Source organism: Orcinus orca, chromosome 9 (genome assembly GCF_937001465.1).
Source record: "Orcinus orca chromosome 9, mOrcOrc1.1, whole genome shotgun sequence".
Classification (NCBI taxonomy): Eukaryota; Metazoa; Chordata; class Mammalia; order Artiodactyla; family Delphinidae; genus Orcinus; species Orcinus orca.
This window is the reverse complement of record NC_064567.1, coordinates 103505177-103762283: the sequence shown is the minus strand read 5'-3', so window position 1 is coordinate 103762283 and position 257107 is coordinate 103505177. Positions and strand designations below refer to the sequence as shown.

Below are 257107 nucleotides of genomic sequence, written 5' to 3'. Positions count from 1 at the left end.
AACACGATAGGCTGGATAATTTGCATCACTGGTACCTCACGCGGAAGCACACAGTCAAATAGGGGAAACCCCGTTTCTCTGGAGGAGAGGTAAGGGAAGCTGAACCCCTGAAAAAGTCTATACCTGTAATCTACATGTGGCATGGACATCCCACCTCTCTAGCCCATGGACTTGTGGTTCTCCTGGGGACGATCCTGTCTCCTACATGGCAGGCATAGTCCAATCCTGAATGAGAACCCTGTATTAGTCACTGTGCAAGAGCCCAATGAGAAAGCAGTTCTGTTGAATATATTAAAACAACAGCGCCGAAGGTCATGGGCAACGTTCCTGGAGTTACATGTCACTCCAAACCAACTCCACTTCTCTTCATTTGGATAAAAGAAGCCACTGCTAATCCCGCTGATCTGATCAGTGCATGTTATAGAATATTTCTGCCTTTATCAATCACATCAACACCTGACACATTGATGAAAAAGGTAACCAGAGTTTTAATAGGTTTAGGGAGAAAAAGCAGAACTATGGTCACTATTTAATGCCTTTGAAGCTTTTCCCCCATACATTTATTGATTCCAAAATTTTGAATTAAGCATCTAAGTACAAATTATTGTGACCACAGATAAAGGAATAAATCATGGTTTCCTGCCTTCATGGACTTTTGGCCTCTGGTGCAACACAAATAAGAAATCAATCACTGTGCATCGTGGTGGGAGCTGAACTAGAGGTCGGCAAAGGGTGGTCAAAGAGGCTTCATTCCATACAGAAGAAATCATTTAGTCATTAACGTTTGAATAGTACCCAAGAAAAATGGATACTTTTGTCATCACTAAAAAGTTGACCCATTGTGGACCTTAGTAACTGCAAAGCCACCACTAACTGAATCCTCAAGAAATTTACATATGCTTATATTTAATTTTTATCTTATCAAGAACACTTTGGGCCAAACGGGCTCTGCACACAGCTTTCCATGCAAATCCTCAGGGGAAGTACCATGTAGACGCTCTCAGGTGTGATCAGCTTTCCAGAACTTACTTTTTGTATTAAAGGCTACTAGAAATCAGCCATCTCTCCATCATCCAAGGGAAGATTTTTATGAGCCAAGGTTATATCAAGGTATGATTTTGTCAACAAATGGCCCCAGCCTCCTGGGGAGGTGGGTCAGCAGGGATGTCTCAGCACACAAGCAGCCTCTTCTCACCCCAGCAGACATGCTGCAACTAGACAGACCCCATCAAGGGGGCCCAGAGTCTCCCTGCTCCCCTTGGTGATGTCGCTCCTCCCAGGTGGGCAGTGAGCTTGGAAATCATGGCGATGGCTCCTCAAACGTGGTGAGAATTCCAGGAAACCTGGTATTTTGTTGCACAGAGAGTGTGAACCTGACACCATCCTGTGAAATTGTCTAAACTCGCATGACCCACCCTTGTCCCAGGCATGCTCCAGGCTGGAGCCCCAGGGCCATTATTACAGTAAAGTAACCCCTGCCCCTCCTCTTTCCACATAAGGATGACACATAACCAAACACAGGGCAGAACCTGGATTAACAACACTGCATAGGCTTCATGTAGAATGATACTATTTGCATTGTTGTCCAAGAGAAACATGATTCTCAGGTTCTTTATTTCATGCTGTTGATATTAGACTTTCACATCCATAAAGTATATCGGGGAAAATTTTGGTTTCCTCCTCTCTTTCCATAGAACATTTTGCTGAGATTCCTAATGATGAAACTGCTCTAACAGAGGAAAGTATGGGTCCAAGTTACTGATTTCAAAATACGGTTTTGACATAGTACTGAAAAGGGAGCCTCAAAATTCTAGTGCAGAAGTGATTGGAGAGCCATAATTCTTAAAATTCAAATAGGCCTACTCCATGAGTACCTCATAAATGTTGTTGAATGGTTTATTCAAGTGAAAAAAAGGAAACCATGCTTACCAATGTATTACATGAATTTATTTAAAATGTTTCAACCTATATCAATATCTGAAAACCTGAAGCTACTTGTATAAGCAATAGTGACTCTGGAATTTTCTAATCTGATGTTTTAGATTTTCAAATTGGATTCATTCTTTCAGCCATAGGCTCTTTCCTTGTTGGATGGATCCGTCAGTACTTGTACATTTCACAGAAGCTCGTATTTCACTACTGCACACAACAAATGTTAGCTGCACCCTTCGCCACGTGCCAGAGTCTGCAGTACAGATGGAGACCTGAGTGTATGCTTGACCTCAAGGAATTTATATGCCTTGAAACTAACATTTGATTAGTTTCTTTTCAATCTTTTCACACCTTCAATGTCTTCATCTCCTGTGTGCAGTAAAACATAAAGAGATGAATTCTTAAACAATTTAAAATTTGTGGCATCATGCATAACTTTAATAAACTCTTCTCTTCACTCCCCCAATGTAAGTGTTGTATGTGTACAATGTTAAAAAATGCCCAAAAAATTTCAGAGAATTCAGATGTTTTCGATTTTGTTTTTGTTTTGATTTTAAGCATTGAAATGGACTTCTTAATGTGTCCATTAGTTGAAACATGAAAAATACAGTTTCTAACAAGCATTATTGAAAACTGCATCGATTATTTTAAACATAGATTACTGAAACATAGAAAAAACAAAAGTATAGACACAAGCCAAATTAGCAAATATTAACAACTCACTCTATTTGCTTTAATAGGCAAGAGAGCAAGTCTGCTTTTTATTAATTTTAAAAAGTCAGATGTTATTGTGTTGCATTGGAGGATACATCTGACTTTTTAGAATTAATAAAAAATTAACAAAGGTGACCTAGATGTCATCCCATTGGCACAGGGGACAGTTCCAGGCGTCCCAGTTAGTGGGCACCATTGGTGACAGCATATGGCTTCTCTGGCCAATACAATTTGCAACATAATATTCTTACTAGACCTGCCCACTTACTATCACTCCGATGGCTGATGCAGTCATTTTTCCTGAATAATCTAGTTTAGAGCGAGCAATTCACTTATTCTAGAATAAATGCATTTTTACGGTTCGTACTTTTCACATTCCAGCTGCCACTCCTTATGGTTCCACAGTAGAACTGGTCCATGCTCCTCACTCCAAAGCAACCTCTCCAGTCTACGATTTTAGTTTCCTAAACATAGATTTCCATTTTGACTGAATGCTCCCAATGGCACACAGAACAGCCAGACTCCTCAGCATGGCAGACTTGCCTCTTTACATGTGGATCCTGGTCCACACCCTGACCCGGCCCTGCTGGCTCTCAGCACCTCAGACTGGGCTCTGAACCTGCCTCTACCTCCCATCCCTGCCTTTTCAGCACAGGGAGAGATGAGCCACTTTTCAGTATCAAACTCAAAGGCCATTACTTGTGAAGCTTCTTTAGTCCTAATTGGACAGTCATTTTATACCCTGCCATACTATTCATTTGGTATCTTATTTTAGCATGATTTATTTTTTCTATTTTTTGAAGTATAGTTGATTTACAATGTGTTAATTTCTGCTGTACAGCAAAGTGACTCAGTTATATATATATATATGTTCTTTTTCTAATATATTGCTTTCCATTATGGTTTATCACAGGATACTGAATACAGTTCCTTTGCTATACAGTAGGACCTTGTTGTTTATCCGTCCTATATATAATAGTTTGTATCTGCTAATCCCAAACTCCAATCCATCCCTCCCCCACCCCTCCTCCCCATTGGCAAGCACAAATCTCTTCTCTAGGTCCGTGAGTCTGATTCTGTTTCACAGATAAGTTCGTTTGTGTCATACTTTAGACTCCACATATAAGCAATATCATATGATATTTGTCTTTCTTTGTCTGACCTACTTCACTTAGTATGATAATCTCCAGGTCCATTCATGTTGCTGCAAATGGCACAATTTCATTCCTTTTTATGGCTGAGTAGTATTCCATTGTATATATGTACCACATCTTCTTCATCCATTCCTCTGTCAATGGACATTTAGATGGCTTCCATGTCTTGGCTGTTGTGAATAGTGTATTTTAGCATGATTTTGAAATATCATACTTTGCATTATAGTTCACTTTATTTTTGCTCTATTCTTTACTCTAAAATCGCTTTAATTCAGGCTATGGACCATTCCATCCCCAGAATATCACCCAGTACCTTTATGTTAAAGGTTTATTGAGTTGTTGTCAATATATAAATTTAGTTATTTGCTGCCCTTGTTTAAGGCCAACACGTTTCTTGAAGAGCAACTCAAAGCTCCCATTACTATTTGCCTGCCTGGTGGTCTCTTAGTGTCTCAGTTGACTTGCAGACCTCAAAGGTCCAGGGCCAGGAACCTGAGGCCTACCCAGTCCCCAGTGTTGCAGAGTTTAGGGTGAGTAGCCATGAGACAGTCATTGGCCATTTATGATGCAAGTCAGGAAACAAATGGCTTTTGGTGTAAAATTTCTGATGCTAAATGTAATTTCTTATACTGAGGAGACACTGGTACTTACTGATGATAAAACAAGTCAAGTTCACAGTTTTGGTATTTCTTTACTGATTATTTCTAACTTTTGGAATATAAATCTCTTATCTTTGACTTTCTTTTACTATTTTGAGTATTTCTGAATATTTTAATTTTTTTACATAACATAATTAAACACCTCAATAGGTATCTGATGAATTAATAAATCAATGAACTGAGTTATCAGTACAGAAATACAAGTTTCCATAGCTTGTTGGAAAAGTGTTACAAAGTGATGGTTGTCTATATTTCACCATGGTCAAACTGTGAAGAACCTGCTGCTCTAACCTAACACAGAAATGTGGAAATTAAGTACAAATGCCTAATTTTAAAAGTAATAAATTCCATTGAACATTAAGTGACACTGGACAGTCATGCTGGCCAAGAGCACTCAACCAGAGTTTCAATAACATTCAGAAAATGTAAATGAAAATGTGCCCCAACTGCTTGGCACATGGGCGTTTTATGGTCTAAGAACTATATTCTGTTTAACGCCTACCTGTTAAGTTCAGAGAAGTATATAAAGCCAGTGGCTGCCACATTACTGAGACACAGAATTATCAAAAATAATTCAAAGGAGGGACTGCCCTGGTGGAGCAGTGGTTAAGAATCTGACTGACAATGCAAGGGACACAGGTTTGAGCCCTGGTCCAGGAGTATCCCACATGCCAGGGAGCAACTAAGCCTGTGCACCACAACTACTGAGCCGGTACTCTAGAGCCCGCGAGCAACAACTACTGAGCCGGATGCCACAACTACTGAAGCCCATGTGCCTAGAGCTCATGCTCTAAAACAAGAGAAGCCACTGCAATGAGAAGGCTGCACACTGCACCAAAGAGTAGCCCCTGCTCACTGCAACTAGAGAAAGCGCACATGCAGCAACGAAGACCCAACACAGCCAATGAATAAATAAATAAATAAATTTTTAAAAAATCAAAAATCAAACCTGCAGTCATTTTAGTACATTACTGACACAGTCTGATGAATAAAAACAATTGTAAATATTGACACCTAAGTTTTAAATTCATTTCAAAAAATACAAACATTTCCCAATTTTATTTAATATTCAATAACATTTAATGATTAATTTCCTATTTTTGAAAATTGCTGTAATTAATTTCAGGCCTATTGCCTTTCAGTATACTTTATGGGAATATTGGTTTTCCCATTTTCTTTATTTATTATACTTACATTATCAAATGAATACAATTCTATGTTTATTTCTACTTGATTTCAGGGATTATTTCCTTTGGAAGCATGTATTTCCTACAATTAAAATGAAAACGAGTGAAAAGTATCCAATAAGTAATGTCTTTCTATGAAATTATTAGCACCCTATATATAACAGAGTTACTTATTTTGTAGTTTGAAATAATCCACTATTAGGCAATCAATAAATGCATATTTAAGCCAAGAGTTATGCAGTTTCCCCAGGCAGTAGTTAACATTATCTCCTTTTTTGCAGAAAAGTAAATGTAAGCTCAGAAAGTTCAGAAATGAGTTCAAGTTTCATTCCATTGAATGACGGGCTTGAGTTAAGAACCAGACTGTGATGATAATCTCAATAGATGCAGAAAAAGCTGTTGACAAAAGTCAACACATATTTATGATAAAAACTCTCCAGAAAGTAGGCATAGAGGGAACTTAACATAATAAAGCCCATATATGACAAACCCACAGCCAACATCATTCTCAGTGGTGAAAAACTGAAACCATTTACACTAAGATCAGGAACAAGACAAGGTTGCTCACTCTCAACACTATTATTGAACATAGTTTTGGAAGTTTTAGCCACAGCAATTAGAGAAGAAAAATAAAAGGAATCCAAACTGGAAAAGAAGTAAAACTGTCACTGTTTGTAGATGACATGATACTATACATAGAGAATCCTAAAGAGGCTACCAGAAAACTACTAGAGCTAATCAATGAATTTGGTAAAGTAGCAGGATACAAAATTAATGCAGAGATATTTCTTGCATTTCTATACACTAATGATGAAAAATCTGAAAGAGAAATTAAGGAACCACTCCCATTTACCACTGCAAAAAAAAGAATAAAATACCTAGGAATAAACCCACCTAAGGAGACAAAAGACCTGTATGCAGAAAACTTTAAGACACTGATGAAAGAAATTAAAGATAATACAAACGTATGGAGAGATATACCATGTTCTTTGATTGGAAGAATCAACATTGTGAAAATGACTATGCTACCCAAAGCAATCTATAGATTCAATGCAATCCCTATCAAACTACCAATGGCATTTTTCACAGAACTAGAACAAAAACATTCACAATTTGTATGGAAACACAAAAGACCCCGAATAGCCAAAGCAATCTTGAGAAAGAAAAACGGAGCTGGAGGAATCAGGCTCCCTGCCTTCAGACTATACTACAAAGCTACAGAAATCAAGACACTATGGTACTGGCACAAAAACAGAAATATAGATTAATGGAACAGGATAGAAAGCCCAGAGATAAACCCATGCACATATGGTCACCTTATCTTTGATAAAGGAGGCAAGATTATAGAAAGGAGAAAAGATAGCCTCTTCAATAAGTGGTGCTGGGAAAACTGGACAGCTACATGTAAAAGAATGAAATTAGAACACTCCCTAACACCATACACAAAAATAAACTCAAAATGGATTAAAGACCTAAATGTAAGGTCAGACGCTATAAAACTCTTAGAGGAAAACATAGGCAGAACACTGTATGACATAAATAACAGCCAGATCCTTTTTGACCCACCTCCTAGAGCAATGGAAATAAAAACAAAAATAAACAAATGGGACCTAATGAAACTTAAAAGCTTTTGCACAGCAAAAGAAACCATAAACAAGATGAAAAGACAACCCTCAGAATGGGAGAAAATATTTGCAAATGAAGCAATTGACAAAGTATTAATCTCCAAAATATACAAGCAGCTCATGCAGCTCAGTATCAAAAAAACAAACAACACAATCCAAACATGGGCAGAAGACCTAAATAGACATTTCTTCAAAGAAGATCTACAGATTGCCAACAAACACATGAAAGGATGCTCAACATCACTAATCATTAGAGAAATGCAAATCAAAACTACAATGAGGGGACTTCCCTGGTGACTCAGTGGTTAAGAATCTGCCTTCCAATGCAGGGGACACGGGTTCGAGCCCTGGTCCAGGAAGATCCCACATGCCACGGAGCAACTAAGCCCATGCACCACGACTACTGAGGCTGTGCTCTAGAGCTTGCGAGCCACAACTACTGAGCCTGCATGCTGCAACTACTGAAGCCTGCACTCTTAGAGCCCACGCTCCGTAACAGGAGAAGCTACTGCAATGAGAAGCCCGCACACTGCAACAAAGAGTAGCCCCCACTCACCGCAACTAGAGAAAACCCACACACAGCAATGAGGACTCAACACAGCCAATAAATAAATTAATTAATTAATTTAAAAAAATCTACAATGATGTATCACCTCACACTGGTCAGAATGGCCTTCATCAAAAAATCTACAAACAATAAATGTTGGAGAGGGTGTGGAGAAACAGGAACCCTCTTGTACTGTTGGTGGGAATGTAAATTGATACAGCCACTATGGAAAACAGTATAGAGGTTCCTTATGAAACTAAAAATAGAACTATCATATGACCCAGCAATCCCACTACTAGACATATACCCTGAAAAAACCATAACTCAATAAGAGTCATGTACCACAATGTTCATTAGAGCACTATTTACAATAGCCAGGACATGGAAGCAACCTAAGTGTCTATCAACAGATGAATGGATAAAGAAGATGTGGCACATATATACAATGGAATATTGCTCAGCCACAGAAAGAAAGGAAACTGAGTTATTTGTAGTGAGGTGGATGGACCTAGAGTCTGTCATACAGAGTGAAGTAAGTCAGAAAGAGTAAAACAAATACTGTATGCTAACACATATATATGGAATCCAAAAAAAAAAAAAAAAGGTTCTGAAGAACCTAGGGGCAGACAGGAATAAAGACGCAGATATAGAAAATGGACTTGAGGACACGGGGAGGGGGAAGGGTAATCTGGGACAAAGTGAGAGAGTGGCATGGACATATATACACTACCAAATGTAAAATAGACAGCTAGTGGGAAGCAGCCACATAGCACAGGGAGATCAGCTCAGTGCTTTGTGACCACCTAGACGGGTGTGATAGGGAGGGGGGGAAGGAGACGCAAGAGGGAGGAGATATGGAGATATATGTATAGGTATAGCTGATTCACTTTGTTATACAGCAGAAACTAACAACACAACATTGTAAAGCAATTATACTCCAATAGAGATGTTAAAAAAAACAACAACAGACTATGCTTTATATCAGAGCCTAGGACTTTAAAGCAGAGCCTTCAGAAATTCGACAGGAATTTCCAAAATGCTCTTCCTCTCTAATCCACACAAATATAGGGAACGAACAGCCACAGATTCCCCTAATTCTACTAAGGCAATCTCGACAGTTGTGAGACTGAAAGGTAATTCCTCACAAAATACGACTCCCTAGTCTAAATGTTTGTTGTATACTTTTACTCCTAACCAAACTATATCTAGATCTCTTGTTAAAAGAGTATTCAAGCATCAGTGGTGGTTTTTATGTCTTTGTTTAGGTATGGTCCTTACACTGAAATTTATAAAATATGACCAAATATTAAGACCCACTTTCCTGAAACTAAATGAAGTAAGCTGCCATTTACTGTGTGCCGATTATATGACATGTACTATAATAGATATCTCAGATTCTCTCATCTGATTTCTTCCTTTTGTCAACGTTGCTGTCTCAATGTGGAAATTAAGACGTGGTAGATGACGTGTCTGAGTTTCAGTGACAGAGCCAAGGCCATGTCTGTCTGGTCCCATTTCCCTGCATGGGGCACAGTCAGGGCTGGAATGGGTGGTACCACCTGCATCAAGTATTCTTCCGGAGGAGTATCAGCTGACCTCCTTCAACCAGTGATATCATGTTACAGATATTTCTTGAGTGTATCCTATAGGTCAAGTATGGTTTAGGCCTGGATGACCAAGAAATGTATGGCCTTTGGGCCAATGGAACGCTTGGTCTAGGACACCTACAGAGTCCTTAAGTCAGTAAAAACAGGGATGACATTAAATTCCACTTTGAACTTTTGCATAAAGTCATTAACTTGTATCAGTATCATCATTTATAATTTAAAATAAAAAATCTTGCTACCTCCTGATATACAGTAGAGATTGAATTATAGGTTAAGATTGTATGGAACCAATGACTTTAAAAAGGTATTAAGTGTCTTCTTGGGTTAGTTATACTCTGCACATGTTTTTTCATTTAATTCTCGTAAACTTCAGTTTAACTCACATAAATTAATTATAAATATAATCTTCACACATTATATTGGGTGGGCCAAAAGGTTCGTTCTTTTATTTCCATAAAATGGCTCTACTAGTGCTTAGTTGTCTTTAACTTCATTCGAAACAATTTTGTTAGACTGTATGTGACAGCTATCATATCAGCGTGCATTTTAAAAAAGACAGCAAAATTGGCGAATTTTTGTGTAGCCATTTTAATATTGAAGATGGAAGATAAAAAGCAACAGTTTCAGCATATTATGCTCCATTATTTCAAGAAAGGTAAAAATGCAACTGAAATGCAAAGAAAGATTTGTGCAGTGTATGGAGAAGCTGCTGTGACTGATCGAATGTGTGAAAAGGGGTTTGCAAGGTTTCGTGCCAGAGATCTCTTGCTGGATGATGCTCCACGGTGGGGTAGACCAGTTGAAGTTGATAGCGATCAAATCGAGACATGGAGAACAATCAACGTTATACTACGCGGGAGATAGCCGACATACTCAGAATATCCAAATCAAGAACTGAAAATCATTTGCACCAGCTTGGTTATGTTAATCACTTTGATGTTTGGGTTCCACATAAGTTAAGCGAAAACAACCATCTTGACTGTATTTCGGCTTATAATTCTCTACTTAAATTTAATGAAAATGTTCCATTTTTAAAACAAATTGTGATGGGCGATGAAAAGTGGATACTGTACAATAATGTGGAACGGAAGAGATCGTGGGGCAAGCAAAATGAACCACCACCAACCACACCAAAGGCTGGCTCTTCATCCAAAGAAGGTGATGTTGTGTATGGTGGGACTGGAAAGGAATCCTCTATTATGAGCTCCTTCCAGAAAACCAAACAATTAATTCCAACAAGTACTGCTCCCAATTAGACCAACTGAAAGTGGCACTCGACGAAGTGTCCGGAATTAGTCAACAGAAAACGCATACTCTTCCATCAGGGTAACGCAAGACCGCATGTTTCTTTGATGATCAGGCAAAAACTGTTGCAGCTTGGCTGGGAAGTTCTCATTCACCCGCTGTATTCAGACATTGCACCTTTGGATTTCCATTGATTTTGGTCTTTATAAAATTCTCTTAATGGAAAAAATTTCAATTCCTTGGAAGACTGTAAAAGGCACCTGGAACAGTTCTTTGCTCAAAAAGGTAAAAAGTTTTGGGAAGATGGAATTATGAAGTTGGCTGAAAAACAGCAGAAGGTAGTGGAACAAAGAGGTAAATATGCTGTTCAATAAAGTTCTTGGTGAAAATGAAAAATGTGTCTTTTATTTTTACCTAAAAACTGAAGGCACTTTTTTGCCAACCCAACATGATATTAAATCTGTGATTTCAAAGCACATGCTATTTCTCAAAACAAAACCAAAGACTGTCCCCAGTGCAAACAATTCCAGTGGCAGTGGGAGTGGTTGAGGGGGTGAGAAGGTCCCTCTGGGCAGCAGTCGGCAGACCCTGGCCAGGTCAGTCCAGCAGCTCCCACCCTCCCTGTTTTCTCTAGAAGAAAGCATTCCTACTTAAAAATAGGCATCAGTGCAATAAAGGAGCTTCATATAAAATATGATTTCCTACTGATCTTTTTGTAGGTTTGGATTATGGTAAATCAATACCACAGAAATGTAGATCTTACAAATAGCGACACTGAAGTAAGAATCAAAATTTGTCCTCTATTTATGTAAAAACTAAATGTCTTTAGAGAACAGACTGGTGGTGGCCAAGGGGGAAGGGGTTAGGGGAGGCATGGAGTGGGAGGCTGGGGTGAGCAGATGTAAGCTGTTATATACAGGATGGATAAACAACAAGGTCCTACTGTATAGCACAAGGAACTCTATTCAATATCATCTTATGAACCATAATGGAAAATAATATTAAAAAAGAATGTGTATATATATATATATATATATATATATATATATATATATACGTATAACTGAATCACTTTGCTGTACAGCAGTAATTAACACAACATTGTAAATCAACTATACTTCAATTAAAAAAAATAAGTGCCTTTAAAAGAAACATAATGGGCTTTTTTAGTACAATAAACAACATACCTACCCTTGAAAGGACAGATAATGTTATATACTAATAAGGGGGGAACGTAAAGGGAATGATTAATTTGGGTCTGAACCAAAATGGAAAGGTTGAAATTTAGACTAATATAGATTTTAAAGTGTGTTAGAAACCTTTAAAATATTGAGGAATATGATTTAAAGGCTCAAAAATTACAGTATATAATGAATCCCTTTCTTAAAAAAATAAAGAAAATACATTTTAAAAAGTAGTCTTTGGGAGAGATAATTTCCCTCAATATATTCCTCAGAACTATCTGTATTTTCCAGCTGGAAGCTTCTTCCCATACATGCGTGCATCTAAACACATGGTTAAACATTTACCCTCTGAATTCACTGAGATCTGAAGTATAAATGTAAATATAAGTAGGATCAGATTGAAATAAAACAAGCAAAAGACAAAAGAAGCAATGCATCACTGGGTAGGCATTTCTTTTGGATCAATACCATAAAAAATACAGATCTTACAAATAGTGACACTGAAGTAAGAATCAAAAGTTGATGTCCGACATCAAAGAAAGACAGATGGAAGTTGTAAAAGGTGTGTGGAGCAGACTGAGAGAGATGCTACTCAGGACTCTGTCATTCTAATTTGTCTCTGTAAATTCATAAAGTCTATTACTGTTTGCTCATAGCTTTAAGTATAAGCATGCATATATACATATATGTATTTAATTGTGTTATTTACTACTTATTTGAATTAATTTTAAAAAATAATTTTAGATACTGATTCCACAGACCCAGTATTTGAAAATGAAAAACAAAAACAAAATCAAATTATTTTAAATGGCATCATTTACAAATATGTGTGATGATTTACAAGGTACCAGATGAATATAAAACCATAGGTTCCTGTTCTCATTTTTAACAGACTGTTGCAGGGATTGTATTTACTACATTTATGAATTACACACAGTTTCCCTATAGACTGAGAGTGATGACGTATTTTTAAAGTCCTTTAGTGAAAGCGAGTCTGCCTGTAAGTGTTCATGTCCTGTGCAAGTTTATCAGACAACATTGACTTTATCTACCAAGTGTAACAATGAAGAATTCTCCAACCACCATTTTTCCTGCTTATCTGACAGATAGAGAATATCATGCTCAGTGTTGAAGATACTTGGGGAATTCCTGTTGGGGAAAAAGAGACGAGGAAATTGATCTAAAGGGAATGCCCATGATGCTTTTAGGAACAAGGGCTAGAACATGCTAGTTGGAGGGATGGATCTGGGACCAGCAGAGGATGGTAGGAGTGAACAGGCATAGGCAAGTGGGTCCTATCCCTGGCCTAGGCCTTATTCCACATCCACAGAATCAAAATCACCAGAAACAAAGGCCAGAGCAGCCTTTGAACATTTATCCTTAATAGATGTTTGCAATCTCTTTGCTTTATGTAACTTAGCAATTAAGACTTTGGCCACTGGAGGCTGGTTCTAACCCCAGCCCCACCACTTACTGAATGTTGACCAAGTCCATGCTACCTACCTCCAACTCTCACCCCGCTCATCAGTAAAATAGAGACTGTAGTACCAACCCTTAAGATAATTAAATGAGTTAATATTTGTAAAAAACACAGACTAGAATAGATCATATTTATATATTTATATGGCACAAGGTCCATATAAAAGTGTTCACTGCTTAACACATTGGAAATATGAGACTATTGAAATTAAGACATTTTGGAGAAAATACTTGGAAAGAATATGTCCAGTAAGGGGTTAATATCCAAAATATATAAAGAACTTATACAACTCCATATCAAACAAAGAAACAAAAAATCTGATTAAAAAAATGGGCAGAAGACCTGAATAGACATTTTTCCAAAGAAGACATACAGAAGACCAACAGTCACATGAAAAGATGCTCAGCATCACTAACTGTCAGGGAAACGCAAATCAAAAGCACGGTGAGATATCACCTTACACCTGTCAGAATGGCTATTACGAAAAAGACAACGATTCAGTGTTGGTGATGATGTGGAAAAAAGGGAACCCTCGTGTGCTGTTGGTAGGAATGCCAATTGGTTCAGCCACCAGGGAAAACAGTATGGTGTTTCCTCAAAAAACTAAAAATAGAACTACTATATGATTCAGCAATCCCACTCCTGGGTATTGATCCAAAGAAGATGAAAACACTAAATTTAAAAAATATATGCACCCTCATGTTCATTGAATTATTTACAATAGCCAAGATATGGACAGATGAATACATAAAGAAGATGAGAAATATATATATATATTACTCAGACATAAGAAAGAATGAAATTTTGACATTTGCAACAGCATGGATGGACCTAGAGGGTATTATGCTCAGTGAAATAAGTCAGAGAAAGACAAATACAGTATGTTTTCAATTATATTTGGAATTTAAATACCAAAACAAATGAACAAACAAAACAGAAACAGACTCACAGAGAGCAACCTTGTGGGTACCAGAGGGGAGAGGGTTGGGGAGAGGGGCAGGATAGGTGAAGGGGATTAAGAGATACAAACTACCAGTTATGAAACTAATCAGTCACAGGGATGTAATTAATGTACAGCACAGGGAATATAGTCAATATTTTATAATAAAACTTTTTTTGAAGATTCTAATTAAGTAAAAGTGAATGTCTTAATTTAGGACTCATTTTTTCCCTATTCTATGCCTCTCAAATGTTTAAATTTAAAACATATAATATCTTAGATTTTATCCTATTTATATATGATATCTGCCAGGAAAATGTTTTATAATACTTTAATTATATGTGATGTTGAATTTATATGATTAGGTCCAATGTGTATGTATTGTTTCATGGGTATGTGTGTCGAGCTGATTCTTAAAGTAATCTAATTTTTAAGCTGGGTTTTGCACTTCCACACAGAGTTACATTTAAAGGAATACTTTTGAAATAGTTCAGTCTTTTAAAGTAAATTAAACAAGAATAATATGTGTCATTAAAATACTCAAAATGCTATAAATATTTTGAATTATTTAAATATAATCCTTGAGGCTTATTTCAATATATACTATGACTTTCACTTCTTATTAAAATAAAGGATGGACATTACACTGAAGTAGTATCTATAATATAAACTTGCCTCACGGTACAGACTGTGATGACAATACATTTTCATTGTGTTGCTTCTAAAATTAAATGTGGAACTTCCCTGGTGGCGCAGTGGTTAAGAACCTGCCTGCCGATGCAGGGGACACAGGTTCGAGTCCTGGTCCAGGAAGATCCCACATGCTGCAGAGCAACTAAGCCCGTGTGCCACAACTACTGAGCCTGCAATCTAGGGCCCTTGAGCCACAACTACTGAGCCCGCGTGTCACAACTACTGAAGCCCACGCGCCTAGAGCCCGTGCTCTACAACAAGAGAAGCCACCGCAATGAGAAGCCCACACTGCAATGGAGAGTAGCCCCCACTCACTGTAACTAGAGAAAGCCCATGCACAGCAACAAAGACCCAGTGAGCCAGAATATATATATATATATAATTAAATGCAAAGCTCATTAAACTATGTAACTAGAAATAGGGTCTAACAGTAAGTAAATACCTTAAGTGCAAACTTTCACTAGAGTTTCCTCCACTGTAGCATGGAGGAAGACTTCTTTAAAAATAAATAAAAACCAAAAATCTTCTTTTTAAAGCTAAGAACTTCACATTCCTGAATTGGCAGATTGGATAATTTAGAAAAATCTTCCTGCCAAAAGCAACAAAAGAAGATGGACAGAATGTATAATTCTTCTTTTGGTATCAAAAGAAACCATAGAATTCTGAAACCAGCTGAATATCATCAATGTGCTGAAGGAAAATAAATGCCAACTTAGAATTTCATATACAGAAACGGTACCCTACAGACTGTAGTATACATAAGTAGTTGCCTTATTAAGACGTAATATTTATTGATGCTTTTATCACTTTACAGGCAAAGCCATAGTACAATTTAACTCCATTTACCTCTTCCTTATGTATATTCATTATTTAAAATATTTTAATTCTACGTGTTTTATATCTGACAAGTCTTGACTATTATTTTTCTGATAGGCATTATTCATTTAGCTATATCCCTGTATAGCTATATCCCTGTATAGCTATATCCCTGTATCTGCTATTTTATTGGTTTTTATTCCTTCTTTCATTTTCATTGAAAATCATATTTCTTCTGCCCGAAGAATACTTTTTGGTATCTCTTTTAGTGAATTTCTACTGGTGGTGATTTTTTTCAGTTTTCGTTTGATTGAAAATATCTTTATGTTTTATGTCTTAAAACTATAAGGATATAAAATAGTAAAAAAATAAACATTAGATCTTGATAAGAATATATACTATAATTTATAGGGTAGTATTTTTATATGTAACTGGTAAAATGAATAGGAGACAAAATACTCAGAGACATTTTACCAACCTGAATAACTTAATTAACAAAGTTGACCTAGTGGACATGTACATAATTCTTCCTAAAAAAATTACAGAATACATATTTTTTTATAAGCACATGTGGAAAATTTATAAACAATGACTTTATGCTGAGCCATAAAGGAAGTCTCAACACATTGTAAAGAATGGACATCATCCAGATTGTAATTCCTGACAACAGTTCAATTAAACTATAAATCAGTAAGAAGAGCTAAGTAAAAAGCCTCCATATGTTGCAAATTAATAGAATTCCAAATATCCCAGTGGACAAATGAGATGTCACAGTGAAAATTATAAATCTGATGGACTGACCAAGAACAAAAAGAAAGAAAAGGTACAAATAACAAATGTCAGGAATGGAAGAAGCAAAGTCACTTGAGACTTGGAAAATATTAAGATAATCAAATTATACTTCAGGAGACGTCTGGTTCTGCCAAAATACAGTAGTTCCCTTCCTCGAAGATTCTCCCTCTTTCTACTAAAAACCCTGGACATCACTCAAAAGAAACAAAAGAAGACTCTGGAAGTTGCAAAGAAGCAGGGGGCTGCCTGCGTTCCGTGGGATTTGGGGAAGACCTCTGCAGAGAGTTCCCTGTTTCCTTACTGTCTCCCCTAGAAACCACACCCGCCAATAGCACAGACAAAGTGCTCCAAGCAAGGCCAAAGGATGGGAAAAGGATGACCAAACAACAGAAGACTTCTCTGCCCATTCCTACCCTACCCTGGGCACACACCAGCAGAAAAGTGTACCCCACCCCTGGTTTCAGCAGACTGAAGGGGAGCTGGCCTCCCACTCGCCCTCCTCCTGCAGAAGCAGGTGGCACTGCTGCTCCCCTGCTGGGTGGTGGGGGTCCACTCCTGCACCGTCTATGCTATGGAGTGGTCCCACCCTTGGTTGGCTACTCTTCTGTGAAGGATTCCATGGCTGGGGCCAGGCTGGGAGTGGCACCCTGGGCAGTGGTGCTGACTACGCAGTGGGTGGGTATACATTCCTGAAAGGATGGACCATTGGAAGATGAATGTCATCAAGTTGCTACCCAGTTGCTGGTGTCCTTGAGGAGGGGGGCCACACCAGGGACTCAGAGGTGGCGTGAACTGGAAGAGTCTGGGAAAGCAGGGGTCCGTGCCATCGGGAGCACACGTAGCTCACCTCATTACCCTGGCCATTCTGTCCATGTGTTCATGTGATGAAAGCTGGCAAGTGTCACCTGGCTGGGACACTTTACCCACTTGCTTGTTCAGGGCCTCTTCCAGGGTACAAGCTTCCTGCTGGATGTTAACATGAGATTCAACGTCCTCATACTTGTGCCTATGCCCCTCTGTCCGTCCACAGGTCCCTGCTCCAGACATTTTTGTATCCAATCTTCCAGGCTTTTTCCTTCTAGGCCCCTGGCTGCAGCCAGCCTGTGGACCACCAACCAGGAGCAGGTATAGAATGTCCCCTCTCCAGTCTTTCCGCAACCTCTGAAATGGGCAGCCGCTCATAAATTCTGGCTTGCACTCACTGACGGAGCCAGTGCACCCATAAATCAAGCTTGGGATCTTCCTCATCCTTGAGTTGGTTGAACTGATGTGAGCATGGGGAAGGGCCCTGGTGCAATGGTTGTGGATAAGATGGGGGCTGGGACGCCAGCTCTCGCAGTGTACTTGGGCTCGCTGGTCCTGTCTGGACTCAGTCCTCAATGGACCACTTCCAGGCAACAATGGACTGCTGCCAGGTCAGCCCAGATTCAGTGCCCAGTGGGCAGTTCTGGGTCCGTGATCACTTGTGCCTAGAGCTAGGCATTCCCTCAGGCTTTATTACTGCATTACTCTGTCTCTCTCTCCTCCCTTTAGTCCTGGCCTGCAGAGGAGACCCACCAATGAAGTGCTTAGTGCTGCTGGTACCGCTCAGACCCTCACGTCCCTGATGGCCCTGTGAATGGTGTGCCCTTGAGCCCCCTTGTGGAACACAGTGCTCTGTTGGGGTTCTCAGCCTCATGTCAGTTATTGGTTCCTGCATCCCTACGTCTGCATTCTTTGCTCCATCACTTTCCCGGGGCTGCCCCAGCACTTCCACGCTGCTCAGTGTGGCCCATCACTTTCCCCAGGCCTCTAAGAGCACGCCCCCCCAGCAGTAAGTTTGCGCATAACCTAGGGTCTTTGCCAGGGGAACCCAAAAAAAGTGTCCTGCTCAGTGAACCCTTGCACAGTCTATTTCATATTCCAGTTCCTCTGACCAAACACCCTCACCCTCCAACCTCCTGCTTGCTGCCAGTGCAATGAATGGGGTCCTTCTGTAGCTACAAAGGGGCCCTCTGGTTTGACCCATAGTCTTCAATCATCTGTTTCTCATTATTCCTTTTCAAAGCATCCATGTGACTTAACAGTATTCTGCCAACACAGTTGACCTTGTGGCACCACTGTCCCCTCATCTTTCAAATCTTCACACCTGCAAGCACACGGCACACAGGTGAGCACCCTCTCTGCCCACTGTCCCTGAGCCCCACCTTACTGCCTGTGTTCTCCGACTACTCCTGGCTCCTGGCGTTCCTTGGGTTAGTTAGGATCTCCTGAGAAACAGTCACAAAAATAAGATTAGATGTGTAAGAGATTTATTTGGGAAAATGTGTGTGAGAGACAAAGGGGAGAAAGAGAGAAGAGGCTGAGAGAGCCTGGGGTAAGATGTAGGTTGGACCCCTGGGAGGCAAGGAGGAAGCAGGGGAGGCCTTGGGTGGAGCTGGAGGCTGCAGCGTGGGTCCAACACAGGGCAGGCTGGGTGATGGGCAGCCCTCAGGCCACAGTCGCCCATCAGGAAGCCCCATGTATGCAGATAACGGGCCCAAGCTCTGCGCTCCATGGAGCTCAGTCACTGGGGGACACAGCCTGAAGGAAGCGCGGGGCCAGGGCAAACAGCAGGGGATCCAGAGCGTGGCCGTGGGTCCGTAGGTCAGTCACCCCTTATGGCAGAAGGTGGGGAAGGCGCGTTGTCACAGCTGTTACACCCGCATCCTGTGCCATCACCAGCCCATCTATCCTGGGCATTGTGGTCTTCGGTTCACTCTGCCACGGGACACCGGGGTGCTCAGACTCGGCATGGAGGACCCCAGCCTTCCTGCCTGTCTCCACAGTGCTGGGGAAACCCAGTCTCCTCTGGAACACTAGAGTCAATCACTCTGACCTTACAGTCAGCTCCCTCTTACGCATTGATTCAAGAGTGTGAGATGCAAGTTCCAGCTCACAGCTTCATAGATGCATTCCTCCCTTGGTAAATACTGCCTCTAAACTAGCAGAGTCCACAACTGCAGAGACCAGAAGCTAATGTTTGCTAGTTGGTCTGTGGCGTAATCGTGAGAAGCCATTCCTGTCACCTACTCCCCAACACACACACGATTCGGAGACCCACGAGGGTCTTAACTACAGAAGTGACACTACCAGATACTACTGTCGTACAGGTAGGGACAGCTCTCCCACCATGCCCTTCTCCAGATAATCACTGTAATTCTACAGGAGTAAAATCAATGAGGAGAGTGTGGCCATTGCTATTAGCTGGTGATTCAAAGCATAAGTCACACCCGGGAGGACATTACCTGAGCCTCCAGGTGATCCCTTCAGGCGGCACCAGAAGAGTCTTCACCAGACCAACCCACCATCCTGTCACTACAGATGTTTCAAGGTAATGGGGAGCAGGGTGAAACTAGTAAACTGTAAGAGCACAAGTCTACTGTCATGCTTCACTTTTGTAAAGTAAGTTCCCTGTTCAGTAGCAATGCTGTGAGGACCACAATCACAGCAACAACGGCATTTGCTAAATCTGCAGGTGGTGGTTTTGGCAGAAATACAGGAAAGCAAAGCTGCACCCAGTTCCAGTGTGAACAAAGCACGGCCCCTTTCAGGACGGCCTTGGTCCCATGCTGCTGGACCTGCCATCCAGGGGGTTGGCTGTCTCCCTGGTAAATGCTGCCGTAATGGGGGCTCCTTGTTGGACTCTCCTGTTGGAAGATCAGGCACTCAGAAGAGGCTGCAGCCAGGTTGTGTCTTTATATCAGGCAGAGCCTCCATCTTTGTCACCATGGCCACTTGGTTCATGGCAAGGAGAGGCGGACCACTGTCCACAGAATGGTCATCTCGTATATTGGATGGTCAAGGCTCTCTCAGCTGAGTTTCCCTTTAGTGTGCATTCCTCCATGCTCGGTGCTTATTCTGAGAGATGTAGTCACAAACATTTCCTCCTTGTCAACAAATTTCCAATCTTGTCCCACTAAACTTTTGCTTATTGCTTAAAAATCCATGCAGCTCCATGCTTCTTGTCAACTCTCATTTCTGACCAAGTGGAAAAACAAGGGCACTGCTCGAAGTTCCATCTCTTGAGAAGATTTCCCTTCACTGCTCTTACGGGACTACCTGTGAGCGTGGCTGTAACTGTCCACTTTTGGATGCTTCCAATATATCATGTACAGTCAACTTCCCCAGGCCTTCAGGACCCGCCCGAGCCCTTCTCACGCACACCCGTCCAGCACTCCCATGGCTGGTGGCGGGAGCAGCTCGGGCAGTGGCCTGCAACAGCTGCAGAGCCATCTCTTGCTCTGAGTCTCATTCAAAACTGGCAGCTTGCCAGGGTACTTAGTAAATTAGCAGGAGAAACAGATCAGTAGAAATAAATACTGACTCCAAAATCAAGAGAATTCCCCCGTTCGGCTTTGCACCTCTTTCTTGCTGGAAGAAGCCAGATGAAGAAATTCTTCTACAGTCATGGAAGGAAATCAACATGGGCCAGATCACAAGACCCCTAGAAATGTCACCAAGGTGGCAGGATCCTGAAATCTTGTGGGGCTTGCATCCAACCTTCTGACACGTCTGTGTCTCACAAAGTTGTGTGAAGAATTTGGTAATTCCTGTTTAGCACTGCAGTGAGCACGGTGCCTTTAACACAGTGGGTCAGCCTGGTGCACTGTGGAATGGAAAGGTCAAGTATCTGCAGACAAGATGATGACAGAGTTGTAATTTGACACAGCCTTGCAGTAGGACAGTAAAAGTGTTATTATTGGCTGGCCAGCTGAAAACAAACTGCTTCTGGTGGACTTTACCTAAAAGTACAAAGATGAGAGCATTCACCAGATCAGCAGCTGTGGACCACGTATCAGGGACTGTTTTAATTTATTCTAGTAAATAAACAACAACTGTAAAGGGAGTTGCAACTGCAATCCCACCTGATGGAGTTGGACGGTCATTCTCCAAGGTCCACCATCTTCTGCCCAGGCCAGAGAGATGCGTGCATGGTGATGGGAGAGGAATCACTATCCTTCATCCTTCTAGTCTTTGAAAATGGCATTAATCTCCTAAATCCCTCCAGAAATGCAATGTTGCTTTTGGTTTATTATTTTCATAGGTGGGGACAGTTCTAGGGGCTCCACTAGGTCTTTCCAGTTCCAATAACTCCATAGTTCATGGAACCAACAAGAGGAATTCATCAAGCTGCTATTCCGACTATGTGTGCTGGAACTCAGAAGAGTCAATCAGTGGACCAGGGAGCCCATCCAGCCCATCGTGAGACAGACCTGATCCCACACTCCTTCACTGGTCCCCACCCTGAGCACGGTGGTATCGTGAGTTCCTGGGAGTAACATCAGTTGAGAGCCAGACTCGAGTAATCTCCAAAATAGCTGGTATGTTTCATTCTCTATTATGCAGCCACCCTAGCAAACGGCTGTGGGTCCCTTCTGGGAAGGCTGGAAAGATGTGCAGCATAAATCTTGGGTTGTGTGGCGGGTCCTTCCTCAAGAGAGCCCCTGTGGGCTGCCTCTGCCCCAAGGTACACATACCTCTGAGTCTGTGAATTGACTCAGTTCTGGAAATTAGCTAAGAAGTCACAATTCTCAACTGCCATGGCTTAGTCAGGCTTCTTTGAAACAGGCCTGGAGCTCTGATAAACCAACCTGAATTTGAATCTCACAGACAGAACTGCCCTCCGCCTCCTTCAGTCTGGGGACACCATGAGCAATGTGCCAAGACCCCCGTGGATCCGGTCGTTCTGATCGCTGCCTCAGCCCTGACGCCCACCACCTCTGGCCTCTGCATGGCACGTCTCCTGGATGCCATCAGCCCATGTGATTCACCAGGTCCATCTCAACTCCCGTCACTGGACCACAAAGCACTGCCAGTACAGAGACCTCAAGATGCCAGCACGCTCTTCACCAAGAACTCCTCTGAGCCCTGGAAGGGAGAGGCCTCTAGACCCATCAGGGGCCAGAAACAGGGGAGTCTGCATGGAAATCTCACATAAAACGTCCACTCCAGCATTCCAGCCTCCCTAAGCCTTCAGACGCCTTACTCGGCACAGCAAGTAATTCCAGGCTGTCAACTTTATTCCGTGTAAGCTACCCACCGCTGGGTTCAGAGTCCAGTCAATCAGATGAGCAAACTGTTAGTGCGATTCCCAGCTGCTCCAACTAGTACACTGAATCCAGGCTCTCTGGCAATGACACCGTCTCAATACGTTCAGCCCCACCCAACACGGCATTCCTTCCACTCTGGCTGAGTACACTGAGGACCTATTCCCTATGCATCGGTTATGCACTTTCTATTGCTGTGTAACACATCACCATATATTCATGGATGAGGACAACACCCATTCTCATCCCCGTTTCTGGGGTATGGCTTAGCTAGGTCCTCTGCCCGGGACAGAGCTGTAGGCAGGTGCTGGCTGGGCTGGGCTCCTTTCTGGAGGAGGGTGTCCTCATCTCAGCTCACATGGTTGTTGGCAGAATCCAATTCCTTGCAGTCTTAGAATTAAGGCACTGCTTTCCTGCCAGCTGACAGCCAGGGACTGCCCTCAGCTCTCTGAGCCCACTGCAGGTCCTTGCCACTTGATCCTCTTACAGGTCCTCTCACGACATGGCAGCTGTTTCTGTGCCAGTGGAAGGATCTCTTGCTCCAGATGCAGCAAAAAGGAATTCAGTGACTCTCCCATCTTTGACATCTTCTGTCGTCTAAAATCAAGTCACATGTTCTACATGCATTCGAGGGAAGAGGATTATACCAGACATAACTCACCGGGGGGTCCCGGTAAGGTGTCTCCAACGTCGCCTATGCATCTCCCCAGTAAGCTTCTGCTGTAAACTGGCTACTACAATTCTTCTGATACGTGTAGTAGGTAACACTTGCTAATCAAACACCCTGGGACTGCCAGGATTCAAGTTAAGGTCTAGGTTCAGAAGCAATGAAAAATGATAGTTTTGGGGAGGAAACAAGACAACTGTTTTAGGATGACCATTATAGGCTCTTCAGGCAAGGGGAAGTTTAGGCTCCTCAGGGGAGGAAGGGCTGCTCTTACTGACAAACAAATCGCAGTAGAATGTTGGGCTTAATGTGTTTGGCTTCACTGGGACCAGTGAATGTTGGGCTTCACATGTCCTCACCTCAATTCTTTCCCAACCAGTGCCTGGCCTCTATCATGGGAAACGTATTAGGTGGTGAGCTCAAGTAGATTTATCATTCAATCCACCATTGGATTCGAATTTAAGTTTGTTTATCAAAAATCTGTGTGGCCACAGGAAAAGAGAGCTACTTCCATGGCAGTCATAGGAACTTTCTGGGTTTTTTTGAAGCCCTGAACTCATCATTTTCTTTTACCAAATGCAGTTAGAAGCAACCAACTCATCTCGGTCCTTATACTTCACTGTCTTCATTAAAATGTACTATTTCATCTGTGGCCTTGTCTTCCATAGGCATGTGGCCCTGAGTGATGATGTGATAATTTAAATGATGTTTCCTCACTGAATGCCAGGAGTTGCCATCATCAGTGGAGTCCATCTTGTCTTTACATCTATAAAAGGACAGATCTGTGGAAACCGAGACCCCTGGGGAAGCTCACCCTCTGGACATCAGGCAGTGGGTGGCATAACTGAGGTCACTGCTGGTCAATGCTGGCAGCAAGTCAGACACACAGCAGAGGAGAAGTGAGGGCCAGCTGGGGCCTTTGAGGGCACCTGTGCATCTTTTGTCACCAAGCTTAACCATGAGGACACAACACAACCTAACATAAGAGAACTGTCCTGCCCTTGGATACCCAAATCTGGGCAGCGATAGCTTATGAGTGTTCTGGGCCCCCGACTTGCAGAAAGTAGAATAGAATAGAGAAGGAAGATAACCACTGATGTCAGAACCAGGGACCAATCAAAGAACTCACCCATATTTGACAGCAGGAACATCTCACTATATCTTGCCCACCTGGATGGTGACTGGGATGTGTTTCTCTTTACTCCCTTTTCTGAATGGGCATTTTAAACTAGTCACTCTCTTCCTTCTCACCCATTTTATATTGGTAGTTTGGAGGCACATCAACTCTAGACCATACGGACCCTGGACCTGATGCAACCTTCCACACATCACCCATGATTTTGAGCTTCAACCTGAATGCACTCACTGGGTGAGAGTTTGAACCTGTATTATGGGGGAGGGAGAGACAATGAGCATGTGACATGCAGAGCTTGTTAATGTGAAGGGTGTGTATCGATGCAGACTCCTTAAAGGGATGCTCTGTGTCAGATAAAGACACCAGCCACTCAACACCATCCCAAGTCCATGTCCACTTTTAACCCCTCTTCTCTATTAATGAGAATCAAAGATGAATATATCAATTTCCCACTTACGTGTCCTTGGGACATTGTCCCCTTCAATGTGATGTAAAAGTCTTGTAGAGGGCTTTCATCTTCATCTTTTTTCTGAATAGAAGGTCAATCCAATGCCTAGATCCACAACAGCCACCTACAGACATGAAGACAAAAGCTACATTAAAGAAGGTGGAGCAAAAAAGGACCGGTGGCCCAAGGTAAGGACAGCTCTATGGAGACATGGCACCAGCTCTAACCCGACCTTTGCTGGACTCAGAGACAGAACGGAAACCACTGCATCAGGGCTCTCTGTAACTGACACACATCTTCACCACTAATCAGCTTGTAAACTTGGGGAAGTCATACAATTATTGTGACTTGGTTTTTTCATACACGAAATGAGAGTAATATAATAATAAATCACAGAATTGGGTAAATAAAGCACAAAAATATATGCAAAGGATTTCAAACAAATCTTTTCACATAATAAGCACTCAATAAACAACACTCGTTAGCACCAGCAGCAGAATAATTATATGAGGAAAGCCCAACCTCACCAGTGCCGCAGAAAAATGAAAGTATAGTACGGGAGACTATTTCCATCTGTCAAGGTAAATAATTTATAAAATGAATTCAGGGAATTCCATGGTGGTCCAGTGGTTAGGCCTCCATGCTTTCACTGCTGGGCCTGGGTTCAATCCGGGGTAGGGGAACTAAGATCCCACAAGCTGTGTGGTGTGCCCACCCCCCCCCCAAAAAAAAAAATTCAGAGAGGGTGCAGTGAAATGTATACTCTGATATATCACTGGTGGGACTATAAATTGATACAATTCTTAGGAAATAAATTTGGCAAATGGTCCTAAGGATTAGAAATATCCAAACCCAGTAATTCTACTTCTGGGCAGAGAGAAGACTTAAAAATACCACAGAGTATTAAGAAAGAAGATGTTAACTGTAATGCTACATAAAACAGCAAAAGTCTGGAAGCAGCAGAAATGTCCAACAATTAGAAATGATTAACCATACTGTAGTAATTTTGTTGAAATGTATCATACGTAATAATCATTCAAATTATGTTAGTGAGGTGTACAAGATGGTGTGGAAAATATATATTAAGGGAAATACTGACTGTATATATATGAATAAAACATATAACGTGAATAAAAAATCACACAAAAGTAGGAAATTTACCAAAATGTTAACATTGCTGATATCTGGGTTATGAAACTGTTAAGTGGTATTTTCCCCCTACTTCTAATTTCTTCCATTTTACCTATTTCCTGTAATGAACTCTCTACCAATTAGGATGCTTTTAGCTGTAGAACACCTAACTTGCTTTAATGAAAGGAACCTTCCTATCTCACAGAACTGGGGAGTCCAGGGCAGGCTGGGATTCAGACACCATATGGGTAGTGATTCAGCGTCATCAAGTGCCAGCTCTTTCCATGTCTCCACTCGGGGTCCTCAGCACGGGCTTCATCCTCAGGGTGTTCACCTCACGGTTTCAACAAAGCGGCGGCCAAAAAAAGTCATGTGCTGACTGGCGAAGAAGGATAGTTCTCTGGAGTAAACAAACTTGGTGCTCTGTTGGGAAGAAGGGGGCGGGCAAATTGATACTGGAGAGTGAGCAACAATGTCTTCCCCAAATGGCTACTCTTGTCATTTGTCAAAGTATGTTTACTGCTTCCAAGATTTTCCAAAGTAATTCATTTCACTGTAGAAGACTTGGAAAACAGAGGGTATCAAAAAAACCTCCCATAGGACCCTATCACATAGCATGACCACTATTAACATTTTGGTCCATTTGTTTTAAAACTCTAAACAATACTACATAACATTCTACCATATGGAAACAGCATAATTTATTTAACCATTTCATTCTTGCAGATAATTTCTGTTAATTCCATTTTCATTATTAGTACCTTTGGATGGAATATTTCACCTGATCTCTAATTTGCTTCCTTTGGATAGCATCCTTTAAGTGATATTACTGGACCAAACTTGTTAAGACTCTTTTTACATATTGCCAAATGAATACATATTACACACCTAATATGAGAAAAAAACCTAATTGATAAAATACAAAATGGGAACCATATTTCCCATAAGTTCACAGGTCAATGTAAATCCCAGATTGTGTAATTAAGAAAAAAAGGTTTTGTTAAAATTAAGGCATTATATAAATGTAAGATATTATTTTGATATAAACAAAAATAATGAACACCTGTAACTGTCTCATGACAACAATCACTCCTAGGGATTAGTTTATAGTTTTTATCATACATATTGCCAATTGCTTAAAACTACTTTCAACATTCCACAACCTACCTATTAATATAACAGAAGCAACTTTTATCTTAGTTCTTATTTATACTCACAGGACTTTAATAATCTATTAATTAGTTTAAAAATTATTAAGCACATAACTATGTGCTTTGAAGATGACTAGGAAACTAGGAATACACTAGTATAATTGAATGTGGAAGACAGACACAAACCAACTAAAATAAATGTGATATGTGGTAAAACAGAGCCAAGAACATTTCACTTTGAGAACCAAGAAAAAGAAGTAATTAACACTTGTCTTTCTTCTCCTAGCTCATCCTCTGCTTAAATTTCTACCAGCTGTTCTTTTTGCCTGGACTTTTAAATCTGACCTGTTCTGCCCCCTGGAATCTGTGTGGCCTCATTTCTGGTCTGCCTTCATAAGCTGAAAGTCCGTGACTGGCTCCACTCATTCTCCTGTCACTTGTCTCTTCTCATTCCAGATTACCCATCTCTTCTGACCTCCAGTGCCCATCATCACCATGTCACCCCTGCCACTGCCTTCCCAGCTGACCAGCGAGGGGGCTAGTACTGGTCACGCCTCAGAAGGATGCATCAGAAATTAAATTCCTCTGGGCTTTTAAGTAATAGGAAGAAAGTAATCCAAACTTAGGGAGTACAAAGGAAAGAATATGTACTCCAATTCGTCTCATTATTAAATTAAGAAATTTGGAAAACTTTAGAAGCTTGCACTACTTTTACAGATGGAGACTTAATAGGTCTTTTACTAGTTACAGAAAGCATGTGCAAGAGGAACAATAACTCACCCAAACAGTAAAACGGCAAAAATACGTGACTTAATAGTGGAAAGACGGCTCTTGAATAACCTCTCAAAAATATATGAAAACAATTATGTCATGATTAGGAAAGTCTAAAGGGATTGTTAAAGAAAGATCAACAGGGCTAACAAAGAAATGTCATTTCCCTTCCCTCTCTTATTTGAGAATTCCAGAGTAATGTTTGTCCACAGGATGACGGAGAAGCTAATGTATTTATTGGACACTTTCAAAAAGCCATGCAGGGGCTTCCCTGGTGGCACAGTGGTTGAGAGTCCGCCTGCCGATGCAGGGGACACGGGTTTGTGCCCCGGTCCGGGAAGATCCCACATGCCGCAGAGCGGCTGGGCCCGTGAGCCATGGCAGCTGAGCCTGCACGTCCGGAGCCTGTGCTCTGCAACGGGAGAGGCCACAACAGTGAGAGGCCTGCGTACCGCAAAAAAAAAAAAAAACGCCATGCAGAGCCTCGGTTTAAGTACATGCCTCTCCTGTCCAGTGTGCTGCACAGCTGTGCCCAGATCCAATCTGTGTGCATTTTCCATTTACATATGTTCACGTCTCCACAAAGGAAATATGAAGAGAAAAACAGGGAACGTTCCAAGAAAGTGTAAAGTGGATACGAATATAATTAAAACAGTAATTAGAAAACTGAGAAGCTACTAATTTTGTGATTTACTCATGTATTTTCCTGGTAATTAATATTTAAATTTTTGGTAGTTTTTCATATTCAAACACAACATCGCAGGGTGAGAGAGTAAGTATTAGGCGGTCGCAGCAGTGGTATCTGTCACAGAACACTGTAATAGTGAAGGAAGTGAAAATGACTGCTTGATTCTCACCCCTAGAGGTGCTGCTGGGGAAAGAAACTGCTTAAGTTTCTCTTTCTCTCTCCACGTTGTGAAAGCTCAAATGTTAATTTAGGCACATACAACGATTACTCCATTCTAAAATGTCAAAAAGGTTAATTTGAGGGACTTTCAACTGAAAAGTTTAAGATCACCATATTGAAGTATATTAAAAACTCATAGTGTGTTTGGGACTAGGTCTTAAACTAAAGTGGCTAAAAATTGCAATAATAAGACTTGCAGTGACTTTGAGCTATGAAAGGTCAAACTGGAAGGAATAGAATCCCATAAAATTAAAATCAAGGAATGAAACAAGCTGAAATTAAAATGATTGTGGAAGAATATGGTAGCCTGGGATTAGTCAACATATAATAACGATAGAATGGGCTATTTTTGAAAAATCATAAAAAAATCTTTTGGGCTAACCCAATATAGTATATTTGAAACTATTTTAAAAACAGTGATCCAAGAAATATTTTGGATTCATATGTAGGTCTGGCACTAATGAATAAATACTGGATGTACTGTATATAAGGCATTTGGATGTACCGTGTTTCAATTAAAATGATGACACCATATTTTGGTAATATCTAATATATTTAATTTTGGCATAATAGTGATTTATTATATCGTAATATTTCAAAAATATACTTTTGTGTTTAACAAACCACCGAAGAGCTCAAAATAATGGCCTATAAACATGCTTTTGCTCCAAACACCAAGCTGCTATTGCACTGAAGGCAGTGAATTCCATCATGGGAGTTATAAGATCCAGGGCTGCAGATCACTGTGGATAAAAAAATAAGTTAATAAGTAAAAGTTTCCTAACGCCACGTAAATTAACTTTACACGGAGGATAAATTTTCAAAGAAGGTTCTTTTTTTTCTTTTTGTTTCTAATTGTGGTAAAATGCACATAGCATAAAATTTGCCATTTTAACCATTTTTAAGTGTACAGTTCAGTAGTGTTAAATGTATGCAAATCATTGTACAACTAATCTCCAGAACTTCTGCATCTGGGAAAAACTGCAACTCTATACCCATTAAACATCTCCTCATTCCCCCTCTCCCAGCTCCTGGCAGCCACCATTCCACAATTTGTTTCTATGAGTTTGACTCCTCTAAATGCCTCATGTAAGTGAAAAGTTTTAAGTTTTCACTCTAATCCAGCTTAAACCAAGACTGTGACCTAAAATAGTTTTACTGACCACACGATGTTGACATCAGAAGGCTGACTGGGCCATCCTGTAAGTTACAGAAGAAGCCACAAGGGGTCAAGAACCAAATGTGACTACCAGATGGTCCACAGTAACCACGATTTAGATGTATAAAGATAGCCCCAAATATCGGAAGGACTTGCAGATCATTTCTAACAATCCTCTGATTTCAAATCCTATTTCTATCCTGGGCTAATGGTGTAATTCTGGAAAAATTACTTAGCCTAAAACGTAACTCAGTTTGGTCACCCCTAACATAAGGACAATGTATACCATGAATACGTCACCACCGCTCCCTCTGTGTGATAGAAAGTAAAGAAAGGCAGGAAGAAACCAAGGTCAAATACATTCTCTGCCATTAATTAACTTTGGGATCCTGGGCAAAGTAGTCAATTCTCTTAGTTCTAGTTTCCTTATTTGTAAAACAGGTACAGTAACAATCAAGTCATAGCATTATTGTGAGGACTGAAACCAGATGACTTAGATGAAAAGGCACCCAGCATGTGATGGGCACTCAATAAATGCTTAACCCTGTGCATTGCGGGGTTGCTGCCTCTACTCACCTCTTCCACTGCGGGTGGGGAGGCCATCAAGGTCATGGGATGCCATCAGCCTCTAACTGAGTTGGGGTCTCTGACTAACCTATTGCAGATGTGGTCAGCCAAGGGATCACAAAGATGTTAGTAACAGCACATCTAAGGCATGGGTATCATGGGCCATCAAAAAAGATTCTTTTTCTAGCACCATGATTTAATAATACATGCCACTGACTGAATCTGGGTCATATTATATTATTTAATTTCTTATTCTTTTTAAAATATATTTTTTCAAATTGGGAAATATCTTAACCATCACTCAGAAGTATTTTCCATTCTAGGTTCCACAGAGCTCCTCAAGTTTTAACAGACATTTTATTTGGGAATTAATGTTCCAGATGGAAAAAAAATTGGTAAACAAAGTTAAATAGATTTATTTGCTGCAGTAATAAGAAGAGTGTCTAAACTGAAAATGTATGTGGTAAAATTCTAATGACATAATATTCCTCAAAGGTGTGTGATCATGGTACACTTTCTCTCAAAACATATATTAATATTTCTTGATGCACAAATATGGAAAGATTTAGCGAATGTATTGAAAGTGTCAAATCGTTACATATGGAGAAGAGAAACCTGCATGCAGTCTTTACACACAGACTTTATACATGACTGTTACAAACAGAACTGATACTGGCATAAAATCATCTAAATTAAAGTTTAAATAAATAATGATATTCTAATAAATATTCTTATAATTTAAAAAACCTTCATAATATAGTACATGTTATACCACAGAGCCCTTATCTGTAGCACTCTCTCCTAAGATATACCCTGAAATATTTTGTTCTCTTTTAAGTGGAATTGAGGAAAAATGCTAAAATGTTATTTAAAGTACAAAATTAGTGAACTTTTCTTCCAGGTCTGAGTCTCAGTGAGTAGAACATCTCCCAGCTACAGTTATGAGAGCAGCCTGATTAAAACTTGATTATTTCAATAAGAAGAGAAGGAAGCATTGGTGACTGATCACTATTGACATATGAAGAAATAAGTAAATACAGGAAAATATCTTAATGAATTTTGGATAGGGAATAATTCCTTAAAAAGGGAAGTGACTAACCATAATAGAAAATAATTGATACATGTGGTATTAAAATTAAGAACTTAAAGTAACAATAGTAGTAACAGTCAATCAAGAAAACTAGGAAATAGTTGCAGCTTATATAACCAACAGAGGACTACCGTTCAGAAAACACACACAATTCACGTAAATCAACGAGAAAAGGACAGAAAATAATAGGAAAAACTTAACCAAGGAGGCAAATTCTTGTGTACTGAAAACTACCAAAAATTGCTGAAAGAAATCAAAGACACAAATGGAAAGACGTCCCATGTTCATTTAATATTTAATATTGTTAAGATGTCAGTACTACTAACTATCCATGAAATCGCTATCTATGAAATCTCTAGATTCTATGAAAGCTCTATCAAAATCCCAGTGGTGGCATTTTCAGAGATAAAAAAAATCCATCATAAAACATTTGAAATCTCAAGGGACTCAGAATAGCCAAAACAATTTTGTAAAAGAATAACAAAGTTGGACATCTCACACTTGCTGATTTAAGTACTACAAAGCTTCAGTAATTTCAGTGGTCTGGTACTGACATAAAGATAAAATTACAGACAAAATAGAAATAAACTCCCAAATAATTTTTAACAAGGATACCAAGATCATTCAATGAGGAAAGGACAGTCTTTTCAACAAATGTTTGAGCAAACTGGATATTCACTTGAAAATGAATGAGGTTGGACACAGCTTACACCACATATACAAAAATTAACTCAAAATGGATCAAAGACCTAAACATAAGAGCTAAAACCATGAAATTCTTGGAAGAAAACATAGGAAAAAGCTTTATGACATTAGATTTTACAATGATTTTTTTATATGACACTGAAAGCATGAGGACAAAAGACAAATAATTAAATTGGACTACATCAAAATCGAAACTTTTTCTGCAAACTTGAACCAAGAAAAGGCCATGTGAGGACAAAATGAGAAGGTGGCCCATTATGCCATCTGCAAGCCAAGAGAGAACTCACCAGAAACGAATCACCAGCACCTTGAACTTGGGCTTCCAGCCTCCAGAATTGTGAAAAAAAATTTTGTTTAAGCCATCCAGTATATGGAATTTTGTTATGGCGGCCCACCCTAAAACAGTATTTATCCAAAAGAACTAAGAGTAGGATCTCGAAGAGATATCTGCACACCCATGTTCAGTGCAGCACTATCCACAATAGCCAAGAGGTGGAAGCAACCCTATGTCCATTGACAGACGAATGGATAAAGAAAACGTGGCATACACATGTGGACAATGGAAATGTGGTACGTTAGTGCTGGGCCACCTAATGTGATGTTAATGTGGGAATGTGAAATTATAAAAAGTACTGTGGAATGGTATGAAAATGTGTGATGGTCACGTACTACACATGTTGGAGGTGGGAATGTGATACATATACACACATATACACAACAGAATAGTATTTAGCCTGCAAAAGGAAGGAAATTCTGACACATATTACAACATAGATGCCAAGTGAAATAAGCCAATCACAAAAGGACAAATGCCACATGATCTCATTTACATGAGGTACCTAGAGTAGTCGTCAAATTTATAGGGACAGAAAGAAGAGGAGTGGTTGTCAGCGACTGAAAGGAGGGCAGAATGGGGAGCTAGCATTTAATAGGTACAGAATTTCAGTTTGGGAAGATGAAAAAGTTCTGGAGATGGATGGTATTGACGCTTACACAACAATGTGAATGCACTTAATGCCACTAATTTGTACCTTTCAATATGCTTAAAAGGTTAAATCTTATGTATATTTTACCATAATAAAAAATGTGATGCATTACATAATCATCAGATTGCAAATATTTAAAGTTTGGCTATGCCAAGAATTGGCAGAGATGTAGACAGGATCTGTCCTACATTGCGTTGTAAAAGTGTTTTCTAAATTTTTTGTATTAACCCAATCTGACATATTTTAATGAATTGCTCATCTTATGATCCAATATTAGCTAAAGACCTAGGATATACAAACAAAAATATTCACAACACCATTGTTTGTCATAGTAGAAAAACTGAGAAGTAGGAAGCAATTTCAACCAACAATAAAACAGATATATACTCCTTGACATATTCATAAAATAGAATATTATATAGAAAAGAAAATTTTTAAAAATTGTGTTATAACCACAAAAATGTGCATGAATCTCACAGATACAATTTGCAATACTGTGACTCTGTTAAAATAGCCTATCATTGGCCATATTCTCAGACTGGATTTTTAAAAATCCAACTTTATGCTGCTAATGTAAAAATGTAAGTTTTAATCAAATTAATCTATACCTGCACTGCACTCATAAATAAAACCTCAACTACAATTTTATTTTATATAACTTGACAAATCAATTTAAAATGGACAACTTCTAAAGAGAAAAAAGAAGGTGGTTTACCCTCTCTATACAACAAGACATTAATTACCACAAACAGTAAAACAAAAAAGAGGACCCTTTAAAAGACATATATTCGTGTGTATGTACATATATGTGTATATACATACAAATGTAGGTGTGTGTATATATGCACCATATATTATAAGTATATATATGTGTATGTATACACACACACACACACAGTATGTACCCTTATTTTATGGACCTGAGAGTAAAGAAACAAAATTTGAAATTAATAAAATAAATTATTAGAGAATTTTTTCCTGGTTGTGAGGCAGGTAAGACTTTTATAAGAGAAAACAAATAGAGAAAATAAGCAATAAGACTTATACAATATTAAACAAAAAATAATGCACCAAAGACAATGTCCACAATGCTAAAAATCAAGTGGCCAAGAATTCTAATTCTAGCTTATACTGAATTAATCAATCTGCAGAAAACACTTAAAACATCAGGAAAGAGGAAACATACACTATTTGACAGCCCTGAAGAGGTAGCAAAGACAGGCAAATGGGTAAAAGTATTATTATATATTTCAGCAGTGGGTACTCACCACACTATGTGGTGCATGGGTGGCTAAAACTGAAGCAAAAATTATGTCTACTTGGTTACAAAAACTGACAGGACAGACTTCTAGGCCACCAGAAGATATAGAAAGTAATGGGAGAAATTCAAGGAAATAGGTAGAAACAGAAGCAAGAACTCTAAAATCTCATATAGACTCCATGCAGATCACTGGCTGATGTGAGACCTTCACATTAGTCAATGATATTGCAAGAAGTTCAAAACCAGAAAAAGAGAGCTTCCCTGGTGGCGCAGTGATTGAGAGTCCGCCTGCCGATGCAGGGGACACGGGTTCGTGCCCCAGTCTGGGAAGATCCCACATGCCGCGGAGTGGCTGGGCCCGTGAGCCATGGCTGCTGAGCCTGTGCGTCCAGAGCCTGTGCTCCACAACGGGAGAGGCCACAGCAGTGAGAGGCCCGCGTTAACGCAAAAAAAAAAAACAAAACCGGAAAGAGTTGGAAAGCTGAAAAAACTGAGAAGATGGTGCCTACAATGGGAGAGACAGTTTAGATTTTGAATCTAGCATATTATTAGACTAAATAATAAACACTCTTCAGAGCAAAAATAAGCCAGAAGACTCTACATAGCACTACCAATAAAGTTTAGCATATAATAAAAATTATTAGATTTTCAAAGACACAGAAAACTAACTCATAGTCAAGAGAAATAAGAGTTTTAAAAAAATGAATAGAGTAACATCAGCAAAGATACTGGCAGCTCCAAATGACAGTCCCAACTAAAGAAACATGAAAATAATCAAGCAAAAACTCTCAGAATTAACTTTGAAAGAACTCTAAAAAACAATCAACATATAGGAAATAGTAAAATGGCAGAAATAAGTCCATTTTTATCAGTAATTACTTTTAATGTAAATGGATTAAATTCTACAATCAGAAGACAGAAACTGGCAGAATGAATATTTATGATCCAACTATATGCAATCTGGAAGAGACTCACTTTAGACCAAATGAAACGATTAGGTTGAAAGTGAAAAAGTGGAAAAAGATATTACATGGAAACTGTAATGAAAAAAGAGCTGGCACTAATTCAGATTAAATAGACTTTAAGTCAAAAACTGTTATAATAGAAAAAGGAAATTACATATTCCTAAAAGGATCAAATCACAAAGAAGATATAACAATTATAAAAATATACATACCAAACAACAGGTACAGAAAATATATAAAGCAAACACTGGCAGAACAGAGGGAGACAGCTCTATAGCAATACTTGGAGATTTCATTACCTCTCTTCCAATAATGGATAGAGTTTCTAGACAGAGGATCAATAAGGAAATAGAGGACTTGACAACACTATAAACCAACTAAATTAACAGATGTATATAGAACACCTCACTCATAGCAACAGAATACCCATTTTTATCAAGTACACATGGAATATTTTCTAGGATAGACAATATTTTAGGACACAAGACAATTCTTCATAAATTTAAAAAGAATGATATCATACAAATCACAATAGAATGAAGCTACTGAAGAAATCAGTAACATAAGGAAAAGTGGAATGTTCACAAATATGTGAAAATTAAACAACACATTCTTAAAAGGCCAAGAAGATAAAGAATATATCAAAAGGGAAATTGGAAAACATATTGAGATGTATTAGAATGAAAGCATAACACACCAAACCAAATGAGATTAAGTGAAAGCAGAGGAACATTTATTAGTAGTAAATGCCTATATTGAAAAAAAAGAAAGATCTTAAATCAATAACATAACTTTACACCTGAATGGATGAGAAAACAACAAACTAAATCTACAGATAGCAGAAGGAAGAAAAATTTTTTAAAGATTAAAGTGAATATTAATAACACAGAGAATTTTAAAAATAGAGAAAAGCAAGGAAAACAGAAGTTGATTTTTATAAAGACTAAAAGGACTGACAAACCTTTAGGTAGATTGAGAATAAGAGAGAAGAGAGAAATTTTCAGAGTCAGAAAGAAAGATGGAACATCACTACCAAACTTACAGAAATAAAAAGGATAAGCCAATTTTAAGAAAAATTATATGCCACCAAATTAGGTAAGCTAGAAAAAAAATGAAAAATACCTGGAAACCCACGTGTTACAAAAACTGACTGAAGAAGAAATAGAAAATTGGAAGAAATCTATAACAAGTAAAGATATTGAGCTAGTAACTGAAAACCTCCAATAATGAAAATCTCAGGGTGAGATGGCTTCACTGGTGAATACTACCAAACAGTTAAAGAAGAATTAAACCAATTCTTCTCAAACTCTTTCAAAAACAGAAGAGGAGGAAACACTTACTAATCAATCTGTGATATGAGCATTGCCCTGACATCAAAGCCAGATAGAGTTATTACTAAGACAAGGAAATAAATGTCAATATCTCTAGAATGCAGATGCAAACATCCTTAACAAAATACTAACAAGCAACTTCCAGCACTATATTAAAGTATTATTCACCATAATGAAGTGGGATATATCCCAGGAACTGCAAAGGTGGCTAAATATATAAAAACCAATCAAAGTAATATACTATACAAATAGAAGGGGGAAAAAAACCCTACATGATCATCTCAATTGATGCAGAAAAAGAATTTGACAAAATCCAAAATTTTCATCATAAAAACACTCAACAAACGGAACAAAATGAAAAAAAAATTCAATCTGATAAAGGGCTTTTATGAAAAACCCAAAGCTAACATCATCTTCAATAGTGAAATATTGAAAGTTTTCCCCCGAAGATCAAGAACAAGGCAAGGATGTCCTAAAGAAAGTTCTAGAGAGAGCAATTAGGCAAGAAAAAGAATAAAAGGCATCTGAATTATAAAAGAAAAAGTAAACTAATTGTAGATGACATGATTGTGTGTATGTATACACACACACACAGGGAGAGAGAGAGAGAAACCTGTGAATACACATATACACATGGTACTAGAGCTAATAAAGGAATTCAGCAAAGTTGCAGGATACAAGATCAACACAAAAGTGGTTATGTCTATACACTACCAGTGAAAAGTCCCAAAAGAAAATTAGAGAAGCAATTATATTTACATGCTAATACACAAAAAATCTAGATGTAAATTGAAGCAAGAAGGTTGAAGACTTGTAAAATTGAAATTATAAAACATTGCTGTAAGAAATAAAAGAAGACCTACGTAAATGGAAACACATCCTATGTTGGAGAAGTGGAAGACAATATTATGAAGATGACAATACAATCCAAAGGAACCTATAGATCAATGTATCCTGTATCAAAATCCCTCAGGCTCGTTTTTTTTTTTAATAACATCTTTATTGGAGTATAATTGCTTTACAATGGTGTGTTAGTTTCTGCTTTATAACAAAGTGAATCAGTTATACATATACATATGTTCCCATATCTCTTCCCTCTTGAGTCTCCCTCCTTCCCACTCTCCCTATCCCACCCCTCTAGGTGGTCACAAACCACCAAGCTGATCTCCCTGTGCTATGCGGCTGCTTCCCACTAGCTATCTATTTTACGTTTGGTTTTGAAAAGAGGGAATGATGATCCACAAATTCACATGGAATTGCAAGGGGCCTAAAATATACAACATAGTTTTGAAAAATACAAACCTAGAGTACTCACACTTCTAAATTTCAAAACTCCCTACAAAGCTACTGTAATCAAAACAGTGTAGTACTAGAAAAAGAGAGAATGTACACTAATGGAATAGAACTGAGAGTCCAGAAATAGCCACAGACATCAGTGGCAAACCGATTTTCAACAAGGATGACAAGACCATGCAAGGGGGAAAGTACAGTCTCTTCAGTGAAAAGTCCTGTGACAACCAGATAGCCACATGCCAAGAATATATTTGGACCCCTAACTCACACTGTTTTCTAGAACTTACCTCAAATCATCAATGACCTCTTTGAAAAAAAGGAAAGGGGTAAATTTTTCACAATTTTAGATTCCATAATGGTTTTTTAGAAATGACACCAAAAGCATCATCAATAAAAAAGAAAATAAACTGAACTTCATAAAAATATAAAACTTCTGTGCACAAATGGACATTATTAAAAAGTGAAAAAACTCTCTGAGAATAGATAAACCTTTGCAAATCATACACGTGCTAAGGTCCGAGTATAAAGAATATGTAAATAGCCCTTAGAACTCAACAACAAAAAGAAAGAAAACCCAATTTTTCTAGACATTTTTCTGAAGATATACAAGTGGCCACCAAGTACAGGAAAAAATGCTCAACATCATTAGTCATTTGGGAAATGCAAATCAATACTGAGACCCTACTTCACACACAAGGATAGCAATACTTTTTTAAAAGGAACACTTAAATAACAAGTGTTATTTAAAAGGAAAATAACAAGTGTTGTTGAGATAGTTACCCTTGTATATTATTAGTAGCACTGTAAAATTGCGCAGGCACTGTGCTAAATAGTTTGAAAACTGCTCAAGAAAGGTAAACACAGGATTGCCTGTGTATAAAGTATAAACAAACAATGCAATATTATTCAACCATAAAAAGGAATGACATACTGATACATGCTACAATGTGGTTAAATCTTGAAACATTAGGCTAAGTGAAAGAAGCCAGAGAAAAAATGACACATATTGTATCTTTTCATTTGTATGAAATATCCAGAATAGAGACAGAAAGCAGACTGGTAGTTGTCAGGGGCTGAAGGTAGAGAAAAATAGGGAGTAACCACTTAATAAGCACAGAGCTTCTTTTTGAGGTGATTAAAATGTTTGGGAACTAGGTAGAGGTGGTGGTTGCACAGCACCATGTACTAAATGTCACTGAATTATCCACTTTAAAATGGCTTTATGTTATATGAATTTCAACTTAATTAAAAAATGAGTAGAGCTTCATGTGACTCCTGGGCCAATATAAATTGGTGTAACGTATGTGTAATTGATAACCAAAAAGGGAGGACAGAGAGAATAATGCAGAAAACAATAAATGACATATATGACCCAAAAGCCTTGAATTTAACAAAAGACATAAATGAATAATCCAAAAAACTCTGCAAACACCAACATGAAATGTACAAAACCTCCACCCCTACACACAACATAGTCAAACTGCTATAAACCCCCAGTAAAGATAATCTAAATGCTATGGAGTAAAAATGATGACACATTAAATGCAGGGTGCGAGAGGGAAGAAGTACGAGCAGCAGCTCACTTCTCACTAGGAGCAATAACTGCTAGAAGGCAGTGGAATATTATTCAGTGCTAAAAAGAAATACTACTAAGTGAAGGAAGTCAATCTGAAAAGGCTACACACTGTATGATTCCAACAATATAAAATTCAGGAAAAGGCAAAACTATGGAGACAGTAAAAAGATCAGTGGCTTGGGGATAAAGAATAATGAATAGGTGGAAAGCAGAGAAATTTCAGGGTAGTGTAGCTACACTGTATGATACTATAATTGTAAACATATGTCATTTGTCCAAAAAAACACAGAATGTACAACACCAAGAGTGAATCCTAATGTAAACCATGGACTTTGGGTGATAATGATATTTCATTCATTATAGATTCATCAATTACAACAAATGTATCACTCTGCTGAGGGATGTTGAGCGGTGGAGGTTAAGCATGAGGGGGTCCAGGGAACATATGGAAAATCTCTGTACCTTACATTCAAATTTGCTTTGAACCCAAAACTGCCTAAAAAATAAAGTTTCTTTAAAAAACATGAAAGGTAAAAAAAGACATTTGGTAATACAATTTAGAGACATTGTAGACAATAAGCCTGCACCACAAGTAAGGCTAAAAGAAGTTCTTCAGCCTGAAGAGAACAGTGAACAGATAGAATAAAGGAAATGATTTACCATTTTGCCTGAAACAACCGAAACATAATAACCATAGAAAGACATGGAAAATGGTTTTCAAGAAACTGGACATCAAACCACAAGGGACAGTGATCCCAAGGGACATACAGGAAACAAAATATTGATATATGAGCTCTACAACTGTTGTAGATTACTGCTTTCAGTGAGTTTCTAAATTATGGCAAAGGGAACTGTGGTGGAACTGAGTTCTTCCCTGAACTGAAGAGACAAAGCTGAAGTCCAAGAAGACATTGAATGCAGCTAGTGTTCTTCCTGTGAACCAGAAAGGAGATACTGTGGAGACAGAGAACTCTGGAGATGAGTAGAACATCTCACTTGATTATATAACAGAAATCAGCATATGTGTCTGAGGAAGCTACCTGAATCTGGGGAAAGGACCATCAATTTTGATAACTTTAGAGGAAAGGGTGCTTGGCAATCACTCAGGCTAAGGAACAGTGTCTGTTCCCAATAACCAGAAAAGAAAACTCATATTCAAAAAGCACTGGGTGGAGCACTTAGGAAAGTAGTGGAAAATGATTAGCTTTAGACTGAATGCTGAAACAGAAACATCGATCAGATTAGAAAAGCAAGACATGAAATGATCAAATTGTTTTCAATAATGTATTAACTGCATGTGAAAAAAAGAAGACAAAATTCACAGGAATACAAAAATATGCAGTACCAAATAAGGTAAAATCACAATGTTTGGAATCTACAAAAAGATTACTAGGCATGAGAAAGAGGCAAGAAAACACATAATAAAGGGAATAATCAAACAATAAAACCAAACTAGAAAAAAGGAGATGAAATACTTGTATACTAAAAACTACAAAACATTGCTGAAAGAAACTACAGGAAACCTAAATAAATAGAAAGTCATTCTGTGGTCATGGTAGGAAGACTTAATATTAAGACGTCAACATTACCCAAAACAATCTAGATATTCAATGCAATCCCTATGAAAATTCCAACAGCTTTTTTTTTAAAGAAATTGAAAAGCCATTCCTCAATTCATAGTAAATTGCAAATGGCCCTGAACAGCCAAAACACAATCTTGAAAAAGAAGAACAAAGCCAGAGGACTCATACTTCCCAATTTCAAAACATACTACAAAGCTCCAGTAATCAAAACAGACAGACCTACAGACCAATGGAACAGAAATAAACCTATTCATTTATTACCAACTGTTTCTTGATAAGGGTGCCAAGTTCATTCAATGTGAAAACAGTAGACTCTTCAACAAATGGTGCTGGGAAAACTGTATTTCCACAAGCAGAAAAACGAAGTTGGATCTCTACCTCACGCTATATACAAATATGAACTATGACTTAAATAAAGAGCTAAAAATTCCTAGAAGAAAACATAGGGCTAAATCTTCATGTCTTTTGGTATGGCAACAAATGATTAGATATGGTAACAAAGTTAAAAAATGGATAAATTGGACTTCATCAAAATTTAAAATTTTGTGCATCAAAGACATTATCAACAACTCTGTTAAATGGCTAAGCAGAAATGTTAACAGGGTCTATCTCTTTCTGGCACAAAATATAAGCATAAGAAAGCTGGAGTGATTATATTAATATCTAACAAAGTAGACCTCAATGCAAGGAATATTATCAGGAATAAAATGGTGTATCATTACATAATGATGGAGAGTCAAGTCATCAGGAAAAGTAGCAATCCTAAATGCCTATTTACATAATTACTGAGTTTCAAAATACTTGGAAGACAATAAAGGAGAAATAGTGCAATCCACAATATCAGCTGGGAGCTTCAACATTTCACTCTTACAAATTGATTTAACAAGTGGAAACTAGAACAATAGAAATACAGGAGACAACTTCTACTTAAATGCCAGAATAAACTTATTATTCAAGAAGATATGGAACATTCATCAAGATGCGCCATATCCTGAACCTTAAAACACTTCTAAAAACAACTAAAAGATTCAAAGTAATATAGAGCATGCTTTCTAAACAGAAAAAATTTAGTTGGAAATCAACAATATAAAGATACACTGGAAGTGATTAGTTATATGGGAATTAAACAGAATACTATGAAATGAGCCCTGGGACAAATAAAATTACAAAGAAAATTAGAAAATATTTTGCACTGAGTGAAAACTTAAAAATAAATAAAATTAGTAGGATGAAGGTAAAACAATGGTAGGGAAAAATGTATAGCCTTAAATACTTATGTAAGAAAAGAAAAAGATATAAAATCAATGAATTGATAGTATGCTACTCCCTTAAGAAACTAAAGAAAGAATAGCACATTAAGTTTCAGATGAGGAAGAAAGCATAAAAAAATACATAAATAAAGAGCAGATATTAATGAAATAGAAATCAAATGAAAAATTCAATAAACTAAAATCTGGCTCCTTGAAGAGACTAATAAAACTGATAAACCTCCAGCTAGAGCTTGTAAAACAAAAATAAGATACAAAACAAAAATAATAATAAGAATGCCTGTTTTTATTTCTATTCAACACCGTACAGGAGGACCTAGTCACTGCAATAAAGTAAAAGAAAAAATGGCACAGATATCAGATGAAGAAGTAAAACTGTTATTTGCAGATTATATGTTTATTCTTGTAAAAAAATACAGGGTCTACAAAATAATTACGACATTTAATCACTGAATAAAACAGATATATGGGATCCAGGTTAATATTTAAAAATCAATATGCTGTAGTAATTCAAAAACACAGAGCAAGCAAAGCAATTTTTAAATGTAATATGGTAATAAAGCTTCATTAATCAAGACACTTCGGTATTGGTGAAATGATAAACATAAGGATGAATGGAGCAGAATTAAACCCACATGAATATATAGTCAGTTGAACTTTTGACAGAGGTACCAAGGAAAATTTAATGACAAAAGAAAAGTCTTCAACAAATAGTGCTGTATCACCAGGACAGGTTATCTGTATTGTAACAAATGATTATTGACCCTTACCTCATCCAAATAGAAACATTAACTCAATATCTATCATAGACTTAAATGCAAACCCAAAAGTACTAAACAAAAAGCACAGTAGAAAATCTTTGTGACCTTAGGGTAGGAAAATTTTTATTAGAACACAAAAACACATGAACCACAGAATTAAAAAAATTAATAAATTGGACTTCTTCAACGTTTTGCTTTGAAAACAAAAATGTAAGCCACAGTCTGGGAAAATATATTCACAGCACATATATAAGAAAAAAACCTTTTTGTCCATATTAAATTAAGAACTTACAACTCAGTGAGACAAACAACCCACTTAAAAAATGGGAAAGATATTTCAACAGATACTGTGCAAAGGAATACCAATATCCAATAGAAAGATGAAAATATCTTTTAAAAAGGAAAATTAAAATTAAAACCACAATGAGATACCACTACACATACACACATTGGAATGGCTAAAATTAAAAAAGAGTGACCATACTATGCTTCGGAAAGTATTTAGAACAATTGGAACTCCACAACTTTGCTGGTAGAACATGAAAATTGTACAGCCGCTTTAAAAATAATTTGGCTTTTTTTTTTTATAAAGTTAAACATACACTTACCGTATGACCCAGCAATCGCAATCATAGGTATTTTCCCAGAAGAACTGAAAACACATGTCCACCCAAAGACTTGTACAGGAATGTTCATAGCAGCTTTATTTGTAATGGCCTAAAACTGGAAACAACCCAGATGCCCATCGTCAGGTGAATGGATAAATAAAATGTGGTATATCCATACAATGGACTACTACTCAGCAATAAAGAGGAGCAAACTATTAATACATGAGATAATACTGACAAACCTCAAAATTATGCCGAGTGAAAGAATTCAGACAAAGATTATATACTGCATGATTCCATTTATTAAAAATTATTAAAATGCATGCAAATATATAGTGATGCAGAGCATATCTGCATTTGCTTGGGAATGGATATTGAGGGAGGACTGATTACAAAAACGCATAAGCAAAATTCAGGGTTACAGCAGAGATCCTCTTCTTGATTGTGGTGATAGTTTCATGGATGTATATGTGTCCAGGTCATTAAACTGTATAATTTCAACATGCGTACTTAATTGTATGTCATTGTTGAGCCCAAACAAAGCAAGTTGTAGAGGTTATTTAAGGCAAGACGCCATTTACTGATTATCATGCAAACCAATACTATATGTCATTGTTGATTGCCTCAATAAGAATTAAAAGTACAAAATTTGGGATTGGGGTAAAAAATATCCAATTCTGATAATGAATATATCTGAGCAGAAGAGGAAGACAATGGATTGTTGAGGCCTTCACAGGAAGCTTCAGCTGTGTCCTATTTAAATCACTTTAAATCTTAGGATACAAAGCAAGTGACAGAATATGAAATTTGTTTCGAATGGGTGATATGAACATACTTGTTTATAACATCATTTTCTATATTTCTAGATGTTTGAAATATAACATTATAAAGAAAAATTTTATTTCCAAAGAGCAATAATAAGTCAAAGACAGACACACACATACACACACACATGCATCATTCCCTGAAAATCAAAACTAAACAAGCTTCAAGGTACAGATAGCTTCAATGAGGTATTGAGGAAAAAATTATATAAATTTTACATAAACCATTCAGAAAAAGCAAGAAGAGGGAACGACTGCAATTCATTTTTAAAACAGCAAGTGCCCTAATAATAAAATTTTATAAATATTTACAAGAAAACTATAGACCAAAGTTCCTTATGGATATAGATACAAGAATCTTTAACTAAATGTTAGCATATAAACCTCAGTGATATGTAGAAATTATGAATGATGATCATATATAGTTTATATTAGAGGTCAGTTTATACAAAGTTGGTTTAACTTCTATGTATCGATCAATGCATAATAAAACATGATAAAAGATACAAAACATATGATCATCTCAATGGTGTATATAAGACATGACAAAATTCAATCTCTTTCATGATGAAAAATCAAAATAAATAGAGAATGGAAGGGAATTTCCTTCATCAACCCGATTAATGGCATCTCTTAAAAGCCGCCAGCTAGCATCAGAGCTAACAGGGAAAGCCCGTGGGCCCTGACAGTTGGCACAGGAAAAGAATGCCAACTCTCACCACTTTCGGTAAGCACTTTTCTGAACATTCTAGCCAGACTAATAGGGGCAATAAAAAGAAATAAAGAGCATGGAAATGGGAAATAAAGCAGTGAAATTGTCTTTATTCCTATGTGAGATGATTAGGTATGAAGAAAATCCTAAAAATAAAAAATAAATTCTTAGAACTATAAGTTTCATCAAGGCCACACAATACAAGGTTAATGTTTCTAGAAGAAAATAGGAAAAATTCTTCATGAGTTTGAGATAAGCAGAAATTTCTTGGATGGACACAATATCTTTGGTTCCTTAAGAAAAAAATTAAGAAACTTAGTTTTCTCAAAATTAAAACTTCTGTATTTGAAAGACACCATTAAGAAAGTAAAACGAATATATATGGACCTGTTTCCAGAATACATAAATATACCTTGTAAGTCAATATTTAGAAGAATAATAACCAGAAAAAGGGTAGAGGAAATGATGTGAACAGTTTACAAAAGAACATATGTGAATGCTCACAGAGAACAAGAGAAGATATTTGATATCATTAGCTATAAAGTAAATACAAATTATATCACAAATAAAATAGCACTACACTGATTAAAATTTAAAAGTTGGACAATATCAAGACTGCAAGAATGTGAAACAACCAGAAATCTCATACACTGCTTGGTGGACATGCAAAATCATACAACTACTTTGTAAAAGTTTGGGAGTTTCTTAACAGTTAAAAATACTCTACCATATTATCCTAAAACTTAACTCTTATGCATTTACCCAAGAGAAATGAAAACATAGGTCCACAAAAAACTTACACAGAAATGTTCATACAAGCTCTATTCACAATACCCCAAAACTAGAAACAACCCAAATGCCTGTCAAAAACTGAATGTATAAATAAACAGTGGTAAATTTAATAAGTAGTTGTGATTGTGAAGTAGGATAAGGGGACAATTTGGGGAATGGAAATTTCTATATCTTCATAGGGTATTGGTTAAATGGATGAATACACTTGTCGAAACTCGGTGAATTGTACAATTAAAATGTGCACATTTAAAAATGAGTGTATTTATGACATCTTAATAAAGTTGATTAAAAAAATTTTCCCATAAATACTGCATGATCTAAAATAGTCAAATTCACAGAGGCAGGAAGTAGAATGCTGGTTCCCAGGGGCTGGTGAGAGGGAGAAATGCAGAGATATTACAAAGTTTCAGTTATGCAGGATGAATAAATTCTGCAGAACCAAGTAGAGCAATATGACTCTAATTAACAATATTACATTGCATACTTGAAATGTGGTAAAAGGGTAGATCTTAAATGATCTCACCATACATACACATACACACACACACACTACATATATATATATACATACATATATATATATATATATATATATGTAACTGTGAGGTATGGAGCATGATGGATATGTGAATTAGCGTAATTGTGGTGATTATTTCACAATGTATACATATATCAAAACATCAAGTTGTATATCTTAGATACATACAACTTTGTCAATTATACCACAATGAAGATGAAAAACAGACACACAGATATAACACATTTATGAATATGAAGCTACCTTCTCCCCAAAACATAATCCTATCAGGGTTACTGAAAATGAAAACTGACCAGCTGATTCTAAAATAAATAGGGGAATATAAGGACCTTGTGACAGACTGTATTTCCCAGAGATGGCTAACAATATATCTATCCCATTCTACACATTCTTACAATTGTGACCTTGTTGAGCAGTAGAATCCATCCGGGTCACCTCTGTTCCTAAGTGGAACTTTGTATGACAGAAGTGACACCCGCTGACTTCTGAGGCTAGGTCATGACTTTCTATTGTTGTCTTAGGACATGAGCTTTTAGATTCCACTGCCATACTGTAATGTAACAGTGCCCAGTGCTCACACAGGGCCAGTTAATGTGTATAATCCCATGAGTTAGTATGGAAACACTCAAGAATAACAGGCTTATGGCCAGAGTAAACAGAAAATTCTTGCCTCAATAGCAGAGAATGACTAGCCTAGACTGAACATTGGTTCAGCCAAATAAATTAAAAGTAAGACCAGGGCTTCCCTGGTGGCGAAGTGGTTGAGAGTCTGCCTGCCGATGCAGGGGAAGCGGGTTCGTGCCCCGGTCCAGGAAGATCCCACATACAGCAGAGCAGCTGGGTCCGTAAGCCATGGTCTCTGAGCCTGTGCGTCCAGAGCCTGTGCTCCACAATGGGAGAGGCCGCAACAGTGAGAGGCCCGCATACCGCAAAAAAAAAAAAAAAAAAAGTAAGACCAGAAATAACCAAACTGTTTCCAAACAATTTTTCTGTGTGTGTAAGAACAAAACTCAATAATGCAAACATATAAAAATACAAAAATATTCAACACCAAACAACAGAACATTCACAAATATCTGGCATTCAGTGAAAAATTACTTGGCATGAGGGAGACAAGACAATATGACTCACGATAAGAAAAAAAGTTAATTACAATCTACCCTGAATATGTGGAAAAGGACATTAAAACAATTAATGTAACAATATTCCCTATGTTCAAAACTTAGAAAGCCCAGAGATAAACCCACGCACCTATGGTCAACTAATCTATGACAAAGGAGGCAAGGATATACAATGGAGAAAAGACAGTCTCTTCAATAAGTGGTGCTGGGAAAACTGTACAGCTACATGTAAAAGAATGAAATTAGAACACTCCTTAATAGCATACACAAAAATAAACTCAAAATGGATTAGATACCTAAATGTAAGACCAGACACTATAAAACTCTTAGAGGAAAACATAGGAAGAACACTCTTTGACATAAACCACAGCAAGATCTTTTTTGATCCACCTCCTAGAGTGATGGAAATAAAAACAAAAATAAACAAATGGGACCTAATGAAACTTAAAAGCTTTTGCACAGCAAAGGAAACCATAAACAAGACGAAAAGACAACCCTCAAAATGGGAGAAAATATTTGCAAATGAATCAATGGGCAAAGGATTAATCTCCTAAATATATAAACAGCTCATTCAGCTCAATATTAAAGAAACAAACTACCCGATCCAAAAATGGGCACAAGACCTAAATAGACATTTCTCCAAAGAAGACATAGAGATGGCCAAGATGCACATGAAAAGCTGCTCAACATCACTAATTATTAGAGAAATGCAAATCAAAACTATAATGAGGTATCACCTCACACCAGTTAGAATGGGCATCATCAGAAAATCTACAAGCAACAAATGCTGGAGAGGGTGTGGAGGAAAGAGAACCCTCTTGCACTGTTGGTGGGAATGTAAATTGATACAGCCACTATGGAGAACAAGTATGGAGGTTCCTTAAAAAACTAAAAATAGAATTACCATATGAACCAGCAATCCCACTACTGGGCATATACCCAGAGAAAACCATAATTCAAAAAGACACATGCACACCAATGTTCATTGCAGCACTGTTTACAACAGCCAGATCATGGAAGCAACCTAAATGCCCATCGACAGACAATGGATAAAGAAGATGTGGTACATATATACAATGGAATATTACTCAGCCATAAAAAGGAATGAAGTTGAGTCATTTGTAGAGACATGGATGGATCCAGAGACTGTCATACAGAGGGAAGTAAGTCAGAAAGAGAAGAACAAATATCATATATTAACGCATATATGTGGAACCCAGAAAAAGGGTACAGATGAACCAGTTTGCAGGGCAGAAATAGAGACACAGATGTAGAGAACAAACGTATGGACACCAAGCGGGGAAAGCAGTGGGGGGTGGGGGTGCGGGTGTGATGAATTGGGAGATTGGGGTTGACATGTATACGCTGATGTGTATAAAATGGATGACTAATAAGAACCTGCTATATAAAAAAGTAAATAAAATTTTTTTAAAAACCCAAAATCTCAGTAATGCAAAAATATAAAAATACAAAAATATTCAATGCCAAACAACAGAACATTCACAAATATCTGGCATTCAGTGAAAAATTACTTGGCATGAGGGAAACAAGACAATATGACTCATGATAAGAAAAAAAGTTAATTGCAAACTACCCTGAATAAGTGGAAAAGGACATTAAAACAATTAATGTAACAATATTCCCTATGTTCAAAACTTAAGATAACATAAGGAAGATATAAAAAAAAACATTTCATTCAATCTTCTAGAGGTCAAAACCATGCTGTGTGTGACGAAAAACACTCTGGGTAGGATTACTGGTTGATGTGATATTGTAGAAGGAAACATGACTAATCTTGAAGATACAGCCATAGAAACTACAGAGAATAAAACACACAGAAAACATTTTTAACGAAGAGATCAACAAAGAGCTGTGGCAAAATGTCAGTCAGGTTAATATGCTTTTAATTGGAATCCCTGGTGGAGAAGATGAGACTAATAGAAAAATTATTTGAATAAATAAGTAAAACTATTTTCCAAATTTGAGGAGCACTGAGTGTCCACAAATCCAAGAAAATGAAATATTCTTCAATAGCAAATTCACACCAGAATAAATGTTAAATAAAATCCTTCAGGCCATACGAAGAGAACTGCAGGTGGAATTGGGTCTACACCAAGAATGAAGACTAATGGAAAGGATAATTAGATGGGTAAATACATGTGATTTTTTTCTTATCATTTACATCCCCATAAAAGATAAACTGTTTAATAAACAGAACAATGTAGTGTGGGATCTGTGACACAGGTAAGCTTAACTGGGTGGATGTCAACAATAGCGCAAAGGTCAGGAGAGAAGAAATGGAAGTATAATATTTTAAGATGCTTATACTTCATATGAAGTGGTATGATATTAATTAAAGGTAGACTGTGATAAACTAATGATATACACCATAAGCCTAAAATTACCACTAGAATAAAAACACACAGAGCTCTACCTAATAGGTCAACAAGGCAGATAAATGGAAGCACAAACACTATTCAATTAATTTAATTGAATGTAGAAAAAATGGAAAAAAAGGAGCAAAAAATAAGTTGGGGAAATAGAAAACAGTGAGATGATACACTTGAACCTGACAATGTGAGTAGTTACATAAAATTGGGTTTAAAGATATTGTCAGACTGGACTTAAAATGCAAGATCAAACTGTATGTTGCCTAAATAAATACATCTTAAATATGAAGATATAAATTTAAAGTAAGGGGCTAGCAAAAGGCATAGCATTTGTACTGGCCAGTTTTATGTGTCAGTTTGGCTAAGCAATACTAGTTATTCAATTAAACACTAATCTAGGCATTGTTGTGCAGGTTATTTTGTAGATAAGATTAACATTTACAATCAGCTGACTTTAAGGGGATAATCTGGTGGGACTGATTTAATCAGTTGAACGGCCTAAGACAAGAACTGAGGGTCCCTTGAATAAGAAATTCTGCCTGTGGACTTCAGCTTCAGACTGCGGCCAAGAGTTTTTTGTCTACCCTTCCTGAAGACCTGCCCTATAAATTTTGGAATTATCTAGTTAGCTATCACAATTACATGAGTCAATTTCTTGCAATAAATCTCTCAGTATACATATATCCTACTGATTCTTTTCTCTGGTGGAACCCTGACTGATAAACCATGATAATACTAATAAAAAGAAATCTGTAATTGGCAGTATTAATATTAGACAAAACAGAAGTCCGAGGAAAGATTATTACAAGGAACAAAAAATATCTCATAATGGTAGGGGCATGAATATAACCAGAAGGATATGGCATAAAAAATGTTTCAGTAAATTAAAAAGTATTCAAATCACACATATTCTGACAACTGAATTAAATTAGGTTTCAATAACAGAAAGATCTCAGGGTTTCCCTGGTGGCGCAGTGGTTGAGAGTCCGCCTGTCAATGCAGGGGACACGGGTTCATGCCCCGGTCCGGGAAGATCCCACATGCCGTGGAGCGGCTGGGCCCGTGAGCCATGGCCATTAAGCCTGCTCATCCGGAGCAACGGGAGAGGCCACAACAGTGAGAGGCCCGCGTACCACAAAAAAAAAAAAAAAAAAGAAAGATCTCTGAAAATTCCCATAACATCTGGAAATTAAACACCACAATTCTAAATAACCAATTGCTTGAAGAAGAAATCCAAAGAGAAATGAACATTATGAAGTGAATGGAAATGAAAATACAATATGTCAAAATTTGTGAGGTGCCACTAAGGCTAGGGAGAAGTTTATATCTTGACGGCCACAAATTATCAAAACATTACCCACTCCTCCTCAAAATAAAAACCTGAATAGCCATATGTATTACAGAAATCGAATTTTTAGCACACACACACACACACAAAAACCCAAAAGACAAAAAACACTTCCCAACAAAGAAAACAAAATAAAAGGTGTACTCTGTCTTTGCCTTGCTGCTTACAGTAAAATGCAGGAGGAAAGAGATAAATTGATGATGGCACTGCTAAGCAAAAAGGAACCATCATCTGGTAATTAGAAACCTATCCAGATTTCAAAGAATGCTAAAATCAGGAAGTCCACTGTTAAAAAGCAAGATCTAAAGAGTAATGCTATGGCTGGATAAACTTTTGCTACCAAGACTACGTATGTGATTCACAGGTCCACTCAACCATCCTGGAAGAAACCTGGAATTGAGATATGGAATTGCAGAAAAGTTCTGTGCCTCCACAAGAGGTGTCACTCTTGACTAACGATGTGAATACCCATGACATACACAGGAGAACTGCCAGGTTTTTAAGAATGTTTTACAGCAGAAACACTGCTAACTTGGACTAAAGGGAACAGAGACAGGATCAAATTAAAGACAGTTTTTAGATTTCCAAAATTCTACAAGCAAGAAATGGGCTGGTAGAATTAATCATCTGCAAACATGCACTACCCTTGAATAAAAAAGGAATGACTCCCATGGAAAAGTACTGGGTCCAGTGGTAGACCAAGTCAGACCCACAGGCCTGAAAGAGGGGATAATGGAACTTCCATGGACTAGAATGTAGTGCCTCTGTGGGCCCAGTGGGCAGAGGATTGAGCTATAGAGGACTATTCTCAAGACTAGAAATATACTGGAATTTTCCCTTCTAAATTTCAAACTTGCTTGGGACCAGTGACCCCTTTCTTTCTTCCAATTTCTCCCTTTATAATTATTAAATTATTAAATTATTAACTACCTGGACATAATTGATATTTATAAACTAATACACTCAATAACTACAGAATATACATTGTTTCCAATAAAATAACTATATATATGAATTAAATTAATAAGTAACATATTAAATCAGAACTCAATACAAAATGATACCTGAAAATCTCCAAAAAAAATTCACAATTTTTTTTGAGGAGGAAAAAAAGAAAAAAGGGAAAAGTGTCCTTTGGCAGCTGCATGGTGAAGTGAAAAATTAGCAAAGGGAAAAAAATTAAGATCCTGCAAGAAATAAAGAACTAAAATCTGGAGGGCACAGAATCCCTCCGCAATTACTGAAACAAATTAATAAATAAATCTACTAGCAGAAAAGGACTAGAAATTTTGTAAGACATCCCAAATACCTTAAAAATGAATATAAAAAGACAAACATATCTGCACAGAATTATTTCAAAAAATGAGAAAATTAGACCAAATTCACATCAACTGTGGAAAAGTTTCCTTCCAAAAAATAAAGCCCCAGCCCAGATGTTTTCATTGATGAATTCTATGACATTTTAAGTAAATCCTAGTTTTTTAAAAAAACTAATTACTGTTTTTTTTTCCCCCCCAGAATACAGAGGAAGAGAGAACACTTGCCCAACTTGCTTTCTTAAGGCTGGCACATTCATAATACCAAACCTGAGAAAGAAATTATAACAAAATACATAATATAATAACACAGATCTTTAAAATATTAGCAAATTAAATCCAGCAGCATATAATAATGAAGTAGGATTTGTTCAAAGACAGAGATTTTGGTGACTATACACAACCGAGTGTAAGATAGTTTTACACTTTGCAAAAATAGTTTGGAAAAGTCTCAAAACAAACGGACTACTAAAACCTTCAGTAAAAACCAAACAAAAGCAGCAAACTCTGGGGAAGGGGCAGAATATAATTTCTAGAGTCACCACATTATATTATTCCAATGCTCAACTTAAAAGAATAATAATAATTAAAAAAAGCTCAGAAAAACATGGCCCATTACAGGAACATAGTAAGTTGACATATACAATGGAATATTGCTCAGCCATAAAAGGAAACGAAAGTGAGTTATTGGTAGTGAGGTGGATGGACCTAGAGTCTGTCATACAGAGTGAAGTAAGTCAGAAAGAGAAAGACAGAAACCAATCTTGAAGAAGCCCAGACATCAGGCTTATTAAAAAAAAGACTTTAAAATGACTATGTTAAATATGTTCAAAGAGCTAAAGATGTAAAAAGAACAAAGAACATAAGGAAAATGGTGTATGAAGAAAATGAAAATAACAATGAAAGACAGAAATCACAAAAAAGGAAAGAGAAATGTTGGCGCTGAAACAACAGTAAATAAAATTAACTAGAGGGGTTGAACTTCATATTTGAGGCTGCACAAGAAAAAATCAGTGAATTTGAAAATAGGACAGTTGAAATTACAAAATCTAATTTGCAGAAAGAAAAATGGATGAAGAAAAGTAACTAGTGTCAAAGGGACTTGTGGGACACCAGTATGTACATTATGGGAATCCCAGGAGAAGAGAAAGAAAAATAAATAATGACCAAAAACTTGATGAAATACATGAATCGACAAATCCAAAAATACAAGTTCCAAGTAGGAAAAACTGAAAGAGACCCACACCAGCACACACATTACAAGCAAACTGTTGAAGACAAAGGCATAGAAAAATATTGAAAGCAGCAAGACAGAAGTAATTCATCATTTACATGAGGCCCTACATAAGACAATCAGCTAATTTCTCAACAGAAACCTTGTAGGCCGGAAGCGAGTAGGAAGATACATTTAAAGTGCTGGAAAAAAAAAAGTGTCAACTGAGAATTTTAGATCCAGCAATAATATCCTTCAAAAAATTTTGGAGAAATTAAGCCATTCCAAGATAAAGAAAAGATGAGGGGGTTCATTACCACTAGATCTGTCCTAAAAGAAATGATAAAGGGAGTCCCTTCAAGGTACAAATGAAAGGATGCTAGACAGTAACTCAAAGTCAGACTTCATCTGACTTTATATCTTCATATAAAGATTTCTAGTAAAGGTAACACATAGTGAGTATAAATATCAGTATTATGGTAGTTTCAGGCTCTAACCACTATTTTTGTTTTCTACAGGATTTAAGAAACAAATGCATAAAAACAATTATAAATTATGTTATTGGGTACACAATATTAAAGATATAATTTAGAACATCAATAATTTAAGGGGGATGCAGAGTTGTAAAGGAGGAGAGTTTTTATATCTGAATGCAATTAAGTTGATAACCATTATAATTAGATTGTTATAATAGAATGTTATATTTCATTGCCACTATAGCCACGGAGAAAAGAACTTTACTATATATACAAAGGAAATGAGAAGTGAATCAAAAAGTGTCATTATAAGAAATCAACTAAACAGAAAAGAATGCAGGAATGGAGGAAATAAGGAACAAAAAAGCTGTGAGAAATATAGAAAACAGATAGAAAAATGACAGAAGTCCTTCCTTATAAGTAATAACTTTAAATGTTAGTGGATTAATATCTCTAATCAAAACACAGATATTGGCAGAATGGATTAAAAGGAAAAAAACATGATGCAACTGTTAACTACAAGAGACCCATTTAGTTCTAAAACACAAATAGGCTGAAAGTGAAAGAACAGAGAAAGATCTTACATGCAAGGATTAATCGAAAGATTAATCAAAAGAAAGCTGGGATGGCCATACTACTGTCAGACAAAATTAACTTTTGGACAAAAATTGTTACAAGAACATTACATATTAATGATGGACAATTCAGTTCATCAAGAAGTGATGACAATTATAAACATATATGCACCTCACCTAGAAACAGAGTCTCAAAATATATAAAGCAAACATTGAAAGAACTGAAGGGAAATGGAGAGCTATAAAATATTAGTGACTTCAGTAACCCACCTTTAATAATAACCATACAAAAAAATTAATAAGGAGATAGAGAGCTTAAACAACACTATAAACCTATTAGACCTAAGAGACATACAGAGAAGCCTCCAGAAGAATAGCTAAATACACATTTTTATCAAGTGCACAGGGAACATTCTTCAGGACAGATCATATGTTATGTAACAAAAAAAGTCTCAATAAACTTTAAAAAAATTGAAATAATACAAAGTGTCTTTTATGATTACAGTATAATAAAGCTAGAAACCAGTACATTAAGGAATACTGGAAAGTACACAAATATTTGGAAATCAAATAATATACTATTAAACAATTAATGAATCAATTGATAAACACAAGGGAAACAGATACTTGAGACAAATGAAAATGATAACACAATATGCTAAAGCTTATGGGATGCAGCGAAAGAAGTGCTAACTCTAAATACTTAGATCAAAAAATGGAGATCTCAAATTATTAAACTGACTTCACTTAAGGAAGTAGGAAAAGTGGGACAAACTGACCACAAAGCCAACAGAATGATGGAAATAATAAAGATTAAAATTGAGATAAAAAAAAAAATATATATATATATGTATGTATATAGGAAAGTAATAGAGAATATCAACAAAACCAAAAGCTGGTTTGTTGAAAACATCAAGAAAATTAACCACTTTAGCTACATTGGCAATGAATAAAAGAGAAAAGACTTAAAATACTAAAATAACAATATGAGTGAAAGCGGAGACATTACTACTGATTTTACACAAACAGCAATATAAAACTATACTATGAATAACTGTACACCAGTAAGTTGTATAACCTAAATGAAATGGACACATTTCTTTCTTTTTTGGGGGGTTAGGATTTTTATTTTTTCTTTGATTTTCTTTTTTTGGGGGGAGTATAGTTGCTGGACACATTTCTAGAAACACATAATCTACTAAAATGACACATAAAGAAATAGAAAATCTGAATAAATGTGAAACTAGTAAGACATTAAATCAGTAATCAAAAACCTCCTCATAGAGAAAACCCAGAACCAGATGGCTTCACTTGTGAATTCTACTAAAATTTAAAGAAGTAACACAAATTCTTTTTTCAAACTCATCCAAAAAGTCAGAGGAGTAGACACTTCCTAACTCATCCTATAAAGCCAGCCAGATGAGACGCTACAAGAAAATTAGGCCAATATCCCTTATGAATACTAATACAAAAATCCTCAACAAAATATAAGAACATCAAATTTAGCAACATATTTAGAGGATTGTAAACTGTGACCGAGTGGGTTTTACTCCCAGAATGCAAGGATGATTCAACATACAAAACCTTGATCAATAAAATATACCACATTAACAGAATGAAATGTGGGGGAAAAAACATATGCTCATCTCAATTTACATAGAAAAACATTTTTTCAATGTCAATACCCTTTTATAATAACAATAATCAACTACGTATGGAAGAAAACTCTCTAAACATGTTAAAGGTCATATACAAAGAACTCACAGCTAACATCATATTCAACGATGAAAGACTGAAAGTTTCCCCCTTAAGATAAGAACAATAAGAATGTCCACATTTGCCACTTATATTCAACATTATCAGAAGTTCTTGACAGCGTAATTTGGTAAGAAAAATAAATGAATACAATTGAAAAAGAAGAATAAAATTATTTCTGTTCAAAGATGTCATGATCTTATATGCATAAAATCCTCAACACTCTAAAAACCCTACTAAATCTAATCAACAAATTCTGCAAAATCACACCATGTGAAACCAATATGCTAAAATAGTTGTATATCTATAAATTAGCAATGAATAATCCAACATGGAAAAGAATACAACAATTCATTTGCTATAGCATAACAAATAAAATGTTTAGCAATAACTTTAACCAAGGAGGCAGAAGATCTATTCACTGAAAACTACAAAACATTGCTGACAGAAATTAAAGGAAATGTAAATTTGGAAAGACATCCTGTGTTCATGGAAGACTTAATATTAAGATAAAAATACTACCTAAAGCAATCTACAAATTCAATGCAATCCCTATCAAGATCTCAAATGTATTTTTTTCTTTTCAGAAATAGAAAACCTCATCCTAAAATCCACATGGAACTCCAGGATCCACGAATAACCAGAAAAATCTTGAAAAAGAAAGATTTGGAGCAATCACACTTTTTGATTTCAAAACTGATTACAAAGCTACAGTAATCAAAACCGTGTGATATTAGCATAAACACAGACATACAGACCAATGGAACAGAAGAGAGGTCCCAGAAACAAGCCCTCGTGTACACAGTCAACTGATGTCCAACATGGAGGCTAAGACCATTCCATGGGTAAAGGATAGTCATCTCAACAAATGGTGCTAGAAAACTGAATATCCACATGCAAATGAATAAAGTTGGAGCCTTATCATACATTACATACAAAAATCAACTCACAAAGTCCCCACCACCAAATACCACCACACTGGGGATTAGGTTTTGGCATATGAATTTACGGGGGGTACAAATATTCAGCCTATAGCAATAAGTTTGGTGAAAGTTAAAGAGGAATACTTTGTACTATTTTTCTGAAGTCCAACATTATATCAAAATAAGACGTTTAAAACAATCAATTACCTAGATATAAATCTAAGTAAAATATATGTAAGACCTCTATAAGAACAATTGTAATTGGGATACATTTAAATGAAGACTTAATGGGATATATTTTAATGAAGAAGCACATGTGCGTGCATGCGCGCACACGCACACACACACACACATCATGTTCATGAATTGAAAGACTCAGTACTGGTAGGATGACAATTCTCCCAAATAGCATTGTAGATTCAGTGAAGTGGTGATCATAATCCAACAGCCATTTTTATAGAACTTGACAAGCTGATCCAAAAGTTTGAATGGAGAGGCAATGGATCTCATAACATTGGGTTTGCCAAAAAAGTTCGCTTGGGTTTTTCTGTAAGATGTTACAGACAAGCCCGAATGAACTTTCTGGCCAACCCAATACAAAAGGACATGCCTTATCAGAGACTGAGACTCATTAAAAGTTATAACTGTTTTTTTTTTTAATTGGAGTATAACTGTTTTACACTGTTGTGTTAGTTTCTACTAACATTGTTAGTACTTGTAGTACTAACTAATGTAGTAGTACATTGTTCTACTTCATTGTTAGTACAGTGAAGTGAATCAGCTATATGTATACATGTATTCCCTCCCTCTTGGACCTCCCTCCCACCACCCTCCATCCCACCCACCTAGGTCATCACAGAGCACTGAGCTGCACTCCCTGTACTATACAGCTGGTTCCCACTAGCCATGTATTTTATACATGGTAGCGTATTTATGTCAAACCTAATCTCCCAATTCATCCCACCCTCTCCTTTCCCCCATGTCCACACGTCTGTTCTCTACACCTGTGTTTCTATTCCTGCCCTGCAAATAGGTTCATCTGTACCATTTTTCTAGATTCCACATATATGCGTTAATATACGATATTTGTTTTTCTCTTTCTGACTTACTTCACTCTGTATGACAGAGTCTAGGTCCATCCACATCTCTACAAATGACCCAATTTAATTTCCTGTTATGTCTGAGTAATATTCCATTGTATATATGTACCACATCATCTTTATCCATTCATCTGTTGATGGGCATTCAGGTTGCTTCCATGACCTGGCTATTGTAAATAATGCTGCAATGAACATTGGGGTGCATGTGACTTTTTGAATTATGATTTTCTCAGGGTATATGCCCAGTAGCGTGATTGCTGGGGATAGACGAACGTATCAGTGGAACAAGAGTATTCAGAAACATATCTGCCTTTAGAGATACTTAAGTGTAGCACTGGATAAAGGATGAACTTCTAAATAAATCACACTGAGAAACTGGGCATTCTACATGAAATAAAATCAGACTACAACTTCACATAATATAAAACAATTCAACTGGGATTTCAGTATATACCACCTACTCATGTTTAAACATAAGAACCACTCTATTCTTCCCTTTCCTCCTGCTTTTACATTCCATAAACACTTTTTCTTGATTGTGTCTTAAATATACTAAATCTACTTTCTATTGCTGCGGCCAGTAATCAGCTCTGAAGCATGTCATCCTTAGTCATGCCTTTGTATGTGTTTTCTCTCTGCTAGGAAAACTCGGTACACAAATCTCTGTATAATCTTCTCCCATTTATCATGCAGGGCTCAACTCAAGAGTCACTTTTTAAAACAAATTTATTTATTTATTTATTCATTTATATTTGGCTGAGCCGGGTCCTAATTGCGGCATGTGGGATCTTTTAGTTGCAGCATGCAGGATCTATAGTTGCGGCATGAGGGATCTTTTAGTTGTGGCATGCAGGATCTGTAGCTGCAGCATGTGAAATCCTAGTCGTGGCATGAGGGATCTAGTTCCCTGGCCAGGGATCGAACCCAGGCCCCCTGCATTGGGAGCATGGGGCCTTAGCCACTGGACCACCAGGGAAGTCCCAGGAGTCACTTTCTGAATGAAATCATCCTTGACAATCCAACTGATGGATCCCCTAGTTTCACCCTAGACACTCTCCATGGTAGTCTCCAATTGAACCCCAAACCTGGTCCATCACACACCCTTCTCTGCCCTGCTCCCTCTCTTGGAGCTAACCTCTATGGACTCCATCACCCAGGTTCCCTTCCTTTGGGTCTGGCCACAGGAAGGCTCCATGAAAGGACAGCAGGACAGGACATTTATCTTCCTCTTGCCTCCTGCCAGTTTTATGGAGTGGCTGCCTCACTGTGCGCCTACAGCTCAGCTGGTGTCAGGCAGCCCTGCTTCCCCAGCTCTCACAGGCCACTGTCTCATTCTTCCCTCATCATTCTTCAAGCCTATGGATGGTAGCTGCTTCAAGATGCTGTAGTCCCAGGGCCTCAACATCCCTTATCCCTACCCAGACCTCTGACAGTGGCACTCTCATTCAATCCTATTCAAAATACTAGTGAGCAGACCTCCTGTTCACTGTTTAAATCCTGCCAGGTACACTAGGGTGCATCATATCACCTTGTTTAATGCTTGTTATTGTGCCTATCATCATATGCAATGACTTTATTCACCTGTTTGTTTATAAGCTGCTTGCCCAGACAAAATATAAACACCAGAGAAGCAACTTGTTCATGTCTCTCATCAATGTATCCCCAGTGCCAGACACTTAGTAAGCATGCTATGTGTTGCTGAATTCTAACACATTTCCTGGAGGAATAAAATATAAAAAATGACATCAGTGTTACAATAAAGGGTTAGTTGCTCAAGATAAGGAAGATTTGGCTTACAAAGCGTATAATAAGTTATCCTATGAAGCCAGGGTTTTATTATTGTAGGGTTTAAAATAATGAGGTGATTACACTTGGAATTTACAAGTATAATCGGAAGCAATGTGAGCTATGGACTGAAAAGGAGAAAAAGTAAAGGGATACCAGTTAGGAAAAGACTAATCATTCCAGGCACAAGAAAATGGAATCCAAATTAAGATGACTACAGTGGGGATGAAGACAAGCAGATGAATTTGGGTGGAAGATCTAAACAAGAATTTAACTGTAGGAAGGCAGTGGGGGAGAGAGAAGGGAATGAGCAGTTATAAAGTGCTATGGATGGCTGTCCAGTTAACAAGCTCTGTGTGGCAGGCAGACCTGTGAAATCTCCCAGATAAAGATGTCAGTCTAAGCAGAACACAGCAGGGTGAGAGATACAGTCTTTACACGGCTATAAAATTTTGCTTTTTAATTTTTGAAAAGTCATGCTCAGAATCAATTAGAGGACATTCAAAAATGTCTGTAGGGCTTCCCTGGTGGCGCAGTGGTTGAGAGTCCGCCTGCCGATGCAGGGGACACGGGTTCGTGCCCCGGTTGGGGAGGATCCCACATGCCGCGGAGCGGCTGAGCCCGTGAGCCATGGCCGCTGAGTCTGCGCCTCCGGAGCCTGTGCTCCACAACGGGAGAGGCCACAACAGTGAGAGGCCCGCGTACCGCAAAAAAAAAAAAAAAGTCTGTAGTTACACATACATTGTGAGAGAGGTTAAGATACTATGAACGTTTTGAGCTGTTAAAATAACACACCAAAAATGTGAAAACTCAAAATGCCCATTATTTAAGATTAGTACTCACATTTCTGTAAATTTATACAAGGAAATACTCAAAAAATAAAAGCTGGTTAAGTATTCTTGTAAATAACATTTACTATAATAATAAAAATAGGAAATAATCTAAATTCCAACATAAACAAAATGTTTAAACATAATTCCTACAATTAGTTGGCCATTTTTAACAAACAAAAGTAATAAGAAGACAGTAGAGTAATATGGAATGATATTTACAACTTAATGGTTAACAGAAAAAAAATTATAATTTCATTATTCCACTGAACCATTTATTGATAGCTCTGTTAAAATTATAAATTTATGAAGACAAAAATCAGGTGATACTATACACAAATTATAAATTTGAAGTATTAGAGAAAGAAAGCACTTCTTATTTTTCCTTAGCGTGCCTTTAGTGTTGTTAACAATGGTGTTCAAGCTTTAAGGGAAAATTTTAATTTTTTACCTTTTTATTATGAAATCTAACACATGGAAAAAATAAGACATAAATGTACAATATAATGAATGTTTGCATAGAAAACCTGTCTAGAAACAATTGAGGCCATAACGTAGAAATCTGCCACCATGTACAATATAATGAATGTTTGCATAGAAAACCTGTCTAGAAACAATTGAGGCCATAACGTAGAAATCTGCCACCCTTTAACACTCTGCCTATGTCCCACCCACTCACACTCCTTCCCATCCACAAATCAGCACTAGTCTTCTTCTGTGTCATGGTGATAATTTCCTTGGATTGCACTATAGTTTTAGCTTTTAGCATTCACAAATAAATCTCTATAAAACAGAGTTTAGCTATGCCTAAATTACATGGATTCCATTGTCCTTAGCTTCTTTTCCACAAGTTATATTTATAAAATATATTCATGTGGTTGTAATTCCCATTCACCAATTATAGCCGTTCCATTGTATGAATACATCACTGTTTATTTGTACATTTTACTATGAATAGACATTTAGGTTGTCTCTGGTTTGGGACTATGAGAAAATATGCTGAGAGGAAATTTCCCTGAGAGTCAAATGCTAGACCATAGAGTATGTGCATCGTCATGTTTACAATAATACCAAACTGCTGCCCAAGGGGCAAGATTTATACTCACTCAGGCAGTGTATGCTGCTCCGAGACTCCACATTTTTTTGAACACCTAGTGTATTGAGACTATGTATTTTTTGCCCACCTGATAGTTGCGTAGTAGGAGCTCATTTTGTTTTTAATTTACATTTCCCTGATTACAAAAAGGTTGAACATATTTTCATGGATCCATTGACCATTTGGAATTACTCTTTTGTGAATTACTTGTTAAAATCTTTTCCCATTTTTCAAAATTGTTTTGTCTTTTTAAAAAATGTTTTCTATGGGTTCTTTATATATCCTAGTCTTTTGTTGGGTATATCCATTATAAATAATTTTCCCATTCTGTAGATTATCTTTTCTCTCTTTGCAGTGTCTTTTGATAAACATAAGCACTCAAATTTTATGTAGACAAAAACGTTTTTTATTAAAGTTAGTGATTTTTGTGTGTTTTTCTGGAAATCTTTTTCTGATACTGAAGACAGGATATTTTCTTGTTATATTCTAAAACATTTACAGTTCTTTATGTATATATGTCTGTAATACATCTGGAAGTGAATTTTTAGCTGGGTCCAATCTTAATTTTTTCTATATGGCTTTATATGCCAGTGTTACCTGACAATTATTGTTTTATGTATTTCAGACCTATGTTAAATCCTCACAGATTTAGAAATATTTTATTTTCACCTTTTCTTGTTAGACTTACCCTTTCATCATTACTTAATGCCTCTCTGTATAACTAGTAAGACTTCTTGCCTTAAAGTCTGCTTTGTTGACAGCACATTTTTTTGGTCCTTAGATGTAAAACTAAAACAAGAGTTCATGGTTGCATGTCTGAGCAGGATAAATTTTTAGAGTCTAAAATACCTTATTAAAAACAACTGTATCTACTGAACAATTCACTTTCACTGTAAAATTAAATTACAAAAGTACACTTTATTAATAAAATTATCTCAAGATGTTTAACCTATAACCTAATTATTTCTAACTACTAACACAGACACTATATCACCATGAAAGAGCTCCTTGCTTAAGTTTCCTGGGACTCCCCAAAGCTTTGGATGTGCAACAGAAAACCTTACTTATAAAGAAAGCAACAGAAAACAACAGTGCTGCATAAACTATTAGTGAGCTATACATTCATCCATAACAGTCAATGAAAAACAGTCTGCTGCCTCATTAGGAGGAAAGGCGTCCTATCTAGGTATCACTTTATCAACACCAATACTCAAGAGACTCAAACTTTCATGTCCATCAAATCACCTAGGATGCTTATAAACGTAAATGTGTGGCTCCCACACCTTGGATATATTTTTGAGAAGGTCTTCAGGTATCTTTGAGACAGTGCCATAGTTTAAAGAGGAAGAAGAAGGAGGAGTGGGATATTATGTCAAAAAAAGAATGTCATTTGATGAGCTTAAATAGGAATAAAATAAAAAGGAAAGCAAAATACATAGTCTTACAGAAATAATAGAAACTACAGAAATTACACACTAAAACATATTTTAGAATCTGTGTTTTAAAAAATTCTATCAGAAACAATATAATATTCTAGCTGGTCTTTGGTTGTAGTATCTTTATGATATAATTTATGAAATTATGAGGCATCTATAATTCACAAATTAGAACTTTTTCATTATTCAGTGTCAAAATGATTGACAAAATGATGCATATAGTAAGAATGATAATGTGTAAAGAAGTACTTTCAGTGAAAATCAATTTAAAATGCTAAATTAACTAGAAATGAGAAAAATAATACAGGTAGAAATGTTAAGTCTCTAGGTTTATAAGCAAACGATCTTTATCTGTGATCTAGACATAAAGATTAAATGAGTAAAGATATCCAAAAAACAAGAAAACATCACCGTTTACTTTACCAACTGCTGAGAAAGTAAATAAACTTCCCTCACATAATAGACATGCTTATTCAATCTTTGCTGAACATAAACTTGGTGTGTTTTCATTTTGGAAGTTAAGTCACTTTACAAAGTATCTCATATGTTTTATGTGCTTCTATCTAGTATTCCATTTCACACTTGAATGGGTAAGTTCATTTAATATGTTAATTTTGTCTTATAACTATTGTTATATTTTATAGTGCCTACCAATTTGGAGAATGATATAAATTTTTTTGGGTAGTATGTGCTCTTTAAAATTTTTAAAGTAATAGCCTTCTGTAATATAGACTGTATTAATCACTGTAAAAATTCTGTAAAAATGACTGTATATGATGGGGACCTGAAGGTCACATTATATTTAATGAGTTCTGTGCAGAAAAGGAGCTCAGTCTCGCTTAAGTAATCGAACAGAGATGATAATAGCATAAAGGTAATTCTAAATTAAAATATTTATTTACCATAGAACAACACAAAATGAGATACAGCAAATCAATACTTGATAAGTGTACTTAGCAATGATAATGATCCCATAAAATTCAAAAAATAAATGTTATTTCTCTCCTCTACGCAAAGATATGACTCTTATTGCCACATTAAATTTGAACTCTCCCACTTTGCTTTCAAAGCCTGTCATTCCCCACAGCTCTTCTGATACTAATCCTCTAGTCCCAGTCAAGCAAAATTCCCCCAGAAATCTGACACTCAGTCATGCCCTTGCTTGGGTGGTACTTGCTAAGCCTGTATCTTCAAAGTCTTACCTCAAGTCTCAAATCACTCAGAAAGCCTTTTTTTCAATTATATTAATCCTATATAGAGATTCATCCTATCTCTAACTTAGTTTGCTTTATATAATCTCCTTTCTGTTCTCTTCCCTGTAGTTTGGTGGTCTCTTGTTCTCTAATTGTTTCCTGGATGCATCTCCTGTATCTCTAAGCTCTGTGGGCCAAGACATATATTTGGGAGAGCAAAGCAGTATTTCAGGGGCAGAAAATATTTTGGAGATTTATACAACAGTTTCATTATATACTTCCCATGGTGTTTGTTGTCAGGAGTAAAAGAGTTGCTTAATGAACTTGATCAAATAGTACAGCATATAATAATGCTGAATGTTATAATTACATGGTAAAATTAGAGTACCTGAAAATTGGGTTTATCTGAACTTTTATACATGCAAAAAAACTCCAATGATGAAATTATTATTCATAATAATTTCATTATGATGAAACCTATCATTTCAAGTGAAAGAGCTATGTTTATTTCAAAATTCTTAGAATTAATAAGATGCAACTATTTAAATTTTTAAGTTTGTCTTAAGGCTTTATTGACAGGCAATATAAATGCATTTAATAGACAGCTAAACTACTAAGTTTTGGTTTCACTGTTTGGCATCACCAGGCTTTTCTTCATCATTTTCTGTGCTCTAGCGTGATATGCGTAATCACAGATTATCAACACAGTCACAAGGTTGGCATTTGTAAGTGATTTATTTGTTAAATTTGTATTGTATTTCCTGAGATAAATTTTCAGTACATTTTGTCAAATTTCATATCCTTAAACAAAACCAATATTATGAAAAAGTAAAGCAAAATCTAACCAAGTTAAATAAAGCAAAGCAAAAATAATATTTAGTGTTCTACCATATGAAAAGGTTTTTAATCTAACATAAGATAGTAGAAAAGAGGGAAGAACAGAGAAGACTCAAACAATGGCACTAATGTAGTGGTATTTATGTTGGGAAGTCTTTCAAGACTGAAGGTTAATTGGCTCACTCCACAGCTGCAGATGGAAATTCTGAGACTGTGAATCCACGTCCTCATCCTAAACAGCCTCTATAGACGGTCCTATAATGAGCACAAAGATGGGGAAGCCAGATAGATGCTCAGATCCTTTAGTGCTAGGATCAACGGTCAGAAGGAACAACTGGTAATAAAGCAACTCATATACTTACTTTTAAAAAAAGTGAAAAAGTTACCTAATCCAGACTATAGAAATGTAAACTCTTCAAAAATTGATTCTAAAAGAAATATATTTTGGCTGTTAAGTAACTCTAGGTGTCTCATAACTAGTATTTGTGCTTCCTCCCAGACAACTGCCTCACACCCCAACCCCTCTTTACTCTAGTAGTAAAACAAGGCCAGAATTAAGTTGGCCTTTTTCTTTTAAATCTTCAGATTGACATAGTCTTTTCAAACACACTATTTCAAACCTAAATGATAGTAAAAATAAGTGATAGACATTCACTTAAGCATAATGAAGACAAGTGAATTTTCATACATATAAACCATAAAATCATAGTTCATTACATACCACAGCACTCAGGACATTTTGGGTGTTTCAGGGTATTCACTCCATACCCTGGGAAGCAGCGATTAATCCAAACCATTTGGAGAGTACCCTCAATGTAGTATATCTCAGGCAACGGCTCTGCACGTCTGCCCAGAACTTCCACTTGTTGATTAAAAAATCTCTCTATGAGAATTTTAGCCTAAAATAGAAATAAAGTATGAAAAAATTATCACATAAATGTAATTTTAGAACAAATAAGGATGCTTATGTATTTAGAAGCAGGGGAAACAAATTCTCAAGGTCCTTATTTTTTCTTGAATTCATAGGATATAAATAACACCTGTAAAACTGAAAAGATATCACCTATAAACCTCAAATATTTCTAAAAGTACTTCCATATACAACACAAAGAAAATATTTCAATATATAACCAAACTTTTTGGTCCCTTTGGTTTTGAATAATATATGGATGGGCATAAGAGCAAAACAAGACAGCTCTCTGAAATTAAATGTACTTTCAGAAGGGTACTCTAACAATTAAATGTTCTTAAAGAAATGTACTTTAAGAATCTTTAAGAAGCATATCCTGAGACATCTGCTCCACTCTTTACATAAAGAAAAATTAGGTTTAAAGATAGCATGCAGCACATGTTAGAACTTATAGCTCTGTTTCAAAAATCAAATTTACAAAATAATTAAGGCATAATTCTGACCTATAATTAATTACCTTTTTACTTGTAGTAATTATTCTGGCTTGACTCCGAAAAGTAACAAGAGGCTTATACTTTTCAGTGGCTGGTAAGCCTTACCTGGTAAAGCATGAGGTATGGTCATGAGTTCACACCCTCTACAAGCTAGTTAGTTCTGCTCAGTTCTCCTATGCTCACCTGCACCTCTCATGTAGTCAGAAGCAGGGGTAAATGAAATCGTGCTCATCTATAACCACGAATGGTGCATCTCAATCTACTGACTTCTCCAGGTACCTTACAAATTACATCCCTCTGATGAAAATTTCTATAAATAATTGTAAAAGTGTTTTTCAATATACTGCATTCAACTCATTCTATTACTGAATTACTATATTTTTACAGTCTAAATGGTTTTCTTGTACTTCTAATAAATTCTGTCAAATTTGCTGCTATTTACAATTTTGGTTAAGGAAGTGCTTATGAATTAATTAGCTACAAATCTGGTATCCAATTAACTATATTTAAATGCAAGACTACAAATAAAAGTATCAGGAGACATGATCATAATCACTTGGCTTCCTGACACCCTATGCAGGAAAAAGAAAAAAAACAAAACAAAACAATGAAACTATACCTTGCAAAACCTGACAAGAACAAAAATTATCATGTAAATCAGGTTCTTCTTTCCTGTTTTCTTTCTAAGAAGGAGAATGAGGATAAATCTCTTATTTGATAAAAATGGAAAGAAGACAAGAAATTATTTGAATCATTGACTAAATTTTTTTTTTAAATAATGGGTATGTTGATGGTTGACATGGGGTTAATTATTTGTACCAAAGAAAATGTGAAACTGAAGAATTCTCTGAATTGGGTAAAGATTAAAGATTTTAAAGTAAAAATTTTGGGACAAATTTGGATGACATAAGAACAAATCATAATTATAGAAATTCTTCATAGATTAATCACCTGAATCACCTTAATCACAAAGAATTAATACAACTGAATAAACATCAGATTGCCTGGCCCAAGCTACTCCTCCCTTCACCCACCCATCCCCAAATTTTATAGACTTATTAAGCATATATGAAAGGAATATGTTCTATAATTATTGGTTATTGATTACAAGACTAGAACAAGAAATCATTACCACTTCAACAATAAGAAGTTTGTAAACTATATAAACTTCTGCGTGGAGAAGCTGAACAGCTTACTTTAAATACCATAACCTGCTCAACAGATCATGCCACATTAGGTACTGAAAAAGGCAACTAGAAAGGCTTAATATGTGCTCTACATTAGTCCAGTAAGCAATGAGAGTCCTAGGATAGGCAAAAAAATGGCATACATTATACACAACCAGAGATGAATTGGAGCTCCAGTATCCATGAGGGGAGAATTCATTATGTACCAGGTGTTATGGACAATACACTTTTAAGATGGAGTCTGTTGGAAAACTTTGGTTAACAGCTATATTTGGGGAATCTCTTTGGAAAATGACTATAGTCATCAAATGGGGCTGGAATTAAAAAGCAAAACACAAAACCCCAAAAAACAAAAAAGGAGAGGCTTACAGTATCTTGGATGAAATGGAAAGAATTGTGAATTTGCATAGAAAAGACTGGTGATCTCAGTGCTCAGTGAGCAAATGAGAGGTAGGGTGTCCAGATCTTACAGGAAAATGTCCCAATGAAGAACTGTCAAAAAAGTTTAAAACAAAAACACAAAGTTGTCCTTCTTGTGGTAGGAACATCAGCATGGATGATGTACACTCACTCATATCAGTAAAACAGGCAGAGCACTATGAGATAAAGCTCAGTTTCAAAGCAGCGCCAAAGGGAAGAGGAAGAAAGTAAAGGGTTATATAATAGTTTGAATTCTATGAAAGTTGGAATCCACTGCTAAGAAGAATAATGAATCCCAGAACTTTAGAATAAAGAAAAATTTAACTTTGCAATGTAGACTACTTCAGTCCTGAAGCAAAAGACAAAAGAATCGACTCTTCACTCAGCATTGTCACTGAAATGGTAGTTGCTCCACAAGAAATGAAACCTGTATTAGAAAACCAGAATTTTTAGAAGAAAGATTAAAGATAAATTATAATTTAGCTTTTGAAATTATTAGAGATTTAAACTGTCACATTAAAGTTCTTTAAAGTAGTATATTTCTAATTGAAAAAAGCAAGCAGATAAGATAGGAGTGAGAGGAGAGAAATGACATTTAAAAATACAGAAAAAGATTTCACATTTCCAACCATTTGGTGCACTAGATAGTCTGAAAAATCACCCTGCTAAAAATCACCTAACTGAACATAACACAGCAGATATTGTGTACCTATATTTCAACAATAAGAGAGGAAGAAAAAAGTAGAAAGGAAAAAAGGAAGACAGGGAAAGACAGAAAGAAAGAGAAAAAGTTGCTAAAAACGAAAATTAAAAACCTAATATTAGCTGAGTCCCTATTTCATTTCATGTCAATCTGAGTATTCCAGAGTGTTATAATTTAACAAACAAAAGAGCTAAGGAAAAAAGGCTTAAAGCTGTTAAAAACAAACAAAATAAACAACCAAGAAAGACTCTTAAGTAAAACAGTGGAACAGGAAAAGAAATTCAATTACAAAAGGGAAATAACAAGAAAGACTCTCAATAGGGTAGGGAGGGGCAGTAGGAGGGGGTGATGGAGTGGAGGGATGGGGGAAAGCAAAACTCCTCAGTGAATTCCTACATGATGGTTTGCTTTCAAAGTGGGTGTGGGGTTTTGTTGTACTTTCTGTGTGGTACAAGATCCCCAAGTCAGAAATTAACATAAAAATTTGGCTTTGATTGAGAACAACCATGGAACATTAGGCAAAAGCAAACATAGTAACTTTACAGAAAAACACACACAACCTAAGCCAAAGGGGCTACATCTACTGATACAGGACTGACAAACATGTCTTATCAGCCAGAATTATGAAGCAGAGGATGAACTAAGAAACAACGGTGGGGTCAACAAACTGCCAAATTAGACCATCAAGAAATTCAGATAATGGAGCTCCAGTGACCTAAAATAGCAAAAAATGATATGAAGTATCCTTAGAACACATGAAGACATAAAAGTGGTATGAAAACACAGGAAAGGAAATTTATATCACAATAAAAGAGAAAGTATATTTGAAAAATTACCTACTTAAATTACAATTAATGAAGGCAGTAAAAAATGTAGTGAAATTAAAAACTCAGTGGACAGACTGAACTTCAGATTAGGCCCTGCTGGAGCCAGAACAATTAAATGCAATAAATAATTGAAGAAATTACTCAGAATGGGCTTCCCTGGTGGCACAGTGGTTGAGAGTCCGCCTGCTGATGCATGGGTTCATGCCCCGGTCTGGGAAGATCCCACATGCCACTGAGTGGCTAGGCCTGTGAGCCATGGCTGCTGAGCTTGTGCGTCCAGAGCCTGTGCTCTGCAGCGGGAGAGGCCACAACAGTGAGAGGCCCGTGTACCGCAAAAAAAAAAAAAAAAAAAAATTACTCAGAATGAAGAACATATTTAAAAAAAGAAAAAAAAGTAAGAGAGAGGTGGAGAAATAAATGAGATAACCTGAAACATACTAAGTGGGAGTTCAAGAGAAGCAAATGGGGCAACAGGTACTTTTCAAAGGTGTTCTGGCAGAAAAAATTTCCAGAACTGATCAAAGTAATGAATCCTCAGATTTCAGTGGAACAATAAATATAGGAAGACGGAAAAATACATAAGGAAAGACTAAGAGGCAAGAAGAAATTGTAAGCAAAGAAATGGATAAAACTGTGGGTAAATCTAAACAGACACTGACATTCTGAAACAATCTTAATAATAAGTGAAAAATTAAAAAAAATACTAGAATACTAGAAAACAAAACCTTGAAAGATAAAAACAGGTCATAAGAGTTAAGGGTCTTTAAGGCTTTTGTACTTTTTTGGAAGGTACTATAAACTAAGTAAGTTTTGGTTCTGCTATGAAGAATATGTTAAAATTTGAAACAAATCCAGAAGAAGAGTGAAAAAAAATATAACAAGAAAAAAGTCAGTTAAAAAAAGTTTAATCAATCCAAAGAAGATAGGGAAGGAGCAAAACCAGAAGAATAGAAAACCAGGTTAAATGATATATAATAGAATGATAAAAACCCATCCACATAAAGTAGAAGTATGATTTGAAAACAATAAAGCAATGAACAAGACTATAAAACAGTATCATTCTTTAAAAGGCACAATCATCCAAAAGAAAGAATAAAAGGAAAAAGTTACAAGAGATGGGACAAATAGAAAAAAATGGTGGATTTAAATCCAAATCTTTGATAATTAAATTAAATGTAATTGGTCTAAATTTTCTAATTAAGAGGCAGGGATTATTAACTTGATTTGTTAGCTGGATTGTTAACTATATCCAAAAGGAATGCTGTCAGCCACACGGCAGAATAGGAGATTCCAGTCTTCACTGCACAAAAACACTGATTTGACAACGATTCAGGGATGAAAATACTTTTTAAGAACTCCTGAATATAGTAGAAATGTTCCAGCACCCCCATGGGCCACAAAACCCAAGATCAAGCACACTGAAAATGCTAAGAGAAACTCTTTCACTTTGACTGCATCACCACTTTCCCAGGTCACCAAAACTGAGCACCCAGAGAGATCCCCCTAGACCACAACTTCTCCCTCAGGGGAAGGAAAATGCAACGTGAAGGTTTGGCTTTCCCAAGCTTGGGGTCACTTCCCATGTGGACTCCTTCTGGAGGTCTACTTTTCTCTTACTGCACCTAGAACTCTGAGGAAATTAGCATGGCCGAATCATTTAGAGAAAGCTGAGAACAAAGAAAAGGGGTGGAAACTCATGGCACCTGGCACGTGTGCCCTGACAGCTGGCACACAGATCTAAGCAGGCGGTACAGAAGCCTGCAGCAAGTTAAACTCTGCAAACTTTGGTGAAGGTGCACAACCCTGAGACTGTTCCTTCAGGAGAGAGGAAGAGAGATGGAGCTTGCAACCCATGGCTCAGAATCAAGGGCACTACCCTGGGGAAAAGGGAAAGGTGACTCTTGGGGCATTTGGCATGACTCTGCAGACTACAGAGAGGGAGCAAACGCCAAGACATCCCCTTTAGGAGGGAGGGAGAGAAATGGAAGATGCATAAAAAGCCTTGGCATTTCAGGCACTGCCCTCAGGAAAAAGGAGTGGTTTGCTCTTAGCACTTGATGTGACTCTCATAACCTGACATGGCTCTGTAGGATTGAGAGAAGAAATAATTCTAAGACATCCACCCCAGGAAAAAGCAAGACTTGAGGAGGTGCAGCCATAAGAAAGGTATGAGAGACTCCTAGAAACTCTAGTCTAGTAAAGGTCATTCTCTCCTGAAGCCAGACCATAAAGATTGGAAGAGGAAACTTTTCTTTAAAAGCACAGGCACCAATTCCAGCATATCACAAAGAATCAATAAAACATGACACCATAAAAGAACAACAACAAAAAAAGCTCCAATAACCAGCTACAAAGGCCAAAGTTAGGAAGATCTATGAATCACCTAAAAATAATTCAATATAATCTTAAAGAAACTCAGTAAACTACAAGAAAACACAGATAAAATCAAGAAAACAATGTGCACATGTGCGTGCGTGTGCACACGCACACACACACACATACATACACACAAAATCCAAGAAGTACAACAAAGAGATACAAACCATAAAAAAGAACCAAACAGAAATTCTATTTTGAAAAATACAGTGATTGGACTTAAAAATTCAATAGAGCTTCAAAGGTTGACTCAATCAAGCATAGAAAAGAATCAATGAATTAAAAGACAGATCATTTGAAATTGTCCAGTCAGAGAAACAGAAAGAAAAAAAGAGTGAAGAAATCCTATGAGGCTTATTTGATATCATTACCTAAATCAATACATGCACTATGGAGTTCCCTTAAGAAGAGAAAGAGAAAGGACTAGAAAGCTTATTTAAAGAAATAATACCAAAGAACTTTCTCAATCTTCAGAGGGAATGGGCATACAGATTCATAAACCTTAAAGAATACCAAATATGTTGTACTAAAGGGAACTACACCAAGAAACATTGTTATTAATTTGACAATATTCACAAAGACAGAACTACGAAAGTGGCTAGAGAAAAGCATCATCAAATAAAGGGTACCCCCCCACACAAATAATACTATCAGTGATTAGAAATCAGTGGATGTCTTGGCACAAACCTTTCCGGCTAGGAGAGTACATAATGATACATCCAAAGTGAAGAAACAAACAAACAAAACTATGAACCAGGAATACTATATCTGTCAAACTGTCCTTTGAAAATGAAGGAAAGATGAAGAGTTTCCCAGAAAGAAAAAAACTGAAAGAGTTCAACACCATTAGAAGTCCCAGTATCTCAGTGCTCTGCCCAAGTGAGTGAACTGCCTTAGAAGAATTGCTAGAGAGTTCATCAAATGAAATGAAATGAAAGAACACTTAACAGCAACATTAAAAAGTATAAATCTCACAGCAAATACAGACTAATGTAATATTGTAAGGGTGATACATAAATGACATTTTAAACCAGTATAAAAGTTACAGACAAAAGTATCAAAAATATAAGTATACAAATCTGTAATTAGATGTACAATATGAAAAATGTAACTTGTGACATCAATAACATACTGTGCAGAGGAGAGTATAAGTATAGACTTTCATACGCAATTCATATGCAATACAGACTTGCATATGAACTAAGTTATCAGCTTAAAGTAGACTGTTATAAGATTTATATGTAAGCTTCATGATAACCAAAAAGAAAATATCTTTAAAGAAGAAAAAGGAATCAAAGTGTATCAATGCACAAAAAAGTCAAATAACAAAGGATGACAGCAACATTGGAAGAAAGGACTACAAAGATACTACAAACATACAGAAAATAATTAACAAAATGACAATAGTAGGCCCTTACCTATCAATAATAACTTTAAATGTAAATAGATTAAACTCCCCTGTAAAAAACACGACATGGCTTAATGGACAAAACAAGATCATCCAAGTATATGCTGTCTACAAGATATTAGCTGTAGATTTAAGGACACTTATAAGCTGAAAGTGAAACATGGAAAAAGATCCCATGCAGATGACAACCAAACAGAGCAAGGATGGATGTACATATACCCAAAAAAATCACCTTGAAATAATACAAAACTGTAATAAGAAACAAAAAAGGTCATTATATAATGATTAAGGAATCAATTCAACAGGAAGATAGAACATATATATACACCCAACATCAGAGTATATAAGTATATAAAGCAAACACTGACAGAGCTGAAAGGAAGAATAGACATCAATACAATAATAGTAGGAGATGTCAATACTCCAATTTGAATAATGGATAGAATATTCAGACAGCAAATCAATAAGGAACTACCAGACTTGAACAACACAACAGACCAAATGAACTTAACAGATCCACAGAATGTTCCATGCAACAGCAGAAGAAAATGGATTCTTCTCAAGTGTATACAAACATTCTCTAGGATGGGTCACAAAACATGTCTTTATGAATATAAAAATATTAAGCTCACACCAAGTATATCCTCCAACCACAATGAAGTGGACCTAGAAATCAATAACAGAAGGAAAATAAAACAATTCACAAATATGTGGAATTTAAGCAACACATCCTGGGATCACTGAGTCAAAGAAGACAAGAAAATATCATGAGACAAACGTAAACAAAGACACAAAATACTAAAATTTATGAGATGCAAAAAAAGCAGTACTATGAGGTAAATTTATAGCAATAAAAGCCTACGTTAGAAAAAAAGAAAAATATCAAATAAACACCCAACTTTACACCTCAAGAAACTAGAAAAAGAAAGACAAATTAAACCCAAAGTTAGGTAAAGAAGGAATAAACACTACAGCAGAAATAAATGAAGTAGAAAACACAAAAATAGAACAATGATGAAACTAAGAGCTGTTTTTTTTAAAGATAAACTAAGAAGACAAACAATGAGCAAGACTAACAAAGAAAAAAAGAGAGAAGACTTAAATAAAATCAGAAAACATAAAATAAGAAATGAAAGAGGAGAAATTACAACTGATGCCACAGAAAGAGAAAAGATGATTATTTTCTTTCATAAATCATAATAGAGAACTATTATGAAAAACTATATGCCAACAAATTGAATAAGTTAGAATATATGGCAAATTCCTATAAACATACAAAATATAGAGGCTGAATTCAGAAATAAGAAAAAGACAGAAAACATGAACAGACCAATAATAAACAAGAAGACTGAACCAGTTATCAAAAACCTTCTAGCAAGGAAAGCTCCAGGACCAGATGTCAACATAGATGAATTCTACCATATATTTAAAGAAGAATTAATAACAGAACTTCTTAAACTTCATTCAAAAACAACAGTATAGGGAACACTTCCAAACTCATTTTGTGAGGCCAGTACCACTCTGATACCAAAACCAGACAAAGACACCAAAAGAAAAAAAAATTATAAGATAATATACCTGATTAACATACATACAAGAATCCTCAACTAAACACTAGCAAACCAAATTCAACAACGTATTAAAAGAATTATACACCATGACCAAGTGGGATGCATCTTTGGGATGCAAGGATGTTTCAACATACACAAATCAATCATTAACAGAATGAAAAATAAAAATCATATGATTATCACAATAGATGTAGAAAAGTATGATTTCACATCCATTCATAATGAAACTTCTCAATAAAGTCAGAATGTTAGGAACTTGCCAAAATATAATAATTAAGTCCATATAGAAAAATTCCACAGCTAGCAGCACATTCAAAAGTGAAAAACTGAAAACCTTTCCTCTAAGACCTGGGCAAAGAAAGGATGCCCAGTCTTGCTACTTCTATTCAATATAGTACTGAAAGTCCTAAAGAGAGTGATTAGAAAAGAAAAACAAATAAAAATCATCCAAATCTGAAACAAATAAGTAAAATCATCTGTTTTCAGATGAAATATTCATATATGCAGAAAACACTAAAGATTCCACAAAAACTCTTAGAATAAGCAAATTCAGTAAAGCTGCATGATACAAAATCAACATTAAAAACACCGTTGTATTTCTACACACTAGCAAGAAACTATCTAAAAAGGATATCAAGAAAATAATCTCATTTACATGAGTACAAGAAGAATAAAATACTTAAAAGTAAAATTAAGTAGGAAGATGAGAGATGTGTACATTAAAAACTAAAAAACATTGATGAGAGAAATTTTTTTAAAATAAATAAATGTAAAGATACCCTACATTAAGATGGAAGACTATTGTGAAAGTGTCCAGAATACCTAGAGGGATTTAGACATTGATTGAAATTTGCTTCCAAATCCCAATGGCATTTTTTCCAGAAACAGAAAATAAAGAAAAAAAACCCCTAGAATTCATCTGGAACTACAAAATATCCCAGTCAAAGCAATTTTGAGCAAGATGAACAAAGCTGGAGTCATCACATGTCCTGATTTCAAATTACATTACAAAGCTATATTGATCAAAACCATACGGTATTGGCATAAAAACAGATATATTGTCCAGCAAAACAGAATGGAGTATCCAGAAATAAACCCACACATATACTGTCAACTGGTCTTACACAAGAGAGCCAAGAATACACAATGGGGAAAGGACAGTCTCTTCAATAAATGGTGTTGGGCAAACAATTTTTCCAGATGAAAAGAATGAAATCAGACCCTTCTAACTTACACAAAACTCAATTCAAAATATATTAAATATTTAAATGTAAGGCATGAAACTGTAAAATATCTGGAAGAAAATATAGAGAAAAGAAGTCTGACACTGGCCTTAGCAATGAAAACTTGGATATGATACCAAAAAACACAGGCAACAAGGCAAAAACAGACAAATTGGGATTACCTCAAACTAAAAAGTTTCTGAACAGAAAAGGAAATGAACAAGAAAATAACAAGGCAACCTATGAAATGGGAGTGTATTTGTAAACTTTGTATCAGATAAAGGGTTAATTTCCAAAATATTTAAGGAAGACATAAAACTCAATAGCAAAATAATAATAATCATATGATCTGAATTTTAAAATAGGCAAAGGAACTGAAGAGACATTTCTCCAAAGAAGACATACAAACAATCAGCAGGTATATGAGAAGATTCTTAACAGAACTAACCATCAGGGAGATGCAATAAAAACTGCAATGCACTATCACATCACACATGTCAGAATGACAATTATCAGAAAAACAAAAGACATAAAGTGTTGGTAAGGATATATAGAAAAGGCAATCCTTATACTTTACTGGAATAAATGTAAATTGATGCAGCCACTATGGAAAACAGTATGGAAGGTCCACAAAAAATTAAAAATAGAATTACCATATGATCTAGCAATTCCATTTCTAGGTATATATCCAAAGTAACTGAAATCAGGATCTCAAAGAGATATCTACACTCCCATGTTCACTATTCACAGTAGCCAAGACAAAGAAGCAACCTAAAAGTCCATCTGTGGTTGAAAGGATATATAAAAAACTGTGGCCTATACATATAATGGAATTTTACACAGCCACAAAAAAGAAGGAATTCTAAGGACATAGTTGAACTCAACACCACCATGAATTACCTGTTATAACTGTCGTCTATCAAGAGAATACACACTCTCCTCAAGCTCAAATGTAACATTCACTGTGACAGACAATATACTCCACCACAGCACACACTTTAACAAATTAACAAGAACAGAAATTATACAATGTCTGCTCTCAGATCATAATGTAATTAAACAGAAATCAATGGAGATTAAACAACACACTTCTAACACATGGGTCAAAGAAGATATCTCAAGACAAATTAAAAAAAGTATTTTGAAAATTTTAAATTTCAACAAAATATTAACAAAATTTGTGGGGTATACTAAATAATAATTAAAATAGTACTCAGGGATTAAGAAAAAGAATTAGAAAATAAGATTGCCTTCTGTTCTCAGTGCCGTAAAATTTAACTCCTATTTCAAAAGTAAAGGAAAAAATATATCCCTGGGATGAGAGGTAACCCCTATGGAAGTTTTTTATATGGAAATATCTGGTTATATATAAATAGATGATTTAAGCTACATTTCAGGAGGCTTAGTGAGTACAAATTAAGAAATCATCCCCGTCAATTTCACTAGACAAAAGTAATGGATACTGACCTATAAATATGCATTACTTATGATTTTAACAGAAAATTTTCATAACCATCAAATGTAAATTACATTTTATTCCAAATATTTTAAAATATTATTTTTAACAAAATGTTCAGGGTCACTGAAGAGTAATCTGAAGTAGGGAAATCTGCCATAAATTTACTGAGCATGAATAATATGTTAAGCATAATGTAAAAGAGAAAACTAAATTAAATTGCTGCTGGAAGTTACAGCATAATTTTCACCCTAAGCATAGATACAAGATGCTGAGTATAAAGCAATGTGAAAACAGTTAATAAACAGTATCGATCAAATTTATTATTTAGGATTAATAACAGTAACATGGAGAGAATTCTTCAGGATTATTAGTTATAAATTAATTTGCAATAGCAAACAAGGCCCTATAAATGGGAAAATCCTATTTCCTAATACAATCAGTTACAAAATGCTAAATTTCAAAGCATTTCATAAAAATATTAACTCCACTAAATCCTCGTCATTTATCATTTGATGAAGTTTTATTTTTATTGTTGAATTCCCTAAGTGTCTATGTTGGGGGTGGTGGTGGTGTGTTCTATAAATAGCTAAGATGCTTACTCACACCCTGGGCATGTTCACCACTTCCTCTTTTTTCTCACGTCACATAACGTACCTTAGATAGTCTTTTGGAAGATTCACAACTATGGTCTGCACATGGTTTGCGTCCTTTTTCAGTGTCTAGAGATGAAACTGAGAAAATATTTTATACTTTATCATGGGTCTAAACTACTATATCACAATATTTAAATTGGCTTTTGAAATATAAAATAGATCATGTATCTAATATTTCTATTCCACTAAAAAATTAAGCAATTTTCCAAATGTTAAATCACTCTTTTCAGCCAAAAACCTAACATAAAAATTTATCTTATATAAATCAGGAAAACCTATTGCAGTGAACTTAAGAGTATGTGGCAACTGACATCATACAATTGTTAACAATGGAATTATTTTGCCTTTTATACCATATATATGTATATGTATGTATAAATGTGTTTACTCTTTCAATATTCTACTTAACTCTACCCATATAACATAGTGTCAGTCATTTGACTAACTCAATTCTTAATCTCTACAAAGAGATAAATGATTATAACAATACTGAAAAGAGAATGAGGTTGGACTACAGTAGTGGCCACGGTAACTAAAATGATGAACATAGTCATATATGCATGCATTGATGTACCTATTTATTCAATAAGTAATTATCGAGAATCTATTACATACTAAGAGTTATTCTAAGAGTCTGAGACACATAAGTGATCAAAATCTACAAACTCCCTGACTCTCTGGAAATTATATTCTAAGGCAGAAAATGAGAATAAACAACAATACATAAAAACAATAAACAGTCATCATTACAGAAACATATTTTGTGATAAGGTGATAAGTACTAGAAAACAAAGAGCAAGGAAAGAATCCTATAACCTGCAAAATTGCCCTTCAAAAGTGAAAGAGAAATGAAGACTTTCCTAACTAAACAAGAGCTGAGGGAGTTTGTGACCACCTGACCTGCCCAGCAAGAACTGCTCAGGGAGTTCTGCAGGTGAAGTGAAAGAATACTAGGAGGTAATGTGAAGCTGCATGAAGAGAAATAAAGACCTTAACAAAGGTAAGCACACGGACGACAGAAGCTGCTGTTACTGTCAGATCGGATTGTAACAGCAATTTTTCTATATATGACTTAAGAGCCTAATATACTTACAAAAAAACAATTGGTCTAAAGGCTAGTATTACTGTAACTTTGGTTTGTAACTCCACACTTTGTTTTCTATATAAATTAAGAGACTAATTCATTTTAAATAATTATTAGTTTATATTTTGGGGCAGACAATTTATAAAGTAGCAAGTTTATGTCATCAGCAACTGAAAGAGGTGGGGATACAGCTGTTAAAGGAGAGTTTTCAAATGGTGTAGAAGTTAGGTTGGTATAAATTCAGATTAGAGTGTTATAAACTTAGGAATGTGAAATGCAATTCCTGTGGTAACAACAAAGAAAATAACTATAGAATATACACAAAAGGAAATGAAAAAGATTTCAACATTTAACTACAAAAAAGTCAACTATACAAAAAAGACTATAATGAAGGAAATGAGGAACAAAACTGCTATAAAGCATAAAGAAAACAAATAGCAAAATGACACAGGTAAATTCTGCATTATCAATAATCATTTTAAAAGTAATTGGATTGGGGACTTCCCTGGTGGCGCAGTGGTTAAGAATCCGCCTGCCAAAGTAGGGGACGTGGGTTCAAGCCCTGGACCAGGAATATTCCACATTCCACAGAGCAACTAAGCCCGTGTGCCACAACTACTAAGCCTGCACTCTAGACCCCATGAGCCACAACTACTGAAGCCCATGCTCCCTAGAGCCCACGCGCCACAACTACTGAGCCCGCATGCTCCAACTACTGAAGCCTGCAAGCCTAGAGCCCATGCTCCACAGCAAGAGAGCCCACCACAGTGAGAAGCCCACACACCCCAATGAGTAGTAGCCCCCACTCACCACAACTAGAGAAAGCCCACATGCAGCAATGAAGTCCCAACACAGCCAAAAATAAACAAATAAATAAGTGGATTAAATTCTCAAGTCAAAAGAGAGAGATTTGAGAATGAATTAAAAAAACATAATCATACTATGTATATAGTATGATTATGTATGTATATAGACTATGTATATAGTCTCTATATACATAGAGACTATATACATATAGACTATGTATATAGTCTCTATAGGAGACTCCCTTTAGATACAAAAACAAAAATAGATTGCAAATGAAAGGATGGAAAAAGATATTCCATGCAAATAGTAACCAAAACAGAACAAGAGCTGTTATACTCATAAGAGATAAAATAGACTTAAAATCAAGAAAGGGTATAAGAGACAAATAAGGACAATATATACTAATAAAAGGTTTAACACAGCAAGAATATGTAATGCAGATATAAACATTTACATACCTAATATCAGACCATGAAAATTTTTGAAGTAAAAACTAACAGCATTCAAAAGAGAAATATACATTTCTACAATAACATTTGGAGACTTCAATATCTCACAACAGTGGATAGAAGAGTCAGATAGAAGATAAGTAAGGAAATAGAGGTCTTAAACAAAACAGTCATAACCCAGGACTGGATGACTTCAGTGGTGAGTTCTAACAACAGTTAGAAGAATTAATACCAATCCTCTCAAACACTTCCAAAAAGGTGAAGAGGAGGTAACACTTCTAAACTCATCCTCTGAGGCCAGCGTTACCCAGACACAAAAGCCAGACAAAGACACCATAAGACACTACAGTCCCATATCCCTAATCAACAATGATAAAAACTCAACAAAATACTAACCAAACTCAGGGGTTTACTAACAGGACCATACACCATGCGCAAGTGGGGTTTATTGCCAGAATTCAGGGATGGGCCAACATACAACTATGCCATTTCATCTCAGTAACGCAAGTTGTAGCCAGTGCGTTGTGGCAGGAAAGCGAAATAAGAGGCGTCCAAATTGGAAAAGAAGCAGGAAAATTACTTCTGTTCAGAGATGCTATGATCTCATATGTAGACAGTAAGATTCCACAAATAAAACTGTTAAGAACTAATAAATAAACTCAGCAAAGTTGCACAATACAAAGTCAATGCACAAATCAGCTACATTTCTATACACTACAATGAAAAGCCTGAAAAGAAAATTATGGGAACAATTCCATTTACAAAGGCATCAAAAAGAATAAAATACTGAGGAATTAACCAATTAATTAACCATTAACTTAACCAATACTCAGGAATTAACTTACAATTATAACTTAACCATTGTTGAAAGAAATTAAAGAAGACATACAGAAATGCATGCAATGTTCATAGACTGGAAAAGGTAACATCATTAAAATGTCAACACTACACAAAACAATCTATAGACTCAATGCAATCAACATTAAAATCCCAACTACATTTTCTGCAAAACAGAAAAATCCACACTAAAATCTATGCGGAATCACAAGGGACTTTATATAAAGTCTTAAAAAAGAATAAAGCTAAAAATCACAATCCTTGATTTCAAAATTTACTACAAAGCTGCAGTAACCAAAACAGTGTGTTACTGGCATAAAGACAGAAATATTGACCAATATAACAGACAGCCCAGAAATAAGCCCTCACATATATGGCCAAATGATTTTTGACAATGGTGTCAACACTATTCGATGGGGAAAGCACTGCCTTTTCAATAAATGGTGCTGGGAAAACTGGATATCCACATGCAAAAGGATGAATTTCGATTCTTACCTAACACCATACATGCAAATTAGCTCAAGATGGATCAAAAACCTAAATGTAAAAAATAAAACTACAAAATTCTTAGAGGAAAACTTATGGCAAAAGCTTCATTGGATTTGGCAATGATTTCTTGGATATGTCACCAAAGGTACAAGAAACAAAAGAAAAAAACAGACAAGTGGACTTTATCAAAAAAATTTTTTAAAGTGTACATCAAAACACAATAGCAATAGAGTTAAAACGCAACCTACAGAATGTGAGAAAATATCTGCAAGTCACATATCTGATAAGGGATAGATATACAGAATATGTAGAGAACTCCTAAAGCTCAATACCAAAAAAAGCAAACAACCAGATTAAAAAATGAACAAAAAAACAAAAGTGGGCAATGAGGGACTTCCCTGGTGGTCCAGTGGTTAAGACTCCATGCTCCCAGTGCAGGGGGCCTGGGTTCGATCCCTGGTCAGGGAACTAGATCGCACACGCTGCAACTAAGAACCAGCATGCTGCAACTAAGACCCAGCACAGCCAAATAAATAAATAAATTTTTTTAAAAAATGGGTAATGAATTTGACAAGGAATTTCTCCAAAGAAGATGTAGAAATGGCCAATAAGCTCAGGAAACGATGTTCAACATAACTAATTTTTAGGGAAATGCAAATCAAAACTATAATGAGACACTACCAAACACCCATTAGGATGGTTACTATGAAAACAAAAGAAAATAACTAGTGCTGGTGAGAATGTGGTGAATTGGAACTCTTGTACACTGTTGGTGGGAATGTAAAATGTTGTAGCCACTGTGGAAAAATAGTAGCAGTTCCTCAAAAAAAAATAAAAATAAAAACAGAATTACTATTATGATCTAGCAAATCCACCTTTGAGTATATACCCAAAAGAACTGAATGCACCTATAAGCAGCATTATTCACAATAGTGTACTGAAAACAACACAAGTGGCCATCAATGCATTCACGGAGAAGCAAAATGTTGTATATACACAGAATGAAATATTATTAGTTCTTAAAAAGGAAGAAAATCCTGCCATATGTTACAACATGGACTAACCTTGAGGACATTTTGCTAAGTGAAATAAGCCAGAAACAAACAGAAAACTACTGTATGATTCCCCTTATATGAGATATTTAGATAAAATCACAGAGATAGAAAGTAGAAGGGTAGATGCTAGGAGCTGTAGGGAAAAGAGCAACTTATTGTTTAGTAGAAACAGAATATCAGCTTCCCACAATGAAAGTGTTTTGGAGGTAAATGATGATAACAGTTAGACATGAATGTATTTAATGCCATGTAACTGTATACTTGAAATGGTTAAGATTAATTTTATGTATGTGTATTTTACCACAGTAAGAAAATGGAAAATAATTAAAAATAAATGAATTAAATCAGACTTCTCCTCAGAAGCCATGCAAGCAAGAGAACAGTGTGAATGATTTTAAACACAGTATTGAAAAAAAAAAAAAGTCACCAAACTAAAATACTGAATTCCGTGAAATTATTCTTCAAAACTGAAATAAAAACAAAGACTTTCTCAGAAAAACAAAAATTGAGAGAATCTGTCACCAGAAACCCAGACTTATAAGAAACATTAAAAGAAGTTCTTCATAAAGAAGGAAAATAATACGTGTCCACGACTTGGATCTAAATAAAGGAAGGGCACTAGAGAAGGAATAAAAGAAGGTAATAGTAAATCTGTTTTTCTTATTCTTAACTGATCTGACAATAGCTTGTTCAAAAGCTTATGGATGAGTAAAATAAATTACTGCAGTTTTATAAGGGAAGAGAGGGCAAATTTGGGAATTCTATTGTAAAGTACTTGTACTACCCATGAAATGGTACAGCATTATTTGAAAGTAGACTTGGATTAGTCATAAAAGTGTACTGCAAACTAAGGGCAAACACTTAAAGTAAAAAACAAATTATAATTGATATGTTAATAGAAACAAATTGAGTCATATAAATGCTTGATTAAAACCAGAGAAGGCAAAAAAGTGGAAGAGGAAAAAGAAACAAAGAAAAGGGGCAACAGAACAGTAACAAATATGGTAAATGTTAATCCAACTCCACCAATAATCATTTTTAAAGTCAATGGTTTAAATTCACCAATTAAAAAACAGAGACCGTCTGAATGCATTTTTTAAAGATCTAATTATATCTCATCTACAAGAGACCCACTTTAAACATAAAGATACTGATAGACTAAAAGTAAAGGGGTGGAGAAAATCACACCATACTAATGTGAATCAAAAGAAAGCTGGAAAAGCAATGTTAACTTTAGACAAAAGACAAACATCTAGACAAAGAATAAAAGAGAAATTAAAGTAGAGGACATTACTATCTATCTTTCATAAATAAAAACGATTATAAGAATACTATATACAATAGTATGCTAAAAATTAGATAACTTACATGAAATAGATGAAAATATAAATTATCTAAACTGACCCAAGAAGAAACACAAAATATGAACAGTAATGTAACAAAGAGATCAAATCAGTAATCAATGATCTTCCAATAAAGAAAACCCTGGACCCAATGGCTTCAGTGGTGAACTCTACCAAACATTAACTATTAAAAGAAACCTTTCTCCATCACTTTCAAAAGAATAGAAGAGGAAGGGACACTTCTTAAAACTCATTTCATGAAGCCAGCAGTATGCTGATACCAAGGGCAGACAATAACATCACAAGAAAAGAAAACTCTGGGCTAATATCAATTTGAATGCAAATACTCTCAATAACAGAAGTACAAAATTATTCCAGCAGCATACTGAATATATATATATATACCCTGACCAAGTGGGATATATTGCAGGGGTGCAAGCGTGGTTCACCATGTGGAAATCAAAAATTACAATGCACAACATTCATAGAAGGGAAAAAAAAAAACATGATCATCTCATTTGATACAAAAGAAACATTTGACAAAAGCTAACACCTTTTCATGATTAAAAAAAAACACACTCAATAAACTAGGAATTGAAAGTAACTGCTTCACCCTGATAAAGAGCTTTTATGAAAAACCCACACAGCCAATATCAAATTCAATAGTGAAACACTTAAACTTTTCCCTTAGGATCAAGAACAATTCAAGGATGTCCACTTTTGCCATTTCTACTAAACAATATATTGACATTCTAGCAAGAGCAATTTGGCACAAAATAGATAGAGAAGAGATAAAAGTTATCCAAATTGGAAAGAAATAAGTAAAACTATTGTTATCCTTAGGTGACATAATCTTCCATATAGAAAATACTAAAAATTCCAAGCACCATAAAATAACTCTTAATTAATTAAACCAAGATGTAAGATACACAAAAAAATCAATGAATTTCTACATACTAGCGGTGAACAATGTGAAAAAGAAAATTATTGTACTTACAATAGCATCAAAAACAATAACATATGTAGTAATTACTTTATCAAGAGGTGTAAGACTTACACACTGAAAAGTATAAAGCACTGCTGATAGAGAAGTCTGCTGTGTTCTAAATATTTTATCCCCCCCCCCAGTTCTTATGTTGAAATGCTAATGCCCAATGTGGTAGTATTAGGAGGTGGGGTCTTTAGGAAGTGCTTAGGTCGTGAGAATAGAGCCTTTATGAATGAGATTGGTGCTCTTACAAAAGAGGCTCCAGAGAAACCCCTAGCTGCTTCTGCTATGTGAGGACATAATGAAAAGTCTGTAACCCTTAAGAGGGCCCTCACCAAACATGGTGGCACTGTGACCTCAGAATTACAGCTTCCAGAAATGTGAGAAATAAATTTCCATTGTTTATAAGCTACCCAGTCTATGGTATTAGTTACAGCAGCCCAACAGACTAAGACAAAGTCCTAAATAAAGGGAGAGCTATCCTGTGTTCATGGGCTGGAAGACAATATTGTTCAGGAGGTAACATTAGAGACATTACAGATTCAATGCAAACCCCAATGGCCTTGTTCAACAGGAATGAAAAAGCAGGTGCAAAAAACATATGGGATTGCAACTGACTTCAAATAGCCGAAACAATGTTGAAAAGGGGAGAACAAAATTTAAGGACTCCCAATTTCAAATATTACTACAAACAAAGCTACTATCAAAACCTTATGATCAAAACGTTGTGGACTACCATAAGAATAGGCATACAGAGCAATGAAATAGAATTAACAGCCCAGAAATAAATTCACATATCTGTGGCTAAGTAAGTTTCAACAAGAGTACCATGACAATTCAAAGAGAAAAGAACAGTCTCTTCAAAATTGGTGTTGGCATAATCGTACATCCACATTCAAAAGTATGAGGTTGGATCCATATTTCACAGCATATACAAAAATTAACTCAAAATGAATCTGAGATCTAAATGTAGGTGGTAAACTTAAAAATTCTTAGAAAAAAGCAAAATGAGTACACATCAAGCAAAGAGATCTCAAATAAAAAATGTAACATTATACCTCAAGGAATAAGAAAAAGAAAATCATGCTAATCCCAACATTAGCAGAAGAAAGGAAATAATACATTAGAGCAGAAATAAATGAAATAGGAAAAAATAGAAATGGTTAACAAAACCAAAACTTGGTTTTTTGAAAAGATAAAACTGACAACCTTTAGCTATAATAAGAAAAAAAGAGGATCCAAATACATGAAATTATAAATTAAAGAAGAGACATTGCTCTGATACCCAGAAATACAAAGGAGCCAAAGAGACTACTATGAATAACTATACACCAAAAACTGGACAACTGAGAAGAAACTGATAAATTCCTAGAAACATGCAACCTACCAAGACTGGAATCATAAAGAAGTAGAAAATTTGAACAGATCAATAGTGACTAAGGAGATAGAATCATTAACCAAAAATTTCCCCCCAGCCCCACAAAAAAGCCCAGAACCAGATGGCTTCACTGATGAATTCTACCAAATATTTAAAGAACTAATGTGAATCTTTTTCAAACTTCAAAAAAACTGAAGAGGAGGTAACATGCTCAAACCATTTTACAAGGCCTGATACTAAAGCCAGATAAGGACACTAATCAAAAAGAAAACTATATGCCAATATTCCTGATGAATATAGATGGAAAAATCCTCAACAAAATACTGGCAAACCAAAATGAACAGCACATTAAAACTAACAAACAACATGAGTAAGTGGGATTCATCTCTGAGATGCAAGGACGGTTCAACATATGCAAATCAACAAATGTGATTTATCACATTAATAGAATGAAAAATAAAAACCACATGGTCATCTCAATGTATGCAAAAATGTATCTGACAAATTCAACTTCCATTCAAAATAAAACTCTCAACAAATTAGGTACAGAATGAATCTACCTTAATATAATAATGGCCATGTATGACAAGTCCACAGCTAACATCATACTCAATATGAAAGGCTGAAAGATTTTCCTCTAAGATCAGGAACAAGGAAAGGATGCCCACTCTCACCACACCTATATAACATAGTACTGGAAGTCCTAGCCAGAGCAGTCCGGCAAGACAAAGAAATAAAAGACACCTGAATCAAACAAGGAGAAGTGAAACTATCTCTGTCTGCATATAACGTAATTTTACATAGAGAAAATCCTAAGGATTTCAGCAAAAAACTGTTAGACTTAATAAATGAATTTAGTTAAGTTTCAGGATACAAAGCAACATGCAAAAATTGGTATAATTTCTATATAATAACAAATTATCTGAAAAGAAATAAAGAAACAATCTTATTTACAGTACTATCAAAACCAAAAAAATACATAAGAGTAAATTTAAACAAGGAGGTAAAAGGTCTATACACTGAAAATTACAAGACAGTGATGAAAGAAACTGAAGAAGACACAAATAAATGGAGATGCCTCATGTTCATGAATTGAATGAAATTAATATTGCTCAAATATCCATAAAACCCAAAGTAACCTACAGATTCAACGTAATCTTTACTAAGATTCCAATGTATTTTTTACAGAAATAGAAAAAAAAAATCCTAAAATTTGTATGGAATCACAAAAGACCCTGAATAAGTTATCAATGCAGTTCTAAGAAAAAACGAAGCTGGAAGTATCACACTTCTAATTTCAAATTATATTACAAAGGTATAGTAGTCAAAACAATATGGTACTGGCATAAAAACAAACACATAGTCCTATGGAATAGAACTGAAAATCCAGGAAATAAACCTATGCATGTAAGGTCAACTATATTTGACAAGAAAGCCAAGAATACTCAGTTGAGAACAGACAGTCTCTCCAATAAATGATACTGGGAAAACTGGACATTCACATGCAAAAGAATGAAACTAGACTCCTATCTCATGCCACACACAAAAATTAACTCAAAATGGATTAAAGACTTAAATGTAAAACTTAACCATAAAACTCCTAGGAGAAAACACAGGGAAAAGCTGGTGCTGGCAATGACTTTATGACTATGACACCAAAGCACAAGCAATGAAAACAAAAGTAAACAAATGGGACTACATACAACTGAAAAAGCTTCTTCACAGCAAAAGAAACAATCAACAAACTGAAAAGACAACCTAGAGAATGGTATAAAATATTTGATAACCACATAAATTTGATAAGACAATAATATCCTAAATATATAAGGAACTCATACAATTCAAAAACAAAAAACAAATAGCCCAATTAAAAATTGAAAAGGACCTGAATAGACTTTTTTTTCTTAGAAAGTATTCAAATGGCCAACAGGTAAATGAAAAGGTGCTCAACATCACAAATCATCACGAAATGAAAATCAAAACCATGAGCTATCACCCACATCTGTTAGAATGATGATTATCCAAAAGACAAGAGATGAGTGATAGCAATTATGTGGAAAAGAGGTAACCTTTATGCACCTTTAGTGGGAATATGAATTGGTATAGCTACTATGGAAAATAGTAGGGAGGTTCCTCAAAAGGTAAAAACAAACAATAGAACTACCATATGATCCAGCAATTCCACTTCTGGATATACATCTGAAGGAAATGAAATCACTATCTCTTAGAGATATCTGTACCCACGTGTTCAATGTGGCACCATTTACCATAGCTAAGACATAGAAACAACCTAAGTATCCATCAACAGATGAACAGATAAAGAAAATATGCTACACACACACACACACACACACACACACACACACACAGGAATATTATTCAGCCATAAAAATGAAGGAGATTCTGCCATGTGTAACAACACAGATAAGACTTGAGGGCATTTTGTTAAGTGAAACAAGTCAGAGAAAGACAAATACTGTATGACCTTACTTATATGTGGAATCTACAAAAACTGAACTCAGAAAAAGAGAACAGATTGATGATTGCCAGGGGCACGGACTGGGGGTGAGGGAAATGAATGAAGGAAGACAAAGGGTACAAATAAATTCAGGATGTAACGCAGAGCTTGGTTAATATAGTTAATAATACTGTATTGTATATATCTGAAAGTTGCTAGAAGAGTAGATTTTAAAAGTTCTTACTGCAGAAATAAATAAATTGTAACTATGTGAGAAGATCTATGTGTTTAACCTTATTATGGTAAACATTTTGCAATATATAGATACATCAAATCCTTATGTTGTACACTTTGAACTAACATATTGTTATATGTCAATTATATATCAATAAAGCTAGGGAAAAAAATCAAAATTGGGCAAAGGACTTGAATGGACTTTTCTCCAAAAAAATATATGAATGGTCAATAAGCACATGAAAAGATGCTCAACATCATGAGTCATTAGAGAAATGCAAATTAAGCCCACAGTGAACTAATTTCTATTGAAAATCATCTCTTTCCTCTTATGGGTTCAAGTACACTTTCAGCTTTTCTCAAGACTATTAAATGCCTATTAATAGCACCTATTCAATACACCAGGTACAAAGACCCCATAACTCTCATGAATGCTAACAGTGGGTCTTTGATGAGCTAAAGAAAGACTCAGACTATCTTTCATAATTTGCCTCAGGGGCTGGAGAACAACTCTCAAAATTTTTTCTGGAGAAAAGAAGTAAGGAAGATAAAAGATAGTGAAAATGGGGTTGAACACCTCTTATTCTTTTCTCTGAAAGCTTCGCACCTCTCACTTGTATCTAAACATTCAATCCTAGATGGCCAAGAAAGAGAGAGGGAATATCAGAGAAATGGGTAAGTGTAAACAAACACTGACAGTAGAGGAATCAAGGACAGAGGGTAAAGAAGAAAGAAAGGAAACAGCAACATACCATTTGCGATGAAAAGTGGAGGGGGTCCTCTTGCTACTGGGACCCATTAAGAACACATGCATGGGTATTCCTAAATGCTCATTCATAAACGGGCCCTTTATAAATCTAAAGTCTTCAGATATTAAGTCCAATTCTTGGTTTTCCAGAATATACTGGGCTTTTGCTCTGCATTGTTAGGAAAAGCAACCTAAGCTGTTAGAACAGTCCCTCTGGTCTAAACTGTTAACCTAGCTTATTATATAATTACATGCTTTTACAAATTAAATCTTTGTAGCTAAATATCATGATAGATATTCCTCATACTAAATTCCATTCTATAGTAAATTATCATAGCAATGTTTAAGTTATTTGGGAACCCAAACTTTTCATTAAGTACATGAATCAGCAGAAATGTATTTGGGGGCTATAAGATCTAAGAAGTGAAAGTAAAGAATATGAAACATTCAGATCTATAGCATTTACATTCTAAAAATGCCGCTAGTAACTCAGGTCTCTAAGATTAGTTTTGCAGTCTAACTTTGTTTTCCTTAAAGAATTGCATATACTTACCTGAAAATGTAAAAAACAATTCATTTTGCAAACCAGCTCTTTGCATTTTAACATGATGGCATTCAGACTTCAGTAAGAAAACTTGACATGAAAGGTCAAGAACCAATTTGCTTAAAATCTCAAGAAGTTTCTTCTCAAAAGAAACATTATAGATAGTATTGCAGGGAGCTGCATGATATCGAGCTGTGAACTGGTAATAATAATGTGGCTCACGATAAGCTGCAAAAAATTAAACAGAGAACAATACAGCAATGGTTATTTAAGCAATTCAAATATATTTCAGCTATTCAAGAGAAATCATTATTTGGAATACATTTGACCCTTGAACAACGCGGGGTTAGGGTTAGGAACACCAACCACACCCCCAGTTGAAAATACATGTATAATTTATAGTCAGCCCTCCTCACCCATATTCCTCTGAATCCAGGGTTCTGCAATGTGTGGATGTGGATCGTGTGGTACTGCAGTATTTGCTACTGAAAACATCCATGTATAATGGACCCACACAGTTCAAACCCATGTTGTTCAAAGGTGAACTGTATATGTTTCTATATACAGCCATATATAAATATTTTTTTAATTTAACAAGCACTTATCTAGCAGCTACTAAGTGACAAATGCTGTTATAGGCACTTTAAAAATAGAAACTCATTTAAATCTCCTAAGATTATTAAAGATTGGTATAATCTTCACATCCAGCATGTATTGAGGGATACTATGTCACATGCCTAATGCCTGTGCTATCAAAACTGAGACTCTAGCTGAGGAGCCTAGCCCAGAGTCTGGGCCCTTAACCACCATGTCATGCTGCCTCAAACTCAGGTATGAGACTTCCCTAAGTTTAAATATTCATCTTAGGGGACGAGGGGAAGATGGCGGAAGAGTAAGATGCGGAGATCACCTTTCTCCCCACAGATACACCAGAAATATACCTACACGTGGAACAACTCCTGCAGAACACCTACTGAACGCTGGCAGAAGGCCTCAGACCTCCCAAAAGGCAAGAAACTCCCTGCGTACCTGGGTAGGGCAAAAGAAAAAAGAAAAAACAGAGACAAAAGAATAGGGATGGAACCCGCACCAGTGGGAGGGAGCTGTGAAGGAGGAAAGGTTTCCACACACTAGGAAGCCCCTTCGTGGGTGGAGACTGCGGGTGGCGGAGGGGGAAAGCTTCGGAGCCGCGGGGGAGAGCGCAGCCACAGGGGTGTGGAGGGCAAAGTGGAGAGATTCCAGCACAGAGGATCGGTGCTGACCGGCACTCACCAGCCCGAGAGGCTTGTCTGCTCACCGCCGGGGCGGGCGGGGCTGGGAGCAGAGGCTGGGGCTTCAGTCTGAGCGCAGGGAGAGGACTGGGGTTGGTGGCGTGAAAACAGCCTGCAGGGGGTTAGTGCGCCACGGCTGGCAGGGAGGGAATCCGGGGAAAAGTCTGGACCTGCCGAAGAGGCAAGAGACTTTTCTTCCCTCTTTGTTTCCTGGTGCGCAAGGAGAGAGGATTAAGAGTGCTGCTTAAAGGAGTTCTAGAGACGGGCGCGAGCCGCGGCTAAAAGCGCGGACCCCAGAGACGGGCGTGAGACAATAAGGCTGCTGCTGCTGCCACCAAGAAGCCTGTGTGTGAGCACAGGTCACTATCCACACCTCCCTTCCAGGGAGCCTGTGCACCCCGCCACTACCAGGGTCCCGGGATCCAAGGACAACTTCCCGGGGAGAATGTACAGCACGCTTCAGGCTGCTGCAACGTCACGCCGGCCTCTGACGCCACAGGCTCGTCCCACACTCCGTGCCCCTCCCTCCCCCCTGGCCTGAGTGAGCCTGAGCCCCCGAATCAGCGGCTCCTTTAACCCCATCCTGTCTGAGTGAAGAACAGATGCCCTCCAGCGACCTACACACAGAGGCGGGGCCAAATCCAAAGCTGAACCCCAGGAGCTGTGCAAACAAAGAAGAGAAAGGGAAATCTCTCCCAGAAGCCTCAGAAGCAGTGGATTAAAGCTCCACAATCAACTGGATGTACCTGCATCTGTGCAATACCTGAATAGACAACGAATCATCCCAAATTGAGGAGGTGCACTGTGAGAGCAACATTTATGATTTTTTCCCGTTTTCCTCTTTTTGTGACTGTATGTGTATGCTTCTGTGTGAGATTTTGTCTGTATAGCTTTGCTTCCACCATTTGTCCTAGGGTTCTATCTGCCCGTTTTTTTTTTCTTAATAATTATTTTTTGTTTTAATAACTTTATTATATTTTATCTTACTTTATTTTATTTTACTCTATCTTCTTTCTTTCTTTCCTCCCTTCCCTCCTTCCTTCCTTCCTCCCTCCCTCCTTTCTTTCTTTCTTTCTTTTTTCTTTCTTTCTTTCTTACGACTTCTACTAATTCTTTCTTTCTACTTTTTCTCCCTTTTATTCTGAGCTATGTGGATGAAAGGCGCTTGGTGTTGCGGAGTCAGTGCTGTGCCTCTGAGGTGGGAGAGCCAACTTCAGGACACTGGTCCACAAGAGACCTCCCAGCTCCACATAATATAAAATGGCAAAAATCTCCCAGAGATCTCCATCTCAACACAGCACCCAGCTTCACTCAACGACCAGCAAGCTACAGTGCTGGACACCCTATGCCAAACAACTGGCAAGACAGGAAAACAATGCCATCCATTAGCAGAGAGGCTGCCTAAAATCGTAATAAGTCCAAAGACACCCCAAAACACACCACCAGACGTGGACCTGCCAAGCAGAAAGACAAGATCCAGCCTCATCCACCAGAACACAGGCACTACTCCCCTCCACCAGGAAGCCTATATAACCCACTGAACCAACCTTAGCCACTGGGGAAAGACACCAAAAACAACGGGAACTACGAACCTGCAGCCTGCAAAAAGGAGAACCCAAACACAGTAAGATAAGCAAAATGAGAGACAAAAAAACACACAGCAGATGAAGGAGCAAGATAAAAACCCACCAGACCTAACAAATGAAGAGGAAATAGGCAGTCTACCTGAAAAAGAATTCAGAATAATGATAGTAAAGATGATCCAAAATCTTGGAAATAGAATACACAAAATGCAAGAAACATTTAACAAAGACCTAGAAGAACTAAAGATGAAACAAACAACGATGAGTAACACAATAAATGAAATGAAAAATACTGTAGATGGGATCAATAGCAGAATAACTGAGGCAGAAGAACGGGTAAGTGACCTGGAAGATAAAATAGTGGAAATAACTACTGCAGAGCAGAATAAAGAAAAAAGAATGAAAAGAACTGAGGACAGTCTCAGAGACTTCTGGGACAACATTAAATGCACCAACATTCGAATTATAGGGGTTCCAGAAGAAGAGGAGAAAAAGAAAGGGACTGAGAAAATATTTGAAGAGACTACAGCTGAAAACTTCCCTAATATGGGAAAGGAAATAGTTAATCAAGTCCAGGAAGCACAGAGAGTCCCATACAGGATAAATCCAAGGAGAAATACGCCAGGACACATATTAATCAAACTGTCAAAAATTAAATACAAAGAAAACATATTAATAGAAGCAAAGGAAAAACAACAAATAACACACAAGGGAATCCCCATAAGTTTAACAGCTGATCTTTCAGCAGAAACTCTGCAAGCCAGAAGGGACTGGCAGGACATATTTAAAGTGAAGGAGAAAAACCTGCAACCAAGATGACTCTACCCAGCTAGGATCTCATTCAGACTGATGGAGAAATTACAACCTTTACAGACAAGCAAAAGTTAAGAGAGTGCAGCACCACCAAACCAGCTTTACAACAAATGCTAAAGGAACTTCTCTAGGCAAGAAACACAAGAGAAGGAAACGACCTACAATGACGAACCCAAAACAATTAAGAAAACAGGAATAGGAACATACATATCGATAATTACCTAAAATGTAAATGGACAAAATGCTCCCACCAAAAGACACAAATTGGCTGAATGGATACATAAACAAGACCCATATATATGCTGTCTACAAGAGACCTACTTCAGACTTAGAAACACATACAGACTGAAAGTAAGGGGATGGAAAAAGATATTCCATGCAAATGGAAACCAAAAGAAAGCTAGAGTAGCAATTCTCATATCAGACAAAATAGACTTTAAAATAAAGACTATTAGAAGAGACAAAGGACACTACATAATGTTCAAGGGATCAATCCAAGAAGAAGATATAACAATTGTAAATATTTAGGCACCCAACATAGGAGCACCTCAATACATAAGGCAAATAATAACAGCCATAAAAGGGGTAATTGACAGTAACACATTCATAGTAGGGGACTTTTACACCCTACTTTCACCAATGGACAGATCATCCAAAATGAAAATAAATAAGGAAACACAAGCTTTAAATAATACATTAAACAGGATGGACTTAATTGATATTTATAGGACATTCCATCCAAAAACAACAGAATACACATTTTTCTCAAGTGTTCGTGGAACATTCTCCAGGATAGATAATATCTCGGGTCACAAATCAAGCCTTGGTAAATTTCAGAAAAATGAAATTGTATCAAGTATCTTTTCCGACCACAATGCTATGAGACTATATAGCAATTACAGGAAAAGGTCTGTAAAAAATACAAACACATGGAGGCTAAACAATACACTACTTAATAACGAAGTGATCACTGAAGAAATCAAAGAGGAAATCAAAAAATACGTACAAACAAATGACAATGGAGACACGACGAGCCAAAACCTATGGGATGCAGCAAAAGCAGTTCTAAGAGGGAAGTTTAGAGCACTACAATCCTACCTTAAGAAACAGGACACATCTCGAATAAACAACCTAACCTTGCACCTAAAGCAATTAGAGAAAGAAGAACAAAAAATATCCAACGTTAGCAGAAGGAAAGAAATCATAAAAATCAGATCAGAAATAAATGAAAAGGAAATGAAGGAAACGATAGCAAAGATCAATAAAACTAAAAGCTGGTTCTTTGAGAAGATAAACAGAATTGATAAACCATTAGCCAGACTCATCAAGAAAAAAAGGGAGAAGACTCAAACCAATAGAATTAGAAATGAAAAAGGAGAAGTAACAACTGACACTGCAGAAATACAAAAGATCAGGAGAGATTACTACAAGCAACTCTATGCCAATAAAATGGACAACCTGGAAGAAATGGACAAATTCTTAGAAATGCACAACCTGCCAAGACTGAATCAGGAAGAAATAGAAAATATGAACAGACCAATCACAAGCACTGAAATTGAGACTGTGATTAAAAATCTTCCAACAAACAGAAGCCCAGGACAAGATGGCTTCACAGGCGAATTCTATCAAACATTTACAGAAGAGCTAACACCTATCCTTCTCAAACTCTTCCCAAATATAGCAGAGGGAGGAATACTCCCAAACTCATTCTACGAGGCCACCATCACTTTGATACCAAAACCAGACAAGGATGTCACAAAGAAAGAAAACTACAGGCTAATATCACTGATGAACATAGATGCAAAAATCTTCAACAAAATACTAGCAAACAGAATCCAACAGCACACTAAAAGGATCATACACCATGATCAAGTGGGTTTTATTCCAGAAATGCAAGGATTCTTCAATATACACAAATTAATCAACGTGATACACCATATTAACAAATTGAAGAAGAAAAGCCATATGATCATCTCAATAGATGCAGAGAAAGCTTTCGACAAAATTCAACACCCATTTATGACAAAAACCCTGCAGAAAGTAGGCACAGAGGGAACTTTCCTCAACATAATAAAGGCCATATATGACAAACCCACAGCCAACATCGTCCTCATGGTGAAAAACTGAAAGCATTTCCACTAAGATCAGGAACAAGACAAGGTTGCCCACTCTCACCACTATTATTCAACATAGTTTTGGAAGTTTTAGCCACAGCAATCAGAGAAGAAAGGAAATAAAAGGAATCCAAATCAGAAAAGAAGAAGTAAAGCTGTCACTGTTTGCAGAAGGCATGGTACTATACATAGAGAATCCTAAAGATGCTACCAGAAAACTACTAGAGCTAATCAATGTATCTGGTAAAGTAGCAGGATACAAAATTAATGCACAGAAATCTCTGGCATTCCTATACAATGATGATGAAAAATCTGAACGTGAAATCAAGAAAACACTCCCATTTACCACTGCAACAAAAACAATAAAATATCTAGGAATAAACCTACTTAAGGAGACAAAAGACCTGTATGCAGAAAACTATAAGACACTGATGAAAGAAATTAAAGATGATACAAATAGATAGAGAGAGATATACCATGTTCTTGGATTGGAAGAATCAACATTGTGAAAATGACTATACTACCCAAAGCAATCTACAGATTCAATGCAATCCCTATCAAACTACCACTGGCATTTTTCATGGAACTAGAACAAAAAATTTCACAATTTGTATGGAAACACAAAAGACCCAGAATATCCAAAGCAATCTTGAGAACAAAAAACGGAGCTGGAGGAATCAGGCTCTCTGACTTCAGACTATACTACAAAGCTACAGTAATCAAGACAGTATAGTACTGGCACAAAAACAGAAAGATAGATCAATGGAACAGGATAGAAAGCCCAGAGATAAACCCATGCACATATGGCCACCTTACCTTTGATAAAGGAGGCAGGAACGTACAGTGGAGAAAGGACAGCCTCTTCAATAAGTGGTGCTGGGAAAACTGGACAGGTACATGTAAAAGTATGAGATTAGATCACTCCCTAACACCATACATAAAAATAAGCTCAAAATGGATTACAGACCTAAATGTAAGACCAGAAACTATCAAACTCTTAGAGGAAAACATAGGCAGAACACTCTACGACATAAATAACAGCAAGATCCTTTTTGACCCACCTCCTAGAGAAATGGAAATAAAAACAAAAATAAACAAATGGGACCTAATGAAACTTCAAAGCTTTTGCACAGCAAAGGAAACCATAAAATAAGACCAAAAGACAACCCTCAGAAAGGGAGAAAATATTTGCAAATGAAGCAACTGACAAAGGATTAATCTCCAAAATTTATAAGCAGCTCTTGCAGCTCAATAACAAAAAAACAAACAACGCAATCCAAAAATGGGCCGAAGACCTAAACAGACATTTCTCCAAAGAAGATATACAGATTGCCAACAAACACATGAAAGAATGCTCAACATCATTAATCATTAGAGAAATTCAAATCAAAACTACAATGAGATGTCATCTCACACCAGTCAGAATGGCCATCATCAAAAAATCTAGAAACAATAAATGCTGGAGAGGGTGTGGAGAAAAGGGAACACTCTTGCACTGCTGGTGGGAATGTGAATTGGTACAGCCACTATGGAGAAGAAAAGGGTGTCATATAATTGCCAACAATAGGCAAAAAAAAAAAGTATGTTTCTAACTTATCTATAAGCTTTATTGAGTTCAATTGCAACACCTGAAACTGAGAATAGGGTTTTTTTTTTTCTATCCGTTTCAAAATCTCACTGAAATGATACAAGAAATATAAAAATGATAAATCCACGGTACTAGAAATCAGAAAAGTTTACCTTCTGAGACAGGGAGCTCTGTTGCTACTTTTGTTAATCAAGGGGCCTGCTGAGGAGACACTCTCCACTCTCACTAAAGTGATAGCCACCACTGTTCACTTTCCTACCTGCTCATTTAAGCCAAAATTGAGTGCACAGACCAAGCTACTATAAGCCTTTGTATTCTAGGTTGAGACCAGACAGCTTCTAATTCATTTACAAACATGAATGAAAACCACAGATTCTCCTAACCAAATCTGGGGAGTTCCAAAATCACTAAAGAAAAGCATGAAGGGGCTTCCCTGGTGGCACAGTGGTTGAGAATCTGCCTGCCAGTGCAAGGGACACGGGTTCGAGTTCTGAGCTGGGAAGATCCCACATGCCGCAGAGCAACTAGGCCCGTGAGCCACAACTACTGAGCCTGCGCATCTGGATCCTGTGCCCCACAACAAGAGAGCCCGTGACAGTGAAAAGCCCGCACACCGTGATGAAGAGTGGCCCCCGCTTGCCGCAACTAGAGAAAGCCCTCGCACAGAAACAAAGACCCAACACAGCCAAAAAATAAATAGATAATAAAAAAAAGAAAAGCATGAAAATGAAAAAGCAAGGGAAAATAACATAAAAGAAAATTACTGTAGGAAGCATTCAGAAATAAGTTTTTAAAATTCTAACTAGTAAGGATAGAAAATATATCCATAAAACTATTATAAAGCTATTGTAGAAGAGAAGTGATGCTAAATACGAAAAGCATCCTGGAAAAAATTTTTAAATACAAATACTGAAAATTTAAAAATTAATTGAAGTAATAAATGAAAACAAGGTTAAAAATATGTTTGGAGATGAAGTAATGAAATTCTCACATAGCATAGATCAAAATTAGAAACAAAATGACAAGAGCAAAAGAAGAGAAAAGGAAGAGAGATCCCAGATATCCTATGTCAAAGTGAAGGAGTTCCAGGAGAGAACAGAGCAGACAAAGGAGAAGTTAATCAGGGGACAAACAGGGAAAACACTCTGTAAGCTGAAGAAAGGTTTGTGTCACCACACCAAAAAGGTCCATGAAACTGTGAATAAGAAAACTGAAAAACAATGTCACATTGAGACATAAATCTTAAAAACCTATCAATATCATGCATTTACTGATACATATATTCCCATATGATAAATGACTGATTTATATTGATTATATCATGATTTATCACATCAAAGCTGTGTGATGTGATACATACAAGAACCATGTAGAAGAGTGAACCTTATCAGATGGACCTGGAAGCTGCAGCAAGGCTCCCAGCAAGGACTGCAGACAGAGCAAGCACTCCTCTGGTTCATGGGCTAAAAAAGAACTCCTTTTTCCTTCCAGAAATCCGGCATGTATCATGCTATTACATTTGATAGAAAGAAATCTGAATATAAGCCACAATATCTTCAAAATGCCCTCAAAAACTCTATCAAAAGTGTCCTTTTCTGAAGACAGCTTCTTATCTCTGGGAGAAGTACACATTTACACACACAGCAACTCAGGATCCGCTTGTAAATGAGTTATTAACAAGTTGTATAAAAGAGAACACAGCAGGCTGGAGGCTGCCTACAGGATTGGCCCTTGGCTGGTAAGTATTTCCCTAAACGGACAGGCATTGCTCCCCATGTGATAAAACTGTTTCCCCACCTGAGGAACTGAACCCTGCACCTCTGGGAGTTTGGGACTTCTGTCGTTGTCAGGCAGAGGGAGCCTTCATGACTAGCTCCCAATCAGCGCCTGGGTGCTGAGTCGGCACAGGGCTTACTGGATTTTTACCACTAAGGAAAGGAGGGGGCTCAATGCAACCTCACACAGGAAGGATAGCACAGCAGTCCTGTACGTGGATTTCACCTGGCTCTGGCCGTGACTTTCCCCCTGCCATTCCTACTGTGTGTCCCTCACCTTAGCCTTGAGTACAATTCTGCTGAGTCCAGCAAGTCCTTGCAGGGAATCCCTGCAACAGTTTAAAAAATAAAATCCTCATATGAAAATCAGAAGCTTTAAAAGAAAAAAGACATATACGGCTCTAGAAAAATGGGAATGATAAAAAAAATGACATAAACATCTACAGGAGTTCTCAAAAGTTTTGGTCTCCGGATCTCTTTACATTCTTAAAAATCACTAAGGACCACCAAAGAACTTTTATGTAGGATATATCTACCAATATTTATGATACAAAAAATTCAAACTGAAAACCTTTTTAAATGTTTATTAATTCATTTTAAAATGATAGAAACTCATCAGGCAGTAACATAAAAAAAAACACTTTTAGGTACAATAACACTTTTCAAAGAGAATCAGTGAGAACAGTAGTATTGTTTTATATTTTAAAGCTCTTTAAGGTCTGCTTAATAGAAGTCAGCTGGAGTCTTATACTTACTTGTTCATTCAATGACATATGGTGTGTTGGTTTATTGCCTCATAGAGATATGTAGTTGGTTAGAAAGAAACATTTTAACAGCTTTTTTGCATAATTGTGGATGACTGTTCCACAGTAGCTTACCCACTTCAACTGTAAATCTCAACACAGTTAAAACAGTAAATAATATCATTGTATAACTACAAAAACAGTTTTCACCTTGCTGACCCCTTGAAAGGAACTCAGGGACTCCAAGGAGTCCATAGATTACTATTTGAAAACTACTGATCTATACTCAGAGTTAGAGTATTTGAACTTACTAGAAGTTGGCAAGAACACAATAACTTAGTAAAACAGGTAAAAAATATGAATAGAAAATCTCAAAAGGAATAATAAGCACAGAAAAAGATGCTCAGAGATGCTAGTACTAAGGAAAATGCAATCACAATGGTGGCATAACATTTTATACCCCTATACAAATAAAAGAGCAATAACACCTATTTTTGTAAGGGATATGGGTACGAACAAGTTTTCATACACATTATGAAAATTAAAAAATAAAAGTAAGAAATATATCTCTCAAAATATTAAAGAAAGTAATAAATTAAGAATAGGAAATTATAGAACAAAAACCGGTACATATGACTAAAGAACAAGTGGAGATTTTAAAGAGAAAGATCCAATTGGAAATACTGGGGATGGAAAGTATAGTCATTGAAATAGAAAAACGGCACCAAAGTTAAAACAGAAAGTGAATAGACTAGCTAAACTTGCAGACTTCACACTGCTGAAGACAGGTTTGATAAATTGGACAATGGTACCTTAAACACATTTAAAGATCTGTATATATGAAAGACAAGTGAAAAGATATGGATGATAAATTAAGGAGCCCTAACAAATATGTTTAATTGATATTCCAGAAATAAATAGTTAAGAGGAAAGGTTTTTAGAGATCATGAAGGAGTCAACGAAATCCAAGCTAGATGGCAACTCCACTGCAGACTGGGGCAGACAAGGGCACAAGGCTCCCTCTCCCCAAGAAGGGACAGGAGGTCAGCCTTTCTCATGCAGACCAGAGCTACCCGGTGCTAAAGGGAAGTTGTGGGTGAGTACAGCTGAGAGGTGAAGGCTCCCTCCTTCCACCTCCCCACTTTGTGAGATGGAGGCTCTAACCTGGCAGCAGCAATTCTGAAAACAATGGGAGCCCATCAGCCTTGTCCAGCTCGTCATGTGAAGTGTCCACACAGGAGAAACATGCTGTGGAGACCCGGGGCTGCTGCTGCTACCCCCTCCAACAGATGCTAAGTTTCTAAAGCAGTGTGTCACTCACAGAGAAGCACACCACCGTCCCCAGCCCCAGCTCCAGAGCAGTGGCTCAGAGAATCTGCCGGGAATGAGCAGCAGGCTGTAGAACAGAGAGCTCAGAATCTCTTCTCAAAGGAACTGACGTCCTTGTGATAAACTGTGGGGAAGCTCAAACCTCAGGGCACTTTCAAAAACACTGGCAATATGGGGAAAGACAACTGGGAGAAGGCGAAACTGTAGGCAGCCTAGTTTGTCAGACAGCAACACAGGAGGTGTCAGCTGGAAGGAGCTATCCTGAGGTCAGAACAAATCTCAAACAGACCTGGGGAACCCAAACTGAACTGGATCGGTTTTAGAGGAATTTATGCCTCAGGGCATGGTTGAAAACAACAGATACATGAAACCTCTATGGGTACACCCAAAGTGCGCCTTCCTAGGACAGACCTTGGAGGCCTCACACTACGGTGGCAGCGGGAGTGAACCTCACTGAAATAATCTAGCCAGGATAAAATTATGACAAATCTGGAGGGTGGGGGAAGGAAATGGACCAGTACCCAGAGTTGCTACAATACATTATCTAAAAAGTCCAGTTTCCAAACAAATTAATGCAACGAAACAGGAAAGTATGACCTATACACTGGAAAAAACTAGGAAGCAGAAATTGCCTGTTTAAGAGTGACCAGATGTGGTCACTTTTAAAGATAAATATTAAAAACTAAAGACTTCAAAGCATTCATATAAATGTGTTAAAATAACAAAAGAAAATCATGATTAATGAAGGGAGGTATTTTAATAATGTCACATCAAATAGAAACTATCTATAAAAAATTATAAAAAAAAGAATCAAGTGGAAATTCTGTAGGTAAAAAGGAAAAACACTGAAAGGAAAAACACAATAAGAAGCTCAACAGTAGATCTGACCTGACAGAATAAAGAATCAGCTAAAAGTTTTTCAGACTGTTAAAAAGAAAACCACAGGCCCAAAATTGTGTCACATGTGCTAAACCCCAAGATACTAAAACTACACTTAATATCTAATCTAATGGCAGTTTCAACCTCTCCCACAAATGTAATCCTAATCAACCACTCTAGAATTTTCTAGTCTAACAGTAAAGTAATCTATCACACAGGCCTCCTCCAGTCCCCAGAGGAAGAAGAAGCAACCTGCATGATAAAACCAAAACCTCTGCCACTCCCTTCCCCATACCCTCAAGAAAAGAGGGCCTAGTCTAAAAATAATCCTTTCTTTTCTTTTGCTAATAGCATACAACCCCTCAGAGCCACCTTCTAGTTGCTAGATGGGATGCTCCCCAATTCATGAATTACCTAATAAAGCTAATTAGATCTTCAAATTTTCTTGAATTTTGTTTTTTAACAAGACTGAAAGAACATAACCTCAGTCAATAATCTGAATCCACACAAAAAAAACAAAGCACTCCAGTAAATCATGTAATTATATAGACAGAATAAGTGCATATTTCTTCGACTTTCTTTCCTCTTTACTGATTTAAAAAGCAATTGTATAAAAGAATTTGTATATGATGTATCACTGGGACCAAACATAAATATATATTTTCCAATAGGAGCACAATGGAGGTGGGTGGGAGCAAAGCTGTACTAGACTAAGGAAATGACTACAGATGGAAACTTGAAAAAAAAGCAAACAATTAAAGAAAATAAAAAATGATAAAGAAGGCTAATGTAACAAAATCTATAAATATACATTTCTCTCCTAATTTCAGCTTCTCTAAAATACATAAAGTTACACAAAATAATAATTATAAAATGTATTGTTAGTTTTGTAACATTTACAGGTGTAATATGTATAATATTAATACCACAAAAAGCATGGAAAAGGAATAGATCTACATAAGACTAAGGTTTCTCTATCTCACCAGAATTAAGTTTGTAAAGATGTCAAGCTGATTCTGATAGGTTAAGATATATGTGGTAACTTCTAGAGCAATCAATAAGGAAATGACCCAAAAATATATAGTAAAAAATCATTAAAGTAATTAAAATGCTACATTAGAAAATATTCACTTAATTCACAAGACAATGAGAAATAGAAGAACACACAAGACAGGGAAATATAAAATAAAATGATAAGAGTATATCCACTTATATAAATAATAATATTAAATGTGAATGGATTAAATTATCTAATCAAAAGGCAGAGACTATGAAACTGGATTTAAAAAGCAATGAACTATTTAGTGTCTACATGAGACACATTTTACATGCAAAGATACAAACAGACTGAAAGCGATGGGGTGCAAAATAATACATCCTGTATACAGCAATCACAAGAAAATAGGAATGGCTATTCAATTATCAGGCAAAGTAAACTTTAAAACAAACAAAAAATGCTACTATAGCTAAAGGGTAACATTTTTTAATAATAAAAAAAGACAACCTATCAGGAAGAGAGAACAATTATAAACATACACACACCTAAGAACAAAGCACCAAAATGAAGTAAAAACTGACAGAAATGATAAAAGAAATAACTATTTTGATTATATGATGATTATATCATTAAATAATGATAAAAACAATTCAAAATATTGCTTGGAGACTTCCAATAATGAATGAAACAACTAGGCAGAAGATCAACAAGGAAACAGAATACTTGAATAATGCCGAAACCAAATATACCTAAAAGACATCTACATACCTCTCCACCTGGCAGCAGCAGAATATACATTCTCAAGTGCTCTGGCACATTCTCAAGGATGGAGACTATTTTAAGCCACAAATCACAATAAATTTTAAAGGACTGAAATAATACAAAGTATTTTCTCTGATCACAATGTAATAAAATTAGAGTAACAGAAAAATTTGAAAAACTCACAAATGTGTGGAAATTAAACAACATAATTCTAAGTAACCAATGTGTCAAAGAAGAATCAAAAGAGAAGTTAGAAGAAAAACTTCATATAAATTGAAAAAAAAACAACCTATGGAATGCAGCTAAAGCAGTACATTGTGGGAAATTATATATACAAAATTATATATATATAAAATATAATATGATCTCTAATCAATAATCGAAACTTTTACCTTATGACACTAGGGAAGAAAGAGAAAACTAACCTTAAATCAAGCAGAGGGAAAGAAATAATAAAAATTAAAGCAGAGATAAATGACATAGAAAATAGAAAAACAATAGAATCAATGACACAAAAACATAGTTATTTGAAGATATCAACAAAATTTATAAATCTTTAGCTAGAGTGACCAAGAAAAAAAGAGAGGACTCAAATTAACAAATCATCAATAAAAAAGGAGGCAGTATTATTGACCTTACAGAAATAAAAAGAATTACAAAGGGATACTATAAAAACCTGTATGCCAATAAATTAGATAACTTAGATGAAACAGAAAAATCTCTAAAAGACATACACTACTGAAACTGACTCAAGAAAAAATAGACTATATGAATAGAGCTATACCAAGCAAAGAGATTAAATTAGTAATCAGAAAAAACAACTACCCAGGAAGAAAAACCCAAGCTCAGATGTTTTCACTCATGAATTCTATCAAACATTTAAAGAAATATTAACAATTCTTAATGAACTCTTCCAAAGTCAGAAGAGAAAGAAAAAATTCCCAAGTCATACTCAGTATTATCATGAAAGCAAACCCAGGTAAAAATGATATCACAAGAAAACAGAACTACAGACCAATATCTCATATGAATATAGATACAAAAATTCTCAACAACATTCCAGCAAAATGAATCTATCAGTATATTGAAAGCATTATACATCATGACCAAGTGGGATTTTATCCCAGGAACCAAGCTTGGTTCAACACTTGAAAATCAATGAATGCAATATACCATAACAATAAAACAGAAAATAAAAAATACATAATTATCTCAATTAATGCAGGAGAAACACTTGACAAAATCCAACATCCTTTCACGATAAAAAATTAAAAATCAACAAACTTGGAATGGAAGGAAACTTCCTCAACCTAATAAAAGGCATCTATGTACAATCCAATCTAACACCACATTTAATAGTAAAAGACTTGATGAGTCCCCCTAATATTACAAAGAAGGCAAGGATATCTGCTCTCACCATTCTTATTCAACAGAGTACCAGAAGCCCTAGTGTCCCCAATAAAAAAAGAAAAATAAGAGGCATACGATTGAAAAGAAAGAAACAAAACTGTCCCTATGTGCATATGACATGACAGTCTCACAAAGAATCTACATTTTTTTTAAATTCTAGATCAAGACACAAATAATAAACCACTTTTTGTTTACAGTATGTCTCGTTTTGTTGTGCTCCACATTATTGTGCTTAGCAGATATTGCATTTTTTACAAATTGAAGGTTTGTGGCAACCCCGCGTTAAGCAAGTCTATCAGTGCCATTTTTTTCTGCAGCATTTGCTCACTTTGTGTCTTTGTATCATATTTCGTACTGAATTGCTGCAATCTCATGATAAAACTTGAATAAATGGGGAGTTGCTTCTTATGGATGAGCAAAGAAAGTGGTTTTTTTCTTATTTTTTATAAATCGTTTTTCTATATATTAGCAATAAACCTGTGGAATCCAAAATTTGAAATCTAACATCATTTACAATTGTGCAAAAAAAGCCCAAAATAACATACTTAGGTATACACTTAAGAAAGCATGTATATAGAGATGAAAGAGGGAATTCCCTGGCAGTCCAGTGGTTAGCACTTCCACTGCAGGGGGCACAGGTTCAATCCCTGGTCAGGGAACTAAGATCTCACATGCCTCACGGCATGGCCAAAAAGAAAAAAACAGAGAGATCGCAAACATCCCCCAAATTTATCTACAGATTGAATGCAATTCCCATCAGAATTCCAGCAGATACACTGTAGATACGTATAGGATTATTCTAAAATATATAAGGAAAGGGGTGGGCCCTAAAAAAGAAAAACATTTTGATAAAGAATAGTGGAAGGAATCACACTACCTGGTACTGAGGGTTTCTATAGTTACAGTGATCCACACAGTGGCACTGGCAGAGGAACAAACCCCATAGATCAATGGAAGAAATTAGAAAACCCAGAAACAGACCCACACAAATATTCTCAACTTACTGTTGACAAAGGTACAAAAACACTTCAAGAAATCATGCTGGAGCAATTGGATATCCTAATGAAAATTATTAAACCTCACACCTTACACAAAAATTAACTGAAACTGCATCATGTTAAGCAAAACTATCACAAAAAAGGAGAAAACCTTTGCCTATGGCTAGGCAAAGAATTCTTAGACTTGACAACAAAAGCATGACTAATTAGCAAATTTGATAAATCAGACTTCATTGAATTGAAAACTCTGGCTCTGTAAAAATACTGAAAACTATAAGACATCAAGAAAAGAAATTGAAGAAGAAAGAAATAAGTGGAAAGATATTCTGTGCTCATGGATTGGAAGAATTAATATGGTTAAAATATTAAATACTACACAAAGCAATCTACAGCTCCAACACAATCACTATCAAAATTCCAATGGCATTTTTCACAGAAATAAAACTCTTAGAAATTTGTATGGAACCACAAAAGACCACAAATAGCCAAAGCAATCTTGAGAAAAAAGAACAAAGCTGGAGGCATCATGCTCCCTGATTTCAAGCTATATTACAAAGCTACAGTAATTAACACAATGTGGTATTGGCATACAACCATACACACAGATCAATGTAACAGACAGAGAGCCCAGAAATAAACCCATACAGAAATGGTCAATTAATTTACAACAAAGGAGCCAAAAATATACAATGGGGAATAGACAGTCTCTTCAGTAAATGGTGTTGGGAAAACTGGCCAGTCACATTCAAAAGAATGTAACCACTGTCTTACACCATGCACAAAAATCAACTCAAAATTGATTAAAGACTTGAATGTAAGACCCGAAACCATAAAACTTCTAGCAGAAAACACAGGCAGTAAGCTCTTTGACTTACTGTCTTAGAGATCATTTTTTTAATCCAACACCAAAAGTAAAAGCAACAAAAGCAAAACTTTTGTTCACAGCCCATGCAAATAGCAAAACTCAAAAAACCTCATCAATGACCAAAAAATAAACATTAAAGCCATGAAATACCATTATTAGACTATTACATGGGCAACAATTCAAGATACAGTATACTAAGGGCATTTTAGGTAATGAGATTCTCGTGTACTGTGGCGGGGATACAAACTGTACACTCTTTGCAGGGCAACTAGCAGAATTATCAAAATAACACTGTGAAAACCCTGTAGAAGATATTACCTTACAGAATCACCTCAGCAAAATACTAACAATTTAACATCTATAATACAAGAATACTAGTGTGTGTGTTTACACACAGATCGATGAGCGACGGACTCATACACAGAGACGCACAGAGGGACTCAGGGAGGAAGAGACTGAAGGACTTATTTCAAGGTTCCACGCACTGCTGTTTGAGGCAGGGAAAATCTGAAACACACGAAACGATCATCAACTGAGGAATGTGCAAGCAAAATCTGGAATACCATGTGGCATTGGAAAGACTAAAGTGGATCCTTAGAGTGAAACAGAATGACTTAAATGATTATTTTAAGCACAAAAATAGCAGGTCTCCAAAATCAGTTTATTAAATGATGTGTCATCCTGCTGCCACTGGTATAACAGTGGGGCACAGTAGGATATCAAGAGAGATAAAAATACAAACTCTAGAACGAGAATCCCTAGATTGAAATCTGAGTCCCACAGTCTAACGAAAATTGCAGTACCTACTGTACGGGTTTGTTGTGAGAATTAAATAAGTTGAATATAAATAAAGCACTTCAAAACAAAAGCCTTGCAGGGCTTCCCTGGTGGTGCAGCGGTTGGGAGTCCGCCTGCCCGTACAGGGGATGCAGGTTCATGTCCCGGTCTGGGAGGATCCCGCATGCCGTGGAGCGGCTGGACCCGTAAGCCATGGCCGCTGAGCCTGCGCGTCCAGAGCCTGTGCTCCGCAGCGGGAGGGGCCACAACGGTGAGAGGCCCGCGTACCGCAAAAAAAAAAAAAAAAAAAAAAAAAAAGCCTTGTGAAAATAAGCAATATATGTGTTTTGCTGTTATTATTATAATTACACGTAAAAACACAGCATAAATGCTTGGTAAATATTAGCTATCATTTTCATTACTATAAACCAGCATTCATTTTAGGCACTGTTACACTTGTTAGCTTATGTGAATATACCCTTATGAGAGATTTCAAAGTACATTTGTTATAAACTATATAAACTATACTAAATAACACATACCATATTTTACAGGAAAAACTATGTAACAAAAATGAAGCGTGACTGATTACAAAGTTTAAACAAATTATTTGCCTAACAAAGTTAATATAATTTCTCATGAAAATTATGTCTTTCTTTGGATATATGGAACACCGTTTTTTAGTGTATAAAAATGATCAGGGAATCATTAATAATTCTGCCATTTGTTCTACATCCCAGCTGTGAAAACAATGCTGCATGAGCTTCCTATTGCTTCCAATGGTATATTAACTTCTTAAGCCACAAACCTCGTGGCTTAAAATAACACAAATGTATTATCTCACAGTTGTGGAGATCAGATGTCCAAAGTGAGTCTTGCAAGGCTGGAATCAAGGTACATTCGCTCTGGAAGTACCAGGCTCCAGAGACCTGCCACCTCCTTGGCTTGTGGCACCTACCCCACCCTCTCCTTTCACTGCCACATCTCCTTTTTCTGCCTTTGGGGCTGTCCTGCCTTCCTCTTTAAGGACCCCTGTGACTGCACTGGGCCCACGCTAGTAATTCAGGAGAGTCTACCCTTCTCAAGATCTTAATTACACCTGCAAAACCTGCTACTGTAGGGTAACATATTCAGAAGCTCTGGAGGTGAGACACGGACAGCCTGGAGGACCCTGACTCTGTCTCCATGCGTGGGTCCCAGCCGTGAGACGGAACTTTCACTCAGGCTGTTCTCCTGGCCACTCCATGACCAACTCACCTCTCCAGTCTCAGACCTCAACAGATCAAGCTACCTTTGGACAGGGGTTTTAATACAGTGGCAATTCATGTTCCTGTTCACGGGGATGGCAGTGCACCATCAAGAGGATACTCGGAATTTAAAGGCAGTACGGAGTACAATATCATGCTCATTCTCTGAAAACACGATTTCCATACCACCCTGTTTTTATGCACTGTCTTAAATTGATCTGTACATGTCAATATTCCCCTGAAGAAAAATGATCTTCCCTTACCACTAACCCCTTACAAAGCACTTCACAAAATATAGGCAGGCAGACATTTTTCTTTAATTAAGAGAGACTAAACACAACAAAATCCCTTTAAAACAAACCTGTTAAAGTATGTAAATATTTGTAAACATTAAGAAATGTTAAAATACAACCAAAATCCCTTCTTACCATATACAACATATTTCAGTTGGAGATTTTTAACGACTTCTTCCACAGTAGGTTTATACTCCAGAAAACACGTGTAAACCCCACTCATGCTCTCCTTGAAGTTCTGGAATACAAGGCTTCCTGTGGAGGTCACTTGTGCAGTGCTGTTTCCTAATAGAGGAATAAGATACAGTGATCAGTAGCTTAAATTACATGAGATTGAGATAAAATAACGAAATAGTTTCTTAACAGAGAAAAACCATCCAAATTTACCTACAGAATCACTGAAGGAGTCGGGGACAAAGTCATTGTGTCTGGTGGTTCTTGACAGTGGGTGCCAGGATGAACTTAGTGTCAGAATTTCACTAACCAGAGTTCATCAAGTGAGTGGCTGCCTAAGTGGTAAGAGACTAACAATCACACGTACATGATGTGCTCCTCATCTGCTTGTCGCACTGAGATGGCATGATCAGTACTCATATACATATAATATAGCATATACTTATACATACTATCAAGTAATTATATTTGTATATATGCATATAAATACTTTATTGATGAGTTATGCTCTCATTAAGCAATGTATATGAAAGGGATAAAAACAGTGTGTCCAGAACAAAGGCTAATTCAATATAGTCACGAACACCTAGGGATTTGCTGTCATTACACAAGGTACTTGGCAAAATTTGGATTACAACCGTGAGGGTTGCAGAAGAAAGAAAACAGGAGACTGGATCACTTGACACCCGAAGTCGCACAATCAGAACTGCAGTGCTGGGAGTCAGAACGTGGACGTAAGGTCCCTTGTCACTTCAGCATCACTTAAGTACCACACTGGGAGAGAGCCATGTTGTGTAATGGGAAAGAAGTCTGATTTAGAGGGTTAGGACTTGGCTTTTAGGTGTGCCTTTCTTTCTCATAAACTGTGTAACTGGGGATAATCACTTAATCTTTCTGAAGTCTAGCTCCTTCATTTGCACAACAAAGAATCATAATATATGATAATATATCTCATAGAATCATTTTTGAATAACAAATACAAGGAATGTTAAAGTACTTGAAAAAGCTATAAATCATTAAGCAATTAAAAATGGTTACTCTCAAAGTTCATAACCACGGGTTTGCACTAGAAAAAATTATTAGATATTAAAACTCACTCAATAATTTAATAAACTATTCATTAGAATTGAAAATATTATCTTAATAAATACTCATCTTTTTCTATTTTAAGAAAATAATTTATTGCCTATAACTGTCAAGTTGAAATTTATTTTGAAGAAATTTATTGCTTCAAAATAAGACAAAAGATGAATGTTCTTAGTGAAGAAATTTTCATTATTCATTTTTTCACTAAAAATGTGTTGAGTTTCTAGCACATGCAAAGCCCTGTTTCGGATACTGAAGGAGAAATGAATAGATGGATATACCCACCCTCAAGGGATTTACATAGAGCATTATGCCTTGAGAACTCCCGTTTCTATATCTTGGATGAAGCTAAAAAATGTGATATAAATTTAGAATACATTTCTATTGTACTGCCTATTTCTTCATGAATATCTTTTGATGAAAGAGTACATATTTATCATAACATGTTGTCTCTTTTTTAGAACAGATTAAGAGGTTTTCAAGTGTTTGCTATACATATATTTCAGCAGACACAACAGATACATCATAGTAATATGATAAAAGGTGCCCACAAATTGTAAAGAAATTTTAGAATATCATGTCAGCAATGAAGCCATGCATTCCCTGGCAAAAATTTGAAATAAAATTTCCCAAACCAGAAGCATTAATAAGTGTATTAATATATATTTGAATGCCTACTACAATGTTAAATATTATGACAGCCAGAAAATCTAGTATCATACAATTTGTAAGAAAACACTCTCTGGCTACCTTCTTATTTTAAAAAATTTAAAAGTAGCACACTTTGAAAAGATACCCAGATGATTGCATAGCCAAGAGAAGAACCCACTTAACAAATACCACTTAACAAACAGACTTTTACAAAACTAAGTTTAAATGGGAATTTCAGGATGCCAAGGCATATCACTATATACTATGTAAGAACTCATACAACAGCAGACAGTCAATAAATAATTAAACTGAAGTCAGGACTTCTTTCTCTAGAACTCAGCTTGATCATCTAAAAATTCAGAGTTGGATTAGATTTCTAGAAGCACATGCCTCAGAGCTCTAAAATTATATGGCAAAATTTAAGCACCATTTCATTACAACTAATTTTTAAAAACAGGTTTATACTTTTGGTTTCTGCTCAGATATGGAGAGTGACTATAAGAGCAACAACATCATACAACAATAAGGAAAAAGACAGACAAACTATCAACCAACAAATTTTCTTGAACCCATCAAACAAATGAGGCAGGTAGGGCAACCAGTAACCCTGAAAACCAGGAATGAACAGGGCCTGCAGGTAGAACCTAGACCTAAGCATTTGCTTCAATGGTCTAAGAACATCTGGCTAAAAGTTTTCAATAAATTGCTAAAAGCCAAGTGCTGTCCAGTGTGAGCATGTGAAGCCTCTGAGGACCACAGATGGGGGCAGGGGGAGTGCAGAGGCAGTTGCACCCTCTTACAGGCTTCTCACCTTCATGAAAATCTTTGGGTGTTCAAAGGAAGATCAGGGGAACCCTGAGCAAGATTCCCACAGGGCACTGGCTAGAGGAGGGGGCCAGCGCAGGGTACTGGCTAGAGGAGGGGGTCGGCAGCCCTGCCAAAACTCCACCCTTGCCCATTTCCCCTACCTCCTGGTGAGGAGCAATGCTTTAACCTACAAGGGAGAAGAAACAAAAATGGTCACTGAGGGCACTGTGGAAACATGTTACCACTAGGGAAGGAAACAGGAAGAAAAAAAACCTCACTCTTGAGGAAGTCAGCAAGAAGTACTAGGCCAACACTAAAGCCGGCAGACAGGCTGAAGCACTTCTAAAGGCCACACCCACAAGATCCAGTGACACCACACCTGCTGAATCAGAACACTAGAGACTGCCCCTCTCTCCCAACTGCCCATCACTAATAAGAGTCTAGCAAAAATGCAGTGAAATCAAGCTAGGAGAGCTGCAAGAAAGATTCTCTCTAGAGAAAGCAAAAAAGGAGAAACCAAAGCCAAAGATGAGACAATGGAGAAAAATAAGTTTTCAGTAACCACAGCAATAACCAATATCAAAGCCAGACAATTCCTGACTAGTTTAACACAAACTCCCAATATTAAAGGCTTAATAATATTTTAAAAAGTGTTCATCTCAAATATAAAAATAATTATCTCAATATTTACTATCTTATTCAAGATGTTCTTAAAAAATTAAGAAGCATACAGAAGGGTAAGAAATGGCACATTTCCAAAATACCAGGCAATGACACAGATGTCAGAAGTATCAGACAGTTAGTTTAAAATAACTATGAATAATGTATTAAATAATTTAATGGAAAATGTAGAAAGCATGCAAGATCAGATAGGTGATTTCAGCAGAGTCTGAAACCATAAGAAATAATCAAATGGAAATGTTAGAACTAAAACCAAACCAAAAAAATAAAAAAAGAACACAGTAACACAGATGAAGTCTTCCTTCAATGAGCTCATAAAGAGGCTTGACACAGCTAAGAAAAGAACCAATGACTTGAAGACAGATCAAAAGAAATTTACCCAAAGAGAAAAAGCAACAACAACAACAAAAGCAAAACAACACCAAGAAGAATGAATCCAAGAGCTATGGAACAATTTCAAACAGTTACATAAGGGTGACAGCAATCTCAGAAGGAGCAGAGAGATAGGATGAAGCAGAAGAAATACTGGAAGATATAATGGCCGACAATTTTCAAAAATTAATGACAAACCAAAACTACAGATCCAAGAAGCTTATAGAACACCAAGCAGAATAATAAAATAACCAAAAAAAAATGCATTTAGTATTCAAATCACTGAAAGTGAAATGGAAAGAAAAAATCTTGAAATTAATCAGAAAAATATGGCACACTGCCTACAGAGGGATAAGGACTATTTTATAGCAGCCTTCTCACAAGAAACTATGCAAGCAAAAAGAATACAGAATGCCATCTTTGGAATGTTGAAAGAAAAAAACTGCCAATCCAGAATTCTACAACCAGCAAAAGAAATAGATAAGCAAACTTTACCCAAAGCAAACAGAAAGGAAATAATAAAGTCAGAAATCAATGAAACTGAAAACAGAAAAATACCAGAGAAAAATAACTCAAAAGCTGGTCCCTTGAAATGACTGATAAAATTGTTAAATGAAAGAGAAAAGACACATCCAATACCAGGAGTGAATGAGGGCATATCATAGAGATCCTGCATATATCAAAAAGATAACAAGAAAATATCATAAACTATGCACATAAATTTGACAAGTTGAAAAAAATCTAAGTTGGACAAATTCCTTAAAAGACACAAACTACAAAAAGTCATAAAATGGTGAGAAGGGAAAATCCTAGTCCTACCTCATTTAGATTATTATCTGTGAACTCTGAAGCCAGACTTCAAAGGCACTTGACTTCAGGAAAGTACCTTGTTCTCTCAATGCCTCTGTCCACATATAAAAGGGAGAAAATGACTGTACTTACTGCAAAGAGCTATTGTGAAACTTAAATGATTAGTATATGTAAATTGCTTAGAACAGAATCTGCTACATGATAAAAGTATACGTGTTGATTATTTTTATAAAATTCGGAATAAAAACACTAAAGTAAAAATATGCTTGCAGAATATATCCACACATGTATATCTATATTTATATATATTTAAATATGTGCATTTACTACATGTATGAATACACACATACATAGATATATGTATGTATTTGTGCATGTGTATTCATACACGTAGTAAATGCATAAAGAAAAGCTAAGGAATAATATTGTAAAAGTTCAGGATAATGTTTACCTAAGAGGGGTTGGGGACAGAAGAATGGGATTTTTCAACATTAGAAGGTTCAACAGTCATGATAATGGTATATCTTGGCTTCTATAGCAAGCTCAAGGATGTCTGTTTTATTACGCTTCATAACTTACATATCTGTTATACAGATTTGTATTTATCAGATGCTTCATAATAAAAATATTAAGGTAGAGTAAGACATAATCTATGATCTCATTTTTTAAAAAACATAATAAGGATGCAGTTACAGGGTAAAGCTAAACGTGTGTGTGTGTGTGTGTGTGTGTGTGTGTGTGTGTGTGTGTGCAGTTATACAGGTTTGTGTGAACATTTAAAAAAATGGGAAAGTCCACACACCAAAAAGAGCTAATTCATCATAATGGTATTAGGGTTGAAGTAAGAGATACAGGGCTTGCTGCAATAAATGCTTTACCTTTGTAAACCAAAAATGTTGGAAGAGAGACAGAAGAGGGTGGCAGTGGGGGTGAGAGGAAGAGAGCCTAGCAAGTCTAAGACTTGGCCTCTACACTGTACTACCATCTAAACAACCTGGATGCTTCTCTCCAAAGGGAGGCGCAAGTACATAACTACATGTTTCTTTGGTTCAACTGTAGCGGAACTATCTTTGGAATATCCATAAAAAGATTAAAAAAGTACAGTGTAGTTTAACCTAAAGTCCAAAAAGCTTCTCTGTTTTACAAGCTTTAATAAAATTAGACATTTTCCACGTCTCTCTGCAATTACAGTGATAGTACTGAGCTTTAAAGCTGGCAGACAGCGAACTATGACGTGACACTGCACTGAAAACACAACTGTAATCATGATGTCAGAATACCAGGATTTTCTGAGAATAGTCTTTATAAATGCAAAGCCATTGCATCTATATGATTTTATCCTTACCTGGAAACAGCTATGTTTTTGAACATCTGTTTTCCATTATGAAAGTGAGTAATATAAAATGTCACTTCTAGTTAAAGGATTCAAAATTCACTTACATAGTATACTTTGCAATACAAGCTGCAAGACCTGGCCTGGCATCTCAGAGAAGAGCATGTTTCACATCTCAATTTTCAAATCAAAGGAGTAACAAATTACAACACAACAAATCAATACTTAAATGCTTCTATTTTTGAACTCACAGAGTTTTAATAACAAATGTAAAATATATTTAATATACATGCTTGTGTTATATTATTTGCTATTAGAAAGCAATAAAAATATTGATTTTATTTTCAATATTGGATACCTTTACTCCTGGCCCCCTTCGCTGATTTATATTAACTGCCTAGCCTCTCAGGACCTCTGTCCCTGACCTCTGCTGACCCCCTCCTACACTCTAGTACTGCAGCCAGGCAGAGGTCACGCTGCTCTGCGTACCTCCTGCAAAGCTGGGCACAATGGCAGCCACCAGGTAGTCACTCACCGAGAGCCGAGTAATTCACTTTGGAGACACACCACCTAACCTAAAGAGTGAAGTAACTCTTTAAACCTTGAGCTATTTCAGAATCAACATAAATATTATGGCAATGTACAACCTAGATTGTTCAACTATATAAAATATGAATTAAAACATATTAAAAAATAAATATTTCTTATGAATGTTTCTTCAGCAAGTCTTTGTATGAATATACTGCTTTCCTCCATCCAGGTCTACAAAATAAACCTTTAGGCTTTCACCCACAAGCACTGTCTCAAAACACCAATAAGGGAAAAAAAGGAGAAGAAGGAAGGAAGGAACGGAGGGAAGGAGGGAGGAAGGGAGGGAGGGAAGGAAAAGAGAGAGAAAGAAAACATGGTGAATAGAGCAATAAAGAAAAACTTCCACAGAAGGTATGCAAAAGGTACTTCCTTGAACAGATATTTAGGATGAAAATTCATTATCTGAATTTTCAGCAAGGCTGAAAACAAAAACAGCTAAGCTAATTGATATTTTTTAAACTACACTGCAAAAACAAATCAGCTTTTAGCAAATGAGATATCAGAATACAAGATGGGCATTTCAAAATAACAAAATAAGAAGTTGAATGGAGAAAATGTGGACCAAATCAATCATACCAATAGTAATCTCTATGTGGTAAAATGTACCTTCATGAGAATAAGACCTTGTTTTCTCAAAAATCTGAAAACTGTAAGGCTACTATTCAGATGTATCTCAAGTCCATCTTCTCCTCTGGATGAGTACCCGAGTACTAAACTTCCTCTTTTGTAAGCACAGCATCAGTAACATATTATTACACAGCTACCACCAAACCATGCAGTATATTTAAGAGCATGTTTTTCATACTAAAATACTGAATGTTAAATTTAGTCAGTTTTTCAAAATCGGTATTAATATTTAGGTTAAATTCAAATATAATCCATACTGTCTGGTCAGGATTTTAATCAGAGTGAAATATAAGATAAAAAATATAAAATCATAACTACTAATAAAGTCTCAAGTTGTCCCTATGTGGGGCTGTATAAAACGAACAAAACCAGAATTTTAAACCTAGAGCTCAAAGTGCTCATTTGTATTTTTAACAAAAGCCAGAATCATATTTGCTTCTTCATACATACTTTGCTAATAAAAGTCTAACTGAGGTAACCAAAATGATTTTATGAATTTTACAATAAAAAAGGAAAATTTTTTGAAATATGTATGCTTAGAGAATTCTCCAGTTTAATCATCCAGTGTGTCTGTATCTCAAATTAAGATCTGGAAAAAACAGTCATGCCATCTACATTGTTAGATTCTAACTCCAAAAAGAAATTGCAAGAAAAAGAAGTGAGCTAATACATGAGCGTATATGAGATACAAATATTCTTTTTGCTCTGAGTACATTTCATACATATTTTTAATTATAACAACTGAAACAGAAGCCCACCTGAAATGATTCTTCCTTTCGGCCCATGCCACTGGAATGATGGGTCTATGAGTTCAGAATTCCGCAGTTGTTGGGTTACACATAACATGTGTGGACTCTTTTGATGGAGCATAACATATACTTTCACTGAAAATAAATATTAAAATGTTCCAATAATATTTTACGTTCATTCACTATCTATAATGGCTTACATTTTTGTAGTCTGGGTTACATGTTTTCAGAAGTTTTCTTTGGATTATTGCTATTGCTTGGTAAGAACTAAATTTCATTGCATTCCATATAACTAACTTTCAAAAACATACACTTAATTTATTTGCGTGTGCGAGTGTATCTTAATCTCAGCATTATGCATTAGTCTTTTTATTCAGAGTTTATATACCAACTTACTTTGTTGTCATAAAATTATTTTAATTACAAAGTATTAAGATAATTCTATATCTATACTTCATCTGTTTTGCAAAGACACCAAACCTGAAAGAAACTGACAAGATAAATTTGTTTAGATTATGGAACAATACATTACTCACAATGATGTAACACAGTGTACTGAATTTTAAAATTGTAATGTGATTAAAAAATTCACAAATATGTGCTTTGATTGATTTTAATTATTAAGCATTTTTCCCACTTTGCTTTAAAATTTAGAGCACTGCTCATTAAACAAGCAAAAATAGTATTCTCTAGGAGATACAAAAGGATCACAGTAAAGATTCAATTGTTTTGCATTTACTCACAAGAAAGCTTTTAGAAAAGCTTCTAGAAACTCCTCAGTAATCCCATGGCAACACTTCACTAATCAACCATATACTAAGATTTTTGTGTTCCAGTAAAATAAAAATTGTTTCTATGAGAATCAAAATTCTCCTTAACTTTAAAGAAACTGTCTCTAAACTTTAACCATACAACATCATGTTTATTGAATGTAGCTTTTAGATAGCTACCCTTACTTAGGTTAAGAAACTTCCCCTCAATTCTTGGTAATTTGTTTTCACGGGACACTTGCACCTATATTCATAAATGTAACTGTATATAATTTTCTTACATTATCCTTTATCTTTTTCCAATTTCAGTACAAATTTGTTATTTAGTGTTTAGCACTATTAAGTTAGGCATCTAAGATTATAATAGCCACATAAAATGAATTAGGCAGATTTCCTTCTATAAATTTTCTCTGAAAGAATGTGTAAAGTGTTTTTGTCCTTGGAAACTATATAGCCTGGTACTTATTTTTTGGCAAGGGAGGAAGTAGCAAAACAAATTTCTGATTAACAATCTGGAGAATTTAATTATTAGTTTACTAAGTAATTTAATCAAGTCTGTTTTAGAAACTTATATTTTAGTAGAGTTATTCACTGTAAGTTTATTATATAAAATTATTCAGAATACTAAATTCTGATTTTTAAATCTCACCATATCTTAATTTATTCATAATATTTTTGTACTTTCATTATTCTCTTGTGAAACAATTACCAAAACTCTGTCTACTAATTGCTCCAAAGACAGCTTTTGGTTCCATTCAATCTATTATTCTTCTCTGGTCTCTTTCATTAATTTCTCCTCTTATTTTATTTCCTACTCACCTCAATTTAAAAGTTTCTTCTTTTTTCTACTTTTAATGAATGCTTATTGTATTAACATGCCATTCCTCAGCACGACTTACTGCTTGATTACTTCTATAAAGATGCTGTCTCCAAATAAGTTCACTTTCTGGGGAATTGAGGATTAGGACTCAAACATATGATTTTAGCGAGAAGGATGATTCAGTCCATCACACTGAGATTCAGTTGTTTTCTTTAACTGAAATGTTAATTCATTTTAAGGATAAATTTAAGCACATCCAATAAAAAGGGAAGTTAGTTATATATGACTGTTTTATAATTTAGGTTTAAAAGCTGTAGTTTTAAAACAAAAGCTGTGATAAAAGCTGTGATATCAGTGTAAATGGCAGAGTAAAGAACTCCAAAAATCATCCCCTTCATAAAGGTAATAAGAAAATGGCATATTATTTGAATCAACATTTTAAGAACTCTGGAAATTAATTAATCAAAGACTTACAGCACCCAGGAAAATGTACTCAGGAAAAACAACTGAATCTCGGTGTCATGGCCTGAATTATGTTTCTCCCTAAAGTCATATGTTTAAGTCCTAATTCCCAGTTCCCCAGAAAGTGAACTTATTTGGAGATAGAGTTTTTATAGAAGTAACCAAGTTAAAATGAGGGCATCAGGGTAGGCCTAAATCCAATATGACTGGTGTCCTTATAAAAAGGGGAAATTTGGACACACAGACAAACACAGAGGAAAACAATGTGAAGAGATATAGGGAGAAGATGGCCATCTCCAAGCCAAGGAAGGAGAACTGGAACAGGTCCTTGCCCTACTGCCCTCAGAAGGACGCACCCAAGCCTCCATGATTGGACTTCTATCCTCCAAAACTGTGAGACAACACATTTCTGTTGTTTAAGCTGCCAGGTCTGTGGTAATTTTTTATCGTACCCCTAGCAAATACACCTGGTAAAAACAGTGAGCTTGTAGCACTTTAAGTTGCTGTATTCCCATTAGAACCAGCAGCCTGGTAGCCACTAGAGGGGCAGATGGGGTTAGGTGGACTTCAGTGCCTCCTTCCCAGAGAATTGTCATTATTTCACCTTTCTGGCAGTGTTCTGGAAGACACCATGCACAAAGCTATCTTTACATGACCTAGCTTGGAGCACACTCACTGTAAAAAGCCTTTTCCCCAAGAGTCTTTGTCAAAAACAACTAGAGCTTGCCACTTAACTTTGTAAATGCCTGAAGCAGTGGGAGTAAACATCAGCTTAACCAAAAGCTTAAGAGGAAAAGCTGGGTAATGACATGTCAATGGGAGCTTTGAAAACTTCAGACACGTTCCTAGGAAAATAGAAGGGCGTGTGCATGCACAGAGTAGGCCACGTGGCCAAGACTGGGCATGCTCAGTAAAGAATGAGAGGCCTTAAAGTTCTCACCTCTGGCTGAAATTGAGCCTCTGTCAGCAGAAAGTGAAGGATATGGTGGAGCTGTCAACTGTCTGGCTAAATGTTTAAGGTAAGCCACGACAAGCTCACAAGGATTCTCAGAAAATATTAGGAGACTAACTGATTCAGGTGTTTAATGAAATCTCTGTTGAACCATTAGCCTACCTAAGCTAACTAAGCAAAGACTTCAGTGGCCACACATGACAAGGAATACAGAATTTAAAGAGAATTAGTTCAGAAAAGTCACTAAACAAATGCTACAGGAATACCTCATTCTACTGTACTTTGCTTTACTGTACCTCACAGATTTTGCATTTTTTACCATCAATGGTTTGTAGCAATCCTGAGTTTCAGATGATGGTTAACATTTTTAGCAATAAAGTATTTTTTAATTAAGGTACATATATTGGTTTTTAACCAAATGCTATTGCACACTTAATAGACTGCAGTACAATGTAAACATAACTTTTATAGGCACTGGGAAACCAAAAAAATTCATGTGCCTTACTTTATTGTGATACTCACTTTATTGTGATGGCCTGTAACTGAACCTGCAATATCTCTGAGTATGCCTGTACAACAAAAAGCAACTACATAAATACCTAGAAAGGGGGAAGAATCTGATTTCCAGAGTACTACATAATATTCCCTACAAAGTCCAGTTTTCAACCAAAAATATGAGTCATGCAAAAACCCAAGAAAGTATAGTCATAGGCAGCAAAAAAAGCAACCAATAGAAACTGTCCCTGAGGAAAGTCAAATTTTGGAGTTACTGGACAAAGACTTCAAATCAGTTATTTTAAATATGATCAAAGAACATCATGCCTAAAGGACTAAAAAAGTATGAAAACGATGTCTCTCCAAATAGAAACTATCAATAAAGGGATAGAAATTATAAAAAAAGATCCAAAGAGAAATTCCAGATTAAAAAGTACAATAACAAATGAAAATTCACAGTTAAGAATCAATAGCAGATCTCAACAGACAGAAGAAAGAATCAGCAAACTTTACGTTACATCAATGGGGGATTTATCCAATCTGAGAAAAAGAAAAATAGAAAGATACGTGAAGATAAATCAACAGTACTCAGAGACCTTTGGGAAACTATCAGGCATGCCAGTATATGCATAAAACTCCCATGGAAGAGTGGAGAGAAAGAGCCAGAAAGAATATTTGAAGAAATAATAGCAAAAACTTCCCAAAATTGATGAAAAACATAAATCCACACATCAAACAAGCCCAATGAACTCAAACTAGGATACATTCAAAGAGATCCACACCTTAGCCACATCATAATCAACTGTGAAAACCCAGAAACAAAGAACCTTGAAAGCAGCAAGACAGAAGCAACTCATTACATAATATGGTCCTCAATAAAATTAGCTTACTTCTCATCAGAAACCATAATGAAATAGAAAGTTTGAATAGACCTAAAACAAGTAAAGTGATTGAATAATAAAAAAAACTTCCCACAAGGAAAAGCCCAGCACCAGTTGAATTCACTTGTGAATACTACCAAACAAGTAGAATTAACAATACTTCACAAACTTCCAAAAAAACAGAAAAGGAGGGAACACACTCCAACTCATTTTATGAAGCCACTATTGCCCTAAAACCAAAATCAGACAAAGACAACACGAGAAATCTACAGACCACTTTTCCTTATGAATATGTACATGATAATCTTCAAAATACTAGCAACCAAATCCAGCAACATGAAAAAGGATTACACATCATAATCAACTCAGATTCATTCCAGAAATGCAAGGCTAGTTCAAAATACAAAAATCAATCAATGTAATACCTTATCATATCAATAGAATAATGGACAAAACCCACTGATCCTCTCAATATATGCAGAAAAATCATTTGACAAAATCCAATACCCTTTCACAATAAAAGCACTCAACAAACTTGGAACAGAAGGAACTCTCTTAATCTTATAAAGGGCATCTACAAAAATTCACAGCTAACATACTTAATAGCAAAAACTGAAATCTTTCCCAGGCCCCCAAGGTCAGGAACAAAACAAAGATATCTGTTAACATCAATATTGAACTGGAGGTTCTACCTGGAGCAACTAGCAAGGAAAAATAGGCAGATTGTAAAAGAAGAAATAAAACTACCTCCATTTGCAGATGACATGATACTATATACAGGAAATTTTAAGGAATAATTCCCCCATCCCCCATTTTAAAAATTAGAGCTCGCAGCGGGAGAGGCCACAGTGGTGAGAGGCCCGCGTACCACAAAAAAAAAAAAAAAAATTAGAGCTATAAATGATTCGGCAAGATGACAGGATACAATACCCATTTGCAAATCTCAATTGTATTTCTATACAGTAGCAATGAGCAATCCAAACATTAAATTGATAAAAACATTCTATTTACAGTAGCATCAAAAAGAATAAAATATTTAGGGATACATTTAACAAAAGTAGTACAAGAAGACTCATACACTGAAAACTGTAAAGCATCATTGAAGGAAAATAAAGAACACCTAAATAAATGAAAAGACACTCCATGTTTATGAACTGCAAGACTGTAGAGTGTTAAGGTGGTAATACTCCCAAGATTGATCAACAGATTCAATGCAATCCCTATAAAAATCCCAATGGGCTTTTATTCCAAAAATTGCCAAAGCTGATTCTAGAATAAAACAAAATTTCAAAGGACCCAGCATAGCCAAAACAATCTTGAAAAAGAGCAAACTTGAAGTACTCACACTTGATAATTTCAAAACTTATTATAAAGCAACAGCAATCAAGACAGTGTGGTACTAGCGTAAGGAAAGACATATATATCAAAGGAATAGAATTTAGAGTCCATAAAAAAAACTCATTCATCTATGGCAAACTGCTCTTCAACAAGAGCACCAAGACATTCAATAGAGAAGGAAAAGTTTCTTAAACAAATGATGCTGGAACAAGGGGATATCCACATGCAAAAGAATGAATTTTGATCCCTACTGTATACCATATGCAAAAATTAATTCAAAATGGATCAAAGATCTAAATATAAGCACTAAAACTATGAAATTCTTTCAAGAAAATGTAGGAGTAACACTTTGTGGCTGCTGATTAAGCAATCACTTCTGATATATGAATCCTAAAGCACCAGTACAAAAGAAAAAATAGAAATCAGACCTTATCAAAGTTTAAAATGTGTGCTTTAAAGAACACTATCAAGAAATGAAAACACAATCCACAGAATAGATGAAAATATTTGCAAATCCAACATCTGATAAGGGTCTAGTATCCAGAACATATTAAAAAAAAAAAAACTCTTCCATCTCAGTAATATAAAAGACAGCCAAATTAAAAATTGGGTAAAGGACTTGAACAGGCATTTCTGTAAAGAAGACATCCAAATGGTCAATAAACATATGAAAAGAGGTTCCACATCACTAGTCATTAGGGAAATGCAAATAAAAAGCACAATGAGAATCTACTTCACATACACTAGGATGGCTAAAATTTTAAAAGATGGACAATAATAAATGTTAATATGGATGTTGGGAAATTTGAATCCTCATAAATTTCTGGTGTCAAAGTACAATAGTTCAGTTCTTTGAAAAATTGTTTGGCAGTTCCTCAAAATGTTAAACATAGAGTTACCATATATCCCAGCAATTTTACTCCTAGGTATACTGAAAACATATGTTCACACAGAAGCTTGTCCAGAAATGTTCATAACAGCACTTTTCAAAATAGCTAAAAAGTGGAAACTTCCTAACTATCCATCAATTGATGGATACACAATTGTAGTATATCCATTCAATGGAGTATTATTCAGCCATAAAAACGAATGATACATTCTGTAACATAAATGAACCTTGAAAACATCATACAAAGTGAAAGAAGCCACACACAAAACACCACATAGTGTATGATTCCACTTATATGAAATGTCCGGAATGGACAAATTTATGGAGACAGAAAGTAGATTAGTGGTTTCCAGGGGCTGGAGTGTGACTGCTTAATGGGTACGGTGTTTCCTTTTAGAGTGATGAAAATGTTATGGAATTACACAGCGCTGATGGTTTCAGAACCTGGTCAATATACTAAAAACTACTCGAATGTATACTTTACAGGAGGAATTTTAAAGCATGTGAATTTACCTCAATTAAAAATATATGTATATATATAAAAAGTTGTAGATGCTATGCCTCATGTTACTACTGCAAAATCTTATTAACCCAAAATCTTTATGATATACAGATCCCATTTAAAAAATGTTTTAGCATAAGAACTGCATATGGGGACTTCCCTGGTGGCGTAGTGGTTGGGAGTCCGCCTGCCAATGCAGGGGACACGGGTTCGATCCCTGGTCCAGGAAGATCCCACATACCACGGAGCAACTAAGCCTGTGCACCACAACTACTGAGCCTGCGCTCTAGAGCCCACAAGCCACAACTACTGAGCCCGCGTGCCACAACTACTGAAGCCCGTGTGTCTAGAGCCCGTGCTCCACAAGGGAAGCCACCATAATGAGAAGCCCATGCACCACAACAAAGAGTAGCCCCTTCTCACCCCAACTAGAGAAAGCCCACGTGCAGCAACGAAGACGTGCAGCAATGGAGCCAAAAATTAATTAATTAATGTTTTTTAAAAGTGCTTTAAAAAAAAAGAACTGCATACATTTAATATTATGTTTAATTATTATACAATAACAAGCAAAAACACTGTAGACAACTTTAATTAGATAGCTTTTAGAAATAATTATTTTTTGCATACTTAAGAAGTTACAGCAAACAGAATTAAACTATATGAATCTAACTCTGTGGAAACAACTTTAATCCATTTCCATAGAGGAAAAGGGCGATAGGAAACTAGGATAACTGGGGAACACTAGCCTTTTGCAAAAGATTGATAAAATTTAAACAACTGCCAATTACTTTCTTACAATTGCTGAAAATCTATTTATTAATACCTGGAAAATTTGGTGATCCCACTATTTTCATTGAATCTTGGGTCAAGTGAATACCTCTTGGTAATTGAGCCAAATATCCCACTATCAAAAACAAAAAGAACAGAATTAATCAACAATCTGGCTCATTACAAATTTCAAGACATTCAAATAGGATACTACCGCAGTATATTTGATGTTTGTTGAAGGGGAGCCATAAATCAATATCCTCTGATATCTGGTATCTCTGTTCCAGCTCTATTCCCTTCATATGCTCCAATGAAATTAACATACCCACCGCTTTCCCTATTATGTCTTACCTTCAGCTTTTTCTACATCCACTTAGAATACTCTCAATAAGTCCAAATCCCCACCCTTCAAGACCCAAATCACAAGTCCCTCCTCCCTCAAACCTTCTGTTTGTCCTCATTTCTTACCTCTTTAGTACATCATCAGCAACACTCACTCTACATTGTATTACAGTTCTTCATGCACAGACATAATTTTCCTTATTTGACTATAAGCTCAATAGTAGGATCAGTGTTTATGTCAACTTATCGAGAATCGATATCTTTTGACTGCCTTCATCCAATTCCCCTCAATCCCGCCTCTGGTAACCACAAATCTGATCTCTTTTGCCATGAGTTTGTTTGTTTTTGAAATATAATTGTCCCACAACACTTTGTTAGTTCCTGTTATACAACATAGTGCTTTGATGTTTCTATACATTTTGAAATGATCACCACGGTTAGTCTAGTTATGATAAGTCATCATACAAAGACATTACATTGCTATTGACTATATTCCCCACACTGTACATTTCAAACTTGTGACTCATTTATTTTGCACCTGGAAGTTTGTACCGCTTAATCTCCCTCACCTACTTCTTCTGTCCCCTTTGGCAAACACCTGCTTGTTCTCTATCTATAACTCTGTTTATGTTTTGATATGTTCGTTCATTTGGTTTTTTAGATTCTACATGTAAGTGAAATCATGCGGCACTTGTCCTTCTCTTATTTCACTTAGCATAGTACCCTCTAGGTCCATCCATGTTGTCACAAATGACAAGATTTCATCATTTTTTTATGGCTGAGTAGGAGTCCACTGTATGTACCTATTATCTTCATTATCCATTCATCTATTGATGGGCACTTTTGTTTTCTTCAGATAAATCCTAGGAGTGATATTGTTGGATCATATGGTAGCTCTATTTTTAATTTTTTGAGGACCTCCATACTGTTCTCCATGGTGGCTGCATCAATTTACATTCCCACCAACAGTGCAGGAGGCTTCCCTTTTCCCCACAGCCTATGCAGCACTTGTTATTTGTTGCCTTTTTGATAATAGCTATTCTAACAGGTGTGAGAATGGTATCTCATTGTGGTTCAGACTTGCATTTCCCTGATGATTAGTGATGTTGAGCATCTTTTTCACGTGCCTATTGGCCATCTGTATGTCTTCCCTTGGAAAAAGGTCTATTCAGATCCTCTGCCCATTTTTTAACTAGACTGTTGTTTTTTGATGTTGAGTTGTTTGTATATTTTGGATATTAACCCTTATAGGATATATTCTTTGCAAATATCTTCTCCCATTCAGTAGGTGGCAGTCAAAACGTACAAATTTCTAGTATTAAGATAAGTACATACTTGGCATGTAATAAACCATATGATAATATAAATTATTATGATAAACATATGATTAATATAATTAACACTGCTGTATGTTACATATGAATTGTTAAGAGTTAATCCTAAGAGCTCTCAACACAGGAAAAAAATTTTTTTCTATTTCTTTAATTTTCTACCCATATAAGATGATGGACATTCCCTCAACTTATTGTGATAATCACTTCATGATGTATGTAAATCAAATCCTTATGTTGTACACCTTATAATTATACAGTGCTGTATGTCACTTATACTTCAATAAAACTGGAAGAAAAAAGTATGTTCCTTAAACCTGGAGGACACAGGGATGGGAAGCAGAAGAGGAAGTTAGGGCCAGACTGGGGAGCTCTTTGTAAGCCATCCTTTGACTCTGCAAAAACCAGCAAGCAAAAAAAAGATTTAATCAAGAAAAAAATAATCTGTCAAGCACTATACCTTGCACCTAGCAAATATTAAATAATAATTGTTAAATATGATATATTCTGATGTTGTTCAGTCCTCGTTGAACAAGTGAATGTTGATGGACACATGAGTGTGCACAGACAAGTGGCAGGAGCAGCACAAAAAATGCAATAAAGCTTAGACCCAAATCTTCTTTGTTGTTAACAGAGAGGAGGTACAGAACCAAGAAGAGTATGCTATTCAAAGTCAGATGACCTGGATTTAAATCCCAACTTCCACTAACGAGTCTTAAGAAAGTCAATTAAAACTCCAGGAGCTTCAGTTTTCTCATCTGCAAAATGAGACTAAATTCCAGATTTAGAGTTTTTGTAGGAACTGAATGGACTATCGTATAAACTATAAAACGCTACATAAATGCTGCTTCACTATTCATACCTTACATATTAAGATACTGCGTTCTTAGTCTACTTCTTATATCCTTAGGCCTGATCTTGTTCTTGGATCAAAACACACACACACACACACACACACACACACACAGAGTCGTACCTAGCATAAGATCATGGGCCATGGTCAAGAAGCATCCTTCTCCTACGGGGTAATTAACAGCTATCAGCTAGTCTCTACTTAAACTAGAATGACCTTTGGACTTTGGCATATTTTGTAATGTCTCTTCACTCCATTTCTTTCCATTCTCCTATCCCCTGTCTACCTCCGCAGCCCTTCCTCATTCATATTCTTGGAGGGCTTCTTTATTCATTGCCCCTTTTCTGCACAAATTGTATTTTAAACAAGCCTCTTTTGAGCTTTGTATGATTCAATTCTGGAGATACTTTATTTCTAAAAAGTCTAAAACTTGAACGCAAAATAACTTTATTTCTAAAAAGTCTAAAACTTGAACGCAAAATAACGCAGCCAAAACCTTTCTAGTTAAATGATGACCGTTGAATTAAGCACTCCCTTCGGTATCTTAACTCTATTTTTAAAACATGAGAAAGTATTTCGGATCTCTGAATCAAAAGGAGGAAAAAAACGGCGGCAGCAGAATATCAAAACTGTTAAGTTTCCAGTCTTTCCTGTACTTTATAGCTAAAACCAATAGATGGAGCTCCAGGACCACGGGAAATGAGAAAGCGGCGGGATGTCTACTCATTCCAAAATACACTGAAATCCTGAGACCCGTACGTCGTGGAAAGCTGGCAAAGGACCCGGGGGCTGATAAGGGGCTTGTTAACAGCCAATTTAATCTCAAGCCTTGAGCTGTGGGTGTTTGAATGACCTCGCCCGTCTATACGACATCAATGTGCCCAGTTCTCCTATTAAATTCAAGAGCGGGACCAGTGATACAGGCTTTCCCATCAGCGGACGCACGTGACACACAGAAACCTCCGGGAGCCGCGGTCCGTAGCCGCCCTCCGCCGCCTCACCTGACGGGGGCGCCCGCAGCACCAGCGCGGAGAACACCAGGACCACCGCGGCCCGGGAGAGCGGGAAGCCCGCGGCCCGGGACCGCCGCCAGCCCCGCCGCGCTCGGCAGGGGGCCGAGGCCTCCATCCACCCGCCGCCTCCGCCGCCGCCGCTGCCGCCGCCGGCCGACACTCAGCGTGGAAAGTCGTTAGGCAGCTCGCGCCCACCCGCCAGCCAGCGGACCGGAAGGGGGGCCGGAAAAAGGGCCACCACTTCCGGCAGGGCGGGGGCGGGGCTGGACGGGTAGTGGAGGCCTGGGGGGCGCGAAGTCGCCCGCCGTCAGGACCCCGCCGTCGCGCAGGCAACCCGGAAAGCATAGGCGACCTGTGGAAAGTTGTGGAGCCGCAGAAGAGTCGCGGGCAGAGGGACGGGCTGGCCGAGTCTGAGTGTTGAGGCCGACTCTGGACCACAGGGCGAGGGTCACGGGAGTGAGGGCTGGTCCAGCCCGAGAGGGCTGCCTCTCTCTCCCGACGTCGGCTGCTGACTACCTACGGATTTATGGGACGCAACTGGGCGATGGATGCAAGGTCCAGCCACTGGGAATGGAAGTGGGCCTTGAGCCCCAGGAAGAGGCTGGGCGGGAAGAACGAGGCAACAGCCTTAGATGGAATGGACCACTCAGCCCGAAAGATGGTCTTTTAATACCTGAGTTCAGAAAGATGCATAAAACCACCTGTCTGCCTACGTGGGTGTTTATAGCCAGAACGTGTTAGAATACTCTGCGTTTCTGCGGTGGGAAGGATTCACTTCACGTGAAGGGAGCTACGATACAAGTAAATCTTACCCAGGTGGTACAAGTACATAGAACAATGAAGTTTAAGCAACAGAAGACAGAATGCCCAATAACCCTGCGTAATCGGAAGAAATGAGTGGTCTACGTGGTCCGAAAGCCATCACTGGGTGTCCTTCTCTCCAGATGAGGGTTTTCGAACTGACAGCCTGAGCACCCACCTGAGTCCACCTCCCCACTTGTTCGGTGGCGTATCTCGAACATCAGTGCCTTCAGATGTATCTTGTTTGTGCCACAGAGAGCATCACCCCTTGCTGTCTTTCAGCTGGCCTGCTTTACCAACTATGTCTTCACAGCTAGAATCGTGTCTGTTTTGCCACCATGTTAACCTCAATTCCTGGGATAGTTCCTGGTATAAAGTAAGCATTCAAATAACCAGTTTATTTTTTAAAAAGAAAAGAACAGAAAACATCTAGCAGAAAGGAAGGAGAGTTCATTTTGGACCAGGACCAGGATGAAGACATTTCTTAAGGATTACGTAAATATCCAAAGAAGTCCTTGGTTCTTATTAAAGGAAATTGAAATTTCTGCTTATTTCTTGAGTTTTCTGGCTATCTTTATGCATGTGCTAATTGGTAAAATGTATCCAGTACAGTTTATTCTACTGAGTAGATTTACTTCTTTAGGAATCCTTTCTAATCTGTATAAAGTCTTGAATTGAGTACAGCCTGTTCAGGCATGTCTTAGTAAAGAGACCTGCATGATTTAGATCCAGCCAGCATTTTGGTCAAGGTCTTGCACTTCCTTTGAGCACACCTAGTAAACAAATTTTACTGAATAGTGCCCAATAAATCACTATATTTGTCTGGATATATATTCTGCTAAAATTCCTTTTAATTTTTATAAACAAGTCAACCTGCACAACATGATTTTTACCAAATGAACTTTGGACTGTGGACTTATAGAGAATAAAGGGCAGAGAGGACTGTTCAGACCATGCTAAATCTTGAAATCTCTGTTTTCTGTAATTCAGTCCCTCCTGCCTTGGTCTGCTGTGTAAATTCCTAATATTTAACCTGAGAATAAGAAGTAATATTGGAGATCTTAGTTAATGTATGGTGTGATTCTAAAGATGGAAAGCTGATTGCTGAAAATCAGAAAGTGGGTCTGTTATTCATATTTGCACTTTTTACTCCAGTAGGGATGGTGTTAGCTTTTGTGCCCAAATTCTACTGTCTGGAATTCCTTTGATAGCAGTTTTCGTGCAAGACCAAGTTACCTAGTTGAAATGAGCTTTTAAATGAACAGTATATTGATGATGTCTTTTTTTGCATTGAGATAATAGCTGCTACTTACTGTAGTTTCCTGAAATGAGATTAAGAACTTCATTGCTCTTACTCTGCCATCATGGTAGCAAAAAGGTAAGTAAGGATAATGTAGGGCACGTAAAAGATGAACCTGTACTTTGACTATAAATTGCAAGTTACTTTCCTTAAAAATTAGATACATTGATTTAACTGTAATGTAATACATGTTCATTTTTTGTACTGCATTTAAATTTACAATTTATATAGGCAGTGTGTTTTGTACTTTTTTATATCTATCAGGTAAATACTTAAAATATCTCAGAGATATGTTTTAAAAAATATATTGCCTCTTCATTAACTGCTTTATTTATACCCTTTACTGAATCTCATTTACCCAGAAAGTATCAACTTATGGAAAAATTTAAAAATGAGCACAGTTTTCCTGAGCATTGCTGAGGAAACTGTCATGGAGATTTTACTGACAAGTCTGTTTTTGTTTTTCCTAAGAATTAAATTATGATGTATATAATAAATGGTCCAATGTGTTAGAGTTCTAGCTGTTGCCAAGCAACATGGGCTCTGTTTCGTTTAGTTTTTTCTGTTCTGATCCCTTACTTCCTTTGATGAAGAAAAAATATTTACCTTAAAAATTTTTTAAAAGAAAAAACTCTATTGACATTGAGAAAGCCAAATCAATAACTATGTTAGGTTAACCAGTCGTCAGTGGTTAGAAATATAAGAGTTTTATAGTTAAAGAGAAAGGAGACTTCAGAAGCAATTAACATACAGTCACCCACAATTTTAAAGAGAAAGGCCGCATATATGGAGTCACAGCACACACCTGGAAAGATAAGTATCTCTGAAGGATCCTTCCTTTCAAGAACAAAGGCTGTTGAGAATATAGATTACCCACACTATCATGCTCTCTTACGAAAACTGAACATGCCTTTTGTGAAAGGAGTTGAGGACAGACATGACTGTGGCAGAATTGAAAAGAAAGGCAACCCTACTTTTCTTAAATTTCACCCTTATCCCCCTTCAGTCCTGCCAGACTATCATTTACACTGTCCTTATCCCACACCATATGGGCCAGATTATCCATTATTTCCACTTCGGGATGATGTACCCTTAGGTGACACCTGTTCAGGGTTTGTGAGTCCTGGTGGTGATGCTGACTTAAAGCCTGGCGTTGGCAGAACCATACCAAGCTTGGTAGATTTCAGTGATGTGAAACCTCAACATCGAGTTCCCAGGCCAGACACAGGATTTCAGACGACATTAAAAAGGAAAAAAATATTACTAGAAGAACTAAAACAAGACAGGAGATGGAATTCCAGGGCAGTACCAGACATTTCCATCAGAGCAAGACTTGGAGGTAAATGAAGTGACATGGGCTTTGTAATTTTTAAACACTCAAATGAGAGAGAAGAGCATGGATCTAAGATTTAGCAGTTCATTTGACATAAAATTGTAAAAGACCAAATAAGGAATCTTATTTTTAAATTATGGATTGTAAGGAAAAAGTAATAAGAATGATAAGCCTTTTTTAAACCTGTTTGTAAAAAAAATAGTTGGTTTTCAAAAAATACATTCATCAGTATGTGGCCAACACAAAGTATATATCAGATAATTTATTCTAAACACACAGATAACCTAATTTTGCCACAAAGGAATTTATATTTAACTTTGATAATTGTGTATCATGCCTCCTTATCTGTCTCTGTCCTTTGAAATAATTAATTTGCTGATGATTATCAAAGAGTTAGGTTACAGGAGCTGAAATGCAATGCGAAAGTAGTTGAAAGTAAATTTTGAGGTCTTGTAAGAACAGGAGCTGAAGAGAGGCAACCCCTGCATAAATAACTCCACCACATTCCTAGAGGCAGAATTTGATGAACACTCACTGACTGCTGCACCTTTTGGTTTCTCTGTAAGAACTCCCAGAGGGTGTCACAAGCCTGGCCCAGAAGTGGTGAGAAACTTCCAGGAGAAATCCACGGGCAGTGTTCCTGTATGGAATGTGCCTGGTAGGCAGGGAGTGAAAAGAGATTAACATGTTTGAGCATGTGGGAAAGGCAAAGACCAAGTGCTATAGCAAGAGATGCTGAGCTTGCTGTAGCCTTAAGAGGCTGCGCCCTCTTCACCACTCTTCTGCAGTGCCCAGCCACAGACCAGAAGCCTAGGGAGGCTGTGTGGAGGAACAGTGACATCATTGTTTTTTGGAGCAGTGGAAGCTCATGGTTCCTGCTACTCCTCCATGAAGAGAGGCCATAGGCACTTGGGACTAGGAAGGGAGTACGAATCAGGGCAAAGGTAGTAGAAATGCAAAGCCCCACAACATAATGGTCCCAAGCCACACTCTCCAGATACCCGCTCTTGAACAAGAAAAGACCAATTTGATGAGAGATAAGCAAGGGATAAGAACTATGCTTTTAATGTGCACTCCAGTTGTGGCCTCAGCAGGTAGGCTTAGGGAAATTCCTTAGCTTGGAATGTTCACGTAAATATATAAATGAGGTCCAATAACATTTTAAGAAATAATTATTTTATAATCCGTTTGAAATACCATCTAGGGAAATAAGGTATTACTGAGAATCAAATGCAATTCACATTGAAGGAACCATTGATGAGTTCAGGCCAGTCTTACAGCCATAGTACAGTTTTCACTGATTCTGAACTAGTGACCAATTTTCTGATCTGTCCAGAAAGGAGCTTGAGCTCAATCTTTGGTTAATGTTTCAATGTACACTAATAGTCATTATCAAGAACTCTTCTTTAAAGGAATCGAAGTCATTTTTCATTGTGGTCCTATTTTAGACAAGTATGACACTTAGCTTGTAAGCAGAAAATCCCAACCTAGTGTAATTTTTAAGAACAATATTGATTTGTTTTTGTAAGTTTTCCTAAGAGTGAACTGTCAAAGCATTCCAACAAATTAGAGGTGAAGAAGCTAACTTATGACTGAAATAGGGATAACAGACATTGCACCAACAGTTCAGAACCAAATATAGAGCTCATCTAGCCTCTATTTCACTGCCTAGATCAGTACAGCAGAATGCAGAAGATAGGCTCTAGAGTGAGACTGTCTGTACTCTATTCCTGGCAGGAAATTTACTTGCACCATGACTCGGGACTCGTTGCTAATCTCTATGCCTGTGTATCCTTATTTATAAAATTCAGATACTAGTTATAATTTATAATAGCGAGGGCTATTTACCGTTATTCATGTAAAAATATCTGACAAAGGAATGAACCAATTACATTTGTTAGATGTTGTAAAGTTAAACAAAGTCATGTTAAGTTAAAGTCCAGAATTTTCAGTTCCTTCATATATAAATTATCTTATAAAATTGTAGGAGTTGAATGAATTAAGATAGGTAAAATACTTAGCAAAATTCGTGGAACCTGGTAAAGCATTTAATTAGTAGTAGCTGTTATGAGCTATTAACAGTTTCAAAGAACAATACTTGAAGTTCAGGGATTGATTTCAATATAATTTGGCCTATGCTTTCAGTGATTCTGGAAATAATCATTAATTATAAATAATAAATACTTTCAGTTTTTAGCAAACCTAAATACACATAATTTCTCATACATTCCGATAAAGAAGGATATCTTCTCAGAATTAATTATATCACACACCATTATGCTTTTCAGTGGACTTTCATAAATATCAAAACAAGATCCTGAAAGAGTATATCACTGATTTTTTGTCCTATTTCAACCTTATCTAGACATTTAACCGTGGTCAGTTGTTTTTTGTTCCTAGTTCCATCCTGTCATGGGAGCCACACCCTCATGGCCTCATCTGAACCTAATTACCCAAAGGCCCCACCTCCAAATACCATCATATTGGGGTAGGGACAACAACATATGAATTTTGGGGTACACACCCTCAGTAACAACCATCTTAACCATTTTTAAGTGTGTAGTTCATTGGTGTTAAGCACATTATTGTGCAGCCATCACCACTGTCCACCTGCATAACTCCTTCCATCTTACCAAACGGAAATTCTATATCCATCAAATACTAACTACATTTCCCTCCCTCCTCTCAACCCCTAGCAATCATTTTACTTTCTTTCTCTATGAATTTGACCACTTTAGCTACCTCATATGAGCAAAATCATACAGTATTTGTCTTTTTGTGACTGGCTTGTTTCACTTAGCATAGTGTCCTCATGGACAGCAGTGTTCTTGCTGTAGCATATGTCAGAATTCCTTCCTTTTTAAGGCTGAATAATTTTCCATTTTATGTACATACCATGTTTTGTTTATCCTTTCATCCATTAATGGACACTTTGGTTGCTTCGCCTTTTGGCTATTGTGAATAATGCTGCTATGAATGTGGGTGTACAGATATCTCTTCAAGATCCCACTTTCTGTTCTTTGGGGTATATACCGAAAGGTGGAATTGCTCAATGGTAATTCTGTGTTTAATGTTTTGAGGAACCAGCTATTGTTTTCCATAGTGGCTAATCCATTTTACATTGCCACACAATGTATTAATGCACAGTTACAATTCCTTACATTCAAGGAATAAACCCCACTTGGTCATGGTGTATAATCCTTTCAAATGTGTGTTAAATTCCGTTTTCTAGTATTTGAGGATTTTCGCATCAGTATTCATCAGGATATTGGTCCATTTCTTCTTGTAGCGTCTTTGTCTGGCTTTGGTATCAGTTGGCCTTATGGAATGAATTTGGAAGTGTTCTCTTCAATTTTTTTGGAAGAGCTTGAAGTGGATTAGTGTTAATTCTTTTTTAAATATTTTGTAGAATTTACCAGTGAAGCCATCTGATCTGGAGCTTTTCTTCATTGGGAGTTTTGATTACTGATTCAATCTCCTTATTAGTTATAGGTCTGTTCATATTTTCTGTTTCTTCATGATTCAGTCTTGGTAGGCTATGTGTTTTTAGGAATTTGTCCATTTCATGTAGGTTATATAATCGTTTGGTGTACAACTGTTCATAGTACTTTCTTATAATCCTTTTTTATTTCTGTAAAATTGTTGGTTCTAAACCTCAGGAGTTCCCCAGATGAAATCCAAAACTGGCCCCTGTACTCACAGGGCAAGGAGAAAGAGGCAGACTCTCCAGACGGGTAGGTGGCAGGTTTAATTACCAAGGAAACTTACTTATGCTTGTCTTAGGTGCCTTAAGATGAGTAGATCTCTGCACCCACCCTCCAGAATCTTCAAGTTTATGTAGAGGACTTATCAGGGTTCAGTCACGTATACTGTCCAGATGGTCTCAACGAAGCGTTACTCTCTCAAAGCTGTGTTCCTGAAACAGCTCCTCCTGTGGGAACAGTGGGCAGAACATACATTCATTTCAAGGACAGAGGAGGGCGTAGGAGCCTCTGATTGCCTGAGTTCAGCTCATGGGTCAGTGGGTGGTCACATCCTCTCAATGACCTCCAGCAAAAATCAGTTGTAATGTCCCTTCTTTCATTTGTGATTTTAGTTACTTGAGCCTTCTTTCTTTTTCTCTGAGTCAGTCTAGCTAGATGTTTGTCAATTTTGTTGATCTTTTCAAGAACCAACTCTTGCTTTCATTGATTTTCCCTATTGTTTTTCTATTCTCTATTTTGTGTATTTCTGACCTAATCTTTATTATTTTCTTTTTTCTGCTAGCTTTGGGTTTAGTTTGTTCTTTTTCTAGTTTTTTAAGGTGCAAATTTAGGTGGTTGATTTGAGATATTTCTTCTTTAATACAAGCATTTATACCTATGAGTTTTCCTCTTAGCACTACTTTTGCTGAACCCCATTACTTATGTTTTTGTTTTCATTTGTCTCAAGATAATTTCTAATTTCCCATGTTATTTCTTCTTTAACCCAATGGTTATTTAGGGGTGTGGTGTTTAATTTTCATATATCAGTTTTTAATTTTATTCCAGTCTATTGATTTCTAGTTTCATTCCATTGTGTTCAGAAAGTATTAATATATTTTACATGCTTTCAGTCCTTTTAAGTTTTCTAAGACTTGCTTTGTCACCTACAATATAGCCTAGAGAATGTTCTAAGTGCACCTGAGAAAAATGTGTATTCCACTTGGGTATTCTGTTGGTTTGAGTGTTCTGTAAATGTCTGTTAGGTCAAATTGTTGTTTAAGTCCTCTACTTCCTTGCTGATCTTTGTCTGGTTGTTCTATTCATTATTGAAAGTAGGGTACTAAAGTCTTCAACTGTTATTGTAGGGCCGTTTCTCTCTTCAATTCTGTCAATATTTGTATCACGTATTTTGAAGGTTGGATGTTTGGTTCGTATAAATAAAATAGAGAATAGAAAAACAGCAGAAAAAATAACCTAAACCTAAAGTTGGTTCTTTGAAAATATCAACATAATTAACCTACCTTTTGCTATATTGAGAAAGAAAACTCAGGGAAGACCACTCACAAAGGGTATTTTAGATGTTTAAAAAAAAAAATCTGTCTGTAACCATTAGAGGAGAGGTAACACATGAATAAAAGAAAAAATACATAGAATAGTCCTTGAATCTTTCTTCTAAGGTTTTGGCTTCCTTAAAAACACCTTGTTATGGAAATGTTTTATAATAAAAATAATAAGGCCTATAGGAAAATAGTGTTCATAGTAGACTCCTCCAAACTCATACAGTTTCATGGGTTACACACAAAACCCATTCACTGTAAAAATACGATCACAGTTTTAAACATGTTAAATCTCTAATAAATGAGGAAATACTTTTGTCAAGGAAATAATACAGTGCTTTCCTTGACAAAAGACTTGATATTTGTTTGGTGGCATGAAAGCAATGAAGTTAGACTGTGGGTTACGAAGGAGAGGTGTGTAATAGCTGTTCCCAAAAGTGGCTTTTGGCAGCTCACCCCTTCCTGTGTGTGCCTGCCACTTTTCCAACCATAAAATGAGGTCTGTTTCCTTCTCACATTGACTCTGGGCTTGGACATATGAGTGGCTTTAGCCAATAAGATATTAGCAAGCATGATGCAAGTGGAGGCCTGGTAAGTACTTGCACATTGAGATTGGTCATTTAGGGATTGTTCCCCTGGAGTTTCAGTCACTATTTTGTGAGAGACCCAACCTAGATCCAGAGGGGAAGAAAAATAAGGCATTGGTCATCAGGCCCAGCTGAGCTCCCAGCTAACAGTCAATACCAACTTGCCAGCCATGTGAGTGAGGTCATTTTGAACATTTTCAGCTATCGGAGCTATGCCTTATGACAGAACAATTCAGAGTCCCAGTAGATGATGAATGGTTGTTTTAAGCTACTAGGTTTGAGGTTATTTTGCAGCACTAGTTACTGAAACAAGGTAGAAGAAAGGATGTCATCATACTTAGATGTAAGCATAGTGCCCCTGAGGTATATAGTTGTAATTCATTGCCCTGTTTACTTCTACTCTGGCTTAAAGTCAAAATTTTAGTTTTCTTGTTTTTCTACTTTCCTTTTTTTTTTTTTTTCTAAGTAGCTGCTAGAATGGCTTCAAATCAGAGGATACCAAAAAGCACCATATTGCTGCTGATGGCATGAGAATCTACTGGAGGGTTTTCTTTGGCCAGCTGAGTCACAGACAGAATTATCCTTCTTCTCAAAACTGAAAAGATCATGGAATTCAGCACGGCCTCTCTCACTCTGCCTTGGCCTCTTGCCTCTGCTTCTGTATTAGTTTTTTCTTGCTGCTATAACAAACTGCCACAAACTTAGCACCTTTAAACAAAGGCCATTTATTACTGACAAGTTTGTGGGTCAAAAACCTGAGCAGGCTTAACTCTGTTCTCTATTTGAGATCCAACTGCCAAAGTCAAGGTGTGCTCTTTGTTCATATCTGGAGAGTCTGGGGAGAAATCTACTTTGGGACTCATTCTAACTGTGCAGAATACAGTCCCTGACATCTGAGGCGCCCGTTTCCTTGCTCTCTGGCAGCAGGGGATGCACTCTTCTCCTGGAGTCTTCTCACATGGCCTGCTCCATCTTCACAGTCAGTAGTGCTGTGTCAAGGCCTTCTCACTTGCTACTTTCTGTCACTTACCTTCAGAATCCACAGAGGGTCCCCCGTTCTCCAGCCCTTCATTGCCACTTCTGAGTTTGCAGGTTCTGTCCTGCTTGGTCAAATATTGACTGAATCAACATCATCATTATGAAGATGATATTGCTTACTACTGTAGGTACTAATAATGTTACAACTACTAACTGATAATGTTATAAACTGCATGCCAGAAATTTGCCAATTCCTTTAAATACATTAATGGTAGTTTTTACAACTCTGACAGCAATCATTAAAGGTAAGAAAAATAAGACTCAGGGGGGTCAAATAATTCACGAGGTCACAGTGGCACCTTAGCCAGGAAGTATATACATTATTAAGCCCCAGGTATTGCTGTAGTCTCTTATGGAGCTTCACCAGATTGCTATCCATGGTGACCAGGGTGCTCCTGTGTTATCCCAAATCCCTCTCACAGTTCATCTCACCTATGCTTAGATATCTCTGTACTGTCCAGCTAGCTCCCAGTTTTAGCATTTTAGTTCATCTTTTGCTGAGTTAGATTAATTCATGGGGCAAAGCTAAAAAGTGGAGGACCAAGTTAGAAGACCCCATGCAGTAGGAAAAGGATCTCTGTGGTACAACCGTTATCTTCACCTACACTAGTCCCCTGTCCAAACCAGAGTAATTTGCCAAAGTTATCAGTCTCTCTTATTAAGACTTACCAAGGAGGATAGGTCCAAAGCTTTCATGTCCTGACATTGGCCTACCTCTTTTGTTCATCTTCCACCATTCCCTGGCTGCCATTTCAAGATGTAGCTATACCCAACCTTCAGTAAGAGTTGTGATGCTGCTCTCACAGGGCAAGCCTACCATTGTACATACTGTTCCCACATCTGGAATGACTCTTCTTCCTCCACTTCCCCTTTGTTATCCAAGTCATACTCAATTGTCAAGATGAGGTCCAGTCTTATCTTCAGGAAGATGTTCCTAACTCCCTACAATCTGGCTGGATTAGATGTCCCTCCTCTGCACTCCCACAGCACTCAGAGCTCAACAATGATCACAGTCACCACATTGTAGTGAAATTATCTACTTACATGTCTGTCTTTTCCATTTGTTCATGAGCACCTCAAAACCAGGAAACCTGTTTTCCATCTTTATACATTCATCTGCTTTCATTTGTGGTGAGGTAAATATTTGTTGAAGGCAGCTTTTATATTTGCCCATCTCTTATCATTAGGTTGAATTATCTACATAGTAAACTCCTTTGTGTCACCACCATCCCCAACCTGTCTGCGTGCACACGCACAGATTAATAGTGCCCAAGAGATCTCTTCCAATAATAAATAATAAATAACAAATAATTGTACACTATTTAATTAATCTAACACATAAATTCCAGAGTACTTCTGTTCTCACTGCTGAGAAAAGTTGTTAGATAATCCATGGAAAAGTCAATACCACACAGTTTAGCTTTCTAGTAGGAAGTATTTCTGGTGGAAGAAGAAATTCCTATTGCATTGTGTACATTTGTATTTCTTACGTATGTACCCAAAGCACATACATTTTTGTTTTCAGGTTGGACAAGCCCACTGAGAGTTACTGCCTTACAACCTCATCATGAAGAATACTCAGTAAATCACCTATATACATTTGATGAGAAAGCAACATGTACCGTAAGGTTTTCTTACTGCATAGCGTTATGTAGTATTTGTAATCAATTTATTTCCTTGTCTGTATTTGATATTTTATGCCCTGTAAAAAATAGCTACGCATACTGAGTGAAGTAAGTCAGATAGAGAAAGAGAAATATCATATGATATTGCTTATATGCAGAATCTAAAAAAAAAATGATACAAATGAACTTATTTACAAAACAGAAACAGACTTAGAGAACAAACTTATGGTTACCAGAGGGGAAGGGTGGGGGGTGGGAAGAATAGTTAGGAAGTATGGGATTGACATGTACACACTGCTATATTTAAAATAGATAACCAATAAGGACCTACTGTATAGCACAGGGAACTCTGCTCAGTATTATGTTACAACCTAAATGGGAAAAGAATTTGATAAAGAATAGGTACATGTATATGTATAACTGAATCACTTTGCTGTACATCTGAAGCTAACACAACATTGCCAATCAACTATACTCCAAATATAAAATAAAAAGTTTAAAAAAAATAGCTACCATTTATAAAGTACTCCTTATGGGCCAGGCACTATGTAGAAGTTCACAGTTATTGTATATTATGCATGTCTGTGCATCCCTACAACAGAACAGTACTATGGAAGAAGAATGAGTAGTAGATGATGGTAGTGCCCAACACAGGCCCCTCTACTGGCAAGTGCACCCTCCCCAGTGGCAGTAGGCAATAGCCACTAAATGTCTGCCAGCTGCCAGCTGGACACTGCACCCTCCCACATTGACCACTCAGGCTTTGGCCAATGACTGACTTCCTTGAAGAAACAGAATAAAGCTAGATTTCAGCTGAAACCACATTCCCACTGGTGTGTTTTCCTTGTTGTATCCTACACTTCACCTACAGCACTCCTACCATGTATTAATTGAACAAAAATTGTGTTTGAGTCCCTGCTTCTGGACAAGACAGTGTTGTTATCCCCATATTATTTGAGAAATCTGAAGTCCTGTGATGTTAAGCAACTGACTTTTGACCACAAACTTTAAACCTAGATATATGTCTGAATCATCCTATATGGATTAATAGATTCTAAACCCATGGTATTTAAATTACTTGAAGACTCCCCAAGGAATACATAGATATGACAAGGGATTAAAAAAATAAACAGCTTTACTGAGGTATGTTTTACACACCATAAAGTTTGCCCACTTAAAGTGTTCAATTCAGTGGGGTTTTTTTCTTCATTTTTTAAGGATATTCACTGAATTGTACAACCATTGCCACATCTAATTTTAGAACTCTTTCATCACTCCAAAAATAAACCCATGCCTATTAGCAGTAAAGATACGGATGCTTTCAAGGAGTCAATTTCCATTTCTGTTACTCTTGTATGTACTCCTTCCTAAAGTTGATCTGCCTGATAAATTATCTGTACTTAGAGATACAGATTGATTTCTTCTTTTCCCTCTTTCCCCACCTCTCCCTTTGCCTTTTCTAATTTTACCACAAAGAGGAATGGAGCATACCTCCCACAAATCATGTACTAGGGTATATGGCCATGGAATAAAAAGGTCATTCAAAATAAATGTCACCAATGCCTCCTTTACTCAAGATGCCATCCACCCATGCCAGGGCTTCATGTCTTTCTTTGTCTATGCATTTTTCTCTATAAGAAAATTAAAGCATTAGAAATGAGGGAGATTTGACCTGTTTTGAGCTATTCTAAATTCAGATAAAAGGCAGAATTTGTTTACAAGGGTAAAGAAAATTTGTTAGTTTCACTTATTCCATCTCCAGACTCTTCAAAGAGTCTATTGCTCCTTCTGGTAAGTCCTGTGAAAGCAAATGAAAGGGAACATTATAAGAAATTGAAGGCATTAATGCCTTTTTTTTTCCATCTAAGGCTACAAATTTATGGCAAGGCTACATGCTTTACTTAGCTATATATTGTAGAATTAGAATTCTGAAGTTTGTGCTTGTCCTGCAAAAGCTTATAGAGCATACTTATTTAAATTTAAAATAAGCTTAGACTTTTATGACAAAATCTTGATATTTTACTACCAGTAGTGGGAGCTAAGTAACATTGGACAGTACTTCCAATGGAAAAACAACTGGATTAACATTTTTTTAATATCAAAAAGCTAATAAGGTGGAGAGAAATTACTGGGCCAATGAGAGGGTAGAAACTCTAAAATTTAAGCTATCACTTAGGGTCACTTCAGCCTTACAGCAATTTGCTGTTCTGGAAAGGGAAACTAAACTTTAACTGAACATTTCCTAGCCTCGTGGGTATAAAACACCAAAAATTAGAATTGGTCTTTGAAAACCACCCACTACACCTGAAGGCTTTCACCTTAGAAGTAAGGGTAGATCAATAGTAAAAAGCCTTGAACAGACTACAGCTGCTTCACAATAAAAGAGAAAACCAAGTCTTGGACTGGTATTAAGGTGATCCTAGATTGCTATCATTCCCAGAATCCAGACATACAAATAAAACTTCTTTGGAAGATGATAGTATATTAATTACTAAGCCTCAAATTATTTCTGTCAATAACTTTTAAAATATAATGTTTAACACATAATCAACAGTAACCAAACGCATAAAGAGAAAGGACACTGTGAATGAGAATCAGCAGAAATGAGAGAAAACAAAGAGACAAAAATTGATTCTAGACGTTGGAAATATGCATAAAATGTTCAAAAAGAAAAAAAAGATTAAGCTCGAAATTTTTGTAAATAAGTTAGAAATTAGAAAATGCAAAATTAGAAAAATGAGAAAAATGTAGTACCAGAACTGAAAAATACAGTAAGCAAAGAATAAGGTAGATGGGTGCTGTAGCAGATTAGACACAGTTAAAGAGAGAATTGGAGAACTGTAGATAAAAGAGAGGAAAATACTCTTGATGATGCACAAATTTACAAAAAGATGGAAAATACCAAAGGGAGAGTAAAAATCATAGAGGATACAGTGAAAAAGAAAAACATATGTTTATTTGGAATTCTAGATGTGTAAGAGAATAGGAGAGAAGCAACATGTGAAGACACAATTATCATATCCACTGCTGTTTATTTATGGAGTTCCCTGCGGCATCCCCTCACATATTCTGCTGTACATTAAGGATTAATTATTAGTAAGCCAATCATGACAGCAGGAGCAGCAGCTGCTGGTGTCAGCCCCAGCACCAACAAAAATGGCAGCAAGAGTCTCAAAAAACAGACAAAGCACAGAAGACACAAAAATGGAAAGAAGGAGATTTTTGAAAGTTATTTCTTCACATTGTTTATGGTAATTGCATTGTTTAGAATCTGGGCATCAGTTGTTATCTTTTGTTAGGTCTTGTTGAACATGAAATTCTAGGAAATTGAAACATGATATTGTTGGTGATGGAGGATCTTAATGTGGATGCTAAAGTATCAGGACATAAAGAGAGATCTCCTTCAATGTTATTAGTCTTGTCAGAAGAAACTAGGAAATATCTAGATTTATTAGTAGAGGTTCCCATTGAATCAGATTCCAAGAGCACTAGAGATGAAGTCAAAGATCAAATTTAATCACTTCTTTATGAAATAGTACACACAAAACATTCAGAGAACAGAGATAGAAGACGCACCAGCAGAAGAATAGCTACTAGAAAATGAATATTTATTAGGAAATTATGTAGATGATAAATTTGAGGACCTGGAAACTAAAACATTTCATAAAGAAATTGAAGCTACATAACATAGAAGTGGCAGCTTACAAGACTAATCAGGAAGTGGAAGAGAAAAATCCAGATTCCAATGAAAGACTGTGCCATGATACCAATGATGTGATAAACCAAGATGATGATGAACAATAATATGAACAACCAGAAAATGAGAAAAATTTGAGAAAAATCCAGATTCCAATGAAAGACTGTGCATTTGAGAAAAATGCGTATTTGAGAAAATTCCAGATTCCAATGAAAGACTGTGCCATGATACCAATGACATGATAAACCAAGATGATGATGAACAATAATATGAACCACCAGAAAATAGGGAGACATAAATTCAGACCCTGCTAGGAAATATTTAGTTACCTTCTTGAAGAAGAACAATAGGAAATGACAGATTTCAGAATCTTTGCCCGTAAAACTAGAGGAGGACCAATATTATCCACACATCACTCACCAACTTTATCAATACATTGCCCACAGGAAACAGGTAATTGTGACAAATCTTGTAAATTGCTGAAAAGCTCATAATCTAAAACATTTTAAATGAATTGTAGTCAATTGTAATTTAGAATACTTTTTAGAAATAAAAAATTGATGTGATTTTGCATTTCTACATGCCTCATTTTTGACAGTAGATCCATTGGTTTTATTTGCTTGTTTGCTCCATCTCTCACACAGCTCTTATTCTTACCCATGTTTATGTGTAATCTTCAGAAAAGATGTAGAAATTATATTGATGTAGCAGAAATTGTTTTGTCAAAGATTTCATATTTGTTAGTAGTGCATAACACTAACAATGTTAGGTTTATTTGGGTGACCTCTATGCTAAACATGGATTTTTATCTGCAAAGACACTGAAATATTTGCTAATGACTCAGGCTGATAGGAATCATCATAAACTGTGTGCCAATCAACAGGACAACGGGATACTGGGGAATATAGTACATATAGATATACTGGAACTAGATATAGTAGAATAAAACAGCACAATTAACAACTCAACCTAATAGACATACAAAAATAAATCTTTTTGCAAGGACCATTTACAAAAATTACCACATACTATGCCATAAAACAAGTCTAAAAATATTTCAAATGTTTTAAGTCATACAAAGTATATTCTTTGCCCACAAGACTATTATGACAGGTCAAAACACCTTAGAAAATCATGCATTTGGAAATATAAAAATGTATTTATGAATGAGTGATGGGCCAAAGAAGAAATCATAAAGGAAACTAGAAAATATCTTGAACTGAATAATAAAATGTTGTACAACACAAGGAATATAGCCAATATCTTACAATAACTATAAATGGAGTATAACCTTTAAAACTTGTGAATCACTGTATTGTACAGCCGTAGATTATATAATGTTGTACATCAACTGTACTTCAATTTAAAAAATAAAATCGATCATGGGAGGAGTGCACCTCCAGGGAAGGAAAGGCCAGAAGTGATTCTGCCATGGTTGGGACCAGCCTGGAGCCAGTGAGGGTCCCTGACTGAAGACCCAGCAGGCCAGCTTCGAAGAAAACCTAGAGAGAGGGCAAGTTACAAATCATCCCCAGACTACAGGAGATACAGACATGGCAGAAGGGACTTGGATCAGGTCAGAAGCCAATTTCCCTGTGGTACCTAAGTGGATCCTGATGAATTTACCCTTGCAAGTGAAAAAGATGACATTACATACAAAACTGGAAGTGCACGAGTAAGAAGAGATTGAATAATAACTCATACATGCCTTTTGGGGCATTTAAGCCCTGAGAAAACCCTTTGTGACCCAGAGACTCACAAAGCGAGAGGAGTTGTCATTCTTCACTGTCTTGGCATTGCCAAAGGCCTCCAGCAGGGGATTGGCATTGATGATTTGATCTTCCAGAGTTCCCTGCAAAGGCAAGAGCAGTCCTCACATCTGGGCTTCCTGAGCACTCTGACACTCTTGATTCGGACACACCAATCAGACCCACCTGCACTTTGCCACTTTCATCCTTCTTCTCTCCAGTAACTGCAATTGTTGCAAAGTACTAGATGACATGCTCCTCTGTGTTCACAGTCTTTCCTGCTCCAGATTCTCCACTGTCAAACAGAAACCAAATAATAGATCAGAACTACAGCTTACATTGTCAGTATCTAAGACAATCACCACAAACCAGAGAAGAAGAAAAAAATCACTTATGCGGTCAGGATGGACTGGTTCTCATGATCTGTGAAAAAGAAATCAAGACCATCAGTTTTTAAAAATAGTACACATCCAATATGAAGATTATCGACTCTGTTCAGATTAAACATAGTTTATTCTTTTTAACATTTTGAAGATGTTGCCTGTGATCTTGGTTTTGTGTGTCGATCCCAGATAGTACTTGCCTCTTGCAGTAAAATTTGTGAAAATGAGAGGCAAAGAATCATCTGTTTCTTCTTAAAATATTATTAATTTTAAAATTTATGGGAAATTTCAAACATATACAAAGGTAGAGGCCATAATGTAAAGAGCTCCTATGTACCCATCATACAGTTTCAGCAGTTATTATTTGGCCAGTTTTATATAATCTATACTCCAATCCTAAACTCACTCAGTTATTTTAAAGAAAATACCAGGCATCATATAATTTCATCTATAACTATTTCAGTAAGAATCATACAATTCTGAAGTTTCATTTAACAGATGAAGAAACAAACCCAGAGAGAAATATAAGTGATTTTCTAATACTTACATAGCTTGTCAAGATATTTAGGCCAATAATTTATATATTTTTCTGCTACCTGGCCTCCTCCAGGTTCTTCATATTAATTTGACTACTGCTAATTCTAAAAAAGGAAGGGATCTGGAATTGTAACTGTTGGTGCTCATTTACTTTTAGTCTCCTTGTATACACACTTCTAAGGGATAAAAACAAAAATTATCACTAAAAATAATAAAATAAATAAAATAGAATTATTGTAGCAACGTGTGGGAATGCAACTATAACAGTGCCTGGAGGAAAATATATAATGTTTTTTTAATAATCTTAAATGAATATGTTATAACAGAAGAAAACCTGAAAATTTAAGAACTAAGCAAGCATCCATCTCAAAATGAGAAAAAATAATAGTTTTTTAAGTTGAATGGAGGATATAATAAAGATAAAATGAGAAATAAGAAAAGAGAAAACAAACATATATTTTAAAAGAACACCAAGGCCACAAGTTGGTTCATTGATAAACAATTGATAAATATCTGCCACTGTCAATCAAGAAGAACAAAAATATATAACTTTGGGGAAGCCAAATATAATGCTGACCTCATAAAACTGTGAATCCCCACATAGCCTCAAAAACAGTGCAGAACAAGACAAGTGACAGTATATAAAAGCCTTACCATCACCATAACTAGAAGGCAGAGAAATTCTAAATTTCAAATTACTGCAAGTTCAAAAGAAAAGAAAACAGAAAATCCTAACAAGTCATGTCTCAACATCTCAACAGAAACCATTTTTTTGGTAAATAAGGACAGCTTTGGAAAAATTACATGGTAGACAGAAGCCAGCTTAAAATTGGTCAAAACTGTGGATAAATAGACAAAGTCTAGGACTAAAAATATAGATAATGTCAAAGTCTAAGTCTACAGAGAAGGAGTTAAAAGAACATGTGATCTGAGATGGCAGTTTCTGAAAGGAATTGATTGTGTAGGAGAAGAAGGTTAAAAGAAAAAAAAGAAGGAAAAGAGGAAAATTTAAGATCCTGAAAGGCAAAAAGAATTATTTAATTGGAGATTTTACAACCCCTCTGGTAACAGTCAACTAAGATAAGGAAAAAACTTTATTAAAGAAACTGTACTTTGCTACACTGACAGAAGAGGGTACCACTGAACTACAAATATTAAACCACACAAAATTCACAGAATTAATTAAAGAAAACTGTAATAAAACAGAAAACAAGAATCAAAATACCTTAGTGAAGAAAATTCCTCCCCAAATCAACTTTAAAAAATATTGTAATATAACACTCTGAAGTTTGTTATATATTTTCAGGCAAGCATTTGAGAATATGAAAATTGCCTGCATAAAGAAATTCAAAGATTTACAAATAAAATTTTAGGTGAAACAAGTGAAAGAAAATTCATTTCAAAATTAAGACCTAATTTCATGATGCCCAAGGAAACTAAAATTAAATAAGATTTAATTAAAATAAAAATTTAATGGAGGACTTTGAAGAAAGGCAGGAAGACATCCAAGAGAAGAAGAATGAAGAATTAGTTTAAAATATCTGAGTGAAAATGGTTGAAAAGGAAGATAAGCAAAGATAAGCAAAGAAGAAAGAATATATGTATAATTGGAGTCCCTGAAGAAAAACTAAATGATAGAATGGAAATAATATGTTAAACCAGGGTTTCTCAACTTTGGCGCAATGACATTTTGGGCTGGATAATTCTTTGTTGTGGGAGAGATTTTGTGCAGTGTAGGATGATTAGCAGCATTCCTGGCTTCTCCCCACTAAACACCAGTAGCACCTTTCTTGATGAATGAAAATCCGTTCTCAAAATGCTAGAAAATGGACAGCAAAGGAAAACAACAAAGCGAGAAAAAAGATAACAGAAGAAATTAAAGAAGTACAGGAGATGGAGTAACATGCACTCAACTATCCTGCCTTAATAATGTAGAAAACTGAAAAAATTTTGAGAAATAATGGCTTCCAGACACTAGACAAGAGGCAGTGAAGTACTAAGCTCTCTGAGGAAGGAAGAACATTGTGAACTCCACAATCATACTGGCTTACTACCCGGAGACAGTTTCTAAACCACAGTCCAGGGAAGGGAAATCCATACAAAGCTTCACACTTTCATGCAGTTGAGGAGACAGGGATTGATGTTCTAGGGGTAAGGGGCAAGTCAAGCATAATTTGCAGAGTAGGATACCAGGGAGGAGGGAGCTACAGCAAGGGGGCTCTGGAGATCTGGGAGAGAGAATGAGCAGATCTTTGAGCAATGATCTGTGCCTCCTTAAGGGGAAACTACCAAAGCTGAGGAAACACCTATTGTAAAGAACTGGCATGATCATTTTCTGAAGCTCAAACAGGCAGGGGATGTCCATGTCCCCACAAAGTAGAAGGAAGAAACTTTTTAGTTCATGGGATGTCAGGTGGACGCTTCAGAAGGATGTCACCTCTGAAGTCAGGCTTAGTTAGCCCTACTCTAAAGCTTCCTCTGGACTTTAATAAACAAAGCTTAAAAGCAACCCTCAAAAGCACCCAACTGATTTCAAGTACTGAACTTTGTGCTGGAACAGAATCTAACACTATTTAAGTATTAAAATAAGTTCTAGTAACCAATAAACTAACATCCAAAATAAGCAAAACTCAATTAAAAATTAATTTTTATGCAAAGGAGAAGAAAAATATTACCCATAGTCAGGAGCAAAAGTAAGTCAGTAATGCCAGACACAGAAGTGACAGACATGAAGAAACAAGCAGACAGGGATATGTTCAAGCAGCTATTACAAATGTGTTCCCTACATTCAGGATGTAGAGGAGACCACACTATGATGATGTGGAAAATGGGCCATACAAACAAGACTCAGAAGAACTTCTAGAGAAAAACACCATGTCTAAAATGAAAGATAAATGGATAGCTTCAAGAACAGATTAGACACTGCAGAATAAAAGGTCAGTGAAATTAAAGACATAGCAGTAGAAACTCGAACATGAAATACAGAGAGAAAATTAACAAATAAAGCATCAGTCAGCTGTGGGACAGTGTCGAGCAGTCTAACATACATGTAATTGGAATTCCAGGGTAAAAAGGAAAGTGGGAAAAAATATTTTGGGAAATAATGGCCCAAATTGTTCCTAACTGAAGAAAATTATGAATCTTCACATCCCAAAAATTCAGCAAATGCCAAGCTGAGTAAAGATAAATAAAACCATGCACATCAACCACATTGTGGAAAAACAGTGATAAAGAGAAAATCCTAAAATAGTTAGAGAAAAAAAATTATGTACAGAGGAATACATGTAAAACTGACAGTAGGTTTCTTGTCAGAATCTGTACAAGCCAGAATAAAATGAAAACACATTTTAAATTTTTAAAAAATCAACTATGAATACTTTAACCAGAAATAACACATTTCAAAAATAAAGTCAAAACACACAAGGACATTTTCAGAAAAACCAAGCTGAGAAAATTCATTGCTAGCAGACATAAAGGAAGTTCTTTAGATAGAAAAAACTAAAGTATATGGAAATTTGAATTTCCACAATGAAATGGATTTGAGATCAACAGAAATGGTAAATATGTGGGTAAAAATAAAATACTATGTTTTGTTTTTAAGTTAAAGTATACTGACTGTTAAAGAAACAACCATTACAGGGCTTCCCTGGTGGCGCAGTGGTTGAGAGTCTGCCTGCCAATGCAGGGGACACGGGTTTGTGCCCCGGTCCGGGAAGATCCCACATGCCGCGAAGCGGCTGGGCCCGTGAGCCATGGCCGCTGAGCCTGCACGGCTGGAGCCTGCGCATCCAGAGCCTGCGCGTCCGGAGCCTGTGCTCCACAATGGGAGAGGCCACAACAGTGAGAGGCCCGCGTACAGCAAAAAAAAAAAAAAAAAAGAAAAGAAAGAAACAACCATTACAAGTAGTTAGAGGTTATAGCATATGTAGGAGTAAACTGTATAACAGTAACCCAGGGAATGTCAGGGGATATGCTGTTGTAATTTTTACACCATTTGTGAAATGGTGTAATATACTGTAAACCCTAGAATTAAAGACATGTATTGTAAATCCTAGAGTGACCATGATAAAAGAAAGAAAGAGAGAGAGACACACAGAAAGGAAGGAAGGAAGGAAAGAGAGAAAGAAAGAAGGCTAATAGGCAGAGATAAAATTAAATTATAAAGAGGAAAAAAATTACCTTAACTAATCCAAAACAAAGTAATGCAAAAGGAAAAGGAGGTGAAACAAATAGTAAATAAAGCTAGATTTTAAAGCTAGATATAAACCAAATTATGTCGATTGCTATATTGACTCTAACTATATATAATTAAATTTAAAGTCAGCAATTTTTATGTTGGATTAAAAAAATTAATACCCAACTATATTCTGGCTACAAGAAAACCATGTTAAATAGAAATAGATAAAAGTTTAAGATGGGAAAATATATACTGCACAAAAAAGAGTTAAAGAAAACAGAAATATCTGTAATAATATCAAATGAAGTAGATTTCAGAGCAAGAAATTTTACCAGATAGATATTCCATGACGAAAAAGAAGGTCAATTTATAAAATGACCTAATAACGCAACTCAAATACATGAAGCAAAAAACTGATGGAACTGAAAAGCAGATCCACAATCACTATCAGAGATTTAAACACTCCATTCTTAGTAACTGATAGAAAAGGTAGACAGAAAAAAAAAGTGAAGATAAAGAAGATATAAAAAGAAGATATAAAAAAACATTATTGACTGACTTGACCTACTTGGTATAGTCCACACAACAATAGCAGAATAGGAATTCTTGTCAATTCACACAGAGGGTTCACCAAGGTAAATTGTATTCTGGGACATAAAATAAATCAATAAATTAAGAGAATTGAAATTATACACAGAATACGCTCTGATTGCAAATGAATTAAGGTAGAAATCAGTAATGAAAGGTATCAGGTAAAGACTGAAGATGCACATACATGTTTAGGGTCTAGCAATATAGCACGTGGTTACTAAAGTTAAGTCATGATAAAGTTAAGTCTACCCCAGAAATGTAAAATTTGCTTAACTTTAGGAAATCGGTAAACATAACTAACTGTATCACAGTAGAAAAGTCATATACTCATCTAAACATAGGCAAAAAAAGAAAAAAGTTTGATGAAAAGAACTGAAAATTGTCCTCAAATTAACAATAGATATCTATGAAAAGGTAAATCAAACAATATTTGAACTCTACACATTGGAGTTCCTAGCCAGCCAAATCAAAGAAACATAAAAATAGTATAAAACTTAGAAAGTGTTAAACAAATCTATTATTCTTGATAATATGATTATGCATGTTAAAAATCCAACTAAATCTGCAGTTAACTTACTGAAATTAAAAAATGAGTGTAATAAGTTTTCTAGAAATAAATATTATTATAAAATCATTAATTGTATTCTAAATATCAGTGAGAAGCAGAACATTTTTTAAAAGTTTAAGCTATCATTTAAAATTGCATCAAAATTATTAACTATTGAGTAATAAATCTAACAAAACATATTCAAGAACCCTGTGGCAAAACTAGTACGTGTATTGAGAGAAATTTTAAAATACCCAAATAGATAGAGAAATATACTATTATCTGGACTGGAAGGCTCAACATTTAAAGTTTTTTTAGACCTTTCTAAGTTGATTTACAGTTTCAATATAATTTCAGTCAATATCCTATCTGTGTATTTGTGGAAATTGAAAATTTCTTTATAAAATGGATGCAGAAACCAAAGAATCAGAAATAACCAAGATTATTCTTAGGAAGAAGGGAAAAATCAATATTCATTTGTAATAAAAACTCTCAACAAATTAGATTTATGAGGGGACTTCCTCAACCTGATATTTAAGGCATCTGTGATGAACTAAGGCTAAAGTAATGATGAAAGACAATTTTCTTTCTCTAAAATCAGGAACAAGACAAAAATGCCTGCTCTTACCACTTTTATTTTCCATCCAATGGAGATAATGGCTATTGCAGCAGGGTAAGGAAGAGAGGTAGAAGTCATAAATATTGGAAAGGAAGAAACAAATCTATCTTTACATAGAGATGACCTAATATTTATAGAAAATCCTCAGGAATCTTCAAAACAACTACTAAAAGTAATAGCTGAATTTATTAAAGGCATGTTTATTGTTAATATACAAAAACCAATTGTATTTGTGCATATCAGAAGGCAACAATTGGAAAATGAAATTTCAAAAGATTCTGTTTACAATAGGGCCAAAATCAACATAGAATTTAGTGAAACACATGCACATTTTCTTCACTGACAACTAGAGTACATTGATGAATGAAATCAATTAAAGAAGACCTAAATAAATGGAAAGCAAACCAGGTTTATGGACAGAAAGACTTATTATTGTTAATATGTTAATGCTTCCCCAGTTAATCTATAGATACTTTCAATGCAAACTCCATCAAAATCTTAAGAGACACTTTTGAAGAAATTGGCAAGCTGATTATAAAATCAATATAAAACGGAAAGCTAAAATAACTAAATCAATTTTGAATAAGAAGAATAAACTTGGAGGATTTATGCCACCTGATTTCAAGTCTTACTATAAAGTTACAATAATCAGTACAAAAGGGAAAATGATAGATACAGATTAATGAAACATAAAAGAGAGTCCAGAAGTGGAACCACCTAATATATTGCCATTTGATTTTTTTAATGTGCCAAGGCATTTAAGTGAAGAAAGGGAAGTTTTAATATATTACTAAAACAACTGGATATCCTATGGGGAAAAAAATCAAGTTTTACTATATTAACATATACAAAAAATTAACCTTAAAATGGATAATAGGCCTCAATATAAAATTAAGATTGTAAAATTTTTTAAATATTTAGATTTTCAAAATGCATTGTTAAGAAAATGAAACAGCAAGCTACACAATGGGAAAATATTCACAATCACATATATGATAAAGGATTTGTATCTATAATGTATAAAAACCTCTTAAAATCAGTCAATAACAAGACTAACAACCCAAGTGAAAAATGAACAAAAGATCTGAACAGACACTTCACAAAAAAAAATAAGAATGGCTAAAAAATACATGAAACGATGTTCAACATGCTGAGTCATTAGTGAAAAACAGTATATCCCCACAATGGCTAAAATTTAAAAGACTGAAAATTCCAGGTGTTGACAAGGATCCAGAACACTGGAACTCTCACACACTGCTGGTGGGATTGTGAAACATTACAGATACTTTGGAAACTCTTTAACACTGTTTAGAAGTTAAACACACACCTATCAAGTGTCCCAGCCATTCTACTCCTAGATATTTACCCAAGACAAATTTAAATGTATGTCCACACAATGACTTGAACATAAATATTCAAAGCAGCTTTATTCATAATTGCCAAAATGTGGAAACAAATGTTCACATGCATGTGAAAGTATGAACAAATTGTGGCATAGTCATACAATGGAATAGTATTCAGCAATAAAAATCTACTGATACATGCAACAACATGAATGAATCTCAAAATCATTATACTGAATGAAAGTAGCCAGAAACAAAATATTACATACCAACTGATTCTATTTAAATAAACCTCTAAAAATACAAACCAATATAGAGTGACAAAAAGCAGATCATTTGTTGCCCTGGCCTGGGAACAGGGGGACATATGGATGCAAAGGGGCATGAGAAATACTTCTGTAAAATATAAATGCTCTGAATCTTGTCTGTTGTGTTTTCATGGATATACACAGCTATAATATCTCATCAAGTTGTATGCATTTATCGAATTTAGTTCATTGCAGTATATTATACCTCAATACAGTTTATTTTTTTAATAAAGGATATGATAAACAACTTTATGCCAGTCAATCTGACAACTTAGCTAAGATGAGAAAATTCCTTGAAAACCCAACAAAACTGACATAATAAGAAAGTCTGAGGAGCCCTACACCTATGAAATAGTTTAATTGATTATCAAAACACTTTCTACAGAAAAAACTCCAGGGCTAGGTAGTTTTACTAATGAGCAAGGTCAGATATTTAAGGAAGAAATAATATCATTTTACCCAAATAATAATATATTTGAGGACAAAAGAATCCTGTCATCACAATATGAAAAAGATATTACAACAAAAATTAGTCTGATATGAACAGACAAAAAAATCCTTAGCAAAATTTTACTAAATTGAATTTAGTAATATATAAAAAGGATGATACATCACAACTAAGTGGGAATTATTCCAGGATTGCAAGATTTGTTTAGCATTCAAAAATCAGTGACTGTAATTTACTATATATGTTCTCAAACCACCACAGAGTTAAATTAAAAATAAATAGCTATAAGATGTCTAGGAAAACATCAAATATTTTTAAATTAAACACCACAATTCTAAATAATCCATGGGTCAAAGAAGAAATCACAGGAGAAATTAGAAAATGTTTTAAACTGAATGATAAATTTGAAAATGAAACATATCAGATTTTGTATAAAGGAGTTAAAACTCTGCTAAGAAGAAAAAAATAGTCTTTTGTGTATATATTAGAAAACAAGAAAGGTCTAAAATTAATTAAATACATTTCAATCTTAAAAAATTTATTAAGCCAAAAATCAGAAATGAGTAGAATAACATATATTTGTAAGTTTTAATTTAATTAGTAGGAGTACACACACACACACACACACACACACACACACACACACACAATGTAAATTTCCAAGACAATAGAGGAAAGTGGGAAAGCATTAAATCTGGTGGATCCAAGACGTGCTTTGAAAGAAGAAAAATGCAGAATGAGAGAAAAAGAAAGCATGGTGAATATAAAACATTAGCAATTTTCATTTACATCTAATCTTTTTAAACTTATTATTCACCCCTTCTAGGATGATGGAGAACCACTTTTACAATCAAACAAGAAATATAATGCAAAAGACTCATTTTACAAGTCTTCTACACAAAAGTAAGCTTTTTCCTGAGTAGAATTTGATTTAAAAACGTATTTCTTTTTTCTTTAATAACACATCTCCTTTGTGTCCACAATATCCTGGATCCTGTGAGGAATTCAAAGACTATCAGACACAATTCTTTACTTACTTATATTGATTGCTAAAATAAACAGTTAAAGGAGGAAAACCTATATTTAATAGAAAAATAAAACCAAAACAGAAAGGAAAGGCTCAGAGAGAGAGGACGAGATAAGGATGTCCAGCATCATAGAAAATGAGAGCAGAGAAGTTTGAAGAACTTTTTTACTCAGTTGAAAATCATATAAAGTATCTGTTATGTGTCCATGCCCTAGGCTGTGAGATTCACCAGTGAATAAAAGACTCCTCCAATGAGCACTCACTCTAAAGGGAGACGGACAATAAGCCACAAAAGTAATAAATAAATAGATCATATCTTAGAAGGTGATGAGTCAATGAAAAAATAGCAGAGAAAAAATAGAACAGGATAAGAATATCAAGAACGTCCTGTGTGGAGTAACAGGCTTCCAGAATAACTAGGAGGTCTGGGTAGGCCTCCTTGAGCGATGAGATTTGAGCAGGAACTTGGAAATGAGTGATGTGCAGATATCTGGATTGACTACTTCCCAGTCAAAGGGAACGTAGAGCAAAAGCCCTGTGTCAGAAGTGTGATTGAGGTGTCAAGGAAGAGCAAAGGCCAGGGGTCTACAGTGCAGTAAGAGAGGGGTAGCAAAAGAAGAGGTCAGGGAGTACCCAGGAACCAGATCTTGCTGGGCACTTGCAGAGACTGTAAACAGTAGGGTGTTAGCAGTGAAGTGGCCAGATCAGACTTGTGTATCAAAGTAGTCATGGTGGCTGCTGGGTTCAAAGTGGACCGGGTGAGGGGAGAAGCTGGGAGACCAGGCAGAAGGTTGCTGCTGTCATCTAGGTCAGAGATAATGGCGTTTTGGAGGAGTGTGGTAGGAAGTTGTAACAGTTGCTGGCCTCTGGATACATTTTGAGAACAGAGTCAACACAGTTTCCAGACTGGAGATTGTGAGCCTGAAAGAGGCATGGAGAATGATTCCAAGGTTTAGGGCTCTGCAGCTGGATGGACTGAAGCCATCACTTATCAAGATGAAGGCCGGTGGAGCAGGTCGGGGGGGAAAGATCAGAGGCCAGTTTTAGACATGCTGAATATAAAGATGCTCATTAGACATCCATGTGGATGCGTCAAGTAGGCAACGGGGTCTGTGGGTCTGCAGTCTGGGGGAGAGGTCTGGGCTGGAGGAGCAAGTCTGGGTGTCATGGCTTATGGGCAGGGATGTCAAGCCCCAGCACTGGATGAGCCAGAGGAGAACAGAGCTTGAGTCCTGGCATCTGTACATCAAGAAAGAGGAGAAAAAGGGGGGTGGTGCCAGCACAAGGGACTGAGAGGAGGGAACCAATGGGGGGTTGGGGGGAGGAAATGCAGAGACCTAGTGCTTGGGTGGCAAACTAAGAAAGTGCTTTAGGGGGCAGGGGGGTGAACATCATGTGAATGTTACTGACTCCTCAGTGGCAGGTAATCAAGATCAGAGGTCTAACTTCGACCATCAGTGGCTGAGTGACCTTAAGCAAACAAATTCAGTTTTCTAAGCCATAGCTTATTTATTTATAAATTAATGTTCTTCTTGCCCTGCTGCAAAGCTCAAATGAATTTTTTTTCAGTAAAGTGTAAGATGTATATACGTGTATGCATTCGTTTTCTATTGCTGCGTAACAGATTACCACAATATGGCAGCTTTACATCATGCCCATTTAGTAGCTCACGTTTGCATAAGACAGAAGTGCTGGCAAGTGCCCACTGAGTTCAATGATCAGGGTTTCTCAGGCTGGAATCAAGATGTCAGCAGCAGCTGAGTCCCAGTCTCCCAGGATCATTCGGATTGTTGGCAGAATTCAGCTCAGCGCAGCTCCAGGACTCTCAGGATTTGTTTAAGGATAACTGAAGTGTGTCTGCTGCTGTTTTCTTGCTTCTTTTTAGGGGTCACCTGTTTAGGTCAGAACCACTTAGGATAATCTGCCTTTTATTTATTTATTTTTTGAGTAACTCAAATTCAACTGATTAGGGACCTTAATTATCTGTGCACAATTCCTTTTTGCCATATAAAGTTGCCATATAAACTATCATAGGCGTGATACCCTACCATATACATTTGCTCTGCCCACACTTGAGGGGAGGTGACTACATACAGTATGTACGCCAGGGGCAGGAATCTTGGGGGGCAATTTAGAATTCTTCCTACCACAGAATACGCTATTGTTAAGAACTATGCCAACTGAATATGTATTTTTCATAAAATGTCATTATTTAATAATTTCATAGGGCTTATGAAATGGTTCCTTGGGACAAGATGCTACCACCAAAACTTGATCCAGAAGAAACAACAGTGGAAAAAGCTGCTGACCCTATCTCACAGTGTTTTACACTGAAAAGATATGAAGGATTGCCAGCAATAACTCAGGTCAGTGATCACCTCTCATAATGAAGTTTTTTAATACATCAAAGTACACAAAACTAAAAAGGAAATCAATTATATTGAAATACAGTTCTAAACATGGACTCCTAAGAGGTTTGTGAACTACAGGTTAAGAAGCCCACAGTATCTTGAAAAACTTCAGCTTTTACAGAGAAAAAGGATAATTAGAGAGGAAAAATACAGTTTTAATATAAAATCTCAGCACAGGATTTGTGCACAGAAATTAAAACCAATTAAAGGACCAAAAATGTGTCTGGATTCCTATAACTATTTTTAAGAATCTCTCAACTCCTTTAAAATATTTTTATACCTTGTGAAAATTGGTCTTTTATTACATATTGTTTAGTGTTGAATTATACTTGTATCCAAAGTCCTTCCTGGCGAGATGATGGTCTAAGATGACGGCTCTGGGTGGGGGAGACTAGCCTGGGGCTGTGGAGCATGGGCTAAGGGGGAGCCAAGAAAGCACAGTCTTGGGATGAAAATCCAAACCAGACCTTTCACAAGGGCTTCAGCCCAAAGGAGGTGGCTCACGAGGCAGATTCCAGCTGTGAGAAAACAAACCGACCCTGAGGGTCTGCGAGCAGAGCAGAGACCAGGAGTGGCTCTGGAGCAACCCCCGGAGTGACTAAGGGTGCTCGGGGAGTGCTTTCCATTGGGTGACTGGGGCTCTTGCCTGTGATACGAGAGGACTGAAGCTTGTATACTAGAAATTATAGTAACTTAGAACATATATACTAGAGATTACAGTAATTGGAACTTAAATACTAGAAATTACACTAACTTGGTTAAATACTTGTCATTCATTTTGATGGTGATTTTAGATGGTTGGTGGACTATGGGACAGATTTCAAACAAGATCTTTCTTGGCACCAGTCAAACCAGTCAATTTGTAAGTTTTATCTCCTAATGTTCTCATCAGTAGACCTTTTGCCGTCACATATTTATCATAAGAATCAGAGGCTCTAGCCCATGGGTGAGGGGCATGTCCTCCAGAGAGCATCCCAGAGGCCCTCAGACTTCGTCCCTGTGGCTGGAAAGAGAACACAAATCCCAGTTCAGCCACTCAGTGTTGCCAGCTTTCTCTTGTTTTCTCTTAACCCTTCTTAAAATTTAGACTATCAAATATACCACAACCATTTAAAAATAAAGAGTGTTTTATATGTCACTTGACATGAAGAATTATAATGTTGTAAAATGCATGGACGTCAAGGGATTATGAATTATTTTCTATCAACTTTTGTATCATATAGTTATTTTGAGTTCTATTAATGCTAGAAACAATGATTTATTACTAATCTTTCCACATAGGTAATTTTGTGCATTTAGTCTAAAAAGTTTGGTGTTTCTGTCTTTGAAAATGCCACTATTTTGTCTCTTTTTTCTTCTTTTGACCCACAATACAGCCATCATCTCTGTTTTTATTTTTTAAATTTATCTTTGAATAATTCCTATATAAAAATGTAAAATAAAAATATGATATAATCTGCGTGTCTACTTCCCAACTATAAAAACAAACCGTTACTAACACCACAGAAGCCCCTACGTACTTCTCTCTAAGCACATGTGCCTTCCTAAGGGATGACCATTATTCCAGCTGTGAAGTTTCACATTTTCATGCACCCTTAAAACATGTGTGTTATTCTTAACCAAGATGTGGAATTGTGCTCCATGTTTACAAGTGGTAAATAAGTGTTCCATGTTTATAAGTGGTATCAAACGTATATTCATACAACTTAACATTTTTGTTCAGTACTGTGTTTGTGAGACTCATGCTGGCATCTCTAGGTGTTCATTTTCTCTGACGCATAGTCTTCCATTGAATCGTTATACCACAATTTATTCATCCGTTCTCATAACTTAATTTTTTGTCTTATTTCTGTTGGAGTTGGAAACAATATCCCCATATCTTTATAAAGTATAAAGCTATTTCTGGGTTTTATATAGACATCCTTACGTGTACAATTGCTACATCAAGAGGTGTAAACTTCTTTATGTTCTAAATATTGCTACGTTATTCTCCAAATGAGTTTTACCAATGGACCAACCATCAGCAATGCTTGAATTCCCACTATGAACTTTGTGGCCAGCATTTGGGATTTTCAAATTAGAAAAATTCTAATTTTAGAAGCATGAAATTGTACTTCATTATAATTTTAACATTTACCTGGTTACTAATAACCACTTTTTTTGTAAGTTGTAACTTACTGCATGTTCACATGTATAACTTACTTGTTCATATATTTTGTCTTTTACTGATTGATTATACAAATTTTTAAGTCTATTACTCTGGATTAAAATCCTTTATTGGCAATATGTATATCTCCTTCTAGGCTGTGACTTTTCTATTTTATAGTGCCCTTTGCTGAACTGAAGTTCAAAGTTTTAATATAACTGAATTCATCAATATTTACCTCCATACCTTGTTATATTTGTGGAATTTTTAATAGATCTTTCTCTATCCAGAAGTAAAAAGGATATTATCCTTCATTTACTTTTTTTCCTAAAAATAATTAAAGTTTTTCTTTTCATATTTATCTCTTTAAAACATTTGAAGTCGATTCTCACTTATGATCTGAGCCAGGGACCCATTTCTCAGCATGGCTCGGCAGTTGTCCTGTCCCAGTTTAGTGAGTAGACTGCTGAGCAGACTAATGAGTGATTTGTAGCCTGCAACCCATTAGTGGAGAGTCACAACCAGCATTTTGTGAAAATTAAATAGAATAGAAAACATAAGAATGAATCACATGGAACTTTAAACAGATATGTGTATTTTGCAACAAATACTGTGGCCGGTTATGAAGAATAGTGTGAGACAGACAGATAATGCATAAGAAGAATGCATGCGTCCACAGTGAGATAATCCCATCTTTTGTTCCCTGGAGTTTCATATGATGTTCTGGTTTGATGATGGTCAATTTGATCATCACCTCAATGGGAGGGTTTTTAATCTTGTACATTTAATTTTATATTTACCTAATCCATCATTAATTGCAAAGCAAAGTATGGGAGATTTTAGGCCTTAGTCAGCAAAATTAATAAGTTATTAATAAATTTAAGTTATGGAAAAATAATATCAAAGGTGACATTTTCCAAATTTTTAACAATTGTATGTAGCACTTCAATAAAACCAGCATAAATTGCCCTTTAAAGAAGGATTTTTTTGGAGGACCTTCAAGATGGCAGAGGAATAAGACTTCCTCCCCACAAATACATCAAAAATATATCTACATGTGGAACAACTCCTACAGAACACCTACTGAATGCTGGCAGAAGACCTCAGACCTCCCAAAAGGCAAGAAACTCCCCACATACCTTTTTTCTTTTGCCCTACCCACGTACCTGGATAGGACAAAAGAAAAAGCGAAGACAAAAGAATAGGGATGGGACCCGCACCACTGGGAGGGAGCTGTGAAGGAGGAAAAGTTTCCACACACTAGGAAGCCCCTTCACTTGTGGAGACAGAGGGTGGGCAGCAGGGGGAAGCTTTGGAGCCATGGAGGAGAGCGCAGCAACAGGGGTGCAGAGGGCAAAGTGGAGAGACTCCCGCACAGAGGATCGGTGCCGACCAGCACTCACCAGCCTGAGAGGCTTGTCTGCTCACCCGCCGGGGCTGGTGGGGGCTGGGAGCTGAGGCTTGAGCTTCAGAAGTCAGACCCCGGGGAGAGGACTGGGTTTGGCTGCGTGAACACAGCCTGAAGGGGGCTAGTGCACCACAGCTAGCCAGGAGGGAGTCTGGGGAAAAGTCTGGAACTGCCTAAGAGTCAAGAGGCAATTTTTTCAGGGTGCATGAGGAGAGGGGCTTCAGAACACCACCTAGATGAGCTCCAGAGACAGGCACAAATCACGGCTATCAGTGCAGACACCAGAGACGGGCATGAAACGCTAAGACCGCTGCTACAGCCACCAAGAAGCCTGTGTGCAAGCACAGGTCACTATCCACATCTCCCCTCCTGGGAGCCTGTGCGGCCCACCACTGCCAGAGTCCCATAATCCAGGGACAATTTCCCCCGAAGAACGCACGGCGTGCCTCAGGCTGTTGCAACGTCACGCTGGCCTCTGCCACCGCAGGCTCGCCCCGCATTACGTACCCATCCCTCCCCCTGGCCTGAGTGATCCAGAGCCCCCTAATCAGCCACTCCTTTAACCCCCTCCTGTCTGGGCAAAGAAAAGATGCCAGAGGGCAACCTACATGCAGAGGAGGGGCCAAATCCAAAGCTGAACCCCAAGAGCTGTGCGAACAAAGAAGGGAAAGGGAAATCTCTCCCAGCAGCCTCAGGAGCAGCTGATTAAATCTCCACAATCGACTTGAGGTATGCTGCATCTGTGGAATACCTGAATAGACAATGAATCATCCCAGAATTGAGGTGGTAGACTTTGGGAGCAACAGTAGACTTGGGGTTTGCTGTCTGCAACTCTTTTCTTTCTGACTTTTATGTTTATCTCAGTATAGTTCTTAGCACTTGTTATCATTGGTAGATTTGTTTATTGGTTTGGATGCTCTCTTCATTTTTTAAATTACTTTTTAAATTTTTTATTATTTTTTAAATAATTTTTTATATTTTATTTTTATTATTTTTTCTTTCTGTCTTTTTTTTCTCCCTTTTCTTCTGAGCCATGTGGCTGACAGGGTCTTGATGATCTGGCTGGCTATCAGGCCTGAGCCTCTGAGGTGAGAGAGCTGAGTTCAGGACATTGGACCACCAGAGACCTCCCAGCCCCATGTAATATCAATCAGTGAGAGCTCTCACAGAGATCTCCATCTCAATGCTAAGAACAGCTCCACTCAATCAGCAGCAAGCTCCAGTGCTGGACACCCCATGCCAAACAAGTAGCAAGATAGGAACACAAACCCATCCATTAGCATAGAGGGTGCCTAAAATCATAATAAATTCACAGACACCCCAAAACACAATACTGGACACAGTTCTGCCCACCAGAAAGACAAGATCCAGCCTCATCCACCAGAACACAGGCACCAGTCCCCTCCACCAGGAAGCCTACACAACCCACTGAACCAACCTCACCCACTGGGGGTGGACACCAAAAACAATGGGAACTATGAACCTGAAGCCTGCAAAAAGGAGACCCCAACCACAGTAAGTTAAGCAAAATGAGAAGACAGAGAAATACACAGCAGATAAAGGAGCAAAGTAAAAACCCACAAGACCAAACAAATGAAGAGGAAATAGGCAGTCTACCTGAAAAAGAATTCAGAGTGATGATAGTAAAGATATTCCAAAATCCTGGAAATAGAATGGAGAAAATGCAAGAAACATTTAACAAGGACCTAGAAGAACCAAAGAGCAAACAAATAATTATGAGAAACTCAATAAGTGAAATTAAAAATTCTCTAGAAGGAATCAATAGCAGAATAACTGAGGCAGAAGAACCGATAAGTGACCTGGAAGATAAAATGGTGGAAATAACTACCTCAGAGCAGAATAAAGAAAAAAGAATGAAAATAATTGAAGACAGTCTCAGAGACCTCTGGGACAACATTAAACACACCAACATTCCAATTATAGGGTCCCAGAAGAACAATAGAAAAAGAAAGACACTGAGAAAATATTTGAAGGAATTGTAGTTGAAAGCTTCCCTAATATGGGAAAGGAAATAGTCTATCAAGTCCAGTAAACACAGAGAATCCCATACAGGATAAATCCAAAGAGAAACATGATAAAACACACATTAATCAAACTATCAAAAATTAAATACACAGAAAAAATATTAAAAGAAGCAAGGGAAAAACAGCAAATAACATACAAGGGAATCACCATAAGGTTAACAGCTGATCTTTCAGCAGAAAATCTGCAAGCCAGAAGGGACTGGCAGGACATATTTAAAATGATGAAAGGGGAAAACTTACAACCAAGATTACTCTACCCAGCAAGGATCTCATTCAGATTTGGCAGAGAAATTAAAACCTTTAAAGACAATTATCTTTACAGTAAAGAGAATTCAGCACCACCAAATCAGATTTACAACAGATGCTAAGGGAACTTCTCTAGGCAGGAAACACAAGAGAAGGAAAAGACCTACAAAAACAAACCCAAAACAATCAAAAAAATGGTAAAAGGAACATACATATCGATAATTATCATAAATGTAAATGGATTAAATGCTCCAAATAAAAGACACAGACTGGCTGAATGGATACAAAAACAAGACCCATATATATGCTGTCTACAAGAGACCCACTTCAGACCTAGGGACACATACAGACCAAAAGTGAGGGGATGGAAAACGATATTCCATGTACATGGAAATCAAAAGAAATCTGGAGTAGCAATACTTATATCAGACAAAATAGACTTTAAAATGAAGACTATTACAAGAGACAAAGAAGGACACTACATAATGATCAAGTGATCAATCCAAGAAGAAGATATAACAATTGTAAATATTTATGCACCCAAAATAAGAGAACTTCAATACATAAGCCAAATGCTAACAGTTGTAAAAGGGGAAATCAACAGTAATACAATAATAGTAGGGGACTTTAACACCCTACTTTCACCAGTGGACAGATCATCCAAAATGAAAATAAATAAGGAAACACAAGCTTTAAATGACACATTAAACAAGATGGACTTAATTGATATTTATAGGACATTCCATCCAAAATCAACAGAATACACTTTCTTCTCAAATGCTCATGGAACATTCTGAAGGATAGATCATATCTTGTGTCACAAATCAAGCCTTGGTAAATTTAAGAAAATAAAAATTTATCAAGTACCTTTTCTTACCACAACACTATGAGACTAGATATCAATTACAGGAAAAATACTGTAAAAAGTACAAGCACATGGAGAGCTAAACAATATGGTACTAAATAACCAAGAGATCACTGAGGAAATCAAAGAGGAAATAAAAGAATACCTAGAAACAACTGACAATCAGAACACAGCAACCCAAAACCTATGGGATGCAGCAAAAGCAGCACTAAGAGGGAAGTTTATAGCAATACAATCCTCCCTCAAGAAACAAGAAACATCTCAAATAAACAACCTAACCTTACACCTAAAGCAATTAGAGAAAGAAAGAAATAAAAAACCCAAAGTTAGCAGTATGAAAGAAATCATAAAGAACAGATCAGAAAGATATGAAAAACAAATGAAGGAAACAATAGTAAAGATCAATAAAACTAAAAGTGGTTCTTTGAGAAGATAAACAAAATTGATAAAACATTAGCCAGACTTATCAAGAAAAAAGAGAGAAGACTCAAATCAATAGAATTAGAAATGAAAAAGGAGAAGTAACAACTGACACTGCAGAAGTACAGGGATCATGAGAGATTACTACAAGCAACTCTATGCCAATAAAATGGACAACCTGGAAGAAATGGACAAATTCTTAGAAAAACACAACCTTCCAAGACTGAACCAGGAAGAAATAGAAAATATGAACAGACCAATCACAAGCACTGTAATTGAGGCTGTGATTTAAAATCTTCCAACAAACAAAAGCCCAGGACCAGATGGCTTCACAGGCGAATTCTATCAAACATTTAGAGAAGAGCTAACACCTATCCTTCTCAAACTCTTCCCAAATATAGCACAGGAAGAAACACTCCCAAGCTCATTCTACGAGGCCACCATCACCCTGATACCAAAACTAGAAAAAGATGTCACAAAAAAAGAAAACTACAGGCCAGTAATACTGATGAACATAAATGCAAAAGTCCTCAACAAAATACTAGCAAACACAATCAAACAGCACATTAAAAGGATCATACACCATGATCAAGTGGAGTTTATCCCAGGAATGCAAGGATTCTTCAATATACCCAAATCAATCAACGTGATACACCATATTGACAAATTGAAGGAGAAAAACCATATGATCATCTCAACAGATGCTGAAAAAGCTTTTGACAAAATTCAACACCCGGGTTTCCCTGGTTCAGCAGTGGTTGAGAGTCTGCCTGCCGATGCAGGGGACATGGGTTTGTGCCCCAGTCTGGGAAGATCCCACATGCCGCGGAGCAGCTAGGCCTGTGAGCCATGGCCACTGAGCCTGCACGTCCGGAGCCTGTGCTCTGCAACGGGAGAGGCCACAGCAGTAAGAGGCCCACGTACCACAAAAAAAAAAAAAAAATTCAACACCCATTAAGGATAAAACCCTCCAGAAAGTAGGCGTAGAGGGAACTTACCTCAACATAATAAAGGCCGTATATGACGAACCCACAGCCAACATTGCTCTCAATGGTGAACAACTGAAACCATTTCCACTAAGATCAGGAACAAGACAAGGCTGTCCATTCTCACCTCTATTATTCAACTTAGTTTTGGAAGTTTTAGCCACAGCAATCAGAGAAGAAAAATAAATAAAAGGAATCCAAGTTGGAAAAGGAGAAGAAAACTGTCACTGTTTGCAGATAACATGTTACTATACATACAGAATCCTAAAGATGGTACCAGAAAACTACTAGAGCTAATCAATGAATTTGGTAAAGTTGTAAGATACAAAATTAATGCACAGAAATCTCTTGCATTCCTATACACTAATGATGAAAAATCTGAAAGAGAAATTAGGAAACACTCCTATTTACCATTGCAACAAAAAGAATAAAATACCTACGCATAAACCTGCCTAAGGAGAAAAAAGACCTCTATGCAGAAAGCTATAAGACACTAATGAAAGAAATTAAAGATGATACAAACAGATGGAAAGATATAGCATGTTCTTGGATTGGAAGAATCAACATTGTGAAAATGACTATGTTACCCAAAACAATCTACAGATTCAATGCAATCCCGATCAAACTACCAATGACATTCTTTACAGAACAAGAACAAAAAAGTTCACAATTTGTATGGAAACACAAAAGACTCTGAATAGCCAAAACAATCTTGAGAAAGAAAAACGAGCTGGAGGAATCAGGCTCCCTGACTTCAGACTATACTACAAAGCTACAGTAATCAAGACAGTATGATACTGACACAAACACAGAAATATAGATCAATGGAACAGGATAGAAAGCCCAGAGATAAACCCATGCACATATGATCACCTTATCTTTGATAAAGGAGGCAAGAATATACAATGGAGAAAAGACAGCCTCTTCCATAAGTGGTGCTGGCAATACTGGACAGCTACATGTAAAAGAATGAAATCAGAACACTCCCTAACACCATAAACAAAAATGAACTCAAAATGGATTAATGACCTTAATGTAAGGGCAGACACTATAAAACTCTTAGAAGAAAACATAGGCAGAACACTCTATGACATAAATCACAGCAAGATCCTTTTTGACTTACCTCCTAGAGTACGGGAAATTGAAACAAACAAATGGGACCTAATGAAACTTAAAAGCTTTTGCATAGCAAAAGAAACCATAAACAAGACGAAATGACAACCCTCAGAATTGGAGAAAATATTTGCAAATGAAGCAACTGACAAAGGATTAATCTCCAAAATATACAAGCAGCTCAATAACAAAAAAACAAAGAACCCAATCCAAAAATGGACAGAAGACCTCAATAGACATTTCTACAAAGAAGATATACAGATTGCCAACAAACACATGAAAGGATGCTCAACATCACTAATCATTAGAGAAATGCAAATCAAAACTACAATGATGTATCACCTCACACCGGTCAGAATGGCCATCATCAAAAAATCTGCAAACAATAAATGCTGGAGAGGGTGTGGAGTAAAGGGAACCCTCTTGCACTGTTCATGGGAATGTAAATTGACACAGCCACTCTGGAGAACAGTATGAAGATTCCTTAAAAAACTAAAAGTACAACTACCATACTACCCAGCAATCCCACTACTGGGCATATATGCTGAGAAAACCATAATTCAAAAAGAGACCTGTACCACAATGTCCATTGCAGCACTATTTACAATAGCCAGGACATGGAAGCAACCTAAGTGTCCATTGACAGATGAATGGATAAAGAAGATGAGGCACATATATACAATGGAATATTACTCAGCCATAAAAAGAAAAGAAATTGAGTTATTAGTTGTGAGGTGGATGGATCTAGAATCTCTCATACAGAGTGAAGTAAGTCAGAAACAGAAAAACAAATACCGTATGCTAACAGATATATATGGGATCTTAAAAAAAAATGGTTCTAAGGAGCCTAGGGGCAGCAGATGTAGAGAATGGACTTGAGGACACGGGGAGCGGGAAGGGTATGCTGGGACGAAGTGAGACAGTAGCACTGACATATGTACACTATCAAATGTAAAATAGATAGCTAGTGGGAAGCAGCTGGGAGCACAGGGAGATCAGCTCGGTGCTTTGTGACCACCTAGAGGGGTGGGATAGGGAGGAAGATGCAAGAGGGAGGGGATATGGGGATATATGTATACATATAGCTGATTCACTTTGTTATACAGCAGAAACTAACACAACATTGTAAAGCAATTATACTCCAATAAAGATGTAAAAAAAAGGATTTTTTAAATTTTTTAGAATAAAAAAGTGTAGTGAAGTGGAAATATGCAAAATCATAATCAAGTTTAAATGTTGAATCTGGAATTGCAAGTAATGACAGTATTGAGAAAAATATTGAGTCGTGTCAGCAAACTGATTTTATTGAGCCATATTCTAAAATCAGTATTTAAAGTTTTGATAAAGATTATTTAAAAGATGGTTTAACCAAAGGTATAAAACACCCCAATAAAAATAATAGATTCCAATGTATAAATTGAATGGTAATAATTTAAATCAAAGATTAAAACATTCAAAATATAAGTTCCTTATAAACACAGCAAGCTGGAATAGTTGATAATCCCATTCAAATATCTTTTAAAAGAATAAAGATGTAAATTGCTGGTGCTAACTCTTAATATTACGTGAGTGCTAATAAAAAAACTTTATTAGCGAGAATTCCCTGGCAGTCCAGTGGTTAGGACTCGACCTAACCACTGCCATGGTGGTTAGGTTAGGCCCTTTCACTGCCATGGGCCCAGGTTCAATCTCTGGTTGAGGAACTAAGATTCCACAAGCCACATGTCACAGCCAAAAAAAAAAAAAGAAAAGAAAAGAAAAGAAAAACTTTATTAGCATCTTTCTATTTACATGTCATGTGGTAAAATGGCAAATAGCTCACCCAGTTTCTATGCATCCATTGCATTTATTGTTTTAATGATGAATCATCTACTGAACTAAAAGCTGTAAGTCCTAGTCAGTTCTGCCATATCTCAGAACTCCTGAGGGATCCACTCACCTTGGAGCCTTCCCCTAGTAAATGCTGCTCCCGTTAGCAAGAAAAACCTATATGTGAATGCTCATAACAGCTCTAATCATAATCTTCAAAACCTAGAAACAACCAAGATTGCTTTCAACAGGTGAATGGAAAAACACGTATTGGATAAAGATACTAGAGTAGAGCTACACAATGAAAAAGAACAAACGCAACACACAACAATATGGATGAATCTAAAAAGCATTTTGCTCAATGAAAGCAGCCTCTCCCGTTACGGAGCACAGGCTCCGGACGCGCAGGCTCAGCGGCCATGGCTCACGGGCCCAGCCGCTCTGCGGCATGTGGGATCCTCCTGGACCGGGGCACAAACCCGTGTCCCCTGCATCGGCAAGTGGACTCTCAACCACTGTGCCACCAGGGAAACCCTGCATGATTCCTTTTATATGACATTCTAGAAAAGGCAAAACTACAAGGGTAGGAGTAGATCAGTGGCTACCAGGATTTGGGGGAGGGGGACAGCGTTGAAGACAAAGAGCCTGTAAACAAACATTAGGATGATGGAACAGTTCTATATGGTTCTGTGGTGCTGGCCACATGACAGTATTTCTCAAACCCATAGAACTCTATGTACACCATAGAGAACAAACTGTACTGAATGCAAAGTAAAAAATAGAGAAAGAGAGAGAAATGTATACCAGGATGGTGGGAAAATCCAGGATGGAATTCAGAAGGTAACAAGTGAATCTGTATTACAAACAAATGACATAACTACATTTAAGTGGATGGGGGAAAACAGGAGTGATCCTAAATTTGGACCTTCATAAACTTGGAAATAGTAATGACAGACTAATGACAAAAAGAACTGTATGTAAGTACTATCTGTAGTAAATGTGTTTCTCACCAAGAAACAGGTTGGCAATTCTAAACTTCTTACATGTATACTCCATGTAAGAACATGTAGTGTGACTTGTGCCTTTTTGTCACATTTTGTTACATGTGACAAAAAGTAAATCTTTGGCAGATGGTGAGAGGCAGGTCTCTCACTGTCAGAGAAGGCGGAGAATGAGCCCCGTGGTGCTGATTAGACTTGGGGGCATCCACGAACTCATGTTTACAGGCACACTTCGTTTTGTTGTGCTTCACAGGTTCTGTGTTTTTTACAAATGGAAGGTTTGTGGCAACCCTGCCTCGAGCAAGTTTATTGGGGCCGTTTTTCCAACAGCATTTGCTCACTTTGCATCTCTGTGTCACATTTTGGTCATTCTCACAATATTTCAAACTTTTTCATTATTATTATATTTGTAATGGTGGTCTGTGATCAGTGATCTTTAATGTTACTAGTGCAACAAGATTTCAGCTTGCTGAAGACTTAGATTACGGTTAGCATTTTTTAGCAGTAAAGTATTTTTAAATTAAGGTATGGACATTTTTAGACATAATGCCATTGTACACTTAATAGACTACAATTTAGTATAAACATAATTTTTATATGCACTGGGAAATCAAAAAATTTGTGTTACTCGCTTTACTGTGGTAATCACTTTTATTGCCGTGATCTGGAACCGAACACATAATATCTCTGAGGTATCCCTTTATATATGTATATATATATATATATATATATATATATTGCAGAAGGTAAATACAGAAATATATGTAGGTATATGGATACACACGGGTTCAAATGCACCCAGATATTCCTAGCTCTGTCCGCTGGGAGGGCCTAGAAGCAGGGACACACAAGCAGCCAGAAGCATGTCTAGCTCCAAAATGTTGGTTTAAAATGCCACTCTCCAATAAAAGACATTGTGAAATCCTTGGAAAAATGGCTGATTCTAGGGTTGGAGCAGGGAAAGTACACAATGAACCCAAGCTCCTCTGAGCGCCCTAAGTAACTGCAATCTTGTGTACGTCACTCAACTCCTTTGGGCCACAGTCGCTTCCTCTCCACCATGGAGAGTTACACTAAATGGTCAGTAAGAGCCAGTCAAATGTGGACCCTCTGTGTGTCTAAGAAAATGAGAGGTCAGCTTTGCCAAATATGACATGTCTAACCATTGAGGACAAAAACAGCAAAGAAAAACCCAGGAGAAGAGGCTTTGGAGCTAAATCGTAAGAGTCAACAAGGACTTACGTGTTCTTGGCTGTTTGGAGTGAATTTGTTCTGTGCTTGATTTTCATCACTTAAAAACTACATCTTTAAATCTTTTCTGCTTAAAATTACCAACTTTTGGAAGCCCATTTCTATGGGATATCTCTGAAGACTTTTTTTAATAAGAGAAATACTCTAATCGTGATGTTTATTAATGTCGATAACTCAGTTGCCTATGTTTTCTCTTTTTCTAAGTGTGAGTCCAAGTTCCAGAAGCAAATACATTCCTCTCTATACGTAAGTAATGTTTCTTAATGTTTTAAAAATTACTAGATTTACATCTAAATTGTAGTTGCTTTCAGCTCTCTCATGTTTGTAATTCACTTTTTGAAACAGCTTACGCTTTCTAACAGATTTCTAATGTTTTCCTAGCATGCTGCCTGTCAGGAATTTCATCAAAAATGCGTTAAAGATTTTAATAAGAGAAAGAAAGGGGGAGCAGTTTCTTCGGTGTTCCCAAATTGGTTATTTTATGAAATAAAATACCTTGGATGATACTAATATTGGGTGTTGTCAACAAGAAAGACTTTTACACTTGATGTGGAAGCTACAATGTGCTCGCCAAAGCTAAGGGCAGGAAGTGTGATCTCTTGCTTTTCTATTTAAATTTGGCTCTCCGTGGGTGGCACAGATGTGCGTCACCACCCTTTGGGGTCTTCTCTGCTTTATATTGGAGAAAAAATCTTGTGCTTTAGTCAGCTTGGGCTGCTGTCACAACATAGCACAGACTGGGTGGCTTGTAGACAACAGACATTTATTTCCCACGGTTCTGGAGGCTGGAAGGTAGGGACGGCCAAGGGGTCACAGACTTGTGTCCACGTATGGTTCAGGGTGTCCCTTTTATAAGAACACTAATGACCCAAGTACCTCCCACCTCCTGATACCATCACCTTTGGATGTTAGGAATTCAACGTATGAATTTTGGGGGGACATAAACATTCAGTCACAGTACCTTGGAACAAAGTAAATCCAAGCAAACAGAGGAATCTGGGCCTTTCATCTCTACCCTCCCCCCTCATTACTCCAGCCTCTCCTACCCCACTGTAGAATTGACTCACCTTCCTACCAGTGGCCCCAGAAGCGCCTGCAGGACCCCCTCTCACTGCCGTGGACTAATTGGCCCCGAAGGCACATCGCCAGTTGTCCACAATCCCAGGCACCTGCCCCGTTTCTGTCCCCACAGGAGGCCCCTCAGCTATGGAGACACCCACCTCTGCCTTGCCCCGGCTGCCTCCAAGCTCCAGGGAGGAGTTGGCTCAGGGCTGCAGAAGCAGCTGCTTCTTTGCTCAAAAACACAAACCAGCTGTTGCTCTCACTCTAAAAAAGAGAAAGTCTCCTTACTTTATTTTTTTTAAGGCAAATTGTTCCATCACCGTGGTTAATTTTTTGCATTTTGACCTATTTTGGCAAGATGTCCTTTGCAAGTTAGGATATGTTCATCTATTTTTTCTATGTTTCTTTTCATCCTAACAGTGGTTGCGTGCATTCTACAAATGCTGATGACGTTGACGACCCCTGTGGAGACGTCACATCTCTCGCCAAGCCTCGCAGCTCTGAAATTCTTTATACGAGCTCAAGTTGGTGAGTTCCACTTATGATTATTCCCCTCACTTTATTATTCAGGAGGAAACATGGTCATGGGCTTTGCAATGAATGGAGCAATTAAAAAACGGCCCTGGATAAACAACAAGGTCCTACTGTACAGCACAGGGAACTATATTCAATCTCCCAGGATAAACCATAATGGAAAAGAATCTGAAAAAGAATGTATATGTGTATAACTGAGTCACTTTGCTGTACAGCAGAAATTAACACAATATTGTAAATCAACTCGACTTCAATAAAATTAAAAAAAAAAAAACAGCCTCGTGCTGCTCACGGCTTAAGAGGAAAGATACCTGAAAGATACCTGAAAGAAAGGTACCTGAAAGGACTGTAGTTTCTCACAAAGGAGGTTATAGTTTTGAGCACTGACTAACCTGAGTGCCTACATATATACGCAATATATCTTTACATGCTATGTTTTATGAATATATTATATATATAATATATACAAAAAGTATGTATATATTCACTTTCACCAGTGGAACTACTGAGCCTCAGAAATTCCTTCCCTAGGATTCACAGGATACACTACAGGGAGCTGACATTCTGTGTCTTCTTTTTTTTTTTTTTAATTTTTACTGGAGTATAACTGATTTGCAATGTTGTTAGTTTCAGGTGTACAGCAAAGTGAATCAGTTATACATACACATATATCCACTCTTTTTTAGATTCTTTTCCCATATAGGTCATTACAGAGTATTGAATAGAGTTCCCTGTGCTATACAGCAGGTTCTTATTAGTTATCTATTTTATACATAGTAGTGTGTATATGTCAATCCCAATCTCCCAATTTATCCCTCCCCCCCTTACCCCCTGGTAACCATAAGTTTGTTTTCTATGTCTGTGGGTCTATTTCTGTTTTGTAAATAAGTTAATTTCTACCCTCTTTTTGGATTCCACATATAAGTGATATCATATGATATGTCTTTGTCTGACTTACTTCACTTAGTATGATAATATCTAGGTCCATCCATGTTGCTGAAAAGGGCATTATTTCATTCCTTTTTATGGTTGAGTAATATTCCGTGGTTTATACGTACCACATCTTCTTCATTACGCCACTGAGCTGCTACACATCATGGCTGTTACCCCATCAGTTTCTGTGGTGACTGAAAACCTTGCAGGAGGTGTCCTGCAAGCCTATAGTGTGAATCACGACAGTATTTTAAATGTTAGCTGCTTTCTATTTTCTTTAAACATCAGTTGTGTCCATGAGACGAAATAGCTAAATTTCACATTGGCTGTCCTTCAGACCTATTCTACACCCTATAATAATTTTGAATCTCCCTGTGTTATATATTCTGACTCTAATTCTTTTGACTAGTTGGCCAAACTAAAATATGTTTCAAAACTAAATTTGGTTTTAAAATATATTTCTGTAACTTATTGCATTGAAGAATTAAATGAGTTGATCCATTTCAACCAAAAACAAAAAAGAAAGAAAAAAGAGGAGAGAATACATAAAATATTCCATGTACTGTGACAAGGACTTAGCCCTCACGTAGCTTGCAAACCTGCAGGGCCGGTGAGCTCTGCTCACCAACAATGATAATATAGAGCAGCGTGGAGTGAGTCTCTTGAGCCGTGAGCTTAGTGCTTTTGATCTCAGTTGTACAGAGAGGTCACTTTCACCCACAAGACTTGAAGGCTGTGATGTTTTAGCTGAGTCCTGAGGAAGGGTTCGTTGGTTATGATTCTTCCATAATTTCTGCAAGGAAATTATTGCTATTAAACGTGGCAGTTCTAAAAAATTTTCAGGAAAGAGTATGAGGATAAACCCAACTGAAAATATCCTACTGGCATAAAATTTTATTTCTCCTTTGAAATGTACATCTGAATTTTGGAATGTTTTATGAAACATTCTTGCTAAAGAATAAAATGTATTCTTCTGGGTCATTCTTCAAGGATAGTAAAGAGCAGTCTGGCAGCATTTTAAAAATTTGATGTAGAACATACCATTTAACTTAAGTAAATTTGGGAGCAGGCCTTTCTACCTCATCTTGCTGTTAATTAGTGTTTTTAAGGAAAGGAAATTGAATGGATTATGTAAAAGAATTGGACATTAACTGTACTTCCCCAAATTGGCCACTAGAGGGCGTCCGAGGTTGCAAAGTTTCTTCTTTGGATGAGGTTTCATTTTTTTAACAGAATCTTAACCTTCTAACACAAAGAAAGGTTTTCCATTTTTATTATGAGGTATTGATACAAAATGTATAGTGTCATATGTAACATATAAAGCAAAATAACAAGGAAATGCCTGTGCATCCCGGGCTTAGCTAAGGACATAGTACTGTATCTTTTAAGCCACCTGTATATTCCTCCCAACCTCATCTCCTTGGTCTCCTTCCCCAACCCAGAAGTCATCACATCAGACTTTGTGTTTATCCTTTGCTTGCTTTGCTTGATAGTTTGGCTACATATACTTGAATCTCTAAACAAAATGTTATGTCCTTTCCACAGTACCACACTGAGCAAAGTATAGAAGAATGCATACAACATGACATCATTTGCATAAGGTCCAAAACCCAGAAACACGTCAACTTGCTTTGTGCCCAGTAGAGTACCATCCTATTCAAAAGCAAATATGACTCTTCCTTTGTTTCCTCATCTTAAACTTTCTTAAAGGGAAATACGTTTATGAGATCATCTTTAAGGTTCTCATAACCTGTGACAATTAGGACAGGAGCTGTACTTGCCCCGAATCCTTCAGTGGAAGCCGCATTGCAGACAGAGTCAAGGCTACTGCCTCTTGGGTTCAGGTGGTTGGAATCACCAATTTCCCCAAAGGGTAAATGTTTTCAAATTTTCTTCATTCGTTGATTTTGTATTCTGGCCACCATCTCATTCGACATGCCCAATGTACTGGTGGTGATTATACTAATAGGTTTTTTGTTTGTTTGTTTTTGTTTTTTGTTTTTTTTGCGGTACACGGGCCTCTCACTGTTGTGGCCTCTCCCATTGCGGAGCACAGGCTCCGGATGCGCAGGCTCAGCGGTCATGGCTCACGGGCCCAGCCGCTCCGCGGCATGTGGGATCTTCCCGGACCGGGGCACGAACCCGTGTCCCCTGCATCGGCAGGCAGACTCTCAACCACTGCGCCACCAGGGAAGCCCTATACTAATAGTTTTAAAAATAACTTTTAAAGTTGTAGAACTGAATCTGATCGTTATAAAAAAAAGTATGGGAAAAATTAATAACAATAAAAATATAACTAAACTTTTACACAGAAACATAGGCATTATTAATATTTTGACATATTTCCATCTGTCATCCTGAATCTTGTATCTGTATATTTATATAGCTATGATCATATTACATATATAATTTTTACTACCTTAACATTGCAACATCATCATGGGTACATGTTATTATGAACTCATCATGATTTTTATTGGTGTAGATGTACTGTCATTGACTAGTTCACTTAGGTTACATATGTAAATTCTTCCCATTTTTTGCTATGATAAATAATGCTGTCAAACACTCTTTAAGTGAATCTTCTTCTAATTTGGAGTTATTTACTTAAGGGAGACTCCTTGAAATGGATTATGAGGTCAAAATATATAAACATTTTTAAGCATGTTACAAAATCCTTTCCTGGAAGTATTATAAAAATTTACAGTGGAACCAGAGTTTATGTGCAATGTGTATGCACACACACCTTCAATGCTAGCCTTAAAGCTCACCAAATAGCATATTCTTTTCCTTCCAAATGTGTTTATTATAAAAACCATTCAAATATGTTTGTCAAAAGCGGAATACCTCTTTCATTTTCAGGGCCAGTGTTGAAAAGTGATACATGTTTTAGACTTTACCGCCAAACGTGCATGAATTTCTGCCTGTAGGTAGCTGCATGTCACTGTGTGTGCATGCGAGTGTGGGGCGGTATTGGGTCGACAGGTGCAATGGACATTTTCCCAGGCTCTATGCAGGGCTTTGGAAATCTTTTTTAATGGCTGCGTCATATTCCACTACAAGCTATATCATAGTTTACGTAGGCCGAGTAGTTACTAAAATCTTTCCTATTGTTAAAAAAATACAGCAGTAAACATCCTCCACATATATCTTTGCACAGTTTTATGCATCCATTTCTATAGAACAAATCCTTAAGAGCAGAATTGTTGCATGAGTTTTCTCATTAAAATTAATAAAATATTTTCTGATTTGGTAGTGATGGGCCAGTTATTAAAAGATATTTAGTGGGCTTCCCTGGTGGCGCAGTGGTTGAGAGTCCGCCTGCCGATGCAGGGGACGCGGGTTCGTGCCCCGGTCTGGGAGGATCCCACATGCCGCGGAGCGGCTGGGCCCGTGAGCCATGGCCGCTGAGCCTGCGTGTCCGGAGCCTGTGCTCCGCAACGGGAGAGGCCACAACAGTGAGAGGCCCGCGTACCGCAAAAAAAAAAAAAAAGATATTTAGTTAAGGAACTCAAGACATTAATTCAGTTTCCACTGAGGTTCCTAACTTCTAACTTGGGCCTAGTTTAGGAGCTAGAATCCACGATATCCATTGGCTTCAACAGTTCTTGAAGCTCAGGCACTGAGTAGAAATTACACACACACACAAAAAAGGTAAAAAGTCCATCCTCACTCACAATCTGTGTCAAGCAAACAAGGTAAGACTAATGTAGGGACCCCCCCCCCATTTTTTTCCCAATCTGTTTTTTCATCCTACTCTTAAATACTAGAGCCATATTCTTTGCAAGAGCTTATTATAAAATGAGATGGAAGAGAAGTTTGTTTTCAGTTAGTAATTATTTTGTGGCCCACATTGTTTGAAAATGCCTAGCATTCAGGAGTCATCAGTGCAAAGAGCCTGACTAGAGAATGATGTGTAACAGCAGATCTGTGCAGACTCGGGATCCAAAAGCATGGAACCTTGCCCTTTCCTAAGGAAAGGGAGAGTGTTTTTCTTTTGCCATGGACCACGTGGGCGCTCACGTATGTGCATCTCAGCTGGTCCAGCCCCTCCCTTTACCAACGAGGAGGACACTGGGGCTTGAGCAGGAGAGAGGCACGTCCAGGTGACAGAGCAGAGGCTGCGCCCTCCGACCCCATACCCGGTGCTTTCCAGACACTGTTTGCCGTTTGGTTTCCCAAACCAGCCTGGTGCCTCCACCGCTCTGTCTTCCACTAAATCATAATCTTTTATTTCAGGACTTCACCCAGTTTCGTATTCACTGTGCCTTTACCTCTGTCGTCTCTCTGATGAAGCATTTGCAAATCATGAGTAATTGTCCAAAGTGACCTCCAGGCACCCCTGGGCCAAGGTCTAAGATGGAAGAAGGGGCCGCCCTGCCCCTGTCCCGGGTGCACTGCACCTTTAACAAAATCTGACCACAAGGCAGGTTCAAGACAGGCTATGAATAGCAGTTCCTTACACTAGCCCACACTTCTGCCTTTTCTGAGAACTTTCACATCGACTCTCTCATTTGTTTTTCAAAGCAGTGTGATGAAGCCAGAGGTGCGGGAATAGGTTCTCTCCCCACTTTACAGATGGGGAGGTTGAAGCAGAGTAAATTATGTAAGAGCCCCAGGTACTCATTCCATGAGCGCTCAGTCCCCAGGGCAGCCTCTGGCCAGTGAGCGCTTCCTGGGCGTCAGCCCTGCTCTGATGGGGCTGTCGGCTCCTTTCCGTGTCCCCTCCCGGATGCCAGAGGGGAAGGTTCCCTAAGAACAGAGGGAGAAGCACATCCTCTGGAGCATGGTGACGGTAGGAGTGACACTAATTCCTGAGCAGGTCCTGGGGATCTTACCACATCTTACCACATTCAGGGAGGCACAGCCCAGTGGCCAGCATGACTCTGGTCTTATCTAGATTTCTCACAGAACGGTCAGCAAAACCAGTCCCAGTTCCCAGGCCCTCCTTCCCCTCAGCCTTCCCAGGCCCGCCAGCTTCTCTGGCCACACGTGCACTGGGCCAGCACTTGGCCCAGCTAACCCGGCCCCCCGCCCCCTGCAAGGGAGCTGCACATCCCCCCACCCCTGACTTGGGCAGAGGTGGTTCAGAAAGCTCCCATCCTGTGTCCAGGAGCACAGGGCTGGCGGGGGCAGCCCTGAAGGCCGATGCCAGCCCTGGGGCAGTCTGAGCCCGCGCCTCCATCTGCGTCCCTCTCACACCCTCTGGCTCTTACTCTGCATCAGTGATCTTTGCCCCACCTGGATTCTGTAAACCTCTAGTCGTGCATTTAACAACTTTACTGCTTAACGTGAAAGCTGTCAGGCGTCAGGCCTGTTTGAGTTCTTCTCGATCTGTACTTGACACAGAATAGCTCTCGCTGAACGAGGGCCCAAGTGGCTTGAATGTGCACTACACCCACACCCTGAGTGACGCTGACCACCCTGACCCAGCACAGCTCTCCCGGCACGGCTGGCAGTCTGGGTGTCAGGGCCTTCTGGGTCGGGTCAGTCCCGTCACCTGCCAGCTTGGTTGTCTCTGGGCACATGACTTAGACTCTTTCTGAGGCCCCAGTGCCTGCATCTATGAAATGGGCATGATACCAGGACCAGCGACCCAGAGTGTTGGGAGATTAAACCAGTCAACTCACGTTAAGTGTCACAAAGGGCGCACACTCAGTGAGGATTCGTCAGGCCTGTGGTACAGAGAGAGAACATGTGCGCACTGGAATTTTAATCCACGTATGCATGACCTATAGTCTACATATAACATGGTTTTCTCCATGTTTTCCTTATGTTCTATTTAGCTTTTCATTACACACCATCTGGGCTCCCTCGTTCTAACTGATTTACTGAAGTTCCTTTTATTTCTCAAGTTATTTAATTTCTATTTTATTATGCTTTGCTGAGCAAAACCAATTAGCTGTAAACTTAGGCAACAATTTATTCAAATTTACCCATTAGTGAACCAACTCTAGGCTTATTGTGGGAATTGGGCACCAAAGAAGGTGTCCAAAAGACTATGGAGCAAAGGCAAACATGAAGACTTCACTTATCTTTAAATGGTTTCCTGTTTCTCTCGCTTTCCTTAAATGGGGGAGTGGGTTTGAACGTACAACTGCTCTGGAAATTCTCTTAGAGCCTGTACATTTCCGTGTCTCTAATATCTCTGTTTCTTCCATCTGAAAAATCGTGTCACCCATCAGCCGCAGGTCTGCAGAGTGTCCCCCAGAGACTATTCTCCTCTTGATATAAGGTCAACATGTTGCACTGAAGACGGAAGAAAGTCCCCCTGTGATGTCCCTGCCAAAGGGTTAAATGGAATAGATTTTAGAAGCAGCGTGGGTGAGGACTTTCGTTTTCAAATATGTGACAGTTTATTATGCAACTGAATTCATTTCTCAGGCCTAAGTAGCTTATCTTTAATTCAGTCCACTCGTGCATGGGTGTTATTTTTAGATATGATGTAATATAATATCATTATTATAACATAATGTATAATACCGTTTAACATCAATAACCTGAATGCCACAAGGCACATATAGTGGGGTGATGTTTTATATCAAGCCCTTCTTGTGATTGACACATCACTTGCTTCCACCTTTGACTTCTTAACTGCTCTGATGGAAGGTTATGACTTCAGAAGCATTTTCATTCTGCAGGTGTTTTAGGGGCAGTGGAAAAAACCTCTCGCGCAGAGGAAGGGGATTTCCTTTGTAACATGCATGGAAGCTTTAATGAATGTTTGGGGAGAATGATTTTGCCCCATTTTTTTGTTACCTCTGTGACATACAGCTGCAATTCTTTAAGAAAATTCCGGGAAAACCTGAAGGGCCCTGCCTAGAATTGGACAGCAGTGGTTTACTCACCCAGGTCCCTGCAACAAGCCTGAAACAGAGACTTCCAAACCTGGCTGCCCATGGGAGTTTTCTGGAGAGATTAAAAACCCCAATTCCCAGGTTACACGGCTTGCCAATTAAATCAGAATGTCTGGGGGTAGGAGTAAGGCATCAGTACCTTTTAAAAATCCCCGTGAGTCGTCAGGGCGCAGCAGCGTTTGGAAACCACTGTCTGTCTTCACCTCTCTCAGGCTGCCTTTCCTGGACGAACTGTATTCCTCGCCTGCCAGGCCCCTATTTTGTACAGTTCTTATTTCTTTAAAATCTTACATGCTCGATTAATTGAGCATCTACTAAGTGCTAAAGACTTGCCAGTTGCTTTCACCTTCACTGAATCCCTTTGACCCCCAGGGCGCTGGGAGGCCACGTGCACCCTCGGGCTGCAGCTGGCCGAGACAAGGGCAGGGCAGGCCTGGCTCCCTGATATTCCTGGCCTCACAAGATCCATCAGCTTGCACTGCTTACCCTGCTGTTGCCCTTGATGTGCTTGCCCTTCACTCTGTCTGCATCGGGGTCCCCTGCTTTATTGCCTGCAAGCCAGCAAGTCATAGACTGATGCGCTTGGAAGAGACACAGGACTTTACTGGTGCAATTCCTACCTGATACGTCATTTCCCGTAACGTGCTGATGCCAGGGGCACGTCATCAGTGCCCAGAAGGACACCAGAGGACGTGCCTGCCCACAGACACAAGTAGAATCTGGCCTCCCTCCTGCCCATGCCCTTGAGCTTGGTACTGTCGCCCCTCTCGTAGCTGAGGCCCAGATCTGAGCCCCCGGCCCTGAGCCCACCCCGTTCATTGCCCCGCCCTCCACTGTCTGCCCGTCCCTGGCTGTACGCCGCACCCTCCCTGAAGCTCCATATTTTGGAAATTCCTCCTGCGGTCAGTGCTGATTGGAGGTTTCCTTGTCTTATTGGTTGTGTGGAAAGCATGAGACGAAACTAGGAGACCCTCGGAGGAGCCGTCCCTCTGCCTTCCATGGGGGCTCGGTCCTCGCTGCTCTTCGCCTTGCGTCTGGGCCTCCGTCGAGGATAAGGACCCTCGCCAGAGGAATGTCACGCTCCCGAGGAGGGGCCCTGGAGTGGCCGCGGCAAGCTGAGCCCTGGCGCTCTCCTGGCCATGGCAGCAAGAGGACCCTGAGAGCTGAACTTCACAGCGATGGGTGTTATTGGAGGGAACCTTGTGATTTGCAGAGAGCGTGTGCTTGCTCTTTGAAAATAGTCTCAACCTCACGTTTCCTCGCACCTGAGGGTGAGGCTGCATGTCTTAAGCGGCTCTGGGACTGGGCCCACCTCTTCCTCAGGAAATAATCCATGGAAAGGGTTTTATACGCTGTAAAAATGGCAAAAACAATACTTATTATTCACACTTCTCTGAATTACCCACTAAAGTATTTCTTTTGGAAGTTTGCTTGCCGTTCTAGAGAGGGATTTTATACCCACACTGAAAAACCCTGCCAGACCTTCTTGTGTTGTTCTTTTACTCTCTCTCTCTCTGGAGGGGAAAAGGACCAGGGAAGCAGAGGAGTAAGTGGAATTGAGTTAAATTTGTGCAATTTCAGGAAATTATATGAAATCAGTACTTTAACGGTGACAAGACATAAATATTATTTAAAAATCACAGTTGTGGGCTTCCCTGGTGGCACAGTGGTTGAGAGTCCGCCTGCCGATGCAGGGGACACGGGTTCGTGCCCCGGTCCAGGAAGATCCCACATGCTGCGGAGCGGCTGGGCCCGTGAGCCATGGCCGCTGAGCCTGTGCGTCCGGAGCCTGTGCTCCGCAACGGGAGAGGCCACAGCAGTGAGAGGCCCGCGTATCAAAAACAAAAAACAAAAAAACAAAATCACAGTTGTGACTGATATTGGAGTTGGTGTCACAGAGCTCCGTGTGGGACCCAGGTCCACTCTTTGGTAAGGAAAGCCTGTCCTTCATTAGAAAACAGAGCTCAGCTGTGAATCATGTATGTAAAACACATGCAAATTGAAACAGTAGAAAAACATGGACCTGAAGTAAGTTTCTTTAGTCCTAGAGCAGGGCTGTCATCTGCACATCTCTGGCCCCTGCCTGCACGCTTTCCTGTCTGGCAGCCAGATTTCCAGCCCTGACGTGGGACAAAACTTTTAGACTGCGTCCTCCTTTGTGTTTTCATAGTTGGGTGCTGGTGACCGTGACTATTTCACAGATGGTTATTTTCCTTTCCTTTCTTGCCCTCTTTCCTTTAGCTCTGCAAATATTCCAGGATACGCTGGTAAGGTTCATTTCACAGCCACCCATCCAGCAAATTCTCGTCGTCCATCAACGACCCCCTCGCCCGATCCAGGAGTGCACCAGTAAGTACGAGTCCTATTACTCAGTGCGCTCAGATACGCGGTGGGGAGGTGTCCTAATGATGATTAGCCCATTAAAGAGCCATTCAGTACTGAGAGTACATTTACGTTGTTTAAAAAATAGGGTGTCGAGTCCAAAAAGACAGAAGAGTCCATTCCCCACTGTTGCTGCTCAAAGGAGCATATTAAGATATTTAATGCATCTTAGGTGGATGGCATCTTTGCCTCTTGGGCTCAGCTCTGCATACACATCACCCTTCTGCATGATCCTCAGAACGTGCATGGAACACACTGCACGGGACACGTATTCACTTCTTGTGAATAGCCACCTTACTTTTCACGAAAGACAACATTCGGTTGAAAGCCATATATATTTTTAAACACTGTTTTGCAAATTGAAAACAGGAGACATCTGATGGGAGTTTAGCGCAGACCCTGTGTGTTGAAGCTGCCAGTGAGAAGCAACGCATTATTGCTCATTACACCTCAAATTTGAAAGCGTCTTATGGACGTCCTGGCCTTGCAAATAAGATAACACAGCTCTGAAGATGCAAATGCGGGGTCCAGAGGCTGGCCCCGTGCCAGTAAATACGCTCTCGTGGTGGGTTGGTGGGTGTGCATCTGGGAGGGGGACCAATGCAGCCCCCCGCCTCCATTGGTGCCTTTTCTCCTTTTTGGTGGAGAATCCACTCATTCCTGAAACATTCTTTGAGCACCCACCCTGGGCCAGGCACTGCTGAAGGCTCTGTGCTCACCGGGTTGAGCGGGAAAGCTCCAGGCTCTCAGGAACCTACGTTCTGGCGTGAAAGACAGAAGCAAAGAGGCATACAAGTATCTGAAGACATGAATTAAAACGATTTTGGACAGAGACACATGCTATGCAGAAGAAAAGGCAGGGTGACGTCGGAGAGAGAGCCTGGGCAGGGACCCAGGAAGCTGGGCAGTCAGGGGGGCTGGTGGGTGCTGACCTGCAGGCAGAGTCCGAGCTCCTGCCCTGATGGGCTTCCTGATCATCCCGAGAGGCAGGACGTGGCGGGGCCTCATGGACCTCGGCCCACAGTTCATACATCAGTTCACTAGTCATACACTCGTGTGCGTGTGGTTCATTCAACAAATGTTGTGTCAACAAATGTTTACAGTGCCAGGAATTCACAAGAGTTAGACCCAGTTTGCAAGGAGCTCCCAGTCTAGCGGTGAGCGAGGGATAAACAGTTACCCTGGAGGATGCCCAGTGTCTTCATAGTGACAGTCACTTAACAGCTGAGGGCTTCTGGGACACTGCCCTGTAAGGACTGACTGGTCTCATCAACCCTGTGACCCTGTGAGGAAGGTCTCTTGTCTTCCCATTTGACAGGTAAGGAAACTGAGGCTCCAGGCCAGCAGGGCATCTGTGTGGGTGCAGCGAAGACTTCACGAAAGGAGGAGGTGGTCCACGCCGTGATTCTCGGGGCAGTGGGCTTCGTCTCACAGATACTCGAGGGCAGGCCTCTGCCTGCCCCAGGCAGCCCTCATCGCGCAGCCGTGGGGTCTTAGGGAGGCAGCTCTCAGGTCACCGCCCGCCGCGGTGAACTGCGTGTAGAGAGCCGCGTGGTAAGGGCAGTGACCACAAGGCGACGGGGCGCATTGTCAACTGAGCTTAGCTCGGACAGTTTGCCAACTGGCCGGCCTCTCTGGGCCACCCAGTGGGAAACATTTTAAAGAGGGTCATTGGCTTTCTAGGCTGGTGTTTTGCATTCAGTCCATTTTCTCTCAAGACACATTGTCAAACGTCACACAAATTCCAAAGGAAGGGCTGGTAGAAATTTAGACACAGTGTTTTACTTCCTCTGAAGGACCTAAAGAAACTACGTGAAAATTAAATGCATCCTTATATCTGTTGTTTAGACTTATTGCCCAGAAAAGCCAGGGTAACGCCCTGCGTCTGGGCAATTCACGATCGAGGAGAGAGCAAACTCGAGGATACTTTTTCTGGCAAATGCAGCCGGTTCTCACCCGTCGCCGTTTCTGCCCACAGCCCATCTTCTCACCCCAAATCTCTCAGACCTCGTCCCCGACAGCCTTGTGGTCTGGCGTTTTTCTGCAGCCACGTGAGCTAGCGGTCCAAAGTCCCTAATATATTTCAGAGGAATCTTTATTCCTGCGTGGGAAACTAGCCTCCACCGTTACTACTTCTGTTCCTACTGTGGTCACTGTTGCTACCTGAGAAAAGAGCCTGAGTCTTTAGGCCATTTGGGGTAATGGCCACAGCGGCAGATTCAGGCTGGTTGCGGACCCCTGGCAGACCCACACTCACCCCGCACATACTGCACACACAGCTGTCACCTGCTGTCCCAGAGTGGGGCCCAAGGACCCGTGGAGCTGTCTTCTCTGGGGTTCTCATTCTCAGGGTGCACACTGGCTCTGGAAACACAGACAGTGTCACCCACTATGTGACACGAAATGACAGACTTGTGTTGGTCTGGGAGCCCAGATCACCCCTGCGTCCCCCCAAACAAGGGCTCCTGACGTGGCAGCGGGGCTCTGCGGTGAGAAGGCACAGGGAGGCGCATAGATTTTTAACAGCACTCTGCTGACACAGGCCGGCGGCCTGCAGCAGGGCGGCCAGTGGTCTGCACCTGTCCTGGCCCCTGTGATCAGAAAAAGTCAGGTCTTTGAGGTTCTCCGTGGTGAAGTAGTGCCTCTGCTTTTTTGTGACACTACACTTAATGTGTTTTTGTTGTTTTCTCTTCGCTAAAAGCTTCCAGCGGCCGTGAGAGTCTGAATCTCTGTCTGTTGAGTATCACGAGCCCTTAGTGAGCTGACGGCCTCCAGGCACTCTTTGTTTCTCCTCGCGGCTTCTCCTCGCGGCTTCCCCTCGCGGCTCTCCTTCCGTGGAAAGCTGGCTCCGCCCCGTGGTGGCAGCAGCCCTCCACCTTCCCCCTCAGAGGGCCGCCCTGCCACTCCCCAGGCCCCCCGGCTACCTGCTTCGGTGGACCACCACCCCCGTGTCCTCCCCCCACTTCAGAATCGCTACTCCCACCACTACTCCTGTTTCCTTTCCTCCCAGAAAGACAACCTCCCACTTGCCTCAAAGGTTCTTCCTTCCCTGTGAGTTCCAGCTCCCCTTCAGCCCTGTTCCCTCGCTGCTGGCTGGCCAGGCCCAGGGCCTCCCTACATCAGACCTTCCCCTGGAGCAGCCAGCCTGCCCTCCCTCGCAGCTCCACGACCCCCCAGCCCTCTCCCTCCTCCAGCTCATGGCTCTCCTCTCGCAGTCACATGAAGAGCTCCCACAGGACAACCGGGGGAAGGACTGAGGGCCCCTCTTCCTGCCCAGGGCAAGAATGGCGCACTTGCGGTGGAGTTTGTGGCTGATGGGCCACAGTGGTGGTTGAGTGGGGTTGAGTGGCTTAGGCCTTGAATGTCGATGCCAAGGGAGGGAGGGCCGTGCGGTCCCCATAACACATGCTGAGGGTGGTGTGCAGGACACCAGCAGTGCCCTAGGATGGGTACTGCTGAGAGGAGATGCAAAGGAGCAGGGAAGGGATTATGGGACAGGGGTTCAAGGCGGGGAGACGGGGGTGCAGGAGATGGGTCAGAGGGATGCTGTGAGTCTCCAGGTCTGAAGGTAGGGTGTCCACTCCTGTTTCCATCACAGCTCAGTGTTTTCTGTGCATCCCTCACACCAGAATTCAACCTTCACAGAAGCAGGAGTTCTCATTTCAACAGCATTTTTTCACAACATCAGAAAAAACTATTGTTACTTCATGATAACCGCAGCGTAAAAACAGGGTGCTTGAGATTCATCTGCCGTGTCCTCTATAACTTCTGCCCCATACGAGCATCGCGGTGTGTGTGTGTGTGATTCAAGTAGCAGCAGATTCATGGGAGAATCGCTACAGGCTGTGTGCAGTTGCTCAAGAGAGATGGCATGACCCAGGTCCATGCTGAGGTGGACACCTCTGGACACAACAGGTGTTTGGAAAGCGTCATTTACATACATAGTATTCTACATTTTCACGGTTATTTCCTTTCTTGTAATTCTCAGCAGAAACTTGGTAGGGCATCATTTCCATTGGAGAGACGAGCAGACTAAGGTGTGGGTTGAGCGTATCATGAGGGAGCCACAAGTTTACCCCACCTGCAGGGTGAAGCCAGCGCTCAGCCCTGCACGGGGCCCCTCCAGCCTCTGCCCTTGTCTCCCTCTCCCCCTCCCAGCCCCGCCCGCATGCTCCATGCCCTCCCATCTTCCTGTCTCCCTGAACTCTGACCTTTGCACCAGCTGGCCTTTACTGTGACCCTCCTGATTCCTCCCTGACATAGACAGTGGGTGGATGTCCTTCCCCAACCCAGAAAGGTGACCTTGCCTCTGGGTGCCCTCACACCCTGAGCCCACCCCCACGGAGGCTTTGTGTGGTAGCCCTGGGTTATTCAGCTGCCTCTCTGCAGCCTCACCTCCTTTGTCTGTGTTTTCTGTATTCTTAGCACCTACTGTAATTCTAGGCACAAAGTAGATTTTCAGTCAATGAAACTGATGGCAATATAATGCATAGAATGCAATCAATGAACTGAATGTAAATAAATGAAATAAAGGAAACAATACACACAAGGACTAACCATTTTCTTTCTGTTCTGTGCTTCTCCTCTCTCTCTCCCTGCCCCCCTGCACCCTGACGTGTGTATCATTAGTTGGAGGATAGATGAGATTATATGCTTTTATTTTATTTTATGTGTCTTTTTTCCCCTCCATTCTCTTACAGCATCTTACAGAGAGAAATGGCAGTTGACCTCTTCCGTCACCAGGGGCCACTGTCTAGAATGGTCACAACTGTGAAACCCTACAACCCCTTCAATAAGAAGGAAAAGGAAACTGTAGGCTACTGAAAGGGACCTGCCCTGAGTGACACCTGAGCCTTGGGGAGGCGCCATGCACAGTACAATGGGGAAATAAAAGAAATCAGATAAAGCACGTTCCCAGTGTGTCTGTACAAGTTGGACAAGGTTTGGTGGTGCCACCGTTCCAGGATGGCAGCCAAGGTCTTCTGGAAGCCCCCAGCCGCAGAGGTGTTATTTTAGAATATTCCCCTTTAGAGTGGGAATGCCAGGCTACCTAGAGGTCTGGGGTTCATGTGGGGAATTCTAACTGTGGAGCCTAGATCCCAGATTCTATGATCACAGATTATCCAGTCCAAGGCCCGTATGCTGTTGATGAGAAAACTGAATATGAAGAGAGAAAGGGGCATTCTTTTCACACAGAGTGTATCGCATGGGGACAGCGCCTGTGATACAGAAGACAGAAGCCGGCCTTCGCCTGGCTCAAGTGTTTCTCTTCCTGAGAGACAAGAGCACCCCAGCCTCCATGAGGGTCTGAGGCAGAAATGCCCACACATAACCACATTAGGGTCAGCGTGTGGCCTGGCTGGGCCGTGACCAAGTGGAGCTCCAGATCCAGAACCTCTCAGGCATGGATGTGGGCTGTGTGGGATCCCTCCATCCTCCCACACGTGGTTATATTTGTATCCACACGTCTGTAGATCCCGTTAGCTTGCATAAACCTTAGCACATTTTTTTTTCTTTTTTTGCGGTACATGGGCCTCTCACTGTTGTGGCCTCTCCCGTTGCAGAGCACAGGCTCCAGACGTGCAGGCTCAGCGGCCGTGGCTCACGGGCCCAGCTGCTCCATGGCATGTGGGATCTTCCTGGACCGGGGCACGAACCCGTGTCCCCTGCTTCAGCAGGCGGACTCTCAACCACTGCGCCACCAGAGAAGCCCAATCTTAGCACATTTGATCCACAACCCCACAGCAGGCATTTTTCAAATCTCTTGCTATTTTATGAATAAGCAGACTGAGACTAGGAGAAGGGAAATACTGATAGAAGATCACACGCTCATAATTAGCAGAATTAGAACTAGAACCCAGGCTTTCCGGATTTAGAACCTTGGCCACTCCATTTCTCAGCACACCGAATAACCTTCCCTGAGTTATTAAAAAACAAACAAACAGAGACAGAATGACTTCTCCTTCTCCCAAGAGATTCAGAATGAGCTAGGGATCCCACAGAACTCCAAACAGATGTGTAAATCGTCTGGGGTAGTTTGGCCCTGCTTTCCCATCGGAAGGGCAAAATCACCTGTTTAGGCTTGGGAATCATCTGTTGCCTGAGCTGACACCTCTACAGACCTAGACGCTGACTGCAGACCCTCCCTGCACACTGCTCTTCTGCCAGGATGCACAGGAAGGCAGGCGTCCACCCTCCATCCATCCTGCAGAGCTGACTTGCCTTCACAGAAAGGGAATGGCTTCACCTGAACCCGGTCGTGCAGTGTAATTATTTTCAGAAAGAGCAATTCTATCAAAAAATCGGACTAAAACAAAAATCTTCATCTCTGCAAGATTCTCACCCAAACACAGATGGGAAGGATGAGCCCTGTCCAGGGGGTAGATGAATTCAGAGACCTGAGATCACAGTTGCGGTAAACATCCCCGGCAGGCCACTTCGTCAGGAGGAGTTGTTGCTCCAAGTCCGAGGCACCTGTTTATCATTCTGGGCCTTTCTATGGCGGGGCACCAGCAGCACCCGATCCTAACACCCTGCAGCCTGTGATAACTGTTTCCATCCTCCACGGTGCAGATCCCTGGGCACCCATCAGAGCACTGAGCACCTCCAAAGCTGCTTCTAGAAGGTTGCCGGCTTGGTCCACAGCATCCCTGGACCACATCCAGAAAAGAGATGGCAACTCTTCATTTTCACAACAACTGGCTCAGACTTTTCACCTGTGAAGTTCAAATGCAAACCCCGCTCACCACAGATCCAGAGTCCAAGGCCAACATAGCAATACCCGTGTCTGTGGCCCTTACCTCCAAGTGCAAGTTGTATGACTTGGGTTTCCATGGTCAGCAGTTCAACTGAAAACCATAAAAATCAAGGAAGATAGCTTCAGGGATTTGCATCTGCTCTCCAGGTTCTGAATTCTGGTCTTGGATTACTCTGACGCTTGCCCGCCGCTCCTGTCCCCAAGCCCAGTCTTCCCTACAGTGTTACCGCCTCAGCTTTCATTTATCACCAGGGATGACGCAGACACAGAGAACCTCTGCAGCTTTTGTAAAACATAGGTGGAAGAGAGTGTCGGAAATTATTAAAGAGTTCACTTGGAAGAGAAAATGCACACGAATGAGCTGATTCTAGCAGATAAATATATTGCAACGTAATACTGTAAAAACGTTACACAAGTGTAACACTATGAAAAATATGACAGTCATGGGAGAGCAGAAGAGAGAATCTAGAAATGGACAGATGAAGAAATCATTTTAAACCCCTGAGCCCAGGACAGATTTTTTTCAATAGATGATATAGTGACAACTATTTGGAAACAAAACAGAAAGGAAGATCCAGGTCTCACCATAGAACAAAAGAAAACTGCTCCTGGAATACAGCTTTAAATGGATAATTTACAGCCTTCGACAGGTGACCTCGAAATACAGGAGAACTGCTTTATAACATGTGGATAATGGAAAATATTCTCCAAAGAGGCCACTGAAGCCAGAAATCATGAAGAAAAAAATAAACTTTTAATATTAAAAAATACCGCCAAAAAATTTTAAGACAAACCTGTTGGGAAAATACGTCAGACAGAAGATTCATATCCTCATTCTAAAAACAGCCAATGATAAAAAAATATATATTATACCAATAGAAATAAGACAAGGGATATTAACAAATACATTCAAAGCAAGAAATATAAGTGGCCAATAAATAAATGTTGGAGTATTAGAGAAATAACAGTAGTATTTCTCTTTTCAGCCATGGTCGGCGCTCGTGGGAAGAGGTCTGTACCTTTACCTTCCACTAGTCGGTCTTGACATTGCTAACACCTTTCCAGAGGGCATTTGGCAAAATGTTTCAAGAGCTTTTCCAAGTGGCATAAGTTCAGACTTAGCAATTTCACTTTTAGGATTTTGTCAAGCAAATAATTTCACCAGTGAGCAAATATGTTTTACAAAGGAGTTGAAGGTATAGCATTTCATGACTGAGAAATTAGAAACAACTCAATGCTCAACGAGAGAAAATTTAATAAACTGCTGTCCGTGAATGTACCAAAATACAATACATGCATTAAAAGATGATGGGGCTCTCTATGTATTTATTATCACGGAAAGATATACATGCAATTATTGGTAAGTGCAAAAAGCAGAATTTACAACAGTATATTTAGTATCTTAATTTTATATATGAACATATAGAATAATGTGGGGAAATGTAAAAAAAGTTAATAGTTTGAATTCTGTATTTTATACTGCTACTAGAGTAGACACGTATTTCTTTAAAGTTGGAAAATTTGAAAAGTCATATAAAGACAATATCCTTAAAACTTCAAAACCCCTTATAAAGGAAACTACCCCCCACATTTCTTTTATGAATTGAGTACCAGGAAAACGTTTGTCCCTCTTGAAGAACTGGTGTCTGAGTGTGAGGATTATGTAAGCCATCCACCTCAACCTTTTCTAAAATTTGATGATTTGTAATCTACACAGGAGTGAAATTACACTTCCTGTAAATGGAAAACGCTAAAATGGGAAGTGCTTCCATTTTCCCATGCCTGCCAGGAAGCTCAAAGCGTATTAAGTAAAGAAATTAGCTTAGAAACCCGAACAGACCTGAACCAGGCACCCGGTTCAACAGGGGTGCTCCACAGGCCTCTGGAGGCCTCTGGCACATGCCCAAGTCGGGGACCACTGATTCTGCGGGGCAGTGTACCTGTTTTCCCCTCCTTTCACATGGTTTCAGATTTTTCTGTTTCTACTCTTAAGAGCCTTGTACTCTTAGGAGATGCCTTCACCCTTGAGGAAACTGATAAGATACAGATTACATTAAATTTTTAATGTTTCCCCATTAGTGTTTCATGCAAAATAATGAAGCACTGGCTAAGGAAGGAAAAACCCAAGCCGGGACTGAGTGGTAAAAACTGTCCCAATTGCCTTTTGTTGGGGGCAACCTCCAGCCCTGCTGGTCCTGTCTGAATCAGGTTGGTGGCGGGAGAGGGTCAAATCACCCAGCAGCAGGAATAACCCGATGACCCAGGACTATTTTCTAATAAATGAGAACATTCTATGGTAGGCCCATTTGCTCCCCTTAGTCTAGGGTAGACTGGATTGTTTTAATCTCTGGCAATCAAAGAGTTCTGCTTTGTGATCTATAAACTGCTAAAAATATAAAAGGCAAAGAAGAAAATGCAAAATAACTACAATTAACTGAGGAGCAGGTAGGTTTCTCTGCAAAATACATTTTCAGGATTGATATTTTTAAACACCTGCTTTGAAGACAGAGTTTTCTATCACTATTCTCATTTAGAGCCTGGGAGGCAAGGAGGCATTCTGGCTGCAAGCGTGGGTTTCAGGATCAGCCTGAATGGGATCTAAATCCCGTACGGTCCTGGTGAGCTGCTTCATGGCTCTGAGCCACACTTCGGGGAGGGAAAGAACATAATATATTTCCATATTCATAGGAATATAGAAATAGTGCTATGATTACAATCAGAAACATGGGTATGACAGTGGCCACAACAGTACTGAGAGCCTCGTTCCCTGAGATAGCGTGGAAGGTGGCTACCCTTGTCCGGTGCACATTCGTCGTTCAGCAAATATCCCAAGAAGAAACAATGTGTGAGACACCTGGGGTTCAGGAGTTGTGGGTCCTCATCCAGCGTTCACACTGGCGAACAAACAGGAGCCGTAGAAAATGTAAAAACACGTTGATTGTGCCAAGGAGGCTACAGACGATAGCGATGTGCTCATCTCTCAGCTCACACACGTACACGGATTATATGGGGATATACGTATATGTACAGCTGATTCACTTTGTTATAAAGCAGAAACTAACACACACAGTATAAAGCAATTATACTCCAATAAAGATGTTAAAAAAATAAAATAAAAGTAAATCCTTAGGGCTTCCCTGGTGGCGCAGTGGTTGAGAGTCCACCTGCCGATGCAGGGGACACGGGTTCATGCCCCGGTCCGGGAAGATCCCACATGCCGCGAAGCGGCTGGGCCCATGAGCCATGGCCTCTGGGCCTGTGCATCTGGAGCCTGTGCTCTGCAACAGGAGAGGCCACAACAGCGAGAGGCCCGCGTACCACAGATAAATAAATAAATAAATAAATAAATCCTTAGTGTTGTAAATTGAGCAATCTTTCTTCAAAAAACTACGCTGCATTTTTCGAAGTAAAAATATTTCCTATCGTAAGATAGGTGTACTTGTATATACGCATACACACAAATACACTTAATGGATCATCCATTGGAACTAATTATATATCTTTGCCATAAAAGACCTTGGTTTACCCAAATTAATGCTGTTCTGGAAAATGGGAATAAATTATATTGGCTTTGGGGAAGGGTGGTAACAACTGCGAATCCGTAAGAGTACTGGGCCTCCAGTAGGCGCACAATATCTTTTTTATAAACTTTCGTGAAAAGGCGATATCCGGACGCCCTGATTTTTTGTGTTTTTTTATGACTTTGAGTCACAATCAGTCCTTCTGTGTTCTATCCAAATGGTTCACACACTGCACTGTGGTTTTATTTGTTGTGCTGGTATTTTCTTATTGTGGTTGGTTTTGAATACACTCACAATTACTGTCATCAAGGCAGTTCCCATCTCACCCCCCTACAATGTAGGTTCCTCACACCCTGGTGCAAATTGACATGAAAGGCCACTCCCGCGCAGCATTCACGCTGATGCCAGGTGCACAGGAAGAGCGCCGCCCTCACAGGGCACCCACCCAGCGTGGGTTTCCAGGCAAACCTCACCGCTGCAAGCTTGTAAACTGGAATGCAAACGGCTTTACATCCTTGCATTCCCACTTTGGAAATAAAGTACTAATGTGTTGCATAAATCAATTTTTCCAGTGCTGGCTGACCGCTTTTATGTGTCTTCTGTGGGCAGGGCCAGGAGGTAGCAGACAGAGCAGACTCGGCAACGTGCCCTGGTTTGGGTTGGGGGGTGTTGGTGGGAAGGAGGGCAGGCAGGTGTGGGTCCCAGGGGGCTATTGGGTGTTGGTGGGGAGACCCCTGGGGATCTGTGCAGAGGATAGGGCAAGTTGGGCCCACCCAGTGCCAAGCACAGCCCTGGGCTCCCAGGCAGGATTGTGAGTGTTAGGGCAGGTCTAGGGGGGCGGCGGGTGGCAGGGTTGATGTGCACTATGGAAGCAGAGTCTAGAAGAAACCCACTCAGTTAGCTGGATGGGGAGACCTGAACAGCAACCCCGTGGTCTCATATCAGTAGATCTGATATTTCAAACCCATCTCAGCAGCATTTCACGGTTTAGGGACACCCTCTCTATCCTCAACTAGTTTCCTAGGAGGACAAATGCAACAGCAAGTCTTCCCTGAGAGGGTCACTGAAAGTCACAGTGTTTTGAGCAGGGTGTCCTGGGGTGGGGGGGATCCTTACTGAGATGTCTGCAAGCCCACTGCAGACCCTAGTCCAACACGGAAACTAGACCAAGACACCAAGGTCACCGTTATTTTGGACACTGCAGTGGAGGACCCTGGATTCTAGAGACATTGTGGCCGTTGGGTCCCCTCCACTCCTGTGACTTGGGTTCCACTTACAGGGATTCACGTCCCCCTCAGCTGAGCTCTGCTGGTGGCATGGACACAGTGGCTCAACCGCCTGGACCCACCAGTAAGGAGGTTCACGCAAACTAAATCCAGGTCTCAAGGGCAGGTTCAGCCCTAGGAGGTGCTGATGGCCGTGACCAACACTGATGCAGAAGGAGGGGCTTGTGGCTGCGCCCTGGGGGCACAGCTGCCAGTGCACTCTGACCCACGTCTTCTCTCCCACATATTCTGTCATCCAGGTACTGACCAAATGTGTAATCCTTTAAAAACTCAAGTAAATTCCCTAAGATGTAACATGGAACTGGTGTATAAAGCACTGCAGCACATCAAAAGATGGATGGAGCTGAATCATGCCTGCAAAGTATTGGAATCTATCTATCATCTATCTATCATCTATCTATCATCTATCTATCATCTATCTAAATCAATCAATCAATCTATCATCTATCTATATCTATCTATCATCTATCTATCTATCATCTATCTCTTGATCTATCTGTCTGATAACATCTGTCTATAATTATTCTATTTGAACTTTTCAAGTCCCCTTGAGTTTCTTTTCCCTTTGGGAAAAGAGTTCTCTCTCCTAATTTGTTTATCAAACTAAGGTCAGTAACATGCACTTTAGGTTATTGGTGTTCTTGCTTTTGCTATTTAAAAGCATATGTCTCAACTGCCATCTCGTAAAGGTCACAGAAATCTTAATGTACTTCTAAAACCAGGGGACCAAAAGGCTCAGCTTTCAACACATGTTAGAGTGGGGTGATGCAAATTGCAGAAAATCAGTGGCCTGTGTCTCTCTAAGAATTATTTAATGATGAACTTACCAGCTGAAAAATAAAAGGGTCTCTCTAGAGTCAGCAGGGAAATTCACAAGGGGCTTTCAAAGAGACCTTTTGAAAACAGCAGGAGGACAGGGAAGTAGGTCCACATGTCCTGAATGATCGAGACCTGACCCAAGGCACTGTGGGGACAGAGCAAACCAGGTCCCCAGAGGGACATGTGTGTCTTTGTGTCAGTGTGTCTGTGTGCAGAGGGAGGCCCTGCAGGGTGCACGGCGGGATGGTAGTTGTTGGGATGTTCCTGAGGGGCCTTCTGGTGGAAAACACCCCCCTACGTGTGATTCCTTTCAGCAGACTCAGATGGGGCTCCTGGTCGCCCAAGGAGGTCTGGCCACTGCCTGTTTGGGGCACAGAACATTGGAGGTGCCCTCTGGCCTCTGTAGTTGGAGGCAGGGGTCTTCAGAGGCCGATGAGGGAGGCTCTGCCTGGCCCGCGAGTGGCACAGCCGGGTGCCAGGCTGCCCCTCAAGAGGAACCCCTGGGGCTCAGGGGTGGAGGCCACCATGCCGGGGAGGTGACAGCACCCGATATTTCTGCAAAGCCCGGGGACCTTTGCAGAACCTGTACCCTATTCTGCTTAAAAGATGAGGTTAGTGAAGGCGGGGTACAGTGTTTGTGTTGGCTGCACTTTGTTCACCGTTCCTTTGAATTCTTCATTGTTTGCCCTTCTGGGTGCCTGGAGTGGGCACCTGAGAGAAGGTGCTTTTCTTCAGAAAGCCTCAACCCCCTTCAATCACAGTGACCGCACCCCTTCCTTCCCCACAGGCCCCACCAAGAGGTAACACTTTGCATCAGAAGCACCTCTTGTGAGCGACTTTTCACTTCCTGCCTGAGAAGAAAGCAGTGGGTCTGAACTGGAGGGGGTCCAAGAGAAACAGGAGGACAGAGCTTCCCTGGGGTCCAGAGCAGGGGTGGGGACCCCAGATTTCCAACTCACCTCCTCCTGGGGCCCCTGAATGTGAGAGCAGGGCATTTGCTTCCTCTAGGTCAAAGTTTTCTCCTAAATCTGAATGCTGATTTTTCTAACTTTCTAAATTGACATGGGTATCCCGTGAAGACCTATCCCCTTGGGAAGGGGCAGTGGGCTCCATGAGCCCCTCCCTCACAGCTGACTCACTGGCCCAGGTCAAAGTCTGCATTTCCCCAGGGCAGGCAGCGTGGGTGGGGGGGAGCGGTAAGACTGCACAGCACCTGCCTTGATTTGTCGTAAGAAATTTATGTCCTCAGTACTCACAGTTCTTATTAGGAAAATGCTGGCTGGTTGAGGGTGTTAACGGAGAGAACATATGTAAGTAACTGGTGCATTAGCGACATTCAATAATATTAACTATTATTATTATTATTAAAAATAACGCTCCTCTGAAACAGACCTTGGCTTCCCTTCTTGGAGTGGATGCACTGTTCACGTAACAACCAGCCCTTCTCCCACCACTAGCCGTGTCCTGTATTCTCCGACCCTGCTCGGTCTCTGCAATCCCAGCGAGCTGGTGAGTCCACGACTCACCACGTGCTGAAGCCGGAAGCTGCGAGTCACCTGACATCCAGCTTGGATTCTACTTTCTCTCGCTTTTGCTACAGCTCTCAAATAAGCTCTCTTATTTCTGTCTGCTAATATTGCCTTACTTAGGTTTTGTATGTATTGTAATATATTAGAGCAATTATCTCATTGTCTTGATAGGATCTGTTTACGTATTTTCCTTTTCTATTCCTTGAAGTCTGGACCTGTGTTTTATTTATCTAGGTATCAACCAGGTCCTATACCTAGCCAGGTGCTTATTAGATACTTTAAAATATCTGTGTAATAGTGGATGGATAGATGGATGGATGGATGGATGGAAGCATGGATGGAAGCATGGATGGGTACAGGATGGATGGATGGATAGATGAATGATGGATAGTTGGGTGGATGGATACATGGATGGATGGATGGATGGATGGGTGGATGGATGGATGGATGGATGGGTGGGTGGATGCTGAATGGATGGACAGATGGATGCATGGACACACGGATGTATGGTCAGGCACACGGATGGATGGATGGGTAATTCTTCATCCCGGACTCTGAGAAGTCCCCTCAGCAGAAAATGAGTTTGAACCCTCAACTCATAAAACTGAATGTCAGGAATTCCCTGTACTTTTTCTTCTCTAGCTGTATCCCCACTCACTCCCTCCTTTTGTTTGCTGTGTTTCCTCCCTCAGACCACTTCCCTTCATCTTGTGCTAAGGTCAACATCCCTCCTATTCTTGTCTTCCGCTTCCCTCTGCTCTCCCAGTCTCCACCTCATTGCTCACAGTTTGAATCTGCAGCTCTGTCTGCATTCCCATTGGCCAGTGCACGGAGAAGCATCTAATCTCTGCTTAGTGCTGAGAAGAAGTATCTGCATTTCTCCCTTCCCAGCCAGGGGAACCTAGCTTCAGAAATCACATACTAACTCGCGTGTGTGTGTGTGTGTGTGTGTGCGTGTGTGTGCAAATCTGTGCACACTTTTACCGGGAGAGCATCTGGGACACAGAACATGTTAAATTCTTCTACTTTAGCTTAAGAATCTTCATTAACAATAAGACCATATATCACTAAGGGCTAAATTACATGGTGCAGACTATACACATGTTAGAGCCTCAGAGAAAAGAAAGAAACTTTCAGGTCAGGGAAATTGGCACTGACCTTTAAGATGTGGAACTGGAGTTAAAACTTGAATGAAAATAGAAAGGGATCTCGAAAGTCAATTTTTAAAGATTTATTTTATCCAGTACAATCTCACTAATTTGGACCCAATCATCAGGATTCTTAAATAATTTTATTATGCTTTCTCTGAATTTGGCAAGTGAAGATGTAAAGGACACTATAAAAGGAATGCTGAATGTGGATTGGAGACCTCATCTCAATTTACTTTTCTTTTTCTTTTTTTTTTTTTTTTGTTTTTTTTTGCAGTACACGGGCCTCTCACTGTTGTGGCATCTCCCGTCGCAGAGCACAGGCTCCGGATGCTTAGGCTCAGCGGCCATGGCTCACGGGCGCAGCCGCTCCGCGGCATGTGGGATCTTCCCGGACCGGGACATGAACCCGCGTCTCCTGCATCAGCAGGCGGACTCTCAACCACTGTGCCGCCAGGGAAGCCCCTCATCTCAATTTAAGTAAGAGGGGAGGAGCAGACAGAAGAGAAGGGAAGCAAAAGAGCAAAAGCACTGCTAGCCCCCATGAGCTGGGTCAAAGTAATATTTCATTTAATCACCCCAAATACGCTACAGGGTGGGTACTATTTCTTGCATGTTACAGATGAGAAATTGAATTCAGACTCATACCCAAGGCTATACCTGGCTTCATGGCAGAATGAGGAATTTAGCTGGTGTCTGGCTTCCTCAAAACTCTTGGCCTCTGTAGATCTGCTCCTTCCAACCCCCTCAGACAACTGATATTCTGATTGCAGCTTATCACAAATTATATTTAATCAAGTGCCACTCATTCTAATTGCTATTGAAGGAGAAGAAACTATTTCTTTGAAAATACCTGTAATTCAGGTTTTACCTGCCAGATGGAACTGCCAAATTCCTTCAAAAAAGCAACATCGGACTCTACGTGAATGTTCCATTCCAGAAGAAATGACTGTCCTCAGCCTGCTTCTCTGGGCATGAGATCCATCTGCCTGGATGTAGACACATCCACAATCTTGTTTTGTATCAAGCTCCATGTACATCTCAGCCTTTAGCACGGATCTGAGTGTGCTGTGCCAGCTGCTCTGGTTCCTCAGTTAAGGAACCTCAGAGTAGGGGTCTCCCTCCAGCACGCTAGGTTCTGGGGGTTATGGAATGTGGTCCAGCTGCAGGGATAAACAGCACGAGGTGAGGCAAGGCCCCAGGTGCAGTAGGTGTAGCTAGGGAGCTCTTAGAGAGGAATGGAAAACAGATGATTCTTCCTGGGGTCCATGACCCTAGGACCTCATTAAAGGGAGGGGAGGGGAGACCCTTCTAGGCAACAGGGGAGCCAGAGCAGAGGAGGAAAGTACATGGCACACTGGAGAGATCTGAGCTGACTTCCTCCATCGTGTGGGCTGGCGGGTCTCAAACATTTGATCTCAGGGCTCCTCGACACTCTTAAAAATGATGAAAGTCACCAAGGGCATTTGCTCATCTGGATTATGTCATTCATATTTACTGTATTAGAAATGAAAACTGATCAATTTTAAAATTTTTATTCATTCATTTTAAAACCATAATAACAAAGCCATTACGTGTTAACACAAACTACTTTTTATGAAAAATAACTATATTTTGCAAAACAACAAAAAATTAAATGAGCCTCATCGTTTTCATTTTTGCAGATCTCTTTGGTGTCTGGCTTGCTGGAAGACAGCTGGACTCTGTGTCTGCTTCTGTGTTGCAATCTGTGGCAACAGGTGTTTTTGAAGTCTATAAAAAAAAGTGAAGACTCACATAGATCGTTGATAAGGAGAGGCATGTCTTAACAGACTTTTTAGACAATTGGAGCTATTCTTCTTTGATTCTATAGTAAAAATCAACAAGAGGTAGTTTCTTCAAGTTTCGTGGCAATATGGAAATTGAACCATGTTCGTGGTTCGTGGCTGAGGTCCACTCCCCAGAATTTCTGTTCCAGTATGTTTCCGGTAAGGACAGGCAATGGGGAGCTTCCCCCTAGAGTTAGGGTGGGAAGGGAGGCAATGGGGTTCTGCAGCACTGTCTACTGGTCCATCAAATACGAAGAGTGGAGGCTCATTCCACCAGCCTCCCTTCCTTCTGGGCCAGGTGTGTGTGTGTGTGGTTACTGGAGAAGGGCCCTGGCTTCCCCAGGACCCCCCACCACTAAGAGCAGAGGCAGCAAGAACAGACACAGCCCCCCTTGTGTCCTCGTGAGGCTCCAGCCCCACCTGTGGGTTCCAGCCTGCTCACAACCATTCTTTCTAATGGCCTGCTGGCAGGCTTGGGGCTCCAGCCTCAGATGGAGGCCAGCCTGGTGCAGGCTGCTCAGCCAGCCCCCTTCTGTACTGAGTTCATTGAAAATGGTGTGTGTGTGTGCGTGTGTGTGTGTGCGTGTGTGTGTGTGTGTGTGTGTGTGTGTACATATACATCTGTATATACACATACACCCACGCATATACTTATATGCCACTGGTTCTGCTTTTCTGGTTTGTGAACTGAAAAAAAATAAACAACCTAGAAGTTGAGAATTATGTATTATTTGGCAGACAAAACTGAGGACGTAAGCCCGGGACGCAGCCTCTCAGATGGCTCTGAGGGACTGCTCCAAACAGGTAAGGGGAACCCAGGGTATTCAGGAGATTTGCAACAGAAACCAGGTAGTAGGAACATCAAAAGATTACTGTTAATGAAAGAAAACCAGATGTCTCAAGTTAAGGAATTTAACGCTTTTCTATGTATGGGAAGATGCCAGAGTCTGGGCTCACTGACCTCATCCCTTTGATGTGCACCTCAGCTACCTGGGGCCAGCACGCTGCTTTTCTCCATCCTGGATCCTCTCAGGGTACAGAGTTTGGAGCCACTGTAGTGGCTGAGAGCTTGGCAGTGGGCAGCCTGTTTGTCTCCATCCTGAGTCCCCTCGGGTCACTGTTGGGGCAGCTCTCATGTGATGGCTTGACGGCTGCAGAATCATTTGTTTACTGATACGGCAGCAGCATTTTTCATTCACAAGGCCTTCATCGTCCCATGTCTGATATTTCTGTAACAGTCTCCAGTGTTTTGTCTCTCCCTCCCTCCCTCATTCTATCCTTTTCAAATCGATCTTCCTCAGTGTTGTCCTAGGACAGCTCAAAACACACATCTGTTTATTTCAACTTTTTCTTAAGAGTCTTTCTACCTTCAGAACAAATCCCAAAAAACCCCAGAAAGAATCCTCAGCCCTTAGCAGGGCTTCCCAGGTCTTACACAGCACAGACCCTACCTTTCTTTCCAAGACCATCTTCTGCTAGCCTCCACCCATCCCACGTGGCCATCACGAGGTGGCCAGTTTTGTTTTACACCTTCTTACAAACTCTCTTGCCTTTGCCTGGAAGGTCTGCATTTCCCATCAACTTCCTCACCCCAAACGTAAACACTAGATAATAATATTCCAGTGGGAGTTAATTACTAACACCCAGGGGAAATTAATTACTCCTTCATTATTTTATTGCACTTTGTACATATATCTATTTACTTGTAAACTGTTTCATAATTGTTTATCTATATGACTGTTTGTCCTATAATGCCAGCAACTATGTCTTGTAAGGGTAGAAACATTGCCTAGAGTATACTGAGAACTCAACAGATGTTGGAAGAAGTAAACTGAGGTTCATGTCTGTGAAAGACCACGTATCCATTCACACCTCCACCGTCTTATCTAACATGACTCCTAAGATGTTGAGGATAAGAGGGGAAAATTGCAAACTCATTCACTTTGATTTCTCACTATTTTAGGAAACACTTACTAAAAACCTACCATAGCCCAGGAAAAAAAAAGTACCCTGTATTCTGCATGCAGATACACATGAGACTTGGCATATACTGTGGCTAAAAAGAATTCTGGCCTAGGACCACACGTGCAGGCGTGTGGAGAAGACTTTGCCTGGAGTGGAAGACAACTGTGGACTGATTCACCTATGAAGTTTGTACCTGAAAGAACTCAGGAAGTTGCGAACAGTAGAGATGGACTTCCTGCTAGTAGAGAGGCATCCTGCAGCGTGGTTGTGAAATCCCTCAGGTAGTGGGTTTCTGCTGAAACTTATTTAGAATAAAATAGAGGAAATTTACTTCTGAGTCTGTCAGAGGGAGCTGGTCAGGTAGGAGAGGAAGCAATCAAAGTATAAAGCATTTGGCTCTGATGCCGTCCACTGATGGTGAAATTTGACTGGATGACTGGATCCAGCTGTATTCCTCCATTTCTACTACCCCAAGTGTCCTTTTCTCACATCCAGGTCATTGGCTGGTTCAGGTGGGAGAATTTGCCACGAAACCTTCTCATATCCGTTCCCTATGAAGCTGATTTTCTGCTATTTTAACTAAAATAAAATGTTCCCGTCTGTTCATTAGCTGGAAACCTACTCCCTTGATTTCATGTGCCAGGCAAGATCCCTTCCTAACATCCCAATTGTTCCTGAGTTCATTCTGAAGCCCAGTTTGTGCTTTTCTGCCATCCGTTTTACTTACAGAAGAGTTGGGTCCTTTGTGTGAATGGCCATCCTGTCAAAATGTTTTTTTCAGACAATTAAAGTATTAAAACTAAGGTAAATAGCCCATAATTATTTAGGCAAAAGTATTTGATATAATAATCATACTTTTTCTTTTTTACGATGGCCTTGGAAATTCTTAAATCTTGTCATTTGGTCTGTAAGGAGTTGCAGGAGCAGAAATGACATAGAAAAGATGCTGGGGAGAGCGGCCTCTGCTTTTGATCAGCTGCGTGATGTCATCAAGCAGGTCACGTGACAACCTTGGGTCCCAGGCGTTCCCCTGTGAATTAAAGGTAGATTTCAAGGATTTCTAAGTTCTTGCCCACTTCACCCTTCAGGATGTCATGAGTACTAGAATCTTCTGACAGTATAGGCTAGCTATGAAGTACCTATGAGGACTGTATGGGCTACTTCAGGTGCTGGCTGGGTTTTTATGGCCACTTAGATCTCTGGGTCCTCTTTGAATTTTTCACTTGCTTCCCAAACAGAATCACAGAGGCGGGGTTCACACAGAATGCATTGATTACAAAGCTGGTCCACACAGTTTTTCTAACCTGGGACTTCAGTTCCCATGTTCTTGGGGTGTAGGTCACAATCTTAAGGGTCTTCGGTGCCTAAGCCCCACCCAATACCATCCCTGGGTGGGGAGTTGGGGGGGGTGGGATGGCAGAGAGAAGAGTGACCAAAGAGCATTCCATTAGCTTCTGTTAGGGTAACTCAAGTTGTTCTCAAGATCCCTGACCAGGCCTGGATCCCAGCTTGGTCAAGTCCATCCAGTCAGAGTGTGGTGTTCGGTGGACAGAGGCCCTGTTACTCCAGGCCCATCTGCCCTTGGTGCAGACCAGACCTCTGATCCCAGGCTGCCTCCGCCATCTTTCCTGGGGATCAAGGCTGGTCCAAGGACTTGTCATCGATGGCACAGGGTCCATGGGGTTCGTAGCAGTCAGGATACGACCACATCACCGGTCCTGACGTGCTCCTACTTCTTTTCAGTTCCCAACTCTCAGTCTTCTTCCTGTTTAGGTCCCGCTCCAACGCTTTGAGCAATATGTATTAATTCTCTCAAGTTTCTAGAATGTTGGCTTGGGTTTACTGGGTCTCATCACCCATTGCAGACCTCCTGGGAGACGGGACTGTCCCTCGTGCCCCAAACTCGTCAATGGTGGTGGGAGCGTTCAACCGGCAGAGATGCCAATGAAGGAGCAAAATTCTGGTCTAAGGACAAGGCATTCACGCAATTAGACTGAGGTACAAACTCAACGCGTATCATCCCTGTAGAGATTTGTACTCAGTTGAGAAACATTTGCTAAGTTAGGTGTTGGTGGACTGAAATATGGGAGGATGAGATTGTCTTTGTCTTGCAGGATGCCCTTCTCAGCTTTAACCTTCCCTTCCCTCTTTGTTAACTTGTTAACAAAATAAAAAACTTGTTAGCGTAAAACTTATGCTATGAGAGAAGCTGGATCCTTGCCTTACATCATATTAAAAATTTCCTCAAAATGGATCAAACACCTAAATATAAGATCCAAAACGAGAAAACGTTTAGAAGAAAACACAGAGGAAATGCTTCATGACGTTGGATTTGGCAATGACTTCTTGGATTTAACACCAAAATCATAGTCAACAGAAATAAAACTGGCTAAGTCGGACTAGGACAACACTAAAAACTCCTGTACATCAAAAGACATGGTCCACAGAGCGGAAAGGCAACTTATAGAATAAGAACCGATATCTGCAAATTACAAATCTGACGAGAGGTTAATATCCAGATTATAAAAGTAACTCTTACAGCTTAACAACAAAAGAATAAATAACTCAATTAGAAAATGAACAAAGGACTTGAATAGACATTTCTCCAAATTAGATGCACAAATTGTCAACAAGCACATGAAAACATGCTCAATGCCACTAACCCTTAGGGAAATACAAATCAAAACCACAGTGGGATGTTACCACACACCCACTTGGATGACTAATGTCAAAAAAAAAGGAAAAGAAAAAGAAAATGCCAAGGGTTGGGGAGGGTGTTGGGAAATTAGAACTCTTGTGCACTGTTAGTAAGAATGTAAATTGGTGCAGTCACTATGGAAAACAGTATGGAGGTTCCTCAAAAAATTAAAAATATGATTCAGCAAATCTGCTTCTGGTATAAATCCAGAATTGAAAATGGGTCTTGGAGAGATACTTGCATGCCCATGTTTGTGTCAAGACTGTTCACAATGACCAAAAAGTGGAAGCAACCCAAGTGTCTACCCGAGGATGAATGGAGAACAGAACGAGGTCTGTACATAGATTAAAATATTATTCAGCCTTAAAAAGGAGGCAAATTCTGACACATGCTACAACATGAATGGACCTTGAGGACATTGTGTGCAGTGAAATAAGCCAGCCCCCCGACACACACAGAGACACACACACATAACAAATACCCTGTGATTCCATTATATGAGCTGTGTAGAGAAGACAAATTCACAGATACAGAAAGTCAAATGGTGGTTGCCAGGAGCTGGGGGGGGGGGGGCAGGGAAGAAGGGGATTGTTTAATGGGAACAGAGTGTCACTTTTGCAAGGTGAAAAAGTTCTGGTGATTGCCCAACAATGGGAAGGTATTTAACCCGAACTGCACGCTTAAAAATGGTTACGATGATACATTTTGTTATCTGTATTCTAACACAATAAAAAAAGTTAAAAAGACCTTATGCTGTGAGAAATGACCAATAGTGACAACAGGAAGAAAGAAGGGTGAAGACTAAGAGAAAGGAATCAGCAGATGCCCCAAGAAGCCCAGTTTGGAGGGAAAGCAGCTTACTCAATCCAATTGGTGCATAAATATTTTGCACCATCCCATGGATACCTTGTGTATCCTTGGTCCCCTGAGAGTAAGGTGATATTCTTGGGTGTTGGTTTATACCAGGACGGGCTTGCAGACCACCACGGGCATAAACAGAGAATAAACATATGTCCTGGGCTTCCCTGGCGGCGCAGTGGTTGAGGGTCCGCCTGCCGATGCAGGGGACACGGGTTCGTGCCCCGGTCCGGGAAGATCCCACATGCCGAGGAGCGGCTGGGCCCATGAGCCATGGCCGCTGAGCCTGCATGTCTGGAGCCTGTGCTCCGCAATGGGAGAGGCCACAACAGTGAGAGGCCCGCGTACCACAAAAAAACACAAAAAAACATATGCCCTGTGCCTTTCGGTAGCTAACTACCAGGGGAGACAGACTCGTATCCAATTAGCCGGAGCTATAATTTCATCGGTGCTCTTAGGGAAATATAAAGAGTCATGAAAGCAACTCCTTTTCCCTGAGCATATCAGAGAAGCCATCGAGGAAACGTGGCCTTCAGGGTCTTTCGGATTAAGGAAGGAGCTGACCGTGTGCAGGGTCCAGGCGACAGCACAATAGCCTACTCCACGTGGCTGGAGCAGGCTCTGGAAACGGAGGAGCCTTGACAGGTGATGAGGACAGAGGCTACAGGACAGGAGAGGCTGGCGGCAGTGACCGTCTGAAAGGCTGCCCTGTCCTCAGCGTTCCCCTCGGGAGGTGCCACGCACATCCCTGACCGATGCGATGCAGGTGGGCATAACCCAGGTTCTCAAGGGCGTTCAACTGGGGGAAAACTGAGGTTTCACAGTGAGAAGTCATTTTCCCTAGTTCTCACTCAAGGCTGGACAATTCCAATTCCCCACACCTGTCATTCAGCCATCGTTTTAACTACTATCTGTCAGCGTTTGCATTAGGTCCTGGGAGTACAGTGAAAACCAAAGCACGTTCCCTGCCCTCACAGAGAGCAGGAGAGAACAGGAATATGGACACACAGTTTGCCATGAAGCCAGGAGAAGCATGGTTGTTGTCAGAAGTCACACTTGGGTTGGTACGTGCCCAGCACACGCCAGCCCAGCACTGCCTGGATGCCCCCGTAAACCGGAGAGGTTGTGCTGCCATGAGAAATCCCATTTTACAGATCAGAAAACCGAGACCTGGAGAAGTTCAGTAATTCAGGGGGAAATGGTGCGAAGCCCAGAGCAGAGCGGCGGTGGGACCAAGCAGTCTGTCATCTCAGAGGGGCCAGGGCGTCCTTTGAAATGAACGGGCAAAAGGACAAGCCCAGACCAAGACACGGCTGGGGCTGGTGGCAGGGACAGTACCTTGGAGATGGGAGGTAACTGGTCCAGGGCCTTGAACTCCACACCATGTGTTTTTCATTCTGCCCGTAGATCGGGCAGCTTCCCTTGGGCTTCCACGGGGATTCTGCTTTTGCTTTAGACAGAGTTCATTAAACGATGTCTTGGCCGTGATAGCCGTGCAGTTACATACCCTGAGCACCTTCACACATGGCTGGGCTTTGCACCAGCAGATGAACAACTGGCTGCCACGATGCCATCAGAGAGTTCAGCCCTGAACCAAAGGCTGTTTCTGTCCGAGTCAGCTTCTGAGGGATCCAGACCAGAGAGCTCGGGTCTGGGGGCAGCGTGAGCCCCAGAGGCACCTGCCAGCCACTGCAGACCCTGTGGGTTCCAGCTCAGAACAGCCACTTGGACCCCAGGGATGCCGGGGTCAAAGGCAAAGCACACACGGGGCCCAGCAGTGCGGCATTTGTCAGACTTTCCAGGGAAGGAATCCTGTCAACTTTGCCAAGTTCCTCCTCTCTCCAGACACTTCCATCAGAAATGCGTTTTTGTGTATAATAAATTGCTTCTCCTTGGCGAAAAATCATTTCTCGCTGTTATCTCTGTGATCGGTAACTTCTGGTGTCCTTTAATGGACTTGCCTTGATTATACGGCTAAGTCATTAAAGGCTTAGTCCCCGGCACAATGGTATCTTCTGTAGAGTGATCCGTGAGAGCTTTTGAGAGGCTTACCAGCCGCGGCCTTAATTTTACTCATTCGTCTTAATTTTTTGTAATCATTTTTTGTAAAGAGGGTATAGTGTCAGGCTTGCTTCCCTGCCTCTGACAGATCCAATCTAGCAGATAATTACCATAAGGAAATTGATGCTTTAGTGTGCGGGAGAGAATTTAATTCACTCAGACACCCTACAGCACAATGCATTCCACAAGATATGAGGACTTAAGTTTTTAAGAAATTAAATTTTACTATTAACATGATTACTTATGTTGAACATCATTAACTAGCTTTTTTAACTGTTTGAAATAATTACGAGCTCACTTGCTGTGTCTCAAATCCAGAGGCTGCATTAAATATGGGATAAGGATCCATGAAATGAAAAGAAAATCCCGTCCTCTTTTCTCTCTCTCCAGTCTTCCAAAATCTGCTCTTTAACACCCACGGAGGAGGGCTGAGAATATGCTGTCTTTGAAAAATATATATTCTTTTCTGCATGAAGTTTTAATGCATACTTTAATAGAAGTATTACAGTAACAGGTCTGGCCTGGGGCAAGGTTATTAGTGTAAAGGGTTGGAAGAAACAGAAAAGCACTTGGGGATGGAGTGACCATGGTTATTCACGCACTTTGCAGAGCAAGGGTGTACTGCAGACATGAACCACTTACAGTATTTCCTGTTTTTCTTTTTTTTTTTTTTTTTGAGACCTGAAGAAAACAACAACAACAATCCCAAGTGCAAGCTCAGGACCACCAGAAAGTCAAGACACAAAGACAGGATGTAAAACAACCTCTTTGGCATAGGCCGGTGAGAAGCCGTGTCCCAGGCCCTGAAGAGAGGCCTGGATAGAGAATTTCTTTTCACTGAGTCTAAACCTTTTTTAACTAGATTCCCAAGAGTTCCTCAATCCTTTCCTAAACGTGAAGTGAAACACTTGACAGGAAATTTCTGGACAAAGCCAGCCCAGAAGTTCCCTTTATCCAGCACCTCTGCCCGTTCACATTTCCTCTCAGGAGAAACTTTCAGAGAAGCCTGTCCTGCGCTGTGTCCCAGACAGACCCTGTGACCGTTTGGGTAACAGCAGGGGATTGCCCAAGGGTCCCAACCAGAAAGTCCCCCTGCCCCTGGGCTGAGGAACCTGGGCAGCCTCTGTGATGGTCCTGCTGTAGCGGCTTCTGGGATGCACGCTTGCGGCCCCAGCTGTCTCGGCGGCATCCCTCCCGGGTTTCCGGGTGGATGTGTAGGTTCCAGATACATCGATTCCTGGAAATGATGATGTTTCACCAGGACCATCAGGGTCCCCGAGATGGAGGGCCGTTCCATAAGCCGGAAATGAGTGCCAAGGTTTAAAAACCATATTCATCAGCTATGAGAAGGGTGCGTCTGTCCTTACCTCTCCCTGCTAATTGCTCCATCATTTGAAACCTTAGATATCACTTTATTTAACAACATATTTGCACTCTGTGTCTGTATTTTGAAGCTATAAGAGACAAAAAGGGAAGCAAAAATACAGGCAATACAAAACTGTAACACAGTGGTCTCTGTCTGAAATAGTCAAGTGGTAAGGGAGGTCTGGGGTCAGATCCCATCAGCCACATTATCCCATTCATCTTTTACAGCCATTCCAAGAAGTCTATCTATATATAGCCTCTACATATAGTTAGAAAATATGAGAAAAGTGGGACTTAGGTTACATGTGTCCAAACATATACAGCTGCCATTACAGCTAATAACACTAGCTAATAATTTCAGACACCTCACCCTGTGCCAAGCATGGTTCTAAGTACCTCACTTACAGTGACAGCCTTTATACACACACACACACACACACACACACGCACACACGGCACTATCATTACTCCCTCTTACAGTTGGGGAAACCTGCATGCAGAGAGTTAAGGAACACACTCATGGCATCAGTTAACAAGTGGCCAAGCTGCGATTTGAACCCAAGGTTACTAATGGGAGTCCATGATCTTAACCGTGAGGCTATACTTAGGGGAAAGCCCAGATCTATCTCCACGGCACCAAAGGCCATGTCGGCCGTCGCATCACTAGTATCATCAGAGTTCTACCATTTCTTCGCTCCCCCCACCAGCCAGCATTTCTTCCCAAACGTTCACTGACACCTGTTCCCTGCCGGACGGCCAGGCAGGGAGGATGCCAGCTGCATCTGCACAGAGACATGTGCGTCACATGAACGCACAGTGAAACGTTTGGCCTCTCAGATGACTGTGTTTGTCGTGGAGAATGTGACTGAGGCCCCCAAGGCCAGGCGGCTCCTAATCCAGCTCCCCGCCTCGCCCTCCCCCGCCCTGACCGCACGCGCTTCCTCTTTCCCCCGGGGCAGCTCTTCCCAGAGTGCAGGCTCCTGACTTCTGCCCCGTGGAAATGCACATCGCCAGGCAGTGCAGGTTCACCAGTTGGTGGCTGGATTCAGTCTGGAGGCTGGCCTGCCGCCCTTGAATTCCCTAGTTGTCTGGAAAGCTCCGTTCTGCGCTCTGAGTCACCGTAGCATCCAGAGAGGGCAGGCTGCCGTTCCTGACCTGGATCTCTAGCAGCTGGTCTGGCCCCCCAGCTGTGAGGAGGCATGTCCGCTGATGCACGTCTCCTCTGCCGGGATCCACCCTGAAGGAGGGGCTGAGCCCGTGGAGGGGGCCTCAGGGATGCACCAGGCAGGGACCAGACACAAGTGACTTGCACTCGTGCTCAAAAAAATGTCTCAGGGCGGCACAAAAGCCATCCCCGTGATGTAACAGGTACATCAGGAGTAAGGGAGGGCTGGAGAAAGGGCTTCATTTAGGGCCCAGGTTTGTCCACCCCACTCCACCCCCCATCGCCTGTGGCTTCCGAAATGTTCCATCGTGGGACTTGGTGGGCAGCAAACGGAAGCCATCTCTAAGTCCAGAATCGCCAGCGAGAAGTTTTTAGGAATTTAGGAGCTAACAAGGCTCCAGGAAGCTTCCAGCAGGTGATAACTAGGGCCCACCCGGACTGACATGACAACACTTCCTTCTCTCATCGGGTTCATTCACGGGTGACCACTTCCATGACACTAAGTTCCAGAAGGCGAAGGGTCCTGTCTCGTCCATCTCTCTGGTCCTAGCACCCGGCACAGACCCTGGCACGCGGTGGAGCTGAGTGACTGTGGAAACATTATTGTTTGGGGGGTTTCCTGTTAATCAGTTTTCCACCCTTGTTGCTCGTCCTATGACCCGTGGAACTTTCTCTTTTTATTGAACTGTAGCTGATTTACAATGTCATGTTAGTTTCAGGTGTACAGCAAAGTGACTCAGTTATACACATACATATATGCATTCTGTTTCAGATTATTTTCCCGTGTAGGTTATTACAGAGTATTGAGCAGAATTCCCTGTGCTCTACCATAGGTCATATTTGGTTATCTATTTTATATATACTAGTGTGTATCTATTAATCCTATACTCCTAATTTATCCCTCCCCCAACCTTTCCCCTTTGGCAACCACAAGTCTGTTCTCTATGTCTGTGAGTCTCTTTTCGTTTTGGAAATAAATTCATTTGTGTCATATTTTAGATTCCACATGTAAGCGATATCATATTGTATTTGTCTTTGTCTGACTTACTTCACTTAGTGTGATGATCTCTAGGTCCATCCATGTTGCTGCAAATGGCATTCTTTCATTTTTAACGGCTGAGTAGTATTCCATCGTATATGAATACCACATCATATTTATCCATTCATATGCTGATGGACACTTAGGTTGCCTCCATGTCCTGGCTATTGTAAATAATGCTGCTATGAATATAGGGGTGCAAGGATCTTTTCAAATTAGAGTTTCGTCTGAATATATGCCAGGGAATGAAATCACTGGATCACATGGCAACTCTATTTTTAGTTTTTTGAGGAAGCTCCATATTGTTCTCCATAGTGGCTGCACCAACTTACATTCCCACCAGCAGTGTAGGAGGGTTCCCTTTTCTCCACACCCTCTCCAGCATTTGTTATTTGTAGACTTTTTGACAATGGCCATTCTGACCAGTGTCAGGTGGTACCTCATTGTGGTTTTGAACCTGTGGAACTTTTTAAGGACTCAACTTACTGAATCAGAAGCTAAGAAGGTGTGGTCCGGAACAGATGTATCTGCTGAAATTTCTGAGGAAACCGATACTCACAGATTTTGACCCCAAGCACCCGGCTAGTAACCGCCAGGGCTGGTCTGCTATCCCAGGTCTGTTGCCTGCCAGTTTGCTGCCTGTACATCCTCGCACACCTGACTCCTCTCGTCCCCTCAGTCCTCAGACTCCGACAGGTCCTGGTGCAGGACCGTCGGTGGGCACTGTCCACGGCGAGCTGGCCCCAGGTTGACACACACCTCAACGAACCGAAAACTTCTGTCACAGAGGAACTTCCTTTTCAGTTGGGGGAGGGGGGTGTTAATTCTTAAAATTGGTTTGCATTTCACAGTCAGAGATACTATCCATGTGCTACAAATCATAATCTTTTGAACTCATTAAAAAATAGACGGTTTGTCTTCCTTTGGGCTCATTTTGTCCTTTTCTAGAGGGGAAACCTGGACTGCAGTCTTGGGGGAACTTGGCCAAACTCCACCGCATTCTCTACCAAGCCCAACTTTACGAGGGACCCCCGTCCCCTCCCACGCCTCCCGTGGACTCTGATCTAGTAGCGCACGGTCACATTTGGAGTCAAAGAGACCAGAAGAAATAGAGCTTCACACCTCATGCTCCTGTGGCCCTCCAGCTCCGAGGTGGGGATTTCGACTCTTCTTAACTCTGAGCTATGCTAACTAACCTTCTTCAGACAAAGTTCCTTTCTTGCCTAAGTGGGTCCCTTTCTGCTGCTTGCCACACAGACCATGACACCCAGTTACCACCCCCCGCAGGCGCTCACCCACTTTCTGACCAAATACTGATGCTTCTACCCATGAAACAGCTTCAGAGTCCCCCTCCTGCCCCACCTGGACCCTCACAGCAGCCCCGCACTCGGGGCACAGCCCTGGTCCCCACATCCAGGTGCACGGCCTGCAGCTCCCCCGCCATCCCACACACAGCCATGTGGTCGCCCTAACCCGGGCACTGGATGGCCCTACCTCGGGGGCCCCCGCCTTCTTTAAGGGCTCCCCATCAACAGCTGGACTGACCCCCTGGCTTTGCAGAGCCACAAGGCCCTCTGTGACCTGCCCCTGCCTCCTGTTCGCCACTTCCTCTTCTCTCCCTGTGTCCCTGCCCCACCCGTCAGCAGGAAGTTCGCTTCAGTAACACTGCATGGGTTTCCCAAAGCATGAGATGCCCTTGACCTCTGGGCTTCGGCGCGCACTGTTTCTTCATCTGGGAAGAGCCCGCTCTTCTTGTTCGCTTGGCAAGCTCTCGCTCAAGCTTGGAGTTTCTGTCTGTCCTCCCTCCACGGTGGAGCCTCGTGGGGTGGTCGAAAGCTCGTGCTCTGCGGCCAGGCTAAAGAGACGTGCGTCCCGATCCTGTCACCTGATGGCCACATCACCTCGAGGAGGTCATTTTTACCTCTCTAGACCTCAGTGTCCCCACACGTAAAACGCTCCTTCATAGGGTTCACTGTGAGGATTGATCCAGACTGAGCACGTTGACACCTAGCACAGAGGCTCAGGAAAGCGAAGCATTGCCGTCACAGTCAGCACCTTGAACCACTGTACTGTTTACACCTGATTTCTGCACTAAACGGTAGACAACTCCTTCCTATCAGAGGCAAGATCTTTCCTGTACGTGTACACAGTGTTCAGAGCCCTGGCACGTCACATGCTCTGGGTCAATGTGTTGGTTCGACGCCCAGCTGCGGCAAGGCTTCGCTGATGCCGGGAGGTTTTGAATGCACTTCTCACCTTGATAAACCAGAAAAAGAAGACCCCCATGGGGAGAGCGTGAGGCACCCACTTATCATGGTCTTTGCTGTCAGTAGAGACCTGCGAAAACACCGTCAACGGAAGACAAGCCCAGACATTTTAGTTCTCAGTAATGCTTTGGAAGATTTGCCCTTGAGAGTTGAGGGCAGAGGGGGGACCCACCACATCCCCGATGACTGAGGAAACACCGGGGAGTCCGTTCAGGGAAATGGTCACGGTGGTGGGCTTTGGGCCCTGGGGTGAAGGGTGGCTGAGGCAAAGGGAACTGAAAAGGGCAGAGGTTTATGACAGAAGAGAGCCAGCTGAAATCACTTTTTTTCTTCTGGAAACGTGTGGCGCGTCCTACATCAGAGTTTGGGCCAGTGTAATCATTAGCAGTTTGGGCCAAAGCGTCAGATGAAATTTCAGCTCCATCCCTTAATAGGCACCTTACCTGTGAATTTGGGGACTTTTTAACATCTTCAAACCTCCGTGTCCTCATACGTAAAGTGGAACAGTAATACGTACGCCATGGGGCTGCTGGGAAGATGGATGTTCTAATGCATAAGAAAGATTTTGTGGCGTTCCTGTCCTATACAGAAAGTGCAAACGATGATTGCGATGATTACGCATCCTAAGAGACTTTCTGTAGCTTAATATATATTCTAGATCCAATGGGGATCTCCAAGCGGCTTGGGAAAAGAAAATAAATATAACTTTTGGAGAACAGCTGCAAAGATTAGAATCTACATGAGAAACAGAAACTATTTCTTGAGTCCTTATTCTGTTCCAGGCAGGATGCGAGGCACCACATGTTTTGTCTCATTTCCTCAACATCCAAGGGTTACACACCAAAGCATTTGCAAGGCTCCTTCTTCTTCCAGAAATTCTCAGGATGGAGAGCCCAGACCGTGCATCCAATCAGAGCAGACGTGCATCTGTATTTGAACATCTCTGTACATTGATCAGCAATAACGGGGTTAATGATGCTCTCAGGCAAAGAGTCTCAATTATGTTTCAACATTAACACCCATTAAGATGAATGACAATGCATTATAAGTAGTGTTTCCATTTGAAATTGAAATTGTATCAATTAGCCTTTAAACTAGCCCAAATAAATTCCGTTTGGTAGCTCAAAAATGATTCAAATGCCATGATTTTGAATAAGAGGTTTTTAAAAAGATTTTTATTCTCTTCTAAAGATTCATACTAATAATCATCATCTCCGTGTCTATGATCTCTTAAGAGAGAACAGGAACAGGGACCAGCCGCTGGTAAATCATCCCAGCTGATGAGGGGTGAGCACAATTATAAGAACGGTGATTTCCCAAAGGGGAAAAGAGACACAGAGGAACGAGGTCTCTTCGCACTGCTGCCGATGGGGAGAAGTCTTAAAATCTGGGAAGAAGGGGGTCCAGATATTTAATGGGTCCTGTGATGTCACAGACTCTCAAAGACGGCTTGGCTCCAGCCTCCAGTGGGTCCTCCACCCCAGCCGTCACATAGCAGGGCTGTGGCTCAGAATCTAGAAGGATATTCCCCTTCTCAGTTCCCATCTGGCTCTCCTACAGCTTCCCCTTTGATGACGCACACACCTGCCTCCTATCTGAGTGTAGGCACCACTGAAGGCATCGGCCGGACTCTGCTCGTCTCTCCAGCCCCCCCATCCCCCTTTACCTGGCAGACGCGTGCTAACAGCACATGCCCAGGTAAATAAACACCCATCCTTTTAGCCAGTGGACCAGCTCATTGATGTGTACACACGTTTGCTGTTCGCCTCTTGATGAAACTCCCAAACCATTTCTCTGCCAAAGTTCAGACTAGACCTTCCCCCTCTGCATTCATGGCCAGAGGTGGACATGCGCAAGGTGCAGCGAACATCCAGGGCTGCTGCCCGACCGTCATGGGGCTGGGTGTAGGGCGGGGCTGGCACTGGGTCAAAGGGTCCCAGAGAGAAAGCGCTCAAGAAACACCAGCCCTTGCCCCCTGCGTGCTGCAAGGTTACGGTGCCCGTGGGCTCCTGCAGTCGGGAGTACAGCTTCTCCTTCTGGTGCTGGGGCAGCAGGAGGAGAGGGGCAATGCCTTCCTTGTCTTCTTCATGGCTGCCTTCGGCACAGCTCACCTGACCCAGAGCGCAGCTGGGCAGCGGGACCAACACAGCCGTACGCAGAGGCGCCCACGTGTCCTGGCCACGTGCTGAGCCCAGGGTGTCCTGCTGGTGATGTCATCACATCACCCTCCTGCAGCCCTCAGTCACCAGGCTGGCCACCCTGCTGAGGATGACACTAAATTCCTCTCTGTGGGCCCAGAGCCCTGGGTGACCAGCAGCGTTTGAGGACAGACGTGCCATTCTGCTCCCTTGGTCCACGTGTCCTGCCCCCTTCTACACACACACACACACACGCACACGCACACACACGCACACGCACACACATACACACATTTTTTTTTGAGAATGTTGACTACAAAGTTTTTATTAGAGATTAACAAGCCAGAGTGTCATGGTTGAAGTATTACCGCATAAGTCACTGAATGACCATGTCCCGTCTGACAGGAGCTGGTTCTGTTTCCTGAAATTTTTTAAAAATTAAAGTAGAGTTGATTTACAATGTTTCAGGTGTACAGCAGAGTGGTTCAGTTATTTGAATATATATATATATTCTTTTTCAGATCCTTTTCCCTTGTAAGTTATTACAGAATATTGAGCAGAGCTCCCTGAGCTGTACAGTAGGTCCTTGTGGGCTATCTGTCTTATATATAGTAGTGTGTATCTGTTAATCCCAAACTCCTAATTTATCCCTCCCTCCCCCTTTAGTAACCATAAGCTTGTTTTCTATGTCTGAGTCTATTTCTCTTTTGTAAATAAGCTCATTTGTATCATATTTTTAGATTCCACATGTAAGTGATATCATGTGATATTTGTCTTTCTCTGACTTACTTCACTTTGTCTGATCATCTCCAGGTCCATCCATGTTGCTGCAAATGTCATTACTTCATTCTTTTTTATGGCTGAGTAATATTCCATTGCATACATGTACCACATCTTTTTTATCCATACATACATTTTTGCATGTGGCTCCCAGGGTCTCAGATCTCCACAGCCACCATTAGGGAAGGACGCCCCATCTAAGCTGTCGTGTTTTCTTCCCTGGAAGGTGCTGGGAGGTGGCCATGGAACACAATTTGTCTCCATGTTGTGAAACTCTTTACACTTTTGTAAAACTGTCCGACATTTGAACCTCCACAAGTCCTTTGCTTCTCAAATGAGTTGTGGAAGATTAAACAGTCCTAAGCAACTTGCTTTTCAGGACGGGACTGAGTCTTGCTTTAAGGCAGTTGCGGCCTTTCTCCCTGGACCTCTCGTCTCTCTCGGGAGCCTGGGTGCCAGGCTGGACTCTCAGATCTAACGTGCCCTGGTTTGTCCTCGAGCATGTTTTTAAACTGAAGTATAGCTGATTTACAATATTATAGTAGTTTCAGGTATACAACGTAGTGATTCAATATTTTTATAGACTATACTCCATGTAACGTCATTACAAAACAATGGCTACATTTCCCTGTGTTGTACAATACATCCTTGTTGCTTATCTATTTTATACATAGTAGTTTGTACCTCTTAATCCTATACTCATAATGTGTCCCTCTCCCTTCCCCTTTGGTAACTATGTTTGTTTTCTATGTCTGTGACTCTCTTTCTGTTTTTAATCTTTGAAAGCCTTGTTTACCTTGTCTGTAAAATGGGTGCAGTCATTATACCCATCTGGAAAATAAGATGATCCAGGAAAATGGAAGTCCTCAACAAATGTAAGTGAATATTTTATGACAATGATGGTAGCGTCAGTCCCATGGCCATGGTAGCTATAGCCCAGAGCCAGCCATGCCTGGATGATGGGTTAGAACCGGAGAACCCTGTGCCCACACAGTTACCGGTTATACGACCTGAACAAATAACTTCTTCCCCAAAATGAGGGGTAATGTCCCTCGAATGTCTTCCATCCCCCTCTCTCTCCAAAGGCGAGGTGGAATTGGGTCTTATCAGGTTGGCTGTTAGCTGCATGCGTCTGGGTAAGACTCCACCTCCGTGGGCCCAGGTTTGTTTATAAAGTAGGGTCGGTGATTCCCTCACAGTCAGGGCTGCTGTGGAGCTAACACACTCTCTGGCACGAAGCAGACGCTCAGGAAAGAGACATGATACACCAACTGGGAGTGCCCACAAAATCAGTCGTGAAACCTGTGAAACGTCTTCATGGCTCTATTTGTTCTGGGATGACATAAATATAAGACCTCTGGTCCAGAAGCAAAATGGAAAGAAAGAAGAACTATAAGTGCCCCCTCTTGGCAGGAGAGACCTAAGCCCCTACTATCCCGCTTCCCAGGCCCCCACCCCTGCCATTGCAAAGCGCAAGGGTGGCTTAATGGACCTCATGCTGGGGAACCCAGATGAATTTTATTTGCAGAGAAGGCTCAGTAATGTCCAGGAAAGTACATGCATATGCATCCACATTGTATCATCACGTGAACTTGTAGAAAGCTGAAGCGGTTAGTAAAAGCGGCGTAGACATATAGACACTAGCAAACGTAAAATAGATAGCTAGCGGGAAGCAGCCGCATAGCACAAGGAGATCAGCTCGGTGCTTTGTGACCACCTGGAGGGGTGGGATAGGGAGGGTGGGAGGGAGGGAGACGCAAGAGGGAAGAGATATGGGAACATATGTATATGTATAGCTGATTCACTTTGTTATAAAGCAGAAACTAACACACCATTGTAAAGCAATTATACTCCAATAAAGATGTTAAAAAAAAAACAAAAAAACAAAGAACTCTGGAATTGTCCTTCCCCACTTAACAGCTGTGTAGCCCTTCAGGGCCTCCGTTTCCTCCTTGGTAAATGGCACTCTCAGCAAGGACTAGCTCCTGGAACTCCAGAAGGATCAGGTGAGATGGTGTGTGTGGAGGTACTTTGTAAACTGTAAAGCCCTGTGCAAACGTGACACAGTGTTACTGGTCCAACCAGGAAAAGACTCTTGGAGATTTCCTGGGTTAGTTGCCCTTAGCCGTCCTAGAGCCAGGAGGAGGCTACCCTCTTTTGTAAATTTTATATCTAGTTGATTAACGATGTTGCGGAAGCTACCCTCCTGTAGAACAGAGGTCCCTGATTGTGTGCCCACGCCCCTGACGGATACGCACAGGCTCTGACTCCCGCCTGTAAGCAGGGCTGTGTCCACACGTGGTGGGTCCAGGCTCCCATCCTTCGGCCGCCTGCCTTTTCCTCCCACTGCCGCCCTGAAGCCGGCTGTCCCCTGGGGCTGCTGACGGCTCGGCCTCAGCTGTACACAGGACCTCTGTCTTCCACCCCTCTTCTCGGATGTAGATGCTGCAATCGGGCCCAACTAGTGGTGTGAGGAGTGAGGGCACCAGAGGCACCCACTGCTCCCAGGGAGTGGAGCCAGAGGACAGACGCCCCTCCTCTGTGACTCCAGGGGCAGTTCTGGGGTGCGTCCCACAGCCCCCAAAGGGCCCTGGCCGGGTGGGGTCCAGCACCCCAACAGGGCCTTTATCTCCTCTCCTTAACCTCACCCCCAATCCTGCACACCAGCCCTTGCTTCCTTGTCCTTTCTTCCAGGAGCCCAGGCTTCACCTCTTAGCCAGTGGGCTGCCCCCAAAGATGATCTGGCAGCCCTCCCCCCTTTTCATGGCACCGCTGGGTCCCCATGAGCTTAGTAGGGCCAGGGTTTGACGGAGCTTCCAAATGGCTCGCTGAGTACACAGGCTCAGCAAGGACCAGAGTTTGGCCGAAGCTTTTCCAGCCTTGTCTCCACGGTGGAGGCTGTGGTCTGGCGGAAAGAGCAGAGCTTAGGAGCTAGAAAGTGAGGCTGGGAAACCAGCTCCATCAGTGACTTCTGGGTGAATCTGGGCAGGACACGTAAAGCTCCCTAAGCCTCACTGGCCCCACCTATGAAGTTGGGGCAATAACCCCACCGCACTACATGCCCGGTGACGGTTACACTAGGTGATGGGGCAGAGCTGTCACCTGAAGATTGGTGACTCTGATGGTGGTGATGGGCATCGATGTGCTGCCTGGTGCTTTCTGAGTTTGCGTTCTCCATATAAGGAAGGAGAGACTCTCTCTCTACGTACTCCTTTTCCCTTGATATTTTAAGGCAGTAATAAAAAATTCTGACTCCTTTTACCATTCTTGCTGAATTTCTCTCTTCTCCTCTCTTCCCCCGAGCCTTAATTGACCCTTTATTACTCTCTCGCTCGTTTGTTTTCCATTTCCAATATAGTTCCAGGCGGGTAACTCTAAAGCTACCGCGTGAACCTGTCTAACCATAAATACAACTTGACAAACTATTTCCAAGCAGCCGGTAACATGAGAAGGGAGGCCACAGTCGCTGCTCGTCTCATTGAGCCTCACACCTCCTTTCCACACACACGGCAGACCCCAGGGAAATGATATGATTTTGCTTAGACTTCAGACAATAAAAACTGATCCTCAACCTGGGCACCGACTTTCAGACCTGCCTCTTCTCTCTGCTGCTAGAAAAGTCACGGCCATTATGAGAAGGATGCTGCAGGCCCAGGACAAAGAACCCGGCAACCCACGTCTGCACACAATGTCGTTTGCACCCAGAGATGAATGGGGACTTGGTTTCTCATTATCAGGCCACCGAGTTGAATGGGGGAGGGGGTGTCATCAGGGGAAAGAGATGCAGGCATACAGTTTAAATAATTTTTATTGGAGTAGAGTTGATTTACAAGGTTGTGTTAGTTTGAGGTGTACAGCAAAGTGAATCAGTTATACATGTACATATAGCCACTCTTTTGTAGATTCTTTTCCCATATAGGCCATTACAGAGTATTGAGTAGGGTTCCCTGTGCTATACAGTAGGTCCTTATTAGTTATCTATTTTATGTACAGTAGTGTGTATGCATCAATCCCAGTCTCCCAAGTTATCCCTCGCCCCTCTCCCCCTTAGTAACCATAAGTTTGTTTTCTACATCTGTGATTCTATTTCTGTTTTGTAAATAAGTTCATTTGTACCATTTTTTTAAGACGCCACATACGTAGAATCTACGTAACGAGAGTATTTAATCCTCGCTTAAAATTTTAGGATACCCGCAGATGGTTCCTTCACATGATATATAGAAAATGTAAGGCTATTGACTTTCCATCACTCTTCCTATAGGTTGTGAGTGACAGTGATCCGTTAGGTGTGTCTGAAGAAGCCAAGCTATGTTTACCTCCCAGAGTAGAAAACACTTTTCCTTCTTGCTATCTGTAGGTGACCTGCTTCGTCAACGTGGGGTACAAATTCAATCACGTTTTTTTCTTATTAGTTGCTTGAGCCTTCACCTGCCCTTATTAGCAAAAATGTCTGTATTTCCCTTCTGAGGCTGAGGTGGTCCAAGGAAACAGCTCTGAGTCCACTTCCAGGCAGAGGGATGGAGCAGGGGACACCCGGCCAGGTCTGCTCAGCTGTCACCACTTCCTGCTGGGCACCCGTTCTGCCGGTCTGACGGCCACCGTCCGCTCTGCGCTGGTGCCTGGGCTGCCCCAGGCACCGGCCACGGGGCTGCCCTGCCTGGAACCTGGGGTCACCCCCCGTGTGGATCCGCCCCATCCAGGATGGCTCGCCTTCACCCCCAGTCACAGGTCAGCCATCCAAGCAGCCGGCCTGGCTGTGCCCAGTCCCACCTCGGCCCCTGACCTCCTGCTGAGCTGGGTCCTTTGCTGGCGGAGGAGCTTAGTCAAAAGCCCCATCGGAGGGGCCTGGGGTCCTCATCCCTTCCCTTCCGAAGGCTTTGGGCTCTTTACCTAAATTGGTCCACCCCCTTTCCCCGGGGCTCTGAACCCCTATGGAGGGCATGGTATCTCAAGTCAAATAAAAAGTCACTCTGTCTTCTGCCTTCTGAGAGATTTTGCTCTAATGTCTCCTGTTTAACAGATACCCTTTCCAAGGTGGATTTCTGCTTCTGCCACACAAAACTGTGGTTGAAGTAATTGAGTAAATAAAGTTTAAAAACCGGGTATTCATTGTTTAAACACTAGTACCTCTGATATGTAAGAGAAAGGTTAGCTTTGCTGAGTCTCTTACTGGCTCCCCCAGGCCTCTCCAACTCTAGCCAACTCTGTTGTCATCCCACACTCTTGCTGTAATGTTCCTGACGTCACCCTAGATGGGGTCCTGTGAACTTCACCTGCGCGGAGGGGCACTCGCCCTGCTTCCCTGACCACCCTTCACTGCTTGTGGTCTTGTGGGGAGAAACCCTAAATATGACTCCTGATTTGTTCAGCGCGTCACATGGAAGCCAGGCTGCGGCATGGGCCTCGTCAGGGAATGAGGAAAGACGCAGAGCAGGGGCAGGGGGTGGGGATGGGACTGCAGCCTGGTCATGACTGTCCTTCCCCAGCATCTAGGCTGTCAAAATGCCCAAACCGCTCAGAGAGCAGCCTCCAGCCTCAGGAAACAGGACATCACAGGGTAGTCCACGTTTTAGCCAAAGGGTCAGAGACAAATCCCGTGAAGGGGAACAATTTCTCACACTGCCCAGGAGCACCCTCCCCTTTTCCCCACAGCTACCGAAATCATCTCCATTCTTCTAACACCTGTTCAAATGCCAAGTCCCAGAAAAAGCTTCCACCGATTTCCACAGCTTGGGCCATAGTTACTGGAACAGCAAGGCATCTTGCACTCCATCATCTCGGGATGTGTAACAGACACCGAAGACTGGGGCCTAAACAACAAGCACTCATTTCTCCTGGTTCCGGATGCTGGACGTCCAAGGTCAGGGTGCCAGAAGATTTCATGTCTGCTGGGGAGCTGCTTCCTGGTTCGTGGATGGTTGTCTTCTTGTTGTGCCCTCACGTGACAGCAGGAGAGCTAGAGAGCTCCCTGGGGTCTCTTTGTAAGGGTGCTAATCCCATCATGGGGCTCCACCCTCGTGACCTAATTACCTCCCAAAGGCCCCACCTCCTAACACTGCTACATCATGAGGTTAGGATTTCAATACATGAATTCTGGAAGGGGCTGGGAATGAACATTCAGCCCATTACACACACCAAATGCGTCACACATATAGCACAGCTAGAGCCCAAAGAGACAATGACAAGTGTTGGCGAGGATGGGGGGAAGCTGGAACCACCATTCACCACTAGTGGGAAGGCAAAATGGTGCAGCCACTTCGGAAGACAGTCTGGCAGCTCCTCAAATAGTTCAGCACAGAGCTGTGATGTGACCCAGAAACTCTACTCCCAGGCACTGAGCCAAGAGAAATGAAAATGTGTGTCCCACCAAAGCTGGTACGCGGACATTCATAGCAGCACTATTCACAATAGCCCAAAAGTGTAAACCGCTCACACGTCCATCCACTGAGGACTGGATAAACAAACTATGGGAAATCAATACAATGGAATACTGTTTGCCAATAAAAGAGATGAAGTGGCAATGCAGGCACGACGTGGAAGAACCTCAAAAACGTGATGCTAAGTGAAAGAAGCCAGACACGAGAGTCCACATGTTATATGATTCTTTTTTTTTTGCGGTACGCGGGCCTCTCACCGCTGCGGCCCCTCCCGCTGCGGAGCACAGGCTCCGGACGCGCAGGCTCAGCGGCCATGGCTCACGGGCGCAGTCGCTCCGCGGCATGTGGGATCATCCCGGACCGGGGCACGATCCCGTGTCCCCTGCATCGGCAGGTGGACTCTCAACCACTGCGCCACGAGGGAAGCCCTATATGATTCTATTTTTATTAAACGTGCAGAATAGGCAAATCTATAGAGACATAAAGTAGATTATTGGTTGCCAGGGACTCGAGGAGGAGAGCTGGGGTGGGAGGGTATGGTCATTACTAAGGTTCAAAGTTTCTTTTGGGGGTGATGAAATATTTTTAACTTTGATCATGGTGATAGTTTCACATTTCTGTGAATACACTAAAAAAAAAAACCAACCTGTGCAATTTCAACAGGTGAATTCTCAGGTATGGGATGGTATCTCAATAAAACTGCTACAAATTGAAGTACAGAAGAAAAGAAAAAGAGAAGCATGATACTTATTTATGGCCTGAGCAACAGCGCAGATCTGTTTATTGAGACAGGAAGACCCATTTAATGGCATTGAGAGCTAAGAGCTCGGCCATGACCCTGATAAGATGGAGAAACACACTTGCACAGACGTGCCAAGTGTATGGTTGTAGGTGAGAGTCTGGATTTTCAGGGAGAGGCCTGACCAGCAGAGACAGAATTGGGGTAATAAGCATGGGCATGGTGCTTGAATCCACAGAGCTGAAGAGGTTCAGGTGAGGGCAGGTGAAGAAGAGAGCGGTCTGGACCAGAGCCATTGGGCCACCAATGTTTCAACACCAAGCAGAGAGACTGGAAAGGAGGCTGAGATAAGAGGTAGAGCATGGGCTAAGGGTCCCCAGAGGCCTGCAGGAGAAGCAGATGTAAGAAGGAAACGGTGCTGAATACTGTCAAGAGGTCAAATTAGCTAAGATTTAAATGTGCCCTTTGGGTTGGGCCTGGAGTTCTTCGGTGCCCGGCAAGAGCTGTAGCGGGTGGAGGGCTGGCTGGAAGGGCTGGAACAAAGAGAGCAAAACACAGCAGTGCTGGGTGACCGGGAACGACCCTGCAGGGAGCATTGTTGGACAACTGAGAGGAGAAGGGCCCAGGGGCAGGAGGGGGATAGGAGACCAAGAGTGGGACTTTTTTTCTTCTTCTTTTAAGATGTGAGGTCCTAAAACATGCATGCATGTGCATGTCCATGATTTAGCAGAAGGGAAGTCTTGGGGCAGGATTTCTTCTTTCTTCCTCAGGGGATCTCAGTCTTTGCTCTGAAGACCTTCAACTAATGAGACAAGACCCATCCACATATGGAGTGCAATCTGCTTTACTCCAGATTTAAATGTTAATCTCACCTAAACAAACAAACACACAAACAAACAAATACCCTTCACAGCAGCATCCCCAGTGGTGGTTTGGCCAAAAGCTGCCTAAGGAGCCTAACCAAGCTGACATAAAATTAACCATCACAGCACGTGAAGATGCAGACACTCAGCCTGAGTGATTAACATGGGTGGACCTGTCAGCTGGCTGAGGCCATGCTGCTAATATTTAATACGAGGTAGATTCCAGCCTCAGACAATCTCCAGGGCCCTGGCTGGCCCTTCCCCTTTCCCTGGGGTCTTCGGCTGCAAACCTCCACCTCTCTGCTCTCAGGGCTCCCCTTGGGCCTCAGGGGGGTCTCTGTGTTTCTGGTTCACATTGATCTTCACAGGACATGCTCTTAAGCTTGCTTATTCACCAGCATTACGTGTGAATAGACCTTAGACTTAGGACACCTGGACATTCAATCTACAATAAATTTCCTCTAGAACTGCATCAAAATGGGAGAATGTAAGTGTCACCTGACCACCCCTGCCTTTCCCATCATCCTCCCAGCCAGGGCCAGGGCAGCCCTACCCTTCAAGCAACCCCCTGGGGAGCCCTCACTTCCCCAGATCCATCCTGATGGGGGCTGTCAGCTCCTGTCACCCCTCCAGGTTTCTGGAAGTCTCCAGCCTGCTTACGATGAGATCACTGTCAGAGCTTATCCCTTTCAGCCTCAAATCACAGCTAAACATGAGACTGTCATCTCTAACGACTCTCCCCAGGTTCGAGGCCAACATAGGGGATTATGGTGTAGAAAGGAGAACTTGAAGCCACGTCAGCTGGCCCCACTCCTGGCATCACTCAGCCTCATCAACCTGCAGCCCCTCCTGATTCCAGTGCAGCTGCCATGTCACTGGGCCTCCCCCTTCTTCCTCAGTATGCCCCCCAAACTCCAGCTCCATCTTCGCCCCCATCTGCAGTCACAGAACAAGGTGGGGGGAACAGGGGCTTTCTGGTCATCATCCCTGTCACCTGGGCAGAAAAGCCCTCTGCCTCCAGGAAAATAGATGCTTCTCACTACACGTGGATTGTCTTCTTCAGAAGCAACCATACAACAGGAAAGGGCATCAAATCGCTCTGCACCCGAGAACAGAGGGCGAACCTCCCCCCCAGACTGATCCAGACCCCAGAGACTGATCCCCACGTGAAAACAGCTTATTTGTCTCTGACCCAGTCAGATGACAAGGCCTGTGTGCTGTGCTCTGTGAACACAGGAGAAGCTGGGACCTGGGAACCAGGCTGCAGGAAGCTCGTAGCCAGGGCAGGAGGTAGGGAAGCTCCCAGGGGCCTGGCCTCCGTGAGTCACACATCAAGCCAGACCCAGGTAGGTGACGGAGCTGAGTTGCTCTGACTCACCGCCACCCCCCGTGGGCACAGGGCTCCTCCTACCCTGCTGGGTGGGCGTATGGAAATGGGCCATGACTAATGGGGGGCTGCCACCAGCCTGGGTGCCGAGTTTTCCAGAGATAAGTGATGTTCTGATTCTAATTTCTTTTCGAGCTCAAAATGTTGCTGGATGTGTAAATGCAGTTTGAAAACCTTACACGTAATTTCCAAGTTACTGAGAACATATTTGAATCACAGATTAAGAAAGCAAGATGGCAAGCGCCTCTTGTGTCTTTACAATAATGAGTAACTGGACTCACAGACACAGAAAACAAACCTACGGTTATGGGGGGAGGTGAGGGATGGATAAACCGGGAGATTGGGATTGGCATATACGCACTGCTGTATACAAAATAGATAACTAATAAGGACTTACTGTGTAGCACAGGGAACTCTACTCAATATTCTGTACTGATCTAAATGGGAAAAGAATCTAATAAAGATTAGATATATGCATATATATAACTGACTCACTTTGCTGTACACCCAAAACTAACACAACATTGTAAATCAAATATATTCCAGTTAAAAAAAAATCTTTTCCCTATTTCCTTTTTCAAAGGAAGAGAATTGGATGACTCTGCCATGGAACACAGTTCATAATTATTAAAACTGATTTTAAGGAGGAAAAAATGAGCTGGAATTTTCTCTCCCGATCTTCCACTCTTAATGAGCAGCTATGAGCAAATGTAATTACAAGTTTGTCACCGGTAAAGCTATGTCTGTAGAACATCATTTTCCAGGATAAAATGATGAATGCCCTTCGTATAAACTAATGATGAAAAATCTGAAAGTGAAATCAAGAAAACACTCCCATTTACCATTGCAACAAAAAGAATAAAATATCTAGGAATAAACCTACCTAAGGAGACAAAAGACCTGTATGCAGAAAATTATAAGACACTGATGAAAGAAATTAAAGATGATACAAATAGATGGAGAGATATACCATGTTCTTGGATTGGAAGAATCAACATTGTGAAAATGACTATACTACCCAAAGCAATCTATAGATTCAATGCAATCCCTACCAAACTACCACTGGCATTTTTCACAGAACTAGAACAAAAAATTTCGCAATTTGTATGGAAACAAAAAAGACCCCGATTAGCCAAAGCAATCTTAAGAACGAAAAATGGAGCTGGAGGAATCAGACTCCCTGACTTCAGCCTATACTACAAAGCTACAGTAATCAAGACAGTATGGTACTGGCACAAAAACAGAAAGATAGATCAATGGAACAGGATACAAAGCCCAGAGATAAACTCATGCACATATTGACACCTTATCTTTGATAAAGGTGGCAGGAATGTACAGTGGAGAAAGGACAGCCTCTTCAATAAGTGGTGCTGGGAAAAATGGACAGATACATGTAAAAGTATGAGATTAGATCACTCCCTAACACCATACACAAAAATAAGCTCAAAATGGATTAAAGACCTAAATGTAAGACCAGAAACTATCAAACTCTTAGAGGAAAACATAGGCGGAACACTCTGTGACATAAATCACAGCAAGATCCTTTCTGACCCACCTCCTAGAGAAATGGAAATAAAAACAAAAATAAACAAATGGGACCTAATGAAACTTCAAAGCTTTTGCACAGCAAAGGAAACCATAAACTAGACCAAAAGACAACCCTCAGAATGGGAGAAAATATTTTCAAATGAAGCAACTGACAAAGGATTAATCTCCAAAATTTACAAGCAGCTCATGCAGCTCAATAACAAAAAAAACAAACAACCCAATCCAAAAACGGGCAGAAGACCTAAATAGACATTTCTCCAAAGAAGATATACAGACTGCCAACAAACACATGAAAGAATGCTCAATATCATTAATCGTTAGAGAAATGCAAATCAAAACTACAATGAGATATCATCTCACACCGGTCAGAATGGCCATCACCAAAATATCTAGAAACAATAAATTCTGGAGAGGGTGTGGAGAAAAGGGAACCCTCTTGCACTGCTGGTGGGAATATAAATTGATACAACCACTGTGGAGAACAGTATGGAGGTTCCTTAAAAAACTACAAATAGAACTACCATATGACCCAGCAATCCCATTACTGGGCATATATCCTGAGAAAACCATAATTCAAAAAGAGTCATGTACCAAAATGTTCATTGCAGCTCTATTTACAATAGCCTGGAGATGGAAAAAACCTAAGTGTCCATCATCAGATGAATGGATAAAGAAGATGTGGCACATATATACAATGGAATATTGCTCAGCCATAAAAGGAAACAAAATTGAGCTATTTGTAATGAGGTGGATAGACCTAGAGTCTGTCATACAGAGTGAAGTAAGTCAGAAAGAGAAAGACAAATACCATATGCTAACACATATATATGGAATTTAAGAAAAAAAAATTGTCATGAAGAACCTAAGGGTAAGACAGGAATAAAGACACAGCCGTACTAGAGAATGGACTTGAAGATATGGGGAGGGGGAAGGGTAAGCTGGGACAAAGTGAGAGAGTGGCATGGACGTATATACGCTACCAAACGTAAAATAGATAGCTAGTGGGAAGCGGCCGCATAGCACAGGGAGATCAACTTGGTGCTTTGTGACCACCTGGAGGGGTGGGATAGGGAGGGTGGGAGGGAGGGAGATGCAAGAGGGAAGAGATATGGGAACATATGTATATGTATAACAGATTCACTTTGTTATAAAGCAGAAACTAACACACCATTGTAAAGCAATTATACTCCAATAAAGATGTAAAAAAAAAAAAATGATGAATGCCCTGTTCAAGTCTGTTAATTGCCAGGCATCTCTTCACAACGGACATCAAGTGGAAAGACAGTAGTATGGGTTCTGATCCTTCTTTGCTCGACTGTCTGTTGTAAACGGGCAGGAACCCACCTGTGATTCGCTGAACATGGTAAACATGCACAGTTTGATTACGCAAATGAATGAGTAGTGGCTGATTTTACACTGGGTGATGTGCACTTTTTTGCTTCTGTGTTATGAAGGAATGTCAAGCTCGATTTCTCAAGGACCGTAAGGTCTTCAGTCTGGTCCGCTGCGAGTGTGCTGTAGGAACCCCCACCTTAGCCAGAGGGAGCCCCTCCTCACTCTGTATGGCCCACTTCTCTCTTCCATCCTTTGCCTCCCCTGTTCCCCCAGCCCCAAATCTCAACCATTCGAACCTTAATCTCTAAAGGTTACTCATTTTCTGCTTCAAGTTCACATTTTCTTTCCCCTGAGATTTGCATAGACATTTTCCTTTTCTTGTTTGGGCTGTAACTCATGTCATCCTCCACTGAACTCCCAAATGTGTCATCACCGTGCTGGGCATTTTGTGCACGTGACTTCTTTCAAGTGAAATGAGACATGTGGGCAGCTCACGGGGGTGTACATGCGGAAGCTGTGGGGCATGTGCTGGGGGAATTGGAGAGAGAGCGGGAGATCCTGTGGGTCTCTGATGGACCCTTTGGGCAGGGCCTCAAAATGTTGGAAGGATGCGGACCTGTGAGGGAACAGCGTGAGGCAAGGGAGCGGGGGGGCGGCCTGTCCAGGTGTGGAGAGCAGCAGGTGTGGCCACAGGAGGAGAGGAGAGAAGCCCATGGGGGCCGGAGTTTGAACGTAAAGCCACATGCATGCTTTCTGCTGGATGGGGGAATTTCAGTGTTCACCTCCTAGAGTAAGAGGTCCAATCTTTCTCTTGAAACACAGGGGTAATGAGAAAAGTGTCATTTGTGGAACCACATGTGTTCAGGTTTGTTGACTGTTTATTAGCTGAGGGATGTTGGATAAATTCACTCATCTTATTTGCACCCCCAGGTCTTCCGGGTCTTCTGGGGTGAGATGGAAGTAGGAACACGCATTTCACGGGGTGACATGTGCGTGAAATGGGACGGCACAGACTGGTGGCAACAGGATGCCCAGTAAATCTCTCTGCCCAGCCTGGCCTATGTCCCCAGGCTGTGCTGCCTGATACCGAATTGCAGTGAAGAAAGAATGCGAGGTTTAGCCCAGATAAGCCAGTATAGGGTGACCAGATGTCACTTTTGAGGTTTTTTAACTGAGTGGAACTTTTGATGCAGGAAAACAAGGTAAAAATTTCCCAAGGGGTTTCTACAAGATTTCCAGCACTTCCTAAATTAGCCCCAACCAGTAAAACCACGAGCAAAGACCTCCTGGCAGGGCCCGCACGGCCATTTCCAGTCCCAACCGAAAGCAGGAAGCCTTGAGACAAGTCATAACTCAACTCTTCAGTTGGCTTCCAAAATTATCCACATTCAGATCCCTGGGCATTTACGCCAAAGATCAGGAGGTATTCTGATTTTATCTGTTCCAGATTATCGACTCGTTTTTGACCAAACCAATTGCAGATGCACTTCTAGCTACTGGAAATATTTTTACATCTTCCTCATTACTGACACACGCTAAGCACGGATCTCTCCCCGATGAGCAGTTCCCTGCAGCTGGCAGGAGCCCCTCTAAGCCAGAGCTCGTGTGCTATGAACTAGGAAGGGGATGAAAGAAAACCCTGCCCTTTGGATTCAGATCCCCTGAGTGCCATTCCCTGCCTCGTCACTTATTCGCTGGTGACCTTAAACAAACTGTTTAAATTTGCTGTCTTGGCTTCCTATTCTATAAAACAAAGAAACTCCACATCCATTAGGACGACTGCTATCAAAAAAGAAAGTGTTGGCAAGGAGGTGGAGGATGTAGAGAGATTGGAAACTTTTCATTGCTGGTGGGGATGTAAAATGGTGCAGCCACTGTGGGAAACAGTACAGCAGTTCCTCAGAAAATTGAACAGACAATCAATCAGGACTAACCATGCCTGGATATATTCTCCAAAGAATTGGAAGGACTGTCTCAAAACTTATTTGTATACCATGTTCATAGGAGCATTATTCACAATAGCCAAAAGGTAGAAACAACCCAAGTGATGGATGAATAGATAAACAAATGTGGTATGTATGTATATATATATATATATATATATATATATATATATATATATACAACAAAATATATTCAGCCTTAAAAAGGAAGGAAATTCTGACACATGCTACAACATGGATGGACTTTGAGGACGTTATGCTCAGTGAAGTGTCTGTTGCAAAAAGACAAATACTGTAAGGTTACATCATATGAAGCACTTAGTGAAATCCATAGAGACAGAAAGGAGAATTGGGGGTGCCAGGGGCTGTGGGAAGGATAAGGGATGGGGCATTGGTGTTTAATGGGGACAAAGTTTCAGTTTCGATGAAAGTCCTGGAGACAACGGTGGTGATGGTTGCACAACAACGTGAATGTACTTAATGCCATGGAAATGTACATAGTAGGGCGGTTCCTTAAAAAACTAAAAATAGAGCTACCATATGATTCTGCAATCCTACTTCTTGGCATATATCCATAGAAAACTATAATTCAAAAAGATACATGCACCCCAATGTTCATAGCAGCACTATTTACAATAGCCAAGACATGGAAACTACCTAATGTCCATCAACAGAAGAATGGGTAAAGAAGATGTGGTACATATAGACAATAGAATATTACCCAGCCATAAAAAAGAACAAAATAATGCCATTTGCAGCAACATGGATGGACCTGGAGATTATCATACTAAGTGAAGTAAGTCAGAAAGAGAAAGACAAATACCATATGATATCATTTATATGTGGGATCTAAAAATAAATACAGATGAACTTATTTATGAAACAGAAACAGACTCACAGACATAGGAAACAAACTTATGGTTACCAAAGGGAAGGGAGAAGAAGGGATAAATTAGGAGTTGGGATTACCAGATACACACTACTATATATAAAATAGATAAACTACAAGCTCCTACTGTATACCACAGGGAACTATACTCAATATTTTGTAATAACCCATAAGGGAAAAGAATCTGAAAAAACTGTATAACTGAATCACTCTCCTATAACCCTGAAACAAACATGACACTATCAATCAACTATACTTCAAAAAAATAAAAAATAAAAGAAGTTTTAAAAATGTTAAAATAGTAATTTCATGTTATATGTATGTTAACACAACATTTTTAAATGGAGAAGCTCCTTTTTTCATGAACGGTGTTTAGTCATTACGGTTCTTCTTTATCAGAAATCCTGTCCTAATTCGCGCTTAGATTCCAGGCAAAGCACACACATCCGTACAGGTGGTCGCAGGACGTGCTGCCTGCTGACTTGGCAGATTTCAGCGCATGGAAAGCTCTGGCTCTGTCTTTAGGGCAAGGACCTTTCCCGGCAGGGGTTCGGCTGTAGTGGTCCAGTGCCCGATGGTCCTTCCAGCCTCTGGACACTTGGACATGCAGTTTTCTGCCTTCTCTGTGAGGAAAACTCAGGCCTGGAGCCCAGATGGTGATGCCAGGACAGTCTGGCCTCCTCCCTTTTCCTCAGCTATATTCCTGTATTGTGCTATTCTCTCTCTCTTTCTTCTTCTGCTCTTCTTGGCTTTACATGAATGATTCTCCCTCCTGCAATTCTTTGATCAAAGATCAACAAGCCAGGTGGGAATGTCTCCATCTTTATCAAATAGATTTAGTTAAGGGCTTCCCTGGTGGCGCAGTTGTTGAGAGTCCGCTTGCTGATGCAGGGGACGCGGGTTCGTGCCCCGATCCCGGAGGATCCCACATGCCGCGGAGCGGCTGGGCCCGTGAGCCATGGCTGCTGAGCCTACGTGTCCGGAGTCTGTGCTCTGCAACGGGAGAGGCCACAGCAGCGAGAGGCCCGCGTACTGCAAAAAAAAACAAAAACAAAAAAAACCAATAGATTTAGTTAAGATGGAGGGAGTAGAACGACTGGGTAGCCGTGGTGCCAAAGGAGGAAAGGGCTGTCCCGGGAGAGGAAACACCCTTTTGAGTAATGACTTGAGATTATAGAACTGCCAGAGCACTGATCCTAAGTCAGTGACTCCGTTTCTCTTTGGAAAATGTTAATTAAATCCTTCTGAGACTGGCAGAGAGTAATAGACATTTAGAAAATTGTGGACATGTTTCGTTATGTCACTTTGGGGAACGGGATGAAATCAAGTGACATATGTTTTCTTTGAATTATCAGATAATTCCTCCACTCCAGTTCATCTTCCATGAGCCTTTTCATTTTCTACCTTCTTAGGAAGCCTTTGCATGGTAACTCTGCATAGTCACAAGCCATTATGCCATTTTTTTCTGGGGCAGAGATGATCCAGCTTCCTGCAAGTACTTTGGAACATGGTTGCCAGTATTTCCCTCCTCTGAAGGGGTGGGCATGGCAGTGCCACTGATGCTGTAAGAACCCTGGGGTCGGCGTGAACCCCAGTGACCCCCTCCTGCATTCCCACCTGTGTCGTCTTTTCCCCCCTTGCAGCGGGCAGGCGTGCTTGTGTGATCCACAGCATAAAGTAAAGGTTTGGGGCTTCTGAGGTTAAGGCATGGAAGGCTCTGACTTCCCTCCCTCACTCCTTCTGCCCTCTGCCTCCCCGACCCTGTGATGGATCGAATCCTCCCGCCACTAGCCTCGTGCTTAGACGTGGATGCTTCAACCTCTTCCAATGACTGCATCCCTGGCCAACAATTCACTGCAATTTTAAACCTCCCTCAGATTTCTTTAAGTTGCTAAATTTGGGGACAACGTTTTACCCAGCAGCAGATGAGTAGTACCAACACCATCAGCGTTTTCTGCCCTCACATCTCAGGTTGTGCAGTTTCTTGCAGAAGAGCAGCAGTATGGGTCTCAATGATGAGAGTTTTGGACTCACAATAGTTTTTAGTTCCCATTCAGTAAAGCCAACAGGAGCCCAAGCCCATCCCTTTTCCTCTGGTGTCCTGGAGGTTCCTGTTGCTTCCCTTGGCTCCCCAGTGGCCTCTGTCCTGTGACCAGATGAGTTGAGATTGTGCTACAGACCCAGATGGGAGCTTCTGTTTCCAGCACCTGACATGCTGTCTGACAGGTGAGTGAAACGGGGCGAGCGTGGCCTGTGGGCCACATAGACATGATGCAAACATTAGTTCTGCCACTTAATGGCTTTGCACCATCTCTGGGAGGCTGTTTCCTTATCTGCAAAATGGACAAATAAGAACCTTGCAGGGTCATCATGAGGCTGCAACAAGATGATGCAGGGAGTCTCCGGGGTGAAGAACGTGGTGTTGTGATTTACTGATGCATAACCAACTACCCCAAAACTCAGTGGCTTCCAACACCGATGAGTAAGATCCCCGAGGGCTGCGAGGACAGGCTGCAGCTCTGGCCGACTGGCCTCAGCTCACCCACGCAGCTCCATTCAGCTTCAAGGTCAGCGGGGCTGAGGTCACATGTTGGGCAGTTGATCTTGGCCTCTGTTCTTCTCATGTGACCGCTCAGTCTCCAGAAGACAACACAGGTGTCCCTACTCGGTGGTCTCAGGGCAGAGTTTCAAGAGATCAAAGCAAAACCAGTGGATCTCCCAAGGTTTAGACCCTGAACTTGCACAATCCCATTTCCATTCATTTATTAATCAGTTATGCCAATACAAGTCACAGCTCCAGATGGCAGGGGTGGGAAATCCACACCAGTTCTGGACGGAAGAGCACAAAATCACATTGTCATGGGACACACGTGCACTTTGGAAGGAATCTCTGCCCGTTTTCTGCAAGCTACCACGAACGGGTAGGAATCTGTATCTGTAAGATTCGTTGCCTCCACGGTTCCCAGAGCAGCCATTAGAATAAAGTTCTGGAGCCTGGATGACCTCCATTTTCTTCCCCACTTGGAAGAGTTCTCTGTGTGGCCTCAGGACAGTTACTCAGCCCGTCTAAGTTTTACTTTCTTTACCTGCATTTTTTTTTTCATGCCTCCACTTTCTTCAACCCTTGTACTTTCACCTTAATGCTATTGTCACACTCAGTCTTCAAAAGTTAAAACAGAAGAGACAGGAATGGTGATGCCCACAAACACTTCCTGAACCTCGGGCGCAGGTCCCCACAAGTGTCCCCCTCAGCGTCAGCAGGGCCCCGTGTGCTCAGTCCCCTCCGAACCACATGTGATCGCTCCAGGTGCACCTCCTACCTAGACCCAAGGGAGCAGGGTGACGGACTTCTTTCCATCTTTCGTTTCCTCAGTCTCAACCTGTGGCATCATTCCTGCTGCTTTTATGGTAAGGGGGGAAACGTCCATCAAGGAGAAGCAAGTCCGGATACAAGAACCAGAGCGGCAGAATAGGAGAGCAGGGGTCTTATCGCCTGTTTCTGTTGTATCTCACTTCCTAACGCTCAAGAGAAGAAAATGACCCATTCATTATCCCTGGACTTGAGCAATCCAGAAGCACCCTCCTCTCCTCTCTGGGGATGAGGGAGGTGGATGGAAAACTCAGGAGGACCTGGGAGCATTCCTGTGCTGGAGGCCACCTCCCAAGGATGGGGCAGAGCACCTTTTCATTCATTCAACAAACACAGAGCACCTATGGCAGCCCGGATGCTGCTTTATGTACAGACAACCCTGTCCGGGAGGAGCCCCCCAACTCCGCTTTTACCATCCTCTCGAGGAGCATCGGACAGCCTACCTTGCGATGCATGTAGTTGTCTGCTCATCTCCCGCAGGACAGAGACCACCCAGGGCTCACTGTGGCTTCTCCCCCAGTGTCCCCAGGGAGCGCACAGGGGACCCCAGCCTAGCACCCCCCTGCTCCAGCTCACAGCTTATTTCAGATCCTCAAAGAGGCCCCTCTCCCTCCTGCCCTGGAAACTTTGAGCCTCTTTGCCTTCTGTCGGGGGTGTTCCTCTCCCCCTCGTGACCGAGCTGACTCTCCTCCATCCTTCAGCTCTCTGGACAGAGGTCCCTTCCTCAGGGGAGCCTGGCAGAGCCCAGGCCAGGTGAGTTCCTTTGCTCTCCCGTCATGTGTCAGGTAGCGTTCTCCGAGTAAGTGCACACTCATCGTGTGATATTTTGGTTACCCTTCACCTCTGTCTTTGAGAACAGAAACTGTGGAGGTTTCATCTCAGTGTCTTACCCCTGCCCCTGGCATGGTAGTGGACTCTCAATTATTATCTGATGAATAAGTGAATGAATGAACGAACCTCCCTTGGTGGTCTTCAGAGATAACCCCTGAGCCTGCAGGTGACCAAGCAGGGTCCCAGGCCAAGCCCGCACCTGGGAGCAGGGTCCTTCCCAAGAGGGTGGGCGCACCTTCATCTCCTCCTCTTTCACGTCCTCAACCTGGAGCCTCGTGTCCTCACCTCTGTTCTGAGAGTCCCTCCTGTTATTTCTCCAAGAAAGACTGGGAGATACTCCTGTGAGCCTTCTGCTGGCCACTCAGACACCCCAAACCCCAGACCCAGGTCCCATCCACGCCTTGTTACAATTCAGAGACAGAGAAGATGGAAAAGGCTTAGCATAACACACAATTCTAAGTCGGGATTCTTGGGCATCTTCAAAGGCCACCAGGTCGCGAGGCGCTGGTGAGGACACAAGAGCATCAGGAAAGCTGTGTCAGAGGCAGGAGTGTGTCCGGGTAAAGAGGCGTCCCCGCCCAGCAGATGCACAGACACAGCTTCCCACTGGCTGCTCGTCTGGACGGCCTGCCCAGGCTGCCGGCACGGCCTGGCTCTTAGCGGAACTTGATCCCATGTTCGAGGGGCCAGGTCATTGCTGCAAGGACCAGGACACACAGTTACCATCCGCTGGGATACTGGTCCCGGTGAGGAGATGCTGACAGAACCCCAGAGGGGAGCAGCTGGTGGTCAGATCTTCCTTGTTTCATAAACGATTAGAGTCACAAGGAAACGTAAACCAGCCAGAATGTGACTGGTCGGGCCTGGCATCTTTTTTTTTTTTTTTTAACATCTTTATTGGAGTATAATTGCTTTACAATGGTGTGTTAGTTTCTGCTTTAAAACAAAGTGAATCAGTTATACATATACATATGTTCCCATATCTCCTCCCTCTTGCGTCTCCCTCCCTCCCACCCTCCCTGTCCCACCCGCTAGGTGGTCACAAAGCACCGAGCTGATCTCCCTGTGCTATGCAGCTGCTTCCCACTAGCTAGCTATTTTACATTTGGTAGTGTATATATGTCCATGCCACTCTCTCACTTTGTCACAGCTTCCCCGTCCCCTTCCCTGTGTCCTCAAGTCCATTTTCTAGTAGGTCTGCATCTTTATTCCCATCCTGCCCCTAGGTTCTTCATGACCTTTTTTTTAGATTCCATATATATGTGTTAGCATACGGTATTTCTTTTTCTCTTTCTGACTTACTTCATTCTGTATAACAGACTCTAGGTCCATCCACCTCACTACAAATAACTCAATTTCGTTCCTTTTTATGGCTGAGCAATATTCCATTGTATGTATGTGCCACATCTTCTTTATCCATTCATCTGTTGATGGACACTTAGGTTGCTTCCATGTCCTGGCTATTGTAAATACTGGGCATATACCCTGAGAAAACCAGAACTCAAAACGAGTCATGTACCAAAGGGCCTGGCATCTTAACAGACATTTTTAAATGGCTCTGTTTTGGCCTAAGTGCAATCAGTGCAGCCGAAGGCCTGGAGCTGAGGTCAGGGCAGACCACACTGCCACTCCTGGAGGTCTCTAGGCACGGACAGCCGGACAGGTGCTGCTGGCGCCTTGAAATCTAGGCTGCTCCTCCCACGGGAGCTGTCTTTGTGAGAAGCGCATGTCTGGGTCACAGTGGGAAGTGGGAGAGAAAAAAGTACAGGAAGGAAATCCTCTCTCTCTCCCGCTAGAGGAATCCTTCCTTCCCTAGGACTGGGGAAGGATCTGGAATTGCACCAACCTAAAGATCAGAAATGCCTTTCGTAGCAGAACCTGCAGGTGGGGTACCTGGCCAGCAGGTGGCAGTAGTGATGGGTCCTGGCACCCACCAATCTGAATGGGCTCCCAGCTCTGGGTGAGAAACAGGCCAACTCTGTGGGTAACACCCCTGTCTCCCAGTCAGCTGGGCAACAATTCAGCATCTTCTCTCTTGGGCAGGGGCTGTCACTCTGCCACCTCAGCTCCTGGTACCGCATTTGGGGTGCAGGACCCACCCTGCAGTCGGCTAGGCCGGGGGTCTGCAGGGGCTGCCCTCTGCCCTCCCCCAGGCTAGGAGGGAGGTGATTCCAGGGGGAGGAGCGGCCTGTTCCCGAAGCCAAGGGGCGGGGTCCTGCAGCCTGAGGTTGTGCAGGTGGGAGGAGGGACGTCTAATAAAACGCGGTGGGGGGGCAGCTGAGTCCTTCCCTCCCGGGGCCGGACAACAGCGGAGTCCATCTGTGTAACCGGTCACCTGGGCTGGGAATCCCTCCTGGAATGAGCATCTGCACCACGACTTCAGGTGGGGAGGGCACAGCAGAGGGGGTGGGCCTGGGGGAGTCCGCCCACCCTGCCAACCCCCAAGTCTAAGCTGGGGTCCCTGCAGGCCCCACAGCGTCCTCTGTCATCTCTCTTCCCTCACATCAGCGTCACTGGCATCACCACATAACTTATCTGTCTGTCCCCTGGATGACGCTGGGCAGTCTGGAAACTGCTAGAAAGATGCTTCTGTGCTTGTGTCTCCATGTGTCTCAGTGTCCACACACAGCGGGTGCTCAGGAGATGTGCAGCGTCAGGCGAGGGACAGAGTGGTCCAGTGCGGGTGGGGGTGATGGTGCCCTCCCGGCGGCTGCACCGAGGCGGAAGGCATGAGGGGAGAGGGGGAGCCCTCCTGTACACCTTGCAGGCGGCCCCATGGCTTGTTTTGCCCACAATGGTCGGGAGGACGTCCAGAGCTAAGGAGAGAGGCCTGGGCACAAGCCCGGGGGGCTCAGGGGAAGCCGACATTGGAAAAGTGATGTGTTGGTTGTCACCTCAAACTCAGCCATTCAGCTGAGTGGGCTAAGGGCTGGGGTACAGGTGGGGGCCCAGGGACCACGTCTCCTATGGGGAGCTCAGCCTACAGCCAGAGAAGCAGGTAGAGATAAAGTCAATGTAGTTATTTCCTCCCCCAGTGAACCCTGGTAGAGGTTGGGGGGGGCGGTGGCCAGGGTATCCTCCTTGAGGAAGGGACTTGAATAAGACCTGAGCCTTGGAGCCCCCATTCCAGTCACGAGGGGAGCAGCAGGGCTGGGGAGGATACGCAGTCAGCAGACACCTCCAGGGGGACGTCCAGGCCAGGAAAGGAGGCGGGTCTTCCTCTGAGAACGAGGAAGGGGTTTGTAGGTGGGGCTGACAGAGTCCAGTGGTGGGTACAGCTGTCTCTCTGGTTTCTGTGTGAAAAAAAGATTAGAGGGAAAGCATACATGTGAGGCCATAGCCCTGGACCAGGGAGGTGGGGCAGGAGTTTGCAGACAGGGTGAGGAGAAGCGTGTAGGTGCGGGGTGTGGTCAGAAGTGAAGGTGAAGCTGTGAAAGCCTGCTGATGGAGCAGGTGTGTCAGAGAGAAAGGGGGACAGTGAAAAGGGAGCTGGATGAAATGTCCTTGAAAGATTGACCGTGTGACATTGAGGCCACGTGGCTGGAGACGGTGGTGTGACGTCGTGAGGTTTCTGGCGAAAGCCACCTTTCAGTTGATGGAGGATTGAGTGGGAGTACCGATGCTCACTTGGGTACCAAATAATGGATGTGATGATAGACGCTCACTTGGGTACCGAATAATGGATGGGAGGTTGGACACTCACTCGGGTACCGAATAATGGGTGGGGACTTGGATGCTCACTCAGGGGCTACCTGGCGCCTCTCCTGCTGGTGCCCATGGCAGGCCCACACTGCCTGGCCATTGGTCCTGCCCTTGGTCCTCATCACAGACCCACACTCCTCCCCAGGCTGGCCTCTTGGTCCAGTTCATTTGCCATAAGAAGCCCTGCTTTCCCCATTGCCCGCCGCCTTTCTCCAGCTTGCCTGTGTTCTTCTGTTTCTTTATGTTCTTAGCACTGATTTGAGAGAGGCCTCCCGCCTCTTTATTAGCTGCAAAGAGCATCCACATGTCCGGAGCACTTTCTGACAACAGCAGATGGAATGAGGCCATCGCTGAAATCATAAAACGGTCTTGTCTGATCAGAAATTGTTCTCTCTTCTTTCTTCAGGAAGAGAGACATGGCATGAAGGACAGAAGCCACTTCCGTTAAGAGACCCCAGACTTTCATCGTGGTACCGTACCATGGCTGAGGTGTCCCACTTCGACGGACAATGGACAGAACTTATTTTATGTTTCTCTGAAGAAACCGTCCTCCTCAAGTGTGAGGGTCTATTTTTCAGGAATAAACTATTTTCCAACATTTTCACAGAACCTTAGAAAGGCTTTAAAACAGAAAACTAAGGTGGCTTCCTGCCAAGGGGAGAAAATAAATCCATAAAGCCAGATCTTTGTTTTCGTCACAAAAATTTGTTTTCAAAGGCATAATAGGTTGTTGCTTTTTTAGATGTCAGCACTAATTTGAGTATTATAAACTAATAGGCAGGTATTTCTCAAATGAGAAAACTGAAGTGTTTGTCCAAGAGCACACGGCTTTCCAAGGGTGGATTTCAGGCTGGGGGAGGCGGGTATTTCCCACCCGACACATGTGACAGCCAGTATGGAATCTCGAAGCAGGCAGAAGAGCCATGGGGCAATGGGCACATTCACAACGCCTGCTGGAAAGAATGTTTTCCTTCAGAAGACATAGACTTTGAAAATCTTTACTGCGAAGTCTGATGGCTGTAGCTTTATGTCTTTTCAGTGAGACCACAGGACAGGCCAGCAGCCTCAGGACTCAAACAGAAGCATCCCTTTGCTGGGAAAGTCATGGCCACATGTGGGACCCCCAGCGCCGTGTGCCTGGCTGGGGTTAGCAGGTCACTGGACCCGCCAGGGACGCCGCAGAATCTCCTGTCCCTCCCTGCCCTGTCCCTGCCCGGAGTCTGCTGGCTGGACTTTCTCCTCTGCGGTTCCTTCGAGCGTAACTCAGACAATTCCACACCTTAGCCCCCCTGCCACCCCTACAGACCCTACAGACTCTTTCCCTTTCCGGAAGGAGGTCGGGGATGGAGGATACTTCAACACAGCCAGCCCACTCGTGCTTCTTCAGATTCGGACGTGAGGCCTGGGATGCAACCTGAGTTGCGGCCTGGGTGCTGCCCTCTTGTTAACGGGAGACGCTACCCAAAATACCTCCATCTGTCACACTGGACATCGAAGCAGCAGGGAAATGAAATGATTCTCCAGAGAGCAGAGGAGGTTGGTCCAGAGGCCTTGTCTGCATTCCAGCAGCTCTGCTGGGAGGAGCATCGCAGTCTGTCCTTACAGGGCTCTTGCTCTGGGCAGTTACCTTATTTCTCTTCCACGGTGCCCTGGGAAATAAATACTGTCTGGGTAATGCTTTCACAGGTGGAAACCAACACCCAGAGACGTTACCTGCCCTAAGTCACACAGAACACGCTGGAGCTGGGGTCAGGGGCTTTGGGCCTCCAGACCACATATTCCTAACCTTGTCCTTCTGCTGAACCATGTGGAATGTTCCCTGAACCCCTGCTAGGCATTGCACCAGCCACTGGGTTACTGAGTTAGCAGGTGGCGTCCGTGGCTTTCGCCGGACTCGCCCACCAGCGAGTGATTTCACTGGGTCAAATGGGAGTGTGTGCAAACCGACCGGGGAACTTCGCAAATCTCTCCTTATCTGGGCGGTCTCTGCTGTGCAATAACCATGTGCCCAGCACAGGCCCGGAGGACAATCGATGGCTTCGCTGAGCAGCCCTTGTGCAACCGGCCGCATCCAGAGCCCTCTTACCCAAGACCACGGCCGAGGGCGGAGTGTGAGAGCTGGAAGGCCGTGGGGCCTCGGCCTGGGTGCGGGAGGCACTGGATGGAGACAGGAGTTCCCCTCTCTTCCTGCTGCCCTCACGGGTGGGCTGGGCGTGGTCAGCCCCGGGCCTCGGTTTCTCCTCTTTAACGTGTCATGATAAATGCCTGACTATCGTCCTTCATAAGGCAGTATCAAATGAGCGGAGGTTACTCAACAGACGCAAAAGGATGGAATCTTACTCGTACCAGCGTGTCTGTCTGTCTCTCTGGGTCACAACTACAAAATGTGGGGCACCACAGCCCTGGGGGGCCAGAGCCAGGTGCCCGCTTCCCGCGGGCATCAGGGTCACCTCCCACCTCTTCATCTTCTCAGTTTCGTTTCGCGCCATCCATCCCTTTTGTCCCCCTGAGGCCACTTGTAATCTCATATTTTGTGTCCTTAGAAAGGGTGAGCACGTATTATAATAAATATCTCTTGAGACTTAGGTTTCGAGTTTTGGTAGCATCTTTTTGGTGAAAGGAAAATGACAATACCCACATCACAGGGTGCGGTGGAGAGCCAGTAACGTTGTGGATCAGAAAAAACATTGTAAAGGAGCAGACGCATTGATGAATTGGACGAATTGCATTTCGCCACAAAAGTTTTTAAAAGTTGATCTGTTTGCTATTTTTTAGGTGCTAGTCATGTTTTGGGGAATCGACACAGTTTAATAGTTTTTAATATAAAAATCTCGATTTCATAGTATTAAATCTCTATCTCACAGTATTAAATCATGACTTGTTTTAATGTTTATCGAAGAAAATTGCAAACATAAACTGCGATGTCTGATTAAGGATGAGTAGAATTAATACAATGAATAATTATGATTGCACAGCTTCTGTGAGTGACATAAGGGGTGCCCATCAGGTATGTGGGATGAAAAAGCAGTGAGCTCTCTGCCAAGTTGCGGGGGGACTTGAATGTGCTCATTCCCTCCACACCCCACGTGTCTGCCTGTATCATGTAGTCGTGAGGGCTCTTGGCTAGTACAGTCAAATGTGTACCCGTGGGCTGAAAAACACCATGCCGTCCTTTCTTTCATTCATTCGTGTGATAGCCGTCACTAAATACCTGACAAGTGGCAAACACGGTGCTTGATACTGCAGGTTTTCGTAAATGACTCAGCACAGGTCCTGCACTCACAGCCTGTCTGACGTGGAAAGCTGGGTCTCTATGCGGCCACAGCAATCACATTGATGCGCATGGCAGCCCCTAAGAGGGAGGGGAGCCACTGAGATCAGAGCTGGGTCATTTTTCCTGCTTTCCTCTTCCAGGGTCCTCACTGGCAGGAGCCTTCACTCTGGGGCAGGCGCGGCCCAAGGCAGCTACACGAAAGGAGAGACGTGAGGTCAGCCAGGTGTGTTCTGACCCCATTCAGAGGTCCCGCAGCTGAGCACAGAAGCTGGCTGGCACCAGGAAGTGTCCACTGATGCACACGTTCTGGGCTCCAAGGGACTGTGAGACCCGTCACCTGCCCTCCCAGGGCCTGGGTCGCCTCCCAGGCTGTGGAAAGTGGAGCCGGGCCAGCAAGGCCATTTGCCACCCTTAGGGTAAATGCCCAGGGCCCAGCAGTCAGCAGTGCCTGTCCCCGCCTTCCTGTGTCCCCTCCTCACCCAGGCCTGCCCTCCTGCTGCCCTGTTGTTGGTCCTGCATCGTAGGATACCCCAGGCCACAGTTCACACTGGACGCATTTTCACATTCTTGTCCTGGTTAGGTTGCATTCGGGATGCGGGAGGAGAGGCGGGCAGAGGTGACCAGGTCAGGGAGACACGGCTCCGTCTCTGAGTCCACGATATATTGGGTGAGGAATGCAGATGCACCAGGAGATGGTACCAGTAAAACGAGGAAGTGTGCTGATGGGGCGTCCGGCATCAGGGGGACTGGGCTGAAGAGCTGGGCGGAGAGGTCGGGGTGGAGACTTTGGTGGGGGCCCCCCCACTCAGAGGGAGGTTGAGGCAGGGGGATCCCTGTGCCCTTCCAAGGGGGGCAGACGGGCCAGACCAGGGCACAGGGTGATGATGCCAGGCCCCCCACCCCCGGCAAATAGGACCAAGGTAGGCAAGTGTCTCAGGTGAACCCCCTGCTAAGTTCTTCCAGCCTCAGTCCAGCTGCTTCCCTGGGTGCTGAGAGCAGGAGGGCCTCTGTGCGGCCATCGGACAGGCTCAGGCCACCAGGGCTCGGCCGGGCCGGGACTCTGGGCCAGACTGGAGGCAGCAGCATGAGGCACAGGGCGGCGGGCAAAGGGCAGGGGAGGGGAAGGGGCGCCGGGCAGGCAGAGGACCGGGAGAATCTATCTGGCGGGGGGGGGGGGGGGGGGGGGACAAGTTCTGCACTGGGCTCCCCTCGTCCTCCCCCTCCTTCCTTCCCCCCATCCCCCGCTCCTGGGTTCCAGAACAGCACTTATCTCTAAATCAGGCACGCACGCGGCCAGGATGCGTATCTTCAGGGGGCCTCCAGAGAGTTGGAAACCACATCCGTACCTTGGCTTCTACACGAGAGGAACTGCCCCGTGCTGGAGAGCCCCTGGGCTCCACCAGCTGCCTCTGCTTCCTCCCAACAGCCTCCCCTCTGCCCGCTGGGATGGGGTCTCCTCCCCACTGGAGAGCGCGGCCGGCTGCTATTCTCGGCTTTTCCACATGTGCATGCTCTGCCCTCGCATCCCTGCTCCCCTGCACTCAGAGCCCACACACACCAGCACCCGCCTCCGCACGCACACACACAACAGCACCGGGCCTGTCCCGGCCCTGTGGTCACACAGCGTATGGTGGCGCTCGGGGCTGGAAGGTGCTTGAAAACGGGCCTTGGCCCCAGCCCCGGTGTTGGCGGGGAGGTGCTGGCTTCACCTGGGCCGGGGCGGGGGTTGGGGGGGGGGTAGGGGGGGGATGGGGGCAACTCCCCAGGCCCCTCCCACTGAATCTTGCTCCCGTCCGTCCCCCTTCCCAGCACGCTCTTCTGTGGATCCCTCACAGGAGCTGCCTTTGCTTTGCTGGCATTGAGCCCAGAAAGGACAGGAGCGTGAGGTCAGATCCCAGGGTCTGGGGGGATGCGGCCTCCGTTTCCTCATCTGTAAAGCAGGGAGCAGTACGAGGCTTGGCAGGTGAGATTCTGAAATGATCGGTTTGCCTGGCTCAGAGCTGCCCTTCCATCAACACGAGTCACTTTCATTGCCTGGGCTGGGGGAGGGGACGCAGCTGCTCACCTGTGACCTTCAGGAGGCAGGTCAGGCCCATCCCACTGAGGCCTAAGTTTCCCCGGGGGAAGGAGACCCACAGATCACAGGCAGGCCGGGCCCAGCAGCTTGGAAGTGGGGTCCACGAGGGAAAACTCTTGTCTGGAAGGAGCATGCTGTTGAGTGGGCGGGTGGCTGCAGTGCTCGTCACACTGCTTTTGCAGGGACCGTCCAGGCTCCTGTGCTAGCAGGCCAGCTGCCCAGTGTCTGCAAAGCAGCAGCCACTGCTCTCCTGGAGAGTCCTGGTGACGGGGCAGAGCAACAGAGAATCCCCCGTGGACCTGCTCCCAGACCTGGCCTGGGGGTGTCTGGCTTCCTCCCTCAGGCCTCGGCTGCCCCTGGGAAGCTGGAGAACCCCACCATTCCCAGAGCAGCGTGGAGAGGTCCCCCAGATCTCCCAGGCACTCAGCTCACGCTGGGCGTGGATTGGTAGCTGTAGCTGGGAAGGTCCTCACAGCAGAGTCACATCTGCAGCAAAGACGGGACAAGAGAGGGTCTGCTGGCTGCAGGCTGGCCTTGCCCAGCACGGCTCTTCTGAATGTGTGTCTCTCTCCCCCTTATCTTTTTCTCTTAAGGCCTGTCCTTTCCTAGATGTCAGGAGTCACAAACTTCCCCCTATCTTGCCCTGTGTTTCCCCAGTTTTCCCACCTGCCCCTCTGAGATAATCTGAAGAAGGTGTAGCACAGCGACAGGCGCAGAGCAGCCGGTCGAACAACACCCGTCAGCCCAGCCGCTCTGTCCTGCCATGACCTCACGAGGCTCAACACCGGCCCGGACCTCTTGGGGACTTCAGATCAACAGTCAAAGTGAAGGGATGTGAATGTGCATCATTTAATTTACAAAACCGCAACCAAGTTCTGTGTGACCCAAAACTCAAGAATTCACTCATCTGGATGAGGTCTGCCTGGCGGTATGGACAGATGGATGTCCCTTCAGCACTCAGCAGCAGACTCAGTTCCCAGAGCAGGATGGCGAAGCCAGACGTCCGTCGGGGTCTGGGTGCTGCGGCGTCCAGGGGTGGAGGACGAGACGCACGGTGTGCCGGCTGCCAGCTCTGCTGGGTCGGGGGTGCCAGCAGGAGGGGGGACACGCAGCTGGGTGTACTGGGGCTCGTGGCCCTGCTTCAGGATTGAGGCTCCATCCTGATCCTGCAGGTTCCGCCTCGGGGAGCCTCGCTCAGCAGGGTTCAGACTAGGGGAGACAAAGTTCGATTTGGACCCAAAGGCAGAGCAAGGATCCGGGAGAAGGAACTGGAGCCGAGCGGAGCAGCTCGGGGTCGTTTCAAAGCCCCATGTGAGGAGTCCTGGGTCCTCAGGGACCACTGCTTGCCTCCCCGCTTTCCAGGTGTCCCTGCCAAGCCCCCCTTCAACCACAAGTGAGAGTTAGGGACCCACACATCCGAACGCAGCATCAGTTTGGAGGTGGAGTCAACAGTCTTGGGGTGGCTAGATTTAAGAATATTCTGCCCCTGCGGCGCAGAGCTAAGAACGCGGGTCCACAGAGAAAGAGAAGTCACTGGTGAGCGGCAGTGTGTGCCTGTGTGTGAGAGGGAGAGAGAGAGGGGGAGCGCTGAAACGCCTTCTTATCGGTTCAGAGAGAGGAGTCTGTGTACGTGTCATAAACTTTCTTGTGTCACCTCCTCTCCCCAGAGGCGACCTTCGGTTCTGGCCATCAACCCGTCCACCTAACATCCCCCCAACAGCCCTTCCTCAAGCAGTGTTCTCACTACCATCTCAGGCATCATGGGAGAGTGTGCAGGCCTCGCATCCAGAAACCGCGGGTCCCCCACGCCAGCTCAGCCGAAGATGCTCTGGGTGACACTGGGCAAGCAAACCACTTCCCACTTTGGCCCAAGCTTCCCCTTCTCCGACGAGAGGGCTGGGCATGGATCACACCTCGGGCCCGGTTCAGCCCGTAGGTCCCCACAGCTCTGTACTAAGGAGCCCAGGCCTGAGCTCTGATTCCTTGGGGTTGGTTGCCACTTGGAGTTTTCACTCTGTCCATGTTTACCATGCTTCGGGGCCCTTTGATTTGGGGCCAGATCCCAGCTTTTTCCAAGCATGGGTAACGCACCCGGCCCCCTGGGCTGTGCGTTGCATAATCCCAGAAGTCACCCGTTTCATAGGCCCCTCTGTGAATGGTAGCTCCACTGGGTGTCCTAGTGGCCTCACTTCCATGTCCCCACTGTGCACTTCACTTGACAACAGCCGTGAGAGCAGAGGAAGGGCTAGCTGGATGTGCAAGGTCAGGGTTCATACGGTACCATCCACCTAATGGGGTGGGTCAGGACCCTTGTCCCCACTTATCTCCTGACTTTACAGTCATGGACTTTCCATCCTGGACACCCGTGTTCTGAAGCTGCAGAAGCCAGAGGTGGTCTCCGGTGGTCTGTGACACCAGCTGGCATGGATTCTATAACAATGGTCACTCAGGATGGAGACCTCGTGGGAATCTGGCCTTACAGTAATGCTGCCTCTCTGATGTGCTGGGGAAATCATTCATTGTGCCGAGTTTCTCACCAGAAATCCTACCACCCATTAGCTGGTTGGGATATCCAGGAAAACAAGCCAGAGATTATGGTTGAACGGTCCCAAGCATTTCAGGGAACTGAGTGAAAACATTTTTACAGAGTTCTCTCTATGCGTGTTGCCTGTTTGAAGCCCGAGTTCATTAAGACTTGAATGCAATGAATCCCCTGCGACTTCCTCGGGCCATCAGAGCACACGGCACTTCAGAAGCGCAGAAACGCACAAGCCGGCTTGGATCCGTTAAGTTGCTTTCCTATATGAGCGGACATTGTGGGGATATCTGACCAGCACTTTATGGGTAACAATAAGAACAACTGGGCAAATCTCTTTGCTCATTTCACCGATTGATATGAGAGACAATGTTTAAATGCCCGAGAGAAGAACCACCTGTGAAGATGAATTGGGAGGGCTGTGATGCAAACTCCCTTATCGAGGTTGCATTGTGCGCTTGACATCTATTTCGTTATCTCCCATTTCCTACTTATAATGTAATGACCAGCCTTTTCCTGTTGCCCAAGGGGAGCAATTTCCACTTTAGACAACACATTTCTTACATATACTTTGGTAATCGTGGACACCTTAATGATTTCCCCTTGTTCTCTAGACAAGAGTGTCCTGCCCTTCTTTTGAGCAGACATGCCAGACTCTCTTCTCTTCTTTGCAGGCAGGAAACCAGTGGCCAAAGCTCTAATCAACAATCTGAGATTGCACAGCTCTCATGGCGTTGAAATTGGAGTCGTCTTTAAAGGCTAGAAAGGAGCCATTCTGAGGGTGCCATCGGGTCACCCAGCCTTTGGGAAAATGTGGGCCAGCAACCAGCTTCTCAGAGGGACAGACCACCAGGAGGAGGGAACGTGCTCCTGAAGTAAACAGGAACCTCATTCAGTTTAGAAACAAGACTTCCTCACTATATCCAAACAGCAGCTTTGCTAGGGTGAAAGAAAGGTATTACCTGCCCTCCCTGGATGATGCCACCAAGGTGAGGTATCTCTTCACAGTGTCCATAGGTGGTGAGAGTCTAAGCCAGGTGTGCTCAGAACTCCCAGGCCCAGGAAGAGCCCAGGTGTCCAGAGCTGTGATCCAGGAGCCAGAGGAAGGGTGAGCACCAGCTGAGAAAGGGAGCTGTGACCAAACCAAGGGGATAGTTGGAGCCTGAGAAGACTGCATGTTTTTGAAAAAGCCCTCGAAACAGCTGTCCCATGTCCTGCCTGTGGGATCATCCAGGTAGAGAGGCCAGAGATTGGCTGGACTTAGATGGGCCTGAAAGGAAAGGGTTAGGTTGGAAGAGGAGGATTGAAGGTGACAGATACTATACAAGTCACTGAGCACTCATGCCCTCCATCCTCACAGGAGCCTGGGAAGCAAGGAGAATTCCCACTCTATAGACATACAACTAGGCTCAGAAAGGTGAAGGAATTTTCCCAAGGTCATGAAGCTGACAATGGAGGAAACCGAGATAACTACTCAGGAGAGGGAGGCTTCAAAGTCCACGGTTTTACCACTAGGGGTTCATCACTCAAGGTCCACAGACCAGCAGCACCTGGATCACTGGAATGCTTGTTAGAAATGCAGACCCTTGAGCCCAGCCTCAAACCTTAGCATCAGAGTCTGCATTCTATCGAGATTCTCAGGTGACGAATCTGCCTTCCTGTGGTTTGTCCTCTAGTCCTTTAGGGTCAAGTCTCAGCATCCACGCCAGGTGGTGGCATGTTTCCAGGTCAGGAAGGGGCTGTGGAATCTCTGAAGAAGGAGTCCTATGAGGCAGAATAAGCAATGCCACCCTGAGAAATCAGTGTTCTAATGTGATGATAAAATGCAGACAGAAAGTGATGATAAAGTGAGAGTTCATGAAAGACAGGAAGGTCAGTAGATGTTGCCTCTGTCATGGATTTTGAGTTTACAAGCTCTTTGTCCATCTCTGCATCCAACCATTCATCCAAATTATTGAGGATAAAACGTCTTATAAGGATGCAGGTTATGTCATGACATTGACTTATTTTGGTCAATACAGAGGAGTTAAAGTAGCATGTCTTCAGACTTAAGCCAAGCTTCCAAGTTTAAATTATCAGAATTCTCCCCTAATGGAGATGACCACACTGCAGTAGTCTTCAGGAGATGGGGTATCTCTTAAATCAAAGAGAGAGCAAGACCATGCAGAAATCAAATGAAGAGGCAGTGGTCCAACCCATGGTAGTACCATGCCTGAGAAAAGGGTACCAGTACAAGGCAGATGGTTTAGAAAAGAGAGAAGGAGGACGATGTGAGTGAGTGTTTGCCAACAGTGCCCAAAGAAAAAGGACTGGGCAGATATTAGCATTTAAGAGACCTAAGTGGTACCAGGAATTGTCCTGTGGGTTTTCCCAGGGTCCTCAAATGTCATCCATTATCCTGTGCCCTTAATCATATCCTGATGGTTATTGATGTGGAAGTGGTGCCATGGGTAGCACGTATGAGCATCATTAGAAAGGAATACAGTTGACCCTTGAACAACACAGGGGTTAGGGGGTTCAACTACATTTTCCATGTAGCCAGAAATCCCCATATAACTTTACAGTTGACTCTCTGTACCCACAGTCCTGCACCTGTGGATTCAGCCAACCACAGATCACGTGGCACTGTAGTATTTATCAGGAAACATTCGTGTGTAAGTGGACCCGTGCAGTTCAAACCCATGTTGTTCAAGGGTCAACAGTACTTCATGTTGGAAGTTAACAAAATAACTATAATTTGGCATCTTGTGAGCTGCCATGAATTCATGAGTATCATGTATTCTTTTCTGAGACTGTGGTCACTTCAAGATGCGCTGACAAAATTGATCTCCTTCAACCTGAAAAATCTGAGGCCTTTACCCTGGACCTGGTCAGTAGGCCTCCTTTGCTGACATGATGCTGTAACCTCACTGCCCCATATCTGTCCCACAACTTTAAAAACACTTATTTGAATAGTCACCTGTACCCAAATGTCCCCTCTCTATCCCATCCTTAGGTCCTGAATCAGTTTTGATGAAGATGCTCAGTACTTAAAGCTCTGCAGCCACCTGCTTCTCGTCACTCAAACAGGTAGAATTCAATACCATCACTGTCCTCACTGGGCTGAATGGGGAGCTCCTGTTCAGGTCTGCAGGTGCTGGTCCCTGCCCTGTGCGCACCCCAGGCTGTAGACAATGACTTTGACCCCTTTTGCAGTCCCATCCAGCCCTCTGAACCCCTTGTTCATGGCACAGCTCATGCCTTTGGAGTTTGAAGCCTGGTATCTGAACACCTCACAAGGTGGCTAGGACCTAGTCTTTGGAAACCAATTTTCCAAATGCTTTCCCCCCACCTGACATCATGTACCTGAAATGCTGAAAGTCTATACTCCGTTTCCCACTGGGGTCCTATCACCTCCTACCTATCCCAATCCCATTCTTAGAGCTGACAGTGTTTCTTGACCCCTGACTGAGATGTGCCCCTTGGATACTCTTGTCCACCTTCCCCTACCCCAGACAGTATCCTCAGCCCCGTGGGTTCCTCTAACTCTTGTTTGCTTGCCCTGGCTGGCAGACTAAGCACTACCTAGACCCACCTCTGTACCTCCCTACATGGCTGAAGATGGAGTTCCTTCTATAAAATTCACCTAATTTCAAGATAGAGGTGCTCAAAGGAGCCACCAGAGTGAAGGAAGTGAATTAGTGACAATTTCACATAGAAAAGTTTAACACACGTCATGAAGATGAATTAGGAAAGGGGTAGAAGAGTACCTCCAAATAGAGGAAGTGGGGTAACACGGGCAGGGACTAGGCAATCACCAAGCTCAGCAGGAAATGGAAAGGAGACTAGTTTGTGGGGAGGCACCCGGATGGAAAGCGGGGAGGGGTGTGGCTGCCTGGAGTGGTGAGGCTCTCCCTGGGAGCTTGGGGCCCTTCCCTCAGTGGGAGGAGTAGTGGAGGCACACTTCTAGTTCTGTGCTGAAGTACCAGTGATGAACAATCATTTGTAGCTTATAAGAAGAAAATTAAACAGCCAAGGTTAAGATCTCAGACCTCAAATCTATGTCAGAACTATTATGCAAACGCAAAACAACCTAAGATGAGAAATTGATTTCCACGCGCTATTGCACTTTCTAACCCAGTGCAACAATTTCAACTACAGACTTAAGCCAACCAGATCATCTCTGTGAACCATCTCATAATTCCCACTAAATGTTCAAAAGTAGAATTACATTTAATCATATATACACAGAGATACATATACACAAGTATATATAATACATATATGTATGTGTATATACAGACACCATTTGTTAGGGAGAAATTAAGTGACTAATGCCATGTGGTTACAACCTCAAAAATGTTTGCAGTACTAGAATGTTGCTTCCCAGTCACTAATTCCAGTTAATGTAGTGATTAGAAGGAATCCTAACATTACTGGAATCTGACTTCAGCCAAACACAATGAGACAGGCTCATGTTGTTTTTAATAGGATTTTACTAGATAATACCTCAAATATAAAGAAACAAAGGGGTTGGAAAAAGTCCATTCAAAGGCACATTATATGCTTGATACCAGGTCCTGCACAGATACAAAGCCTAGTTCCACTCTCTCTAGGCAATTCAAAAATTAACTATGTAAATGGGATAAAATGGATTAAGAAAGCCTTAATGTAAGTGTCAAAGATAGAGATAAAATGCAATATACCCTTTCTTGCACATTCTGCACTGTCTTGTCATTTGAAGAAATTTCCCTGGTTGGTTAGGATCTTTGGAACATTTGTAATCTGCCCCTGCTCCTTACATTCCATAAATTCTAAAATCCCTATTGTCACAAGAAAAAGAAAACAGACAATATCTTCTATAAATATAGATGCTGGGACTTCCCTTGTGGTCCAGTGGTTAAGACTTCACCTTCCAATGCAAGGGGTACCGGTTCGATCCCTGGTGGGGGAGCTAAGATCCCACATGTCTCGTGGCCAAAATGCCAAAAAACATAAAACAGAAGCAATATTGTAACAAATTCAATAAAGACTTTAAGAATGGTCCACATCAAAAAAAAAATCTTAAAAAAATAAATATAGATGCAAAAACTGTCAACAAAATACTAGCAAACAAAATCTAGCAACATATTAAATGAATTATAAAACGTGTATAAACACGAAGTAAGATTTACCCTGGGAATTCAAGGTTGGTTTAATATCTGAAAATCAATTAATGTAATAAAACATATCAATTAAAAAAGGAAAAAAACTGTATGATCAGCTAAATTGATGCAGAAAAGTCATTTGCAGAAAAATCCCCTTCCTGATCTTAAAAAACACTCAAAAAAACTAAGAATAAACGGTGCAATCATCTGCTAGGGCTGCCATAACAAAATATCATGAACTGGGTGACAAACAATAGAAATGTATTTTTCACAGTTCTTGAGACGAGAAGTCCAAGATAAAGTTATCATCAGAGCTGGTTTCTGGTGAGACCTCTCTTTCTAGCTTGCAGATAGTGGCTTTCTTGCTGCATCCTCACATGACCTTTCCTCTGTGTGTGCATGGAGAGAGAGAGAGAGAGAGAGAGAGGATAATGGTGTCTCTCCTCTTCTTATAAGAACACGAGTCCTATAAAATTAGGACCCCACACTTATGGCTTCATTTAAACCTGTTATCTCCTTAAAGGCCCTATCTCCGAATGTAGTCTCCTTGAGGGTTGTTATGGCTTCAACGTATGAATTTAGGATAGACACAATTCAGTCCCTAACAAATGGGAATGCCTTGAACCTGATAAAAGGTATCTATGAGAAACCCACAACTAACACTTTTTCCCTGATATCAGGAACAGGACAAGGGTTTCAACTTTTACTGCTTTTATTCATCATGGTACTGGAGGTTCTAGCTACAGCAATCATGTAAGAAAAGGAAATAAAACACATTCATATTCTAAAGGAAGAAGTAAGACTATCTTTATTTGCAGGTGTTATGATTTTGTATGTAGCATATCCTAAAGAAGCCACAAAAAAGTATTGAGTTAAGAAATGAGTCCAGCAAGTTTGCAGGAAACAATATCAGTATGTAAAAATCAGTCGTAAGCTATCAATGAACAATGCAAAAATGAAATTAGAAGAACAATTTCATTTACGATAGCATCCAAAGAATAACATACTTAAGAATAAGTTTAACCAAGGAGGGGCAACACTTGTACACTGAAAACTACAAAACACTGCTGAAAGAAATTAAGGAGACATACATAAATGGAAAGACATACCATGTTAATGGATTGGAGAGTTTAATATTATTGACATGGTAACACTTCCCAAAGTGATCTACAGATTAAATGCAATCCCTATCAAAATCCCAACAGTCTTTTTTACAGAAATGGAAAAGTCATTCCTAAATTCCATATACAATTGCAAGAGACCTTGAATGCCAAAACAATCTTGATAACATTTGGAGCATTCATACTTCTAATCTTCAAAGCTTACTGAAAATCTACCACTTCAGTGGTATCGGCATAAGGGTAGACATATAAATCAATGGATAGAATTGCAAGTCCAGAAATCAAGCTATATATCTATGGTTAACTGAGTTTTGATTAGGGTGCCAAAACCATTCAATCAATAAAGAACTGTCTTTCACAAGTGGTATCAGTACAATTGGATATCCAATATGCAAAAGAATGAAATTGTAGGCTTACCTCACAAAATATGCAAATATTAACTCAAAATTTATCAATGATCTAAATATAAGGACTAAAATATTACAACTATTTGTAGAAAACATAGGAGTAAATATTCATGGCCAAGGATTTGGCCGATTTCTTAGATATGACACCAAAAGCACAAGCAACAAACAGACACATTGGATTTCATCAAAAAGTTAAAAACTTTCGTGCTTCAAAGGATACTATCAAAAGACAGAAGTGTTTGCTTATCACGTCCAACTTCTCTACTTTTTAAATATCTAAAGATATTTAGGTATTCTGATTAAGCCTAACCAGGGATTTCAACTTCTATGCCAGGTAAGTTAGAGAAATAAATTATTTCACTTTGTAGTGGCTGTTTACTCTTGCTGCAGCGGTAGGCTAGTTTTCTAAGAATTTGGAACATGCTCCGTCATTGGAACTACTTCATGGTGAGAAATATTTATTTTGTTGGAAATGTGTGAGTTTAGAGAATTAGATGGGAATTATGGAAGGAAAAAAAAGAGGGAAAAGACACTCACAGAATGGGAGAAAATATTTACATCTTATATCTGATGAGGGTCTGTTACCTAAATTACATAAAGAACTCTTACAACGTAACAGCAAAAAGGCAAACACCCCAATTTAAAATGCACAAAGGATTTGAATAGACATTTCTCCAAAGATGATATACAAAGGGCCAACAAGCACATGAAAAGATGCTCAATATCATTAGTCATCAGGGAAACTGAATTCTAAGCCACAAGGAGGTAGTACTTCACACTCACCGGGATGGTCGTAATAGAAAAAGTGGAAAATAACAAGCGTCAGTGAGGATATGGAAAAATTGGAAACTCATACACTGTTGGTGGGAATGTAAAATGGTATAATTGCTGTGGAAAACATTTTGGCTGCCTCTTGATAACTTAAACATAGAATTATCATATGACCCTGTAATTCCACTCCTAAGTATATACCCCCCAAAATTTAAAACATGTGGGGAAACAAAGCCTATACATGAATATCCAGAGCAGCACTATTCATGATAGCCAAACAGTGGAAATAACCCAAATGTCCACCAACTGTTGAGTAGATAAATAAAATGTGGCCTTTCCACACAGCAGGGAATAGGA

The 257107-nt window shown here is 40.2% G+C and overlaps 2 protein-coding genes, 1 long non-coding RNA gene and 1 pseudogene across 3 annotated transcripts; 2 read left to right on the top strand and 2 right to left on the bottom strand.

Moving 5' to 3' along the window:
* Positions 1-29387: 29387 nt before the first annotated feature.
* ZPBP (zona pellucida binding protein) lies at positions 29388-131004 on the bottom strand. Its single transcript, XM_004277946.2, has 8 exons — positions 130641-131004; positions 127169-127249; positions 119246-119371; positions 111491-111640; positions 91921-92139; positions 79499-79575; positions 66988-67165; positions 29388-29596 (listed from the first exon to the last, which is right to left on the bottom strand). The coding sequence occupies exons 1-8, from the start codon at positions 130765-130767 to the stop codon at positions 29502-29504; spliced, it is 1053 nt and encodes a 350-aa protein (XP_004277994.1). The 5' UTR covers positions 130768-131004; the 3' UTR covers positions 29388-29501.
* A 2535-nt stretch (positions 131005-133539) lies between these two features.
* SPATA48 (spermatogenesis associated 48) lies at positions 133540-190145 on the top strand. The gene is made up of 9 exons (XM_004277947.3): positions 133540-134092; positions 142257-142354; positions 157581-157657; positions 160009-160147; positions 160987-161054; positions 173687-173728; positions 174965-175072; positions 185110-185217; positions 189951-190145. Exons 1-9 carry the CDS (start codon positions 133540-133542, stop codon positions 190072-190074), a joined length of 1317 nt encoding a protein of 438 aa, XP_004277995.1. The 3' UTR covers positions 190075-190145.
* On the bottom strand, positions 137958-141441 carry LOC125965368 (uncharacterized). The gene is made up of 3 exons (XR_007479153.1): positions 141401-141441; positions 140724-140793; positions 137958-138017 (listed from the first exon to the last, which is right to left on the bottom strand). It is a non-coding gene; the product is annotated as an uncharacterized LOC125965368 (long non-coding RNA).
* On the top strand, positions 145464-146042 carry LOC117195908 (aspartyl/asparaginyl beta-hydroxylase-like; annotated as a pseudogene).
* Positions 190146-257107: the final 66962 nt, after the last annotated feature.

What these genes read in the sequence shown, in the direction of transcription:
- SPATA48 (XM_004277947.3), top strand. Translation starts at nt 133,540, where the DNA reads ATGGAGTCACAGCACACACCTGGAAAGATAAGTATCTCTGAAGGATCC. An exon ending in GATTGCCAGCAATAACTCAG is followed by an intron (nt 160,148 to 160,986) that starts GTCAGTGATCAC and finishes TGGTGATTTTAG; the next exon opens with ATGGTTGGTGGACTATGGGA. An exon ending in AAATACATTCCTCTCTATAC is followed by an intron (nt 173,729 to 174,964) that starts GTAAGTAATGTT and finishes TCATCCTAACAG; the next exon opens with TGGTTGCGTGCATTCTACAA.
- ZPBP (XM_004277946.2), bottom strand. Translation starts at nt 130,767, where the DNA reads ATGGAGGCCTCGGCCCCCTGCCGAGCGCGGCGGGGCTGGCGGCGGTCC. An exon ending in GCTGCGGGCGCCCCCGTCAG is followed by an intron (nt 127,250 to 130,640) that starts GTGAGGCGGCGG and finishes TGTTTTTGATAG; the next exon opens with TGGGATATTTGGCTCAATTA. An exon ending in ACTGAAATATGTTGTATATG is followed by an intron (nt 92,140 to 111,490) that starts GTAAGAAGGGAT and finishes AATTTTTTGCAG; the next exon opens with CTTATCGTGAGCCACATTAT.